This window comes from Sinohyriopsis cumingii, chromosome 6 (genome assembly GCF_028554795.1).
Source record: "Sinohyriopsis cumingii isolate HCF-2022 chromosome 6, ASM2855479v2, whole genome shotgun sequence".
NCBI classification, from domain to species: Eukaryota; Metazoa; Mollusca; class Bivalvia; order Unionida; family Unionidae; genus Sinohyriopsis; species Sinohyriopsis cumingii.
This window is the reverse complement of record NC_142966.1, coordinates 78,558,369-78,801,342: the sequence shown is the minus strand read 5'-3', so window position 1 is coordinate 78,801,342 and position 242,974 is coordinate 78,558,369. Positions and strand designations below refer to the sequence as shown.

The window sequence follows — 242,974 nt, the reverse complement described above, 5'->3', positions numbered from 1 at the left end:
AAAATTTATTTAACTTTGAGTAAATGCACATAACCAAAATGACCGGTATGGCTTTCACTATAATCAGCAGCAGTAAACGGTGGAATGATAAACACTGATGAGGTAGGTAATGACAAATATAAGAAGCCAGTTGAAACAGTAGTATTCAAAAACAAACTGTTTCAGGTTTACTTTTAAGCTAATTATAATCTTTGGATACATTAGAAAGACAGAAAGAAAGAAATACCGCCAGAGGAACAAACTTAAATCACTGAAGGATAAAACCACGAAAACATAATTATATGTATAAATCGAAAAAGAAAACAAAAATGATGTTCCCTATGAGCTGATTTACTATCCTGTGTGTGTGTGTGTGTGTGTGTGTGTGATTTTTTATTTTTAACGTAGCTTTAACAATTTTCCAGTCATATCGTTACGATGTCTGCAGTGTGGCAGTTTATAGCGATGACTAACACTGGGGCATCATGCCGCAGACATATAGCATGATGTCCCAACCAGTCACATAATCCTGACAACAGGCCGACCAGTCCTAACACTAACCTCTTAATGCTGAGCGTCAAGCGAAGCAGTGCTATTTTTATCAGTCTTTGGTATGATCTGAGCGGGGTTCAAACCCGCGACCTCCCGCATCTGAGGCGGACGATCTAACCACTTAGGCCGCTGGAGAGGTCGATTTAGTCGTAGTTGGAAGCAGCCATGCACTTTATGTGTTAAATGTTTTTTAAACAGTTTCTTCTGTCAAAAAATAAAACATGTTCTCTATTGCACTTGCAGATTGTGGGGACATTTTGAAGATACAGAAATATGGCAAAATTTGCTTTTTTGACGAACAAACGCTCATTTACTTCAGAAAAAATTAAATATTTATTTCACAGTGTGGACACAATACCATGTGTATAGATGTTACAGTGGACATATAGTTACGGTGGTATATGTCATATTTATTTTATTTTTTGCGTTCAATGTAGCAGAAATGTAAGTTTCGATGCGGTTATGATTTGATCCTTGTGGAAATCCAAGGTACCAATGAACGCTGACGGACTTAAATTGTATTGTTTTTCACATGGTCCACTTGTGGAAACCAAAATGATATTTTAGTAAAAGGTTATTCACCTTATCTTTATATTATGCAAAAATTGTAAATTTGGTTGCCGCATGCAGATCACCTAGATTTAAAAAAAAATAGCCCCAAGTGGATATTTTAAAGCAAATGTGACGTCATGAGCTCATGCCTATGACGTCATATTAATTTTTAAAAATAAAGTGCAATTTTAAGTTTTTCAAATGTTGATACATTTTTCTCATGGTATTATCTTACCAACAGCGTTTCTGAAATATTTTGAATTTTGGGGCCATAATGAAGCCTTATAGTACTTGTCCCTTTCCTAATATCTACTGAAAAACGTAGATATCCTCTATACATTGTTACAATGAAAACAAAGCTTACTCTCGAATAGTGATATATGTGTTTAAAAAAATTATCTAATGATTGTTATTACTGGAAATGTCATCCAAACAAAATTAAAGTTGGAATGTGCAAGAAAATTAAGAAAATATCGAAAAGAATCTTAGTCTTATGAAAGAATTTGAAAGTCAAATATATCCGACCTTGCCAATATTTCTCGAAAAGATGAAGAGGGACCCGAATTTATTTCACACCCAACTCTTTAAAAGGGTGTGTGACTTAAACAATGTAAAAGAAATCTCAATAAAATTAAATTGAAAATATTTTGGTTGGTTGGTTAGTTATAAATTTTACGGCGTAGTAGCACTGTAGGGCTATACAAGGCCAACATTCAGTAGTATGGATTCTTGAGACTAAACCTCTCAAAATGAAATGAATTTACGAATGCTCTCTCTCTCTCTCGATGTGATCAATGTGATCTAAGACACGTATATTTGTTTATCTATTCGACACGAATTCCAAGATTTCGTAAAGTCGTAAATACGTACTGTGATATTTCAAATAAATAAATAAATACCAAGTTTAAGTTATCAAATTATATCTACATGATATTAGACATCGATATATTTCTAATTATTTACCTCATACAAGACCAACTATTGCCCATTTGTATAACTCATAGGAAATACACGTATCTTTGCTTAATTTTTATTTTCAATCCTCGCCAAATGTGTTGATTAGATTGAGTTCCGTTTTTTATCTGACCTGATACTTTCGCCCTTTTGTACAATAAAATCAGTAATTTATTTTGTGTACCCAACAAGCTTATTTTCATGAACCATATAGCCATCATTGTACTGTCGTGCCGGTAAACTATACTACCTGTTATATAGATATACGCTATATAATGATCGGTGGACATTACAGTCTATGGGTGGGAGAAACATTCAGTGTGTTGTATGCTGTATGATGAATGATGACGCTGGTTATTGGTTCATCACAACTAAATAAATTATGCAGCGTGATGAATGACAAAATTTGCAGTGCTGTAAATGTTGGAATTGTTTGTAAGTCCGAGAATTTGTGTAGGAAATCTGTTTCGAACATGCTATCATAACGGATGATTTTAAGGATATCATATATAACCATAAAGTAGTTGGCTATCGTTCATGTACTTCACAGATTCACGGTTGAGTTTAGTCGGTAAATGATATCCTTTTAATCACAAATTTCGAGACTGGAGACTGGAAAGTGTACACAAGTATAAAAAGGTTGATATTTAAGTATTCCCATAAATGTCACTAGAATATCTTTCACTTATATTTTTGTTTTGTTCCGAATGGTTAGAAAACGTACTTAACATATAGGCAATTGCAGATTCAAAAAAATTAAAACCAAGTAAAATACAAATGTTTTTGTTGTTTAAAACAGTTATGACTGAAAGCAGGATAAAGTTTACAATCACAGAAACACACATTAAGTTTTAAATAAAGATTTTACAACTGACTTTTAACATCGTTTAGTTTTAAATTCATGGATAAAATGAAAACTCTTTAACCGATTTATAAAATAAATTAACGCAGGATTTTGTAATGGAAACGAATACACTGAGGTTTAATTTTTTTAAAATCAACTTACTATTATTCTTTCTTTTTGTCTTTCTTTTGCTGTTTTGTTGTTTTTCCATAAAGTAAACGAATCGTCCCCCCCCCCCAAAAAAAAGTCCCAGTATATACTTAACAAGTATTTAAATTAAGTATATTTCAATAAAGTAGTCTATTTCTTTTATTTTGGTGTCATTTGTGTACTTTTACGAGTTTAGATAAAAGAATTACACAATTTGCCGTCAGCACTGCGCATTCAGCCGGCGAGGCTTTTCAGAATCTAAATTAAATAAGGTAGGTTTATCTGACCGCATCAAAGGTTGTAATGAGTAAATCAATCAATAAATCAACTTACCTGCTACGAATAATAACAAACAAAGAAGATCTTGACGAAGAAGAGAAGTCATTATAACCGAAGAACCTTGGCTCCCACAGTCAGTTCTTTCACCCTTCTAGCCTTTATATGTAGCTTTGTAATCGACTTAATCTCCCCGAGGCTGCAGCACTTGCTAAAACCACGTGGTTCACTCGTGTAAACTGTCACCTTGTTTGAAATGCCTTGACATATGTGCATAATCTAATGCAGTCAGTGGATGGAATTTTCAATTTTTCAGCGGCGACTTCATCCTCCTCACCGATACCTAGAAGAGAATACGTTTGTCTTTGATTTTAAATATACTTTTTTTAACGTCTGGGGCAATGAATCTTTGTATTAAGGGTAAAAAAAAGTTTGAAACTTTTGCTATCACTCATGACCCACTCGTGGTCGACGAAGATTGGCTGCAGTTGATGTAGCGCAGTTCAATAAACAAAAATCTTTTAATACATTTCGACAATCATCGCCAATGGAATACAACAGGTGGGACAGAAAAACGTATCTTTTCATTAGGTAATTTTGCTTGTGTTGCTCTGTGTCGTTATGTCGACATTGTGTAGGGAAACTAGGTGAGGGGTGGGGTGCCTTGGGAGGGTAAATTATATCGGAGTGATGGAAAGAAGATATTTCACGTAGGTTCGTCGAGAAAGCTCCGTTTTTTAATTTTTTTTTTTTTGTCACGATCGATTCTAAGGCGCATGACTCGAGAATACCAAAAAGCCAAGGGTTCAAGTGGAGAAAAAACGAAGACTAAAGAACCTACTTGGGACGAAGCAGTGATCTTCAACACAGTCTGATTAAAATTGATACCTGCTTATAGTAAGTGGATCAGAGATCTCGATTTTTAATCGGGCTGCGTTTCAGCTAAATCATTAACGGCAGAATGATAACACATGTAGCCAACCAGATCAAGTTTGTGAATTTTAAATCAGGTGACTTTCTTAATTTAAACGGATAGGACACGTTTTTTTTTTTTATTTTTTTTTTTCGTTTTTTCTTACAGTAAATACTTGTTTAAACGGAAAGGAAACTGTTTTTACAGTAATCAATTGTCCTAATTTACACGGATAGTACACGTCATTTGTTATTACAGTAAATACGTGTCCTAGTTTAAACGGATAGGACACGTTATTTGTTCTTACAGGAAATTCTTGTCCTAATTTTAATGGATATGACACGTTCTTTGTTCTCATAGTAGATACTTGTCCAAATAAGCCGTTATGATATTTCTGCATATATTTTTATATCGTCTTTCTGCTCTTAAATTATTTTAGTACCAACACGGCTCTACATCAAAGTTTTATATGAAGGCTATTAATCACTTATATCAATGACGTCACTTGACTGTTTATAATAAAATTCGAACGATCTTAAGTCACGTATCTTAGTTTATTATTACTTTTTCAGACCGCTTGCTTTAGGAAATAAACACCTTCGCGTTAATCTATCTATATTTCGCTCCACATCTACACCAAGAAATATAATCATGAAATATTTACATGGATGCAATAAATCAATATTTTATCCTTACATGAGATTTAGACACCTTAAGGCGGATTTAAAGCCTGCATTAAAACGAAAAAAAAGCAACTCTAATCAAAGAAATCCACAGACTGACAGACCGACATACAGAAAATCCTCGCTCTAGATACCTCTGTCTCGGGGGAGGGGTTAAAGAAGTTGCCATTACATACAGAAAACAGAAACACCAAGACTCAAGGGAGCTTTCTTCTAAATGAAAACTGAAATGATAGAAACATACTGCACTTCATGCTTAACTACTTAACTACCAAACAAAAACTCACACTGGACACGCTTGATCTCCGTTTAAACTCGCAGTGGCTTACATCAATGCTGACAATTTGCTCTGGGCAAGTTTTAGAAATATTTTGGAGCTCTGTTAAAAAGAAAATTTACAAAATTGGCGCCAATGGAAGTGATTGGCTATAAATCCAATCTCACAAAAGCCAATCAGTACCTGTGCTTGTCCAAAGTAAATTTAGTAGGGCAATTGAAACAACTCGTCTGTTTCTTTTTATGTTTTCTGGATCATTTCCGTCAATTGTTTTTTTAAACCATACTTTAGTCATCTTATGAATGGAGTAACAAATTAGTCTTACACGGAGATTCGTAAATTCATTACAATTTACAATTGTTGTCGAAAAAGTACAGTGTCTAACGACATTGCTTTAAGAAATAAAACTGTAGTCTGCGCCAAAAGCTCTTGGTTGAAGTAAAAGCTACTGAAATAAAATGCAAAAAGAGGATGAAAGAAAGAAAGAGTCATACACGCGGACTGTATCCATTGCAATAATTTCAAAGCAACACAAACATAATTCAGATGCAGAATCTGTGATTTCGTCAGACTGAACGAAAGGAAGGATAAAGGACTGTGGAAGACGTAATTTGACGTATAAACACAACGAGAAGATGGAGAAGAGTTTCCCGTAACACTGTATCCCGCTTTTTGTTTTCTTTCGGAATTTTGAATTTGCACAAACAATTAACAGTGGCTTGTACACAAATTTTAATACCGAGTTGTTGCCGCTGCCAAAGACAACAAGAACGAGATCAGGCTCGCTGTATCGCGCATTTTTCTCAGAAACAGCGAAATAAACGAAATTGGAATAATCAGAGTAAAGTTTCAAATTGTATTATAATTCCATTAACTCTCCATCAGTTCATAGCTTAACAATTTAGAAACTGCCAAAAAGTTTAACAGTGATAGTGTTTACGTTCGATTTATTTCTAACCTGATTTAAGTGAAATAATTTTTTTTAAAAATTATAAATAAACGAACTGTAAACGAGAAGCTCTTAACGGTTTGTTCCATACTGGATGCTAGTGTGATTTTGAAAGAAAGGATTGGTAAATGTTCTAGTTTTCTGATTCCGATACTCGTTCCTCTGGTTAGATTAGATATTTGGAGAGAAATACTGTCTTCGCACATGCGAGGTCTGGCTTCGTCAACAACAAACATCATTTAATACCAATCCCACGATTAGCCGAGAGTTTGTAACATAAATAGGCCGAAAATGAAATACGTAGTAAGTACATAAAATAGCATTTCCTTAGTATGTATCCGATAGTACCTTGAAATATCGTTAACCTTGTAAAGTGATAAATAAAGGAGATGGGAGATAGAAAGAAAAACAAAACTATATGCGGAATCATAATCGATTATTGTTATATTGGCGTTCATATGGTGTATCGTGACAAGAAGTAAATGGTTAACCTCGTAAAATATAAAGAAAGTTTTAGATGTAAACTGTTGCGCAAGCACCGAGTTGCATATTCATTAGGCCTGAGAGAGAGAGAGAGAGAGAGAGAGAGAGAGAGAGAGAGAGAGAGAGAGGAGAGAGAGAGAATCACATTACCTTTTATAACTCCCGTGTTTTCACAACTCGAGAACTTATGTACATCCAAACGCACGTTTAACTTGTTTACGTGCAAGATGTTTCACTCCAGTTTTAATGATAGCATGAGTTCCCCTTCCAATTGGGCAATGACCTGGATCCAGCTGTACGTTATTCACGTCTGTGAAAAGTGAGAATTCTACTATGGAATTCGTACCCTTTGGATGGCGAAGCGCCTCGTTATGCAGAATTAAATTGGTCTAATGACCAGATCCTACCTGTCTAAGCAATCTGTCAGTTAACTCTTCCCTCCTTAATCACGTTGAAAAGTTTTGGAACAAAAATGATCATGAACGGATTACGGCAGGAGAAGGGCTGTTCGTTCCTACCGTTTACGTGATTATTTCATTATTGAAAGGCAACGGTGAAATGTTCAGAGGAGAGAGTTGATCGTTCACTGGTTTTGCAAAACGAATACCAAATATTTCAAACATAAACTTTACGTGATTCCGCTCACAAGGTTAAAAATTTGCACACAACAATGCCTCAAGTCATTTTATATAAGGTTGAGAAAAATGAGAATAATTAGCTTATTATCAAACAGCATCAATGGTAGTAAGCCAATTTTATTCAAAATATCCTGCATGATTATGTGAAAAAGATGAAAAAGTATTATGCAAATTTTCAAAATTCACGTTTGGATTCCAATCCAGAGTTTTACATGTTTGTGCAGGGTGAAAAAAAAAATACGGAAAAGATATTCACCTGATTGACCCAACTGGTAATCCTTATTATAAAACATAAATGTGTATATCCCATGGGACATAAAGAGCCTTCCAGTTTTTCTTTATTTTGAAATTTGAATGATTGGTTTGATTAGGATTTAACAGTGGATAGCGAGGCCCCGAGTGGCCGAGTTGTCTAAAGCGCTTTCCGTTACGGATCACTGCCATCTCACCTCTGTCTGCGTGTTTTGAGTCTCGGATTCGGCCAATGTGGGTGTGTGAGAAAGCTTGCCAGTAGCTTCTCGTGGGTCGTTGGTTCTTTCTGGGGTTTTCCCGGGTTCTTCCTCCACCATTAATACTGGCTGCCATGTATAGCCTATCGTGTGCTGAAAAATGGCGTTAAACCCAACAACAACAACAACAACAGTGCATAGCTAAGTCCTTCTAATGTGCATATCATAGACGGTTGTTAGCCCCACACGAGCGTTTACACTTCTTGAATACCAGAAGTAAATTTTCAAACAACGAGCCGATAAATTGTTATATTTTATTTTATATTTCTTCACTTGATATACGCACTTTCAAACAATAGTAATGCCAACACAGTTTGCCCCCCCCCCCATGCCTACAATAAAAATACCACACACACACACACACACACACACACACACACACACACATGTAATTAAAAAAAAAGATTAATTGAAATGACTTGCTTTCATGTCGCGTGTCCTTTAGTTACGGGAGGTTATGGCTTGTCTGTTATATCTAAACGCAGTGGCGGCACTAGAGTTCAATGCGCTCGAGGGCAATGTTCTTTAATGGCGCCATTACTTTACTACGGGGGGCCCCGAGTGGCCGAATGGTCTAAAGCACTCTCCGTTACGGATCACTGCCATCTCACCTCTGTCTGTGTGGGTTCGATTCTCGAATTCAGCAAATGTGGGTATATGAGAAAGCTTGCCAGTAGCTTCTCGTGGGTCGGTGGTTCTTTCTGGGGTTTTCCCTCCACCATTAATACTGGCCGCCATGTATAGCCAGCCTATCGTGTGCTGAAAAATGGCGTTAAACCCTAAAGCAGCAACAACAACTTTACTACAGAAAACAGATTTTATGTAAGCCCCCCCCCCCCCAAGTTTTGTGAAGAATTGCCCCCGTTACACTCAGGCGAAGGCAAAATGCTTTAAACATATCAGCTGCAAAAAAGGTATTGACTGAGACCACTTCGCCTGACGCACGGGGGGTGGGGTGGGCTGGGGGGTAATTGTCCCTCTCAAACCCAATTCCTGCCATGTTTAAATTTCGCTGTGTGTACCATCGATGACTAGCAAAGAAATTATCAGCTTTATTGCTTTGTCCAATAAAAACACCAAACCATGTCTAAGGTAACAAGGTCCATATTTGTAAGTTAACATAATAACTGTATTTTACGCAGGGACGTTATTTTTCGTATATAGGCAACAGCAATGTTACATTTTACAGCACATGCAAATTCGGTAGGGGGAGGCAAATGCCCCCTGCCCCCTCCAAATGACGTCCCTGATTTTACGTCGTTTCACTATGTCTGTGTACATGCAAATGGTCCTCCAAATAATGATAAATCCCGCGAGAAACTGATTTAGCAGATGAAATATACTAATAATAGAAGAAAAAAAACCCCCAGAGAAATATGGTTAAAATGTCCATACACGACGCGATGTTTAGCATTTTGAACAAAAACAACTTCATTCATTCTTTTAAATTCCATGTTTAAAATTCATGCTATTTTAAGGAAGACTGATGAAATCCCAAACTTAATTAATTAGATCACGATCGACCGTCTAAGTTAAAATTGTTCAAGAAAAAATAAACCATCGTAAGAAAAAGCTTAATGCACAGAGTGATAATTAAATTCCTACTTCCTTCGTAGAAAAAGTATTGCTGAACAATGTTTCGTGATACAAATAAACCCAGGAAATTAGAGAATCTCAGACTTTATTTCTTAAAATATTATATAATCTCTCTCTCTCTCTTTCTTCATTAAACAATGTTTATTCTTGCCACCGATATCTTAGTTTTCACCGAGAATATTACAATGAAATCCATCTTTAAATTCTCTTTTCTCCAAATCAATATCGCTTTTCACAACTAATTATAAGTTGTAGTAAATGATACATCGTTTGAGGAGGCAGTCAAAAAAATTCATAAGATCATAAAACGGCTCGACGAATTAATTTTATTTATATATTTTATTTATAAGTATCAGTAGAACACTCGTCGTTCTCTGTTATGTATATTTAATTTGTAGTGTGTGATTGACCTTTGTTCATGATTCAGGGTAGGAGTTTGAGCCTATCTGAGTTACGATATGTTTATAAACATGTTTACTTAGTTTTTAGTTCTACATGAAGCCTTGATTCTGACCTATATGATTCTAGAAACGAATTTTGTTTACGGTTTGATTTGAAATTTCCATTACGATGACAGACTATTTTTAGAAAACGGTTAGTGTGTCATAGGTATGTGGGGATGTATACAAGGTTATGGGGATCTATATCAGGTTACCGGGATTTATATAAGGTTATGGGAATCTATATCAGGTTATGGTGATCTATATAAGGTTATGGTGATCTATATAAGGTTATGTGGATCTATATAAGGTTGCTTAAATCAAAATTATTTATTCCTATCTTAAGATCTGCAGTAGAACCAGCCTTTTAGCTTTGTTAAGTTATAATTTGACTGGTTATTTATTAAAATTATTAATTGGAATTACAAAGTGAACATTGACATTAGGACTAAATCACTATTTAGAATTATTGTGATTTCACTCAAGGATATTCTGGATTATATCATTGAGCTACATCGATACTATTAGTATATTAGCAAATTCAAGGCTGCTGGCATATTCATCATTGGAATTCGTTCGGAGCACAGTATACTTTTGGACTCGTGAAATTTTTTTACGATCATTTGGGATTTAATTCATAATACTACAAGTTCTTTTTAAATTATCACTTTGTATTCACAGGAACTAAATTATTTGTTGAATTTTACTAAGCTTGTTGGTTTCACTTTTATCTGTTACTTAGTTTAATACCATAAATTCGTAGCATCTCTTATGAAAATTAATAATCTGGTCCAAGTTATTGTCACTTAACTGAAACAAGCTAATGCAGGTTCGATAATTAACATAATTTTACCTTTAATGACTTTGACGTGAAATAATTTGACGTAGTGTTGTCATCCATAAATCCGTTCACACTGGAACGTCACCTTAAGTTACATTTTTGAGTGTGGATAGGCATAGCTCCCATTGGGTCAGAAGGTCAAATGTCAAAGTCAGTAAAGCTAATAGTGGTTATATCTGGCTTCAGCATGATACATGAAAATTGTGTCTATAGAGTTAGAGAGAATCATGTTTACCTGTAGCGAATAACTACATGGGTATTGTAGAATCACCTGGCGAAAGGACAGTTAAACCATATAAGAAAAACCCGGATGATATTATTGTCAGACCAGGGTGTCTGCAGAATTTTCATTTTGTTTCTTGACTGGCAGACATCTGTATTGATCTGGTCGATCCTGGAATTTCACTATGGTTGCGTCTTTCAGCCAATCGTGAAACGGAGGATGAAGTGAAAGTGGTTGCGTTGACCTACAATGAAGTCTCACTTGATGTTAATTTCTTCGTCTTCCATAGTCAAGTCGACTTGAATATCCACATTAGAAACTGCTATTGGTTTGTTAACGAAGACGATATGCATCGTTCAATTCCAATGACATCGTGATTTTTGGAAAGTGGCTGTGAACATCATGTTTTTAATACATAATATTTTCATATGTTTATTTCATGTCAGTGTGAAACGTATATCATTTACGTAAATGCGGTATTCGCAATAACATTGTTCTCATCTTTGGTACTGTGAATTCGGCCACTCTCTGAAGATTTCAAAATGGCAAGAGCATTGAGGTTTGAATCTGCATCTCGATCTGTTGCATTAACCTATTCCTCTGTGTGTGTTTGAGTAACGCATATTGCAATTTCAATACCAGAAGACTTGACCTATGACCCCCTCCCCATAACTTATCTGGACATGCTACTATCCCAGTGTCATATACTTATGTAGTTGAGTGATTATGCACAAGGGAAGAATGAAACTTTAGGTCCAGTAACCTTGATTTTCTTCAGCCACTGGCTCAATAGGAGCTGCCTTTCATCAAGTGTAATACATATTTGTACTTGCCACAAACTGGGTTCAGGAAACGTGAGCAATGTGGACTCATGTCGAAGTCATACTTATTTGTAGCCATAATAACTTTGACCTTGTTTTCAGTCCTAGTTCTAGGAATCAAATAGGATGTGCCTTTGACCAGGTATATCGAGTACCTATAAATTTCGATGAAGATTGGATCCAAGAACTTGTTGAGTTGACAACAGTTTTTGAAGTAAATATTGTTTCTTCAGTAATACTTACCAGTTCATAAGACATTAGGAGCTGTACCACCACGTCACATCAAACGCCCCCAAGCTAAACTTGATATTTGAAGTGCCAAAGCTTACCAAGACATAAGTCAAATGACAGTGATCTCCCCTTGGATAGAGGGACCAGCACCAATAATGACATTCCAGTTACTTCTGGACTAGAAATGCACGCTCTTCCAGTGATTAGACTGCTGGGAGAACTTGAAAAAGTGTCCCCATATTATGAGCGTTTAAGTATAATCGTTGAAGCGTTTCACTTCAAAGCTTAACTTGTTCTTCACAAACATTATCCAGTATGATAGCAGATCAAAAGAAAAGGGAGTTGCATTGACCTTACCCTGGCTCCAGTTTCCTAACATATGAGAAGCAGCTTCATGTCCCGTGTAAGATAGAGACAAATAATATGATAGATCGTTAAAATGACGAGCTTAAGGAAAAATTGTTTGCTCCCACAAATTAAATGGAAGCAGAGTAACCTAAGTTATTATGAAGCTGCTGAAGGTCCCAAGACTATGTCCTGCTGTACTGTTGATATACACTCTACATGGTCAAATTGATCTTTCTGAAAATTAAAGGTCCCTGAGGCAGGAGCTGGAGAACTATATCAGACGGGTAACCCACAACTTAAATAATGTCAGTTTGGGACCTGTTTTACTTGACTGCCCTAACCTCATGAGCCAACATGTTTATGAAATTCAACTAATCTTGACTTAATTCCATGGAGGCTATGTGATAACCCAGCAAATAATTACACAAGATTGGGAAGGGAAATACTGTCCTTTCCTTGTTTTACTGGCAACAACAAATAAGATCCCTCTCATCAAAATGGTTCAGGGCATTTAAAATACCACTTCAATGCCCCGAATGAGTCCTCATGAAGTCTTTAAGAAAAGAGGTTTATTGAAGACAGCAATTTCATAATGAAATACTTTTTCATAAATGTGAGCCCGTTATTGGCAATGAAAACAGAGACCATCTGCAGAGAAACCAACCCATTATGGCAGAATTGCAAGTATCTCGGGTAGACAAATAAATCCTGAATTTCACTGATTCTGTCTGCTACAACTAAGTTGAGTTCTATATGACAGTGAGGCTCTTAACAATGATTCTACTGATTAATAAATTCCCCAAGCTGTGTAACTATTTGCCTTGTCACGCTTGGGCTCGGCTAATTGATTGGGCAGGATCTCACTTTATCTTCTTTTCACTTTATAAAAAATTTAAAATGTTTTCAACTGCAACATTTTTCATCAAATTTATTTAACATTTTCACCTCATACTCTGAAGTTCTCCATCAATTATCTTGAGTTTTCAAGAATGAAAAAATGCATATGCTAAAGAATTAGTTACGCTCATCAGTGTGTGGAGCATTTTCCATATTTCTGAGAGACAAGTTGGTAGAGTTGATCTCTAATGCATAGATATGCTGCAACATATGTCTTCTCAATTCTGATGATTAAGATGGATGCAAAGTAATCTGGTCTGTCACTAGGCAATTGTTTTACAGGACACTATGTCGTACCTGCAAACCATGCCAAGATATCCTCCCTTTTTACAACTTTAATGAGCATTAACACAAAATCTTAACTTTGACGCAACCATTTCCACCACTGGAAAAGTAATACAGCTACCTATACCCTGCTACCCTCATCTTTTGTAGGAGTGACACTAATGACCCCTCAGCCATGAATCTTACACACATACAAACATGGAAACACACAGATCTTATGTCCAATGCAACTACCATGGTATTTGAGAGAACCTGCAAGTGGTACAGGGCACAAATACATGTAAAAATACCCCATGCTGCAAACAAAAATAACTCCAAATGATGTTTACTGTTTATTTATTTAATACAATCTGGAAATTAGCCACATGTCAATAGATGACATGTCTGACTCATGAATTTTATTTCAAACTTGTATTTTATTAGATTCTATTCTGTCGATGATATTTTAACATCAAATATATTTAAAAGATCACAAGAGAAACATTTCCACAGATTTAATACACAAATTATTTATACAGCAATCAGAACAGGTCACCTAAAATACTTTGCAGGCTCACTGATACGTCTTGTCAATACTCATTCCAGTGTTCAGAATTTGATAGTGGAAAATGTCATTCCAGAGCTTAGGAAATTTACAAAGTTTCATGATATACTGTATTACGTAAATAGATTATGTGATCTGACTTTCCAATACATATACTTCAACAAATTTAGTTAAGCAGCTTTAACATTATCTGCAGTTAAGATGACAGATTTAACATTATATGCAGTTAAGATGATAGATTTAACATTACATGCAGTGAAGAAGAAAGACAACATTATATGCAGTTCATATATTTCAGTATGAATCATTTACATCTCTTTGTTCCTTACAATTTTCCTTACAAAACAGTTCCAGGTTATGACTTAAACCTACCATTAGGGTACTCCAATATCAAGAAAGCAATCAGACAACGAATCCAAGAGCAAATACTTAGTGCCTACAATGTTTGAAAAATATGATGAACCTCGAGGCAATAACAGTAGAAGTAATATTTGCATTGTAATGGTATCTAAATAATTCCTGGCTTATATTACAAGTGTAACAACAAGAATACTCCACACCCCACACCCATGCCAAAGATATAAATTGTAAATACAATTTTCCAAAGTTGGAGAGATAACTTTAAAAGTACCAATCTGATAAAGCCAAAACCATGTAGAAAACAGAACTCTTTGTCATGATAAATATGCATACCAAGTTTCATCAAAACATATCAGTTTTGGAGATATTACCCAGACATGAGAGTAGCAGATGGATGATCAGGAATTTTTTTTTTGTTTTAAATGGGAATAATTTAAATTCTGACCAACAGGGTATATCCAGTCATGATGCAAAGGCATACAAATTTTTGAGAAGATATCAGGGTTCAGGAGATATTAAGTGGACAAGTATAACAGACAGAATTATAACCTGACGACAGCATTTGAAAATCTGATGTCCTATACACAGGAAAAGAATTGTACAGCAGATTTCTAAATGAATGATGTACTGAAAGTAACATTATTTTGACCATCTTTACATAATAGTTTACAACCAGAAGTTGTTAAGATAACGTGACTGACTGGCAGGAATAGTGTGATCCTTCGAAGAACATTAAATCTTCAGAATAAGGGTACATGCCAGTTTTAAACTTTCTCATCCAACACAATGATTTTTAACAAAGCTGGGAGGGACAGAGATACTCTGGCTATAATTCCGGCAATCAAAGCAAGGTCTAATGGTAAGATAATCAATCAGTTCTTGCTTTTTCAGCATGGGTAAGACATTAAATTGGAAGGTCAAGAGATCTGAATTAATGATGTAATTTAAAAAATAAAAAAACATATAGTAAACAAAAGCATTTTCAATGAATACAAGTCCAGACTTTCTCCTAAGTCAATAATTATAGAAAAATCCTCGATTACTGAATCTTTTAAGCTCCATCCACTACAAATGCATACAAAGTGACCTGTTGAATATTAAGACCAGTTTTGCAGAACAATACATCTTTTACTGACACAACAAGCAATATTGTTTAAAATGATACTAAAGATGAAAACGTGAAGATGTGCAATGGTGTCGTAATTGCTGAATGACTGATAAGGTAAGACTGCCATCACTGATCCATTGGTCGATCCTCTACTTGGGCATCAGCTGCAACTGGGTCCTGTGGACCTTCACCTTCCTCCGTGTCCATAGCCTAGAAGCCGAAAACAAAAGTCATAAAGTGCATACATGGAAATATTTTTGTGTGTGTGTGTGTGTGATTTGGATTTTTAACGTAGCTTTAACAATTTTTCAGTCATATCGCTACAATGTCTGCAATGTGGTAGTTTATAGTTATGTCTAGCACTGGGGCATCATGCCAGAGACATGTAGCATGATGTCCCAGCCAGTCACATTATACTGACACCAGGCCAACCAGTCCTAACACTAATCTCTTAATGCTGAACACCTAGTGAGGCAGTTGTTAGTATCATTTTTTTATAAGGCTTTGGTATGACTCAACAGGGGTTTGAACCTGTGATCTCCAGCATCTCAGGTGGGTGCTCTAACCACTAAGGTTACTGGAGCGGTCTGACAGTCAAGGACTATGATTCTTGTAAACAATGCAAAACAATGAGAATCAAACATCACCATGGTCTCATAAATATCAAGTGGTTTACAAAATTTGAATTCTAATAATATTCAAGACAGCTATTGTGCAGAAATTAAAGTGTCTAGGAAGGAAGGAAGAAATGATGGACAGACAAACCTCCCCATCTCTTTTCTATGAAAATCATGCAACACAAAATATTTGGGTACAATATGAATCAAAATACATTTATCATGGGCTGGTAGGAAAGTGTGACATGCACTTTTGTATACAAATCTTTCATAACTGTAGACAAAATTGTTACCACATTTTTTTCACTGGTATTCCATGTGCAAGAATTACTGAATGGATACAAGTTCAAAATAAACTGCTGACTGTAATTAAATGTACTCAGAGACTTGACAACTGTTTGTGTGCATCAGCGAATGTACATGTTGAACAGGCCTGATGTGCAATCCTGCATGGTGTAGAAAGCCACTACTTTAGATGTTCCTTTTACCCTGTGATGCATTCTGTTATGATGCTCCAGCTGCAAAAGTCCTGGACTCTTTAAAAGAGAGCAGTTTTTATCAGAAATTTTACTTTGTTTTTAGGAGTTTACAACCTTTTGTGTTTATCTGTTATGTATGCCTTTTGGGAGATACTCACTCAACAGAATACAGCCAGGATTGTGCTGATGTGCTGTTAAACCCTTGAATACATATATCAGCTAGTTTAAAACAGTACAACAAAGTACTTCATTATTAAAGAACAGATAACAAAAGGTGAAATCAAAGGAGAAAGAAATAGAATAGTGCTGTAGATGTTGCTTGGCAGACAGGAAATTTTCATTAACTGTCAGCAAAACATTCCAAAGCTACTTTATGTACATTGTTCAGGCTGCATGTGAGAAAATGTGTCAAGAAAGTACACACAATCTAGTTTTTGCAATAAAAGAGAAAATCCTGCTCTCTAATCAACAGATTTGAAAATTGGGTTTGTAGGAATAGAGAGACAAAATTCTGTGTGAAATTTCTATAACTGACTGACTCTCCTGATAATCAGCATGACCTTATTGCACCAATCTTATTTTCCTTATTACTACCCACATGCAAGAGTTTATCTATCATATTCTCAATACATAAGAGATACAAAGTGAAACAAAAAGAAGGATACAAAAGTAACTGAAGAGAAATACCAATGGAAATAAAAGTGGATATAAAGAATATGAAAGTCAGATATGCCACTCAAGATTTGGGAAAAAAAGATATGAAGACACAGAGAAATACATGTGTGTGTGTTTGGGTTTTTAACATAGCTTTAATAATTTTTCAGTCATATTGCTATGATGTCTGCAGTGTGGCAGTTTATAGTGATGTCTAGGACTGAGGCATCATGCTGCAGATATGTAGCATGATGTCCCACTCAGTCACATTATCATGACACCAGGCAGACCAGTCCTAACACTAACCTCTCAATGCTGAGTGCCAAGCAAGGCAGCTGCTAGTACTATTTTCGTATGTCCTTGGTATGACTCGGCTGGGGTTCGAATCTATGACCTCCCACATCTGAGGTGGATGTTCTAACCACTAAGCCACTGAAGTGGTTTAATACATGTAGGCAAGCACTCTGACAAAGTCTTCTGAAGCCATCAGAGACAGAGAACCTGTTGCACAATCAACAAGAAGGGACTGACATGTAAGACTGACAAAAAAGACATAATGTTGAAAAGAATCCAGAAATATGGACTGGGATACCAGACTGACAAGAAAGATACAATGTAGATAAGAAACCAAAAATATGGACTAGGATACCAGACTGACAAGAAAGACACAACGCAGAAAATAAACCAAAAATATGGACCAGGATACCAGACTGACAAGAAAGACACAACGCAGAAAATAAACCAAAAATATGGACCAGGATACCAGACTGACAAGAAAGATACAATGCAGAAAATAAACCAGAAATATGGACCATTATACCAGACTGACAAGAAAGATACAATGTAGAAAATAAACCAGAAATATGGACCAGGATACCAGACTGACTGACAAGAAAGATACAATGTAGAAAAGAACCAGAGCTATGGACGAGGATACCTAAATCTCTCATATTTTCTTCATCATCAGTAAATTATTGATGAACATGGACTTTCACAGATGTCCATGATTTGACCAATGTGACTAACATCTTTTTTTTTAGGATCACAAAATCTGTATTATAAAGAGAATGAGAGTTTACATCTTCTATTGCTTACTGCAGAATCATTCCAAAAGGCTTTTCTTGCATGCAAAAGTGTTGCTTGACTTTTCATTAATATATTCAAACAGGGTACTCTGCTGTATTTATTCATCCCAATGAGTGAAGGCAAAAAGTAAATTCTATCCAACAACAAACTCTGTAGTTCATAAGAGACATGTTAATCCATATTTGGTCCATGTGCATGTGGTCAGGAAACATTGCTCAACCACATACAAGCCATCACAGGCAACGAATCTTTCTTTATCTCTCAAATGGAACATAGATTTGGGACTTGCAAGTGACTCTCTTCTTACACCCTACTTACCAAATACATGCTCATCTTCAATCAAATACATGTATCAGGGTAACTTTTAAAATAATATCAGTAATTAAATATATTCAGTTGTACAGAAAGCTCATTAATTACCAACACTCTCAAAATCAGCAATAACTAAAGTAGTTCTGTTACAAAAAAAATATACAATCTGTAACATGTAGCCTACATTATTTTATTACTTAGATGCATCTTTAAACAACAAAAAATAATTTTTAAACTGTATTATTCTATTTTCTAGTATTGTGTTACTTGAATATTTGCTAGAAAAGAAAATTGTAAACAAGAACACAACACCCTGTTTGTGATGCAGTAATGGAAAAGACTTAACAGCATTCAGTATGATGCAAATCAACTAAGCTGCAGCAGCTCTCCACAATTCATGTTTTTTATATATAGATGTTTATGAAATTCATCGTCAGATTTACACAATGAATTTGTGAATTTAAATGAATTTAAATCCCCAATAACTTTAAAAGACAAAAATAAAAAAGTTCCACCACATATATTTTGATCCACAACAAACTTGAGAGGCCATATTCTGAAAGCATCAAGTCTGAAGTGGTTTTCAGGCTTGGTATGAATTTTAGATGATTTACATTCTGGAATCTCCCTTACCTCTGTCAGCAATGCTGCACTGGTGGATAGGATGAACAGATGCATGGTTCTGAAGTCTACACAAGTGGTTTTTTTTTTGGGGGGGGGCTAGTTATTCACACAGAGTTTACAATTGTGTGTCCAAATAATGGAAAAACAGGTACCGAACACAAATCTGATGTTTAAAAACATCAGTGTTGAAAACAGTATACTCAGAGCAAAGTCAGTGGGTTGAAACTCATTATAATCCATGGCCACTTGGAAAAATAAATGAGGTCACTGACCATTAAAATGGGAGGGGGGATGGCCTGGGATTTTCATAGTCCAGGATGTTGTCTTCTATGAAAGAATAATTTAATTTTGTCACCTAATATAATCAATCAGTTAATTATTTTTTTTATGATTCAGAGCAAGAATGCATCTGTTGAAGCTACATGTATCTGGGGCCAGAAATTTCGTCCATAGAAAAATCCTTGCCACATCCATTTAAATAATTAAATGCTTGGTTTGTAATAGTTATATTTATCTAATGTACTGTTTATTTTTATTTTGAACATAACATGAATTAAAATCATGTAAAACATGTTAAGTTCAAGTCAGGTATCTGTCGACTAGTACTGTATAAATGAAGTGTGTGTGTGTGTGATTTGGATTTTTAACAAAGCTTTTAAAAAAATTCAGCCATTTCACTACGATGTCTGCTGTGTGGCAGTTTATAGTGATGTCTAGCACTGGGGCATCATGCTGCAGACATGTAGTATCATGTCTCGCCCAGTCACATTATCCTGACACCAGGTCGATCAGTCCTAATAATAACCTCTTAATGCTGAGCATCTAGTGAGGCAGCTATAAATACCATTTTTATAAATCTTAGGTATCACTTGGCTAGGGTTCAAACCGGCGACATCCCGCTCTAACCACTAGGCCAGTGGAGTGGTAATATATAAAGTGGGAAAAACAGTTTCAGACCAGGTGTATATTATGCAAATATTTGCGATGTGGTATGGAAACTTGAACATCAGCATAAAAAAACAGAGTAACCATGCAAGAGAGAAATTAAACAGGTTATAAATTTCACAGAAGGGAAATTAATGTTAAATTCTGTTTCAAAGTTTGGTATCATAACACATTAATGTTTCTTCTTTCTTCTCTTACAAACATAATACTCTTACTCTGCAAAAAATAGTCATGGATTACCTTTGTCTACTTACAGTGAAGTTATGGATACCAAACCATGAGCAGGCTATCCTCTAACCATGGTAAAACCAGTCTGACTATGGTCAATCTTGCTTGTCAGAGATCAATTTTAGTAAAATTGGACAAGTATCATGCATATGCCACTTGAGAAAGAATAAAACATGGTAATGACATGCCCAGGTAACCATAATGTCTGTCTTTCATCCACAATGCCATTTAATGGCCACAATCTAACCACTGGCATCCATGGTCAAAATCACACACAAACCATGAACAGCCATGGTCAAAGTCCATGGAATTGAAACTGATGGAAGATATGCAGAAGTCCAACAACCCAAGAAATGAAAAATATGACTTATTCTGACTAAAGATGGATTAAATCTATCTTCAAAGAAAATTAAATATATTATCATGGGAACTGGTACAAAGTCTACCTGATGCAGCTGGGAATCAATCCTGGTTTATCTCAGTCCTGTCAGTACATTCTTGCCCATAGCAGCTCTGAGATTGGTCACAACCTATTCACAACTAGGTGATCAGCTACTTTGAGTTAGACAACTGCTCTGAAGAAAGGGCTGGGGATACAAAGTCTAACTGCTATGTTCGCCAATCTTATAGTTGCACATATGACTTGTCTTAAAGGTTAAGACCATAAGTCCAGTTAGGTTTGTTTTCAAGTGGACTCTATATATATATATATATATATATATATATATATATATATATATATATATATATATATATATATATATATATACACACATACAAAATATAATAATTCAATGTTTAATAAATGTTGTGTGACCTAACTGTCATTATTAAACCCAAACTAGAATTTGTACCTTTCAAGAGCTGATGTGGAAGTATCAATTCTAGTACATTTACTTTTTATTCAACACATATCATAGATTAAGTTTGGTTTTTGCTGTCAATTTATTCCATGTACCTATCCTTGTAGAAACAAAAAGAAAATGAGTCTCTCAATGATGATCAATTACTGACTGATAACAGGAATCCATGATAAGACCAGATCTTCCTTTCAGTTGCTGAGCAATGAAACCAGCTTTAGAGATTCTTGTGAAACACCAACATGCAAAATATGGTAACAAAACAAATTGTTTATTGGGATCTGAATGCTGACATGATAAGATATTATTGAACTTGACCTGGATACTGTCAGTTGGTATCATGCAAAGCATTCTTCGGAAATATCCATAAACTAATACAAATGATAAAAATCCATTCTTTTTTGTTTGTGTTATGAAGTTTACAAGCCAGTATAGCCAAAATCCTAAGTCAAGACTTTAAAAATCAATTCAGAGTTCTGACTAATGACATGTTAATTTAATGCAAACTAATACAAATCCAAATTTCCTTGCATATGTTACAAACCTCACTGATATACACAAATATAAGCAATGACCTTTGATTTAACCCCAAGGTCAAACAGGTCTGGTTTACAAAACTTCAAATAAGTACCGATTTGTTGTTGATCAGATAGTCATTTTTGTTCAAAACTGCTTGAATACTAAACGGAGTGTTTTATTAAAACACCATGTCTATGCCACCATTCATGCAAAAGGAGTAATGACATCAAGATTTTCAAGAAGGTAACAGTGTTCATGTCAAGCCTCATGTCAACCACAGATGCTGCCAACAATTTTCTTTCTACACAGGGAATCATGTATAAGGGAGTGGAGAGGGGAAACAATGGCAACTGATGGTGACATCATATTATTAGGCATATGCATACCTAAATGAAAACAACGTATTTAATTAATTTGTCTCATTCTTTGATAATAAATATATAGTAAAACTTGGCCTAATGGTCACCTTTACATAGCAGTCACCTGGACAGAACTGCCATTCTAATATTACCCCCAGGTAGATTTTCTATATAAATGTCATGTGTAATAGTTGTTTGCTTTCTGCAGTCATCACCCAGGTGTTTCCAAACCAAAACAAATGTTTCTCCTTGCTTTAAGTGGCCGTTGAAGCATATCTACAGTGACTGCTCAGTCTATGCAAACTAAACCTTTGCTTCATAAGGATGGCAGTTTATATGAAGGAATATCATGTGAACTGATGTGCAACACTTTTATCTTGTACTCCCCATAGTCCAGTCACATTGTCAAATGGTGTCAATATATCAGATTCAAAAGCAAGATCGTTTTAATCATTAGAGTAATTGGTTGAAGCTTTTCATTGCTGGATAATGGGTAAAGAAGACATGTTATTGTAGCAGAAATGGAAGTTGCATTTTATGACAGTGTGACAGGTATAGTTCAATTTCTTCATCTATTTGTAAGTAAAGTGAAACTGTTCATCTTTGAGAACATATATGAATGGCATTCCTTTTCACTAGGGTTACTAGTCATTCAATATTTAAAACTCATCTCTAAAGCCCAGTGAAGTTTTGATTCTTAGGTCACAAAGAATAGCCATATCAAACTTCTTTGGGTTTCACAGGTCTCTCACATAATCCAACTGTCTTCTGATATATGTGTGAGCTGACCAATTGCTTTGTCCAAATATTTTTTCTCAAGCATGAACAACCTTTTCCAAGCCTAATTTATATAAGATGGCTAACCAAAGAGTCTGTTCTGTTTTACGGTCATACACAAACTGTCAATAAGTAATGAAATTGGTGTTTTGTCATGGTGCACAAAACAAACAAAGATAAATGATTATGTTAAGTCCGTGATGATTTAATTTATAGGGTGGATTAAAGTACAGTAATCATGTGTGAAACATAAATTTAGGAGAGAACAACATATATGTGTATTTTATAATAATATTTGTGTGTGTGTGTGCATGTGTGTGTGTGTGTGTGTGATCTAGATTTTTAAAGTAGCTTTAACAATTTTTTTTTCAGTCATACTGCAATGATGTCTGCAGTGTGGCAGTTTATAGTGATGTCTAGCACTGGGACATCATGACACAAACCTCTTAATGCTGAGCACCAAGCGAGACAGCTGCAAGTACCATTTTTATAAGTCTTTGGTATGACTCAGCTAGGACATGAACCTGTGACCTCCCGCATATGAGGCAGACACTCTAACTACTTAGGTCACCAGAGCAGTCTTTTATACTAATAACAATAATAATAATAACCCAATTTTGAAAGCTAATCCTGTCTACAGAGGTCACCTGTATACAAAGGTAATTTTTCTTTTTCAATGGGTGGCTGCTCTCGACAGGATTGAGATAAGGTATCTGCATACCTAATTCAGCCTGCTCAGCTGGTAAATATTCTTTTGTTTTTTATCACGCTGTATCTTCAAACCTTTTGCAAACACAAATCATTTATTGGACCCCTCTACAGTCATCACTTGTTTTACTTTTTCAGATGCTATCCTGTTTGTTTACACTAGCATGAATTCTGCTTCAATAACTGAATCTCCTCTAATACTGATTTTATTTTCTTAAAATGGCAGAATCACTGCAATTTGCGTATGACTTGTTCCCAAACAGATTTGAGGATATCAAAACAAAAGTTTTGACAGCTGATGCACAAAAATAGTTCTTTTCAAGCTTTAATTACACTGATACAGCAACCCGTGATTCCAAAGTATCGATTATGAATGAGATGTGATAATCATGTCTTTGTTACACGTCATCTTTGTTATGCCGTTGTTACTTACTAATTATGGATAACCTGATGCCTTTGATGTTATGCCTTTCTTACAAGTATTTAAATGACTCTAACTGTTATCTGGCTTGGCATGTCAGGCGATAAAAATGTTAGAACTTAGCTAATTTTCTCAAGAAGACCACACAAATTAAATGCTATAAATATTTAAACAATCAAAAAGGGAACATATGAACAGGTAATTAAGAATATAGTCAGGGAAATTAAACTCAAACATTCTGACTGAGAAAACACTTCAACCAGGAATGCAATAAATAGTTTTTGCAGTATAAAGATGATTAGAATGGTCATTAAAGTGGCCATTCTGGAGGTTGAATCAGCATCGTTTTCATAATGTTAGTTACAAGATCACTACAATTTTCATTTAAGATCAACCAGAAATCATACTAAAAAAAATGCATAGATAAAAACAAATGTTCAGGAGTGGTAAGAAAAGGATTTTCAAGATGATCAGCATGAAGTGCACAGTTTTTGTTTAGAACCAATCAGACATCATGATGATATTTCTGAGTAAAACCTCATGTCAATATGACCATCTATTCAGACATCATGGTGATATTTCTGAGTAAAACCTCATGTCAATATGACCATCTATTCAGACATCATGGTGATATTTCTGAGTAAAACATTATGTCAATATGACCATCTATTCAGATGTCATGGTGATATTTCTGAGTAAAACCTCATGTCAATATGACCATCTATTCAGATGTCATGGTGATATTTTCAAGTAAAACCTCATGTCAATATGACCATCTATTCAGACAACATAGTGATATTTCTGAGTAAAACCCCATGTCAATATGACCATCTATTCAGACATCATGGTGATATTTTTGAGTAAAACCTCATGTCAATATGACCATCTATTCAGACATCATGGTGATATTTTTGAGTAAAACCTCATGTCAATATGACCATCTATTCAGACATCAGTGATATTTTTGAGTAAAACCTCATGTCAATATGACCATCTATTCAGACATCAGTGATATTTTTGAGTAAAACCTCATGTCAATATGACCATCTATTCAGACATCATAGTGATATTTTTGAGTAAAACCTCATGTCAATATGACCATCAGACATCAGTGATATTTTTGAGTAAAACCTCATGTCAATATGACCATCTATTCAGACATCGTAGTGATATTTTTGAGTAAAACCTCATGTCAATATGACCATCTATTCAGACATCATGGTGATATTTCTGAGTAAAACCTAATGTTAATATGACCATCTATTCAGACATCATGGTGATATTTGTGAGTAAAACCTCATGTGAAGATGACCATTTATTCAGACATCATGGGGTTATTTTTGAGTAAAACCTCATGTCAATATGACCATCTATTCAAGAGGAGTAGCAATAACAAGATTTTTAAGATGGCCTCCATGACATCAATAATGAATGTCAGATCAGCACCATTTACATACAGGACCAACTAGATCTTCAGAGGAATTTATTTGTAAAATTTTGCAGTAATCCTCCCAGTAAATATAGGAAAGTGATGACCAACTTGTGCTGATGGACGTTGTCAGATGAAAAGCCATCATATAAACCCTTCTGGTCTAGGACCAGTGGATCTAACAAAGAACAAGACAAAACATACAATTGGGAGATAAAAGCAATTCAAGTTGCACTAAGAGAACAAGGCAAGAGCCAACATATTGGGTCTATCACTGATGCAGTGTTACAAAATAAGTGACCTTCACCTCAACGTCAATAGGATTTGCATACATGTCAAAGATGGTCTTGTCTTATAGTTCATCAACAGCAGAAATAAAACTCATCAAAAGGTTTAGGACTCACAAAAAACTTTAACTAAAACCATAATGCAAAGTTTCTATGACTGTAACCTTGACCCTAAGGTCAAAAGGGCATGCAAATATGCTACAGAATGAATTGTTTTATCTTCATTATCATTCACCTTTGCATGAAAAAAATCTATCAAAGCATTTAGTAAATATAAGCAACTCACAAAATTAAACGAAGACCTAACTGCATATTTTCCATGACTATGACCTTGACCTGAAGGTTTAGGATGAACTAGATCATGTGATGAATCTGTGTGTTAAATTTCAGGGTAGTCTTCCAAGTAGATAAGGAGCAGTAGACAAAACAAAATTGTGCTAATGGATGGGTGCATGGTAGACAATAAACCATTGCATGAGCTCATCCTGGTCTATGACCAATAGAGCTAAAACCTGCATGATTAATTTTTTTGTTGATGAGATTGTATGAATGATACAAATTGTATGATGGATACAAAGACAAACAAATGCACATCAGAAGTCCTACTCTGCAGAGGAAATGATATAAAAAAAGGATGAGATCTCATCAAACCTGTACAGAGATTAGCACCCTAAGAGACAAAAATTTAAACATGCTGCAGGCTGACAACCACTAATGCCCAAGGGGCCTTGAGGCACAATACTAACTCAAAAATGGATACAGGGCAGGAGTAGTGTGCTACAAAAAGTTGATAGAAACAAAAGGAATGGTGTTGAGATTATCAGTTCAAGAATTGGTTTCCTTTATGTGCATTGCATTCCACAGATAATTTTGACACATATCAATGAGCAAGTGGTCCGTATAAATTAATACTATTATGTTTGCTTGGACAAAAAAATAAACAAAAAAAACCAGAACTTTAACGCTATAATAGACAAAGATCTAGCATTGTGTAATGCACTAGCAGATTGGGACCTATGCAGTTTGTTACAGACTTTATTATAGTTTTAAATGATAAATCATCAACCTTGATGTGCCTGCATATTTTGTAACTTCAGATCTTAGTTGTTGTTGATTGTATTTGGGCATACATTTTACACCTAATATGGTAGGTACAGAGTTTGATGATGGGTCACGTTTTTTCAGCAAGTTTATATTGCTGTCTATGAGATAATCTGGAGCAAACAGGTGTTTGTAAAACCAATGAGCACCTGCTGATACTTCATCATCTCATTTTCTATTTCTGTTCCAATTACATAAGATCTGTGATCTGAAACTAAATTAGCTCTAAGAATACCCACATGTAACAAGAAGCAATACAAAGGTCAAAATGAGAATGAAAGATCAGACATATTGTTGTGATCTACTACAAGAGAGAGATCAAGAAACAGACATCACAATTATTGGCACACAGTACAAATGATAGCAAAAACAAACTCCAAAATATCTCCAGAGACAAGGCCAGAAAATACTTCAACATGTTTTTAAATTTTTTTTTGCATAATGCATGTCAAGCTGAAAACAAGAAATTATTTGGATCTGCTATACCATTCTGCGCTAGGAACGGATTAATCAGATCTGCAGTCCCAATTTTCTTCTTCATCTAGAGCAGATTAATCAGATCTGCTGTCCCAATATGCTTCTGCACCGGGTACAGATTAATCAGATCTGCTGTTCCCATTTGCTTCTGTACCTGCAACAGATTAATCAGATCTGCTGTCCCAATATGCTTATGCCTCAGGTACAGATTAATCAGACCTGCTGTTCTCATATTCTTCTGCACCTGGAACAGATTAATCAGACCTGCTGTTCTCATATTCTTCTGCACTGGGTACAGATTAATCAGACCTGCTGTTCTCATATTCTTCTGCACCTGGAACAGATTAATCAGACCTGCTGTTCTCATATTCTTCTGCACCTGGAACAGATTAATCAGACCTGCTGTTCTCATATTCTTCTGCACTTGGAACAGATTAATCAGATCTGCTGTCCCAATATGCTTCTTCATCTGGAACAGATTAATCAGACCTGCCATCCCAATTTGCTTCTTCATCTGGAGAAGATTAATCAGATCTGCTGTTCCTGTTTGCTTCTGCACTGGGTACAGATTAATCAGACCTGCTGTTCTCATATTCTTCTGCACCTGGAACAGATTAATCAGATCTGCTGTCCCCATTTGCTTCTGCACCTGGAACAGATTAATCAGATCTGCTTTCTCCATTTGATTCTGCACCTGGAACAGATTAATCAGATCTGCTGTCCCTGTTTGCTTCTGCACTGGGTACAGATTAATCAGACCTGCTGTTCTCATATTCTTCTGCACCTGGAACAGATTAATCAGATCTGCTGTCCCCATTTGCTTCTGCACCTGGAACAGATTAATCAGATCTGCTTTCTCCATTTGATTCTGCACCTGGAACAGATTAATCAGATCTGCTGTTCCTGTTTGCTTCTGCACTGGGTACAGATTAATCAGACCTGCTGTTCTCATATTCTTCTGCACCTGGAACAGATTAATCAGATCTGCTGTCCCCATTTGCTTCTGCACCTGGAACAGATTAATCAGATCTGCTTTCTCCATTTGATTCTGCACCTGGAACAGATTAATCAGATCTGCTGTCCCCATTTGCTTTTGCACCTTAATAAATATGGGTCCACATTTGTGTCTATTCCAGTTATGTTCTGAAGTGATCAACACAGACCCTCATCTACTGGCACATTGTTAAACAAAAAGATTTATACCAATCTAAACACAAAGAATATATCTGAAAAGTTTACTTAAACTTGCTTCACTTCTAAAACTTAAGTTATGAACCAGATTTATGAATTCGCATGTAAATAATTTCTGGATTATATTTTTAATGAGTGACTTACGTGGCCTTCTTCTCCTGCCCCCTCTGGAGCTTGGGATTGTCTGGAACGCTCCTCACCCTCAATCATACCTACCTATACAAGGTGTTAAGGATAAATCATACATTCAGCATGATACATGAATACTTTACACAACAAGTGGCCCTAGTGAGCCTGAGATCACTCAACTTAACATCTGCTCAAAGTCAATACCATCTGGCAAAAAAAATAATCAGTCAGCAGGACTATTTCTATAGAAATCATCTGCAAAGCTCTTGATAACATATGTTGAATACTTTTACCCACATCCGATGGCACTTCATTTGTCAAAAGACTGTATGATGAGATGCTTTCTGTTTGATATTTTGTCTAGATAAAGTTGTGTAAATGTTTTACCATTTTTAGTAATGCTAGCAATTTTTGATGATCAATCTACATCATTTCTAAAAATCTGAAAGGACTTCAGTCTAGAATGCTTTCTGTTAAATCTGGTCAAATTGTGTTAAGTGGCTTTTAATGAAATCGTTATTAAATGATTTGGTATTTTAGTAGCAGCATCCATACTGGATGGCACATGGTATGATTTGCACAAACCTAAATGCAGAGAAGCTTGTGTCAAATTTGTTAAACTTTTGGGAGTGATTTTTCCAAAGTTATTTAAAATTATCAGAGTTAACAAAAATCAGATAGGCTGCTATAAATTTAGAATGGGCCCCTCCAATATTCAAAGTGAGCTGCCCATCAGGAATATAAAAAAAGTAATATCTTATTTGCCTGATAAAAACATTGAGTACAAAGACAAGCAGTAGCAGTTTGATTTTGAAATTCATAAAAGAATCTGATACATTTTTTAATATTCAACCCCCTTCTAGAGCTCTGTTTGTAGGTCACTCAACCTTATGAATATCATCTGCTTACCTGTACTGAAAGCCTTAACTTTGTGTATGAAAAATGCATGTGACCTATTAATGGGAACAGTACTACTTCTGTTTTATGTATTTTGCTGGTTACCTTAATTGCCATTCATTTGACTTGCATGAATATTAATGAGCTGTCCCTTGCTTATGATGACACGGTAATGCACCATTGGTTAAACATACAGAGTGGACTGTGCTAACGCAATGGGTTGTTTTCAGACATCAATTGTGCATGCAAATACCCACACTGCAATGAACACGCAGCTTGTGCCACCATTTTGATTCCCTAACAAACATTTGTCAACATCAGTCATCACATATACTAATGAGAAAAAACCTGATTTAATTGTTGATAAGGATATTTTCTTCATTGAAATGTTACATAGATTGTACTTGAAATTATGTACCCCTATAGCACAAAAGACAAAATAAAGCTGGATGTTCCCTAGCTCATATCAAAAGATGGAATATTGAAGTTGACCAGCAATCATGCATCTTGCAAGACTGAAGTAACAGACAATATTGACATTTTAAAAAAATACTTTGTATGATCTCCCCAAGATTGTCATCTTGAAAGAATATTTCCAGGCATTGATCACCAGGATACAATATCAGTTACAGAATTAAAATTTCATATCACATGTATTATGCCAGAACTTTTATTCACAAACACTTTTTGCAAAAACAAGTGCTTGTGTAAAAGTCAGTGGACAAACCAGTTTTAATTAGAACAGTGAAATTTGTATTTGTGGTGGAGATGATGCATGGAAGATGATACTGAATGAAAGCGAGAACTTTTCAAAGAAATTTCATCTTCAGTGTATTAAAATGAAATGAATGCCTAATGGAATATGGTTGTGTCAAATGTGATATTGTTTGTGAGTCTGAACTTGTTCACATTCAGCTAAAGAGAGGCCCACAACTAACATGATTTCCAACACTTTCACAATTTCTGCATTCTCATGTGTGAAATTCTGAATACTTGGGTCACACTATTTTCATTTATGATCAACTATATATCTTGTGAAAACCCTATGTTGACATGAGCATCAATTTTGGAGGTGCAGCTAGAACAAGATTTTCATGACAGCCACTATGGTAGTCGTTTTTAATGACATAATGGCATAATTTTCCTCCAAGACAACCTAGCCACTGTGAGAAGTCTTCTGCCAAACTCCTCATGTTAATATAAGGAATAGCAACATGAAATGAGCTATCTGACATATCTGAGGTCAGACTGGTACCATTTTCATTTAGTATTAATTAGAAATCATAAGAAGTTCTCTGGTCAAAACCTAATGTTTGATATGACTTCCATCTAGAAGAAGCAGAGAAAACAAGATTTTGAATGTGGCAGCTTTGGCACGCACATTTTAGACTCATATTGGCCCACTTTTTTAAAGGCACCATAACATCTTCAAGTGATAATTCTGTCATGATGTGACTTTCCATTCAAGAGAAGTAGCAATAAAAAAAAATTCAAGACGGCAGTTGTCCTGGAGATAATGGATGTCAGATCAGCAACATTTCATTAGGACAATCAGACATCATAAGTCTTCTGCCAAAAAAACCCATGGCAATATATTTTGTTCACAAGAAATAGCAATAAGATTTTTATCATGGCCATTGTGGCATCCATAACAGCACCATTTTCATTTAGGTTCAACTAGGCCTCATAAGAAGTCTTTAAGTGAAAACTCCATGTTGATATGACCATGCTTTCAAGAGGTGTAGCAATAACATAGTTTTCAAGATGACTGTCCTAGTGGCCGTATTGGCTATCAGATCAATACTGTTAACATTTATGAATAAGCAGACATCATGAAAAATCTTCTGGTGAAAACCCCATGTCAATATGACTTTCCATTCAGGAGAAGTAGTGACAGATTTTCAAGATGGCTACTATGGTGGCCATACAATCAACCACAGAACAAGAAAGTCTTTTAGTGAAAACCCCATGATGACGTGCCCATCCATTCAGAAGTTTCAATAACAAGGTTTCCAAGATGGCCACTGTAGTGGCCTTACTGGACAACAAATCAGCACCATCTTCATTTAAGACCATGCAGGCATCATACAAAGTCTTTTAATGAAAGCCCCATCTTGATATGACCATCCATTCTTAAGCAGTGATAACAAGATTTTCAAAATGTTTTATGTGGAGGCAATATTGGATGTCTGACAGATATTATTTTCATTTAGACAAACCAAATCACGAGATAAATATGTGTACGTCTCATGGTATTCCTTCGAGTACTTTTGAAGGAGTAGCAATAACAAATTCATGCTAATGGATGAATAGAAAACAGATGAAGGAGAAGAGTTTTTGGATGATGAACATAGAAGGAGAGCTCTTTTGGTTTATGAGCAAAAGAACTAAAGAAAGTTATAGATATACTACTAATTCTGTTGATACTCTTATTCAAATGAATACTGTATTGTTTTCTTGTTATAGGTACAAAATTTAGGCATTTTGTCAAAAAGTGAAGTTCTTAATTTTGGCTAGTTTTACAGAACATAACAACTGTAGATCTAGGGAGGTTTGGATTTAATGGTGACAAGTTTTGACAAGACTTGTAGTTGCAATGTAACAAAGACCCTTAAACTGCTGATGTTTCTTGCCCAACAAAAAATTACTGATAAAAACACTACCAGAAAAAAGACAATAACAACCACGTTTTAACATAAGGTTTCTATATACCTTATGGCCTAGAAATAAACTGGTCAATCAAAATAGGCATTTCTCTGTTTTTGTAGTACCAAAGCATAAAATCTGAATTTTTTTCATTTCACCTTGACTTAGATGTTTCCTCAGATGAAAATTGCTTTTACTAAAGGAAATTATACTTTAAAGCCACAAAGCAATCAAGTCCAAACTAGTGTAATTGATTCCACATTTCCTAAACAGAAGCTGAATAAACCAAGTAAAAGAAGTTTCACTGAAGGTCCATCACATGATACCATATGGTTTAGCTCATACATTAAGCAAGACTTAAAAGAATTTGGTTAACAATTTATAAAACATAAATGACCTACATGATGCAGTCTTCTCTGATACTCTTCCAAACAATGCCTGGCATTTTAGCTTTTAAAAAGAACTAAATATGTAATCTCTCAAGTGTCAATCTAAGTCTCTGTAGGGTAATGATAGACTATGTTCATGTAGGGTATCAACAGTCTAGGTCTCTGTAGGATAATGACAGTCTGGGTCTATGTGGGGTAATGAAAGTCTAGGTCTATGAATGGTAATGAGTCTAAATCTATGTAGGTAATGACAGTTTATATCTATGTAGGGTAATGACAGTCTAGGTCTATGCAAGGTAATGACAGTCTAGGTCTATATATGGTAATGACTATCTAAGTCTATGTAGGTAATGACTGAGTCTATCAAGGGTAATGACAATCTATGTCTATGTAGGGTAATGACAATCTATGTCTAAGAAGGTTAATGACAGTCTATGTTTATGTAAGGTAATGGCAGTCAAGGTCTCTGTACAATAATAAGTCTAAGTCTATGTAGGTTAATGACAGTCTATGTCTATGTAGGTTATATGTCTGTAGGTTAAAGACAGTCTAAGTCTATGAAGAGCAATGGTAGTCTATGTCTAAGAAGGTTAATGACAGTCCATGTCTATGTAGGGTAATGCCAGTCATGGTCTATGTACAATAACAGTCTTGGTCTATGTAGGTTAAATGACAGGCTAGGTCTATGTAGGGTAATGCCAGTCATGGTCTATGTAGGGTAATGCCAGTCATGGTCTATGTACAATAACAGTCTTGGTCTATGTAGGTTAAATGACAGGCTAGGTCTATGTAGCATAACAACAGTCTTGCTCTATGTATGATAATGACAGTCTAGGTCTATGTAGGTTAATGACAGTCCATGCGTCTGCAGGGTAATGACAGTCTCTCACACTTGAATGCCTATGATCATTTTGGCAAACATGAACAAGAGTACCACAATGGTAATATGATATCTTGCCAATATAAGACACATGTACAGTCCAAATCCAGAAACAAAATCCAAGAACCAAACCTAATTTTAGTAGCAGTGACTTTTATCTCAGCCACTCACTCTAAAATCCATAGGGTTCTTTTTCAGGCAAAGGGAAATATATGCAACAGGTTTCCTTGAAATCTGTTAGACATAAATGTAGTAAATTTACGTATAACTGATTTATAACTTATGTATAACTAATTTCTGTAAGAAATTAATGCAAGGGCAAAAATTTTTTATTTACTAACATTGACCCTGAACTTTAAGTTATGTGATTCTCAAATCATCATGGCTCTTTCATAAGTAAAATGATCATAATATACATAACATGTTTCAAGTTTTGCTGTAGTCAGTCTTAGAGAACTTGAGTTTTGGTCTGATCTACTTTTTTTCAGTAACAACAACCTTGACCTTTCAGATATCACTCCATGACCCTAAATCAACAGGTCCTAAGGTATTCTCTAGAAATAAAATGCAAATGGTCAAATTTACTTTTTGTGAGATTCTTTGACCACCATCAACATCATGGATGGACAAAAGATATTGCAATATACATATAAAAGTATAGATATATAAACCTTGATCTTGGAACTACTGGCCCCCAAATCAACTAAGTTCCTTCTAAAGTTAATGAATAAGTGTTTCATAATTTGCTGATTTTTGTTATACAGAACATAAGTTCTCATGTGGAAATGAAATGCAATGGCCAAATCTATTTTAAGCAACAGAAATCATGACCTTGGAACTTTCAACCTCAAAATTAATAGGTGATTGCCAATCTCTCATCCCTTTCTGAAAAAAAACCCCACAACATGGATTGTGCTCAGAGCAGGTATTTAAATCAAGGTGATCTAATCTAAGGGTCCCTTCCATAGAAAGAATGGCCTATTTTGCTTGACATAACACCATGTATGACATGCATGTAGTTATCTTTCTATGTAATGTTTTTGGAAGTCACTAAAAATGCCAATCAAAATTCTTACCCTGGATGCAAAATTGACACCATTTTCATTCAAGACCAACCATACATCATAAGAAGTCTTCTGGTCACATCTGCATGTCAATATGACAATCCACTTGGAAACAGTTTGGTTTGGTTTTAAGGCATAGAAATACAATTAGGTTATTCAGTGTCCAGGCAATTGCAAAGTGCCCAAAGCCACACCATGGTAGTCAACCCAGGCTGATCCAATTGTAGGATTTACAATTGTACCATTTTGGTTGTGAATCCAGCATCCCAACAACTGAGCTACAATATCTCCAAGAAGGAACAGTAATAACATGATTCTGAAGATAGCCATCATGGAGGCCATAATAGATGCTAGACTGGCACCTTTTTCAGTTAGGTCCACATCATAAGAAATCTTTCTGTGAAAGCTCCATGCCAATACGACCATCCATTCAGGAGGAACTGTGAATGATTTTCAAGATAGTCTGATCTGCATAATTTTTTTCATTCAGAACCAACTAAAGACCATTTGAAGTCTTCTGGCAAAAACCCCATATCTGTGTGATTTTTAATATAGGAGTGGTGATAAAAAAGTTTTCATGATCTCCACTAAGGTGGCCATATTATATATAAGATCATATGATCAACCATTTTTTCATTTAGGACCAACAAGACATTATATACAGTATAAAGTCTTTTGGTGAAAATCCCTTGTCAGTATGACCACCTACCCAGATATAGCTACAACAATATTTTCAAGAGAACTGCCATAGCAGTCATACTAGATTCATGATTGGCACCATTTTGCTTTAGAACCAAACAGACATCAAAAGAAGAGTTTTTGACAATCCGATGTTAATATAACCGCGGCAATGACAAGATTTCAAGACGGCTGTCATGTACCCATACTGGATTCCAAATCGTTAAATTAGCACTATTTTTCATTTAGGACCTATTAGACATGACAAGAAATGTTTTGGTGAAAATCCAAGGTCAACATGGTCATCCATCCAACTATACTGGAAGTCAGATCAGCATCATTTTCATCTTGAACCAACTAGACATCAGAAAGTCTTCCAGTGAAAATCCAATGTTAATACGACTTTCCATTCAGAAGAAGCAGCAATGACAAGAGTTTCAAGATGGCTGCCATGTCAGCCTTACTGGATAAATGATCGGCACCATTTTCATTTAGGTTGAAACAGGCATCATAGGAAGCATTTTTGTGAACACCCCATGTTGATAACACCATCTTTCCAGGAGGTGTAGCAAAATCTAGAATTTCAAAATATCTGTTGTCCAAACATCACAATTTTCATTTCTGGACCAACGGGACCTTGAATGAATGTGCATGAAAAGTTTCATGGCAATTCTCAATGTAGTTTAGGTGAAGTAGTATGAGTGAACTTCTGGTAATGGAAAGACAGGTGATGGATGACAGACAACAGGCCAGCCATAAGCCATTCTGGTCTGTCACCAATTAACCTATAATCAGCAATTATTTATCTGTGTAAAGGATACATATCTAGCTATCTCATCATCATCGTAGATGGTAAACTTCATCCCTATTCCAACAATTCCCAGTGAACAGTTCTGAAAAAGAAAATGAAATTAATGACAAACCCTGCCAATGATAAAATATGAACTGTATTATTTTTTTAATAGTGAGGAGGAATCTTAATTTTAGTTATGTAATATTTACCTGTAAATACTGCAACACTTTCCTCTTCTGAAATTTCTAGTCCCAAGTCCAAATGAATCATTCCCTCATTATTTTCCAGTAAGACATATTGGATAATGTGAAACTTTTCCATTCAGACATATTGTGATAAATGTGTAGTTTTTTCCCCAGACAGACATATTAGAATAACGTGAAACCTTTTCAAGTCAGATTTGTTGTGATGCAGTTTTTTTTCTAGTCAGTCATACTGTGATAATGTGCAGATTTTTCTAGTCAGTCATACTGTGATAATGTGCAATTTTTTTTCTAGTCAGTCATACTGTGATAATGTGCAGTTTTTTCTATTCAATCATACTGTGATAATGTACTGTTTTTTTTCTAGTCAGTCATACTGTGATAATGTGCAGTTTTTTCTTAGTCATACTGTGATAATGTACAGTTTTTTTTCTAGTCAGTCATACTGTCATAATGTACAGTTTTTTTCTAGTCAGACATATTTGGATAATGTGCAGTTATTTCTAGTCAGTCATACCATGCTAATTTGCAGTTTTTTCTAGTTAGACATATTCGGATAATGTGGAGTTTTTTCTAGTCAGTCATACTGTGATAATGTGCCACTTTTTCTAATCAGACATATTAGGATAATGTCAACTGGTGGTATGCTGCTGAGGCATATTGTGCAATGTAGAAAGTGACACGTATACTGAACTGTAGTTGCTATGTGAGAAAGGTTGGAAAGAAATGTACTAGATATTCCAAAATAATTTATGTATTGAAAATTTGTTACAATTTTGAAAATAAGCAACCAGAACATTTAAGGATCCAAATATGTGCAATAATGATGGTAGCATTCAAAGTTTCATCATTTAATCTCCAACAACTCAAAAGATATAGGACAAAAAAGAAAGTGTGAAGGAAAACTTATAATACTGAGCCATAACCTAATAGTTTCCACTGCAATTTTGTTTCTGATCTCATGTATTCATTATTTCAAAGATTGTTAATTACTGTTGTTCAATACCAGTCTGTTGTTGTTGTTGTTGTGGGCTTAACACCATTTTTCTGCACATGATAGGCCATAAATGACAGCCAGTTTAAACAGTATGGTGGAGGAAAACCATGGTAAAAACCATTGATCCACAGGAAGTTATTGGCAAGCTTTCTCAGATAACCATGCTGGCCGAACCTCAGACAAGAACTCACACTGACATAAGTGATATGTTAGTGATCTGTAATGGCAAGCACCTCAGACCACTTGGCTACCTAGGGCCCCCCTGAATGTATGTTGTAAGTATAAACATACTGCTGAATGAACAATCAATAAACAAGTCCCACTTTCTTGAAGCCCATTCCAATCAGAACCATCCAAAGAAATACTCTGGCATACGTGGAGATAAGCCACTTAGTGTGATATGGCTTAAATGTGGATGCTTTCAGGTCAATCTAGACCTTATCTAAAATTATATCCCCACTGTCTTCTCATTCATTTAATTGAATAATGACCCATTTCAAATACCAGTCGTGAAAATGCAGTTTTAAGTCCTCCCTGTAGAAAGTGTAAACTGATAAATCATGGGGTTGCATCTTATCCATGTATTCACCTGCCACAAATAATGGTATCAACCCTTTTTCCTTCATGTGAGATAGCAATCTCTCCCAGTGTTGTGCTTTGAAAACATCAAATATTTTGGCTACCTTCTGATCATACCAAGGGCAAGCAAGTCACTGAGTTCACATAGGGTATACAAATTTGGTCAACAGACTGAACCAAGGAGTTTCTGTAAATGTCACAACTCAGTCAACATTGGTTTTGTCCTAGCAACTAATCCCTAATTGTCAAGAACCTTATGCTTTGATAATGATCTTGAAGAACACTGAGAAAAACCTATTAACACTAGTTACATCAGTGGAGTTAAGCATGTTATCCCCCAAAAAGGATGTTAGCATTTTCTCTGATCAAAGATCTCTACTTTTATGCCAAATGTTAGCAATAAAACTCTCAATTTGTCAGTTTAATTAATGCAATATTAATTTTACCTTTTGCTTGCAAATGCATGGAACTGAAGGTCAGTATAATCTCTTATAGTCTCTTGTGATTTATTGCTCAATATTTTATCTTTCCTAAATGAAAAATACACAAAACTAAAATTCCAAAGATATGTATTTCATAACCAAACCACAAAATCTGATATTCATGAAAATGAAGTCCTTAACAGTAAGCATATAAAGTTTGATTTCTTAACCTCAAATGGCTTGTAATGTAAGTTACAAAACTGAAAGGAAAGTGTAATAGAAAATTTTAAAATATTCTACCATGATCTTGACCTTGTAGATCCATATCTTGGATAGGACATACTTGTTGATGATGATGTAAAAATATACCAAGTTTTATCCCTTACTCTGAAAAGGCCTAAAACTTTTCAATTCAAAGGACAGTACAACACAAAACTTAAAAATACTGATCCATGACCTTCACACTAAAAGATAGTACCTCAAATGTGGTACATGTATGTTGCATACCTCAAAATGATGTACAAAAGTAAACAAGTTTCATCGCACAATTAGAAAGCTCTAAAGTGGACATGAAAGTGTGATGGATTGATAGAATAATGGATTGACAGATGGATACATGGACAGGAATATTAATAGAATGCCCAACATTCTTTGTGAGAAGATGGAGAACAACAGCAACAAAAAATGTTGCATGTTCCAAGCCACCCTGTTTGTATGTAGAAAATGGAAGTCAATGGCCAAATTTTATTGTGCATCCAAGAATTATTTACTGCAGTCCTACTTATTTTGAGGCTAACAGTATTAATAAGATGTATGAACAAGTGGGGGTGGGTGGGTGGGTGGGAGACAATAAAATAGTAAAATGCACTGCCTTGGTGCATGCCAAATTGTCATCTTATCAAAAGGTGATTTGATTGAGATTGCTCTTACAATATAAGAGGGGGACTACTGTATAAAAACAAGGGTACCTCAAAAGGACTTATGCATACTGCCTTAAAATAATTTCCAGAAATCAAAGACTGTTTTTTCCATCACTTTCTTATTTTTTTATAACTGCATAGAACTGACAAGCATCAAAAATTTTCTTTTAAAACAACATACCAAATTTTGTAAAATAAAAAACATCTTTTATATTATTAAAATAACAAATTCACCAGATAAGTGCAGTGCAAGCTTCTTTAGCATGGCTTCTGACCTTTATCTTGATCTAATGCACACAAAATTAATGAACTGGTTTCAGACACTACTTAGATGTATCTAACTGTTAAATTTGGTTAAATCAATAATGACTGCAAACTTAAGAAATTATCATTTAGCTACATTTGCAAAATTTAAGCTCATCATATCATGTACACACCAACAACATCATAAACAATGTCCTTAACATATGCACTATACTAGATGAGTTAACTCCCTCTACCTTCAGTGTAGTGATTTCCTTTCAGAAGCATTTTTTGCTATAGGGCTGCAAACCAGTTATTATGTACTTTTGAGAGTGTGATGTATGTAAGGTGAAGATGTTTGCATTTGAAAAATGCACAGTGGAGAGAATGTTGGCATATCTCTATGCTAGTTTGATGTAATTTGGCTGACATTCTTTGGATATTGTACTTATGGAAATTGAACATGATCTATAACACTGCTAACTAAAATGACTGCTCCCTTGTGCTAAAAAACAATCAACCTGAATTAATCTAAATTACACTATCTTTAGCACCTATTAAAACTGGGGAAATGAATTTTCCCAAACTAGACAATATCAGCTTCTGAAAGTGCAATGGATGAATTACCAATTATACAAAATGTAAAACAGGTTATCAGTTTTTTTTGTTTTACAATTTAACTCTGAAGTCCAGGAAGTGAAAATGGCCAAATGGAGCTAGCAGTTTTTTGAAAGGTGCACATCTGGAGTAAGGCCAAGCTCTATATTCTATAACCCATATTACACCTATCCATCATATACCAAAATAAAGGGAATTAAAGGTTCTTTGAACAATACCTAAGGTAGACAAGGTCTTTTTTCAAATAGCCATTATAACCAGTGAGGACACCCAGGGAAATTATTTTTTTGTTAACAATTCTAACCCTATGCAATATTCAAAACTTTACCAACTATATTACACAAAGCAGAAAAATATCCAAGGAAAATGACTACTATTAGGTCTCATCATTTATTTTTTAAATCTGAGTTATCTCCCTCAACATTTAAAGAAAATTTGAGTTATCTCCCTCAACATTTTAAAGAAAAATTGATCCAAAAATTCAGTGGATCAATGCCTTCTTGCTAATTTTAGTATGGCCATACAATTTGTTGCTATTATTAAATAACAAAAGCTATACATTACACACGAAAATGAAATTGTGGATACAGAATGTCAGCAGAGCCCTTTCAGAGAAGGAAAAAAAAAACATTTTCAGCAACCAAACTGAAGCCCAATGCCATAACTGGGCATACAAATCGATCTTGATCATCTGATCTTTACAGGAAATGGAGCTAGTGAAGGTAGCTGCATTCTGGCAAGAACCTGGGTTGGCAATGGAATGATACCAACTCATAATTGCCACTGACCCTTAGACAACCTTATTCAATAGATAGTGCATGGGATTCATAAGTTTCACAGATGTTAGAGAGAGCAGGAAGATAGTCTTGAGAGTTTGATTCTTGAATGAAATTTGGCCCAAAGGCTCAAAGGTTTCCAGCTAAAGACCACAAGACTCCCGAGAGGTTCCATTTGGTATTAGTAAGCGAGACATCAGTCTCTGCAGCACAAAATAACTTATAAGGTTGGTGGTATGATAATCTGAACCAATGGCCATTCCTTTAGAAAACTTGTTTGTCAGAGAGATATATTGTGTAGGAGGGAGCCAAGACAGAAGATCCCTCCTCTGAACCAATGTCAAGAAGACTGTTGAACCACAATCATTGGGGCCACATATATTGAGCAAACAGGATGAGCTGAACAATGTAGGTCCTGACTTTGTTACAGACTTGCAAAATCATCCTTATGGGTGAAAAAGTGCCAGCAAACAGACAATTCCACTTCAGGCTGAATGCATTAAAGCTCAGACCCTCCAATCTGGAACTAGGAAGATGTAAAAGGGGAGCTTATTATTCAGTTTTGTCACAGACAAGTCCACCAAGGGTCTCCCCCACAGTCCAAACTGAGTCTCATTTGGTGGATTTTCTCTTTAAATGGCAGAAAATCCACATGAAATTTGACACATTATTGCAATAAACAAGTTATCATGTGTTCAAGTAACCAACAAAGCAATTACCATGTCAAATATCTGCTAAACCAGAAGAAAAGCTGTACCTTGAAATTTTCCATTCTGTACCTTGCTCTCACTGAACTTGAGCAAACATTAATTGTCTTAGTGCAATAAATGCATATATTTTCTTCATTACTTTGTAAAATTAATAAATCATGAACTAAATGACAAAAGGAAACAAAAAGGAACAGAGATCACAACTTCAAGTCTGATCTCAATTCAGCAGTCAAGTGAATACGATGGTGCATAGCTGTGACGGATGCTGACCATGCAATCAAATAGGACACAAAAAGCGCAACCAGGTTAGATTATTCTACATGCAAAATTCAAGTGTCCCAATAGGCTCAACAGCTCACATTTTGTACAAGATTTCTTGTGGATGAAAGACTGCAAAATACCAGATATAAACTGGATCTTATACACAGGTAACGTGACCTCCATGTTGCCAGTCAAAATTATGTGTGAACTGTAATAGGCCCAACAGTTTGTTTTGTGAAAAAGACAAATTTAGTTCACCACAGACCAGAAGACCATGATGTCAGTATTACACACCCAGCTTCCTCTTCCAAGTGTTCAGATGATACTGATAGGAAAATTAGTGGTGACACAAGACGGAGTTCTTGTCTATGAGTTCATGAAGACTAGGGTATTCCAAGTTAGGGATGAGCAAACAGGTCAACATTAAGACCAGGGTATTTGCCTTCTGCAATGCCCAACACAATGATTTAATAGTGTAGGGACAGGGAATTTGGTCAAAGGGTTCAATCATATAACCTGTTTCATGTTTAAAATTCAAGTGGGTGCATAATTTCACACATTGCTTGTAGCAGATTTCAAATATTGACATTAATAAGGCAATGTAGGCAAGTTTCCAAGACCTGTGTCAAAACTAGTTCATAAGGATGATCAAGGACCTCAGGCAACCACAGCTTAAGTATACCCTTTATTATATTATTCTACTGACCTAGGGCGATCCTAGCATAATCCCTAGTCAAAAGCTGGGTTGATCCCAAAAATCATCACAAGCAAGGAAGATCCCATGATCATGCAGTACTTGAAGTGTAAAAATCAAGGCATGCCATAGTTTACCAATTGAGGAGGAGAATGATAATATGGACCAGTGATAAGAAGATTCTTTGCCCAAGGCAAGTTGACCCCAGCCTTAGTAAATCATATTATTCTACTGAGCTGAGTCTAATCCCTAGGTCTATACTGGGATGATCACAGAATAATCTCTGCTCCAGTGCTGGTGTGATCCCTGAAGCTGAAATGGCAAGAATGATTCCCAACCATGAAGTACTTGAAACCAAAGGTAAAATAAAGGTATGTGTCAGTGTACTAACTTAGCAGCTGACTGAGAACCAGAATTGGGGTAAAATAGAGGCTGTAAAAATCTAATGAATAGACCATATAACAAACAGTAAGCTGCACAGAGAACTACATGTTACACTATTGCATCTTGCCTGGTCGATACCCACTGTCAACAATGGGTCTGAGTGTAAGCTATTAGTCCTGAATCAAAATGGAGGCCATTTACTAGAGGTGCACAGTACTACTAGCATACTGGTTTACCATGGTATTTATTTCTGGTGTAATATACCACGATACTTTTTCACTGTAACATAGTTTTAGTAATTTCTATCAGAAAGGAATGCATGGCAAATCCCGAGTAATCTTGTTACAAATTTAATAAGATTAAAAGCCCCTGGAGTAATGCTTATGTGTCATGAATTAGTACCCAACTGCCCAGCTCTGTAATGTCTAGATCATTTAAGATACACCAAAGTGAGTGGTACTGCAGAAAAGCAGACAGACATATGTATCTCTATAATGATAATAAATAATCTAGATTTTCTACATGTATTACAAAATATAAAGGGAAAAATGTATTGTTTGTTTTTTGAGACCCGATTTCTTTTCAGACCAAAAAGCTGAATATTGTCGGAATCAGATTTTTGTCCGGATTTTAGACTTTTTGGCCTGAAATCTAAGGCAAACCAGTCTGAACTGCATACAGACAGGTGAATCTTCGCAAAATGTAGGACAAATTGAGGATTTGGAGTAAAATGTAGCCAGGACATGAAAATGAAGTGTCCAATACACACAAAAACTAAGGAAAAAATCCAACATTTACCCTTCTGCACACATACGAGCAAAGTAGCCTACGATAAACGATGTGTCAAAAACAACTTGGCATCTGGCTAAATGAAAATCTCTTGGAAGCAGAAGTAACCCTAAAAATGCATTTCAAATGGATTTTTCATACACATGAACAGTACTTTACACATTACGGATTCTCCATCACAATTGCAACTTGTCAATATATATATGTATTTCTGATTAGTTTTGTGTTCATGTCATTAACATTTCAATTGTTTATTTTCTCTGAGTGTAAATCTTACTGACATCAGGTCACCTCTTACAAAAATTCACTTGTATGCGAAATTTGACTTTTGTAGCCCTTCCCCACTTATCTCTACATTCATTTAAGTCAACAATATTACCTTGGTAAAAGGGTTATAGAGTAAACAGGTAGTACTGTATTATGAGAATGGTGAATTTTTTTAAAAAATAAGGTCATTGTTCCTAAATTCAGAAGCTGTTATAATTTTCAACCCGATAGACACCAGATTTTATTGAGTGAATGCTTTGACTAACTTTGGCATTAGAGCCATCAATACAGCTTATTCATCTATTTTATACCTAACAGTGAGCTGACTATCTGGTATTTTAAATGTTACTCATACAAATATAAATACTGAATGTGTTATTCATGATTTTAATTGTAATAAACACAGTAATTATGCCATGTGTCAAGCTTAGTTAGGTTTCCACTTCCATCACTGAATTATGTTTCCATTTTGATATTCAACTTTTAGTAATTAATATACACTTGTGATGTTTAAAGCGTAACTTCAAGTTACATCCATTCATATTTTATCACAATTCTTTACTATTCCGCACATTGTATACATCAGCAATGTTCTTTGCATATCTGGTCATTTCCAAGGAGCTATATTAGCCACCTTTTGATTGGTCACTTGACATGTGTCTTTGGCAGCAACTGGCTTGTGGTGGTTGTTAGGGTAGCAGAGTTGCATGCCTTATTACTATAAATACCACTGCATTTGGGGATTTGGGGAGAGTTTCGTACAGAGCTTGCATTGTATGCACATCTTTTCAAACCCAACTTTCAATACCTCGGTAAAGTCTGGTAAATTTGAACACCAAATGCAACACAGTTTGGTATGCAAACAATGTTGATTGAACATACAATGCTGCATTCCCTTCAGCATCTGTACTTTGCTTACTAAATTCCCCTTTGGTAACCTCACCATATTTTACTGAGTTCACCAAGAACTCAACCTAGTTTTACCAAGAACTCACCCCAGTTTTGCTGCACTCTCTGAAGTTTATTTGCCCATGTAGGAATGCCTTTATTATTATTCTGTGTGTTTCTTGCAAAATAGTTAATTTTGGAAGCTTTAACCCATTTGGGGCTCAGTGTATTGCAACGGTACAGAAATTCCAACCTGACCTAGTTTTACCAAGCTCCATCATACATGTATATGGCGATATATGGGTGTGTCCCAGTGGCGTAGGGGGAGTCTCCATTCAATTACTTGAACTGACATGTACTTTTACATAATTTAAAGTGGATTTGTAGGGGTTTTTCCATGTTGTAAGCTCATTGCTTGCTAAGTAATTGTACACATATTGAAAATTCAAGTGAAAGCCATCTAATTGAATCCAACACACAAACAAACAAGTCATTTAACCTTATTTCACTCTTTCTCTTTATTAGTATCCCTTAGGCCCAATATTTTAGTCAATGATATGGACTAGTTTTTGTAATGTCATCTCCTGAAAGGGATTTTGTACTCTATATGTGCTGTTTCTGGCAAGAGCATGTAGTGTTTGAAGGCCATAATGCCGAATGCACTACACTTAAATCCAATGTATAATAAACACTTAATCTGTCAAGGATAACCTATCACAGTATTTAATCTAAAGTAATACAGAAAATTTAACTTTTGAATAAACATTTATTCCTACTTCCAACTGCACTGGTCAGAAAGGGCCTTTTGAATATGCTTGGATGTACAATGCATGGAAGAATCCATGTAATAATTAGCTATACACAAACACTTCTCACATGTTAATCAATCTGCAATTATTGCAACCGAGAGAAAAATATCCACTCAAGAGCATACATATTTCTTTGTGTATTTGATTCCAGAAGTCTATAATCCTAATCAGTAACAGGAACTATTTTCTATACTTCTCTACTGAATCACTCTTAAGATATACAACCAAGAAAACACAAGAAAACATATAAACATAAAAAGTTTACGTGATTTTTACATGTAGCTATGTAAAAATATCAATTTTACAAATAAAGTTAACATACTCCAGCATTTTACAAGTGATCATCCTTAATTCATTTCAGTTTCCAAATACAAATACAAGGTATATGCATCCATTTGAATCCATGTATTTACCTGTAGACAACTGTATTTGTACACACATTCTCATAACAATCAACATCAAACTCCACACATTCTCATAACAATTAACATCAAATCCAAATGACATGTAATCAAACTGTATACTAAGAGGTAAGAAATTGTATTTCCAAATCACAAGGAATTTGAATGTCCTAAAAAACAAGCAGACCCAAAAAACCCACCTTAATTGTCAACTTTATCATTCCAATAAAAATGGTGCACCAATGGCCCACAGAGCGGCCAATTACTAGGTGAAATCATGTTTCAACAGTGATAGACGCAGACTGAAATAAGTAATATTACCAACTCTACAAATCATTTGCATTTCACCTGCACCCGTTCTGCATTTGATTTGTACTCCATTCATGTTTGTATTTCATCAGGTCATGTTTCAAATACATGAGAACTGTGCTCCAACACTGAGTTTAGAACTACAATTTCCTTTCAATTTCATTCATTTGGAATGCATTTACCCAAAATTGGGATTTTCATTTCAATCAAAAAAGTATAAAAGAAAAAAAAATGATCAGAAACAACACAATCAAGTGTAATCTTATACAATTATAACTGCTATAGTATTATGAAATTATGGATCTTTTAAAAAAAATGTTATGAGGAGAAAGGAAGACAAAAAAAACTTGATTATTAGATCCAATCGTCACTAAGTGAGTACCACTATAACAACATGTAATTTGTCATACAGAAATCCCATGCATTATTAGAGACTCGTAACTGATAAAAGGCAGTCCATTGCCCATGCATTGCCAATCAAGAATCAATTGCGACTTAATGATATAAGTGAGTAACCTACTGGCACAGGTGTAAATAGAATCAGAACCCTTTGTCACTTTTGTTCAATCTTTTTACTTCTTACTGCACTTAAACATCAAATATTGTTGGTTTTAATAACACTTTTAACACACTAGTGGTTATATCATGCCTTTCTTCAAGGACATAGTGAGGCACACAGCCATGGCTGGCCTAGGCAGGTAATGAACCTGTGACCTTCGGTCCAATGCTCTACCAACTGTGCTACCTTGGCTTCCCTTTTCAAACATGTCACTGTACACAAAACAATAATGTTTATTTATTACTGATACATATACAATCAATTATTAAACCAATTTAATTCAGACACTTCCATCTAATGTCTGACCAAATTCTGATCCTTCAGCGAATGACCTTCCAGATCAAATCTATGTCATTTTATGGGTCTGGATAATTCAGAGAAATTTACTAAGGGAACCCATTTTTTTCTTCTCTTCAGATCAATAATTGGTTCCCTCTAATGAATACTGACTCGACAACAACTGTATTTAAACACAATGATGCATGATAGCTTATTACAGAGCTATACAGATAAAGTTAACAAACCTTTGTCGTAAGGTCCACCTCTGATGGAAGAGTATCTCGTAGTGCTCTCAGGCCATGTTTAACAAGCTCATCTAAATTACCTGAAATAAAGATGAAAACTTGATATTCAACTCTTATATGTTGCCTCTTTTTAGCAATGCATAATAATGATGCACACAAATTCATAGCGGTAAAAAGTTATTTCCAAGTGAAACTGCAATAAACTTTATTGTTTATGCTCTCAAAATAATACCTCCTGATGGTGCATCATAAGCTTGACAAATGAAATGTTGAAATTCTCTGATGATGAATTGACATCACTTGTATAAATCTTAAAGGTCTTTAATCCTGGATGCTTTCTGTCAAGTCTAGTTAAATTCTATTCAGAATCTATTGACAAAGTTGTTTAACAAATGGGGGCTGTATTTGGAGGCAGGTGTGTGATATACATGCATGCAGACATACATACATAGATACATACAAACATACATATATGCATACATACATACATACATATATTCATACATACACACACACATACATACATACACATGCCTGCCTGCACATGCACACATATGCATACATACATAAACATACATACATTTGTACACATACACACACACACATACATATACCTACAGTCTAAAAATTCATCTAGGTGTTTTTCTAGGTACGTTTTGGCCGACTGTGATCGTGCTCCTATTGCCATGGCCTTACAATCATAATAGTTTGCTGATGGGCATGTCTGGTAAATGTGCGGTCCCTTTGACTGAAACATATAATAGAAGAAATGAATACTTTGAACAAGTTATATTTATACCATATTTGTGAAATGTATTTTTAAACACTTTTACAACTGTCAATATTAACCTATTCAAATGTACAAGTCTACAGAATAAAAGACTGTCATGAGATCACTGATATCACCTGGCATTATTCTGCAACAATCATGATCTTCAATGCATATATTCATATGAATAAATTAATCTTCAGTGATGGATATAATGTAAAGGGTCAGACTCTACAATTTATTTGGCAGGGCATTACACGAAACTCTTGCTGGAAAACCCAAACATAGGCAGAAATATTCACTGTCTGGCAGCCGGGGACAACTAACAACCAAAACTAGATAACCAAGTGACTGAAAGTCAAAGTTCAGACAACCATCTACTGCTGGCAATTATTTTTTTATATAAAAAGTATACATACCATTATCAAACAATAATGTGGGCTTTCTACATGAAATGACAGGTGAAAATAGAGTCTGGCACTCATTATCAGATTATATGCAAGAAAGCAAAAGCAAAAAGCTTAACAATTGCATAATGATATTAACATGACTTGGAATTACACTTGGGAATTTTCAGTCAGACAAGTAGCTAATTTTTCTGGGCAATTACATTTGTTGTTCAGTGAGATACCATGCATTATAAAAATCTGTCTACCAAAGCAAGTTATGGAGAAGACAGGCATTCAAGGACCATAACTCTAAATGATGATAAGGAATGTGGGAAATCCAGCCTATTCAAGGCTTCATCACAATAAAGGTACATAATAAATCTAGCTAGGTTTTTATATAAAATAATACAATATTAGAGACAATTATGCACTACCAGATCACCACAGTGAAAGAGTAAAATTAAAGGTCACTGATCATGAACAGAACAACATATGCCTGAAACTCACAATCAAGCTAATGCTGTTACCAAATATGCCATGGACAGAGGGTATATGCATGTTAACTATACCGAAAACTGTACATAGATGTCAAATATGCATTCTTGATATAAGATAAGGCAATATTTCTGAAATGTGTTTTTCAACTAAATCAATCCTATATGTCATCCTAAAAATAATGATAGCTGCTGAGCACAGACCTATGATGTGGGGATCAGACTGAATCTATGTTCTGGTTCTGAGTTTTCACAGTCAGGTCAGTTATGCAACAGCTTGAGGTAACATATTACTGATATTAAATGATTCCTTTCTGCTGCCAGTTCAAAACTTAGCAAAAACATTAGATCTGAAGTATTACTTACATCAACTCCAGCCACAAGAAGTCCAACACCAAAAGGCCGTCTGCCATACCTCTGTGTAGGAATCTGAGACTCTGAATGGCATTAAGGACATTTCTACCACAATGATTTGCATGCATGTAAAACATTTCCGTTTCATTACTTAAATTCTTCCTTTATCAAAATTCTTCACGTGGACATTTAGTCATTGTTCAAGTAATGTAAAGAACTTTCTTTGGGGCATGGAAAAAGATTTGGACAGTCAGAGTTTGGGTGCTAGAGTTTGGATTATACTAATTCTGAATCAGAGTATATACGGTAAAGTAATTCTCCACATCAATACACTGATTAAAAAGGACTCTGCTTTCTTATCCTCAAACATAATGAATATTTTCCAGTTTGATAATGGTTGATATTTTGTAACAGAAACAATGAAGCAAAATATACTGTGCTTTTTTTGCAGCAGGTTAATAAGGCATCACACTGAAAACATATTTTGGCAAGAACACGCTTTTTAAGAGCCATTCTCCAACTTCATACAAAACTTCTTACATCATTTACATGATCAGACAGGTATTGACAAGTTTGATGTACACCTTGGTAAAGAAAGCTGTGGCTGGACTCAAATCTCCATGCTGTTCAAGTATGGCTTTTCTTCTACTTATGGGACAGCCTTACATAAGTTGCAAACAGCATGTAAAGATAGAGACATCTTTAATGTAGTCACAATTGGGCAAATATGTTATTTTGTCAGTAGATGGACAGAACTGTATATGTTGTTGTAGGAATTAATAATCAGGGTTAGTGATGACATAATAGTAGCAATCATCATTTTCTTGACATAAAAACTGAAACCAGCATAGTGACTATATTAATAACTATGATTCACTCTACTCTTCACAATGGTTGCTATAATGTCAATATCACATAAAACATTTTTTCCTAAAAATCTCGAATATTATGATTTTGGTTACCCTTTCACCATCTCTGGATGCCATGCTTTCTGTAGGTGCTTAGCAACAAATATGATTTTATCAACATTCAATACAAGGAGTTGCATAGCTACCAATATTACTTTATCTGTGTCCAATATGAGGAAATTACAGAAAGGTAACAATCATACAAAATGACTGGGAACTACTGTAAAGTACTTAAGGATGTATATGAACAGAAAAACATACAAGAAATATAATTTTAAATAGCCAGAAAATTTCCTATTACGCAGTGTAAGACTGAGTCTGTTGGAAAGTCACCATTTCAAGGACATAAAAACATGTGGATAAAAAGGATACTATTGCCTATTGAAGCAACAAGACGGGAGATTGGAAGAGGTGTGTCATATGCGTATCTTGAGTTCAGGCATTCTGTTCGCATGAAGTTACTGAAAAAAGCAGAATTACATAACAAATAATAACCTTTATTAACGTGTCTCTGCATGGTTGAAAATGTAATATTTTTTCCTTATCACATGTATACATGTGGCTCATTAAAAAAAAACACTTCGATTCAAAAAGCGTTTTTAACAGGCTTCAGGCAAACTTGCATGGTTTTTACATAAAATGGGCAAAAACAGGGTACACAGTGCACTAGTGTACCAAACTGAGTTCAGCTCTAACACATATATTTATGCATACTTGAGTAGGTTTGCTTGTGTAAATATTTCTATTTATGTTACAGACAATTGTTGAAGATTTTTCCTATTGTGGCTTCAAAACAGTATGATACTATAGTGAGATTATTGATGATTTTTTTGGCTGACTACATTGTTGGTTGTTTAAACGTGTATATAAAATCTTGGGTTTGGAGTGAAAAAATTCAAATGCACTATGAAAGGAAGCTGCAAACTTGGATATAATATGCGCTGGAATCTATATATTGTCACATAAACAAATCATTTGTTCATGTTGAAAAACCATCTTAACAGTGCATTATCATATCATAATCTGCTCGAGCTGACATCTGGCCTGAGTACTGTATGCTGCTACAGTACTAGCTGCAATGGACCAACCTTTGAAGGCAAAAACAGGAATTACTACAATCAACCAATTGATGGCTAATTTTTAAAAAAATGTACCCAGAAACAATAGTATTGCAGAAACCACAAATAAAACTGATTACAACTGAAGCACCGATTGTTCTGTATATATACAAAGCAAATGAAAAATAAATTCAGTCTCAATGTTTTACAATTATCTGATGTTGCCACCAGAATAACAAATGGGCTTTCATTTGGTCCTCAAATCTGTTCTTTAGTTGTGACTTCAAAAACACATGCCCCCTCATCAAAGCAAGCTGACTACAAAATTCAATAAAATAAAGCAACTTTCATCAAAGGAAGTCAGCACCAAACTTAAATAAATGCAATGGAATCTGATGGATTGCTGCATTTTCCAAGTGACCAGAAGACATGCACTGCAAGTTTCCTTTTTGCAGGAAAAAAACATTTATGCTTAAGATTACTACCAACGGCAGCATAAAACTCAATTTAAATTCTAATCTTTTGAAACCAGAGATATCTGGCCATCAAATTCCTTCCTACTTTGTTTACATTTTCATTTCCCTATGTATAGCCTCATCCCATGGGTAGTATCAGCAAGATGATAGCTGTCTCCAGCTGACCAAATCTAGGCCAGTTTAAGTAGATGTACATATATCATGTAAACAACTACTGGCAACAATAACATTGTGAATTGTTTAGTGATGTGTTTGCTGATAATAGGACAGAGATCAAACAAGGACTAAAATTATTTTTATATATGCATTATCTATGTTTTCTAATGGGATGTTACTGATACATTATTTTATAACAAGTGATCTATACTCAAATTTCATGGACTTTTCAAATGCATGTACAGTACTTAACACATTATGGACTGTTCTGCACAAATTTAAGTTCTCAATATACAAGTGTATTTCTGACTAGTTCTGTCTTCAAGTGATCAAAAGCAAATATTTTTTTGCCCACTTTTATTACCCACCTACAATGGCCATACTTTTTTGGTAAATGCATCATTTTCTTCAACTAAATGACTTAGTTGGTTAAAACATGTTACAGTCAATAACACAGTCTGGTTCTATAGAATAGAGCATACAATTCCACTTCAGAATGAGGGCATCCACTGCCCATACACTCTAATAAAAAAATGGAGAGAAATATTGTGATAGCTTGCTGTTCAATGTCATTGAAAACAAGTCCTCCAGTGGCCTCTCCTACAGATGAAAGAGTCTCCCTGCTACAGAATGGTGCAGACACCATTCTGTGAGGACTTTCCTTTCCTGCCTGGACAGGCTCTCCAATGGGATATTTTTCTTGCCCAGACTCTGGGTGATATTTGCCCATCTGAGGTTCCAGAATATCAAGTAAAAAGAAGGGGCATAAGTGTCTCCTTGGTGTCTGAGGTTCACCATCACTGATATGTTTTCAATGGCAATTATATTACAATTGTGTCCCATGTGGTTGATGCACACTGTAGTGCTATGAAAATGGCATGAATTTTTTCTAGCTTCTTTGGATAAACAGAAGATTCCTGCCAAGACCACAGCCCTAAAAGACTACCCATACAGATGTGCAACCCAACCTGAATCTAAGGCATTAGTATACAAGAAGAGTAAAGTTCTAGGACATGTACCAATTAGAAACCTGTCTTGTTTTATCCACCAGTTCAGGTGGTAACAAAACAAATTGAGTTCTAACATATCCAAAGGTGAAAGGGGATCCTTACAAGGTGTCCAGTTTCATAGCAGAAGAAACTCATGATCTCATGTGAAGCCTTCCAAGAACTAGATCTGCTGTGTTTAGGTCCCATGAAAGGAGTCAGAGGTGAGCCGAAAATGAAACTCCTCAAACACTCAAATGTGCAAGAAATTTTAAATTTACATGTGTTATATAACTTGGGTCTAATACTATCATGAACTTGAAATTTAAAAAAAAAACACACATTAAGTTTAGTGAAATCTGATACCTTAGTAATCTGGCATCAGCTGTAAGGCCTGCAATAGAGATACCAACATGATCATCAATCGGTAAAATCTTTTTCTGGTGGGCAGACAACTCTGAAGGAGCTCTCTGAAAGACAAGAAAGGACAACTTCATTTTTACATTTCAAAGAACATCAATAATATTAGGTTTTGTTGGTATTTTGAAATAATTAAAGGTTTTAATCAATGAAACATCTAATAATGTAAGGCCATTAAAATCAGAAAGTCAGACAACTAAACCAAGTGAATTTCTTGGTCAGGTAACAAAACTTGTCTTACACGGATATGTCTGCCTTTGTCAAAATTACAAATCCAGACAAGGAGATTTTTTTCTCTTGATTCACATCTACCATTTCATTACATTACTGTGAGTTTATAGTCTTACCAAACTTCTAATAAATTGTTCATTCAAGAGATATTTATCCACTGATAACCCCAATTTACTTAAATGTATACATCACAGCCCTTTTTCATGAGAGAAATATGATACTAGTGTACCTATTTTGTCAAGAAAGAAATTAGTCATATTCAATTGGTGGACTTATGCCCAAATCCTGCTCCTGTACATTATACAGTAAATTTACAACAGCATTTCAGCTGGTTACTTATGTCAGATGATAGCAACAAGTCCTAGTCACTAAGAATTTCGTAAGAAAACCAATTCTGATCAAGAATCATTCATAAGCAATCAAAGTAGTTTACACCCATCAATATAAAAAGTATTTCTTATTTTCACCATTTAACTTGCATTGGCTATAGTTGCTATCTCGGTTCTTGATCTGCTATAGTAGTATTTAATTGCTATAGTAGTATTTAAATAGTATTTAATTGCTATAGTAGTATTTAATTGCTAATGTCCAAAAATTCTGAAATCATGCACATGAACCTTAAGCTACTAAGAAAAGTGGTTGACTATACTGGATTTTAACAAATAAAGTTGTGCATTTGCATTCTCCAGTCTGATTTGCTGCAGCAATCAATGGGAACACTTCCACCCTACAAATTCTTGTACACCTCATCTACATGGTTGGTATTCATACATACATGTATAATCATTTGCATATATGAACCAAAAATGTTATTTAGTACAGTCAACTTTAGTTTCTTGTCCAAGGACACGCCATGGTAGCCAACCTAGGATAATATGATAGTATGATTCGAACATGCACCCTTTTAGATGTGAAACTGCAATACTAAAATTACTAGGATAGTAGGTATGTAGGTAGGTAGATAGGGTGGTAGGTAGGTAGGTAGGTAGAGGTAGGTAGGTTTAACAGCACCACAACAAAATTCTGCCTATATAGTTCCAAGTACGCCAAGGTAAGAAAATAAAGCATAAAATACAAAGATAAAGGTAAACATAACTAATCAGACAATATTTCATATCTTGTTCACAAATTTTTCTTGGTAACAATACATTCTAAATGATATTTAATAAATACGAAAACTGTAATCTAATATATGAATCAACAGGTTATGAAAAATGTACATCTGTGCCCATTATATCTGTGTTTTTATAAGCAGAGCTCAATTTTAGTTAGAATGAAAACTATATAAACAGCTAGCAACGATAAAGGACTTGTGGTACTAATTCAGTTCCCATAGCAAACCTATGTAAACACCATGATATTAAAAATTCTATTACTTAAATTTCTGAGTGTTCATGATCAAACCTACATTTATCAGTATAGCTGAAACCTGGATGTCAACTTCTATGTAGAGAAAAGGATATAAGCTGCATTTTCTGGACCTACATGTGTTTGAAACATGTGATTTAATTTCTGCACCAAAGAGTCAGATGTGTGTGTGTGTGTGTGTGATTTGGATTTTTAAAGTAGCTTTAACAATTTTTCAGTCATATCCATACGATGTCTGCAGTGTGACAGTTTATAGTGACGTCTAGCACTGGGGCATCATGCCACAGACATGCAGCATGATGTTCCACCCAGACACATTATCATGACACCAGGCCAACCAGTCCTAACACTAACCTCTTAATGCTGAGCGCCACGTGAAGCAGCTGTTAGTACCATATTTGTAAGTCTTTGGTGTGACACGGCCTGGGATCGAACCCATGACCTCCCACATCCAAGGTGGATGCTCTAACCACTAGGCCACTGGAGCGGTCGAGTCAGATGCCTATTTCATTAATGAGTGTTACAAATTCAAGACTGTTAAAGGTCTGAAGTTCCATCAATAAAATAATGTCTCTATTTTTTTCCCAGTTACAACTAGGATAAGCTCTCCAAATTTTTTTTCTCTAAAAACTAACTTACATTATTATCCAATCCTGGCCAGCCAAACCCATATATACTCTATTTTATGTTCACTCATTTCCAGGCTGGTTTCCATTTTTCCATATAATTAGTACCGTGTGTCCCATAGAAGTTCTCTGACTCATAGTTTGCATGTGTAATTACTGTACAAATGTTCACATTAAGTACTACTCCAAATTTTACTCTTATTTTGAATGTGTTAAACATTTATTTAGTGCAAATACTCTCATATTTGAAAATTTTGAGTGATATTTAAACAAACTAGAAATGTGAACATAGAACACAAATGTCACACCAACCCCATCTGTACAGTCCTTCAGAAAAGCTTTTGAATGAAACATATGGTATTTCAAAATCATTCATTAGTCAAAAAATCAATTGCAGATGCAGCTACAACTATGCAGAAAAATGTACAGGAGAAACCATCTAAATCAGTGAGATGTAAAATGCAAGTCAATTACTGACCTACTTTTGGGAAGGCGACATTGTACTGTATTTACCTAGATGCAGCTACAAATATGCATGCCTCTGAATAATAATACCTGAGAAGCTGATTAATGATTAATGTGAAACTGAAGCCAGAAATATAGGTCACATATACCTTCTTTTGGTAAGATAGTATTGTACTCTGCAATCTGCATTTATATACTAAGCTGCACAACAATGTGACCGATTGTGCATGAGACACTGGTATAAAAACACTGCTTCTCCATTTGATCAGATGTAGGTTTTCTCATGGTCACTACACACCCTTTGTTCTGGATTGCATAAATGCTTTAAAAAGATCTTACTTCATGTCTTCACTTAAATTTTGAATCACAATGGTATTATTTTCAAAACAAAGGAAATTAGTGCAATTTCCTCATGCAAGAAAAATTTAATCTTATCTAGAATAAATCTGAGCATGAGAGTAGAGATGACAAACAACCAGATCCATCACATTGTATTTACTGCAGATACAAAATAACTGCCATAGCCACAGACACTCTTTACTCTCAGTAAAACATGGAATTATTGACAAAACAACCCATTCCCATTCTACAAATTAACCATGTGGCAGTAACTCATTTGGTTTGGAAACTGATTTCTTCCTAATTCTGTGCTAATGTTTCTTTATTATATCCCGCTGGTGTGGTCAGTTGTTGATTACACAAATGTAAGGTAATTACACAGCACCACACTATAAAATACAGGTCACAGTGATCAACTTTTTACTGATAGCTATAGCACTTATATTTACTGGACAAAAATGTCAATGCATGTGTCTACAGTACTTACCTTAAGTGCCACAAGGATAGCATGTGTCTTTGACTTCAGACCAACACAAGCTGAACCTTGTTTGACTGCCTCCATAGCATACTCAAGCTGATGGATTCGTCCCTGTTTAAAAAAAGAACAAGATGCCTAAATGTGCATGACATCCTTAACCTGGCTTACAAAACTGTAGAAACACAATCTACCACAGGTAAATTATCTCTCAGAGCTTACATTTTGATTTTATATAGTTTATTATATCCAGATACAGAAAATTTGTTATAAATAGCATAATCAATATTCAAGTGAGAGTGTGTGTGTGTGTGTGATTTGGATTTTTTAACATAGCCTAAACAATTTTTCAGTGTAGCAGAACTGTGGCATTATGTCCCACCCATTCAGAATATCCTGGCACCAAGCTAACCAGTCTAACACCTATCTCTTCATGCTGAGTGCCTAGCAAGACAGTTGTAAGTAGCATTTTACAAGTCTATGGTATGACTCAGCTGGGGTTCGAACCTGCAACCTCCCACATCCAAGGTGAATGTTCTAACCTCTTAGGCCATTGGAGTGGTCTAATCAATATTCAGTCTCTTGCTGGTAACTTAAGTCATCCAAGATCTTGATGATACAACCCATTTAGAGTACACCAAGGCATGATGACTTAGGACTGTTTACCAAGTGTTATTAAAATCCTGGCAAAAATGCTGTAACTAGATCAGTAAAAGAGATCCTGTCAAAAATACAGCATCTAGAATGATAAAGATAAAAATCCATAAAAAAGAATACCTAGATTGGTAAAGGATAGAAATCTTGTTAAAAATACAGTCTCTAGAGTGGTAACTGATAGAAATCCAGTCAAAAATGTACTACCTAGTGTGGTGAAGGAGAAAGGATATCTGCATTATTTTTGGTAGATATAAGGAAATATTTCAATCATGACAATGCAAAATGTTTCCACTTCATGAATGAACCATTTCTTTATTTTCATTATGTTTTTGTTTTATTTGGCTAAAACCTCTGATTTGCATGAATTTGTTTAACTTCATTCTGTGTCAATGTGATTAATAGCCTGTTATGATCTCAAGGGGATTAAACTATGCAGAGAGAGGACCAACAAGGTTTGTATTATTTAAATTATTAAATTATTTTCCTAAATTACAAAGTAAAAGAATTAAAATATCTTATAGTATAATGAATGAATTATAAAAATCATAAAAGTTCAGTCAGTTCCAATAGTTCCAAGTAATCCGAATACATTCCAAAGGTATTCTGAATGACAACACTATATAAGAATCAATGTTTTAAATTCAGATTTTCTTTAAATGAATTCATGGTAAATCCAAGAGAGCTATAAATCAGAATGTCCTTGAATGTTTCACAGTAACTCTGTACAACATTTATATATTCAGAAACTCCCTGAATGAATGTCACAGCTTTGCAATTCCAATGAATAGTTATATTAAATAAATGAATCTATCTACTCATCGTATCTCTTACAAGACCAGTAGTAATATCAAATGATTCCATATAATAATTTATGTGCAATACTTAGAATGGAATGCAAAGCTTTTGAATGAAACATATGGTATTTCAAAACCATTCATTACAGTCAAAAAATCAATTGTTCCAGTTCCAGCTAATTAAGAAATCAGGCAGTCTGACCTTTTACCAGAACAAATGTCCTTGTTTGATCACATGCTGTTTACTTGCATTTATCAGTACAACTTAACCTTGAAACTTATAAATTAAACATAGCATGCACTATACATGACTAATCTTTAAAGTCAAGACTGCGATCATAGAATATTAACATTAAAAATATCATTAACTAAATGACCAGTACAGAGCTATATTCCTGTACGGTAGCCTCCCTCTAGAAAGGCCCTCCTGACCAGCAGCCACCCACTTTTTACGGCCAGAATCCCTTGGCACCAATGAGTATGTATTCAAAAGTCCCCCTCAAACTGTCAAAGAATGGCTAATTTTGTAATCTATGTGCAATCTTGATGCACAAAGATTTAATATGCAAGGAATATTCAACTCTGGTGATGCCATCAAACTTCACACATTCACAAGGGTTTTGCAAATTCCTTACCAATTGTCAAAGAATGGTTAATTTTGTAATTTCTGTGCAATGCTGATGCACAAATGATCAATATGGAAGGAATATTTAACTTTGATGATGTCATCAAACTTCATCCATTATCTCATTAACCCATGAGATTTTTGCCACTTTCACCTGAAACACATTTTAATGGCTACTTCTAAATACATCCAGATAAATGCTATTTTTATTATGCGTGTGCAGAAGGGTAAAAGTTGGAGTTCTTGGGTTTTTCTTTTTCTTTCTTTGCTTACTGGACTCATAATTTTTGTGTCCTTTTACTTTTACCTTTTACTCCAAATCCCCAACTTATCCTACTTTTTGCAAAGGTTCACCTGTCTGTGTGCAGTTCAGACCAGTCTGCCTTAAATCGCAGACACAAAAGTCTAAAATCAAGACACAAAATCCTATTCTGACAATGGGCACATTTTTGGTGTTAAAAATAAAAATCAGATGTCAAAAAAAGTTTTTTCTTCTGTATTTTGTAATGCTAGAAGAAAGTCCATATTATTTGGTATCACTGAAGAGCTAAATCTGTCTACATTTCCATAATACCACCCACTTTGGTATAACTTACATGACCTTAACGCTACAGAGCTCAGAAGCAGGGTACTACCTCCTGATGCATAAATGTGGCACCAGGGCTTACTGAGTTAACCTATGTTATCAAAGCATAAAATGTAGGTCACAAAAATTTCCACAATTCACTGATGCAATGTTGATCATAGAAAAAACTTCTTCAAAGAAGGTGTAGTAATTGTCATCATTATGTTTAATGGCTTAAGTTAAAATAGGAACAGTGTGCACAGATAGCATGGTAAACACATTGGTTCATGGATTAAACACAAACTTTACCAAACCAGGAAAAGAAGAAATATAGGTCGCTGTAAGAGTGAGGTACTAATCGAGATGCATATCATAATCAATCACAGTGAGTGAAAAGTGAACATCAAACTTAAAATTTAACCCAAGTCTGTGAAGCATAAAATATGGGACATAATTGGAATTTCATTAACTTTTTCTGTGCCCTTGTGCAGCAATATAAATTGCATGTGAAATCTTGGCTGTGCACAGTTTTTATATAAATAAATGATACATGGTGCACTTTGACAAAAAAAATAGCTTTTTTTAAAATATGCAAATGTCACTTAATCCAAACAACTGAGTAGCCAAGGGCACACAAACTATACTTTCCAGGAAACTGATGTTCAATCAAATTAACAACAGAAAAATTTGAGACCCAGCAGTTTGTAAAATGAGTTCTATATACCAGTATATCTGGTTTAATCAGCAGGGTAGAGTTCTTGGGTTTTTCTTTTTACTGTCAACATCTTAATTACCACTGGAAAATTTATAATCATGGCAAGTTGTTTAATATACTTAGCACAACATTACTTGTGGACTCCATACTGTAACATCATTGTCATACTGGTTCCGAAACTGAAATGACAAAATATATTTGTTAAATATTTCATGTAATAAATAGAAGCAAAATGCCATATTGATGGGGACAATGATGTAGACAAGTTAAAATAATTGGAACTTTACCTTTCCAATGATAAAATATAACTTTCATTTTGTAACAATGTCTGTCATCAATGCTTAATTTTCATCTGTAAACTGAATCTTTAACACTGTATTCCTTACCTGAGCCAATTTAAATAATCTGACAAGTGTCCTTTTGTAGTTTAAAAGTATGTAACACTGAGGATATCTACTTTTCTGTGATGATATATGGAAATATTTCAGGAGTGAAGCTGGAAATACTGTATTGTCAGTGAACCAACAGCGACAATACAAAAATGTTCCCACTCAGCTAATGAAATATTTCCTTTTATCTACTATAAAAAATGCAAGTATATTTTTTTAATTTATTTTTTAAGGCAATACCCATCATTTTGCATGAAATTTGTCCCTCATTTTGTGCCGATATGATTGATGGCTTCATCACTGCTTTGATAAAAAGAAGTTCAAAATACTACAATCACTTTACGACAGCAAAGTTTTGCAAATTTAGCTAATACATATAATGATTCTTACTGTGTATTTTATCAAATAAATGAATGTCTTCATATGAAAATGAAGAGATTTTTATTTTTGTTAATAAATTTCTTTCATGGATTAATAAACTAAATATTGTTGGGGTGGAGGTACTGTAAGGGACAGTTCCACAGAATGGTCAGATTTCAGAGCATAACAATTTTAAACAACAGATTTTAATCACTGTGAGTTTACTTGTATGGATGCTGCTTCTTTATTTTGCTCATTTCTGCATTCAAAGGTGAATAATTTTGGCACTGGCAACCTCAGTTCAGTATCAGATATTAAACCCGAATTTCAACTGCTTATCAATTGTGGTTTGCAATCAACACTCATCAATGCCCAATTTCTCCACTGTTTTCAAACACTGATTTATTATTATGCTGAGAGTTGCTTAAACAATTGTATTACTATATTTAATCATGAGTTTTGTTTCCCCTGAGAATACAACTACTAAGTATAAAAAGTATATGATAACCTATGGGAGACAAATAGAATATCAAAAAACAACAGTTGATGAAAGAGGTCACTAATAATATTTATGATTCATGTGGAAAACAAATCTTAAAAAGTTAATCCCTAAAGCTTATGTTTTGATCAATGGCTTCGGTTTTTAAGCAATTACCAATGGCACCACTTTACTGATTAAAATAAATGTATACTAGGAGAGTATAAAGTCTTATTATGTGACCTAAGATCTGTTCGTCATAATGGACAGAGAGACGTCAGGTCACGGGATGCAAGTTACATTGTATTGAGTAATTCTGTAGTGACAGCCAGTATTATAGGCTTAGTAAAAGTAACTGTAATTAGTTTCTTAAGATACTACAGCTAGGGCCTCACATGAAAAGGATGTAGCATGCAGTCCAATCATCTAATTCCTACATTCATTCACATGTAGAGTACACAGTCAACCCGTGGAGAGTAAATATAAAAATATACTGTAAAATCAGAAATGGGAACCTCCACCATTACATCTACTTCAACGGTCAGAAGAGCTTTCTCAGCTGGTCAATGTATACACCATGATACAATCTATGTGATTATAAACACAAATACTAAACACATGTCAGTAAAACAGAAAATATAAGTCATTGTGACCTTCTTTGCTTGCAAAGGTATAGTAATAGCACAAAAGTATCCAATTATTCAGTTTCATAATCAGAATATAACAGCACACAATAAATTATTCTTTAAAAATAGAATTTCAACAAAGTCACAGAGATCTATTTTTGCAATCATGATCTGGAACTTTTCAAAATCCATTCACTCATCAAGCTTCATGATTCCAAATAAAAAATGCATTGTTTTGTCAGAGGCTCAATGTTTCCTCAGGCAAATCATATAAAATCTTTCTTTGGACAGGCACAGTGGTCAACTCACTTGAAATACAAGACGGGCCCAATCTAGATTTAGATGGGCCATGAGTGTTGGGCTATCAGAATTTTTCAACTCTGATGTCACTGAATTGTGGATTTTATACAGTTACAGAAAACTCACACTCAACATGTCAACTGAACCAGCAACTACCAACTCTGAACTAAATGGATTAAAAAATAATGTAATTAATTCCTTTAGGGTGAAAAACATTGTTTTGCAGGCTTTTATAAATCACTAAAACTGACAATCTTATGATAACTGTCAAACCAATAAAATAAAAAGAACAAAATAGTTGTGCCCTCACAATAATTAGTTATGAACTTATCTTTGTACACAACGTTTATAGCTTCGATACAATGAACTAGATGAGCTTACTAAGACTGTGGGAACTACAAATTAATCCCCAGCAAGGTGTGGAGTAGGTGAAGAGTAATTTAGCAACATCTTTCTAGAACTTGAAAATAAAAATGCTGCATTTTGTCAATGTGCTGTAGGTTTCCTTCTTAAAATTTTCTGACAAACCCAATGGAAAATAACTTAGTGCAAAGGGCACAATCTAGATTTCGTGGGTACCCAGGCGTCTGACAATGCAAAAAAAAATTTAAACTGTGCCCTATGAACAGTGTCCTCCCTTCTAGTGATTTTGTTGTATAGAATAATCATTTTAAAATTTAAAAAACATCAGTTTCAACCCGTCTTAGCGATCACTCCTTCCGGCAGTGACAGGACATCTCGGCCAGTAACATACTCAGCACACTGCGGAGTCGATCCATAGCAAAGTCGGCCCTTGATATATTCGGCCTGTCAGTCCCCTAACCCTAAGTCAGTAATTTCAAGTAAATAATGTCTTTCTCAACTTTCCAAATATCTTATTTCTAACACATGTGCAATAACAAAAATGGCAGTAATCATACATTTTATGCAGCCTCAACTATCATTCCTTCGAAAACCGGTAGTCACCGAAAACATGTTACTGAAGAACAGATACAATCAGATCTTCAATAGTACCAGGAAACTATTTCATAACAAATTTTAGTAGGCATGCATTTTCAATACTTAGTTCAATATATAATAGTTGTTACTTTGTTATATTAACACATTCTTACCATTCTGCCAGCACTATTATTGTACAAATATTACCGGTAAGTCAACGGTGACTAGCAAAATCTCATGCGTTCTTATAACCAACTTTGTTTTCTGCTTTGAAGAGTAGCCAGAACAACAACTCGTAAATAATGGAGTCATTACCATAGCATCGAAACATGGGTACCTAAATTCTTTTGTAACCGGTAGATTTCTATGTCCTTTTGCCGATGTTAATGGCAATCTGTAGCAAAAGGAAGGACATAAAACGCACAGATTCAACTAAGCTTAGAAAAATCAGCCTCGCAGTGTACCTAAATTAGACAAAAATTTGGTCAACAGATTACCGAAATGTTAATGCAGTTATACGTGTTCTGGGACTGAGGTGTTTTTCGAACACTGATGATTCTGTCTGGTGTATTATATAACAACAAAAAGCAAACACACGAGAATAATTCCGATAGTTCCACTGATGCATACAAGGAAACTGAACGCGATATATCATTTACTGGCAAGAAAGAACAATCAGATCTGTCAAGATGAAGACTTCAATTCATATACCATGAAAGATGCTATGATAGTTATAATTTTGTATACTACTCCGTCAATATTGCCCCCACCCCCACTATTCAACCATTTTAGCACAATGTTATCTATATCTAAATCTGTAAATACGTTGACGCAGTCACACTTGACTATTAAACAATGGACTTATAGACAATTCGGCCCAAAGACAATTCGGCCTAACTTGGACCGAAAATAAGACAATTCGGCCGAACTTAAAAGACAATTCGGCCCAACTCAAAAGACAATTCGGCCCAACTTTGCGATAGTTGTATAAAGATATTTTTCTTCAAACATCAAGTAGATACTATGTGCGTCTCTCTCTCTCTCTCTCTCTCTCAGGGATAAAGTGAAACAAAGCAAAATACATCTGAGCCCGTATACATAAAACTCGCCAGATTGAGTGCACATACATATCAACATACATACACACATGAGTAGTAAATGGGGTCACCCTAGGGACAATGGGACTTAGCATTAAAAACACCCCTGGGTCACTCTAGGGACAATGGAAATTTAACATGGAGAAAAATCGTTGGTCACTCTAGGGACAATGGGAATTTAACATAGAGTTTGGGTTTGTCTAGGGACAAGGGGAATTGAACATGGGATTTTTTTTTTTTAAATTTTTTTTTAAATTTAAATTTAAATTTAGATTTAAAAAAAGGGGTAGGCAATTGAAAGGCTATCTCTTTTCGAGAAATATGGGTGGCCCTGAAAAGGGCCTTTGGGTTTATGTTAATGTATTCATTAACATAAAGGGCACCGCATTGGTCTTCTTCTTGTCCTTAGGCTGCGTCTCGCTGTTGGTCCGTAAATCAGGACTCTTTTGAGGCATCCTTGCCTCTCCACGTAAATCCTACGTATCCACAGACTGGTGTTTGTCCTGTGGACAACGGTCCACTTGGATCGGACATACATGAGCGTGTCCGTCCTGAACATCATGGAAGACACAAGCGTAGAAGATTGCACATCGGTCCACATCTTGAAGCGACGAGAACAGGTGAATCAATGCAGTGAACTGCGCTTATTTATAGGTAGAGGTAGGACTGAAACGGATTGAGTTCATTCACCAATCCTAACACGCGTTACAAAATTCAGTCAGCCCGCATCCAATCCGAAGAGAGCAGTCTGTGACGTCAGTTGGTCTATATAGATTCGTTAGCGCTTGTGTGCAGTCAATCTATGCGACAGTGATTCAACATGACGGAAATTCAGAAAACGATCCATTGGGGTGCACCAACAGGGGAGACTGCCCAAGGGAACCCGACTTACTTTCAGAAGAGGTGAATTGGGATTTTGTGGATTTTCTCTCCTTGCAAGAATTTGTTCCGGAACCTTCGTTACCTTCTTCATTACCGCAAGTGGAGAATTTTAGACAGAGACAGAAAGAAGAATTGGAGAAATTTATACAACGACAAAAGGAAGCGGAACAGGCTTTTCTCCTACAGCAACAGCAGCAAGAAGAAGAGGTAAGAAAAAAAACAACAGCAACAACAGCAAGAAGAAGTAGCAGCAAAGAAACAGGAGGGTGAAAATCAAACGGTCACGGTACTGTTGGACATTTTAGCGGAGTTAAGAAGTCTGAAACAAATGTATCAGACTTCTTTATTACGACCGAAGAGAATACGACCTTCCCGAGCTAAACACGTTAACCCTTAAACTAAGCCTACGGTACCACCCTTAGTGATTTCAACCCAATCATCATCAACATTACGCAGTCCAGAAGTAGGCCTTGGCCGTGGCAAAGGCATAAGGCAGTTAAAGTTGATTGCTTAAACTCACCCCTACACCGAAATAAAAAGGCCCTTTTCAGGGCCACCCACATTTCTCGAAAAGAGATAGCCCATCAATTTTGCCAATAACTCAAAAAAATAACCCACCCATTTTACCCTTATAGTACGTGTCTTTTTGTATGAGTGCGTGAGTGTAGCTTCTTATTTTAAAATCAAAACTCAGACACTTACCTTATATCATTAATTTATTCTTTTCTCCATTGTTACAATACAATTCACAACAGAACACTTTAATTAAAAGTTCATTAACTTCTTCTGTTTCCTTGTTTAGTCTCTCTGTTTTTTGAATTTTTTCACTGTCACACTCTTTTCCTCTTCTTCCTCCCCCTCGCTTTCTTCCCTTCTTTTTTTCTCCTGTTTCTTTTTCTTCACCTGTCTTCTTTCTTCCTCAGAATAATCCCTCTCTTCCTCTGAAGAATCCCTCTTTTCTTCTGATTCCTCTTGTTTCTTTTTTGGGCAATCTGGAGACCAATGTCCTTTTTCTTTACAATAATAACAGGTATCTTGACTTTTGTCTTTTTTAGCCCCTGTTTTCTTTCTTTTTTGACGGTCTGGACATTCTGAAGACCAATGCCCTTTCTTCTGACAGATATAGCAAGTATCTTGTCTTTTATCTCGAAAGGAAGGAGAGTAGTCCGTGGGCTGGTCGGAAGAGAATTTTCTAATGACCCCTCGCAAAGCTCTGACGAAACGTTCGATTTGGTTAGTCTCTTCCATCGTTGTGCTCGGCTTGAGAGTGAAATGAATAGTGAAAGGACAAGACACACACCCTTTTTATATACGCTGGTCTGCCATGACTATAAATTAGTCTATGGTGTTTAAACTTGAGTCATTTGACGTTTTGCACTCAAGATGAAACGATCCTATTCATTTGAGAAGAAAGAAGAAGAAGAAAGTAAGAGGCAGAAACGTGATCTATCGCCTCGAACCAGGGCTGAAATCTTGGCACAAATTCATGCCAGTGATTTTGAAGAGGACATGAGTGAACCGGAATTTGAAACCTCTAAACCATGTTCACCACCCTTAGTCAACCCTGAAAAATACTATTCCATTCGAGAGACGGAAAAGCGCTCTTCTAGAAAACTTAGAACCACGGCTTACACCTACACGGTGAAGTTTAAAGATTTCAAGGCCGACGTACCCTTGGAGAAAGCAGAAGGGTTTATCACCGAGATGTGGGATTCTTTGCTCACTGCACTCAAGCGACAATGTCAACCCAAAGAAGACGATCGCTTGACACTATCCATAGATCACGACGGTTTGAAATCCCCTGTTTGGATCCAATTTAGCAGACCCGCAGAACTAACCCCTTCCAAAGTCATGGACAAGATTCAACACGTACAACAATCTAATGACCAGTTTGACATCACCGATGGTAAAGCCACACTGAAAATGGCCCACGTCTCTCCTCCTCAAGGGACTGGACGCAAAAAGATGTTATTGGTGGACGACCTTCGCAACACCAAAACAAGTCTCGTCTCGTCCGAATTAACAACCCTCAAGACCAGATGTGTTTAGCCCGTGCCATCGTGGTGGGACGAACCTATGCCAACAAGAACGACACGGTAGAATGGAAAAGAACCTGGGAGAACATTCGAAAATCGAACCGAACCAAACAACGAAACGAAGCAGAACTCCTGTTGCAACAAGCTGGCCTGTCCAAAGACACACCCTGTGGCATTCCTGAGATGCAAAAATTGCAAGATGCCCTAGCTCCACGCTACACCTTGAAAGTGCACCATCAAGAAATGCGCGGGCCTCTGTTGTTTCGAGGCCAAGATTTTAAGGACGGAAAATACATTCACCTTTATCATCACGATGAACATTTCGATACCATTACCAGTATCACTGGATTCCTGGGATATGTTTATTATTGTGAGAAATGTGACTATGGTTATAATAATCGAGAGCAACACAAACATTGTGGATGGAAATGCTCAGGATGTTTGGCCTCTCCACCCTGTCTGAGCGAAGAACCAGTGCCTTGTTCAACTTGTCTGCGCACGTTTGTCAGCCCTACCTGTTACCAACAACATTTGAAAACGCAAGGTTCACAGAAGAAATGCGCTTGTCAACTGATGAGATTGTGTCCCGCGTGTAGACAAGGCATACGTACCAATAGTACCAAGGCACACGTATGTTCAGGAAAGAAAAAATGTCACATTTGTCACCACATCGTGGACATGGAACACCAATGCTACGTGCAAAAATACCAACCCCCACCAGAGAAAGAGGACGGTCACAAGAAGAAAGGCAATTTCATCTTTTTCGATTTCGAATGCATGCAAGAGACTGGCATTCACATTCCTAATTTCTGCATGGCTCATCGAGCGTGCGAGAAGTGTATTCAAGAACCTATCTTCAGTTATTGCCCTCACTGCAGCAAGATTCCTGGAGGGCGTGAAAAAATCTTTCGGGGACCGAACACGTTAGCCGATTTTGCACAATGGGTTTTAGACCCCATCGACAAGACGTGGAGCCAAGAGGACATCGAACGTTACGGAGATTGTCATCGTCATGCCACGGTGATGGCTCACAATTTCTCCGGATACGATGGACAGTTTCTTTTGAGATACTATACGGAACAAGGCACCGAACGTCCTAAAGTGACTTTGAACGGAGCCAAAATCATTTTCATGCAAGTGGGACAAGTACAGTTTAAAGATTCGATGAGCTATTTGGCCATGCCTTTGAGCCGAATGCCTAAAACGTTTGGAATGACAGAAATGGCTAAAGGGTACTTTCCACACTTTTTCAATACGGAAGCCAATCAACACGCCGTTCTACCCCATTTGCCTGAGGCTCACTATTACGACCCCGACAACATGCGTACCGAGCAACGAGAAGATTTCTACGCTTGGTACCAAGCTCACGCCTCGGACCCTTTCGACTTTCAGGAAGAAATGCTAAAGTATTGTCGTTCCGACGTGGACATTTTACGGCGTTGCTGTGGAAAATTTCGAGAACTGTTCATGGAACACGGAGGGGTCGATCCTTTGAAAGAAGCTTGCACCATTGCCAAAGCGTGTTCTTTAGTGTACCGCCAACGATTCATGCCTGAAAAGACCGTGGCTGTCATCAGTCCTCAAACGACCAACTATGTCAAGCGTCAATACTCGGTCAAAGCCCTACGTTGGTTACATTACTTGTGCGACAAGGAAGATAAATGGATTCAGCATGCCCGCAACGGAGGAGGCGAAAAGACCATCGGAACGTATTCGGTCGATGGCTGGGACTTAGAAAACCCCAAGATCGTGTACGAGTTTAACGGTTGCTTATTTCACGGATGTCCCGTCTGCTACCCTGACCGTGACACTAAAAATCAGTTTTTACAACGGACCATGGAAGACTTGTACCAGGACACTTGTCAGCGACGCCTAAAGTTAGAACAGCAAGGATACCAAGTGGTGGAAATGTGGGAACACGAGTACGATCACCGTATGAAAACCGATCCCGAGTTTAAACGCCTCGTGGAAAGTTACCAGTTCATGGACCCCCTGAACCCGAGGGATAGTTTGTACGGAGGAAGGACCAATGCCACCTGTTTGCTGTACCAAGCCGACGAAGAGAAAGGAGAAGAAATCAAATACTTGGACGTGTGTTCGCTGTATCCCTACGTGTGCAAATATTGTCGCTTTCCCGTAGGGCACCCGCAATTGCTGACGGAACACATCGACCTGAAAAACATTCGACAATACGAAGGCTTGATCAAGTGCAAAGTTTTGCCTCCCACGAACCTATACCATCCCGTCTTACCTCACCATTGTCAAGGCAAACTGATGTTTCCCTTGTGCCGTACTTGTGCCGAAACGTGCAACCAAGACCAACCTTGTCAGCACAGCCAGGAAGAACGTGCCTTGACGGGAACCTCGGTCAGCGTAGAATTGTTCAAAGCTCTGGACATGGGATACCAACTGTTAGAAGTGTACGAAATTTGTCACTTTCCTAAGACACAACAATACCACAAGGGTGACCCTACTCAGAAAGGCATTTTCGCCGACTACGTGGATGCCTTTTTGAAACTGAAGCAAGAAGCCAGCGGCTATCCTTCCTGGTGTCACACTCCCGAAGACCAAATACAATTCAAAGAGAAATACTACGAACAAGAAGGCATCACTTTAGACCACATCGAGAAAAACGAAGGCAGGCGATCGTTTGCCACAGTGATGTTAAATTGCTTGTGGGGTTAAATGGCACAACGACCATGCTTACCCAAGACGGAATATTTGACACAACCTTCCCGCTACTTCCAGATGATTCACGACAAAACCAAATACATGAAACACGTGGACGTCGTTCGAGAGGATTTGATCTTGGTCAATTACGAAGAAGATCTGGACTTTGTACAAGACGACCCTTTTGGAAATGTCATCATTGCGGCTTACGTGACAGCTCATGCTCGCTTAAAATTGTACGAAGCTTTAGAACTGTTAGAAGAACGCGTCCTGTACTTTGACACGGACAGTTGCATTTACATCCATTACCCGATTCAACATCACCCTGACATCGAAGGAGACCGTTTAGGAGCCTGGACAGACGAGCATCCCGACGACAAGATTCTAAGTTTCGTCAGTGGAGGTCCCAAAAATTACGGCTACGAATATCGGGACAAACAAGGAGAAGTGCACACGACGTGCAAAGTGAAAGGACTGACTCTGAATCATCGTACCAGTCGAGTGGTCAACTTTGGGGTATTGAAAGAAGCCTTGCAATCGGGAGAGGATGGACACTTTAAAGTGACCACCTATCAACCGAACAAGATTGTACGTTTACCCACTCACCACATCGTCAGTCGGCCCTTGGAAAAAGTCTATCAAATCGTGTACCAGAAGCGAGTTCGACTTCCCAATCATTTCACCTTACCGTATGGACACGTTGGTATAAAACATTGGTTGTAAGAGGATAGTTACCCCACCAGAAAGATGACTTCGCCACAGCAAGAATCGAGTGAGAAACCCGATGAGAACTCCAAGTTCAAACCCTACCTTTTTCCAGTCTTCTTAGCTGACTATTGTGATTGTGCCCGTCGATTAGACACGTTTCAGAAATGGCCTACGGATAGGGAAGGATTACCTTCTTCGCATGTTTTAGCTAAAACAGGATTTGTCTACTTGGGACCTGAGTCAGGATTGGGATACGAGGTACAGTGTTTCGCTTGCGGACTGAAGTTACGAATGGATCTATGTATCTATAAAGATTCAGCTATTCTGGAACATACTCGATGGTCTCCGCACTGCCCTTACCTTTCTATGGCCTTTCCACCCATCACACTACGGTACAATGTTGACGGTACCTTAGAGACGGTACCTTCCAGAACAGGACATAAAAAACGTAAAAAAGGAAAGATGTACAAGCTGGAGACTGCATTGCGACTAGTATAAAAAGGGGGCTATGGTCAAGATCGATAGTTCATTGTGACTACCAAGACCGAGCGAACAAGATGAATACTTTCAGAGAAACACAGAACAAGTTGTTTAGAAAGGCACAATTCAAGTGTGAGGCTTCGGACGTGGAATGCGATTGTGAGCCTTGCGATGGATACGATGCTGTACCTTGTGACCTGAGCGATGCCGTAAAGCATCATGGGAACTTTAGTGTCCCTACCCCTATCATGGAAAGTGATGCTGTGCGTGTCAAACCTGAGGGATGCGAAAGCGATGCCGCTCGTCCTCTTGGACACTTTACTGGGTTTAAAGGGGAATGTTCACCTTCACGTCTACCCCCTTACGGATGTCATCCAGCCCTGAGCAAACTCCTGTTCATGTCACCCAACCCTCATCGAAACGAACCTGTGAAAGACGAATATTCGTTTCCTGTGCGTTTGTCGGAATACTGCGACTTTGAAAATCGTCTTCAATCGTTCAAAGGAAAATGGCCTAAGTATCTGGGAGGACCACATCCCGAAGAATTAGCCAGAGCCGGATTTTTCTACTTGGGCGAAGGAGATAAAGTCAAGTGCTTCAGTTGCGGTGTGTCACTTCACCACTGGGAACCGCAAGATTCGGCCTACGTAGAACATGCTCGATGGTCACCGAATTGTCATTACTTACTCTTAGTGGGACCGAGACATTGAAGTAACTTCTTACCATAATAATCTGTTCATGGATACTTTACAAGAGAACATTCGTGCTTTGCCTGTGGAGTTGAGAGAACGCATTTACCGAGAGCTGGTCAAAATACAAGTGAAACGTAAAGAACGATTGCATCCGTTACGTCACCGGTGTTTGAACCACTGCTACCTGAAGGCTATACAAGGACTGATTCAATTGAAAGTATTCCATTGGACAGACGTTGATCAACGATCCTCTAGTTTTAAAAAGGATTGGTTTGGTATGGACGATTGTAGGTACATCATTGTAAACGTACTGCATCGAATTCCAGAGGAAGAGTTAACGAATTACCAACATCTTGAACACAATGTCAACTTAGTGAAAGAGGAAACTTCTGAACGAATTGTAATGTGTAGATTAGTGACTCAACGATTTAAATTCGACACTGAAGTAAAACCATGTTTGTGCAAAGAGTACATTTCTTGTGTCAGACCAAAGAGGATTTAGTATGACCTATTCATGGATACTTTGCTAGAGAACATTCGTGCTTTGCCTGTGGAGTTGAGAGAACGCATTTACCGAGAACTGATCAAAATACAAGTGAAACGCAAACGCAAAGTTATTCATCCGTTTTTAAATTATGCTATGTTCCAAAGTACAAGAAGACTGATTATGAGTGGATATTACATTAGGCACAAAGTTAAACGAGGCTATTGGCCACCACCCAACGATTCTAAAAACAGTGTATATACTTATGGATACTTTACAAGAGAACATTTTGGGCTTGCCTGAGGAGTTGAGAGAAAGGATTTACCGAGAGCTGGTGAAAATACAAGTGAAACGTAAAGAACAATTGCATCCGTTACGTCACCAGATCTTTAACCACTGGTACCTGAATGGTATAAGAGAACTGATTCGTCAGAAATTGTTTCAATGGTCAGACATTGTTCAAAACTTTGAGGTCGCTAATGATCGACATGTTCATAATTATGGTTACTTCGACATTCACCTAGTGCAACTCATTGAGGAAGACAAGTTAAAGGATTACCAACATTTGTTACGTGGAATCTACTTAGCGGAAGAGGAAACTTCTAAACGAACTCTGACGTTTCGGTTACAGTATGCAAGATTTAGATTCCCTACTGGAAAACGAAGATCTCTGGCTAGAAAGTACGTGTATTGCATCCGAAAAAAAGAGAATATAAAAACAGGCTGCCATGCCACGGCTTATGTCACATGTCATTGAACAGATTCCGTGGAAGGAACTCAATGACCATATTCAAACCGTGGATCATTACCATCGATTATTACAAGAACTGTATCCATTCAATTTGGGTCGACAAGTGGTGTGTGTCTTAGTGACTTGTTTTCTAGGATTTCGTTTACCAGCCGATTCCTTGTGGACTCTTTACGATCAGTACTTACCACCTCAATGGCCTTAAATGGTCACGAAAAACTCCTTTTCCTCAAAGCCTTGCGTTTTCATCTGCATACTTCTCGACCTCAACAGGAAAAAAAGATTCGTCAACTTTTAGCTACCCAAGACGTGTATGACGATGTGTGTGTAGCTTGTGACTTACATCCCCATTGGACAGATGTCCGTGCCTGGAAAGAATGGGGTTTTGAGGCTTGGACCCAAAAAGTGGCCCAGTATGCACAAGAGTTGTTCAAGGAAAAAAGATACTTTTCAACCCGTGTTAGTGACGGTGCCAGAAGAACCTGTCACCCAGGACAGGACTGTCGTGGACAGACCTGAAAGACCCTTTCGGGAAGACACTTGTGTGAACTTACTCCCTACTATAGAACTGGTTAGAACATTACCCAAAACATGTTGTACAGACACTTGTTTTTATTCCACGTTAATGGTTATCATGTGCCTTTTATCCTTGTACTTAAGCCTTTGGCTTTTATGTATTTTTGTCTTTCGTATTCATGTTTGAAAAAAAACATTCAATAAACGTGTTCTGAAAAAGTATATAAACTCTTGTCTTGTTTGTTTTCGTGTCACAAGTGACATTTCTCACACTATGGCTACCTCTACTGTCTCTGCTCCCTCTTCCTCTACTGTCAAAGTCATCGACGAACACTTAGATCGTGCCAGTTGGGAGGCTTTGTATCTTCGCCATCCCTTTAACATGCTCATTGCTGGACCTAGCGGTTCAGGCAAAACCGAATTCGTCAAACGTTTGATCGAACATAAACATCATTTGATCGATCGGCCACCTCAACGGATCGTGTGGTGTTACAAAGAGTGGCAATCGGCGTACAACCTCTTGCGAGAAAGTCAAGGCGATTCCATCGTGTTTGTGGAAGGCATTCCTAAAGAAGACGACGGCATCGTCTCTGACTCCCGTCAAACCCATTTGGTCATTTTCGACGACATGTTAGGAAAAGACGAAGAAGAAACTAAACTGTGGTTCACGCGCAAAGGGCATCACCGTAATGCCAGTGTCGTTTACATCACCCAAAATTTGTTTCAACAAAGTAAAGCCCATCGCACCATCAGTCTCAATGCGCATTACGTGGTCTTGTTTAAAAGCCCTCGAGATAAATCGCAAGTGCAAGTCTTAGCCAAACAGTTAGGAACGCCTTGGCTGACTCAGGCGTACGACGATGCCACTCAAACGCCACACGCCTATTTACTCATCGATTTGAAACCTACGACCCCCGAGGATTTGCGATTCATACCCACTTGTTTCACCACTGGTGCCAAGACGGAGGGCCTGTCCTGTACACGTCTCCGTCCTCGACTTCATTTCACTCCCCATAAAAAAAATCTATAAAAACCTCAAACCCTTTTCGTCTGTCACACACAGTGTGAACATGACGTCCCTTCAGTCGCATCTTCCCGTCAAATTGATTCGTGCCTTGTATGGCATCAGTCGAGAAAAAAATCCACAAACACGAGCTCGTGTCTTAGAAGCTAGTCTCAAAGAAGTCTTACGATGGTTCACGGTGACGGCACGTCAACTACTCCAAGGAATCATTCAGATTCCTCATCAAACCAAACGCTTTTTCGATCGAAACAAAGTCGCTTTAGTCCAACTGGCCGATCCCCGCATCGACACTCAAACCAAAAAAACAAATCATTTTGAAACCTGGAGGGAGCGGTACTCTAGGAGGGGTCATCATTCGCTCTCTCTTAAGATGGGATCCTAATGCCCCCAAAGTTATACCCAAGACAAAAGTCCAACGAAGTCCCAAGAAGAAAAAGATAAAGACCAGGTCCCCAAGGAGAACTTCTCCAGTGGCGGGACCCTCCTCTTACCAGACACCACCCCGGAAAAAGAAAAGAAGCCCCCAGAAAAAGAAACAGAGAAAAAGTCCCCAGAAAAAGAAAAGTCCACAGAAGAAAACTAGTCGCAAGAGAGGCACTTCGGCCAGGACGCAACCTTACACTCGCAAACCACGACCTGCCACGGCGGTGACTGCGTCTCCGGCATCCTCACGTTCATCCACTTCTCCGTTAATGACACCCAGAATTGAAGAGTACTTGGAGACGTTGATCACACCAAGAACTTCTCCGTTGATGACCCCCAAAAGAACTTCCCCAGTGGCAGGACCCTCCAATTTAGCGGCAGTGGCTGCTGCTCACAAAGTACCTTCTCCCAAAGTCAAAGTCCATGAAAGATCGGGCATGTTACAAAGTTTACTGGATTTGTCCAAGCAAGAACTGGCTCGATTTAGTCCGTTGCGTACCCCTGCACGACGTGTCATGCCTGTCCTCAAACTAATACGACGTAAAGACAATCAGTGGCGACGCGTTCCAGTATAAAAAGGCCTGTGACCAAGTAGGGGTATCAGTGAACTTGTAAAAGATGTCACCTCCAAGAAGCCAAAAAAACAAAAGAAAGAGTCAAAGGCAGACGCGTCATCAGACAAAGCGCTTAGCCAAGCATCGACGTTACCCTAAGAAAAGACACAATCGTTCCAAGAAAAAGAGTCGTCAACAAAGGGGAGGATTCCTTGGCGATTTTGGCAAAAACATTGTCACCTTTATGACAAAGCGATAGTCCCAAAAAAAAGATAAAAGGGTGTGTGTTAAGTCATCGACGTTAGTGTCTGTTTGGTGAATGTCCCGGAACCCACAAGTAAAGATGTCACCCTCCAGAAAACCCCAAGGAAAGAAAAGGAAAGTACTACCACCACGTTTAGTCAAACATGGGGACATGTTATCTGTCCTGTCCAAAGCTTCTCCACCCCTACGAAAAAAACTCATTCAAACGGCCTCCAAAGAGGTCATCGATATCGTGTGCGAATGTTGTTTGAACGTTTTGAAAGGCACGATCCCTTTGTCCAAACACCAGAAACAATGCTTAGGCAAACATCGTCACGTTCTTCGCCAAATGGTTCAAAAGAAAATTCCCATTCGTCAAAAAAAGAAGATGTTAGTGCAACGTGGAGGTATTTTACCTCTCTTGTTAGGCCCCTAACTGAAAGGAGTCTTGGGAACCATGTTGGGAGGACTGGTGGGAGCAAGATAAAAAGGCCCTCGGAAGTCCCAAGATCTCAGAATCGACCGCTGATAACCCCATGGAAGGACGAAAACTAGCTTTAGTGCCTTACAAACGATGGATGGAATACCATCGGTGGCAAGAACAACGCACCCCGCATTTACCTCCCAATCCCAATTTGAGCGAGATGTCCCAGTTACAACACGAATTGCAGTCCTTGATGGATCGCCAAGATTTGTCCGAAACAGAAAAATCGCAAAAGTACGGTCAACTCTTGCAACGACTGCAACTCTTTCACCAGAAAGCTTTAGACGAAACAGCTTTACCCACTCTGAAAGATTTTAAGACCTTGATGAAAAGTCCAGCACCATCATCATTACCACCACCACCACTACTACCATCCCCAGGGGTCACCAGAGATGCTACCCCACGAAGGCCTGAGGAAGAAGAGATGCGAGAAGTGTTTCAAACACCGTCAGCAGCTCCCATTTCGAGTAAGATTGCAGCATCCTTGTTGACCCCGTCCCCCACACCCCAACGAGAAGAAATGAAAGCTTGGGTTAAAAAGATGATGTCCACTCCTCCTTCGACAGAAGTGAAAAAGAAAGAAGGGAGACCAGAAGTGAAAAAAGAAAAGAAAACCAAAGCCATTCCATTGCCACCTCCACCTCCACCACCACTACCTTCGACTTCTACTCCCGTAGCCCATCGGAAACGTAACTCCGTTTCTAAACCACCCTTTCGTCCCACCCAAAGTAGCATCACCGAAGAGTGGGTGACTTATTAACACACAAAAAATGGAAAAAGTCTTAGCCAGCATTTACTACGATCCCTCCCATCCTGCAGGTTACGCAGGAGTTCAACAATTGTATCGTGCTGCCAAAACTCGACTGAAAAGTCTCCGTTACCTCAAGTGCAACGATGGTTACAAGAACAAGCTACCTACACTTTACACAAACCCATTCGACGCAAGTTTGCCAGAAGTCGCACCCGAGTGGAAGGCATCGATCATCAATGGCAAGCCGATTTAGCCGATGTCTCTCATTTGGCCAGCTACAATCGTGGCTACAAATATTTGTTTTGTGTCATCGACGTCTTTTCCAAATTTGTCTGGGTCGTGCCCTTGACTTCCAAATCGAGCAGCGAGTTAGTGCGAGCCCTGCAACGGGTGTTGAAATAAAGCGGTCGTCACCCTCTTCGATGGCAAACGGACAAAGGTACCGAATTTCTGAACCAAGCTTTCCAAAAAGAATTAAAGAAACGTGACATTCATTTTTTTACCACCGAGAATCCCGAAACCAAAGCCAGCATCGTGGAACGTTTTCAACGCACTTTGAAAGAACGCATGTGGAAATATTTTACGCATCACCACACTCTGAAGTACATCGACATCTTACCGCACCTGGTGCAAGCGTACAACCAATCTTACCATCGAAGCATCGGACGTGCCCCGCAAGACGTGACTCCCGACAACGAAGTACTGGTGTTTGAGCGTCTGTTTGGTACGTCCCCGACGAGTGCTGTCCCCAAGAAAAGTGGAGAGTTGGCCGTAGGAGATTGGGTGCGCATTGGCAAAACCAAACGCACTTTCGACAAAGGTTACTTACCTAACTGGACGACCGAATTGTTTCGCGTCACTGGACGAGTGCATGGCCGTCATCCTACCGTCTATAAATTGGAAGACATGAACGGAGAAGTGCTCAAAGGAACGTTTTATTTGCCCGAGTTACAACGTGTCACCAAAAAAGAAGACGACGTGTACGACATCGAAAGCATTCTCGAACGCAGAACCCGTAAAGTGGGCAAACGACGTGTCAAAGAAGTCAAAGTACGTTTTAAATTATATCCACCCAGTTTCGATTCTTGGATCGACGCTTCGCAAGTCATCGACTATAAAAAGAAGTGACCATCATGCCTTTTCACACAGCAGACGCAGCTACGTCGACCACTCCTCCTTCACCTAGTTCTTCTGTGCAAGATTTACAAAAACAACCCTTGTGGGTGTGGTGTGGAGAACGTGTGCCTAAAACGCAAATCGTCTTTTTCTGCCAAATCTTCGTGGTGTATTGTGTCATCGGGGCAGCCATTGCCAATTTGAGTTTGCAACAAGGAGACAAACAATTGTGGACCATTTTATTGAGCAGTTGCATCGGTTACCTGCTTCCCAATCCCTCCCTGAAATTCTCCTCGAACGGGAACCTTGTGTCCAGTGCCAGTGTCAGTCACCACTCCAACAACAACCACAACCAGAACCCCATTTTGGGCGGAGACACGCCTCTGACGTCCAGTAACCCCTCGGAGAGCCACAGAACTCTGGAATTATGAGTCACCAAAACCAATTTTACTTAACCTTACCCAGTGACAGTTCCATGGAGGTGTTTCCCCACAACACGTTGTGCTGTTACACGGCCAAATTACCTCAGGCCATCCCCTTAGATCACGAAGCCCATTGGGAAGTGGCTTTAGTGGAAATGATTCACCCGACCCAAGTCCTCAATGTCCTTCCCAATCAAAATAAATTTGATGTGGAAGTTCATGACGAGCAATTGCAACAGGAGTTGGATAAAAAAGTCAAATATGACAATAAAACCTATAATGAAAAAACTCGAACGTGGACCTACCACTTGTTCATTCCCCCAGGCTATTATTTTAGTGCTCAACATTTGGTCAGCACCATGGCCACCAGGTTTAATGGTGTGTTTCTGAAAGCTTTGGAGAGTGTCAGAAAAAGTGCCACCCTGGAATACCACAAAACAGCTCGTCGCTTCCTGATAAAATTTCCTGAGGGGGGTAAAAGCCTGACTTTCTTTTTTTGTCCTGAATTGTTTGACATGTTGGGCGGAGACATGGAGATGAAAAAGAAAGTTGAACAAAAAGGTGAGCAAGTAACGATTTCCGACATCGAGTCTTTTAGCAAGTTCTTTCGTACCCCAGTAGAACTGAATCAAGGACTAAATTTGATGTTCGTGTATTCCGATGTGGTGAAATACAACGTGGTGGGACACACCTCCGTACCGTTACTGCGTGTCATTCCTTTCAAAGTAGATTCTGCCGCGAACGCTGACGAGGAAGGTGGAAACACTTACCACGTCCACCGCGAATTTGTCCATCCTCACTATTTGCCGGTCAACAAGTCGTATTTGGAAAGGTCAACATTACTATAAAAGGAGATTTGGGACAAAATATTCCATTCACCAAAGGAAAAGTCACGGTGAAACTCCATTTTCGAAAACGGTTCTCTCACGACTCGTAAGTCATGTATCCAGTGTACCGAGGGGTTGCTCGACAGCGAGGACACGGTTTAGGAGACATGTTAAAATCGGCCTTTCGTTCGGTGGCCCCAGTCTTGAAACCGATGGTGACACGCGGATTACACGCCTTGAAAGATGCGGCACTGACGCAAGGAAAAGAATTTCTCCAAAATGTCATCATCGACAAACAAAACCCTAAAGAAGCCTTCATGAGGGCTGGCAAAAATGTCTTGCTGCAAACGGGCAAAGACATTTTAGGCCGACGAGACACACCTATAAATGCCCTGCACGCTACCGAGTCAGGCATTCAGCAAGGACAAGGCAGAAAGAGACGACGCAGAAAACACCCTTTCACCAGACTGCAAGCTAGAAAGGCCAAGAAAGGAAGGACCGTTCGAGACTTAGACGTTTTCGATTATTGAAACACAGAAAAAAATGATGCACCGAGAGTCTTGCGCTTGTTCCAAGACGGAACTGGATCTGTTTGCCATGCCACCCACCATGATGACGATGCAAGAATCCCAATGGGTGGAATTTCATCCCGTCTCCTCTTTGACGGAATCAGCTCCCATCGAGTTTGAAATCAAAGGACAACCCGAAGATTACATCGATCTAAATAGTAGTTACCTGTACTTGAAAGTGAGAGTGATGGAAGGAACTCTCAGCGTTAACATAGACGATGATGAAGCAGTAGCTCCCGTCAATAATTTCATGCATTCCTTGTTCAGTGGAGTGGACTTGTAGTTGAATAACAAACTGGTCAGCAGCAGCATGGATACTTACCCTTACCGAGCGTACCTGGAAAATCTCTTGACGTACGGAAAAGAAGCCAAGAACACTCATCTGGATGCTTGCGTGATATGGAAACCTGACCAAGCGACTAAGTTCAACGGTATTACACTTGCTGGGGATGCTTCAAATCCAACGGGATTTGTAGAACGACAAAAGAAAATTGCTGGAAGTCGTAGTTTAGAACTGATGGATCGCTTGCATTTGGACATGTGGTTACAAGAAAAGTATTTGCTGAACGGGGTGGATATCCGCCTGAGACTGAATCGCAGTAGTGCTGCTTTCCATTTGATGGCTGCTGCTGATGCCACTTACAAAACCATCATTCAAGAAGCCAGGCTCTACGTGCGTCGCGTAGAAGTGTTACCTAAAGTAGGTAACGACATCAGTCAGACGTTGAGCAGAACGACTGCCAAGTATCCGATACGTCGCGTAGAAGTGAAAACCTTCACCATTCCTGCTGGACAGCGATCCATGATCGAAGATCATCTGTTCCAAGGACAGTTACCCAAACGTTTGATCGTTGGTATCATCAAGAATTCAGCTTTCAATGGTGTCTATAACGAAAATCCTTTTGAGTTTAAACATTACAAAGTGTCCAAGATTGAAGTCAGTCGCGATGGCAAGACCTTGTGTACCCGACCTTTCGAGCCCAGCTTTGGTCTCGCGAAGAATTATTTGAGATCGAACTTGTCCCTGTACGAAGCTACCGGACAGTTAGGAACCAACACCAGTCACGGCATTACGTACCAGGATTATGAAGGAGGCTACGCTTTGTGGGCTTTCAATTTCACTCCTGACCAAGGCAGCGACGAGGGACATTTCCACCCTATAAAATCTGGCCAGATTCGTGTGGAAATTCAGTTTGCAGAATATTTACCCGTAAATAACACGGTGAACGTCATCCTGTATGCAGAATTCGATAATACGATAGAAATCAACAGTTTGAGAGAAGTTATTCTAGATTACTAGAAGCCATGGAAGACTGTTATCCCTCTTTACCTAGTGAAGAAACTTTGGACATGAAATGTGAGGAGACTGGGGAAGAAGAAGAAGAAGTGATCATGATGAAGTCAAGATGGCCAGAACAAGAAGCCCATTTAGTCTCCAATTTTGCCAAACACTTGGTGGAAAAAATGACGGAATTGATCAAGAAAAATTGTTATGGATGTCAAAACGATCATCCCAGTCAAATTCAACACGATAAATGCCTGATGCTGAGTCAAGAAGAAAAATTGGACGAGTATCTGGACGAAGCTTGGAGTCTCATCTCGGACGAAGACGTGTTGCATCAGTGGTATAAAGACTTGCGTGAACATTCTTGTCCACCATTAACCACTCAAGAGATCCATCGTATCGAAGCTCTCCTGAATCAGAGTGAGGAAACAGAACGAATAACCGTTTATTCGTCAGACATTTTCAAGCAAAAAGTCAGGATCGAATTGACGACTTATTATTACCTGTGAAGAAGAAAAAAACATGGATACCTGGGAACTTTATTACCTTTTGAACCACAGTTCGTATACGGCTTCTTGGAATCCTGTCGTCTGTGCTAAAGATGAACTCCCTCATCGCAAACCTAAAGACCATCAAGCTTACGTGTTCAACACGGACGACAGTCATCTCCCAGGAACCCAATGGGTAGCCGTCTACTTTCCTCAAGAAGGATGTGTGGAATATTTCGATTCGTACGGATTGCCCCCTTTGGAAGACGATATCATCGACTTTATGAGAAGAAATGCTCAGACCACCCGATTCAATAATGTGAAATTACAAGCCACAGATTCCTTGGTGTGTGGACAGTACTGTGTGTATTTTCTGCATCATCGCAGCCTGGGCTATTCCTTAGAACATTTAGTGACTCATTTTGATCCTCGTTCTTCTACTAGAAACGATGTGAAAGTAGATCGATGGTTTTGTGACCATTATGCTTATCTTTTGTCTCAAGCTAGGAAACGTAGTGTCCATCAATGGCCTAATGATTTCCAACAGTGGAAATCACAATTTCATTCACAACGTTGTCAGCCCTGTTTAAAGTAGATTGTCAATTGAGAAAAAAATGTTTGATGTTATAGTGTTGGATTATTGTTAAAAATGTTAGAGTTGTTGTTTAGTGTTAAGTGATTTTTTGAATAAAAAATGCTGTGTTTTGAAAAAAAAATGCCTTTGTGGTTTGTTTAGCTATAAGAATGATGGATTGATGCACTTTCATTTCTTACTATCCCTCCCATGACACTCATTGAACGTTGCGACTCGAAAACCGTGTGGGGGATGTTTCCTTCACGTCCGCGCTTTGACTTTAAGAACCGGGGTTGTTTCCAGTCTAACCATCCATTGTCGACTCATCCTCCAAAGATGTGCTCCAAACTAGCTAAGCTCAACGAAGCCTACGTGAATTTGCATAGGGTCAGACACAGTCTGATACCGAAACCAGAAGAAATAGAGAATGTGAGAATGTTAAAAGTCACTGAAGACCTGATAGAAGAGCTCTTCAGAGAAGAAATGAACAGGGAAAAAGAAGAATGGACAGAGAAGTACAGACTTCAGAGACAGCAGCAACAGCAGCAACAACAACAACAGCAGCAGCAGCAGCAACCTGAAGCTGACAGAGGCTTTGTCGATTGTCGTATCGACACCAAAGAGTTCTTCTTCTCTTTCCGAAGAAGCAGACCTATCGCCAGAAAGTCTATCCTCAGAGGACATCGCATTCTTAGAAACTAAAAAAGATTGCCATAGCAAACAAAAAACAGCCCTTTTCAGGGCTACCCCAATACTCTAGAAAAGAAATAGCTATCCATTTGCCAATGTGTGTAAGTAGAGTAGTGTGAAAATAAACACTAACTCTTTTTTTAAAAATGTGAGGGTATGTGATTGTGTGTTTGTGTTTGTAAGAGCTCAAGTATGTTGGTATGGATAGTAGATTAAAATGATGTCTTTTTTGGTGTTTGAGGTGTATATTTGGAGTTAGATTGGATTGCTTTGCGTATGTGGATAGTCTATTGAAGTGATTTATAAAAAATTTTAAAATAGTGATGGGTAGCATAAAAAAGTGAGTGAGTGTTTCTTTTAGGTCCGCGCGTTGATGGGTTACGATCTAGGTAAGATCAATTTTATGTTTTTTAGGGGGATGTTTTCCTTCACGTCCGCGCTTTCACTATAAATTGAAACTCGTTCGGCAGTCTAGCTACCCTTGTTGATTGATCAACACCACAAATGAACACTAGACTGGAGAAACTGTTGGAACTTCATGTGCATCTGGAATATGCCAGGCGCATATTAAATGAACTGGCTGCGGAAGCCATTGTGGAAGAGGGAAGGATAAAAGAAGAGGAGGAGAGAAGATATAAAGAAGAAGAGGAAAGAAGATACAAAGAGGAGGAGAGAAGATACAAAGAAGAGGAGGAGGAGGAAAAGGAGAGAAGAAGAAAAAATTTCAGAATCCCAGAAACCGAAAATTGGGATTCTGAAGCCACATATCCTGCCTCTGCTCTCTCCCCGAAAAAGGTAAAAAGTAACTGGGGGACAAGATGTGTATGTGGCGCCAGGCCTGGAAGGTGCCACCATTAACCAGGTGTCCATGAAGTTCCAAAAAAAACAGCCCTTTTCAGGGCTACCCAGTACTCTAGAAAAGAAATAACTATTAATTTGCCAATGTGTGTAAGTAGACTAGTGTGAATATAAACACTAACTCTTTATTATTAGTGAGAGTGTATGTGTTTGTGTGTTTTTGTTTGTAAATGTTCAAGGAAGTTTGTGTGAATAGTAGAGTATGGGTTTCTTTATTGTTTCTTAGCGTATGTGGAGAGTATAGTTTGGGTTTGATTATATGAAATGAGAAAAGTGGGGGATGTTTTCCTTCACGTCCGCGCGATGTTTGGTCATGATCTAGGTAAGATCAATTTTATGTTTTAGGGGGATGTTTTCCATCACGTCCGCGCTTTCACTATAAGAACCCCCCACGTTCGTCGTTGGAACCATTCTACGGAATAAAGACAAGGAAGATGGTAGCTGTAACAGAATTGTTTAACCAGTTGAAAGACATTTGGTATTGGATGGTGGATGGAGCTTATGCAGTGAAAAGGATTGCACGAGAATGGAAGCATGAACTTACCCGAGATTTTGTCAGAAGACAAGTGACCAACCTAAAATTATCTATGGATCTGGTGAAAGAGATGATGAAGAAGTAAAAAGACTAAGAGGCTTTACAGATCCAGAGTATGTAAAGATTGGTCACTTAAAGGAAGCCATGGATAATGTGATAGAAGTCAGGTGCTTTTTGGAAGACGTAATGGAATGGACAGAGTGGTCCTTTGTCAAAAAAGGCCTAGACCAGCTTAAGAAATCGGAACAACTTATGAGAAAAGTAATGGAGGAAGAAGTGAAAAAGATCAAAGACAAGTGGAATAAAGAACGAAAGGATAAGGAAAACTTAAAGGAAAAAGAGGCCTTTGACAAATTCAACAACAATTGGATCAAGATACAAGAGAAGTTCAGGGCTATGGGTTACCCAGACTGGTTACCTGAAAAAGAAAAAAGGAAGAACAAAGGAATTTGGGGAAAGATTAGGGGATGGATGAGGAAATGGAGGAAATAGAAGAAGAAGCAGAAGAAAGCCAAAGGCCCTTTTCAGGGCCAGCCATATTTCTCGAAAAGAGATAGCCTTTCAATTGCCTACCCCTTTTTTTAAATTTAAATTTAAATTTAAATTTAAAATTTTTTTAAAAAAAAAAATCCCATGTTCAATTCCCCTTGTCCCTAGACAAACCCAAACTCTATGTTAAATTCCCATTGTCCCTAGAGTGACCCACGATTTTTCTCCATGTTAAATTTCCATTGTCCCTAGAGTGACCCAGGGGTGTTTTTAATGCTAAGTCCCATTGTCCCTAGGGTGACCCCATTTACTACTCACATGCATGCATACATACATACATACATATTGTGCTTGACTAAAACTTCTTTTTGCAGGAAGCTTTGATCTCTCTCTCTCTCTCTCTCTCTCTCTCTCTCTCTCTATATATATATATATATATATATATATATATATATATATATATATATATATATATATATATATATATATATATATATATATATATATATATATATATATATATATATATATATATATACTCTTTTCAATGCATCTTGGCAATCCTTTACTGAAGATACGGGCATAATGGAGAAACACATTAAAATTGAAGCTGCATCGATTAAATGCTTCTGACACCCAAATTCACTAATGAGGGCACAAATCAATGTCGCTGACACGTTATCACTAAAAGTAACAAAGGAAAATGTTTTCAAATGATCAGGCGTAGGGCTCTTGCGCGTGCCCAAACAAATATAGGTATTCTGAAATCTGATGTTTCAAACCTGAGACGTAAGATAACGACAAAAAAATACGAAATTTGTTTTACACTACGTCACATACGTTACCATTCTACGTTACAAAACATTTTATAAAATACATTAGCTATTTTTTTATTTTAAAAATTTCGTGAAAGCACTTAATTAAGTATAAATTTTCTTATAAAATATAAAAGAAGTCATAATGATTATATCAGATCAATGATCATGTGAATAATGATGATGTTCAACTGTCACATACAGGAAAAAAATATACTAAAATGACCAATGTACGTGTTTAATATGGTCAATCAAACATATTTGTAATAATTTCATGCCATATTTTCATGACCAAAAGGGAACCAAGAAAGCTGAGTGAAAACGATTACAGATTTAATGAACAGTCTTTTGTCGTATGTTTCTGATACATACGTTATATTTTTGGAGTGACTAAAAAGGCATACACATAGTAAACATTTGTGCTTATATTTTGAATCGGAAACTGTTATGATTAGAATGGTATTAATTTGACAACTTAAAATGTTTTTGGTGTTTGGAATATTCATTATTATCAATTTAAATGAAATTTAAAATGCGAGAAATTTTGGTAAAGATGCATCTTACGTTGTGCACATTTATCTGTCTTTTTCGTAACTCATAACAGCAAAACGCAATAATGTTCTGAATTAAATTTATGTGAAATTATCGCAAAATACCTAATTATGCAATTTTCAACCATTTTCCCGGTATCATTTTATTTGTAAATCATAACAAACACGTTCAAATACGAGAAGATCTCTTGTAACGTATGTATTTTGCTTGAGAATTAAGGTTTTGAGACCAAGTGGGCAAGTGTCTAACAAAATCGACCTTCTTCCACAGGAGATATTATGCATCTCATTATTGTCTACGTAACTCCCAAAGCCTCACGTCCATCTCTACTATACTTCTTTTTATCAGACGTCCTTTTTCCACAGTAATATTTGTCTTTGGGACGGTTTTCCTAAAGATATCAGAAAGCTCCTAACCATTATAACTTCGGAAAACATTTATCTAGTTCACCAAATGTTTCAAATTTTATTCTCAACCTATTCTACTTTACAAACTAATTAAAATGAGAATAAATAATTGTTACCTAATGCAAGGATTTTGAACTATATGGTAAAAACATATTATGAATGAATTGACAAAATATACGTTCAAAATAAATATTTGTTAAAACTATTGTCAGTTGTATTATAAAATTGGGCTGAATTGTCTTTTAAGTTGGGCCGAATTGTCTTATTTTCGGTCCAAGTTGGGCCGAATTGTCTTGGGCCGAATTGTCTTTGGGCCGAATTGTCCAATAGCCTAAACAATGGCGGTGCGTGGTCAAAGATAAAGTAAAGCGGAAGTGATAGGACCGACAGAAGAGTAATGATAGGGAAGGCAGAAATTAGTAAAAGAGTGTTAGTGTACGTTTTCGTCCTTTCATACTCAGACCAATCCTGCTACCTTAGCGGCGATGAGATATGGAACCTCAACCGGGATAGCCCTAAGAATCACAAGGTCTTACTTGTAGCTGACAGGTTCATTAGAATATGATTTTGGAGAGCTCCTGCTTGTGAGACACCAAGTCAGGAGCTTCTGCAATTACTGATGGCAATTTGTTCCAAGACCCTATTGTACACGGGAAGAAGCTGAACTTGAAACAATTTGTCGATGCTGACTTTAATTGGAACTTTTTCCTGTCTTTTGCCCTAGTTTAGCTGTATGTCAGGGTCAGGTATTTGTCCGCTGGTATGTCCACTGTGTTGTTTGTAATATTGTACAACATGGTCTGCCGGGCAGTTCGCATGGATTCGAGTGATTCCCACAGGAGATGGTTCAACACTGCACTAACACTGTTAGTGTTACGATATTTATTTGTGGAGAATCTAGCAGCTCTCCTCTGAACCATCTCTATCTTATTTATTAGACCTTTATTATGTGGGTTCCACACAGCCGAGCAATACTAAAGACTTGGTAGAATCAGAGTGAAATATGCTGCACTTTTACTTCTTTGTTGTTGATTTGGAGGTTGCGGGGCAGGAAATCAAGGTTACTGTTACCTTTTTTCGTTATCTTGTCTACGTGCCTTTTCCAAGAGAGGTCTCTGGACAATTCAACCCTGGGATATTTTGTTGCCTGCTCATTGGGTAACTTTTGCCCCTTAAGAGTACATTCAGACAAGACTGGTGATTTCTTTCTGTAAACTCTTAGGATGCTGCATTTATCTAGGTGGAACGACATACTCCAAGTTCTTTCCCAAAGTGTCAATTGGTTCAGGTCTTCTTGAAGGTTCTCACAGTTCTTAGATGCATTTATTTCCCGGTAGACTATGCAGTCATCTGCAAAAAAGCCTAGTGTTGGGATTGACGCTCGCATATAGATCATTGATGAATACCAGGAAGAGGATGGGACCCAAAACACTCCCTTGAGGCACCCCACTAACAACAGAATACCCCTTGCCTAAAATAAACCTTAATTGGTCGCCAACCAGTGTATACATTTGGTTTCAGATTAATTTAATTTCGTAAAATATTTCATCTGTATGCAAATTGTAAATTCGGTAAAAATAAGTCGATAAATATATGGGTTCAACAACCTGTAAAAATTTAACTAGTGTGGACTGTGTAGCTGTTTCACTTACACTTTGTTCACCTGTGTCTGAATTTAAAATATTACCCTTAGATCATTTACTTAGTTATGTATGTATGCATCACACAGACATTAGAGTGTGAAATTCTGGCCAAAAGAGTGACAATCTGGCTTCAAGAAAACTACACTCTAGTTTCGATGAGAGTTAACATTTCAACCACTATTTTTGAAGGCATAAATAATACTCTGGTTTTGAATATTTCAATTAATTCTAAACGGGAAATTAACAATATGAAACCAGATTGTCATTTATTTATAGATGGAGTTATGGAATCTGGTCTCGAACAGGAAATGTAATGTTAAAACTACACTTGCTAACCAGTACGGCATTTAACGTACCAGCACGCATTTATCTACTGACCAACACCTACACATACTAACCAACACAATGTCTGACAGACCAGCACCCACACATCTACTGACCAATATTTTCACTTACTAACAAACGGAAGTAGTAGGATTGCTTACCGATATCTACAAACATACTGGCAAGGGAAGAATAAACACACACTGTAAACACAAGCATACTTATATGTCATCGCACATTAACGTGAACACATATGCTTATATCTATCACACATAAGGGTAGAAGTGCTAACACAAATACACAAATACATATATACTATCAACATAAAGGTAGGAGTGTTCTCTCTCTCTCTCTCTCTCTCTCTCTCTCTCTCACACACACACACACACACACACACACTATCACACAAGCACACACTATCGCACACAAGAGAGAAGAGTGGAGAGAGTGTTTACGTTTTAATGGTGAAAGACACAACATAAACAAAGACATACCCACATAAACAGAATATATGTCAATCATCTGAATATAATCTCTTTCAGAGAGAACTAGTTCTTCTTGAAATTGACCATTGAGGTGGTTAATAAAAGATGGAAGCATATCGTTTTTTCGTGTGATCACAATACATGTAAATCATTCCAATAAGACTCAATATTTTATACCACATTTTTCATCAACTGGCCGTATTACACGTTATTTTTTCAAGAGTACAATGAATTGAAATGGCGATGATGCGAGCAATGTGACTATTCATAAAAGAAATGACAATAATTGGAACAATGTGGCTATTTAGAATAGAAATAGCGATCCTGGAAGCAATGTAGCTATTGAGAATTAAAATGGCTATGGTCGGAAAAATGTGGCTATTCAGAATGGAAATGGCACTGATGGGAGCAATGTGGCTATTTAGAATAGAAATGGCTATGATTGGGGCAATGTGACTATTCAGAATAGGAATGACCATAATGGGAGAAAGGTGACTATTCATTATGAAAATAACGATGATGGGAGCAACGTGACTATGTAGAATAGAAATGGCGATGATGACAGCAATGTGGCTATTTAGAATTAAAATGGCTATGGTCGGAAATATCTGGCTATTCAGAATGGAAATGGCGCTGATGGGAACAATGTGGCTATTCAGAATAGAAATGGCTATGATTGGAGCAATGTGGCTATTCAGAATGGAAATAACGATGATGGGAGCAATGTAATATCTAGAAGAGAAATGGCGATGATAGGAGAAATGTGACTATTCAGAATTTTGACATGATGATTAATTAACCTTTTGAGGCAGAGCTTTATTTCGGGTGATTTTGCAGTTTTTAAGTTGTTTTCTTTTAAAGGTATGAATTCAACACTGAAAGATTACATTTTAACTTATTTTTTTCCGTTATAAAATGCTGCCAAACTCGCTCGCTAACAAACGAGCATTCAAATATCCATTTTCTATCTGGATATTCACAAAACGCATTTTGAATGAATTTCTTTAGAATTCCAAGTAAAACCTGCCGTCAGTTCTTTTCAAGAATATTAAATATTGTATTTAACAATGGTTAGATCCCTAATATTTAGACGGAAAGAATCAATTTAAAATGTCATTTTAATTTGTATTTGTGTAGAAAAATAACAGTTGTGCCTATATCGATTAGACGAAGGATTTTCTTTCGTGAATATAACATGATTATGGATTAAACATTTGCGGCACTATATTGATGAGATGAATTCCGAGTCGTGTGCTAGAGATAACACGCAATGCCCTGACTACTTCGTAATGAATGTAGGTGTCAGACAAGGAGAAAATCTTTCACTCATACTATTCTATCCAGTTTTAAATGACCTTGGTGATCTTTATGTCTAAAACTTATAATATTCTACATTATATCAGTGAAATAACAGAGGTTTTGCATGCCCTTAATTATACTGAGGTACTTGTACATCGTGAATGTCGTTGAATGTTGGTGATACTGTCATTCATGTAGTTACAATACGAACTGCAAAAACGGTGTTGGATGTTGCGTATCTATATCGTCAAATTGGGAAACTTAAAGTTATCTTTTCCAAAATTAATGATGCTGCATTTTGAAGTGCTAAAATTATCAATGTCCTCCACTGCAGTTGTTATCGATTGTAATTGTCTTCATATGGCTTGTTCGTCATATGATAATTTGAAGAAAGCTATATCACCGGCTTTGTTGAATTTGTTTAAGAAACATTGCAAACAAAGCCTTCCGATTGATATTCATGTTGATTTTTTTTATTTATCACTTTACGAATTTCCATAAGAAATGTGAAGTTCGTGACCTTGAACATGTCAATTGTATTGAATCATTTCACATGCATCTTTGCAAAAGGGTTTTGAATTTAAAGAAATCAACCTTTAACTTTATTGAACTTGGGCATATACATGTAAGTTTTGTATAGTAGAAGGCTACTTTCTGGAAAAAATATTTTGAGCTAAAATAATAAAATTTCTCTCCATCATTTGTTCATGGTCAAATTTTTGAAAAACAAAGGGAATGATTCCTATTCAAAAGACCAAATCTTGAAAAAATATACAACACTCATGGAAACAAAGATTTACTTTTTGACCTTGATTTTTTTTAAAAATCTGTTTATTACTATGTTATCCCTTTTATATAACTCAATTCACTTTGCATTGATTTTACGTTTTAATTGTAAATTGAGGTCTATTCATCACTGTTTATTATGACTGTTGATAAATACCTCAGTTGTGGACTTGAGATGAAATAAAATCAAATCTTCGGACTGATCCATGTTGTATCTAAGCCAAACGGAATGCAAAACGTCGAGTGTTTGTGGGTGTGGACGTTGTGTGTGTGTGTGTGTGTGTGTGTGTGTGTGTGTGTGTGTGTGTGAGGTTTTTTATCATAATTTATTTATTAACTCCCTTGCCATTTGGAGAGTTACTGCAACTTACTGCGGCTTTATGGGTAGATCATTCGGAACTTTTCGGTCATTTCTACAGATAATTCATCGACTGTATACCGATCGTTCGATTCGGACCACCTCTGTTATTTAAAAAACAAGAACTGACAGAGGCTGAGAATGTATAAACTATTTTTTTATTCGGAACTTTTCGACCAGTCCTAAATTTTCTTATTCCTGACCCTGATTCAAAATTAGTAGCAACACGTAAATAAGTTCTATAAGTTGTCGAGGTCATCATGGGACTACGTGTTTAAGATGCAAACATATTTCTTAGAGTAAAATGATTGCTTTTCGTCAGGGCCACACTGGGTGTACGTGTATTTTAACAAGTAAATAATTTCGACTAAGTTCTGGAACATGATCACGTGGACCCCTTTTAGCGTTTAGAATACGATATAACCTTTGTTTTCGAGAGACATTTTCATTAGTTGGGCTCTTACGCTGGATGGTGTATGTTGCGCTGTTTGGAGTTATTTTAAATTACTTGGATTCAAAAGGATTAATTCTTTTTTCCTTGAAATTAAGTGTGCTCATATGAACTTGTTGAACAAGGACACCTTTTATAATAATTTATTCATATTTCCCAAACCGGAGTGATATTTCTTGTTTCTACAAGGAACTGTAGACTATACCACTACAAATTAGAGCATACGCCATCGTCTTCCAGCTTGGATTCTTCGTCGGGACTCGAATATGAAATCATTAGAACATTTTGTTATTAGGACTTCAAAAAATTTATTAGTGGATTATTTTGGGATTATTTTTGGATTTGATTCTTAAAACCGTAAGTTTATATTTTTTAATTTTTACAGAATTTTTCCAGGGAAATAAATAATTATATTTTTTAAATTTTGTTGTTTTCACTCTTTCTTGTGTTATTCGAGCCTAAACATGTAGCAATATCTTGGTAGTTAAAGTACAATGTCACTCGATACATTTTTTTTTAAAACCATGCCGAAATTGTGCCAAAAGTACTCTACGTGGGGGGGGGGGGTATTTTAAATCATAAACTATGAATGCAACTAATGGTTTGCCATTAACATTAAACAATACTATTGAATTTCGTTCAACAAGCTTTCTTTTGTTTGAAACAATGTTAAGCTTTCTATAACACATTGCACGCGTTTAAAAGATAAGATATGGACATTTTAAATCTAAGAGATCTAGCTATTATGGTGAATAATAACGCGCACACGAAAAGAGGTCCTTTGTTCTTTGTGTTAACTAAACTTGTAAAGTTATCCTAAATACATGACTTGTACACACAAAGATAAACAAAGTCTTACTGGCTTACTGGCTCGCATCTAATTGTCATAATGTTTTCTGAAATCCTTGGAGCTTACTCACAAATCATGCAGAACATTGTCAAGGCAATATATTGTACGAAAATTTGCTCTTTCTGTTATTTTTTCCCCCAGTAATGTCTCAGACAAACATAAATGACCTCGTGACTAGTGAGCATTTAATAAGTCAGTATTTCTGTTGTAGGTTTAATCATCACATTACTAATCGCCACCACTGAAAAAATGAAAATATTTTAATTTGGAACAACTCTTTTTTCACTAAAATAGTATTTTCCTTGTTATCAAGATAAATTAGATATGTACTGTGGACTTAATTACTCCCTATTTACAAGGTATTTGTTTTACTTCAACATCGTTTTGTAGACGATATGGTTGCGCCCAACACGCATCACAAGTGACTGAGAGACAACTGAACAAAACAGTTTTTATTTTACTTAAGTTCAATTATATATTACGTTAAAAATAACAACAATCAACATTTTGTCAATTGGATGCGGACTGAAGAACATAAAATACAGAAGGGAACAAAAAATCTACTGTTGATTTGAGGTACTTTGCTAACACGTTCTTCATTTGATACATGAACATATGAATATTTACTTAAAATCTCCGTGATTTGTCGACGTCGACCTTCAAGTGCTCTGGACGCAACGATGACCATATCTATTCCCTCTTTTCCCACTCCTATGGGGCACTCGAGGGGGGTCTACCTTTGGTGTGTTACTCTACTCGTCTTTGATGACAGCAGTACATACGGCGTTCAAATACCCCCTTTTCTTTTGTTTGATCTTACCTTCCTGCGTAGTGGCTTAATATCTTGACATGAAATATTCTCAATGTTTATTATGTAATCAATTTCGACCTTGTCCTGTTTGACCTAACAGTGTCCTTTCCATTGGACCAATACATTGTTCCTACTAGTAGGGAGAGGCACCAACACTCGATCAGCTAGGTCAACTTTCCTACTTCGTGTTCCACGGTTTTAATACTTAGCGTACTTGCGACTGGATTTATTGAGCTCGTTTTGTGCCATCCGAAAGTACTTTCCAATCCCTCGCGTAAGTCGAGAACGTATTGGTAGGTAGTTTTAACTTCCGCATCCTCGACATCGCCCGACCAAGAATTATCATACTGAATCACTATTTGAACAGCATAAGTGGCCCAACACACTGGGATCGTGTGTCACTCTGAGCACATGAGGCCTGAATCACTGGGGGACAACCAGTTAGAAGAACGTACTTCCATGCAAACGTGGTAGATTCAATATACAATAATAATACAATAATTCCTTCGTGCCTAAAAATGTATACCCTCACCCTCATTTACAAGATTTCAAGGTAAAAGACACAAATGTTTCATCGGTCGTGGTTGAGGACACGCCATGCCCTTGCTCACGCATACATTCATAACGCGAGATATCGGTCACAGCTTGCAGAGGTTTTAATTTACAAAGCGGCTGTTTCCAGATTCGCACCTTCGACTTAGTCTCGTCTGTTTGCAATATGGGAAATCTAAAGTTTGATAAACCTTAATGTCTGGAGCGCTCGACATTTCTAATCGTTAAGTCATATATGGAATTGTCCATACACAACGCTTCGACGGTTCCAGTCAGGAAAAACGTCTTGATTAGTATTCTCGAGAAGGGAACGCGATCGTTTGATTAAACAATATACACGAGGATTTAAAACCAAGCATTTCGTCATCCCAAACAAGATTCCGCTTCACCATTAAGCCCGTGCACTCGATGTCGCGTTCCTTTTTGACCGTTGGCGGTAACACTAGCTGTCGGTTCCCTCGCCTGGGAAAACAACAAGTGCCGATTGACGCAATAACATGATGTCCGATCTGCGCACACACCACAGAGATGCATGCTGTATTCAGGTTCTTAGTATCCAAATCATCACACGGAGAATGAACACACTATTCGCCTTCCGATCATCCCCTGCTTTCATTAGGAACCGCTACTGTTTGGGCAAGCCCCATTCATTTCGGACCATCGGGCGAGATGTGGCCGCACTCCTTACATGTATAACACTGTTTATCATTACGATTTGCACCCTTTCAAGATCGAATTTCCACCTTTATTAGCACCAGTTTTATCGGTTTCTCTGGTTTTTTGAGACCACATTCTGGATACCTCCCAGAGTTTCGTCGAAGTGGTCTGCTTACGAAGCAATGCCAAAGATATTCATGAAGGGACTTTCCCTCAGAAACAGGTACAACTCCTTACCACAGTTTAGTAGCAGCTGGTCCATAGGTGAAAGGTATGTAAGACCTCCGAACATTTTTCTCTCTTACCATATTCAACTCACCGCGTTAAATAATGTCCATCGTACCGACGAACTTGGGTGAATGCTTCGACGCTCACGGGTTTACTACACTGAAACTTCTTGCGGAACCCTTGCTTACTTAATTCATATCTCATAAGGAGTGCCTCTCTTTGTGGGTCACACTTTAGTGTGTTGTTCGCAGTTTGGAGTGCCTCTCTTTGTGGGTCACACTTTAGCGTGTTGTTCGCAGTTTGACGCGAATACACATCCAGGGCTTTAACCTTTAGTAATGCAATAAGATGGAACGAACAATCATCCTTTCTCCACTTCTGGAAAGTGCCATTTCATTCAAAGCTGGTGCAGACACCTATGCATATTGTCTTTCTCGCTCTCAAACAAGGCCAAAATGAGGCCTCTTACCTTATCCGAGTTAGGTTATTGTTGCCCAGTTTCGTTAACTTCTTATAACTGAATTTTCCGTTTTTGTTCCATCCCCATAATCCGGTCTTCTAACTGTATTGATTCTACTTTTTCATAATTCTCCCTCTCTAACTTCCTTTTCCTTAACTCTACCCATTATATCTTCTTCTGACTTCGCCTGCTTCTCTGAAGCAATCTTTTCCTTTTAGGCTTCTCTTTCCCACCCTATCCTTTCCTTCTCTGCGTGCTTCTCTAATTATATTGTTCTTTCCTTAAATTCACCTTTTTATCCGCTATGTCCACTTTTCTAATTCTGTCTTCCCAGTCTCAAATGTAATTTTTTTTCCCTCAGCTTCTGAATTCTCGTTCTCAAGACTCTCTTTTCTTCGTGAGCTTGCTTTTCAAATTCCCTTCTTTTCCGCTCTGCCTGTCTCTCTGTCTCGTCCATTTATATATCCCACTCTCTTAATCTACGATCTTTCTCCAGAAACAGCCTCTCTTGAACAAAATTTGTTAGGGACTCCCCCTCATAACCAAATTTTAATTTCATCTACTCGATATCTTTACCTGACGACACGATTAAAACTGCTGATACGATCACCATTCCTAAGTACGTAACTATGTGAAACGTACATGTATTCTGATATCACACAAATATATTGTACATTCTTTCTCAGAGGGCAAACAATAAATATGATATGCATATATGATGAAGAAAGGGACCAGTGTATAACGTAAGCGAAATATTTACTCATCCATTTTATATCCCTTTTCAGGAAAGTCACAGTATGAAACAGATATGTGAAAAAATATGAAACTAAAGTTAGAGCTCCGCCTAACCTGATTTCGCTGCTGACACCATTGTAACAGGATGCAGACGGATTGGGGATGGATATAGCAGGGAACGGAATACAATTTCGTGGATGAGAAGTTAATTTAAAATGATATTAACGATGAAAGACTCTGACACCTTACTCTTGCGCATAAAGCACAACAATGGATTTAACAGAATAATGCGTGCAGAGTTCAGCAATGGAAATGAGAAAATGATACCGTTTATAAATTGAACTTATCTGAACATCTGACTTAAAGAATAATTAAACAAGAATCAATGTATGGAACTTAAAAACGTTTGTGATTGATATATGCTGTATCACCAAGGATGATCAATGTGAATAATTTATAAACAAAAATGAACAATATATTCATCAACGGGGGTGGGGTGTGAGTTCCCAGACCCAGTGGGGACCGAAACTCCATATCAAACGACAACTTTTATTTGGAAGGGGATCTAGAATTTCTAGCTATATTACTGGCCAGTAAACAACTGGGTGATGGTCAGTCAAAACAGTGTGTTGTTTTGAAACTTTAATTTGATCATTATGTTTTCTGTTGTCTTCATAGAGCAATAATGATGTTCAACCTATGGACATATTTAGTGTGATACCATTCCCCTTTTCCTCAGACTGCCATTGTTAAAGCTTCTTTTTATAAAAAAATTGTTTAAGCCATTTTAATGTTAAACTCTAATCTATACAGCAATTTTCATGGCAACCCACCCATCCCCAAGTCTGTATACAACCATTTAAATTAAATTCCATTGGACCGTATAGAGGCATTTTAATGTTAACTCCCAGACAGATTAATGTTTGCTCGTCTATCACCACATTAAACTACTAATGAGGTCCAGAGATCTAAGTTATCATAGAAAAAAAATAAACAAATACTAAATAAATAAAATGTTATATCTGGACTCCCATTTAAACACATATCTTCATCCCTATACAGTGTGAAGAGTGTGTTATTGGCGTATCCAACACTATTATCTAATTTAATGATCGTTGGTGCTACTAAATAGTCTGGGTCGAACAAAACTAATTACTATTATCTGATATTATGATACACAATCCTTGTTTAGTTAATGAAGTATTTTTTTTCGTCAAAATCGTCCTCGCGTATTTGTTTTATTCTCTATTGAAATTCCCTTTTTGGTTTCATCTGCATATTATTGGCCCCATATATTCTTTCGAATGTAGTTAGCTATCTTTTGTAACTTGACATACTTGGATAGCATTGTCTTTGTAAAAAGGTGAGCTAGTGGTTGAAAAGTAGCATACTGTTTTGGCGTTCATTAACTTCGTCGTCCAGTGTTTGTTTTTGGTTGTTAGTGATATCGCTTCTAATGACTATTTCACATGTGGCAAATAATAAGTAGGTGAGACAAGAATGGAAGTTTTGGATACGCCAGTTACAACCTCGACAATTCTGATAGGGATCAACATCTACATTTGGATGACAGTTCTGACATTTTATATTAAATTTATAGTTATCTTTTGACAACAATTATGGTATTATCAGTATTGCCGATGTTAACAACAGTCAAATATTTAACCTGCCTCCAATAAAATATATACTTCTTGCTCACAGTTTCAAACTATTCAAGAATTCAAGCTGCTAATTTGAATTTTATCAATATTTATTTAGTGTCTAACATTAGTACATGTCGTTGTAATGGTACAATGTTATATTGAATCTCTGGCACACCTTGTATGAACTGTGGACTATAGATGACCCTAGTTAATATTTGTAGTGGACGGTTGTGGTTGGGATAAGTTTGGAAATTGTGAATTGAATCGTATGAATTTAAAATCATTGGTATGATATTGACATCATTTTATGAGGACTTGGACTTTCTCAAACTGTATTTAATCAATCAATAGTTTAATGAGAGATGGTTTTTCCACATGCTATTTTAAAGATCGAACTGGTTTGAATTTTGATACTAATGATTCATTTCAACTCTTGTGAATATAGAAAGCTTACACAATATGAATTAAACTAAATTAAGTGATTTGTGTATACTGGTCATTTAGTTAATATTAAATATTTTGCAAACGGTTGTGCAGACGTAATAATATAGTTTTAAATAACATAGATGTATCATTGTGATCATGTTTAAACAGTCTTAAATTTTCTGTGTCAGTTTGGGTTGATAATTGGGCCTGAGAAACATTATATCCTTAATGCTGCATCGGATAAAATATCTGTATGATTATGGTATCTTACGGATATTTGGCCGTCACGGCTGAGTGCAGACATTATGGCAACGTTGTATTAAAGCGGCAAATATGTCCTCATTTAAATTAAGGTTGTTTCATTCATGAATATTTCATCTTGAGAATAGTACTTATTTATTACTTCGGTGGATTCGTAAACAAATATATGTTACAGTTTCTTGCAAAACATAATGTCATTCTGTCACCTTAAATATGTTCAGTGATATGTCACCCTAATGCTAATTAGGTACTCGTGTGTGTGTCTGTGCGTGTGTGCCCGCCATTTAGTACCATTTTCTCTCCACCAGGTTATGCACTTTCATAATCAACAAGGACGGACAGTATTTGACAACCGAAGATGAATTGTATATCTTTTAATCTTTCTTTTAAAAATGAAAATTAAACTCGGAAACCATTACATTCCCCGCTAAATAAGAATATTTGCACTGGAATTTTAACACAACATTACAACATAAACAATGCAGGATTCTTAGTTTTATATATAATGTGGCTTGAGGATTTGAAGTAGGAATAGTTTGCCCACAACACTAGATGCTGCGTTATATGGCTACTTCATGAAATGCAAACAACATGCCAAGGAATAAATGTAGAATAGATATTGCCAACTCCGTGTCAATTACTAAATCATTGAGTTAGCTATTGTCATAATAGGGCTTCAACCCCTTTTATCGTCAAAAAAAGTTAATTCGAAGTATAACAAAAATCAATCCTCAAAATATTTACTGTTCCAAAAACAGCAAGACTTGTGGGTATTATTTCAAAAACCGTGTATGTAAAATTTACAAGACTAGACAGAGAACGAAGACACTTAGCAAAGCCAAGTTGCAAACACAAATTAATAACGACGAAAAGGATTTTACATCATAAATAATGGGACAAGGCTACATTGCATTGAAGTCAATAAATTTTAGAAAAATGATGTAAATATTTCAAATCATATCTAACATGAAAGTAATATTGTAGGTATCAAGAAAGCATGTGTGTGTATTCATTTTCAAGTATCAAGAAAGCATGTGTGTGTATTCATTTTCAAGTTTCAATTTGGTATAAAAGTGTAGTTAAGCCTAGTTGTCTTGCAGCAATGCATTCCAAAGAAGAAAACTGTAATTTAATGATTTCAAACATCAAAAACAGATATTTCAATATCGTTTAAAAAACACACTTCAAATTTACAGATCTATTTCATTGACGATAACATCGATTTAAGTAATATTACAAAAGATGGCAAAGACACAGCACTGTGAAGAACAAATACATTACTTATTTGATATGATTAAATACATACATGTTTGTTACTAAATTTACAGTAAAACTTCAAAATCTCTTACATTTTCCTCAATCCATTTAAAATGATTCAACAAAAGCAAATACAGAATTTATGCAGAACAAAGCTCGACTTCCAGCATCACATTGCTAGTCGGTATGCGAAATAACTCTAGCATTGTCAGCCAAAGGAATGGAAACTGTTTTACTTGAATCTAAAATAATATAAACGTTTGAAAGGATTGAAGAACCTTTGCAAATGTCTGAAAACAAACGTCCCCGTTAAAGACGGCAGTCCGTTGTGGCTTGTTGATAAAATATCAAGAGTATTCCTCTTTAAGTTTTTATTTCGTTTTAAATGATTGACGAAGAACCATATTCGATATATCTGTATTACTCTTGAAAGTCCCGTTGCTGACAAAAATATCATTCTATTCTGGAGAAGAAAAAAAACAACAGAAGAAACATATAAGACACTTTATTCAAAGAATGTCTAGCTGAGCAATCTACACACACATTAAACAATCAAGCTAAAAACGACTTTCTTGCCAAAACAAACACGTGTCAGTTGTCTGGATCACCAGAGGAAGGCAGACATTGTTGACATAGATGCATATAAAAAATGCAGCAATATACATAAATACAGATATGTTTTTTTTTCAAAATACTATTGGGTTGCAAAAGTGAAACCAAAAAATGGGGATGAGATATGCAATAATTTTAACGAAATATTCAAAGAACGTAACCGCATAAAGATACTGTCTGATGAGGCGAAATAGATTTACAACATGAAACTTAAGGATTTACTAGAAAAGTAAAACTATGGAAACTTTTCAAATTACTCGGACATATATGTTTCTGTAGTAGAACGGTTCAACATAACAATAATGACTAGAATATCCAGGTATAGGTCAATAGATAGTTGAAGTAAGCAAGAAGCAAACACATGAAAACTATGGAATAATCTATTACGTTACTTACAACTAAAACATTTGGATCTTGTAAATATAAAATTGGAAGAAAAGTTAGAATTTAAAAATGCAAACTCTTTCCAAAGTGATACCCGGCTACAGACGAAATATTTAATATTCAATATGAACGCTGATGTGATCATATGGGTGACATACTTGGAAACTTGAATGGAGGTAACACATGGAACATCTTTTACGAATAAACGTTATCACTGTATAACAATCAGATTGACATATACAAAGTTGAAAAGATCTTGAACTTCAAAAGAATGATCGGTACAAAATACGCGCTTTATAAAGTGAACGGGTATGATGAATCGCTTAATAGTTGGAACACCAGCTGAAAGCAGCATGCAATTAAACATATAACGAAAACACAATATGTACATTAAAGTATCAGAGAATATGAAACTTTTATTGTAATTTGAGGAGGAAAAAGAACTTTCAGAAATATCACACGTTAGTAACAAAACGTACACATGATAAATGTGATAGGTTGATTACACTTTTACTAATGAAATGGCAAGACAGCATTCAAAAGTATGAAGTTTGAAATAGAATCACAAATAAATGCAGTGTAAAAGACGTCACACCAGTCTACTGGTCAAGCTTAATTTTATCGTTAGATAAATGAATAAATGTCAGCTAGAAAAAGAACTGGATTATTAGAATGGTCAGGTAACAAATTGTGCCCTCTGGTTACGAGCAGAGCACACTCATAAAACGCAGATAAATCAATCCAATACCATCATAATTTGATTAATACAAACAGGAACTGAATAATTCTAAAAGGAAATAGCTGGGGATAATTTAAATGATAAACAGTTGCACACAATGAAGGCAAATAAATCAGACATACTGTCTCGTCAGTGGCAGAGCTGATCGCATAATACACGTGTGCTATTGCTTCATTGTTGATTAGTTTGTATCGCTTTTAAGCAAGTACAATTTGTTCATTAACACAGTGAATACTCAACCAATATGAAACATGATAAAACCATGTGTGCATCTTAAAACACTGTCCTGAAAGGCTTAAACTCTTTCTCAGGTAATAAATAATGTGTGGAATAAGAACGAAAGCAAACTTAAGGAAATGCGATGCAAATCACAGCCTTTATTGTGCGATAAATATCATATACTTATAAATATTGCGTTAAACAACAGATATTAAACCGTTACCATGCAGCCCTAAGCTCTTCTCACGAAATTGCATATAGCATGCGCCATAAAAAGCCTCATCATCTGTGTAATAGAGCCACCATAAGAGGCAAATATCGGAGAAATGGTAACGTTATTTATTCCATTTTACCTTATCTATTCAGAAAGTGCAATATTGTTGGTCATACAATCAAATGATGTGTGCTTCTAATAACGAGTTAAAGTTGCACTATGCTATGTCTTCTTATGATCAAACACATATTTATCAATACAATTGTTTCTGTCCAAGATTTCCTCTGGGAGTACTATAGGCAATTTGAGTTACTAAATATCGACAGTCAATCTAATTGCTACACTGTATTGTTTTTAAAACATGCAAAGCCAATACTCTTTCTTATTCTATTCTAACAGTGATAAATTAAATCTCTACAGTTGTTGCACATATGAGTTTTTTAAATCCAGACCAGATTTAAAACATGCATTTCAGATCTTTCGTTTTTACCGTTTTTGTGTGTTGGGTCAAAGCCGATTGACGAAGTAATCAAATTTTACAACAGTTTCAAGTATAAACCATGAAAAAGATTGATACAGTGTATGAATGAGTGATATATTTCCAAAGTGATTGCAAATGCTCTTAAAAACAAACAACAAATGTACACTGATCTGAATACAATGACTTTAACATGACCATTAAAACTAATGCTAATTGACAGCCATGCACTGAAATCTCTCTCACAACTCTCAACCTTTAGCAACTTCTATTAAAGCGAAAAGATTTTGTTTCTTGTTTGTAAAATTGATATAGCAACACGTCTTCAATTCATTTTCAAGTGCTTTTATCTCACCTGTCTACATCTTTCTGAAGGACATTACAATCCGATATCTGTCATAAACTTTATTAAATTTTCCGTCATCAGCAAAAAAGACACTGTTATTTGCTCTACAACTAAATAGGTGTCAGTTTACATACAATAAAACAATTTGAGACCCAAAAACAGAAACAAATGCAACCCAGAAATGACCTCACACCATTCTGAACATTGACCATGTATATTTACTCTTGATACACGACACAGAAATACGAAAAAATCCAGCTTAATAACACCCACAAAAAAAACATTACCAGTCTCACCAAAGGATTGCAGTTTATGTAAAAGCAGTTTGTGAGACATCGAATCACTTACACTGAACATATGAGCATAAATTGCTTTAACTTGTGACTTATTATCAACTTCGTAATAGACAAAATCAGAAACGCTTGCTAAAGTGGTATTTGTAGAACGCTGTAGCACACATTCATGTTGTTCTTCACACGTGGTACGGTTTTAACAAAATTAACAATGTTTATCTAAATATTTAAACATCATTCAAAGTATCAATAAAAGTGACAGGTCTATAACTTGATAATAAAAATATACCACCTGATTTAAACATTGGAGGAATATTTGCCTTATTTAAAAAATTTAATAATATGTGCCTTATTTAAAATTTTAATAACATTTACCTTAATTTAGAATTGGAATAACATTTAACCGATTTGAAAATTGTAATAATATTTGATTTTTAACAGACTCGGAAAAGTACTGTACATTAAAAACATGTCAAAAGTTTGACATACAGTTACACATGTTTCATCTTCACGTGTATAAAAGAATAACAGAGGTTATAAAATTAAAAAATGCGCATACATCACTACATTTAATGTCTTTGTTGTCCAAAATGTCATGGATGGAATGCAACTGTATATATCAGGTACATATTAATTGGAGTTAAAGACACTTTTAAAGAAATTATTACATATGTTTGCAATGTCTAAAGAATCTATAAAATTAGAATTTCTGTCTGTAATTGTTGAAGGGGAAGTAGAAGTTCTATTTGTAATTATTCAAGGGAATAAACTTCACTGTGTTGTTATATTATAAAAACATCCCCAAAAAGATTAGGTCTCTCTTTTTATGGAAGCTTCAGTATTTGTGGCATAGTCTTTTCTCATGTTACTTGTTAAGGCTCTAATAAACAGTAACACAAGAAAGAGTGAAAACAACAAGCTTTGAAAAATTTAACAAATAATTTATTTCCTCGGAAAAAAAAATGTAAAAATGAAAAACTAAAAACATACTGTTTTAAAAATCAAATGCAAGATATAATCCAAGAATAATCCACGAAATAAATTTTAGAAGTCCTACGAATGAAATAATCTAATGAATTCAAGTTCGAGTCCCGACGAAAAAAAGCCAGAATGGAAGGCAATGACGTATACTGTAGTCAGTATAGAGCTGATGTGTACAGTCCTTTGTGAACCACAGAAAACAACATACAGGTGTTTGAATTCCGAATAAAATTTAAATAAACATTTTTGTCCAAGAATTCTGCATGAGCATGAAATATTTCCAGGAAAAAGAATTATCCTTTAAAATCCAAATAATCTGAATAAAAATTAAATGTAACTCCAAACTGCCACAACAGACGCTTTCCAGTGTAGAGAAAAAAAGCCCAGCTGAGAAATCTGTCTCTAAAGATAACTAATAAATCTAACTACTGCGCAATTTCGGAAAACCCAGAATTGTTGAAATAGAGCTGTTAACAATCTAAAGTCACACATTCCCAGTATGACCTTGATAAAAACCAATCATTTTACTCCAAGAATAATATAAAAATAGAAAGTTATTTACTTGTCTCGGTGATTTCTGAATCAAAGTCGGGAACTAAGTTAAAAATAGAAACAGTGTTTCTAGTATTAGGTATTTATGAAAAGATTCAAGTCAAACTGAATTTTCTGAAAAATATCAAATTTCAAGTAAACAAAAATGACATTACATTGAAATGTAATGAAATTAAAAATACAAAAAATTAAAACTTACAAACAGACAATTAAATTAAATCCAATATAAATTAAATCAAATATACATAGCACTTTGTATTTGCGCTCTGGCTTATTTCTCGCATCAGAAATCATGGTACTTTTCGGAGTCTTTCACAAGCCCACTCTTCATATACTCTCTTCATGATCTCTGCTTCCTCTCAAAACAACAGATCATTCTCATACCAGACTGAACATGTCTCTTTAATTTTTTGGCAATTGGTAAACTTTCAGTTATGACAGAATTTAGGTAGTCATAAAAACAGTATAAAAGATTATTTACATTGCCAAACGACTTTAAAGACCAATTTATACAATGTAAAATATATTTAATGAGATTAAAATAAGCAAACAAACGTAACATTGCTAAGATTTCTTACTTTTTAAAACTAATAAATAAAATTGCATATTTACAGACAAATATCGACTGCATCCAAAAACATTATCAATATTATTTACCATGTGCTGTTAAGCTCTGCTCTTACAGTTGGATACATCAAAGTTTTGAAGACGCTATTGAGGATTACAAGTCTTCCAACAACAAGAACAGATTTTGGAGAAGGCACAACGGTAGTTATTCCGGTACCTTTTAAAAAACTCCACAAAGCTAATTATTTCGGTGCACTTTAACCAGTCCATTAAGGTAATTATTCTGGTACCCTTTAACCAGTCTACAAAGGTAATTATCCCGGTGCCCTTTAACCAGTCCGTAGTTGATTAGCGAAAAGGCATATGAGCGCTTTTCAGATAAAACTGGTACTTAATAAATGAGTAACTCTTGTCCAAATGGTTGTACCTGCGGTACACATTCTATTTTGAAGAAGAAAAAAAACAAGCCAAGGTTAAATGCGAAAAAATAATAGACAAAGTTTTAACACATGATAAAATAGTAAAATCAGCTATCAGCAAGCCGAACAGCATTGATAACAAAATCAACAATGACTTTACACGCATAGAATTACGACGGTAATCCCCCCTCCATTATTTTAATCGTCGACAAGTACAAGAGATCCCAATAGGGAGACAAGACCGTTTCCTTATTAATGACTAAGGCCTTTAGAACAGAGACTTAACCAATTAATGCAAAGATTTTGGACCTCGACAAGAAAGATCAAAATATCCTTAGGGGCTTTAAAAGTGACTGCCTACATAACGAAACGTGACACCTGCGTATAGTGTCCCTTGATGTGAGCTTGACCTTGAATCAAGGAGCATGACATTGAGTGCACGAGAAACTGCAATGTCATGATGTATACACATTGTAATGTTTCACTACAATAGATTCATGGGGTGCCCCGAGTGGTCTAAAGCTCTCCGTTAAGGATCACTGCCATCTCACCTCTGTCTGCGTGGGTTCGAGTCTCGGAATCGGCCAATGTAGGTGTGTGAGAAAGCTTGCCAGTGGCTTCTCCTGGGTAGGAGGTTCTTTCTGGGGTTTTCCCGGGTTCTTCCTCAAACATTAATACCGGCCGCCATGTATAGCCTATCGTGTGTTGAAAAATTGCGTTAAACCCCACAATAGCAACAACAACAATAGATTCATTGCTTCAACAATTATACCTACTGAGAGTGAACGATAACAGACCTTCTTTTTTTGTCTTGAGACTGAGTGCGTAACTAGATTATGTTACACACTGTCTTGACATGATATCCATCTGGTTAAAGGAGGCGTATCCAACCCGCAGCGCGCATGCGGCCCAGTATATCCAATTGTGCCATGTAGGTAGTCCTTTTGAAAATATGCATTTTAATTAATATGCATAAATGGTTATAAGGAGCTGTTCTTGCTCATCCGACCCGCAACTTTAAGCATGTTATCTGTGTTGGAAAAATAATGGACGTCAATGAGTTATGAAAACGTTTATATTTGTTCACATCTTATACTGGGAACATTGACACAAACCATCGTTTTTCTTTGCTGTGACCTACACGATGAGGTAGGAAGTACGGCTTGAGCATGCCACATATACAAGAACTATTTTCACTGTTTGCTCATATTTTGCACTTGTGTTATCAGCACCTGAAGTGAGAAGTTTGTCCTTTATAAAATCCCGTGCTTTGATTTCCAAAGAGTGACTCTTCCACATATTTCTGAAGATAGACGTTTTATATATAACTACTACTATCCATCTGGCAGGTTAGTGTGATTTTATTTTTGTATACTACAGTATTTATTTTGTGATGTTTATTTATTTCGGAATGATGTACATCCGTTTAACTTTTATTGTGAATACATGTTTCTCGGTCATATGAAATGTATTTTTAAAAAAAAGTAAATATAGCTCTAGCCGCTATCTGATAATTTGTTCTCAGATATGTGTCATTGTTCCAATTAATTCAAACAGAAAATACATAGGTAATATGCCTTTTTTACTGCATAACATTTATTTTTCAAGCTATGTAGCCAGGGTTGTGATTTGAATATCTCTCTCTCTCTATAGTTCCAGTATGTTTTGTACACACGCGAAATGTACCAGGACCGCTTGTATGACATTGTCATAACATCACAGTTCTGGGTTGAAATGGCACTCTTCGCTGCCGCCTTTTTCATAGCGACTGTATAGATGCTTCCCAATAAGGTCACTAGCAGACGATATTCTGCCCATTTTGCCTGGACGATGGGCAACCTGGAAGTTTCTCGTCGATGCAATCACCAAAATGTGCCATTTTTAACAAGGCACACCGAAGCAAAGTCAACTTGTAAATCACAAATATAGATACTAACAGAAAGCTTGATTTGCGTTCTGGTTATGCATGTAACTTTTCTTATAAAAGCATCTTCCGATTCAATGACTTTCTTTCAACTCCCAAACACCATATAAAGTCAACGGTAAATCCGCCCGCTGACCACAAATATGGCGGCTGATGACGTCACACGGGAACTTTATATTGTACGTATTGTTTGAGACTTGTTTCACAATTTCCTTGTCCAGAGCACACCATGCTATAACAGCAATAAAAGCACCATGCTGAACGCCTTTTCTTTTTCCTTCAATAAAATATTTGTGATGATATTTGAACCGATTAAAATTCACTCAAAGCACAAAAGTAATTAATGGGAATTGTCTTACGTTATTTGATCATCAAGTAGTAAATGTTTGGCCCAGTACCTGCAACGGGTGCGGCCCAGTTTTGCAATGTCTTCTCTCTGTACAAGATATATATATATATATATATATATATATATATATATATATATATATATATATATATATATATATATATATATATAAGAGAAGCTTGACGATGAATGCTTAAGTAAACTAAAACTTTACTGCAAATGACGCGGAAGTAAACTAAAACTTTACTGCAAATGACGCGGTTAGAGCTGTTGCAAGTTTGTAATGTGACTGGGTGGGAAATGATGCCCCAGTGCTATACATGACTATAAACTGCCACACAACATTAAGAGGTTAGTGTTAGGATTCATCGCGCTGGTGTCAAAATATTGTGACTGGGTGGGACATGATGTTATATGTTTGCAGCATGATGCCCCAGTGCTAAAAAGAAACTGCCACACTCACACATCGTAGCAGTATGACTAAAATTGTTAAACATACGTTAAAAAAGTCAAAAACAAACAAGCAAGTTATAAACACACACCAAACATCAATCTGTCTTCAAGTATAATGTTGCTAATGAGATATTTTTACTTTGCCTTCCAGATTTAACTAGTTTTTACTGATAACCATAATGCACAGCCTATATATCGCAATAATTTCAAACATCTTACTAAGTGAGTCTTTTTAAAGTTAACTTTACACATAATGCGACCAGGCAATCAAAAAACTATTTAGAAATATATTCACGTTCCCTCTACAAAAGCAATCGGCGATACAAAACACCTTTACAAGTTACTTTGAATTGTCAAATGATAATTTTAAGTGACTTGGAAAGTGAGCTGCGAGAGTAGTGTAACAATAAAGTGTCTCTCATTATTAGCCTCAGAACAATGCAAAAAAATTAAACTGTTTGTGACTGTATGTGAAACATCCACTAGTCCTGTACACACAAGACCGCATTATAAGGTGCTTGGAGGCCCTAGAGCAATTTCAAAAAGCGCGACCACCGCATCGATGCAATGAAACCAAACAAGGGGTAAAGGGTATGACTTGTTCTGCCCATAACTTTCCATAACCTTATCATGGTCGTATCTGAGATATATATTATATAAAGACATGTAAATCGTATGGTGACTTGGAATAGTCATGAAATGCAAAAGCCTAACCTATATTTATGATTGAAATATGACAAGAGTGACACACAGATCATATTATATTTAAAATCAGAAATAACTACATTACAAAATTTATTGTGCATTGTACCTCAGATTTATCCCGTGAAGTTTTTCTAACAAAACAGATATATCCGTCCGTATACATGAAGTTTATCTCAGCGTAGTGCACGACAAAATTCACTGAAATCAAGATAAAAGAAAATAAAGAACATATTCCATAAGAAGTTTATACAGCTTTTTGTATCATGAATAATCCATCGAATGACCCTTTTATTAAACTTAATGTTCAACCAAATCCAGAAAATTCAGAAATCAGCATTATAACAATAATCAAAATACAGGCTATATGTCGTAAGCAAAACCCCAAAAGTATTACAGACAGAGCAAACACTATTTTACTGCATTATTCATCAAACACTATTTATTACAAACTTACATGGCTGCTCCATACGTAATCTGTCGGCAAAACTGGAGAACAAAAATGGCGACTAGATTATGTTTGACAGAACTTTTTTTCCGATATCCTTCAGGGATGTAAGAAGCTAAAATTCCAATTACCTATGTTTTTTCTCTTCTTTTCCTAGCAAGCATCTAACTTTATCTGACCTAACAAATAAAGAAACATATTGCAGATGAATACAAGTTGCAGAAAGCGTAATTATTCAGCTGAGGATATTATTATGTTTAAAGTAAAAGAATGTAAGCAATTTTAATAATTTGTGTAGAAATTATTGGACTTTTCCAATGACGTAAATAAGACATTAATTTTACTCGTTGGTATAACAGTGCTAACGCTTCCACGCCTTCAAGATATACACATACTCGTATTCATTTCACAGAATGAAAGCTAAACTATTTCCCATCATTAAAATCAATCACGGTATTAAAGACACCAAAATGAAATGATACACAGTATGTATGTATGTATGTATGTATGTATGTATGTATGTATGTAGAGAGAGAGAGAGAGACTCACATGATTACTTATACCTGAGATGATCCATCTACAATTTTGATATAACTGGAATGTAGATTTTCTCCAGCTTTCTTGCTGTCATAGTCCAATGTAATTTAGTTTAGACGAACAAATAAATAAGCCGTGAGGTTAAGTCCTTATCAGAAAGGTGAATTGTTCTTTCTAATATATTACTGCGCAAGGAATTTAATTAATTGCTTTTACCTGAGAGTAAGAAAGATTTGTACATGTACACATTTCAGCAAAATGCGTACATGTGAAAATCTCTCTTACTTTAATAGGTATATCCGTCACGTACAAAATGGGTACATGTACAAATTCATATACTTTGATGTTGTATTCTCTCGGCCGCTATCGGCCATCGTATGCCCCAGTGCTTGATATTACTATAAAATGCCACTCTGCAGAAATCGTAGCGATATGACTGAATTTTTTAAAAAGCTACGTTAAAAAATCGAAATCATACACAAATCACACATGAATATGGTAAGTATGCATTTCACTGACACGGGGTTCCTCTCCACAGTATTGTATCTTGTATAGGGTTAATTTCTAAACAAAAATAGAATCTTGATATTTGATTTTTAGGATCATGGCGTGAATCAGTTTTTATTTTAGCAATAGTTGTCATGCTCAGTGTAATTGCCATAGCGTTCGAATCTGAAACTATGCGTTTAGAGCCAATGCCCGGTTTAAAAAGAGCAGAAATATGTATGGGAAGCACAAGGTGACATGAAAATTAAAAAAAAACAGTTGGTCAGATTTTCTTCAACTGTTGTCTAGAGAAAGGTATTTCCGGCTGCTTAAATGATCCAGATATGTCTGGTTATGGGAAAAATCGTTAGTCATAACAGGAGCATGGCCACTCCGCACCATCGTCGCTAAGTAAATACCAGAACTTATGACGTCTGGGACACTGCCACGTTTTTTTGAAACATTTTTGCTATATCACAAGTTGGTTAGTATAAAGGGCGAAAAGACAGGTCCTTTTCGAGAAAAGGGCTTGCCTTCTGCGGAAAGGACCGATGATGTTTTTATTAACAGTTTCAAATGTGTGCAATTTTAGGATGAGTGGGTGGTGGACAATCAAAGTCTGTAAATTATACTGGAACTCAGGAAAATTAATTTCTTACAATATCCTACATGTGATTTGGACCTACAAGTAGGTCTCCGCTTTTTTCTTACATCAATGGACCATTAATGCCAGAAGAAGAAAAAAGCGGAGACCTTCTTTGGTTTGTCTAAAGTACAATTATATTGAGTATAGTGGAAAGGACTTTCCATAGTCCGATAAATCAACCCCCTAAATCTGTATTGATTCCGAGAGACGACGTGAGGCTGATTTATAGGTCAGGCTTTCTATAGTTATGCTTAAGTCTGTATTTACATAAATTTAGAGCAGTTGTAATGATTTGTCTTGCTGTGATACTTGGTTTAATTTCTTGTATGTTTCAAGGCTTGTTTATACTTCAATAAATTTCCTCATAAACATTGCTTTTCACTGCTCTTTTTTGAGCTTGAAAATTGGAGTACTTGGAACTGAAAAGGAGTTCCTTTTGCACTTCATTCCCACCGTCAGAAGCTTCAATGAGCTCTCGTTTGCTCTTCAGAACCAATAAACTTTCAGAATATATTTTTGAGTTAGTCATCTAAAGGGAGGTAACCCACTGTGGCATATAAATACCTGCACTATTGGGTTGGTTCCCAAAGATTTAAAAGAAATCTTTCTTTTAAACTTGGAAGCAATCCAAATGGTGTTTCTATGGCGTCGTAACTTGTTTCGTCGCCAACGAAATCGTTTTAATAAGTTTGTGGACCAAATGTCTTGATAACGGTACTTGCACATGTTGTATAATAATAGCGTAATAATTAAACAGCGAATTTAAAAGGGGCAGGACACAGGAATCTGACGTTTTATTAATAAAGTACGATGAAATCTCTGACACGAAATCCTTTTACCGGTACTATAAATGAACGGTTAATTTACACAGGTGCTCGACGCGAGCTTGATGTTAAGAAAAAAAAAAAAATAAAGGGAAAAAATCATACAGAGTGACAAAAATACCTTAGACTACCCCGATGACCCCGTTCTGACAGGACCTTCTCTCTCTTACATTATGATAGAGAGTGTCCTATGTCAGAACGGGTCATGGGGTAATCTAAGGTATTTTTGTCACTCTGTATGATTTTTTCCCTTTAGATTATTGTTTTTTTTCTTCTTAACATCAAGCTCGCGTCGAGCACCTGTGTTAATTTATAGTACCGATACGATGATTTCGTGTTGTCAGAGATTTCATTGCACTTTATTGATAAAATGTCAGACTCGTGTGGACAGGACAACAATGTGCATTAATTGTTTTTGCATTTTTTTTTTTAAATTTAAATTTAGGCAAACATCTTCTTAGATAATCATTCAGGAAGGAGTCTACGGATTTGACGCACATAAGCATGATATTTTAAGAAAATATTTTTATATAGTTATGCCACTCATTACATATGAAAGCACGCATATCAAATGACATTGATAATACTTCCTCTAGTCCTACATCCAAGACCTTGACGCTGATATTTATGTTTTGGGCGTCACTAAAACAAAACCAACATGTGCTATGTCTTACATTGTAGGACTAATACTTCCTCTTACTCATTTTGGCATAAGGACGACCCTTGTATGTTCGTGTATTATGTCATTTAGTTTGATGCACCGTTCATGAGTACTTTGGCCTGTGATACAGAATTCACAAGTTTATAGAAAAAAATGCCATAAGAAACTTAAGTTAGCACTCGTAAAACTTCCTTATATTTATCATCATTTAATTTTAGATTTTGTTTTAAAAGCTAAAAGAATAAAATTGGTGTGAAATCATGATCGATGGTATTACAATAAAATTGTTTACTCGAAACAAAAAAATATTAGATATACTGAGTAGCTGATATGACCCAGTTGTCAGTGTAAATATGCAAGACCTGAATCGTTGAAATCGTTGATTTTGAAACTGCAAAACATTTTTGACCTTCATTTCTCATTTCTCTAGTGCAAATAAGTGATGACAGAAATACATAAAATTACAGGAGATTTTGTTTTCATTTTATTGTTTATTCTTGCCATTATATACAAAGTAAGTAAATAAGATCAGTTGCTGTTGTGGGTTCAGGCCAGGCCCTAGGATGTGCAGGTCTGAAGGCAACATGCGGGGCCCAAGACTGAGCAAGCGATGAGCACGGGGCCTCAAGCAAATAAATTGCTTTTGCCTGAAAGCGCGGGCCTAAGGCGGTTGCCTCATTTGTCTTGCCCTAGGGCTTGGTCTGTGTGGGTTTGATGTCATTTTTGAGCACACAATAGCTAGGCCATACATTGCAGCCAGTATAACTGGTGGAGGAAGAACACGTAAGAAACGCTGATCCATGGTAAGCTACTAGCAAGCTTTCTCACATGCCCACATTGGCAAATTAAATAAGGTCAAATAACTTTTATATGAAGATTATCTTAAAGGATGATTGAACATTTACTGTTTAAGTGCCTGTTTGTCATTATGTTAGAAGATCTTAATATTAATAATTGGGATTATGTACCAGCAAAACAAGCAAAACATGCTACTTTTAAGACTTTTAAATATTTCTTCTCGGTTCATTTTTAGAGCAGACCTTCAAATTTTTATCAATTAAACATGAACAGAGAGAACAGTATTTAGTTTGTATTGCTTTTATGGATGTGAAGCACAATAACAACTTTGCTTCATCAATGCTTTTTAACTCTTGTCCTTTCTTAGTACTTTTCTAAAGTACTAATGTTAATCTTGTTTGTTCTACAGGCAGCTGAATTAAGGAACTTCAAATGGCTTAAAGGACCACATTCAAGGATGTAACAGCAGACCCCATGGCTAGCTTGCTGAAACTCTTGACCCTATTGTAGTCATTTTAGATAAGGTTAGACAGTACGCCAGAGTTTTTCCTGCTTTGGTTACAGCTGTAACTGCCAGTTATGTCTCACCCACTTAGATCCAAGTCTGTCAGCTTTGACCAGGATTTGCAAGCTCATCCTTGGTGGGTTTTGGTGAAGGAAATTTGTGATGAAGTGCCATCAGATGTGATGAAGGATTTGATATTCACAAGTAAAAAACACCTTGGTGACAGCTTTTATGAGATTTATGATGGGAGTAATGGTCTGAGATTCTTTCATGTTTTGGAGGAGAAACTTGGGCTAGACAAAGTGGCAGAGTATGTGGAAAACCTTCTATCACATTGTGACATTCATGATAGAACAGGTATTTACTCTTAGTTATAACCAATGTTCTTGTTTTAAAGAAACATTTTTAAAGAAAAATCTAGGACTTTGTATCATGTTTAACAATTTGTTCATTAATTAATAATAATAATAATAATATTATTATTTAATTGAACCAACAGAGCAGAGCAAAAGGTCTGTTCTTTTAGATTGTTTCATCTTAAAAAGTAACATTACAGTAAAACCTGTCTTGAGAGACCACTGCTATGTGAGCCACCTGTCTCGAAAGACCATATTCTCAATGCATAGATTTTATTGATTATATAGTGGTATGACCTATCATGAGAGACCAACTGTCTTGTGAGACCATAATTTTTTGGTAGAAGGGGTGGTCTTTCAAGAGAGGTTTTAATGTACTGTATTTTTTTTGTTTAAGTCATTGCAATAATGAAGGGTCATTAAGAATGATTATCAACACAACAGAAACTTATTAATTATTAATTTAATTTTTGTTATTAATTTATCCATTGCTTTCTTGATAAACAGGACATTACAGATTGAGCATGCGGGTCCAAGATTACAGAAGACAGCTTGAAGATTATCGCCTTTGTTGTCTGCAGAATGGAATTGCGAGGGACCTCAATTTTGTTGGCCGTTCGGAAGAAGTCAAAAGAATTCTGAAGATTCTTAGGGATTCTGACTGTAGAGGTAACAGAATCATTTTAAACTTTAGTTTAACTTTCATAATTGTACAAGTTCTGATATGTTGTATTGTACACTCTTAGCTCAGGTGATGGTATGGCATGGTTTCCAGTGTGGAAGAAACTGGATAAAACCACTAATTTGAGATGATATCTGTTTTAACTGGAGTTCAAAGCAGGGACTGCAGAGGTGCAAAATGATCATTTTACCACAGCACTGTCTGAGGCTCCAAAAAAGATGCTATAATGCAAGTCCTTGTCCAGGTTTTCATACTATGCCAAAATTTAAAGAACAGCACATGAATTAATCCAGCTTTACAAATAAAAGAGATGTATTTACTGTAAACTAAATTTAGAAATGAGATTTTAAAAGCAGCAATAGCTTACCCATAGCTATTGTTTATCTTTCTTTTTCATGCTGAAAAAAAATGCAGTGTATGAAAGGAATAATGACAGCTTGCTCACTAGATGTTACGTGTTCTTCGGTCTAGATTGACACCACAAGAACCATGTCATATTTGGTATCTATACTAGATATTTGATTCAACATGTTTAATTTGTTTCGCATTGCTATGGTATATATATATATATTTCCTTTATTTAATAAAAGTTGTATAAAACACTGAGAACTCTCTTCTTACACAGAAAAGAGACTGGTAAATTTATTCTACTGTTTACTACATCTATAGAGAACACAGGGGTGTACTCCATATGCAGTACATGCAAACAAGGTGAATTATATGTGACATTGTAAATATTTTAATTTATTTACTATATAAAGGAAAAATGTCAGCACAGTCTGTGGGAAAGTATGACCACACTCATCTAGACTGTATTAAATGTTCCAAATGTAAAAGAAAAAAGTTGTTTTACATTTTATAAATCATGGTCTGCAGAAGGCTGGAATCTTGATGACTCCAGCCACACATATCAGAGAATGACAAAATTTCATTCACCTTCTTGAATGGAATTCTCTGACTTTTCTGTTCTTCTGACTGGAATACCCCTCCCAGCACATTGTTACCTCCCGTGTTTAAGGAGATACAGCAATCATGTATCAGCATGTCACTGCCTCCCATGGAGGATATGCAATTCTCATCTCATAGAATGTCACTGCCTCCCATTGTGGAGGATATGCACCACTCATCTGAACCAGTGTCACTGCCTTCCATTAAGGATATGCACCACCTACACCATATCACGTAGCTGCCTCTCTTGGAGGAAATTCACTGCTCTTCTCATAGTGTGTTGCTGCCTTCCATTGAGGAGGAGATGCACCACCACCACCTTGTCAGAGATAGTGTGACACACTCTCCCACTGGAAAGGATCAGCACCACACCATCCTTAGTGATGCATCAGATGACGATCCTGTATCCTCTGATCATCACACTATGGCTTCGCTGTATGAGGATAGGGTTTGGACCAAGTTCCATTCTCTACACCTCTTATGAACATTGAGAGTCTAACCAGCTGACTCAGACTAGGCTAGGGGATCGGATCAGTATCCTACCCTTTCATATTATCCCATTGAATCCCTTTGGGATGTGGGGCCCACTATCACAGGAGCCTTGGTCATGTATGCCCCCTTGGAATTTTGGATTTTGCCCTCATAACAGAGGTGATACTGTAGCTCATGTCCTGCCATCACTTCATCACCAGGCGAAAACTATTTGGAAGGCTAGCGGCATCACTTCTTCCAGGACTGACAGATGTTCTTGCCTCTCGCCAGCTCATGTCACTCCATCAGCCCCTACTCACCATGTTACAGCACAGGACTTAGTGTAACTTAGTGATACACACACACATTCTGTTGCCCAGAGTGTATTTGATGATGTTTTCTCCATTCTAGTAAACTCTAATAAAAATAGAGTTCTACATGGAGGAAGCACAAGTGACACCTGCTCTTACGTCTGCTCCTTTATCTCTGTTACATGTGGAAGAAAAGGTATGGTCTTTTGACAAGGCAGTAATAGTCTATTGCCTCTTACACCCTGACTTGTGTCCAAAACCTGCCACACAGTCCAAAAAGATCCTTTCCAGTCTGGAAAAGATCTCAGGGCCTCAACCTCAACTATACCTCCTTCTCCTTCCTCACTCTTCTATGATTGAAAAAATGAGAGGTTTTCAGGAGGCCAAAATATTAATTGAAGGCCAAAATATTAATTGACAATGTCAAGGGTTGGATGTTCCCTCCTCAACGTAGTAACCCTTGGTCTCTTGTGCCAGCTATTGGGTACATTCCCTAAAGTGGTCCATGAAACTTCCCCAACTTGATGCTGGTGTGGCCAAGGTGTATATTTCGAGTGGAGCCTGGGTATGCCTTTCCATAAACGACATTGAAGCTATGGAACAGAAATTCTGACTGCTTGTTACCATAACTTCATATGCCAATCTCTTCTCAGCTGCATCTTTTAGTATGCTGAGAGATCCTTGAACCCAGCCACCCTTCAGCGCGTGCTGGAAGCTGTGGCCAAGACACCTCTGTATGCATTTTCCTTTTTTATGGCTTTGTCAGCAGAACTTTTTCACATCCACCATGATGTTGCTTTGGACTCCTCAAAGGTATTACTCAATCAGAGTAAAGACATCTTTATGGCTGCTCCGCTTGGAGCCGAGATTCTGTTTGGAGGCCTCATTCCTACCATAGCATCTCAAGACTTGTTGGATCATCAGCATAGATCCTTCACATCTACTCCTGACCTATAACAATTGGCCATTAAGCATGTCAATGTGAATTGCCCTAAAGGGCCTTCTACCAAGTTCTTCAAATAGACACAGACCCAGTCCAATATGCAACCTTTAAATGGACTGCTTCCTTGTCTGTTTGGCTTCAAAAAACCAAACACCAGATGTGCCTGAAAAATCTGAATGGGAAGGACACAGTTTTCAGAGCCTCCTTCTTTTCCCAAAGGAGGGATGGGGAACAGCCTTAGAGACTTGAGCCCTCTCCTCCCACACATCCCTCTTCCAGACATTCCTGTTCGAGCTCACCTAGGCCTTGTTTCCAAGGTCCGGTCAAGCATCATGGACATCATGGTTGGGTCATTGCAATAGTGTATGAGGGTACCGACTCCAATTTCAGGAACTACCTCCTTTATCCAGGGCCCCATATCTTTCTTCACCAATCCCATCTGGTGAAATTGAGGGATGAAGTGCACATCCTTATACATGAAGGGGCAGTTGAGAGGGTCTGAATGATCAGTCACCCATCTTCTATTCCTGTATCTTCCTGGTCACCAAGAAGAGTGGAAAGTTTTGCATTATAATTGACCTCACCTGTCAAGATGAAGACTACCTCCTCAATCCAGAATGTACTTTAACAATCCTATTGGTCAGTCTCCATTGACCTTCAGGATGCCTATCTAGACTTCCCCATATTTCCTTCCCACCGCAAATATCTCCAGCTTTCCTTAGACCAGGAAGATTTTCAATTCCGGTTCCTACCATTTGAAATTTCTTCTGCACCCAGAGTTTTCACCTGCCATGGGATACCTCTGGTATTTGGGAATACCAATTCTTCAGTATTTTGAAGACTGGCTGACCCACAATGTTCAAATCCAGTCCCTTCATCAGGATATGTACCAATGTTGGTCTGTGGTAACTCAGTTGGGCTTATTGCCCAACCTTGAAAAATTCGAATTCACCCCATCACAAGACTTCATTTACATGATCATGGATCATCTCACAAACCAGAACTTAGAGTTCCACTGGATTGGATAGATTGAATCCTGGCTTTGTTAGAGATGCTATGAGCAAATCTTATTTGTCTGCTAGACTGTACCTGTCCCTTCTGGGCATTCTGAACGCCACTGCCAACTTGGTTCTGTTAGATCGATGTCTTTATATGCAACCGCTGAAATTCCTCCTTCTTGCAAGGTGGAAACCTCACAAAGATTCTCTATCAGCACTGATCTTTCTAGGATCGGCATTTCATCACCATTTGCAGTGGTGTTTGGATTGGGACAGATTCATGATTGAAGTCCCCATGCATGCACCCGAACCCCACTCATATCTGGTTGCTAACGCATCAGATTCTGGTTGGGGTGCTCATTTAGAACCAGAGGGTATAATTTTACAGGGATTTTGGACCCCTTCCAATTCATCCCTCCACATAAACAACCTAGAAATGAAGGCTGTATACCTAGCATTGCGAGAGTGCATTGACAGAGTAAGGGGTTTATGTGTCATGATCTACTCTGCCAATGTATCCAATGTAGCTTATCTTTGATGTCAAGGAGGCACTCATACCCCATCTCTTTGTGTGGAAGTCTGGAACCTCCTGTGCTGGGCCAGAACATAACACTCAGAGTTTGGCATATTCTGGGCAAGAAGATCTTTTGGTGGACAGTCTCTCCAAATCTGGCAGAGCCATCCTCACACAATGTACTCTTCACTGCTCTGTTACAGAATCCCTTTTCTCAATGTAGGGAAGGCCCCTAGTGGATCTATTTGCAATCAGGCTTAACAACAGACTTCCATTTTTTTAGGTTTCTTCTGTCCCAGATCAAGGAGCATGGACAGTAGATGTGTTCAGTCTCCAGTGGGATTGTCTCTTTGCTTAACGTCTTCCCACCCTTTTGACTGTATTCTCAAGTACTGCAAAAAGTCAGAACTTCACTCCTCAGATCATTCTCATATCCCCTCTGTGGCTTCATCACTTGTGGTTCAACAATCTTCAAAACCTTTTGATTGTTTGACCCATGTCTCTTCCTCACAGAAGGGATCTTCTTTTGCCACATTGGGGATCCCTCCACAACAGCCCACAAATTCTCCACTTTCATGCTTGGCTCATCTCAAGCAATCTCTCCACTAGAACAATTTTTCGGGACAAGTTGCCAGTTGCATCATTCAATCCAGGAGAGCTTCTACCTCCAAGGTCTATAATGCCAGGTGGAGAATCTTCTGTGATTGGTGTAGTAGGAAATGTGTTGGCCCTTGCTGTCCCTGTTTAACTTCTGGTGCTGATTTCCTTTTGTATTTCTCTGAGAACAAGAAATGCTCATTATCCACTTTCAATGGCTTCTTTCAAGGCTTGGTTATTGGTTTTGATTTGCACCTTGCTGATCTTATTAAGTACTTTGAGCTGCAGAGACCTGTATTGCACTCTCTTATGCTGAGATGGAATCTTTCTTGTTTTATGGTCATTAACCAAAACCCCCTTTGAGCCATTAAGTAAGGCATCTTTGCAGGACCTCACTCTCAAGACTGTGTATCTGTTTGTCCTTGTGTTAGTACAGTGATGAAGTGAGATTCATGCCTTATCTATTGATGCTGGATGTCTTCAGTTTAATGGGAATTATGATTTGGTTTCCCTCCTTTGACAGCCTGTATTTTTAGCCAAAAATCAATTATCTTCCATAGCTCCATTGCCAGTAGAAATCACCAGTCTCAGTTAAATCTGTGCTGCAGTTGATACAGACAGACTTTTCTTTTCTGTGAGGGCACTCCATTTCTATCTTAAGGCATCTAAAGGAAAAGAAAAGGTTGGAAGCATCTTTTCCTGCCTTTCAAGGGCAGCATAGACATTTCAGCTGCCACTATTTCACAGTGGATTGTCACCATGATCAAAAGAGCTTGTCAGTGTCTTTCCTGATTGATACCTTTGCTTTATGAAACTTAAAGCCCATGAGGTTTGAACCATTGCTACATCCTTTTCCTACCTTAATCACTCCTCCTTGGAGGACATCATGAAGGCAGCATTTTGGCATTCCTATACTACCTTTTCCTCCTTTTACCTCTGCTCATTATCACAACAAAGCACAGGAATTTTTTCCTCTGGGTCCTATCGTTATGGTACATGTAGCCCAAAGAGATACCAAAATTCCATAACATGGGCCTCTCCATCAATCGTGAATACTTTCCATTTGCCTGGGTAATAAAATGAGTCATAGGTTACCAGATTACCTTATACAAGTTTTCTGTCAGAGATTGTTAAGGTAGCACTCAGTCAAATTGACAATCCTTTTGAATGAACCTCAAATATGTGTATGCTTTTTCAGTGCCAAGCAGATGTGTTACTCTTCCAGTAAATAATTAACCTTAATTCCATAGCTTTTTTTCCCATGTTTCAACCCTTTGACTGTGGTACAGTGACAAGTAGCAGAGGGTGGTCGTTTGATCTTGCTGCTCAAATGACATGTTCAGTTGCAACCTTTAATAGATTTCACCATGTGATCAAAGTATTACTTTCAAAGTTCAAGCTCAGTCTCTTTGTAAGCATATGCATATGACAGTGAGTCATACAATATTTAAAATGACCATATTGACTATGATAATTTACTGACAACGATGGTGGATTTCAGAACTTTATCAGGCAAATATGTTTCCTATTGCACTGGTTTTAAATTTAGGGTAGGTAGGTATTTTTATTTTTTAAATATTATATATATGATAATAATTAATATATATAATGTACTAAGTGCTTCAAGTGCTGTGCAAATCATCTCAGTTGGATGCACAAATCAATTTTCAGATTTTTGAGGGAAAAAAATTACCCTGGGGAAAAGTGGTAGGGTAGGCAACAAATAAAAATGGGAATGGCCGGCTGATCTAAAATATATTTTGATTAAGCTTTAGACAATGTGGATAATTCTTGAACTTTGTTGGGGATGACATTAGGTATTGATATATATCGGACACTGGTAATTTAAAAACAATGTGGACTTAAGGTTTGTACACATTTAATAGTTTCCCTTTGATTTGGTACTCGAGTAACCAATCATTAGAATCGATGGGTACCTGGTAGAAGTTTTCTAAACTTTTGACAACTCTTTTGACAATTCTTCATTCTAAGGGAGGATGTATGCACATTAAACATATGGTATGTTTTCTTTGGTGCAGAAAAAGAAAGTTAAACAATAGCTTTGGGTAAGAATTAAAATATGTTTTATACCTTAAAAAACTACATTTCCACTTGAGCAAAATGATATTAAAATTTGCAAGGTTATCCAAGAACATAAAAGTAGTCAGAGCTAAAAATGTTATGACAGTATCAGTTGTAGCTTCAAGAACTTCTGTTTTAAAGTTAATTTTCAGTCATTTTATTGAAAGTTTTATGAATTCAGCATCAGATCCACTCCTAAGACCCATTATTGTTTTATGTACATCTCAGTAGGCATAGACAAATCATTTGAAATATTTTCTAACCAGGGATAAGAAGTTTTTGTACTTACTCTAAAAGAAAATAAATAACCTTTGTTGAGGACATAAAACTATTTAAATGCTTCATTAAAACATCAAGAAAACAAGAATTTGTTTGCATGAAAATGATCTGTTATTTACTATATATCTTACCTAGTTTGTTTAGAAATTAGTTTCTATTCAAAGGATTTAATTATGTTGCAACAGGTGTGTTTATTCATGGTTCTGAAGGCATGGGGAAGACAACCCTGGCAGAGGAGGTGTGTTATAATATGAAAGCTGGTGATGAAAGATATACTGTACTTGTCCTCGATCTCAGGTAAATATACCACCATTCCTTGTGTCAAAAATTCTGACTTTACAAAGTGAAACAGCTTGAAAACTTCCATGAAATTTTCACACTTTTAAATGGTGATGACATGGAATCCAGTAGACATTGGGATATAGGTATGACACTTTCAGATGGTGATGGCATGGTATCCAGTAGACATTGGGATATAGGTGTGACACTTTCAAATGGTGATGCCATGGTATCCAGTAGACATTGGGATATAGGTATTGCACTTTTCAATGGTGATGACATGGAATCCAATAAAAATTGAAATATAGGTATAACACTTTCAAATAGTGATGGCATGGTTTCCAGTAGACATTGGGATATAGGTGTGACACTTTCAAATGGTGATGGCATGGTATCCAGTAGACATTGGGATATAGGTATGACACTTTCAAATGGTGATGGCATGATATCCAGTAGATATTGGGATATAGGTATAACACTTTGAAATGGTGATGGCATGGTATCCAGTAGACATTGGGATATAAGTGTCACACTTTTAAATAGTGATGGCATGGTATCCAGTAGACATTGGGATATAGGTATTACACTTTCAAATGGTGATGGCATGGTATCCAGTAGAGATTGGGATATTGGTATGACACTTTCAAATGGTGATATCATGGTATCCAGTAGACATTGGGATATTGGTATGACACTTTCAAATGGTGATGACATAGAATCCAGTAGACAGTGAGATATAAGTATTGCACTTTCAAATAGTGATTGCATGGTATCCAGTAGACATTGGGATATTGGCATGACACTTTGAAATGGTGATGGCATGGTATCCAGTAGACATTAAAATATATGTATGACACTTTCAAATGGTGATGGCATGGAATCCAGTAGACATTGAGATATAACTACATGTATATCTTATCTGCTAGTGCTGGCAAATGTGACAAATGGACATGGAGTCACAGGTGTCATTTCAGATGGTAATGGCAGTGGTGTCCAGTAGACATTGAAAGTACACTGCACCATTTATAATGCACACTTTTATAACTCACAAACCCACTTGTAACATAGGGATAGGCATGGATACTGTATTATTTTCTGGAAAATGCCAAAATAATTGACCTTTATTTGTTTAACATGTAGAAAATCTTGATCAAAATTGCTAATTGAAACCTTGTTATATTGCTTGAGTATTGGTCAAAAAGGGTGGTTATTGTCTGAAAATTCTCCTGATTGGATGGTCATTTTAAGTATGGGGTTTCACTGATTCCTGGTGCCGCCATATTAAAAATATTGTTTGGGATCGATGCAGTTTCCCCAGCCAACCTTCCCAAACTTCACGAGTCATTGACACGCAAGCAAGCTGGACAGGATACCAGATTGTCTTCAAGATACCATGGATTGGTTTGAAGGTGTGGAAGCGTCACCATTGCCATCACTAGCAGATAAGATATAGCTGTATCTCAGTGTCTACTGGATACCATGCCATCACCATTTAAAAGTGTGATACTTATATCTCAATGTCTACTGGATTCACTGAAAAAAGACTAACAGAGCACATTGTTGCCAGTAATAAGGGGCTGTCCATTTAGCACATACACATGGAGTGGGGGGTAACCCCAATGCATACGCTTGCATATGTTATTTTTTGTGTTTTTTTTCTGATAATGTACATATGCATAGGAAATGGGGTGGGGGTGCAATCTCGATAATAATTTGTCTAATACATAACCTGTTCGACTGTTAAGTTGGTGTTTGAATTTTAGCGGACATTAGACAAACTGTTTAATGTTACGCAGCTTATTCCTTTGATGCCAGACATTCAGCGTCAGTGGACAATGTTTTATTAAACACATTAATATTATTAATCCTTTATGGTTTCTGCGTGGATTATATATAGGCTGTTCTTTAGAATATGGGAAGGGAACATCAAGCGTACGTATGGGGGTGGCGTAAAAAAGGTATGCATGCGTACAGGGGGAGGGGTCAAGCTTTGCCAGATTTTTGTGTACGTACTAAATGGATGACCTCTAAGCTGAATTAATTACACAATTCAGTTACACAATTCAGTAAGTATAAGATTATATTGACTTTTGTGCGAATGTTAGGTATGGAAGAAAACAACGTAGTTTATGTAATTCTCCAAATTTTCTGGAAAATGACTTGAGAGTTTATTAGGCCAAAAGGACTAAGCATCAGTGTTTATTTTTTCCAGGTATGTGGCTATGTATTTGTTTTACAATTTTATAGTGGGGTTTGAGAAGTTTGTGAATAAAGGGGTTGCATCATATGTTTATGGTACATTTTAGAGCAAAAGTTTTATTTCTTTTTTATATTTGTAAACTGCGTATTTTAGGGAGAGAAACATTTCACCTTTTTACAGATTACTTTATTAAACATGAACCATGATCAGTATTTAAGTTATTAACTCTATTCTTTGACAGCTGTTAAAGTTTAATGGGTAGTCTGGTTATATGAGACCTTAATTCTGAATTGTTTCGTTTTATGAACAGTGAAATGAACCTTAATATGTTCAAATACAAGGAGACTGTTGGGTCAAAATAAGATTAAAACTCACTGTGAGAAAATAAGCTGACAGATGTTTTAAAATTAAAAAAACAACAACAAAGCAACTGCAAGTGCAAAATAAAAATGATGTCTATTTGACAGTAATGGGGATGCTTGACATTCAACATTTACAAAATATATTTAAGTCCAAATTGCTCATGTGATAACTCTCATGATAAAATCAAACTTTGAATAAATTTGAAATAAGTGTTTAATCAGAATCAAAGTCCAAGTTTCTCATGTGATAACTCACATGAGAAATTAGAACTCTGCCTTATTTTATCTTAAAGGATGATTGAACATTTACTGTTTAAGTGCTTATTTGTCATTATGTTAGAAGATCCTAATATTAATAATTTTATATGATCTGTAAAATTGTATCATTTTCACCTCAAGACTTCTTGTGATGCCCTTTTGGTCATAAGGGAAATTGATGCCAATCTTTCCTCCAGTGTAGTGTCCATCTTAAAGTCTTATTATTGGTGCTTATCCTAGATGAACGGTAACAATTGTTTCATTATGGAGTTTTCACCAAAAGACTTTTTATCATGTCTAGTTGGTCCAAAATGAAATTGTTACCACTGGCAGCAGTCACTTAACATTTTTTTGTTACTGACCAAACTATGTTAATTTGTTCTTGTTCAGAATATATTATGTAAATATCAGAGGAAATCATGCAGTTTTCTAGTTCAAGTTTACTTTAACTTTTCACAGCCATCTTAGATGTTGTGACATTTATGTTGGGGTGTACACCATGGCAGCCATCTTGAAAATCTTGTTGTTACTCCTCCAAAACAGAAAGTCATATCAACATGGAGTTTTCAGTGGAGGATTTTTTTATGATTTTATGATGTCTTCTTGGTCCAAAAGGAAAATGATGTCAATCTCAGATCCAATATCTCCACCACAGCAGCTAATTTGAAAATTTAGTTATTGCTCAGAAATTTCAGAGATGGTTTCAACACTCAGCAATTAAAAGGAAGAAATGAATTTATCTTGAATTCCTGCAAATTTTGTCCACTAGAATGCCTGTCTCTTTTCTTCTCTATTATATCTGAGCCAATTCGAATACTTGGATTGGAATTTCCTAAGACTATTCTCTTCCAAAGTTCTGTTTAGAGTAGCTTGCTTCCTCTCCAGAATGGCTGAATCAGTTATGGTTTGTCATGTCAATGTTTCCATGAACTTACACAACCGAAATGGTATCTGTGGTTGCCTCCCAAGCTGTGCTTTGGCTTCCATAGCAACTGGATCGTAGCAAGGAAAAAAAATTTTTTGACTTCTCCAGAACAGATGAGCAGTTATAATCCAACATGGCAGAAATGTTTCTAAAGATATTGTGTTAGGGTTTTTTACCAAGAAACACTGATTACTGTTGCAACCAGATGACATGTTATTTTCCTAAGTTTTTTGTACTGAACACCTAAGTCAGTTTTGATCAACTGGATGAGAATGTTCATTAGGAAAAGTTCCACCAAAATTGTGCAGAGGGCTGCTTCATTGGCTATGATGTTACATTGCAACCATGTGTGAAACCTATCTTTGATTTCTTCTGCTAAATGACTGACTCCAGGGCCAGCTTTACTTTGATAACGTGTCTACTACTACATTAAAATTTCTCCTTCTGAACTGTGTGGTAAAATTAACCAGATATCAATTTTCCAAGTCTGTACAAATGATACTGATCTGTGATTCGGTATGACTACTGTTCATTATAGCAAAACAAAAATATAAAATAGCTTTTACTTCGCAATTTTGACAACATGTAAGAGCAACATATTTGGATTGAATTGGTATCCAGGCTCTGCCAGCTGAGTGATCATCCTGTGCTTATTTTGGGCATCTGGGTATTATAATTTTTCTGAAGAATAAATGTTTGAATATATTCAGTATTGTGGTAGTGCCCACTGCAATTCAGACAAATCTGAAAATAAATGTTATGATTTTTTTCTGATTCTTAAAGAAAATGAAGAATATTTCTGTAATATCTGTTTTTTAAATGGATTTTTTTTACTGAATGACGCATTACTTTGATAACATTAGAATAATGGCTTTACTGATAGGTAAATAATTAGTCAAGTTAAAGAAAAAGAAAAGAGAGGGGTGAGGGAAGGAAATTAAGTATTGTTTTTCCATTTCTATTTCAGGGGAAGAAAAACCCTAAATGACCTTTTGCATGAATTTTTGCCACAGCTTTGTGTGGCTTCATTTGAGACAAGTGGTGCTGTCTTGAAAAAACAGGTTTACAGTGCTGTCATAGAGAACAGATCCCTGTTTAGGAGAAGTATGTGCATTATGAATCCATATCGAATATATCCATGATAAACTGAACCTGTTGTTAACATGGATAGATTTAACTTAAAGTATATTTTAGGTGAATTGCTTCATTGGTTGTTGTTACATTAAAGTGAAAGTTGATAACGCTTGTAATTGTAATTATGACTGCGGTTAGTTTTGTTTGTGTTTTTAAAACTTAAAGATCTTATTTTGTTATAGTATGGCTTTGTATTCAGTGTTTGTCCGTCCATCAATATTTGCTTGTTATTGCTCTGGAGGCCACATTTCAGGTCCGATTTTGATCACACTTGGAATATATGCTTGTATCATCAAGATCTCAGGAAAAGTCATCAGTGAGTAAGATTCAGAAATATTAATGAGTTGCACTTGCATCTGATTGGTTGGGATTGTTAACACTTGCAGCTGATTGGTTGAGATTGTTAACACTCTGGAAACCATAACATTGACCCAGTTTTGATAAAACTTGGAATATATGCTTATATCATCAAGATTTTGGACCATTTTGATAATGAGTGAGTTACACACATATTAACTGGATGATCTTGCACATAATTGGCAGAGTTTGTTGTCCATTTTTACATGTCTATTAAGAAACAAACAATTCATTGTTGTATTATGTAGATGATAGTGATGGTGGCTATCCCTAACAAATAGGTCAGTTACAGTCAATATTGATATTAAGCCCAGTTAGTCTTTATGTTGAAGAATAATTATGTCTGTTGCTGATGTATACAGGAATTTTGTTTAAAGAAAAAGAGAGTTCGTAATTTTGTTCCATTTCACCCCAAAGTTTGAAGTCATCTGTGACCTATTTCTCCATCACAATAAACTTTAGCTGAATAAGCTGAATATACATTACTGTACAAGCTTTCACTTGGTACCGTGGTAACAGCTGATTAAGCATCTTTTCAGTGCAGTTATTTTGGTAACAGGACTAAATATTTTCTTTATCCTACTCTATACTTCATTGCACATAGATTGCATTTCACATTCCATTTTCTGCTATTGCTGCCTCTATGAAATATTCTCAGACTTAGGTTTCTCTGTGAAATATTTTCAGACTTGAGATTGCTAGTTGTGTTCTTTGGTCACTTATTTTGATTGACCAGCATTCCAAACATTTTTTTACACAAGATATATTCGTTTGAATGAAATACTTTGTATATGTTTATACGACAAACACAAAACAATTACTAGTGTACTTTGATAGGCTTATATCATTAAGATGTTAGGTAAGTATGATTATTGTGAAATCCATGAAGATTAATGATTTGATTTTGCACCTGATTGGCTGAGCTAGTAAACAAGGAGCTATATTTCTGATCGGATTTTTATCAAACTTGTTTTGAATAATTTTGTAGTATCAAGATATTGAATGACTATGATTATGAGCAAGATCCATGCATATTAATGAGGTAATCTTTTATCTGATTGGCTAAGCTTGTTACCATTCTGGGGATCAAATTCCAGTTGGATTTTGCTCCAGCTTGGTAAATCAGCTTATATTTTGTTTGCCTTAGATAGTTTCTATAATTAGTATGATCTTTGCATATTAATGAGAACTTTTTGCGTCTGATTGACTGAGCTTGTTACGTCTCCAGATATTGAGACAATATTTTTCATATCATTTTTATAAGCTCTCTAAATGGGTGTATATCATCAAGATCTTGGATGATTTCGATTATGAGCAAGAAATTTTGCATATTTATTATGCCTTTAACATGCAGAAAGAAATCTTGCATATTTATTACGCCTTTAACATACAGAAAGAAATTTTGCATATTTATTATGCCTTTAACATGCAGAAAGAAATTTTTATCACATTATAGTAATAATAGGTAATATCAACATGCAGTAAAGTTTGTGAGATAGTTTACATACTGTTTTGTTTATAAAACTGTGCAAGTCTGAAGTGCAGTGGTCAACTGTTATGTAAGCAGGTCAGCAATATCAGACCCACTGGGGGATCTTGTTTAGATTTATGTTCAGTCATTTGCATGGTTTGTAACAATAGGTCCCAAACTATGCATACATATGATTGTATGAATGAAATACATGTATATGATTTTTAGAAGATACTTGTAGGATCATATATAAAATACTTGTATGATTATGTAGAAAATACTTGTAGGATCATGTAGAAAGTACTTGTATGATTATGTAGAAAATACTTCTAGGATTATGTAGAAAATATTTGTATGATTATGTTGAAAATACTTTTAGGATTATGTAGAAAATACTTGTATGATCTTGTAGAAAATACTTGTATAATTATGTAGAAAATACCTGTATGATTATGTATAAAATACTTATATGATCATGTATAAAATACCTGTATGATCATTTATGAAATACCTGTATGATCATTTATGAAATACCTGTATGATCATGTATGAAATGCTTCTATGATTTTTTTCAAATGCTTATATGATCTTGTAGAAAATACTTGTAGGATCACGTATGAATTTTACTTGTATGATCAGTAATTGTATTATGAATTTGATAGAGACAGTTCTTCTTTGGGACAGTGTGGAAGACATTTTGGAGAATGATCAAATTGAGTTGATGGACTTCTTGGAACAGTTACTAAATACAATGGTTGCCATGCATGCAGACTGCAAGGTTCAGTATTTTTATTAGATTTTGATTAGAAAACTTTCAAGTCATATTTCTGTTAAGAGAAAGACATTTCATATAGTGTAATACGTAAATTGTGTAAAAACTATCACTCTTTTCTCATTATTCTCAGTGCAATGACCTGTTTTTAAACAAATCTTGTATTATCTTCTGAAACAGATTCCCAGATGGGTGTTTGAACCTGAAGAGACTGTTTCCCAGATATTTGAGCAAGGTTTAAGAAAATAAAGTGCATATATTGACTACTCATATACTCATATACTGTTAGTACTTATCTACAAATTGATTAGTCACAAGTTACTGACATAATCAGAGTTGCTGCTAGGGCATTTGATTGCATGAATCACGCAAAATTTGTATGAATTCCTGCACTTGGAGATAGTGATATGCAAGAACTCTTGCAAATTAGTTTAAAGTTGCGCACATGAAATGTACTGCATGCAGTATACAATTTTTATTCAGTCATTCACCCTTAAAGTGCTTGTCATGACATAAGTCACACTAGTAAAAGTATTGTAGTGCTTGTCATGACACGTCTTTTTTTTTCATAACATTCACACATCTGAGTTTTTCAGCTTGACTGAATGGTTGTTTAACTAAATTTGATTGGCACATTGGGCCTAACTACAAGCATTTTCTTGCAGTTGAATCTTGCATCAAGAAGTTTTACTAATGTGCGTTTATAATAGGGGCTATCAAGAAAACAAAATGGCTGAATTCCAGTGTAATTCATCTTCAGATGATGATGTAATTTGGCAAATACTGGCTGATGATTGCGATTTATTTCCAAAAGTTCTAGGTATCTCAGATTATTGAATCCTTTTAAGTGCTTATGGTGATACCAGTGAGTGATTTTGAACCCGAAAATGGTGTTAAATACAAGTCTGATGTACATGCTGGATGGACAAAAAACAGATGGCATGCCAGTGACACCCCTCTTCCATTTCAGCAGTTTTCAAAATTAAATGTAGAAAAGGCAGAAAAACAAGCTGAATTAAAATACAGATTTTAAAAGTAAAGTGCAATTTTCGTTTCTTTTCTGAATTTATTTAACCCTGGGGGACCCTATGTATTACAAAAACCATATAGCCCTATAATGGTTAAAATAAATTCAATAAATAAGAATCTTTAAATGCAGTTAGGAAGTAGAGCTGTTTGATTGATCAAAATACCTCTGTCTGAACAAGCAGACTATGACATTATTGCACTGATTCAAGAAAGTGAAACTTTGGCAGAGCTTATGCTAGTGAGTAGAGAGTAATTATTGGTGTTATTGCAAGATTTTCTAATTAGAACTAAACAGACAGAAAATAAAAAATGACAATTTTCGTCATCTAAATGTAACAGACACCGGTGCTTTCAATGTGCAAACATAAGAGAAAGTATTTCTTTCAGTAGTCCTAATACAAAAGAGGTATTTTCTCTACATGATAACACTAACTGCATATCAACTGATGCGATTTGTTTGATAACCTGTAAAAAATGTAGAATGCAATATGTTGGACAAACACTTCAACAAGTTTCTAAGAGAATGAATAATCATCGCTTTCATATAAAAAATTATAGAGATCCTCAGTTTTCCTCTAATATTTCAACACACTTTAACACCAGTAATCACTCTCTACTTGATTTTTCTTTCATGTCAGTGGATATTGTGCATGGTGACTTGAAAAGACTTATAAAAGAAACTTGTTGGATTCATAAGTTAGATACTTTGTATCCTAATGGCCTTAATGCCAATGCACTATATACAATTATATAATAAAAAAATTTTTTTTTAATTGATACATCTTTTATAACAATATAATTATATGTATGGCTGTTTGTCTCTATTTTATTCTATTATTATGAACTTTTTTTTATACTTTTATATAATTTAGCTGGGTTTTTTGTTGGTTTCTTTTACCTGCATTAATTACAGTACAGCTGTCCAATAGCAATGAGCATTCTTTTAAGCATTAGATTTTCACATTATAAACAATAACTTACCATGGTCTTAATCCCAAAACTATTATTATGCAGTAAACATTGATAATGGTGAATAGGTTAAATTTGATGAACTAAAGCAAATTTGGAGTTAAGTTGATTCTCTATTAATCTTTTCTGATGAATACATTTGGTATGGGCCAATGGCCCATTCACTTCACCCACCTGAAACAATTTGTGGGATACCCACCAAAAATGCAATCATGTATTGAGAGAGAGGAATAATAAATTGCAGAGCAAAGAATACTGAGATTATTTAGGTGCTTCAAAAAGTATATAGAGTCTAATGAGAATAATTTTATTGAGGGTTAGAGAAAGGTTGTACTTTTAAACAAACAAAAGGAAAAAGATGTATGCAAGTATTAGTCGATTTAATTCCATTATTAAAATTTTAAAATAAAAAAATGTGAGAAATGTTGTGATTTATTGTTTTATTCCTCTAGTTACTTTCTGTTGATTGCTTAAGATGTTCCCACACAATGAATTATATACAGTACTATCCGTAATACAACCTCTGCTTGTCCAGCCTGTTTAATACTTGCAACCCAGATTTACATGTCCTTGCCACACATTTACTCAGGAACTAGACACATCTTTTTTTACCGTAGACCTACTTTTTTTCTCTCACAAACTCTGTGAAACCAATTTTTCCTAGTAAAATATGTTTCTTGAAGAATGCTCGCCCAATCATAATACCTTAGAAAAACTACTACTACCTCACAAATGCAATAGAATCAGCAAGGGCTGCCATAAAACCCACAATGACTGCTGTAAAATCTGTGATGGACTTCCACTAGATTTAGTGGATTTACACAAGACTGGGGAGGTATCCACCAAACTGGGTGAACTTCCACTACTCATGAGTGGGTACTTAATCCCCTGCCCTTCTGTCCATGTCCACCAGAATGAGTGGGCAATCTGTTAAAATGTGATGTGTGTACTGTATTTTCAAGTTCTACATGTTAAAATCGGTGTGGTTGACTTACAATGGTATGAATGGTATTCAGCCAGGCTGAGCAGTGCCAATCTCAGCAGACGCAACAGCTGAAGTGATTGGTTTACTCTTTTACATCTGCCATATAGTGAGGTTGTGAAATAAGCATTTAATTATCAGCACTTCATGTCAATCACACTGCTATTTTGAACTCTATTAGCAGAGATCGGTTGCATTTTAAAATGCTTGGGACAAGTGGGGTTTATGATTTGGCCATATAGGTAGATATTTGGACATACGGAAGAATGCTTTGGAGTGTTGTGAACCTTACTGGAGGTACGCCATATTGGAAGGATTAGTCCTATATGTTTTCATGAATACTCTTTTCCTGCCCTTGTAGAAAATGAAATGCAGCTAAACTCTTACCCCCATCGGGAAAGATTACAGTACAAGTCACATGGGTCACATAGGCATTCAGCACCAACTATTTCAGTAATGGGTGTAATATTTTGGAATTTGATTCTTCATACCTTTAAGTGGCAAGTATTCCCTTTAGTTGCATTCATATACATCTGTATTCCTTGTGAATGTCATCATTTAGACCCCCTAAGATGTGCATATGGCAAAATCAATGTTAAAGTGTATAGACATTTTGTGACGAAATGATCCAGAACAATCTGGATTGAATGTTGCATTCTGTGATGTCACAATGAAAGCTAATCATATTGATAAACAAATTTGTACTGTCCTCGATTGTGATGATTCCACTTGACATGCTCTTATTTTGACCCAAGTTTAGTACATGACCACCATTGTAAAAATCCATAGCAATAGATAATTTCCGTCTGGAAGTTTCTAGTTGACAGTTAAGGTATAGAGCATTTAAAGAAAATTGGTGTTAAATTTTAAAAGAACAATTTATATTTAATTTAAAATGAGTAAATGTGCATAAATGACACATGTGACTTGTACTATAGAGATATACAATATACAGAAAGATTAGACAAGTTTTAGTTCTGTGTATGCTATTAGCATAAAGTGGCAAGTGTGAGAAATATTTCTCTATTAATAGAACACCGTATTCCAGAGCACACTGTTGCAGAAGATTGTCATGTGTTTACATTGACATGTAAGGCACACAATTAATAGCCATGTTCAAGTGTTACTCAAGAAGTGTTACAGTCTAAATACTTGAGTTGTGTATTTTTGTCTGCAGACTCGACTGCTGTTGACGTGCCGCAGTGAGCTACCCAAACCCCTGCCATTTCTGGACTCCATTGGGCTGAAACCCCTCAGCCTACAGGATAGCAAGAACCTGTTGACAAGACTGGCTTTAGTAAGCATGACCATGATAGTTCTGTGACATTTTTATTTTGATAAGTGTGAATTTATTTTGACCAAGTCAAATAAAATATGACGCAGTTTTGAGGGACATTTTAAGACATCTGTCTGAATGTTATTTCTCACAGAAAAATGGATGCTGACAACATTATCCATGATCATAATTGTGCCATTTCTGAAAATAGAAAAATCTATAATTGACTTCATGTAATGAACTGCTCAGAAGAATTCAACCAGATTTGACAGAGAGTTTCCTGGCAGAGGGCTTTAAAAAGTAATACAGTTGTTGCTGATTTGCTTTCAAATATGATTACAGTTACTAAAATTAGAAAGATGGATAAGTGACTTCTTCTCAAAAACTGTCAAATAGAATTTGATCAAACTTGATAGAATGCAACCTGGCATAAAGACCTTTAAAATATATACAAAAGATGCTAATCCAACATCAAATATGGCCTCAGCTGTTGAAAATAGAAAAACCTTGAACCCATTTTATACTAAACCCCAATCCGACAGGCATTTCTGTAAACTGTACATTTTTCAATCGGTTGTGTATCAGCAGAAGAGAATGCAGTGATGTTGGTCAGTCTAGTTTTACATGACAATAATTTTCAAATTGTATCCCACTGGATGAAATTTTCTACAAAGCCATATCAATTTAACATTTTTAGATGTAAAAATTCTTTGCAAATTTATATAAACTAGCATACATGCATTGTAACAATTATTTTTGTTATTGCCATAAAGTGCCCTGTGATCATATGGCACCTTTAAAATAAAGCGCTGTGTTTTAAAGGATAGGAGTTTTTGCAGCATATTTACCAAGCAGATACAAGCCAACAAACTAGAATATTGAACACTATTTAAAACTACAGTCCATTTTCATTTTTAAAAAAGCATGAAATAGAAAACCATAAAAAAAACCATGATTTGGTTCATTAGAAGTAAAGTTGTCATAAAGTCATTTAGCATTTCACAGTGGACTAAGCATACCTCGGCAGATAAATCTCAATGCCATGTTTTGAACATAATATGCAAAGCACAAAATGTGTGTATTGATCATTTTCAGTCTGGACTGTGAATTATCCAAACAGATAGTCAACAAAAATGTTCTGATTATGGAAGGAATACATATTTGTTGCTAGGGAGCTGTCTGCTCTTGTCAGCTTTTCAACAATGCGCATATGCTGGAGAATCCCAGTCTTTACAGGGTACATGGTAGTGGGTGGTTTAGGGTACATGGTAGTGGGTGGTTTAGGGTACATGGTTGTGGGTGGTTTAGGGTACATGGTAGTGGGTGGTTTAGGTGAAACATCACCTTTGAGTCTGTCATTACACTAAACAGGCCCAAAATTGGAGTTACTTTTCCTTGCTTGATTTCATGACATTAACACCAAGACACTGATTGGGCACCCAGATGTGGTAATCATGCAAAATTTGCATGAAATCATGAACTTGGAGAGTAGTGATGCACAAGAACTTAACTCAGATTATTTTAAAATCACTCTTAAAAAAATGTACTCTGTGCTGTATACAATTATTATTTAACTGTTGCAACATAAGTAACACCACCAGTAGAGATACTGTAAGGCTTGTCTCTTTTCAGGTAGGCAACTGTTTACACATCTGGGTTCTTCAGCTTGGCAGGAATAGTTAAATTTAATTTGATTAGCATGTTTGTCCCAGGAACAAGCATTATGTGGTCATTTAAACCTTGCATCAGGGAAGTCTTATAAATGCTTGTTTAAGATACAGGCTATCTAAAACACCATGATTCATCTTATGATGATGATTTCATTGGTAGATAACAGCTGTTGATAGAGACATTGTTAATGAATGTTTAAATTATGAACTATATCAGATTATTGGAGCAAGGAAAGTGTTAATGAAGATATCAGTGAGTGATTTTGAACCTGAAAATGATCTTGGATGGACAAAAGCAGACAGCATGCAGGTCAACCCCTCTTTCAGTTGGATTTCAAAATTATATATGGAAAAGGCAGAATACCAGGCCTAATTAACATACAGGTGCTTTTTTTAAAGTAGTGTGCAGTTTTAATTTATTTTCTTAATCAATTTAGTCTTGTGGATTCTTGTGCTACAAAACTGTATTGTCTTATGGACAACGTTCTTTTGCATACCAGGGCCCAGCATCTTGGAGTGAATTGCCCACTGAACTTAGACACAAAGACACAGTGATCCCATTCAAGAGTACTCTTAAAACTCACTTATTTCGACTGGAAGAACAAACTTAAAGACCTATTAATGTTTCCTACCTTAAATATTCTCAGCATGTGTTTTGTTTTCTAATTTCATGGTGTTTTTTTTGTAATCTTATCATTATATATGTTTTTTATGTTATAGATGTTGTCTAATGTTGTAAAGTGCTTAGAGCTTCTAAAGATTAGGTGCTATACAAAGTCCTCATTATTATTATTAATATCATTATTATTATTATTATTATTATTAGGATTAAGATAGAATAAATAAGAATTTAGTTGATTAAAAATCTGACTTAAAAATGACAATGTGGAATTGATGGACCTAGAGCGTTATGGAGCAGATAAGAAATCTGGCATAATAGTCATCAAAGCAATGATTTAAGAAAGTGAAAACTATGAGCTGTGGAAAATTATACATAGCAAGCATAAAGAACAGTTTGCCAACTTGTTCAAGCTGGCTGAGCTAGTTGTGCCCCCTTCAGACAGCTCGAGGCTGTGAAAGGGAGATGTCAGCACATATCGCTATTCATTCACAGATCTTACAGAGATTAGATCAGAAACAATGAACAGATATATGCTTTTACAACTAGAGGCAACATCTATAAAAGATTTTGATTTCAATAGTGCTCTAAAAGAGTGGAGCAGGAAGAAAGAAAGAACAATATTGAAATGGCTGTTTCCTCCTCCCCATCCTTTTTTCTACTCTTATTTTTGTGACAAGTGAGGAGATCCTACTTTAGATAAAATCCTGGCATCTCTGCATTAACCCTCATTTTGTTTCAGTACAAGGCATTGATAATTAAAGTGCAGCATTGACTTTTGTTTTAATTTTTCTTTGAAGTAGGAAGGTGGAAAATAGAAAAAGAAGTTGTATCTGTGGTAAAATTTGGTGCTAATTTGATAATAATAAATAGCAGAAATTACATTCCAATGTATATGATTCCTGCTGAAAATTCACAAATGAACCATGAAAAAAAGTGAGAAATTTAATTTTTGTTACCCAATCTGAAACAGATTGTGACTTCAACGACATATCAAAGTCAGTTACTTATAAAATTAATATCATTTTGTCCAGTATTTCATCATAAAGACATGAAAAGAGGAAGATGTTGCCAGTATTTGTAACCTATTTTTGAAGTTGCTAGTTTATGTTGGTGCTGTGAAATGAGGAAAGTGTTAATATTTGTCTAAATTTTCAATAAACATTCATCATCATTTTAATAATCTGAAATGAAAATATGTAAAAACATTGTTACAAATTGACTGTTTTGAACTTTCTACGCCCACTTCACCCTATTTTTGCCAGCTTCACTTATTTTGGCTGGTACGGTATTTTAATTTAGGACCCTCATTTATTATGATTAAATGCACTTAAAAGTATTGCCAAGCTTTTGTAGGATTAAGATGACTTTTAAGTTAAAGAAAAATTACAGTTCTGATCTAGTAACACATATAAAAGATATGAATGGAATGACTGAAAAGGTCTGGCAAGTGAGATTTACTAACCTTCAGTTGCCTGAATTTACCCAAATTAATATAGCATAATCATCCCTGAACATTTTACATTTGTACATGCCATTGAACATGGTTAAAATTACTAAACCTAGAGAAAACTTTAAATGACTTCTTAAAAACAGCTCAATGGAATTTGACCAAGTTCGACAGAAAGCAACTTTACAAAGATGGCTTTCAGATTTTGCCCAACGGATACTATTGTGCCATAAAGTTATGGCTACCTTTACAAAAAACAAAATAATTTTAGCCAAATGCATTCAGGTGAAGATTAATTTAACTTTTGCTCAAATGATTCCAATCTACTATCAAGTATAGCCACTTTTTACTAGTATTGAAAACAAAAATATTTAACTTATCTTTTCTGAAAAGTTGCTAATCATTACTTAACAAAATTTTACAGAAAGCTTTCTATGATGAAAGGCTTCCAGATTTGTACAAATGATGCCCGTCTACCACACAGTAATGTAAAACATTTACATAACTTCATGTATAAAAAAAATTGCTGAACAGAATTAGAATCATTTTGACATGAAACATGCTGGTATGGGAGCCTTTCAGTATTGGACAAATCAGATATGGATAGCAATGAAACAACATAAGAAATATTTAAACAATTTTTGTAATAACAGATGTAATCAAAAGCATTAGAAGAAATTTTAACAGAAAACATAATACTGCCTCAGATTTCTTGAACAACTACTCTTGCAATTTCCTGGTAGGCAGATGCCATCAAGTGAGCAATCTTGGGGTCACTTGGGTCTTTTGTTCCATATTACATTGAAAAATGTGTTTATGTGACTTTGAGCTGCAGCATGAATTTCTTGTTCAAAAAGTTTCAAATATTATTTGCCTTCTCGTATGAAAAAAATACCTGAGATAGATTTAAATTTTTAATGCAAGAAAACATCAAAATTTTATCAAAAACTGTCAATAATTCTTTTGACTGGTTTGTGCAGATGCTTTATATCTTTAATGGTTGAATTTTATCACCTAGTCATTCACTTTGAAAAAAAAAACATTTGTAACAGTTAAACTTAGTAAGGGCTGTTCCAGTCAAAACATACGTTGGACCCAGGGAAGGCACTTTTAATGTGGGGTACTCACCCATAAATGAAATTTTGAATTTTCTTATCATTTTAATATGAACTCTTTGAAATTAAAGTACCCTGGCATATAGTTTTAAAAAACTGCTTTCCCTGGGCATCATGTACGTTTAAATGGAACAGCCTTAACTGAACATAAATCACATGAATTCTCAGTATAACTTGAAAGACTTTTTCAATCTCGCTTTAGTGTATTCTCTTGTCAATTAACCCATAAAGCTCAATAGTGTTCAGAATTGTATGGTACAGTGGTCCCCCTCATATATGGCCACCATTCTGCACCAGGAAAGTGGCCTTATAAGACAGGTGGCCTTTCCAGAGGGGGACTGTATTCGTAAGATGTGTATGTATATGTGCATATTGTAGGAAAGCTACATATAACTTAAAGCAGTTAATATCTTCATTTAAAAGTAGCATTAATTATTAAAATGTTCTTGTCTTAAAAACAGATTTATCTCAGAGTAACATAAATTAATAGTTTGTATTCTTAGGCATGAAATGGGATTGGGGTCTAGATGGCATACGCATTACAAAACCATTCAAAAACATTATTTGAGTCTTGGTACATATGCTGTTTTGTATTCAAAATAATTCTCTTTCCGTTTACTCCATTTTCCCACTGCTACAGAATGTTCTTCTTATTTTTTGTGCTCTTGTTTATTTGAGTCTTCCCAACATAAATTTTTTGGCACATGAACTCTCCCTATTGTCATCAAGTCAAATAACTTTTATTTTTCTCCTAAAGTATTGTTTCTTCATTTACACGATGACATGTTAATGTTCTGTAATGATTTATTCCTATGTGGCTAATCATACAGTACTGCAATTTAATTTTGCAGACAAAACATTTGTAAACGAAATGCCTTATTATACAGGAAGTGATACATGAACTGTCACATGATTTTTCGGCCTTTGTCTGGTACCCTGTTTTGTTTAATGTTAATTGTTTCTCTGTGTGTGTGTGTGTGTGTGTGTGTTTATGTGTGTGTGTGTGTGTGTGTGTGTGTGTTAATCCACAAAATCTATTTTTAGCCTATCTGACTATGTTATAATCTTGACATTTACATCGGTCATAATCGTCAATTTGAAAGAAAAAAGTTTTGTGAAGCCCAAAGCTCTATCAAAACACTGCTGACCCCATTTCTCTCTGACCATGTTATGATCTTGACAGTTAAAACATCCTGTCGTAATCATCAATTTAAAAAAAATCCACTGTGTGAACACCAAAACTCTATCAAAACACTGCTGACCCCATTTCCTGCAAATGTCAGCATTTATGATGTAATAATAACCTTAGTGGCAGTGGTACATGTACTTTAGCCAACACTTCTTTCAGTAACGAAAACCTAACATCCGGAAACAGACATCAGGAAAGATAATTGGATTACTTACCTCACCGTAATTAAGTATTGGTTCTGGACAAATTATTAATAAAATGTGGCTATTTGTGAGTGGTAAATTTTACATTTGTGTACTAATATGGTGGCTGCTGGTCACGTTAGCAGGGTGGCCTTTCTTGAGGGGTACTTTCGAAGACAAACTTGTTGGTGCCAAGGGATTCTAGCCATAAAGAGGTGGTGGCCACTGGTCAGGGGGGACCGTTCATGAGGGGGACCAGTGTATGTATATTGCCAGAGCAAGAATTAATATGGAAGAGTTTTTGTGGGGAACACAAATGAAAATATATTTGTTAAAAAATATTAATTTGACAAATTTTGATGTATAAAATTGTGGTCTTTTTTTTCAGACTAATGTAGTTGATGCCTTTCTGAGTTCTGTAGCAGATTACTGTGGTGGATGCCCCCTGGCTCTGCGTATTGCCTCTTGTTCCATCCATAACATCACCTCAGGAAATGTGCAACAGCCTCCAGAAATCAAAGATATTGAATTCTTAATAAATCATCTACTGAGTAAAATCTTCACTAACTTAGATCAAGCTAGTCAGGAAATGCTAGTTAAACTATCAATTTTTGAATCATCTCCCTTTGACCACACTGCAGCTATAAAGATCTTGGAAGCTGAAAAGGATGAAGCAAAAGTAAAAGAATTTCTTCAGAGGATGACAGATAATCATCTAATTGAAGTCAAAGATAAAAACTCCACCAAAGGTCCAAAGTATTCTTCGAGGACTCGTAGTTTTGCCATGTCTAGGAGATCATTTGAAAGTACTCGCAGTTTATCTTCGGCACACAGTAGAAGTTCATTTGACAGTTCATTTGACAGTTCAATAGACAGTTCATTTGACAGCCCATTTGATGACACTGTTGATAGTTATGGGGATCATGAGTACTCTTTTCATCAGTATATTTCTTGCTTTCTGAAGAAGCAAAGTGAGACTGATGTTTTTAGGGATTGCATACAGGATGCAAAAGTTCAGTTTTTGAAGCATTTCATCTCAGTTCTGAGTAACTGTGGCAACACCAATAATGCCAGTCCACTAGAATGCTTGCAACTTCTTGCTAAGCACAAAATACATGTCAAAATCTTCTATAAACTCCTGAATGAAGAAAAGAAAAGTGTCAATGAATTTTTGTCAAAGAGAATGGCCAAATCTAGACAGCAGCACCTGTCCAATATTTCCTGCCTCTCAGGACTTGTTTTCAGTGTTGATGACAGAAGACAATATTTTCAAAGAGAAGCACTGAAATCAATGGATCAACAAGATGTGTCCCAGTACATTCAGTGGAAATGTGAGGAAGTTGAGACTTATCTGGAGGAAGGAAAATGTGATGAAGCTAAGAAAATTATTGATGATATTTTTGGTAATCATTTGCATAAAATGAGGACAGTTAATTTAAAAGCTGATACTTCATTCAATGATGATCCAGGGTACAAAGTTCATGTTGTGGCATGGTTCCACTATGTTAAGGCTCGTTATTATCTGCATGATTGTGGACAGAAAAGTGTCAACAAAGAGTGGTATGAGAAAGCGCTTTCTGAGTTGCAACTTTCAAGACATTTATACAAGGGAAACTTTGACTGTTACAGAGATTGGTTTGCTAAAAAGTCAGCAAAATGTATGGGAAGTTTTACTACAAGCCATGCAAATGTACTAAACATGATGGGTCGAGTTTGGTTTGTGAAAGGAGATTTAGAACAATCCGTGGAAGATAGAAAAAAAGCATTTGAGAAAGCCCAAAAATATCATAAAAAAGCACTTGAAATCCTGAGTGACAGAAACACGAATCACTTTGATGTACCAGTGTATCAGACTAACATTGGTGCATGTATCCACAAACTTTTCTTGATTGCTGAAAAGGATAAAAAGAAAGAGCTCTGCACAGAAGCATTGTCATGGTATGATACGAGTAGGGCAACAAGTGCAAAACTGTATCAGGATTTTAATATTGGCTGTGCAGACACTTTGAGGAATCGCTCTGATATTTACAGGTAAATATTCCAGAATTGCATAGACGGCTGAGGCTGTCACATTATTTAGATGTGATTTCCACCTTGCCTATACTTCATTTTTATATTGCCCATGCTGGAAGGTAGCAAGATGTTGCTATAATGTTTTCAAAGGTATCAATGTTCTCATCATCAACATTGAGAATTTGTGTGGCAACATAATTTTTTAGTGTGTACATTTTGTGGGTGAGACGGTCTTTGATTAAACCCTTGTCATGTATGGTTGGGTATTTTTTAGAATAGCTAAAATGCAACTAACCTATAGATTCAGTGATAAAAATGTAATTTGATGTTGTCTTTGAAAATATTTTAATGTGAGGAAAATTCCCAACATCTTTATATTATACCCTCTCCTCAATATTTGTATATTCCCAGCATCAATCTTTGCTTCAATCTATCCTTCCATTTTTCTGACAATTTTGATGGCATGCAGTCTTGTGAAAGTCTCTCCTCCAGGGAGGTAGATGAGACAGAATGGTCCTGCCTTACTCCAATACCTAAGACTGTACAAGAGACTGTCAGTTTTGATGGACACAGATGAGTTCCCTGAAGAACCAGTCATGTCAAGTCCTTTTCTTTTGGGGTCTCCAGCTTTGTCCCACTCTAAGGGTCAGGTGACAGACATGAATGAAGTGTAGACATTTGACAAGGCAGTATATGCCACCACCACCCAGATTTGTGTCCAAAACCCTTGGGATGCTTCAGTGGTAGGAAATCTCAGTTTGAGGAGGTTCTTTGTGGTCACAGGATTGATACTGCTTAGGACTGCACAGGTTGGCTTCCTGTGTTGCCTAGTAACTACCTCCATTTCCTACAGCAAGATAAAGCCATCTAAATCTCTTGGCAAGTGCTTACAGACTCCCCCCTCTCCTCCCCTTCCCTCCCAAATAACAATTCTTACATGTGAGATAAACTCTTGTCTTGATACCTGTGCATACCAAGTGCTGTAAAGATGTCTCTTAAAATGTTGATCCAATAGAGGTTTTTTTTACAAGTCCTGTCCCCCAATCGTCTCCCACAAAAGCATACCAAAGAGTATGGAAATATTAAGTAAATAAAAGTAGGATGAACAGGTAGATGAACAAGTTGATCATACCACCCCCTTCCACAACAGTTCATAAGCAGGGGGTATATTAATGTGTTAAAAAAGCATGCATTCTAAACAGTCAACACTTTATTGAGAGAATAAAATCATTGGAGCTAAATACTAGTATAAGATAAATTGATTTACACAAATTTAACAAATGTTGTACGTTTCTTTTGGAACCTTGATGACTGTTAAGCAATAGTTGCCATTGAAGAGTGTAAAGAGACCATCTTAGAGGATCATCAAGACCTACCATTTAAAGGAATCAACCAGAATGCTGATCTGCTTATATGCCTTTTTCAGCAAGTACTATTTAGACAACTGCATTATACAATTTCCAAGTTCTGTAATACATGCTAACACTACATGCAACTTTACAAGAACAACAATCCCCCAACCCGCCAAATTTGCTAACAAAATCTCCATGTCGATATTGATAATTTGATTTGTAATATGTGCTTTCTAACATTTTATCTGCACAGAATTTAACAGCTTATGAGTTTCTTTGAAGTTAATATGCATTTAATATTCTGAACTTCTTTGTTCAAAGTCTCGCCCTTATTTACCGGTGTAATTAATTTTGTGTGTATGATGCAGATTCACATAGTTTCAGCTGAAACCATAATTTCCTCTCAAGTTCCTCTAAGCCAGAGATGCCAAACACTAAGAATTGAAAAGAAAATGTAAATTTGATTGAGAAGCAATCTTGAAATCATTTTGATAATATTAAATGATTAAAAATCTATGCAACAGATACCTTACACACTCTGTGTGTGTGAGTGAGAGAGATAGTGCATGCATTTGGATACCAGATTGAAAAAAATGTATATTAAACTAAAATTAATAAAAATAATAAGCACAGTTTTTATTTACACTTGTTCTAAACTCTTCCCAGGTTACCTTATTTGATGCCATGGGAGCATCACCATTCCAAAAGTAAAGTCCATCTCTAACAATCTTTACACAATGATGCACACTTAATGAGCAAAATTATCGTTTCGAGATTTGGTTTTCTGTGTTGACAGACCACAACTTCTGCTAATAAAGCAGTCTCCTGTCAAAGGACAGTGCACATTCATTATTAACTAGTGTATTGAAAATTGGGCCTTTCAATACATATGGGTGCTCCAGGTGGCTGAGTGGCTGAAGGGAATCACCTATGCAGGTCACTAACATATCTCACCTCTGTCTATGTGGTTTTGAGTCTTGGCCCGGTCAAGTTGGGTATCAGAGAAGGCTTGCCAGTAGCTTCCCATGGCTGGTGGTTCTTCCTGGAGTCTTCCCAGGTTCTTCCTGTACCAAACATACTGGTCACCATGTATAACTTACCTGCTGAAATATGGTGTGAACCCTACAAAAACAAAATAAAACTCAATACCTTTTGTCTCCTGGATACAATTTATTTTTTGTTTTCTTTCCAGGCATGCTTTATTGTATTTATTGGCAACTGACTGGGCCTACTTAAGAGCACAACTATGGAGTTGTGCTCTTACATAGTCCTTTGAAGTGCTGCATCTGTTGTAGCTGAAGAGTCCCACATAGGAATGACAGTCTTTTTATCTTGTCCTTTCTGCAGTCCCTTTTCTCCTCTGCCAATTGCAACTTTTGTTTCTCAGTTCTCTGTAGTCCTTGGTTGAGCTCATGCCTCAAGCGGCTACTGTCCAGCTGTCCACATTGATGTCCTCAGGTATGTGTCCATCAACCATTCAGTGTACATGTCAGAACTATCTTAGGCAAGACTATCAAAGCAGTGTGACCATTCTGGAAATGTGTGCATGTTCTTGAACCTGTGTTGGAAACTCTATCTTTTGTGGAGATGTCTCTTGGATGCATTTGAGGCAACCTAGGTGAAAGCTGTTTAGCCTCATTTTCTTGCTGTAAGTATAGTAAACGTGACTCATTGCCATAGAATAGCATGCTGATAATGTAGGGTTGGGATATGTACACTTGTATTTTGGAATGTTCAGTTTGGTTATTGTGGCTCCAGATTCTCTTGTTCAGACTAGACATTGTTGTAGCTGCCTTTCATTATGGGGATTGACCTCTGCATCAAGAGAGACGTTGTCAGTAACGGTACAACCAAGGTATACAAACCTGCTGACAACCACAAGTTCATGGTTGTTGATGTTGATGGAAAGTAACTCTTCAGTAGCTTAACCCATCAGTACAAAGGTATACAAACCTGCTGACAACCACAAGTTCATGGTTGTTGATGTTGATGGAAAGTAACTCTTCAGTAGCTTAACCCATCAATACCAACTTTTTCAGGCTGATGGTAAACTCAAAGTCCTGGCAAGGCTGTGAAAAGTGGTCAGCAATGTTTTACAGATGAACTGCTTTGTGGATTGTCACTGATGCATTGTCAGCAAAAACTAGATACAGATGAGAACTTTGAGTATCTTAGTTTTGTGTGACCTTGTGTGAAGTTAGTTTCCCACTGTTGATGAACCACTGGCAAGGAGAGAGAATTTCCTGAACAGCTTGTCTGCAAAAAACATCCCTTCTTTGACTCCATTACACATCTCAAAAGCCTCTGAGGCCAAGCCATCAAACTGAACCATGCCATACATGTTTTTATGGATCATACTGAGGATGTTGCAGGTGGGGGAGACATTCAAAACTTTGAGACTAATCAACAAATCAACTTCTAATGACATGGTCAAAAGCCTCTGAGGCCAAGCCATCAAAATGAACCATACCATACATGTTTTTATGGATCATACTTGGGATCTTGGAGGGGGGGGGACATTAAAAAAATTTAAACTGCTTGACCAATCCATTTCTAATGACATGGTCAAAAGACTTTGTGAGGTCAATGAAGTATAGGTACAATTAACTTCTCTTTTAACTGCACATCCCTTACGGTTTTCTGAGAAAATCTCGTAGTTGGTGGACCTTTCTGCTTTGATGCTGCACTGTGATACAGGGTAGACTGAATTCACAAGTTTCTAAAGTCTGTTAAGGACAATTTGAGCAAACACCATTCCTGTGTTGCTCAGTGGGGAGATGCAGCAGTTATTCCAGTTGCTCCATTTGCCCTTGTTTTGTTCGAGTGTTAGCATCTCTCATATCTGGTGTTACTTCACCCTCTTTCCAACAAAGACAAAGTAGTTTGTGGAGGCCTTTGAGTAGGATCGGTTTTGCACATTTTATGGCTTTTGGTGGTGTGCGATGATTTTAAGGAGACATTCCATTTGCTAGGCTATCTTTGGCCTTGCTGCATTCATCAATGGCTGGGTCATTGTTGAGTTCGTCTAAAGTAGGCAAGCTCTTGATGGCATTGTTTTACTACACTAAAAATATAAAATAGCACAAAGGGTCTCAAACTATAGGACATTGCCCTGGAGCGGGCTGCAGGTGATACATTAGCCATTACAATACCTGGAACTGGACCACAGGTGCAAACATTTTGAGAACTATTGTAATAGTGATGTTTGTTAATTGCCTCAGAAATTGATTATATTTTTACCTTGCAGTCTATGTTGCTGATGGCTCAGAAATTAAAGGTGTAGAGTTCAAGAAAGAAACAAAGGGAACTTTTCAAGACATAATAATAATAGCATAAATTGAAAGTGTCATTTGATAAAGCATGTCTGCTTGTTGGCAGTATGCATCTTTTAATTTTATGCTGTAGAACCTGCATTTGTTTTCTCAGAAGTTTGTCATGTCTGACAAAGTTCTTTTCTTGGTACTCCATGATTCTTTTAAGATAATTTTTTTGTTGTGAACTGATTTGTCACCCATTATAGAAATGTATACTATGCATGTTAAAATATGAGCTATCCACATGTTCTGTACAAACTGGTGGGTAGGGACATTGCAATTCTACTGCTTATGTGTTTGTGTTCTATTTCCTCAATATACATGCCATATTCCTGCACTGTTAGAGATTTTAAACATGGAGATATGATTGTAGGTGATTTGTAAAAAAAGCCAGTGTTATCAGTGTCAAAGAGTTTTAATCTGTTAGGTAGGGCAGTTAGAGTGCTGTGTTAATAGGTGCAGGGTTGAACAGAAGATAAATATCAGTCAGGTTAATGGAGTCATGCAATAGGACTGCTTTGAAGCATATTTCTGTTTTTTTAGCAATCTATCCCATAATAAAAATGTATTGATGGCATTATTAAGGATGAAGAGGCAGACATTTTGAAGTGCTTACAAGAAACAGAAAATTCTATAAATGGATTAAAATATGTGCTTTTTTAATTTGTTATCTCTTTCACTTGTTGCTGGGTTTTTTGCAGGCTGAAGTCCAAACTTGATGGAGAAAATAAGAAAGAATGTCTGAGGATGGCTGTCACAGATGCAGCAGAATCTCTGAAAATCAAGGAAATATTGCTGACTCCACAAGATATGAGCCTGATTAGAAGTGCATATGACTTAGCAGATGTCAGCAGATTGCTTGCAACAGAGTGTGACACTGGTAAGGGTGGCAAAACTAACTCTGTCCCATTGGTATAAAAAAAGATAATAAACCCCAGGGCTCAAACTAGTGGGTGAAATATCAACTAGAACTGTGATATCACTGCATCCACTGGTTTGGAGATAAATTCCATTGAAAACGGCTTTATGTCATTCCCTCATACTACCTATTAGTTTATTATTTTGTTCCTTGGAGGTCAGTATCTAGGAACACAGAAATGAAAGTTTCCTAAAGCCCAAGCAAATGACTGTACATGATATCCACCATGTCCAGTGATGGCTTTATGGCAATAGATGTGAGACATGCAGTCTTGAAAATATTATTCTGATAATTTAAACACTTATTGAGACAAAATGTTCATAATGATTCGCAAATTGAATGGTTCAGACAACGAACCTTACTCTCCAGAGTCTGTAAAAAAATCACATAGAAAGGTATATTAATTTCATGGATCCTTCCTATCTCTCTCAGAGACATTTAAAAGTCAGTCAAAAGACTAATTAAAAAAAATGATGCAACTGAAGAAAGCTGGTTTTGGTAGAAAAGCAAAAGCCTACAAGCCTTATATCCACTGGAAAAGTGGACTCTCACACCCCGTCTGCTTTTCACCATTGCACTTTTTTGAGAAAATGTTTGGATTTTCAGTACAAGTCACACTGGTCATGTAAATAGATGGGTCCCTCCAACAAAGAGCATGCAAGTGATAGGGCATAAAACATATCATCTAAAACTGGAAATAACAATGGCAATAAATATACTAAACTTTCTTTGGCTTGAATTTTCTCTAAATGTACTTCTCTATTCTTTCCGCTAATCAGAATTACACGGGTTCCAAAACTCTATCAAAAGTGCAAAATTGTACTGCATTCTATAGACTACATTTCCAGAAGAAGCCATATTCTAAAGGAGAATTTACTGCACTCCAAAGCAAATTAAAAAATTTGTTCCCCATCAAACAATATTTAATTCTGCCTTTTCATGAGAATTTCATATTTTGTCCACCTTATGACTCCAAACTATCAATGTCAGAATAGAAACATGTGCAGCTTGCATCAAGACCAGTCCCTCCAGCAACATATACATCATATGACATCGACCCTGCTAATTACTGTAGTCCGTCACAGCTAGATAGCAAATATTTGCTGGATTGATGGAGAAAAAAAATCCCTCCATTCCAAACAAACGGGAAAAGTTAAATTTCAATTATAAGTTGACCAGATGATATTTTTTAAATGAATGACTGAGTGTGCAATATGGTTCCAAGTTCAAAGGTTACTGGGCGGTGCTATTTGTACATGAATACTATTCCTGTGCTATGTATTTGTTTAACTACACTTGTGTATTTACTTTGTAATCTAGCAGAAATTCAATTACTTTTTTGTCATTCTTTTTATTATTCAGCCTTAGGTAGAAAAGCAAAATGAGTATATAATAGAAAGGTTTCTGTATTTGTATTGGAAAATATGGACTGATTTTTCTTAACTACACTGCACTACTAATATTGTCTAGTCAAGTTAAAACAATTGTTCATATCTTCCAATACAAATGCAGTAACCTATAATTACTCAACTCATTTAGTTTAGCCTGTTTCATAATAATGAGCTGTTTTGCATGGGTTTTCATTTGACAGTTTAACTTAATGTAACAAGATTAATTCAAGATTACCAATGTCCTTAATTCTTTGTTTTTTTAAATGTAAGGTGTTGAAACATCCACAGGTCTATAATAGCTAGACATTTGCATAGGTGTCTGTAAGGTAACATCTAAGATATTCCAGATAGGACAACTTTATTTAATTATTAAAATCAACAGTGCCATTGTGTTCTGGAATTATGGATATAAGGAAGTATTGAGAGACTAGTTAAGATGTAAATAAATCAGTAATGATAGAGACATTTTAATATTTTTTTAAAGCTTTTCTAAGCTAGGAAAGTATATGAGTTTTGGTAGATGTACTCTTATGGTATTATGGTTAGGGAAGTATTGCTGAAGAAACCTATTTTACTCCAAAAATTTGTTTCACCAGTGTCAGGGATGTACATTTTGAAAAGACTCTCATTCTTCAAATAATACATTATAAAAGAAATGTGCAGCACCACTAGTTCTTATTTTTAAAGACAGGTGGAGCTGAATCATTCTGTTATAGATCATGCAACAATATTTCTTTCTTCTGTCCACAGTTAGACTATACATGTATTAATATTTTAATGCAAAAACATATTTGTGGATAAAGATTATATTTACATTTATTTTTGCCTGACTTCTCCCTTCAGCTTTCTAACTTAAATCTTTTTTTGTCACTTAGGGAAAGTCACTTCTCCCATTTTTCTAACCTAGTGTGAGCCATTCAAGCCCCCCATGTTGATTTGACACTAAACTAGCATATATACTCACTTATAAGATGAATCCAACTGCAAACTGCACAGATCCAGATCTGACGTTGCATAATGCACTGGCATATCTAGTTGTATGCATTTGTTTTTGGAGTAATCAGTGGAACAAACAGTACAGACCCTAATCTACCAGCATATTATGTAACGGCAGATCAGGGTCTATTGTAGATGCTATTAGATAATGTATAAGTGAGTATATATGGTATTTCCAACCAGATAAACACAGAACTGTTTGCTTTAATGAAGATGGTTTGTTTTATAATAGCACAGATAAACTGTCACAAACTTCAGAAACAAGGTCCCATCTGGCTTGAATGTGAAATGAATTTGCTGATCAAATATTTTCTAAAACTTCAAAATGAAATTTTCATGACAGATTGAAGGAACAATGTAGCCTATGTAGAGAGACTGTTTTTCTTGGAAAAGGCCCAATATGGCAAAAAAATATAAAGATATGTTTTCGTGGAAAAGTTAATATAGTATACCATTTGGAACTTTGTAAAAGAATCAAAATTGACAAAAATAGCAGAAAACTTGTTTCCTTAAACTACTATAAATTCATGACATTTTTTTAAGGTGCATTATTTTTATTGTCAATTTTCATAAAAGATAACTGTATTAGACAAAACAAATTGTTTTACATACAACTTATTTAGAAGGCTAATAGACCTACATGTTGGACTGAAGTATGTGCAGAAAAACTGTGTACATTTCAAGTATGTCTACATAGCAAGTATATACAGACTATACTGCAAGTGTGTACAAGTAAACTGTTTACATTTCAGGTATGTCTACATAGCAAGTATATACAGACTGTGTATTGCAAGTGTGTACAAGTAAACTGTTTACATTGCAAGTATGTGCTGACTGTATTGCAAGTACCCAATATATACAGACAAACTGTATGTTGCAAGTGTGTACAAACTATGTATATTGTAAATATGTACAAATAATTTTAGACCGCTCTGGTGGACTAGTGGTTAGAGCATCTGCCTCAGATGTGGGATGTAGTGGGTTCGAACCATGGTCGAGTCATACCAAAGACTTATAAAAATGGTACTAACAGCTGCCTCGCATGGTGCTTAGCATTAAGAGGTTAGTGTTAGAACTGTTATGCCTGGTGTCAGGATAATGTGACTGGGTGGGGCATCGTCCTACATATCTGCAGTATGATGCCCCTGTGCTAGTCATTACTGTAAACTGCCACAACATAGACATCATAGCGGTATGACTGAAAAATTATTAAAGCTACATTAAAAATTCAAATCACACACACATACAAATTGTGTACATTGCAGACTGTATAATGCAAGTATTATAAACTGTACATATTGTAAGTATGTACAGACAAACATTGCAAGTATGTACAGACAAGAATATTTAAGCATATCAAATTAATGTTAAATATCATCAAGATTAATTCATTATCATGAAATAGTCAGAGAGGTGACATCACAGAATACAGTGATTACTTTGGTAAATCCTAAGGATAATTTAATATATTAAAAAACAATTATGCTATTTTCTTTCAGCAAGTAAGTTTTGTGAGGCTTTAAAAAATTATGAGAGGGTATTACAACTAATCCAGGCAAGAGGGTTTCCTTGGATAGATACAAAGGATAATCTATACCAACGGATCAAAGCTGGTCACAGAATGGTACTGGAAAAGATGAAATGCCCTTTGAAAATGGAGAAGGCAAGGAAAGTCTATGAGGTATGTACAGTGGTTCTAATTATTCAGATTCCAGATTCCACATTTTTTTTTAAAAGAGAGAGGATAAGAAAAGTTCTTAAACATTTTGAGCTTTCTTTGATGCTTTCCTCTGACTGCATGGGCATGTTGATGTCGTCTGTCTGTCTTGAAAAGTTTGTTATTGAGCTAAAACCACTTGTTTGCATGATCAGTACAAAATTATTTGAAATGGACAAATGAAATTTGGCAGGTTTATGTATTTATATGTAGATGACCTGTTAAGATTTTTCAGATCATTACAGCAATTGCTTTTAAAACTTCTGCACATTTTTAAAAGATTTATTTTAGATTTGGTTGTATTTTTTTCTTTCTTTTTACAAAAACATCAACATGATTAAATTAAAACACTTGAGGTTGACAAATGAAATTGTGTATGGTTATTCTGTATTACGTAGATGACCTGATTATCTTTTCAAGCTATTATTGTATCCTTTCACTTTTTTAGACATTCCTAACATTTTTTGGACCTGGATTTTTGACACAACCTTTTGACAAAAACCTTAGGATGATCAAGCAAAAATCTTACAAGATAGCAAAATGAAATTATGTTATTATGTTTGTTTGCATTTATAGATGACCTGATTAGATTTTCATGCCAGTATAAATTATTTTTCAAATTTTGTATAAATTTTTAAACATTTTGCACTTTTACTTTTTGGGCATATGGGGATTTGTGTGTTTTGCATATGACTGCCCCAGACGCGGGAGGTCGTGGGTTCAAACCTCGGCCAAATCATACCAAAGACTTTTAAAAAAATGATACTAACATATGTCTAGCTGCACTCAGCATTAAGAGGCTAGTGTTAGGACTGGTTGGCCTGGCGTCAGGATAATTTGACTGGGTGGGACATCATGCTTCATGTCTATGGCATGATAACCAGTGCTAGATATCATTTTAAACTGCCACACTGCAGACATTGTAGTGATATGACTGGAAAATTGTTAAAGCTACTTTAAAAATCTAAATCACACACACACACACGTGCACATGTAAATGTTGTAATCCTAGTTATATAAAATATTTATTGATAATTCTGTTATGTAACAGATCTTGAAATGCTTCATCCAACCCAGATAATCCAGTGACTTCCTAATATATTTGCATTTTGCACCTGTATCAACCAGGTGAGCAGTCTGTGGCCTGCATGGCCTTATTGTAATGGAAAACACTTGTATGCTGTGACTATTTGTTAAATCTGGTTCCTTTTCTATATGTTTTTTTAATATAAAGCAAAAATGAAATATCCCAAGCTCTGCCTCTTTTTTATATATTTTTGCATATATGGTAAATACAGGTGAAAACCATCTGTACTGATCATAGACAGGAGAGTTGTCAGGATGGTTTGTTGTCCATAATCAATCATCTGTCATTCGTGTGTTCATTAGCACAGATTTGTTATTGCTATTCCTACTAAACTATACATATATACTAATTTCATGGCCTAGTTGTTCCTCAGTAAAAATGGTAATGTTCAGACATATAAACTCACAAATGAGGTCATCTTGAAATCTAATTGCTATTCTTCCTAAATGGATGGGCATATCATCATGGCGTTTTAAATGAATGGGCATATCAACATGGGGTTTTCACAAATTAATCCTAAATGAAAATGGTGCTAATCTGATGTCAAATATGGCCACTACAGTGGCCATTTTGAAAATCTTGTTATATCTACTCCTCTTGAATGGGTGGTAGGATCAACATTGGGATTTTACTTCTTATAATGATTTGTTGGTCCTGTTATGACTCTATAGTCTTAAAGTAAGTAATAATAAAGAGCAGAGCAAAAAGAAGTTCTGTATAATTGAATATATTAATTTATTTTCTTAAAATGTAAGGTGAAAGAATTATAATTAATTTGCAGTATAGTGAATGAAATCCTAAATATTCTGTCAATTATAACACTATCGAGTAATCTGAATGATTTCCAATGGTATTCTCAATGATGGTCAGTAATGTACTGATGTATCAGCAGTAGAATCACTGTGATATAATCCCAAAATGTCTTTAAATGAGTTCACAGTATTTCTGATACACCTGTTATTCCAATTAATCTGGAATATTTAGAGCACTATAATTCCAGTGAATGATAAAATTGAATAAATGAATTTCTCTCAGTATAACCTAAGTAACTTCCAGGACTGGTAGTATTAACAAGAATGTCTAATTCTATGTAATATTTTTATTGTATAGATTAGTATTTAACACAATACAGAATGCAATAGGAACATCTTGGCATTTTGAGTTCACTCTATCAGTAAACAAGATTAGCTGACTTAAAATGACTATTCAAGAAATAAGATCAGCTTGGCCTTTCACTAGAACTCAAGTCTTTGTCTGGTCGTGTGAGGTTTACTTGAACTTAAAGTAAGACTAACTTAGCCTTGGAACTTTATGAATGACTCTATAATCTTGAAACATGACTGATCATTAAAATGCAAACCTCATCATAGGATATTAGTATTAAAAATGTCATTAACTAAATGATCCTTACAAAAACTATTATGAAAATAATAATCATAGTAAGGTATACGTAACAGTTCTGTTGAAAACAGTGCTGCTCAGATCTTAAATATGGCTGCCACAATGGTCATTTTGAAAATCTTGTAATAAGTAATTTTTATTAGTGAGTGGTCTATCAGCATGGGATTTTCAGTGATGGACTTCTAATGATGTCTGGTAGGTAAAAAATGGTGCTTATCTCACTTTTTATAATGCCACCACAGTAGCCATCTTGAAAATCTTGTTATTGCAGAAGAAAATCAGAGATGGTTTAAACACTCTGAAGTTAAAAGGAAGAAATGGTCATTTTTTGTGGCATTTCTGGAAATTATTTTGTCAAGTAGAACATCAGCCCCTTTGTTTTCTTTTTTTAAAGCAGGGGAATCACTAATTTCACCTAATATAAGCAGGTTTCTGTTAAGTCAGGCATAATACCAATATAAAACAAAAAGATACTATGGCAATCTGATCTTTATGGGAAGTTGTCCATCTTTCTCAGGTGTCCATTAAAGCAGGTTTTGCTGTACATGTACAAACTTGATTTTTATTTAAATTGAAGGAAATAGAGTCAAGATCGAATAGCATATCTGAGAAAAACATGGATCTACCATCCAATCAAATTTCTGAGCCTGCTTTCAAAATGAATGATCCTATGGAAGTGCAGGAAACATCAGTTGATAATCAGCAGGGATCAGAGTTCAGAGAGCAGATGTCAGAGGTCAAAGAAGAGAATGTGAAGTTACAACCATCACAAGAGAATGAGGTAATATACAATCGGCAGGACTCCAATGTTAGATTTGAACAAGAGGAGTCTTTAATGGTGACAGATTCAGAGGGATACAGAACAGAAGTTAAAAGAAGAAGAACAATTAAAAGACAAAGGTGTCTTGAAATTGAATAATGAGATGATCTTGCATCTGATTGAATGAGCTTATGCCATCCTTGAAGTCAGATTTTATCATATTTTTGGAATATATGCTTATATTTGCTAATATGTTGGATGAATTTGATATTGAGTGATATTCACACATATTAATGAGCATATCAAGTACATAACTCAGAACTTGTTACTAATTTGGAAGCCATACTTCTGATCCAATTTTGATCAAAAATGCAACATAGGCTTATATGATCAAGATATTACATGAGTTAAGTATTGAGCAGGAGTGTGTATATTCATTAGCATTACTGGCTTTATAGTGACAGTTATAATTAACATAAAAGTGAAGAATTGCACAGAAAACTGTAGAGAAATAAACTCCTACAAATAAATGTAAAAACTTGAAGAACTACAAGATAAAATGCAAAAGATAAATATTGTAATTACCCATGTATGCTTGTTGTTATTTAAGTTCCCTTTGGCAGCTTCCAATTGAGCTTGAACATAATTATACAGTAATACCTCAAACATTCACGAGGTTAGGTTCCAGAACCAGTCGCAGATCAGGAGGAATCGCGAATGTTTGGTACGAGTCACTAAAAATGCTAATAAATGCTTATTTCTAGGGTTTAAACCCTAAATATGACCCAAATCATGCTCCCAAAGCACTTTAAATTCATTTAAAAGTTAGCTTAATACATTACCCTTAAAAAGGGAAATAAATGGTTGACATAAAAATAGAGTACAGTATCACCTAATGGGTATTTGCCACACTAGCGCATTTACAGTACGGTACTGTATACTAATATTACCCCTATACTAATTCATTGGCTGCCATTTTCTTTTGCACTCACAGTTAGGTAAAACCAAGTAACGAATGGGACTGTAAACTTAATGACTGACGTTTTCTTTGTCATTGTCAGGAAGGTAAACTAGGTAAACTTCATATGTCACAGAAGTCATATAACGAAGGTACAATTCAATAAAGTAAAGAAAACATGTACGTAGAGGGTACCAATGAAAATTTCGCGAATCCATGAATTCGCGAATCCAGAAACGCAAATGCACGAGGTATTACTGTACTTTCATTCATTCATCCAAGTTATCACTGTCTTTTAAAGGGTACCTTTTTTATTTAATATGAGTGTTTATTTCTTTGCCTATGAAGTTTGCATAATTTTCACACATTTTTAAAGAAGCCTTATTGATATTTTTTTGTCCATTTGTTTTAATCAGAAGCTTCTGTCATATTGGTTGCATCCACAGCCAACTTAAGTTCTCTGGTAATATTACAGGTCACATGATCAATTTAAATGTAAATAGCTGCATCACAATCTTTTATGTATGATTTATATTGTGTGATGGACTTTTGTGTATGATTGTTGGTACAGTTTTTGATACCTGACTTTTGTCATGTTTTTAAGACATTTAGTAAAATTTGAGTTCAAGGCCTAATCTTGTTTAGGAACTTAGAAGGTTCTGGAAGTGTACTTGTTTGCAATTTAGTGGAATTTTTCATCAGAAATGTGAAATTTGGGAAACATTCATTCCTGTTTAGTATGTCTTTGAAAATATATTATCAGAGATTATAATAGTGTTCAGATTGAATTTGAGAGGAATGTTTCTTTAAATTATTAATTGGAATTACAAGGTGCTTATTTACAATTTGGACTAAAACACTACTTTGGAATTATTCGGAACTTTTTCAAAGACAGTCTGGATTATATCATTGTGGAACATCAGGACATTCAAGACTTTGAAATTCATTCAAAACATTCTATACTTTTGGACTTGAGATATGACCTTTAGGGTTATTTTGAATTTAATTAACAATACTGCAAATGTCTTATCAATGAGCACTTTGTATTCTATGAAAAAAATTATGTGTTGAATTTTACTTACATTGTTGGTTTCACTTCCTTTCTGTTACATACAGACATGAGTTTTCCTGTTTTAAAGCAAATTGCACTTTTTTCTGACTTGAATCAGATTTTTCTTGACATAGTCCATTTTTATATCATCTCCAATTGGGTTTTTAAAAAACAGTCTGTCCAGTCCCATTCTACAACGAGCCTTGTAAATTATTCATTCCATATATTAGCACACAACTCTCGAAAAGAGTATCATGATTGGTCAAAGGTTTAAATTCATCCAATGAATCTTCGTGTAATGGCAGTAGAGAGAAGAAGCATGCTTGCAAAACATGGCATCCCGAGTTGTTGAGAGGGAGCATGACACGAAAAAGTTTAGATAAAGTTTAAAAAACATGGCAGTGGGAATGGCTGCAGCGAAAAGTTAATGGAAATTTAGTTGGTCAGTTTATTAAAAATTGAACGCTAGAGATCTGGCGTTTTGTGACCTCTGCTAGAAAGATCTGAAGTACAGTTATCGCTGTTTGGAAAAGTTTGGAACAGAACCTACAAAAGAAGCTGCATATGGAAAAATTTAAGCTCAGAAGGCATCTGGAAAAAGTGCAGTTAATTAATTTCTTGCATGAGAGAACAGATGTAGCCCTCTGTCAGAATATGGAAAAATGCTCTCATTGAGAAAGAAAAGAAACAACTGCACTTTTAGCCCAAAAAGTCAATGGTGACAAAAATGAAGGCTAAAGAAACCTTTGCCAAAGCTGCAGAAAGAGCTAGTCTGGCTCATCAATAGGTTGTGTCCATTGGTGAAAAAGACAAGTGAATGTATGGGATTATTTGTATATAGTTGTTGTACTTGGGTGTTTATTTTACAGATTTGTTATGAAAAGAGAGAAGTATACTATATTTGCTGCCCAAATTGACAGATTATTGTGACTTAATTATGATATGAACACTGACATGCACATGAAATAACTTCAGCATCAATAGTATTGGAGAACAAATTCATGTGACTATAAATATTGTGAAATTATTGAAGTAAAGATGAACATTTTTAGTAAGGCTATTAGTTTTTCAAAGGATTATTTTAGTTTATTTTATGATCATAAGTTGCGCCAGGAGCATTTTTTTATTGCCCCTCAAGACCCCGTTGGGAGAGGGCCCCCAAATCCCCCTTAAAAAAATTTTCAGCTTTTTTTTAGGAAGATCAGAATCATGTCTGTACATAGTTAAAAACCTAAATTCATAACACCATCATGATTTCTGTTAGCTACACCTGCTTCCATTTGCATTCTGAAGTCTATGTTGTAATGCTTGCAAATAAACAATAGTTCTGTATGTATATTTAGTAATGCAGCAGCTTTAAAAGTAAAGCTACATTTTTATTTGTGATAGTTTGGTAAATTAATGCAGTCTGTGGTCATATTTTTCTGGTACTCATTTTTATTCATGTGTAAATTTGTCTATTCGAATATGTTGATCAACATCACCAACAATTATTGTAATATTGTTTTGCAGTAGTAATTGGGCCAAGATAGATTATTGAACAGAACTTGGAGAAAGATTGTGTATTGACATCAAGCATTAGCCATGACTAAATTTATTTCTTTTTCTATTTTTTTATACAAATGTTTGTTTAACACATCATACCCAAAACCTCAACCCTTTTTTATTGTATACATGTGTTTTATTTTGAAGGAGGATATTGGTATGTTAAGAATAATGATGTAATGTTTAATCAAAACAGAGTGACTGTGTTTTGCAGCTTTAGAATACTTGTGGAATTTAAAGCATTACAAAAACAACTGTACTGTTCTTTTTAGTGAATTTTTGTATATTCATATTATTCACATTTTATTTATGTACACATTTATTTTTACTTTGTTTTGTTTTGAAAATCCATTCCTAGTGTAGGAAGTCCTTGTTAAGTGTTTCACCATTATTAGGTTTGTTTTGCAAGTGGCACCAGCAACATCGTTCTTTCTTTTTTGTTGATATTCTTGTTCCTCTGTTTCCTATTTCTTTTCTTTCTTTCAACTTTCTGTCTTTTTCCATATTTAAGGTTTGAGCATTAGGCAGTGTTATGGAGCAGCAGTTCATCCTTATCTTCTGTAATCTTCTTCCCTAGTCTCTGTGTCGTTCATCTTTATACCCCCCACCCCCATTTTCACTATCCTCCTTTTCTTGTGGGAAGAGGTCTTCCTCTCAGGAAACAGATTATAAGCAGCAGTTTCAGTAGCTGTGTTTCCATAGCACACCCGCCCCCCCCCCCAACAATATAACTATATTTATTCTTGTTCAATTCTTTTTGTGACTCTAGGATTCATTCCACTATACATCAACAACTATTGTTTTGTTTTTCTCTGCAATATGTTCCTGTCTTTACAAATAAATAATCTTATGTGACTGTTATTCAAGCCTAAACACATGACATAAGAAACTGGGGGCTCATCCAGGATTATTTTGAACTTTGGATATAATATTTCAGAAAACTTTGTTTTTGAAATTTGAATTTCTCCTAGTTTTGAACCTTAGTGAAATTGGCAAGCTTTTTCTAAAATGTCATCAAAAGTAGAAATCTTTCTTTCAAATCCTACCCAGGAACAATTAGATCTTTCAAAAAAGATGAATTGATTCAACTTGCCAGAAAATATGATCTTTCTGACATAAAGACTTCCTTAACAAAACAAGAAATAAGAAATATTTTAGTTCAGCATTTGGTAGAAAAGAATGTTTTGGATAAAAATACTTTGGTTTCGATCAGTAAATCTGTATCAGACTCAGACATAAATGTGAAGGAATTATAATTAAAATACATGATGGAATTGGAGTTGAGGAAGCTGGGGCTTAAGAAAGATAAAGAAAAACAAATACAAATGCAATTGGAAAAAGAAAAAGAACAAATGAAATTGGAGAAGGAAAAAGAACAAATGTTTTTACAAAAGAACAAATAAAGTTGCAATTTGAGAAAGAGGAGAGAGAGAGAGAGAGAGACAGGAAAGAGAGACAGAAAAACATGCAAATGCAATTAGAAAATGAGAAAGAAAGACAAATACAGTTACAAAAGAACAAATGCATTTACAAGCAGAAGAAAAACAAATGCAAAGAGAGAAGGAAGAGAAGGAATATCAATTTCGAATGAAAGAAATGGAACTGGAAAGTGAAAAGCACATTCACACTTCCAATCCAAATTTAAGTTTTGATCTTGTAAAGAATATTAGGTTAGTACCCCTTTTCAGAGAAAAAGAAGTGGATCGATACAAATTGAAAAATAGGCATCAGAATCAAGAGAGACCTATTCCAAATGCTCTTATTTCTAAGAGATCAAGGTCACGGTCATGTATTGAAAGCAATACATTTGTTGGGTCTAATAAACCCGTCTGATTTTATGGAGAATTATGAACCATTCATATCGAACGGTTCTATATCACTCTTGGGTGATTTGGCCAATCCTACCCCTATTAATATTTTAAGGGACACTGGAACTTCTCAGAGTCTTTTATTGTCAGGTACTTTGCCTTTTCCTGAGAAGTCTTCTTCTAATGAGAGTGTTCTTCTTCAGAGAGTAGAGTGCGGCTTTGTTAATGTTCCTCTCCATTGTGTAAATTTTTCATCAGACTTAGTCTCAGGACCCATGACAGTCGGAACAGTCTCTTTTTTACCCATTGAGGGCATTCATTAATCCACATGTAACTGACAAGCCTTGCTTGGATCAAAAAGTCAATCCAATTGAAAAGGAATTCATTGATTTATTTCCAGCTTGTGCAGTTACCAGAGATATGGCAAAGAAAGCTCTTGAGAATGATGTTGATAAGGAAAGTATTCCTTAACTGGCACCTGTATTGGTCAGGCTTTTGATGATGTCACTTTCACTCCGTGTTTGGATCAATCAAAAGGTATTGATCACAGTGATCCTCTTTTAATGACTCATTCTCTTTATTCTAATCAGGGTGATAAATGACAATCATTTGTTGTTGAACAGGAAAAAGATCCTGAGATCTCCTGTTTGTTTAAAAGGGCCATTAGTGAAACTGAAGCTACTGAAGTTCCTGTCTGTTACTTCATTAACAATGGAATTCTTAAGAAAATGGAGACCTCCCAAGGTACCTGCTGATGATGAATGGTCAGCGAACTATCAAATAGTAGTTCTGAAACCTTATAGGAAATACTTAGTCTGGCCCATGAAACTCCATTGGCTGGTCATTTAGGGATCAATAAAACTTATCACAAGATCTTGACTGAGTTTTATTGGCCAAAACTCAAAAGTGATGTTGGTAAATACTGTAAATCTTGTCATACCTGTCAAGTGGTAGGAAAACCAAATCAGAAAATTCCCAAGGCTCATCTACAACCTATTCCTGCCTTTGATGAACCATTCAGTTATGGTAGATCGTGCTGGTCCCTTACCTAAGACCAAGTTGGGTAATCAATACCTGTTGACCATTATGTGTGCGTCAACAAGCTTTCCAGAGAGAATTCCCTTGAAGAATATAAAATCTAAAATGATAATAAAAGCTTTGCTAAAGTCTTTTACTCAGTTTGGTCTTTCCAACTCTGTCCAGTCAGGTCAAGGGTCAAATTTTAGGTCTGAAACTTTCCAGTCTATTATTTTTTAATTTGGCATTCAGCAGTTCAAGTCAAAAGTGAAATTATGGTTTGACAGAACTAAAATGGAGAGAACTTTTGCATTTAGTAATAATAGAGTTGTGTCTCTCTTGCTCATTCTTCAAATGTTTCTTCAGTTTAGATTTTACAGTCCTTACAAAGTTAAGAAGAAAATGAATGACTTAAATTATAATATTAGTGCTCCTGGGATTTACATAAATTATAGGAGTACCAGCATATTGAAAGAGATAGCCAGGTTAAAAGTGCAATTAATTTACTTCTACCTGTCCCACTCAGTGAATATTTAAGTGATGAAATATCGGATTCTACTGAACTGGAGTGACAAATCTTCAGAATTCTGAAATTATGAAAGATCTGGACCAGAAACTTTCACATTTGCAAGAGCAAGAAAGAAATGAACTTAAACAGTTATTATTTGAATATGAGCACTTATTTCCAGATGTTCCAACCTGTGAAATAATACCCATACAGGATGAACCCTCTCAAACAGGAATACTTGAAAAAGGAAATTCAATATTTCCAGGAGAATGATTTTATAGAGCCCAGTAAAAGTGACTGGAGTTCACCATGTATACTTGTTCCAAAACCAGATAAAACTTCCATTACCAAGAGTTGAAGACTGTATTGATAAGAGCAGGAATGCCAAGTATGACACCAAATTTGACCTTCTGCAAAGGAAATTTCGGCATTCGTAACTCCTGATGGACTTTACCAATATAAAGTAATGCCGTTTGGGATGAAATGGTTGCTGAGTACATTTCAGTGTCTCATGAATATGACTGCCTCTAGTCTAGACAAATGTGATGCTAACATCGATGATGTCATCATCTACAATGACACCTGGAAAAAACATTAAGCAACAATTCAGAAATTCTTGGACAGATTCACAGATCCACATTTGACAATTAATTTATCTAAAAGTGAGTTCTGCCATGCTAGTGCAACTTTTGTAGGACATATCATGGGACATGGACAAGTTAAACCTATAGATGTTAAGGTCAAGGCTATCTCTGATTTCCCTGTGCTTGTAAATCAAAAGTAACATGCGATTTTTGGGTATGGCCAGATACTATCTAAAATTTTTTTCCAATTTTCCTATAATTGCTGAACCCCTGACAAATTTTTTGAGTAAGAAAAACAATTTCCTTTGGACTGAAAAATGTCGGGAGGCTTTTGATAAGTTGAAAGCCAAACTTAAAAGTGGGCCAGTTCTTACAGCTCCAAAATATCATGCCATTCATTTAAATTGTCTGTTGATGCAAGTGATGTTGGGGTTGGAGAAGTTTTGATTCAAGAAAATGAAAATGGTATCGATCATCCAGTGTGATTTTTTTCAAAGAAATTAAATAAGCACCAAAGAAACTATTCATCAATCGAGAAGGAATGTTTGGCTTTGATATTGGCATTACAACATTTTGAAGTTTACCTTAATCCTGCTCCTTCTTTGATTATTGTATTTAGTGACCACAGCCCCCTTACTTTCATCAGCAAGATGAAAAATAAAAATCAGAGATGGAGTTTGTTGTTACAGGAATATAATCTTGACATCAGGCACATCAAGGGAAAAGATAATTTAATAGCAAATGTTCTTTCCCATGTATAACAATGTTATTATTTCATGTAAACTGTAATTCATGAGTTCTTATGTTTTTCTTTAATCAGTGGTAAAAGAAAGCTTTATCATATAAATCTTTCTTTTTCTTTATGGGGGAAATGTTACATATATTTGATTTAATTTATATTTAAGTTGTATTTGATTTGATTTGATTGTTTGAGGGTTTTGGAATCTCTTTGTTTTCTTTACATATCAATATAATGTAATTTTGTTTACAAGGAATTTGATATTTTCCAGAAAATTCACTTTAACCTGAATGTTTCTATAAATACCTAATAATAGAAACAATTGTTTCTATTTTTGACATAGTTCCTGGCCTTGATTGAGGGTCAAGTAAACAACTTTTTCTAGGAGTAAAATGATTGGTTCTTATCAAGGACATACAGGAGCTTTTTGACTTTTACATGTAAACATGATCACATCATCCTCTATTTCGCAATTAGGCATTTAAAAAAATTGCAAAATACTTAGTATTAATAGTGATGTTTAGAGAGAAAGAGAGAGCTCAGAGTCCAGGGCTTTTAAACACTTGATGTCAAGTTGTTTTCTTCTGTTGTGACCAGAAATGAACTTTTGAGTTACTAGTCAATTTTTCTCCAAATTATTTGGACTCTTAAAAGATTAATTAGTTTCTCTGGAAATATTATTGTATTCATACAGAATTCTTGAACAAGGATACTTATTGAAAATTCTGTTTGGATATCCAAGACCGAAGGATAAATTATGTTTCTACAAGGAACTGTAGATGACAGCTACATCATCGCCTTCCATCTTGGATGCTTTGTTGGGACTCGAACTTGAAATCATTAGAACATTTCAATATTAGGACTGCAAAAATTGTATTCATTAATTATTCTTGTATTAATTTTGGATTTGATTCTGGAAACTGTAAATTCTCATATTTTTTAATTTTTACATTATTTTTCCAGGGAAATAAATTATTAGTTATATTTTTCAAAGCTTGTTGTTTTCACTCTTTCTTGTGTTATTGTTTATTTGAGCCTAAAGATGTAACACTAAGAATAATTTATATTTTAGACAAAAAATATATTTACACATCCTATGTTCATAAACACTATTATTTCTCAGTGTTTTTTTATTGGTTGTTTTGTTTCATTTTTTTTTTGATAAGTAACTAGTCATGTGGAATGATAGATCTAGTTTAGTTAGTTTGTTCAATTAATCTATTAACAATCCAGTCAAGTTTAATCCCATATATGGATGACTGGTTCTTTGCTAAAGTCATCCACAAACATCATCTATCAATAGTTGTTTTGTAAACCATTTAAATTTGGTGATGAAATTCCTTTCGTTTGGTGACTGAAAATTCGTCATTTCAATAAAAAGAAATTAAAAACTTGTTATCTTTTTAAAAATTAAAATTAAAATTCTGCTGATTAAGGTTCTAAGGAAATGTAAAAGATTATATATGTTCTTAATAAATTTAAAGATGAAGGTAAATTATTGTTCTTATTCATTAAAACATATATTCACTTCACTGTAGTATTGATATCAACAGTAATAGGGGCCCAGAGTGGCCGAGTGGTCTAAAGCACTCTCCGTTACGGATCACTGCCATCTCACCTCTGTCTGCATGGGTTCGAGTCTCGGATTCGGCTAATGTGGGTATGTGAGAAAGCTTGCCAGTAGCTTATCGTGGGTTGGTGGTTCTTTCCAGGGTTTTCCAGGGTTCTTCCTCCACCATTAATACTGGACACCATGTATAGCCTATCACGTGCTGAAAAATGGCGTTCAACCCTACAACAACAACATCAACAGTAATATTATCAACTTTTAACATTCAGACTTCTTTTTGAGTCTTGTCTGTTTTTTTATTGCAATAATTACTAAAATGTCCCTTTTTAAAAAATCTTTCATTTTTAGAATTCTGGTTATTTAGAAGTAGACGAATTGTTTTATTGATGTTGGTGTGCCAAATAAACTAGTCAAGAGTTTACATAACATTTTTTCCTTACCGTAGTTTAAATAACCAGAACACTATTCTTATTTGAAACTTCATTTTAGACCATCTTTTATACACAACAAAACACAGATCCAGTTAAGTTTCTATTTATAATTATACTGTTTGCCTTGGAGGACTTTCTGCTGCTGGCTATGAAACTGTTTTTGTTCATTCTGTCAGTGAGTGATACAGCGTCTACTGAATGGTACAACGTGGTTGTACAGAGGTCACTGCTGGTCTGTGAAACTCCCTGACAGAATGTTATGTATAACCCTTGAGTAAAGTTTCTTCAGTGGAAACTGAGGGAGCCCAGCAAAGACTGGGCTGTCCAACAAAGGTTGGGATCACAGCGGCAACTGTTTGGACTTCACTCAGTGGTTTAGTTTTAATACACCATATAGTGCTGAATAGCCCTGACCTCAGCTCAGACTAAACTTCCATTTCACATTAATCTCAACTCAAACTTCCATTTCATCATTAATCTCAACTCAAATTTCCATTTCATATTAACCTCAACTCAAACATCCATTTCACATTAACATCAACTCAAACATCCGTTTCATATTAACATTAACTCAAATTTCCATTTCATATTAATCTCCTGTCAAATTTCCATTTCATATTAATCTCAACTCAAACATCCATTTCATATTAACATTAACTCAAATTTCCATTTCATATTAATCTCATGTCAAATTTCCATTTCATGTTAATCTCAGCTGAAATTTCCATTTCATATTACCTCAACTCAAACATCCATTTTATATGAACATCAACTCAAATTTCCATTTCATATTAACATTAACTCAAATTTCCATTTCATAATAATCTCACCTCAAATTTCCATTTCATATTAATCTCAACTCAAATTTCCATTTCATATTAGCCTTCACTGAGTATTCAAAGTCAATATATATTTATGTATGCATTTCTTCGTACAATAAAGCTGATCTCAACTTCTATTCAATGTGTGAGAATTGCTGTTGCTACTGCTAGAAGCCCATTTTCCAAGAGCTAACAAAATCATTTTATTTTTGTCATCCCAAGAACAAGTGAAAGTACAGTAATTAACCTGGACAAAATAATTTAAACAACTATATGAATGTTACATATTTTATCAAAATATTTAAAGCAAATATAATGAATACAAAATATCTTATACAATTCTTCATGAATATATAACAAAATAATTATTTCAAAATAAAATTATATATGTAACACTAAAATTATTTTAAGATAATACTACATTATTTAAGCTGGAGTTTAACTGCATAAATACTTAAATTTCCAATATAACTGCATTAAATTTGTGATAAATCCTCTTGCATTAAAAATAAGAACAGTCCCATGAAGGGACTGATGCTCTTCTGACTGGAAAGAGGTTTCAAGAATCCAAGATAACACCGATTCTACTTTTTAACTGCTGAAGTTTGAAACCTTATCCAATATTCTTCAGTAACAGGTCTATCATGATGGTCACCATGATGGCTAAATCAAAAATGTAAGATCAGCATCATTGTCTTTTAGGACCAACAAGTCACAATACGAAATCCATTGAAAACTCGGTCAGTGTGACTTTCCACTAAGGAGGAGAAGACTTTAAGATGGCTGCCATAGTGGCAATATAAGATGTTAGATCATCACCCTTTTGATTTAGGACCAACTAGATGTCATATGAAGTCTTTTAGCAAAAACCACATGTTGATATGATCATTGTTCAGAAGGAGTACTAATAACAAAAGTTTCAAAGAGGGATGCTGTGGTGGCCATATTGGATGTCCAGGCAACGTTACAGTCATTCAGGATCAATGAATATGTGTGTAAAATTTCATGACCATCATTGAAGTAGTTAGGAGTATCGATAACAAACTTGTGCCAACAGATTGACAGATGACAAACAAAGGATGAAGGACCTTCACATAAGTTCTACTAGTCTATTACATATAACGCTAAGAATTTCAATGTTATACATGCTTACATACAGGCATAGATCTTTTATTAATTGTCACAAAAGATACATTCCTTAACCCTCAAAAGATGCATTCTTACAACTCAAAAGATACATGTATTAATCCTGAAAAATGTTGTCTTTTAACACAAACACTGTAGTAGATCAGATTAGGTGCTGACAGCTTCAGTCATGGAACTGTATTGGTTTGTTGATACTGGACTGCACATGGACCCTCTGGCTGCTGGGTACCTACTAGGTACAGGGAACTCTAAAAATATATGTTAGATGTTCATTAATATAGGGTTCATTGTCCTGGCTATATTTTATATTAATATTACCTGCATCAAATTTCTACGGTCATAACTGGCCAAGAGTGGTCAACTGTTAACCATATATATTTCTGTATTTGTCAATGTTTCATATTTAATTAATATGAAAGAATTTTATCCCCTGAATAGCTTACCACTGCAGACAACCTTGCTACTTTGCTTTTGTTTGTGGAAGATGATATGTCACTAAAACTTCAATAGGCTGATTTTAAAATGTATTATGGAAGCAGGCCAAGAAATTTTTCTTTGTTCATCTTTTGTATGAGACAAGCACATCTTTGTGGGGGTAAATCTTTCCATCCCTTTGAATGTCTTTTAACGGAATACACATGATGATTTTCATACTTCTTTAAATGACTTGAGTGATTATTAATGACCAAATAAGGGAATAACTGGCTCAGTATGCATTTTCAGCTGGACTTCGTCAGTCCTCAAATACATGTATTAGCCATAGAGAACAAGGTACTTCTGTTTCTTATCATACAGGAAGGTAACATAACTGGTGGGTTACTTTTTTATATGGTGCAGTATTTTTGGTAAAGTTTTGAACATACTGCAAGATGTTTGAAATGTAAAGCCCAGAATAGAAATTTCTGGCAAGAAATATAAATTTTAGTAGCTGTAATGATATGTAATGTATACAGTATTGACTAGTACTGACTCTTTTACAATGAGCACGTTTAAGTAATCCTTGTTAAAAGCCCTTTTAGCTATGTTGAAAACCAGTTGTAATAACAAATCAAACACTACAATGATAATGTAAAGCAAAGAAGAGTATTGTTTAGGGTACACTCATTCCATGTTGCATAGTACCCTATGTTGACACTAGTAAACCTTGACTAGAAATTACTGATGAACAGCTGTATATGCTATTGCCCTTTGGAATGCAGTCTTGATCTAAACCTTTTGTGCAGAAACCATTTTTTTCTTATCAGACTTACCATGACCTGGATACAAGTATGTTACTGGATCTTAAAAAAATAATGCCCACATGAGTTGCATTGCACTGAAATGCAGTAACAAATGAGTTACATAGTACTGAAATGTAGTGACACAAGTTACATAGCACTGAAATGTAGTGGCACATGAGTTACAAAGCACTGAAACGTAGTGACACGAGTTACATAGTGTTAAAATGTACAATATGAAAAGTGAAGCTCAAATTAGTATGAATATTCAAAAGCTCCTGATGACACTCTGCAATTATTTGAATACTGTACACCAAGTCATTTTTACATGTTGCTCATTATTACTAATTATTTCACATTTTGTCTTTCGGTTAAAAAAAATAACAAAAATAAATGTGTAACTATTTACTTGCATCATGATCTATTACTTAACAGACCATTTAAAACACCAAAAACTATAAATAATTAAATCATCTAAAATATTTACAGCAATGAAAATAAAATTTATATTGTATCTACATGTATTTCAATGCTAGGCCAGTGTATGTGATAACTCACATGGCTGGGGACGTTTCCGCACAGTTTGACATCAAACTTGGCAAGGAACAAAACAATGTACATCTGAATCTCCATTAATGCAAACCACCTGTAAAAAATATATATAGCAACAGCATTAATCCCAGTGCTTAATCAGTCAGACTAGTGGATTAAGGTAAATCAATGTACATACAGTTAGGGTTGCCACATTTGAACTTTCAAAAAAGAGAATACTCCAGATAGTGGATGTTTCAGTAGATTCAGTATCTTTCAGCTTGTATTAATGTGTAATGCATATATCACATTAATCTTTCATTGTAAAAATATTGTTCATTATAATACAGTGTTTCTGCATTCGCATCATCCTTTGAAAATAAAAAAGCAAAATATAATCACTGCTACAGGGTTCTATATAAACTTATCTAAATTTGTTTGATAAAGAATAGGCAGGGCAAAATCCTGGACACGAGTTTTTGTTTCTCATTGCATCACAGTGGATGTGAGGATACATGAAGAGTAATAATGTAAAGCATCTACACATCAGCAGTTTGCAAACACATGGAGTCTTTTTTCACGGCTTTCATGGTTGCAATAGTTCCCATAAGCAATGAAGTTAAAGACCAAAAGAACAGTACATAGCTTTCATGGTTGCCATAGTTCCCATGAGTCATGAAGTTAAAACCAAATGAACAGTACATGACTTTTGTGGTTGCCATAGTTCCTATGAGTTATGAAGTTAAAAACCAAATGAACAGTACATGGCTTTCATGGTTGCCATAGTTCCCATGAGTCATGAAGTTAAAACCAAATGAACAGTACATGACTTTTGTGGTTGCCATAGTTCCTATGAGTTATGAAGTTAAAACCAAATGAACAGTACATGGCTTTTGTGGTTGCTTATTTCCCATGAATCATGAAGTTTAAACCAAACAATAAACAGTACATGGCTTTCATGGTTGCTATAGTTCCTATGAGTCATGAAGTTTAAACCAAATGAACAGTAAGTACATGGCTTTCATGGTTGCCATAGTTCCCATGAGTCATGAAGTTAAAACCAAATGAACAGTACATGGCTTTTGTGGTTGCTATAGTTCCCATGAGTCCTGAAGTTTAAACCAAAAAATATACAGTACATGGCTTTCATGGTTGCTATAGTTCCTATAAGTCATGAAGTTTACACCAAATGAACAGTAAGTACATGGCTTTCATGGTTGCCATAGTTCCCATGAGTCATGAAGTTAAAACCAAATGAACAGTACATGGCTTTTGTGGTTGCTATAGTTCCCATGAGTCATGAAGTTTAAACCAAAAAATAAACAGTACATGGCTTTCATGGTTGCCATAGTTCCCGCAAGTTATGAAGTTAAAACCAAATGAACAGTACATTGCTTTCATGGTTGCCATAGTTCATGTGAGTCATAAAGTTAAATACCAAATGAATAATAACCCTTTGATAGAAACAATCAGACTCTTTTGAAAATCAGAAAACTGAAGCACCAACAAAAATGCATTATTTAAATTTTTTTAAAAATGTTACCCACAAAAATAAATGAATTCACAGTATCTTTGGTAATGAAGATAGTATCTGCATGCCAGAGAGGGAAAGAGAGAGAGAGAGAGAGAAAATGTTGCAGGCAAATGCTTGCAGGTCACAAAACTACATCTAAGCTTTTATGTTCACTATTCATAAACTAACCATAATTGGGATAAATATTACACAAAGAGAACAGAAGAAATGGAGGGAACAGATAGCAAAAATGTAAGAATTGAAGAACAGGGGTTAAATAAGTTGGTATGTGCAGTCTCAGCATCAGAAAATAGAATATATAAAAACATTATCAGTTTAATGTCTGAAAATACAATATATTGAATTATAAAATTTCCTTAAATGAGAGAGAGTGAGAAAGCAGCAACATGAAATTGTGTCCATGACTGCCATGCACATTCAAATCCATACTATCATGCTTGTAATATTTCCCACCCACGCCCAAAATGTACAATGAATATAAGATATTGAGTGAAGAAAATAGAACAATATCAAACATAAAATAATACATTTATAGAATTATCTGTATAAATTATGCCATTGAAAGTTTTACAGAATGTTCATACTTGAAAAAAGAAACATCGGAATGTTTTGGTCAAGAATTAGTCATCTCAATCCATAAGTTGCTGTAGTGGTGTGTGACATTCACATGACATCACATGGTAAAACAAGACATGTACACATATCACAGCTATCACAGTATTTCCAAGATGCTTTTCTAATCATATATGGAAAGGCCTAAGCATATTCCAATTGAGTTTTAGACTTGTTTCAAAGACCTAACCATACTCCAATTGAGTTTTAGCCTTGTTTCAAAGGCCAAAGCATACTCCAACTGAATTTTAGCCTTGTTTCAAAGCATACTCCAATTGAGTTTTAGCCTTGTTTCAAAGGCCAAAGCATACTCCAACTGAATTTTAGCCTTGTTTCAAAGCATACTCCAATTGAGTTTTAGCCTTGTTTCAAAGACTTAACCATACTCCAATTGAGTTTTAGCCTTGTTTCAAAGGCCAAAGCATACTCCAATTGAGTTTTAGCCTTGTTTCAAAGACCTAAGCATACTCCAATTGTTGTTGCTGTTGTTGTTGTAGGGTTTAACACCATTTTTCAGCACACGATAGGCTATACATAACGGCCAGTATTAATGGTGGAGGAAGAACCCGGGAAAACCCCTGGAAAGAACCACCGACAAACGAGAAGCTACTGGCAAGCTTTTCTCACATACCCACATTGCTGAATCCGAAACTCGAACCGCCGCAGACAGAGGTGAGATGGCAGTGATCCATAACGGAGAGCGCTTTAGACCACTCGGCCCCATACTCCAATTGAGTTTCAGTCTTGTTTCAAAGGCCAAAGCATACTCCTATTGAGTTTCAACCTTGCTTCAAAGGCCAACACATACTCCAAATAGGTTTTAGCCTTGTTTCAAAGGCCAAAGTATACTCCAATTGAGTTTTAGCCTTGTTTCAAAGGTCAAAGCATACTCCAATTGAGTTTTAGCCTTATTTCAAAAGCCTAAGCATACTACAATTGAGTTTTAGCCTTGTTTCAAAGGTCTAAGCATACTACAATTGAGTTTTAGCCTTGTTTCAAAGACTTAAGCATACTCCAATTGAGTTTTAGCCTTATTTCAAAGGCTTAAGCATACAATTGAGTTTTAGCCTTGTTTCAAAGGTCTAAGCATACTCCAGTTGAATTTTAGCCTTGTTTCAAAGGCCGAAACATACTCCAATTGAGTTTAAGCCTTGTTTCAAAGGCCTAAGCATACTCCAATTGAGTTTTAGCCTTGTTTCAAAGGCCTAAGCATACTCCAATTGAGTTTAAGCCTTATTTCAAAGGCCTAAGCATACTACAATTGAGTTTTAACCTTGTTTCAAAGGTCTAAGCATACTTCAATCGAGTTTTAGCCTTGTTTCAAAGGTCTAAGAATTCTCCAATGGAGTTTTAGCCTTATTTCAAAGGCCTAAGCATACTCCAATTGAGTTTTAGCCTTGTTTCAAAGACCTAAGCATACTCCAATTGAGTTTTAGCCTTGTTTCAATGGTCTAAGCATACTCCAATTGAGTTTTAGCCTTATTTCAAAGGCCAAAGCATACTCCAATTGAGTTTTAGCCTTCTTTCAAAGGCCAAAGCATACTCCAATTGAGTTTTAGCCTTGTTTTAAAGGGGTCTAAGCATACTTGAATTGGGTTTTAGCCTAGTTTCAAAGGTCTAAGCATACTCCAATTGAGTTTTAGCCTTGTCTCAAAGGCCTAAGCATACTCCAGTTGGGTTTTAGCTTTGTTTTAAAGGCCTAAGCTTACTCCAATTGGGTTTAACTTTGTTTCTTCAAAAAGGTGAATTAAATCTATGTATTTCTTCTAGCCTGAAAATTAAATAAGTGCCACAAAGTAATAAAAGCAATGTATTTAATCTATTTACCACAAAAAACCTTATGAACAGTATAACTGTCTTCATGTAAAAGAAATCATGTATGCCATAAATAAATGGCCCTTCTTTGTCCAAGATTGATCCATTAAAATTTTATGTAATTGGGCAACATACAACATCAATCCTAGAATGAACCCTATGTTTGGGCTTTCCAGTCAAATAGCAAAACAAAAGCTATACAATATTACAGTAGTTGTCATTTAATATAAATATGCCTTGTTTACAAAGCAAAGTTATGTAACATTGGAAATCATTAAAACATTCACAGCATCCATTCCTCAATGAATGTGAATTCTTTCTGGCTCAAACATTTATTAGATTTCTTTCTAAGTTTTAAATTATTAGAAAACTGATTTTCCTTTAATTTGTGCAAATAATTCTACAAAGTCATCATAACTCTAAGTGCATGACTAGCATTGTGTCTTACATATTTCTACACAAAGAGCTTCACATTTTCCTGACATGTGGCCTTTTATACATTGTAATACTTCATCAAAGTACTTACAAGCTGGATTTTCAGCATAAAAGCCTTGAGGGGTGACCTGCTCATTTATACAACAATATTACATTTCTACACTATCAATCACCCTGTTATCCTTATTATTGGTTTGTCCATCTCACTGCACACCTACCTTCCAGGACACTGGTATCTTCCCCCTCCAAAGGCAACAAATCCTTCCAGAAACTGGTTCTTATCCAGATCTACAGATAACCATCTATCCTACATTTTTAAAAAAATTGCACTTAAAATTACACATAAGAAAACTAATTAAGTAAATGCATTTATAAGAACAGTAAATCTAGATCCATGCATGTATAAAAATTTATAAAGCTGGAGAATGAGAGTATTGAGAATATAGCTGGATTGGAGGGTTCAAGTAATACAATGTTAATTAGGATCAAAGGGATGAACATAACTTCTGAGATAATGATCATCATCTTTGATCATCAAATAGCAAATACCTCTAAATACATGTAATCCTAATTAAAAATAATTTCAGTGTTTTCTACTCTTCATCTCTTAATAGAGAACTGATTTAACAACATTCATAAAATGAAAATATTGAAGCAATTACCTTACATGAGCATCTTCTATTTTCAGCAATGTTTAAAGTACTACATAGCTGGTAATTTATATCAAGGAGGCAACCACCTTGACAACAGATAACCTCCCAGGGACAGAATTTTTTAGTTATGTCCATTTACATCTCTTGACTTTCAAGTTCAAAAGGCCAGAATATGTAAATACAGAAAGTGCTTACTATTTGAAACACAAATTATTCTTCGAAACAGAGTGTACACAGTATGTCATAGGCTCCTCAGGGATGCAATCAAAAAATCATTTTTAATATATACTCATTTTTTGTGTGTTAACTTTACATTGTCAGAATCGTTCAGTATTTTGCAATACTGAACACCTTAATACTGCAAGACATGTACATCTAAATATAATATGCCATTTCCATAGACCCAAAATCATGTTTCCTAAACTTCATTTGCCAAGGTTTTTATTATTTCTTTTGCATAATCGTGCTAACAATGTTTCCTAAAAATAATTTAAGAATGAACATTTTACAAAAAAACATAAAGTGTATAAATAATTTTTTTAAATACTCTAAAAGTTTTGAAAATGTTATTATGTAATCTTCATATTGAGAGAAACTTGCATACCAAGGTTTATTTGTCAATGAACAGTGTTTCTTTGTATAATTATGCTAAAAGTGTTAATTTGTATGATTATACTAACAGTGTTTATTTGTATATTTATGCTAACAGTGTTTCTTTGTATAATTATGCTAACAGTGTTTATCTGTATGATTATGCTAACAGTGTTTATCTGTATAATTATGCTAACAGTCTTTATCTGTATAATTATGCTAATAGTAATTATCTGTATGATTATGCTAACAGCGTTTATCTGTATAATTATGCTAACAGTCTTTATCTGTATAATTATGCTAGCAGTCTTTATCTGTATAATTATGCTAAGTCTTTATCTGTATAATTATGCTAACAGTCTTTATCTGTATAATTATGCTAACAGTGTTTATCTGTATAATTATGCTAACAGTAATTATCAGTATAATTATGCTAACAGTAATTATCTGTATGATTATGCTAACAGCGTTTACTTGTATATTTATGCAGATGTAAAGACATATGGAACAAATCAAAATGTCCTTGTTGCAAACAATATGGACAAACAAATGTTGTGTGTGTGATGGTTTTCCTTTAAAGCACATTGTCAAACACAATATATTTCATTCATAAGAACCTGTATTATTTTCGTTAAGTTCGAAAATATGTTTAATTTTACTTTAGCATACCAACTTAATCAGAGAGCATCAGGTAATATAGAAAATGGCAGTTATGAAAATACATAAACATGAGAGGAAACTTGTTTTAGAGTAAAATCTTGTCATCTGAGTAACTTAATTAGTTTTAAAGCTGCGTTTCCTCCTTTGACGAAATGAATATTTCCTTTATAGCTACTAATTTAATATACAGATGAACTGCCCCAGAACTGAAATACTGACCAGATTGCCCAGTTCAGCCTTTTTACCATTTGGGAAATACAGGGTTTATTGCAGACTAAACTATAAATATTGATTCCTTTGATGGACAAGGTGATTGGACAACGAGGCCCACATTCCTATATAAGTACTGTTCCAAGACTGTAAACCTGCTCTTTCTTCATATTATTTTTTTGATTTTGTTATGGTTCCATTTCTCCAAACAAGACAGAAAAAGTCAAGCATGTTAATCACAGAAATCATTAGTTTGTGACACTAAACAAGTGAAAACACATGCTATGTGCTTTGCTTTGCCAACACTCTGGTTAAAAGTGAAGAGAACTGTATTGGAAATCAGTAGTGTTTTTTTTGTTTTACATATTCACATTTCTACCTAATGCCAAGTATGATAAGAATTCCTATTTTGTTCTTCTTCTGAACAATGATTTACATTTCCCCAAAATATTTTTCATTAGTCTCTCATTAAAGGGACCACAAAACCATCATATATCATTACCTAAATTTGTCATGTTTTTGTAATGGAAAATACATTTAAACTTCCTATTTAAAATGCTGTAAATCAATAAAAAGCAACATCATTTTAACTTTGTGGAAAAATGAGATATATTTGTGAACTAAGATTTTTTTTAAACTGATGAATTTAATAATAAAACCTTGCATCACGGGTTCCACCATGAAGAGAAGTTTTGTACATTGAATTTTCTTGATAAACTTCATGCTAAACTTTATTAAAAGTTTGCAATTTACGGTTTCTGAGCAAGGACATACCGGATTGAAAATGTCAGGTTCAGGGAAATGCCTAGCATTTCTGTGGGCCCAGTATGGAGATACCATCAGTCTATCCCCTTCTGGTACAGTATAACCCTGTAGTAAAAAAGAATGTTTGGAACTGAATCAGACAATTATGTTGTGGAAAAGATAACTGGACTGCAATTAACATTTATATGGCTTATCTACGCAACACTTTTATTAGTAGACAGAGACAACTGTAAACATTAATTATTATGAATTAAGACTAATGTGATCTGGACCACAAAATGTTGGCCCCTCTAATAACTAAAGTTCTTTTTTATCTTTACATTTGAAAAACTAAACTTCTGATTTGCTCTAAAAAACTAAACTTTTGATTTGCTCTAAAAAACTAAACTTTTGATTGGCTCTACATAGCTAGCATTGTGCTGACATACTATTAAATCACACATATACATACATACTGGGACAGGGCACATAAGACATACAATGATAATAATGCTTATTATCAATGATGTAACAACCACCCAAGGACCCCACTGGGGTGGGGATGGGAAGTGGGGAGTGGGCTCATTGGGGGTACAAATCAAACAATGCTTTTATTGACAGGGAGCCTGGGAATTAAGTTTTGCTAGGGGAGGGGCCAGAATTTCTTGCTATATCACCTTATATCATCATCAAGTTCATGATTCCAGCATGAACAGTGCCTGTGAAACAACATCAAACACAAAATTTAACGAAGTCAATGAAGTATGAAAGATGGCCCATATTGACTTCCTGTTGAAAGGATGGAGTAGTGTGTGTTCCAACACCAAAGTTTCACGATTTTAGATAGGACAGAATGTATATAGCATGCAAATAATTGTTTAAAATTGAGTTAAATGCAAAAGGTTAAGTTCTAAACCAGTAAGATGTGAAATGTAGGGCACAGTGACTTTTAATGCACATGTGTGATACTAATAGAGGTCACATGCACTCATATGGCATGATAATTCAATAATCTCAAGCCAGTGAAGCATGAATTATGTGTTACAGTCACCTACTTTTGTGATGATGGTATAGTATAAGATGCACTCCCTTGCAATTTTGTGATTCCTCATAGTGTGTATGTGTGTGTGCATGCATGTGTGTGTGTGTAAGTGTCTGCGTGCATGTGTGTGTGTAATTTAGATTTGTAACGTAGCATTAACAATTTTTCAGTCATATCTCTATGATGTCTGCAGTGTGACAGTTTATAGTGATGTCTAGTACTGTGGCATCATGCTGCAGACATTTAACGATCATGTCCCACCTGGTCACATTATCCTGACACCAGGCTAACCAGACATAGCACTAACCTCTTAATGCTGAGCACCAAGTGCGGCAGCTGCAATTACTATTTTTATACATCTTTGGTATGACTTGGTCAGGGTTTGAACCTGCGACCTCTCACATCTGAGGTGGATGCTCTAACTACTAGGCCACTGGAGCAGTCGATTCTTGATATAAGATAGTTTTTATGGAGGATGCAAAATTCTGTGTGGTCATGAACAAAATGTAAAATATCTAACCCAAGTCAATAAAATGTAAAATATAGATCACAGTGACCTTTACTTACTGTGCAAAATACCAGAGCTAAAAGCTAAAGCTTTAACAAGAAGGCAAAACTAATGTATTTGTGTGCACAAAGCAAGACCGATTTGTTCCATGCCCAGGGTCAGTGCAGCCTATTTTAAAACAAGACATGTACAGTTTTTCATGTAGTTTTACATGTGTGTTGGATTTCACAATAATTTGTAGTCAATTTAATCTATATTCTTTCAAGCCTTAGCAGGTTCACTTGACTATGATCATAGACAGCACAGATACCTAATGGAAAAGATCTAGACTAAAAGTTCAATTTCAGTATAATTTCTTGTAAATGATAATTAAAACTTTACTTTTAAAGAACACTTAAATATTTTCAAGTAATTATTATTACAAACATATAACAAATCTTTCTTTTTTCTTTTAAAAGTGCAAGGAACATGTTTGACAAAAATGAATACAAAACTGAAAGGAAGCAAAATACCAATTTATCACCTCCAAAATTAACAAGAAAATTCCAATCACACCCAAATCACAAAATACCCAGAATAACAGCAATATAAAATCACTAAACATATCCTAGGAATAAAATAACCAGTTGAGGACCTTCCATGGTATTAATAATATTATTATGCTGATGTGGTGCTGTCAACACACTGGTGATAACATGCTTTACAGAATCAATGATGACTTTAGTGACTATATTTCTCTTCAATACCTACCTTCTCCATTGCAAGCACATCTTTCTCTGTACTGAAACTGTTGTCATAGGCCAAATTTGGTAACTGATGAGGCACCCCCACCCACTGGCCTTACAATGCTTAGTAAATACATAAATATATTTTAGCTTAAAAAATAACACACACAACAAAAACCTAAAATTAAATATTTTACTTCATCCCATAATAAATCTACAAGTTTTATATCACATCTTACTGTGAGAAACATAATCATACCCTAACCACTCCCACCCACCCCATCCCTGAATTACAATGGAACTGAATGACATCACACTTGTACAGTTGTACATGCATACATTTTTCACTATACCTTAACTTGGAAGGATTTTATAACTTTCCTGGTGATTATTCCTGGGGATCGTAATCTGATTGCTTCTAACATACAGCATTTAACATAGGGAATGCTCCTCAATCGCTCCTCTGTTATTTCTATATACTCGCCTGTAAGACAAATCAGACGGTTATCCACATCTCAACATGTCTGCCAGCTTTATATTCTTTACGTACTACTGCCATGTTCGGTCTTAAACAATCAATATATCTCTTATCAACAGAAAATTACATTTCGGACTTATTCACCTTCTACACACTGTAACGCTCCAACATTACCACATGTACAGGCTAGGTCCTAATGCAAATCAATGTAGATATTAATCAGACATCATATCTATGTTCTACTGACCACTTCTAAAAAATGCAAAGATCCAAATCTGCAGATGGATTAAGGGTCTGTGCTGTTTACAGTTGGAGTTGACATTCCTGTTATAAGGTGGGTACCGTCATGTATGCCATTTTATTAAGTGGTAGTAAAATTGTACGTAATTCATTATAAGGTAGTCTCACTATAAGATAATATACTCCATGACTCCTAAGGACAGCAACATAAATTAAAAAAGAATTAAGCTTTAAAAAGACACGTATCAACATCTAAAAGTTTTAATTTATTGGTAATCTGTAGATCTTTAGTGTCAGGAATATTTGTTCATACCAAGGTTGATACATTTAGTTTTTTCAATCATGTGGTCTGGGCAGGAAAAAGAGAAAAAATCTTGTAGATTGTTTAAAAATATGTCAGTCTGCCACTCCTATAGTTATTGATAGGGCTTGAATTATTGCGAATAAGCAATCTTTAAATATTTGTCCAAAATATTAATAAAAAAGCTAATATAACTCCATACCCACGAAGAATTTAATTTTGTTTTCAAGTGCCTTGGAAATTGGTCAATTCAAAAATAGTGATAGCATCAACATTATTTAAAACAATTTTGAAAAACTCAATTGTAATGCTTAGAAAAACATGGAAGAATATACTGAAAATACATTTTAAATTTGAGTGTTTTTGTTCTGCAGTTGAAATACCTTCAAAACTGGAACAGCAATTTCATTATGTATGAAATCTGCCCGTGTCAAAGCTGCAATACAAATATACCTGATGGAGAATAAGATTCTCAACAATTCATCTTCTAAAATGAAGAAGAGAAAAAACAGAATGACAAAAATATTATCTCAATCTGTTTAGATACCTTGCTTTGTGGCAGGGAACTTTGTTCTGATATCCTTTTTCAATCTGTTGTAGATTTCTTGATTTTCAAGGATAAAACCCAAAGCCCAAAATGTTATCTGTGCAAGAGAATAAATTGATGACATTATTGTACATATACAGCAGTGGTGTACCAGATGATATTAGTCAATGTGGTACTACTGGCAAAATGGTGTTATGATTGTGCTCCATGTAATTAGAGCTGTCAATGCATTGCTAACCGTTCATTATTACCTGGGTAATAAAATAAGCCATCGGGTACCCATTTAGTTCATGCAACAAAAAATATGGTTTCCATGTTCAGATCAATGATTATATCTGACAATGTCAGGAGTGAGCAAGACACAGAATAATGAGTACAGTTCGAGGCTTGTATCATGTGACTTCTGGCTGCTGTGCATTTATCCACCGTAGACCTCCATCTATTGATCTAAACCATTTGGCCATGTATGTTGAATAGTTTCCTTATTTTCTGTTTATAGTAAATGTACATGACACACTTCCAAAGAAACAGTTGGGTGTCTTGAATTTGAAACCATGTGACACAGAGTTTATTATCTCTTTATATACACTAAGATTGCAGAACCGTCTATATTGGAAAGAAACATTGCACCAAATATCGATGTGACTCATTGATGTTATCTGACTGGAAAATCTTAGGAAAGGAATTTTGCTAATCTGAAGAACATATTGTATCGAAAATAACAAATCAATAGATCTTTTCAAATTGACTAAGTTTTTTTTATGATCCACATAGCAGTGTATATCTACCTGACTGGGCCATGGTTTCTGTGGACAGACTGACTAGGTTTCTCTATGAGCCACATAGCAGAGTATATTTGCCTGACTGGGCTATGGTCTCTGTAGATAGACTGACTAGGGTTTTTTATGAGCCACATAGCAGTGTATATTTGCCTGACTGGGCTATGGTCTCTGTAGACAGACTAACTAGGGTTTTTTATGAGCCACATAGCACTGTATACTTGCCTGACTGGGCTATGGTCTCTGTAGATAGACTGACTAGGGCTTTTTATGAGCCATATAGCACTGTATATTTGCCTGACTGGGCTATGGTCTCTGTAGACAGACTGTCTAGGTTTTTCTATGAGCCACATAGCAGTGTATACTTGCCTGGCTGGGCTATGGTCTCTGTAGACAGACTAACTAGGGTTTTTTATGAGCCACATAGCAGTGTATACTTGCCTGACTGGGCTATGGTCTCTGTAGATAGACTGACTAGGGTTTTTTATGAGCCACATAGCAGTGTGTATTTGCCTGACTGGGCTATGGTCTCTGTAGACAGACTAACTAGGGTTTTTTATGAGCTACATAGCACTGTATACTTGCCTGACTGGGCTATGGTCTCTGTAGATAGACTGACTAGGGTTTTTTATGAGCCATATAGCACTGTATATTTGCCTGACTGGGCTATGGTCTCTGTAGACAGACTGTCTAGGTTCTTCTATGAGCCACATAGCAGTGTATACTTGTCTGACTGGGCTATGGTCTCTGTAGATAGACTGTCTAGGTTTTTCTATGAGCCACATAGCAGTGTATACTTGCCTAGCTGGGCTATGGTCTCTGTAGACAGACTGACTAGGTTTTTTTATGAGCCACATAGCAGTGTATATTTGCCTGGCTGGGCTATGGTCTCTGTAGACAGACTAACTAGGGTTTTTCTATGAGCCACATAGCAGTGTTTACTTGCCTGACTGGGCTATGGTCTCTGTAGATAGACTGACTAGGGTTTTTTATGAGCCATATAGCACTGTATATTTGCCTGACTGGGCTATGGTCTCTGTAGACAGACTGTCTAGGTTTTTCTATCAGCCACATAGCAGTGTATACTTGCCTGGCTGGGTTATGGTCTCTGTAGATAGACTGACTAGGGTTTTTTATGAGCCACATAGCAGTGTATACTTGCCTGACTGGGCTATGGTCTCTGTAGATAGACTGACTAGGGTTTTTTATGAGCCACACATCAGTGTATATTTGCCTGACTGGGCTATGGTCTCTGTAGACAGTCTGTCTAGGTTTTTCTATGAGCCACATAGCAGTGTATACTTTTCTGACTGGGCTATTCTCTCTGTAGACAGACTGTTGTTTTAAAATCCTAAAATGTGGCTTACATTTTAGCAGATAAGTGAGTTTCAGAAGGGTTTACTGGTCTATAAATCATCACATGGACTGATTCCTTGTTGTGATCTGTGTGTGACATCATGCTACATGTCTGCAGCATGATGCCCAAGTGCCCCAGTGCTAGACATCACTATAAAGTGCCACACTGCAGACATTGAAACAATATGACTAAAAAATTATTAAAGCTATGTTAAAAATCCAAATACCACACACACATACACACACACATATTTCTCTTTGATACATTTCTGTTGTTGGAGGTACAGGTGACAAAGACATAGCTACTGAAGTAGCATCCAATTTTCAAATTAATTTACAATTTGTGCAGCATATACATCAAGATCCTAACATTACGACCAGTATATGCCATGGTAAAAATATTTTTCTTTATCTCACCATGATATCAGACTAATGTCCCTTGCATAACCTGGAATCTGTTTATCAATCATTTCCCACAATCATCTAAATTAAACTTGAAATTACATGTATGTTAACATGAAGCAAAGAACACCAAACAGACATACATAATATATTGAAGATCAGTGTCTATATTTACTTATTCGTCGATATCTTACTTTAGGACCCACTATACCATAGTACTGCAGTATACCTTTATTTTCTTTTATTTTATGTTGGAGAAATCAGAAAATATGCTCATGCAGAATAAATAACATAAAATAAATCATAGTGCTTGATAACATTTTACTGACATGGTAAATGAACAAATGATGGTCACTACTATACGATCTTGCCAAATTTGGTTTGATATTTTAATGTCAGTAAGTGCTGAGACACCTAAAATCTTATATGTTTACATGCATATAAGTCTTGGGACATGAAGGCAATGCCATACTATCTATTAAAATGAGCTCTAATTACTGTACTTACAGGTATCGCATTTGCCAGAGAGGCCCACAGAATAAGCAGGCCAAAGCTTGGTGAATTTTCCACGTCCACAGTCTGTAAAATTGTTTGTAGCAATGTCTGCAAAGAAACGACCAAAATTTTTTATTTCTATGCATACTGTAAAATGTGGATGATAAACATGCCATATATACTTCATTATAAGTCACATCGAACTGCAAACAACAAAGGATAATGTACCAGCAGATCAGGGTCTATGTTGTTTGTTCTACTGATTACTCCTAACAAACTGCACAGACCCAGATATACTGGCACATTATGTGATACAAATCTAAGTCTGTTCAGTTGCACATTGGGCTTGACTTGTACATGAGCACAGACAATAGATTTTTATGTTTACTGATAGCCGAATGTATAATGATACAAAGCATTTGGTAAAACTTATTTATGTTTATCACACATACTCAATGGTATATTTTGTTATATCTGATCAAACAAAGTAAAGAAAGAATGAAAAATGAGAACCAGAACAAAGCAAGATACATAAAGTGTGTGTGTGTGAGAGAGATTTTGGTTTTTAATGTAGCCTTAAACAATTTTCAATCATATTGCTATGATGTCTGAAGTGTGGCAGTTTATAGTGATGTCTAACACTGGGGCATCATGCTGCAGACATGTAGCATGATGCCACACCCAGTCACAGTATCATGACATGAGGCTAACCAGTCCTAACACTAACCTGTCAATGCTGAGTGCCCTGCAAGGCAGCTGTTAGTACCATTTTTGTAAGTCTTTGGTATGACTCAGTCGGCGTTCAAACCATTACTTCCAGCATGCAAGGCAGACACTCTAACCACAAGGCCATCTGAGTAGTCAATACATGAATTTAGTAATCACTTAACAAAGAACAGAGCAATTGTCAGATTAGCAACTTTTACGTAATATATGTAATCGATTATAAGTTATGTTGAACTACAAAATGCATAGTCCCAGATCTACCACTGCATAATGCACCAGCAGATCTGGGTCTATACAGTTAGGAGTAATAAACAGAACAAACACAACTGACCCTGATCTGCTGGTGGATTATGCAACAACAGCAGCTGGACTGAGTACATAAGGTATTGGATAGAGTTTGTACTCATAATCATGACTAATGCATACTTTTGCCCAAAACTTACACTAAAGTCTCAGTGCAATTATTTTTTTTGATATGCCTGTCATTCAGATTTATATTCTAAAAGAATATAATTTATTTTGAATAGAATATGTGTTGCAGAATAGTTACCACAAAAGTGTGGATGAAGTATCATCAAGTAACATCTTTCCAAGCATTGGACAAGTGAGTTAAAACAGATACATGACACCACTTTACTTGTCACACTTATCCACAACGCTATTTAAGATCTAGTTAAAATACTATCAACACCCAAAACATATTTGATTCTAAATGGGTTTTAAACCTGCTGTCTTCACTCTGGGCATAAGACTGTCATGATTCGAACTCAATATAGGTCCAAATTTGCCTGTGTGTAAATCAAGATAATGCTGCTGTTGTAACATGTTCAGTATATTTTATTAAATTTATATACATTTTTTAGTGTGTCTATTAATGGAACTTTTAGACATAAGATGCTAGGACTTCCAACTTTCCAACCATGGAAGTCGATGACTCCTCATAATGAAATACGAATGGAGTCCCTACAGAATGAAATGAGCTACAGCTGTTTTTGTGATTGTAAAATTCAAAATGTATTTGCAGCCAACACTGGGTCTGTACTGGAGTCTTCTTCCTGAGAAATGTATTGTTTTATATCATACAGTTAAAAAAATAACTGCTCAAAATAATAACACTTTTCTCACAGCGACAAAAATTAAAAAAACTATGATGTAAAGCAATTCTAAGCATTATCAGGAAAGGATATCAGGATGTTATGTGGAAAATATGATGTCTAAAACAATTCTAACATGCAATTCTTCATCTTAGAAATAGCCATGGTCCCATCTTGACACCATAAGCTGAGTTCAATATGTAAAAAAGAGTCTTAAGGAAATATTCTGCATGAAATGAACCCATTATTGAAATGTGCATTGTAAAGGGTCCAGCTTACAACAACCTGCAAAGCAGTGTCTTACACAGAAACCAAAGGTAGGGGAAATGGGCAATCAGGGGGCATAATTAATGTAAATTATGACACGGAACACTGAAATTCCATCTCAATGAAGACTTCAGCAGCATAAAAGTTCATGATAAATTTGGTTAAAAAGAAGCATTCCTTATTAAAGTTGTGCTGCAAAAACCATGAAGAGGATGGGCCATAAAAGGTCACAACTTTTCCAAACAATCAAGTGGAATGCTAGAAATAAAACTCATTGAGGTCTGATCAGTGTAAAGATACACGCCAAATTTGGTTGAAATCCAACAATTCTTGTTAAGTAATGCTGCAGAAAACAAAGCCAGGAAAACAGGAAAGTAGGGAATATAACCACTGTAAATAATGTTTTGGAATGCCAAACACTGAACTCATTCAAGATCTCTTCAATATAAAGCAGTGTATCAACTTTGGCTTAAAAAGAATCCAATCTCAACAAAGTAATGCTGCAGGAATTAAGGTCAGATTCAAAAGGAAAAGCAATGGGGGGGGGGAGGCATAACTTCTCTTAAAAACATAGTGAACTGCTGGAAATTTAACTCATTCAGTGTTTCATCCATAAAGCTATAGATCAAATTTGAGTGAAATCAAACAAACCATGGCAAAGTTATGCTGCGAAAAGTCATAAGGAAGGGCAATCTGGGAGCATAACTCCTGTAAATGGTTTTGAATGCTGGAATCTGAATTTGTTCAAGGTCACATCATGATAAAGATACCTACCTAATTTGATTAAAATTAAAGAAACCTTGATATGATTATACTACACAAGCCTCAAGTCAGAAGGATAAGCAATCAGGAGGCACAATTCTTGTATATGCTGATGAAACACTGGAAATAGAAAACCTTCATGGTCTCACCAATATATTACTGCATGCCAATTTAAATTCAGTCACTGAGAAAGTTAAGCTGTGGAAATAAAAATTATAGAGATAGGCAGCCAGGGTCCACAACTCCTCTAAAAAGTTACAGAGAAGTCTGGAAATCAAACTATTTTGAAATCTCATCAAATTAAAGCTGGAACCAAATCGATAAATTCTGGTAAAGTTATCTTGTACAAAAACCAAATTGTTGATGACAGACCGACAGAAAACCTGATTATGATGGGGATCTGCCAACTTCTCTCAGTGGGGAACTAATTATTACTGAATCATACTTTCTTTCCATATATCTTATGCCATTTTTCTGAGACAATACCTGTTCTTCTGTCTGTTTTGGAAATTCCATATTTTTTACAACACTATGGAATAGTTTCAGCAGCCATTCCCTTGAATTAAACCATTTCCTGAAAAGAATAATGACGTTTGTCTTCAAAATAATTTGTTAAAAGAGATTGGATTGTAAGACCATAAAATAAGCAGATCTACTTACAAACTACTGAAATAAATGACTAGTTTCAACAGCCATTCCTTTGAATTAGACCATTTCCTGAAAAGAATAATGACGTTTGTCTTCAAAATAATTTGTTAAAAATGGATGGATTGTAGTCAGAAAACCACAAAATAAGCAGGTCTACATATAAACTGCTGAAATAAATGACCACTTCTTTTTATTTACTATTATTTTTCTTTCAAGATTTATCTGTAATAATCGCAGTTCTTTCAAAAATGTTTCTTTCAATACTGAAGTTGCCAATGTTGATTGAATGTTGTTTGGCTAAATGGACTATATCTACATTATCAACATTCTACTAGTAAGAAACCTTGTTATAATATTAGCAACAAAATTTGAAGTCTTAGACATTTGGAAAGATGAAGACAGTGTTTCTGCTGTCATGTTAAAATTTATTATTACAATATTTCAGGCGTCATAATATTATAAAAATTCATAGATAATAAAAGATATAGCTATCTATATCATCTGCCCTGACGAAATGTTTGTTAGGAGACATATAGTATTTGTCAATAAAGATTGTACTGACATACAAGGAATTTAATGGGATCAAAATGTCAACACAGAATTTGATATGTACATAACATTATCTCCTGGTGTTATCTTGAATGTTATTTTTAGTTTTCCTTAAGAAGTGAAACTGCATGATCGATGCATTGACAGACACACTATAATTTGTCCAGCCTGGCCTTAAACAGAGAAGATGGGTATATAGAGGATCTCAAATGAGTAATGATTTAATATTGAATTTACATTGTTGCAATATTCATTTGAAAGAAGGTTTCCTGGATGCAGAAATTCCCATATTTACTGTAAGCTATTTGTGACCAGATATTTGCAGTATCTGACTTGGAACTGCAGACTAGAGAATATGTAAAAAAATCATTTTGAGTTGGAATTGCACTATATATTTACCAAATAAATATGCAGTGGTTGGATAAACTTCTGTCAGTTTGGAGACCGATTTATGTCCACATTCTTCCACGAACAGTGTTGAGTTTACTTACTTCTGTATGTTAACATTTAAGCTACGCTTGTATATATGGTGGATTCCATGCTTCAGGTTTACCACCCTCCTCCAACCCAACTTACACAATTCACTATGAACCATGCAATACCCTTAGTTTTACTTCTTGTTGTTGTCCTTGTCCTTGGCTTGTATTTTTCATGTTTTGATATGTTATACATGACATACCAGGCCCTTGCGATGATAAATTAGCCATATTCAGACAGACAAGACCATTTTCCCCTCAAATTCCTTATGTGAATCGAATCAAAAAATGGCGGCCAAAATGTTCATTCACAACAAAACATTCCAGAAAGGCAGGGTTAAAAAAGTTTTCCCATGATGGCAGCCAATCAGTAAAGAGAAATCTGCACAACAATTTCATGGGCTTATTTGAACCAATCAGAATCATATAAAGTGATATGTTCACATGTTATAATATCAAAAATATGAAACTGCACACACTATAGGAAAAGTATACTGACTATGTGATAAACAATATTGTGGAATCCTGACAATCCAATTGATTCAAAGCCTCATTAATATAAAAGCGCATGACAATTTTGGTTGAAATGAAATATTCTTTAGTAAATTTATGCAGTGGAAAGCAAAGTCAGGTAAATGGGCAATAAAAGGCCATAACTCTTCTATATAATCAAGTTGAATGCTGGCTTCATCAATATAAATTTGCATAACTCTGGCTAAGATGCAGTATTCCTAAATAGAGTTACATGTGGTAAACAAAGTTAGGAGAATGGGCAATAAAGGGCCATAACTCTTGTCAACGATAATGTGCAACGAAACTTATTCAGGGTCAAATCAATACAAAGCTGCATGATTAATCTGGCTGAAATGCACTGAGGCTTTGTCATGCTATGCCATGGAAACCAAAGTCAGGTGAACAGGCAATCAGGGGTCATAACTCCTGTAAATTATACAATGGAGTGCTGGAAATGTCAAACAGATACAATTAACAGTTTGTGAGTTTTTCTTAAGATAATGAATGAATGGGTAAAAAAAAAGGTATAAAATAGCACAGAAGATTTTCTAAATGCAGAAAGGTACATCTAGAAAATTGTAAAATATATCACCAAGCTAAATGATTTGAGAGTTTTACAAAAGTGTGAATGATGGACGGATGAACAGACCTGCAGACAAAATCATTAAAAATATGAAACTCAAGAAATATGAATACCATAAGGCACATCTGGATGAATAGTCCAATATGTGTATTAAGTCTCACAGAAGTTTTTTCAATGTTTTCTGAGTCATACTTTGGAAAGAAGTGTTATGGATGAACAGACAGAGAGATGGAACCCATTTAAACATCACCTGCCTGTTCCGACTTGCAAAACAATCATAACCTTAATAAAGAGTAATGGTAAAACTGTAATTACCTTATAACAAAGGGTGGAAGTCGTGCACCATATTCAAACTGCTCATCAAACACAACGAAATTCCTTTCAAACTCCTTGAATTCTTCCTGGTTTTCAAAAAAATCAGAAATCATTCCAAGATTTTAAGTAACAACATAATTATATCAACTTGAGAAAAAAATGCAACATCCAAAGAACCACTGTACCCATCTTAGCAATGGATGAATCCCAAAAGGGTCAAACTATCCTTCTTAGCAAAAGATGCATCCCAAAGGGCCATACTACCCATCTTAGCAATGGATGCATCCCAACAGCCCATACTACACATTTTAGCAATAGATGCATTCTGGGTTCCTGCTAGCCATTTTATTAATGAATGCATCCCTAAGGGCCCTACTATCCATCTTAGCAAAATATGTATCCTATCAGCCCATGCTAACCATCTTATTAATGAATGCATCCCAACAACCAATACTACCCATTTTAGCAACAGATGCATCCTGAGGTCCTGCAAGCCATATTAGCAATGGATGCATCCCCAAAATTGTGGATGCCAGGTGAAATGGATAAAGTACAGCCAGCCTAAAATAAAAAAATATCAGCACAGAGAAAAGACTTACATTTTGAAAGTATGAAAATATTTATGCAATTTAATATTTATATTTTCACCTATGTATCACTGACAAGACCCTCTTTCTGTCCAGCTCTAACTTTCATTTAAATTATAAAAGACGTACATAGAAGAAAAGTAAACAGTCTCTATCATTAACCTTAATTTGGGATTTTGGCAGATGGCTGGATAAATGTATGGATAATGTGACTTTTTTAAACACTTTTTCAAAACAAAAATATATTAGCTTTAAAAAATATAAATCTGAAAACTTACCAATGTTCTTGTAGGAAGAACATGCCTTCCGAACAAATTGTTCATTACACCCATGTACATGCTTTCTCTAACAAGTCCACAGAGATCGCCAGAACCTGCAAATAAAGTTTCAGGGTAAATGCCAATTTGCAATTTTTGCATCTGACCAAGCAAGGTTATGCCTATCTGACAAGACAATTGTTTGTCTTAGAAAAAAACAGTCATTTATGTTGAAGGCAGCATTTTGTATAACCATTTTGTATAACCATCACCTGTCAAATATGATAGAGTGCAACTTGTCCTTGTCAAATATGATAGAGTGCTTTGTGCCCTGGTAAAATATGATAGAGTGCTACCTGTCCTGGTCAAATGTGATAGAATGTTAACTGTCCTGGTAAAATATAATAGAATGCAATTTTTACTGGTCAAATGTGATAGAGTGCAACCATTTTTTGTCAAATGTGATAGAGTACAACTTATCCGTGTCAAATGTGACAGAGTGCTACCTGTCCTTGTCAAATATAATAGAGTACAACCTGTCCTGGTCAAATGTGATAGTGTACAACCAGTCAATGTCAAATGCTACCTGATTTTGTCAAATATGAGTGAGTGCAACCTGTTCTTATCGAATAAGATACAGTGCAACCTGTGATGGTCAAATATGACACAGTCAAACCTTTCCTTGTCAAATGTGATAGAGTACAGCATGTCCTTGTCAAATATGACATACTGCTATCTGTCCTTTTTAAATATGATAGAACTGAACCTGTCTTGGTCAAATAAGGTTAAATGCAACCTGTTCTTGTCAAATATGATAGAGTGTAACCTGTCCATGTCAAATATAATAGAGTACAACCTGTCCTTGTAAAATATAATAGAGTGCAACCCGTCCTTGTCAAATATGATAGAGTGCAACCTGTCTTGGTCAGATATGAGAGATTATTACCTGTCAATGTCAAATGATACCTGTCCTTGTCAAATATGATAGAGTGTAACCTGCCCATGTCAAATGTGATAGAGTGCTACCTGTCCTGGTAAAATGTAATAGAGTACAACCTGTCAATGTCAAATGATACCTGTCCTTGTCACATATGAATGAGTGCAACCTGTCCTTATGATAGAGTGCAACTTGTGATGTATGTATGCATATATATATATCATGGATATTTTTCTGATCTTCTGTTACGTTAACTAATATTTCTATGTATTATCCGGCACATGAACAGATTCATTTTCACACAAACACACACACTTTCAAAAATCTGCAACACAATTTAAATCTTGAATTGACAATGACAATAACAGTGTTGTTGCTACTGTTACCATCATTACCAGTACACAATACCTGTATCTAGTGGAACTTACATGTAAGAAACATAAGGAACTTTATGTACAACTAGAGAGATAAACATTGTCTGAAAAATAGTTAATATTAAGCAGGGAATAGTCATCTTAATAAAACTTGACTTATAAACAAAACCATTCTAATTTCCATTCCAAAAGTTGATCTGATTCATTTAATCTGACTGTCATAAGTTTACTGACACTTGATGTAAGTTTCAGAGAGGCAATATTTTATATTAGGAACAGGTAAACAATACATAAACACACTTCTGGCTCATAATTATTTTACAAACTAGTTTATCAGAAATGTCACGGTCATGATATATTAACTGCATATTGATTATAGGAAAACTATGTCATTTACATATGATAAATCACAGAGCCATCAATCTATCTGTTAATCCATATGTTCTAGATTCTTTTCATCAATCCATGCAGTTCTTCCCCATCTTTTTTCATTAATCATTAATTATTCTCAATTCAGATGGATCTAAAGGTCCAAGAGAAGCTTACTATTTATTTTATAAATATTAAAATTGTGACACTGAAGAAGGAAAAAGAAAATGAATTTGTTAATTCATATAGATCTCCTTTCATTATTTAACATATCAACAACTTAACTTGCAGAAAATTAAACTGCTTCAAAAAAGAATCAAGGATATCTGTTCCAGGGAATTGTCATTTGAATAATTAGACATAGTGGGATAAGCAGTTTGGATTATTGTATTTAGGCTTTTGGTACACCAGTACCTGACTATCCCAGTCTTTATTATTGTATTTAGATTTCAGCAGACCAGTACCTGACTCTCCCAGTCTGGATTTATTATATTTAGATTTCCAATACCTAATTCTTCATCTGTATTATTTGTATTTACCTTATTTAGCATTTATCTTGGGACATCATAAATTAATTTTTAAAGTAATTTTTTGTGCACTGTATGTTTTGGGACACATACAAAAAACTGAGTCGTAAGTTGTGGGACACCTTTTAAATCATTCAAAAATTACATGTCGGAAAATGCACTCAACCTGAAATTTTATTGCAAAAAAATATAAAACCGTGTACTTGAGATAAAACTCTTTAATCCACTGCAGCAGCATCTCATCAGAACAACCCTTCTTCTGCACACGTACGATCCATTCTTTTGGTGCATGAATATTTTTTTTAGCTATCTTATGCCGTGAACAATTATCATTGGCAGCAAAACATCTCCTGAAGCAAAATCTGTAAGTACTAAAGTCAGATTTTTAAAAATCTGCACCAGTCATCCTAATTCTCACACTCTGAACCCCCATCTTATCGTCAAGTGTGTCCAGGAATGTAATCTAAGTACACTAGAATTTCACCCATGTTAATGATTATATTGTTGGTGGAATCATCTTCTTCCCTTCTGGCCCTCACAATTTATCAAATGATTTTATTTTCTCCAAATATTCAGGTGATATTTGGTCGCTGATGTCTATGCACGAGTCACTATACTGTGTCACTTTAAAAACTGTTCCATTGATTCAATTTATTTTCAAAACTCCTGTGAATACTGGTGAAAAGGAACCAATGTTAGCTTTCATATCTTGGCCGATTTTGTTCATTAAAAAAAAAAATCAACAAAAAAAATTGGCATACCTAAAAGACTCCAAAATAGACTTCCAAGGTTGGCTTGCTTTGTAATAAAAATAACTTTTGTCTTTGACATCCTGATAGTAAGTTCAAACAATGAGTTTACTGCTCACCATCCAGGCTTGGCATCTGAAGTCATAATTAATACAAACTGGCATTGATGTCTGTGGGTAAATAGTATACACAGCAATAATGTGCTTTAATAATACTTTTTGTAACCCATGCTAGCAAAAAGATTGTCATTGCACTCAAGTGAATGTATTTTTAAATAATGATTTTTATTTGCGAGATACTGTCATATAGTTGACCTGGATATAATTCAATCTGGGTTATTTTGCACCTAACACCATGCTGTGCCATGCGTAAATGGCAGATGTCTTCAAGCAATTGGTTGATTATTTACTTTTTTTTGTGATTTTGTCGGATCCAGTTTTCACTTGGATAACATACTAAAACCTCAGTATGAGTACAACCAAACATGATTTGTTTCCCTATGTTCATGTCAATGAACAATGTGTCATTTGTTATTGGACATAAGCCATATATGCTACAGTATGGATGCCTACACATTATATATGGAGTTCATGGATATATTTTATTCTTTAATGCTCATGATGAAAAAAAGGAATAAATGATAACAATACAAGGTTAGTTTCTTTCATTATCAAATAAGAGTTTTGTTTATCTATTTTATTGCAATGTGCAGTGGTGAGGAGCACAAATTTAACACAAATTTATGTCATTTCTTTAGTCTTGGGACATATGACCTACATGAAAAAAAGTTCAACCATAAGTTCTGGGACAGGAAAAAATAATTATTTTATCATGCCCCAATATTACTAACAGTAAATATAGCAAATTTCCAGCAGACTAGTACCTGACTCTCCTAGTCTGGATGGGTTATTTGTATTTAGGTTTCCAGCAGACTAGTACCTGACTTTCTTAGTATGGATGGGTTATTTGTATTTAGGTTTCCAGCAGACTAGTACCTGACTTTCCTAGTATGGATGGGTTATTTGAATTTAGGTTTCCAGCAGACCAGTACCTGACTCTCATAATTTGGATTATTATATTTAGGTTTCCAATAGACCAGTACCTTTCTCTTCCAGTCTGGAATATTTGTATTTAGTTTTCCAGCACACCAGTACCTTTCTCTTCCAGTCTGGAATATTTGTATTTAGTTTTCCAGCAGGCCAGTACCTGACTCATAATCTGGATTATTATATTTAGTTTTCCAGCAGACCAGTACCTGACTCATAATCTAGATTATTATATTTAGTTTTCCAGCAGGCCAGTACCTGACTCATAATCTGGATTATTATATTTAGTTTTCCAGCAGACCAGTACCTGACTCTCCCAGTCTGTTCAGCTGCTCATTAAATTCACTGCACAGATTCTGACTAATGGGTCCCAACATGGACGAAGCAAGACGACCTTTGACTATGTCATGGAGTGATGTGTGAAACTGGAAGAAGGACTTCTCACTTATTGCAGCTGTGGAGATAAAGAAAATTATTTATATTAAAACAATATGAACTTTAAACCCTGTAAATGTATCTAAGATCCAGAAAATATAATATCTACTCAACCAAAAAATGTACAGCAGCAAATATAACCATCCTCTCTCAGTTTTTAATGGACAGATGGATAAATGGACACTGACAGACAGACAAATAGACACAGACAAAGAGATAAATACATGAACACAGACAGATAGGTGGATATATCCTGTCACAATATATCCACAAAAGAACAGATATCATAACACCATGATTATTTAACTATTAGCTTTAGAGATGGTAGAAGATTATTCAGGTCAGTATAATCAGTGCCTCATAAATGTAATTCCAACAAATATGAGTATATAAGAGCAAATAATCAATAAAAAATGATCAATATTTGAATTATATGCACTGAAGAAAAAAAATGAAATTTTAGCAAGGGAACACACTGATAGTTGCCTCCCAAGATAAGTACAAAAGCATCTAACATTATCTTACCCACATTTTGGACTGAACTTTGTACTCCTTTCTGAAAGTCCACATATGAGGATTGAAAGAAGTTAGGAAAGTCATCCCACTCAGTCAAGAATGTCATCCGCTCTCCAGCAACATACAAGGTGAAAACTGGACCAAGCTGAAAATGAGAAAATATTTTCACTCTATACCTCCCATATTAGAAGTTCTCTGTACAAATCCTACTGTATACATGGTAATAGCAGAGCTCTAGATAAGAATTTAATAAACGGGGTATTTTACTCCCTGGTTTGGTACCTAACTCTATTTAAACTTGTCAGTATATTGTGTGAACAAGGCAAAAGAAAAAGTTACCATACCAGTCTGAATTTCAAATCTCTAATCATCAATACATTAATCATGCCTTTTATAATACATCAGACTGACTTATGACTTACAATAATTAATTGTACAATTGATTATATGACCGCTTTTGAGTGAGTTTTCTCATAGTTGCTAAGTACATATACTGTCATTTCATATATATACAAATCATTTGGAACTTGTGCTGATGACACAGGTTACGTTGAATTAATGTACTGCCATCATAAAAACATGGACTGTGCTTATGGCTGGAGCAATATGATGGTAACATTGGAGTAAACACTTAAAATTCACAAATGTTTTGCATAATTTGAAAACATTTCTAATGTTCTTAATTTGATTTTAGTCAATTTGCATAAACACACTATTTATCTAGAACTCTGTCATAGTAAACATTAAACATCCAGTTTTTAAAGCAAGTCATTACAACTCTTCATACATCATTGAACACTGACTTTGAAATAAATATGTCAAACCACTGAATAATATTGTTAATCTCATAAAATGGGATAACACTGTTCATACCAAACCACAGGATAACTATTGGGGCATCACTGGTACGCATATTTTAAAATCAACCTTTGAGTTCTGATCTAGGATATACATATATGATTCATGGGAAATATGGGCAGACTAAATGAGACAAGCATAGGTTACCAAATATAGTTGCTTATAAGTCAAGTCCAACTGCAAGCAACACAAACTCTGATCTGACATCAGACATATAAGCAAGTATACATGTATATAGTAAAAATGTGGCTTCTTTGCTGATTCTCTTTAAGCAATCAACGTCTGTAAAATCTTGCCAATCTATTAAAAAGAATTAACCAATTAAAACAAAATCTTTCAGCATCTGACTACATTCAGAAATTTATTGTTTCAAAAAAATATTTTTTTGAAATAAAATCTTTGCTAATGACTTTTATAAAGGTAATTTATCATAAATGCAGATGGAAATACTTGATTTTTTGAGATGCAATTTGATTTCAACAATCTAATCTCTACTTTCAAGGCTAAAGATGGTATTTTATTTAGTCACTTGTAAGCTGAGTCCAAGTGCAAACAACATAGACCCATATCTGCCATTGTATACAGCAGATCATGGTCTATGCTGTTTATTTAACTAATAACTCCTAACAAACTACATAGATCTAAATCAGTTGGCACATCATGCAATGGCTGATCTGGGTCTGTGCAGTTTGCAGTTGGACTAAACCTATAAGAGAACTTCCACCACATATAAATAATTCTAAGACTGATATGTTTGCTGATAAAACTACAATTATATAATCAAAGGAAAATAATCCCTTGTTTAATAATTCTTTGTGTAGACATCTGAAATTAGTGCATAGGAAACATTTTTCATCTTTTAAAGTGACACTGACCTTTGACCTTTTTACCCCAAAATCAACAGGATTATTCCATAGGCTACCCAAAGTGAAAGCCATCCACAAAGTTTTGTCCCAGTCTGTGATGAAGAGCTAATGTTGGTTTGCAGATACCATATTTCAACTTTCACTCAATGACCTTGACCTGTGAACTTTTGACCTTAAGATAAACAGGTTTCTTTCTTATCCAAAGAACAAGCCATCCACAATGTTTCGTAGAGATATATGATGTAGAACTAATGTTATTGTGTGGAAAATACTTTTATGACATTGACAATTCACCCAAGATTATTAAGAGTTCTTCCTTATCATAAGTGCAAGCTATCCATAAAGTCTGGTAAACAAGATGATAGAGAACTCATGTTTTTGTAGGGAAACTAATTTTCATCTTTCAGTAACAGTGACCTTGACTTTTGACCTTTCAACAATGAAATTTGTAGGATTCTTCATTATCCAAGGAAAAAGTTTGTTAACTGTAAATGGTGGAGAACTCGAGTTATCATGCACAAGCCATTTTTCTCCTTTTAGTCACACTGAACTTGAACTTTAAACTTTTGACTGCAAAACAGATAGAATTTTTCTTTACTCCAAGCACAAGTAACCATAAAGTATGGCAAAAGTGCAGATGGTACAGAACTTGAGTTGTTGTGTAGAAAATGAAACTGGTAACAGATGGACTGACATGGATAGTCAACATAGGATGCATATAAAAAATACTTTCAGTTACTGAGTAGCCATCACAGGTCTGTAATTCAAGACTCTAACTCTTTCCATTTATAAACATATTTTAAATGTGTTGAAATCATAAAGTTTTAGGTGTATTGATATGAATCACTTACCTGGACACAAATCAATAATGTGTATTTTAAACAAGCCTGTGCAGTTGCATTACTAAGGCTTTCCAATTATCTTGTTTGTTTGATAAATGAAAATGTATTGTGATTATGTGTGTAAGCATACAGTATGCATGCATTATGTGTATGGTAACTTAGATGCTAGGAAGTTGTTTTGGTCGCTTTCATTTATAGATCTGCATGTGATATTATACCAATAAAGAGAGTGAATACAATTGTAAGAATAGAAATTTAAATGTTTAAGTAGACAATACTTAATTAGCGTGTATCTCCATTTGTTTTAGTAATTCAGGATATTTAACTTTTTTGTGGGTTCATAAATATTGAATCTTCCCTATTTTTTGTCTTCTAATAAGCATACGTGAGTTACTTGTCATGCTTGTCAAAAAAATGGGTTAATCAATTTGCCTGATAAAACCTTCAGCATGTTGATAAAGTGTGGTATTTTTATTCTGACATGCTTGAAAGACACTTAACACTAATATTTAGCTGAAGCTTCATTATAAGTCACTCCACCATCTTCTTACTTTTATTTAAAGCTATAAACTTTATGAACAAAACAAAACATTTCACTGATGAATGGTAAACAATAATATTTCTGTTCTGTGTGTATCATAGATTACCTAGAACTAGAACTCACTATACTTTATGAATAATAATGAACTGTCCCTTACTCAGGCTAACAGGATAATGCATCAAAGATGAACTATATCAAGCAGTACCCATGTAATTTTTTTGACAATTAAGCTAAGATTGTGGGATTGGCAACATAAAAATGCATCTGTGACAATGTATTTCAATTTAAAGATATATTGTGTATTAATACAATTATTTGAATAAGTTGGTACCTACAACTTTGATCAATCAACATGTGGAGGATTTTTCCATATAGATCATGATAAAATACACTAATATTGGTGCACTGACCTTAAGGCAATGCCAGCTCAGGAGTGTAAAGCAAAACTGTTATGAATTCTACACCTGCACCTGCAGAATTTGTGAAATTGTTGGGATTGATATTAGTTCTGAATTTTCTACTGCAAGTGATTAAGGGTTTGGTCTAATTAACAATATTAAAGGTATTTTTTTTAAAAAACTATTTAATGAAAGTCATACTCCAAATGCTTATAACATTAAATCTACTAATCCAAATATGAATGAACCAAGTCTGATATAAATGCTGTTTAAAATTATAGCAAAGCATAAGTTATTTTGGTGTTAGGTATTTCTTTTCTTAAGTATACTATTTTGCAAAGAAAATAAAATCATAGCATGAGCCCATATATAGCACTGTTCTATTTCTCATTATATTTCAAGCATAGCAATTTTAACATCATGTCAAAATAATAGCAAAAATGTGAGAAATGTGGAATCTGAGTCATGGCAATTTTTCCCACTTTCTCTAGACCTGTTTATGAAAATAACTTCAAAGAGCACAGTGTTATCTAGTAGTAGTAGTAGTAGTAGTAGTTTCTCCAACGTAATTCATTTTTATTATAAATAAATATTTGTATGTACTTACCAGAATTATCATCTCACGTTCAAAATTCAAAAGTCTTAATACGGGATGACGACTGTTTGCAAACCAATCTTACAGGAACGGATTGTGCATACCTGTTTCCTTTTGTTCTCAATAAAGTTTAGAGGATTTTGACCAAACTCCAGCGCACATCCCAGCCAAGGGATCCATCCTCTGTAGGAAGGGGGAAGATTCGGGACATTCTTCCCATTGCAAAACACATAATAACATGAAAATATTAGTAAAATAAGACAGATAAAGAGTAGATATTTTAAATCGAAAGTAGCATCGACTGTCATGGCAATGTCCTTCTGACCTCTAAACTATCGCGAGACTTTAACGAGAAGAGCAGGTGGTTCGGGAAGTTCTTGTTGCTAAGATTAACATACAAGTTTGCAGGATGTCTCTAAAAACGTTGCCATTGCTTTTTATCAATCTCGGCGGAGAGATGGTTTATATTTTGGACCAACGACTACGTGCACAAAACATCCCTGAAGAGAAAGCAAAGAAAGGTTATAGGTCCATTAGTTTTTTATGTGTAATGTCTACGCTATGCGTTCGGTTATCTATTTTCGCTGTTAACCCATTTTCAGCGTATGGCAGGAGCGTCTACCAAATATTGGTAGTTTTTTTTATCCTCAGTAGATAGATACTAGCAAAACGGATTACAGATTTATTTTAAAAAGCTGATTATCTCCAGAGTATGCACAGAAAATCCATTTGGGTACCAACCATTTAAATTTCGTAGCGGGCGACTTTGTATTTTTTAAAATAAAATTCCGGCCCCTAATGACCTAAACAAAAACTATGCTTATTCTGATCTATGGGGGGGGGGGGAAGAACGTTTAATCCATTATATTAAATCAAAACAATTATTTTGAGGTATATTAATACTAATACTAATACTAATAATAATATTATATTCAAGTTCAAAAGAAAATCTAAGCTCCCCCTCCTATAAAGAATTAAATATTTGGCCACTTGACTCAATAAAAAAAGAAAATGAAAAGTATAAATATGATAAGGTATAAAATAACATTATGTGCATAATTATTTTTATAGATGCCATGATCTGGAATGTGTTTGACCTAATGAAAGTGGTACCGATTTTACATCGAATATGGCTGTCACATGACTAATTCAAAAATGTTATCACTTAGCAATGTCAGGGATGGTTTCAAGACTGGGCATTTACAATGATTAAATGGTCTTGTCTTGAATAACTAGAAATTCTTCTCAGATAACAGAGCATCAGTCCAGTTAAGGAACTCTGTTTTTTCTTGATTTCTAATTGATAATACTTGTCCATTCATAATATGGACACACCCTCTCAAGCCCTCCTTCTAGTTTTAGTTACATCTTTGCAAGATCTTACATGCATTCTTCATTAGTAACTGATGATTGACAGGATTTGGTGCCAACCCTGCTAATCAAAGGTAGGCACTTCCATCTGACTTCTATCTTGGAAAACAGATGTCTTTTTAGCAATCTTATTGCTAAAATATACTGAAGGACATAGTGAGTGTCTTTCTTAGCTGGAGATGGCTGGATTTGTTGGGCATTGAATGTGTTCTGAACATAGGATGTTTGGATTAGTATTATCAAAGAAACCAATTTTACTCCAAAACTTTATTTCCAATATCACTGTACCCATTAATTATGAACTTCTGTGGACTATGGAAATTTGCCTGTTTAAAGCTAAAAAGCATAGAATAAAGATACAAATATTGGTCACTATAATGAATGATTGGTATACAGAGCAACCAATGTATATTTACAGTCAGACATCAAACATTTCTTAGTGTTACTTTCAGAAAGGTTACTGAGTTTAATATTTCATTTTGTTTTCTTTCAGTTTTGCATGACATAGTTGCCACTATGTTTCATCAGAAGTTTGTTGAGGAACTGTTCAAATCCCAGCCCCTTTATTCCAAGAAGGCCCTTCGTACAGTGTTTGATCGCCTGGCCCATGCTTCCATTATGAGGCTGAATGCAGCAAGCATGGATAAGGTTTTTCAGCTAATATTGATTTTGATGTAGAATAACTATTCAGAATACATATAGTAGACACAAAAAGGTGTCTTATCTTAATCACAGCTTAACTTCCATCAGCAGTGTGTTGGATTAGACTGAGTTCATTATTATATTTGGAAATTTTGCAGTGTATTGGGGCATAAATTAGTGGTACGATTATGATCACTGCATTTTGTGTTTAATGAAGAGTTGTTTATGTTTGATGAATAAATTCTACCATTTTCTGAACAAGTATTAAATCTTAAGTTGGCTTAATAAATGCACTATTTTATTGCATATTTTTATGTGCACCTACTGCAGATTATTTTGCCATTTCTGCATACTTCAGTGATACATAGTTGAACATAAGAAATAAACATTTTCTCAAAAACCATTTGTGTATATATGCAATTCTTTGTTATGCATTTCTTGATAATATTTGTAAAGTACTGTCATCTCAAATTGTTGTACTCAAGAAATATTTAATTACAGATGCCCGTGTTCTATGTTACACCTAAAATCTTCCAGCTCTGGCTTATTGTTCAACTTTGTGGAGAAACATCAGAATATCAGCTTGACAGATTTATTACTTTCCAAAAATTGTATCACTTGTTATTTAAGAGGCATCAGTTGATTATTCATCAAAACATGGTTTATATAACTAAAATGGCTTACAGTATATCAAAGAATTGACTTTTACAAGGCAATTATAAATGTGTAAAACTTTCTACATGGAGCTGCACCAGGGTACCTACAAGATTGATTCAGACCTTATTCAAGACTTTACCAGGTTAAATTGGCTTAAAATGGAAACTTTCATCCATTAAAACAATGAAAAAGCAATTTAAGAAGTGCTTTTGGTACAGGTTTGTGGAATAAGCTTGTTCTGCATGTAAAACCTGCAGAGGCTATTTTAGTTATTTAAGAAGATATACTTACCTGCTGCTATATCTACAAAAAAGCTAGTCTTAAAAACAGGATTTGTAATGCATGACTCATGGGGAATTTGCATTGACACTATATTACATGTTTTCCTTTAAGCACCTGCACTGGTATTTGTCAGGTTCCAGCATTGGAGTCAGAAATGTCTGCTGGTTACAATAGATGGTCATGATGAATTCTGGAGGTTGTTGGAAAACTTTTATTTTTATCGCTGCTTAAATTTGTGAATTTTTGTAGGGGTACTGTTATTTTCAGAAAAGAAGTATTGTTTATTGAGTCTTGAAATTAATGGTTTGTCAAGAATAAATTAGTATCTCACCAAAGATATTGGTGTTACAGTATCTGCTGTCTGTCCATTATTCTTTCTCTTAAATAACTGAGTGTAAATTCACAAAACTTGACTAATTAGACCTGCCAGGCAGTGGCAGATAAACTTCTGTGGAAATAAGTAGTTCATAAATTGATGTTCTTTTCAGAAAACAGTGTTCTTGTAATGTTTTGATTCTTCATAATTTAAAGATTATAGCTTTCAAACTTTGAATTTCAGCTATATGATCTGATGACCATGGCATTCAAATACCAAGTGTCTCTATGCCTTAGAGCAAAAGACATCCTTTTGATCACCCTGAATCACATAGATGCCATCCGCAAATTCGTTGAAGAGGTACCCAACCTGAAACAACTGGTTGATCATGTATTTAAACTACTAATAGAAGTAAGTCAGAATGTTTGTCCTTGCCACCAGGTCATTCTTTTTTTCAAAAAACATTTATATGTTAACCTGATTTATTTTGAAAATTGCTTGCATCACAGAAAAATTTCTTGGATGTTGTAATATTTTCTTTTTGTTTTGTGCCACTTGGTAATACTGTTTAAGCTGACATGCTGTCACTAGAGTTGATTTTTTTCTCTTGATAATACAAGACTTAAATACTGCAATTCTCAATGAAATTGTTTCAGTTTTCCTCACTATTGGTAATACAAGGCTTAAATACTGCAATTCTCAATGAAATGGTTCAATTTTCCTCACTATTTAAGAAGAAGGGGTTGTAACACAAATACCCTGAATCTCTTGTATATGAACATAGAGAGAACTAAGGATATGCATTTGTGTCTGTCACAAATATGCTACTTGTTTCATTAATGGTCTTTAGACTCAATGTATGTATGCTGCTTGGTGTGCAAACTTGCATAACAATTTTGAAACTGAACACCAACTTTCAAAACGTAGATTGCAGTGAAGATAATTTTGGCAAGTTCAATTAAACAATGCTGATCTGTTATTAAATAAGGCCACTGTTGCTAACAGATAGAAAAAAGTTTTAAATGACTGTTTCTCACAAATTGCTAAACAGATCTTTACCCATTTTGGCAGAAAGCATTCTTGCGTCATTAATGATGACTTTTATGAAAGGTGTAGTAAACATAGATGTAATTTTCATTTTTATCAATAGATTTACACAAATTCTACCCTTGTGATTTTGTCACAGAAACGTCAAGCATGGTGTGCACTCTTTGGCCTGCACATTGTATTCATAATTAAGAGAGTTCACATCTTGAATGAATGGTTCAATGTCCCCATTTATCTATTCAATACAATTCTGTTGCATGCATTAAGTTATTTTATGTTTAGTACCAAAGTTTATTGTATTGGCCCATGTCTGGTTGTATTGTTCAGAGACAATGTTGAGGGTCTATACAACCAGAGATAGGTATATATGACTGATATAGGACCTATAACACGAGGAATATTAGAGCTTTGCTACACCTTTTATTAGCATCCCTGGCTTAAAGGCCAAGTGAGCTTATGGTATGGCCCTGTATTCATTGTATTGTGTATGTTATACATCCATCATAAGTAGCTTGTTACCACTCTGGAGTCCATATTTTTGATCCAGTTGCAGTCAGAAATAGAATATGGCTTTATATCATCAAACTCCATGTCTGACAGCGAGCAAGATTCATGTTTACTAATTACTGGAGGCCATATTTTTTCTCAGATATATAATATATTATTGCATCATTAAGATCTCAGACAAGGTTAGCAATCAGCAAGAACAACACACACTACAGTAAAAGTCAACAGATCCAGTAGGCATTCAACACTATTTCAGTAATGGGTATCATTTTTTAGAATTTGATTCTACATACCTTTAAGTGGCTTGATTCACTTCATTTGGGATTGGGGCCAAATGAGTTAAGAGATAAGAGAGAAAAATCTCATTGTAATTGCAATTTTTGTATACTTGATCCTGATACCCTGTTATAAACCCCAAAAGAGGGCCCCCAAATTTGTACCCCCTTTTGCAAATGGTTGTCACATGGTCAACCTCTGTACAATCTACACTTGTCAGAACAGCAACATTTGTCCACAGATAAAATTGGCATTATAATGAGATTGACCTGGATGGATAGCAAGGATAGATGATAGATCAATAGATGCATCAGTATGTAAATATTCTGGTCCAACATGTGTCAGGAATTTAGCTTCTAAAATACATTTCAAAGTTTAAAATGGGTTTTGAATGAGGCTGTGGCTGTTGGAATGAACAATTTAAATTTGAGATTGAAATTTGTTTCAGTTTTCAGAGTAGAATGGTTTCAGTTATAATATTAAAGAAGGAAAACTTTGGGGGACTTGGAAAAAATTAAATCATGAGGAATCCCAGTATACCAGGGTTTGGTTTTGAGGGGTTTCAATGCACCTAATTTTGAAATCATGTGGCACTAGCATACTGTTATATTCAACATTCAGTCTATACTATATATATATATATATATATATATATATATATATATTGCTTGAAAATTGAAATTTTGTCTTTATATCGTTCTTGAACAGTGCTTGGAACTTGTGATGAAACTATTTTTTGTATTTAATAATCAGGTTCAAGTTTTCTGTGACATATTACACATATCATTGAATCAATGAAGATGAGTCAGCCCTATTTTTGTGTATGTGTGTGTACCAGTTTGTACGCCAATATTTGTATTTATATTTATTATTCATATCCGATCTAGAATCATTTTGTAAATGTAGTAAGTCATGATATTGAAGTCTGCATTAAACTCAGAAACATCTGTTTTGTATCCAATTTTTATTTGTAAAGTTATGGTCTGTAAATTATTCTATACACTCTTTTTGGGGAAAAAAAGAGCAGTAAAGGCCTTATTTAAAGTCCTTTAATAAACCTAGCATAAGACCTGTTTTGCCATGGTATGGTGTGGACTTTTTTTTGTTCACTTAATCACACTTAGTTGATTTATTAATGCTTTTACACGACCATATTGTTACATGGTACACACATGTAATTCCAAATAAAAAAGTGTGTTTGGTTCTGGTTGCATGACTGACTCTATTTTTAACTGCCAACCATACATTGTTATTTTAATTTTTGAAACAATTTTGGAAGAAAGACATAATTTCAGAAGAAAAATTTTTTGCAGTGGAATGTAACTGTGATCATAGTTAAAGTCATGATGCAAATGATGCTTTCTTGTTGTTTATGTATCATTTAAATCTGTCCTGACCCCTTCCCCCCAAAAAAACAGCTGCAAAAATGTTTGTACTGACCTACCTGCCCTAAAAATACTTGTCAGCATAACTAGAACCACATATACTTTTTTATTTGACCTAATAAAATTCAGTAGCTCCATAACATTGTCATTTCTATTGCAGACATATGCACCTTTATCTAATGGAGCCTTCCAGCTTATACGGCAGACATTATTAAACTTTTTTCAGGACATGCACATTCGTGTAAGTTTGCTTCCAAGTTTTCATTGCAAGTAATTTCATTATAAAATGCAAAGTGTGTCTGAAATTTCAGTTATCCATAAGACCACGGCATATTAATTATAAGCAAGTGTTAGAATATCTTTCATGTGACATGTTTAATGAAGGATCCAATGCTGTCCTATATAAAAGTATGCCCATTTCTCAAAGTTCTCATTCTTTTATGAGGCCATCTCTTTTGCAGTGAAAAGATATACTTATTAAAGACATGACCTTTGACTTTTGGTGGGTGGAGAGGATGGGATGGTAAACATTGCAAATTACTGTATGTTTCAGGATCAATTTAATGAATGAAATAATACAATTTTCTTTATACCAGTTATGCATAGATACACAATGATCATGTTATTAGCTTTGCAAAACATTAGCTAATCATTATTTACAGCCAGTATAGGGGTGATTAATCAGCTGTTATTAAAGAAGTGATAGAATAAATAGTTAAATAGTTACATGCAAATTTAGGAGTCTGAAGAAGATGTAGTTCTTTAGTAGGGAGTTGGCAATTTACGATTTCCACAACACCCTCAGCATATGTATTTCTCTGTCAGATTCATTGCCTGATCACATTGACATTAGGAAGAAAACTTGGATGCTTCTTAAATCAAACCCTTCTGGAGAGACAAAAAATGTAATCTTTCTTATATATTCCGATCTTTATATCACATAGACAAAGGGAAGAAACTTTTCCAGATTACCTCCCCATTCCATTGCTTGGTGGCATCCGATATATCTGATGCTATCCAGTTTAAGGTTTTGCTGTGATATGAGCAACATTGTATTGCATTGCCACTCAACGTTTGTCACAGTTGTCATTAATTCTACCCATCTGAACTTATATTTTTTCAGTTGTGTTAATTAAGGTTACCCAAACTTTGTTTGTGAATTTTCATTCATAAGTGTGCATGTTTGTTTGTCCAGTTTTGGACTTCTTTGATCTTACAGTTTGCACACATTATCATTGATATTTGCTGTTCATACATTTTACCTGCAAACACGGGTTGTTTTTGCTGTGTTTGCTCCACTTGGTCAGTGTTAATATGATCCCCAGTGTTTAAAGATTTAAAGGGCAGCAAGATAGAAGGGCAGAGCGAATGTCTATGGACAGTGGCATCTGAAGCCCCAACCATGAAATCTCACTCATAACCAGCATAGCAATAGATGTTACAGTGGTCCCTTTCTCCCTCTATTGCTCTTAGAACCACGCCTTCAGTGACCTTCATATGTGATCAGCTTAGAGGTGGAGGATTGGTGCACATTTGAGGTGTCCATGCTACATGCACCACAGGTGCTGCTTGATTGAAGATGCAAATTGTATAGGAGACTGTGACATGGTTATCAGTTTTGAGGGAGTTTCTTTTTATCTGTTTATAACATCTTGCCATTATTGACATGAAGTTTAGGGGAGATTGTCCACTTATTTTTGGGCAGCCCAGTGTTGTCAGTCAACCCACATATCTAAGGATGGCCTTAGTGACAGTTAAGTCCAGGTGCATGGGGTATTATACCAATCATGTAAGTATTTGATTACCATCGACCACCATTCTTGTTGCTAACAAGCCAGGCCAGCTGGCCTATTATAATCACTAGTGACCACAGGTTGTTCAAATCAACTAGAAGTGTCACATATCAGCTCAATATTCCAGGGTATGCAGTATAAATACCAGAATAACTATTCTGTCCATTTTGCTGCCCAGTTGGATGTCCAGTCTATCATCCACCTGTCCATCTCAATAACACAAACTATGTTGGTTGCTTGACTGCCAGCTGGCAAGTGTAATGTTGAAATCCTAAGAATAAGTACCAGATTATGCCCAGAGACAATGGTACTTCTTCCATGCCACTGAGAATCATGTATGTGGACTTTGCAGCTATGCCAGATGAGAATAACCCCCACAGCGAGTTTGGGGAAAATTCTCAGTCAATTGGTTTATTCCAGTCCCATCAAGGAAACATATGTAGTTAGTTTTGAAGTGACAATTGAGGAGATTTATCATCTTGCTATCTAAGTGCACATGACCACTGTCCGTGAGCCGGGCTTATAAGGTCAAGACCTCTTTAGATGCTGAGGATGAGAATGAACACACTTCCTTCCATCTACTGACACAGTCATCAAAGGTTATAGAGATCTCTGACCATCTGTCTGACAAAAAAAATTGGTGATGCTGGAATTCCAGTACATTCTTTTCAAAGAGCTGATTGCCAGCATTCTTCTTCTCCCATTGTTACAGAACCCACTCTGTCAGGTACAGTATAGATGTTCTGATCTTGGATAAGAACATTGCAGCAATTGACCTGAAAAACCCCACAATTCACCAAGATGACATCATTTCTTTCACTCAACATCCAAGTATGTGTGGAACATGGTGGCCACTTCATCAATGCTTCTCTAGGTTTATTTGTCTGAAACATCACGCAGATGAGTATGTTTGGGGTAACTAACAGGACTATGCATCTTTCAATGCCAAATGCCCTTATGATTCATGTAATCTAGATTTAGTGAGACAAGAGGCTTATTTCCTCTTGCCCTCACTTAACCCTTTACCTCATGCAAGCATCTTTGGACGCCTCTACTCCATTCGCATGAAAGCGCCTTTTGACACCTCTACTCCATTCGCATGGAAGTGCCTTTTCACACCTCTAGATGCCAGCTGTAAACATCAGCCATTTTGAGCTAGTTTTCATAGTGCCACCTTAGGGAAAACCCACCTATTAGATACTACATTCATTTCTCCGAATGACAGTTACGTCAGATCACGTGGTCACTGTTTATGCACTGGTCGATATCTGCTATTTAAAGTAACTGGGTCGTTTTCAGTACTTACGAAGTTTTCACAATTAGAATCACAACTATGAAAGATTCAATAACTTAGGTAAAGGCTCTGATATTGATGTAGGCAGCAATTAGTTTTTTTAAATTATCAAATTTAGATGACTTAGTGATGTAGAAGCAGACGAAAAACATGTAAATTTCGAGTATGGGAAATGGCAGCTACGGTTAGTCATGCGGCCTCACTGACATGACGGTGAACGAGTTCTCTCAAGATTTTAAAGCACATAAAAAATTCTTCCGTGAAAAATAATTACACAGCTAAAACAATCGGACTTTACTCTTAATTTTTTCCACATACGATAGATGTGTACCAAAAATTTAAAATGGTTAAAATTGCTGTTAAACGTAACATACACTACATTGCTTAACAGTGTACAGGCAGGCCTATGCGTATGCGGTTGGCTAGATAACAGGTGTTCTATTTATAGCGCGCTGCACTTTGTCACATTGCTCTATGAGGTAAAGGGTTAAACCACATCAAACACTGGCCCTGTACTTATTACCTTTTGGTTTGCCACAACTGTTTGGCAGCTATATTGAGTATGTGTGGAAATATGCAGTACAAGAGTTGCCTCCCCAGCTCTTCTTACTAAAACAGAAAGATGATCATAGACAGTAGGATAGAAGCTGAATCCTGCTTAACACTAGCAGTTCCATCCAGATTGAAACTAAAGATGGAAACAGGGCCCTCAGTGTTAGAAGCAATATGATAAAGGGGACAGGAAATAAAGTTTCTCCTTTAACAAACATCACAACAACCCCAAGTGGCTTACATCCTGACAGCCTAATGACATTATGGCGGTAGGCACCATTCTCCATCATTTAGGTGAGATTGGATTTACCTCTTTTTGCAAAACCATTCAGTATTCAATTAAGTTATTGCAGAGGGTCTTTAGATTTCACTTATCAAGCCCCCCTCCCTTTTTTTCTTCCCTTCTGTGATGGAGGTTTCATCTGATTACTAGAAGGTGGAAATACTAGTAGAAGTTGATCTACTTACTCCCAATGACTTGGTGGAGAGAGTTCATAGACATAATCCTCTGGGATTTATTTAAGAATTTTTCTGGTACCAGAATTGACAACATCATCACCTTGTTCAGGTCATTATCATCAACACCAATGACAGTGTAGACTACATCCTTCAAAAACACCTCATAAGACATGTACAGCCTTCCCTCCTTGTTGTCAGTACTGAGATTTCTGGTGAACTGGGCAAAGTCTGATCTCACTCCGTCCATTACAATGTGAAATTTTGGATTCATCACAACATCATTTACCTTCCACCTAATTGCTGGGATGATGGAACTTGCAGAATTGGTCTCAACAAGGCATGAATTTCCACAATAGCAACTGTTCAGTTTACTAGGTGCAGTATCAGACTGATCCTCCACACCTTCCTCTTCATGTGCCCTTTGCAGGTGGCCATACTGGTCCAGTGGTGTTCCTCTACCAGTCATCTTGATCATCAAATTACAATCTTGTTCCAGATAAAACAGTTCCTGCATTAATGTCAAGACAATGGCTTACATCAGGAATTCCTCTGGAGAAACATCATCCAGATAATTTGGTCTGTATGGATGCCAGTTTATATGGTTATGGATCTCACCTGCTGCCCTAATTCACCATGGTTAACAGCAATTATAGGCTGGAAATTAAGGCAGTAATCAATACTTTTCATTTCCACATGTGTGAACGTTTTCCTTGTAACATTGTACCAAATTACCTAACCTCTGCAACCAGGTGTAGGACTTTCTATTCTGGTTCCCCCAACACAAGATTACAGTCAAGGTCACTCACGATCCCAGCAGGATCAGTGTCACAGCCAATTTATTGTCAGAAAAGGGCTTGATTCTTCACACAGTGTAGTCATTTTGTCTGTTGATTGTTTATCAGATGTGCCAATTTGGAAGTATCCAATGATAGATCTTTTTACAACGAATTTAAACTACAAGTCCCAGATCCATGGACATTCTATTATTTAGTGAGAACAGGTTTTGTGGCTATAACATCCCTTAGATTGTTCTGAAGTGAGAGTAATCCAGTAAATAAGGGTCCAGATCTAAAAAGCTTTTCTGATTACTGATGACAGATGCAACAGATCTGGTGTGAATGATCTTCTTTGTCTAGCAACAGACTACTCCAGGAAAATCTCTGTGATACCCAACCTACTGAAGCAACCCTGTTTTGCAGATTTTTAGTTCAGCTGGTCATAGGTTACCATCTGCAGATACTGAGAAGGTGGTGATTTGTTTGCTCTCCTTTATCAAAACATAGAGGCACCAATGCAGAACCCAGTCGGTGCACTTAGACACTACTTGAAATGCAGTCCATATGACCACCAGACCAAATTAATGACATCATAACCTCCTGAAGTGCCTGGGTTTATTGCTTTCACTGGATTCATCCAGTAACATGGTTACATCTGTTACGTCAGTCAGATCAAAATTTAGGCCAGATTAATTAGCATGTAAATAACAACTTTATATGCTGCTGACAACAATGAATATCGTTGGGAATTTTTGAGTCCTTCCTGTTGGTTGACGATGGAATATAGATTAAATGAAGACTACCATTTTTTATACATGTATTTTCTAACAGTATGTGACTGATACATGAAATTTCTAACATGTGACTTATACTCGAATTCATGTATTTTTCATATACATGTACTTAATGCATTATGGATTTTATTGCACAAAGTTAACACAAATGTATCAATATACAAGTGTATTTCACACTGATGCCACCTTCATTTAATCAAAATTTCCATTGTTTATTTTCTCAGAAGGCAAATCTACTCAGGATGATAGTTCACCCCTTACAGACAAATTTCACTTGTATATGGGTCAAAAAGAAATTGCCTGCTCTGTTGGCCTAGTGGTTAGAGTGTCCGCCTCAGATATGGGAGGTCATAGGTTTGATCCCTGGCTGAGTCATACCAAAGACTTAGAAATTGGGTACTAACAGTTGCCTCGCTGTTAAAAGGTGTTCGGACTGGTTGGCCTGTTGTCAGGTAGGACTGTAGTAAATTATGTTAGTCCTAGAAAAGTATCCAGTCACATTACTGTAAATTCCTTCCACATCTCATTGCAGTTGTGAGCACCCTGGTTGATGTTTTGGTTTAGCTTAAATAGGATAACATCTGGTATATGGGTAGCCACCTGGCAGTGGAATGGGGAGGTAATTTAGAAGAGTTTCTTCCCTTTGTCTATCTGGTGTATACATGGGAAATACAAAAATGTTCATCTTTCTAGGAGGGCTGGACTAAAGAGGTAGCTGATTTTGTTTCTTAAAATTAATGTGATAATGTAGAAACACTTGGAGAAATTGTTATAGCAGTAGTTTTAATTTGTAATTATTCTATTTCTGTAATTTTTCAGGTGTCCATCTTTCTGAAAGACAAGGTCCAGAATAACAATGGGCGCTTTGTGCTTGCTACTGGAGGTCTACTTCCTTGGGGTTGTCAAGTACCAGGATTGATCAGGTTACTTTTTAATAGTAGAACTTTGATTTGGTCTCTCCTATTACATCCATATACCTGTCCCAAGAAACTTGTTAGCAAGGTAACGTAAAAACCATTCAAAATAGACAAATGAAATTTGGCTTGCATATTTGCATGTGTATGTAAGTGTCCTGACTCGAGTTTTAGGCTGTTACATCAGTTTTTCAGTTCAACTTTATGGGCAGACTTTTTAAAGGAAAAACCTTGTTAACACCATTAGCAAAAGCCATTTTGTTCTTAAAACAATTCTAATATTTTTTTTATCATTTTGGACATATTGATCTGTATTTGGGGCATGTATGTTTTGCAAACGATTTTAGCATTTGTGCTCTGTCATACAGACCCTGAAATAGCCTAATTGTACCAATGAAATTAAACCACCATGCAAACAGACTGTAGAATGATGACAGATGAAATGGAGAATGAATGCCAATGTTGTGTTTTAAAGAAAATGAAGAGCATGAATGAAAACTGCAGAATGATGAATACAGAATAATCCATGATTACACATTCTGTGAATGGATTTAAAAATTCAGTTTTATTCTGTCACTAAATGTTTGTGGTCGTTTCACTGCACGATAATCCATCATGAGATTCTTTACAGACTGGTATGATATTTAGCTCCTTACAGGCTGTGATATTGTTCTTCCCAAGATGGACATAACAACTGCAATTGATTTGATATCATCATAACCAGTGGCTATATCAGTACATAATAAGAAATAAATTTTGCTTACAAATACTCAACAATACTCTCTATTTGTAGGTATATTGCCAGCAAAGTAAAGCAGGCTTATGTTATGTCCCTTTGTCCATCATGTCTTATCCATTGTCTGGTGTCTGTCTGGCTTTTAATATTTTCAACTTCTGATAAACTGCCAGCCAAATGAGGCACAGAGTATCCTGGTGTAAAGGCCTTTCATGTGTGCACTACTGATACTGATCCATCATTAAATGTTGCCATCATTCTAAAAATAAAAAAAATTGTTAAACTACTTCTCAAAAACCACATAATTTTATAAATTTAACAACATGCATTGTAGCATGAATACTTTTCAAATATGTGAACATGTCTTTTAGGGATTTATAAATTCCTGACAATTTATGGTCCAATATATATGGCTACCCTACTAAAATTTGAAAAATCTGATCCTTGTCTTTCGGCAGTTACTGTTTTCAACTTCTTCTCACCGAAATTGGCACAGAGCATCTTGTCATAAAGACCTTTATAGTCACATGTCCATACTTTAGATTTCAGTAAAACAAATTTCCGTCTTCTCTATAACTTCAGAGGTGTTTAAGGTAAATAAAAGATATTCATTACATTTATATATTGCCACTTTAAGATGTGATGCCTTCTACATTTAGGCTTGAATGTTCAATGTCAAGGTCATAAATTTCATAGTTCATTGTTTTGCTTTATATCTTGAAAGCTGTTGGCAGCTGTCGGAGGTTTGGAGATGAACCATGCTACATTTACCCTTCTTTAATTAATGGCATCTCATACATCACATGTCACAATTAAGGTTTTATCTTCATGGTCAAGGTCACTGACCAGTTTCTTCCTGTTTTCTCTACTTTTTCTGAAATTTAGGTAATTTCAACTGAATATACATTGATAGTTCTTATTCTTGACATAAGCGTGATATGTGAGTGGGTATTATTGTCATGTACATTGCAAAACCATTAAAAAATATCAGTTAAATTTCAGTACATATATAATTTTCTTTCCATTAGCTCCATTTTCCCACTGCTGCTGAATAACTTCATTGGTTATGACATTGTTTATTCAAGTCTTTTCAACATAAAATTGTTTTATTTGAGTCTTTTCTACATAAAATTGTTTGGCAAGTACCCCCTCCCCACCTCACGCGATGTCGTCGAGTAGAATAACTGACTTTTCTTATAAAATAATATGTCTTCATTTACATGATGACATGTTAATATTTGATAGTGATTTATTTGGATGTTGCTAACTGTATGTGATTAAATTATGCAGATAAAAGTTTTGTCAAGTGGATGAAATGCCTTCTTCGTAAAGGAAGCGATAAATGTGTTGTCTCATCATTTTTTGGTCTTTGTCAGTTACCCTGACTTGTTCAAGGTTAATTTCTCTGTGTGTGTATGTGTGTGTTAATGCACAAAATCTATTTTTAGCCTATGCTGATCCTGAAATTTTGTCCGGTTGGGATCATCAAGAGAAGAACTCGACAGATGTGTGAAGCCCAAAACTCTCTCATAACATTGTTGAGCCCATTTCCTGTAAACATCAGTTTTTATAGAAAATAATATAATATTGATCTTAGTGTTACATATACTTTAGTCAGCACTTCTTTCAGTAACAGAAACTTGACATTGTGAGACTGCATCGACGATAGAGATAATCTGATTACTTACCTTATGTCATGATATGAATTATTTATTGGTTCTGGATACATTTGAGATAATGGTGGCTGCTTGTCAGGGAATATTTTCCATTTTTGTACTTATATGCAGGCTGCTGGTTGCATTAGAGGGGTGGCCGTTCTTGAGGGGTACTTTTGAATACAAACTTGGTGGTGGCAAGGGATTCTGGCTGTAAGAAGCAAGTGGCCGCTGGTTGTGGGGCCGTTCAAGAGGGTTACTGCTATATAGCTCATGAAACATCAGACCAGCCAAAAATGTTCAGATTTTGTAAGAATTTTCATTTTTGCTTTTTAAGGTTATTTGATGAAAATGGAAAAGAGGCAAAGACTGTATCATTTCCATCAGGCGGCAACTACACCATGTCACAGAAGGAGGGCGCAATTGAGATGAAGGGTGACAGGGTAACAAATTTAGGGAAAAACATGTAAGTGAAGTAGAATGTAATTGCAATATATCTATCATGTACCCATGCACAACAGACACACACAGCTACAAATAGCATAAATCTAGATGTTCTGTCACTTTGAGCAAAGCATTACAGATCAGGATTTGTCACTTTGAACAAAGCACTACAGATCAGGATCTGTCATTTAGATAAAAAATGTTGCTTAGAGCAAAGCTGTACAGATCAGGATCTGTGTCTTATGTCAGGATCTGTCATTTAGAGCAAGTAGTTGCTTAGTGCAAAACACTGCAGATCAGGATCTGTGTCTTAGAGCAAAGCATTGCAGATCAGGATTTGTCACTTAGAGCAAAGCACTGCAGATCAGGATATGTGTCTAAGAGCAAAGCACTGCAGGTCAGGATTTGTCACTTAGAGCAAAGCACTGCAGATCAGGAATTATCACTTAGAACATAGCACTGTGGATCAGGATTTGTCACTTAGAGCAAAGCACTGCAGATCAGGAATTATCACTTAGAACACAGCACTACAGATCAGGATTTGTCACTTAGAGCAAAGCACTGTAGATCAGGAATTATCACTTAGAACACAGCACTGCAGATCAGGATTTGTCACTTAGAGCAAAGATTTGCAGATCAGGAATTATCACTTAGAGCAAAGCACTGCAGATCAGGAATTATCACTTAGAACAGAATCTCAGCTATTTACTTTGATTGGCAGTTAGAATGAACATTGTAAACACTGATCTGCTGTTACATTAGGCAGAACAGAAGTTAGTTGTAGTTGGATATTAAGTTCACACATAGGTGAATGTGGTAAAATCACCTATTTTAATACAATATCTTATGCATTATATGAGAAAACTAATGTATTAGCAACTATGCAAGCACAACACAGAATGCAAATGGTGTCTAATGTGTAATTTAAGGAATATTTGCTTCAATTAGAGTGTATTATTGTAATTTTCATTACTGTACTTGTAAGGTCCTGAAGTTTACTTTAGCATTAGGCCAGCTATGACTTGATGTCAACTTGGAATGTCAATCACACAACAGGAAAATACTTAAATTTCAACAATTTAATAAACACTAGCAGTAATTCAGATGAACAAGGCATTGTGTGAAAATGATTAGAGGATACAGTTATCAGTCTTTGATATTCCAATTGAAATTCTTTTGTTGTGAAATGGATCCAAAAAAAATTGATGTAATTTATTTAGTCTCTTAAATTACACATAGAATTCTTCTTTGCCTACCTAAATGTAAATAACGTGTGGCTCAGTATTGACAGTTAAGAACACACAAATCAAAATGATAATTGTAATTGTGATTAATGCATTTAACAAGAATGACAGGAATGTTTATAATAAATGGAATTATGATGCCACTCAGGTGTTTCATAATGTATATAATAAATGGAATTATGATGCCACTTGGGTGTTTCATAATGTATATAATAAATGGAATTATGATGCCACTCGGTTGTTTCATAATGTATATAAAAAATAGAATTATGATGCCACTCGGTTGTATCATAATGTACATAATAAATGGAATTATGATGCCACTCGGGTGTTTCATAATGTATATAATAAATGGAATTATGATGCCACTTGGTTGTTTCATTATGTATATAACAAATGGAATTATGATGCCACTCGGTTGTTTCGTAATGTATATAATAAATGGAATTATGATGCCACTCGGGTGTTTCATAATGTATATAATAAATGGAATCTTGTTGCCACTCGGTTGTTTCATAATGTATATAATAAATGGAATTATGATGCCACTCAGGTGTTTCATAATGTATATAATAAATGGAATTATGATGCCACTCAGGTGTTTCATAATGTATATAATAAATGGAATTATGATGCCACTCAGGTGTTTCATAATGTGTATAATAAATGGAATTATGATGCCACTCGGTTGTTTCATAATGTATATAATAAATGGAATTATGATGCCACTCGGTTGTTTCATAATGTATATAATAAATGGAATTATGATGCCACTCGGTTGTTTCATAATGTATATAATAAATGGAATTATGATGCCACTCAGGTGTTTCATAATGTATATAATAAATGGAATTATGATGCCACTCAGGTGTTTCATAATGTATATAATAAATGGAATTATGATGCCACTCAGGTGTTTCATAATGTATATAATAAATGGAATTATGATGCCACTCAGGTGTTTCATAATGTGTATAATAAATGGAATTATGATGCTGCTCTGGTGTGTTTTTTAATGTATATAGATCAGAAGACTTCAAAACTCCAGAAGAAATTCTCAGAATTTTCACTGTCAGAAATAAAACTGCATATATCACTTAGTTATATTAAAGAATGCATGAATACTTGAAATTTATATCTTAGAAATATTTCTTCTTTATTGTGAATAATATACTCTTAAAATAAGTAACAAAAACAAAATGAAACACAACAATTTTTGGGGTGAATTTAACAAATAATTTATTTCCCTAGAATACAAAGGGAAAATTAGATAAAAAGAACTTACGGTATTGAGAATTAAATCCCAGAAAAATCCAAGAATTACAGACAAAAGTCCTAGTAATTTAAAGTCCTGAATAAATCCAAAAACTGATGGCATTTATGTGTTTGTTATAGCTTATAGAGTGTTGATGTGTCAATAGTCTTTTGAAGAATCACAGTAATATAATTCCAGGTTTGAATATTCTGTAAATTCCAGTGAATGTCTTTATCCAAGAATTTTATCGGAGCACTTTTGTATTTCCAGGGAAAATAATCATATGAATTCAATAATTTAAAGAAAAAGATTCATCCCAACTGGATATAACATAATACAACCTGAAAGTGCTAGATGTTAAAACACAAATGACCAAGTCCTCACAATTATGAGATTATATAGTTCTCTACTTGACCTGATGTCACTATTAGCATTTTCTATTTAGAAAACATTAACTTATGGAAAATAACATTCTAGAATGATCCTGATGTTTACAAAATCAAAACCATAAGATGGATTACACTCTGACAGGAAATACCAAAACATAAACCCAAATACACATATTTAATTGTTCTATTAATAATGATCCTGATATTAAGCCCATACACAGAGAGAATAATTTAGCTATGTATTAGTTGTTTACACAAAGTAAAATGAAAAAGAAGTCACTCAGGTCAAGCAGAAATGAACTCTGGTTTGGACAAGGTCTAGTCCAGCATACAATGTTACATTACAGTAATATGTAATAAAATTTTAAAAATGTTTAAAATTAACAAACTAAACAATTAAATATACATAACAATGGTCACTCCAATGGGGGCGCTCACCAGTTATTATGTACTTTTGAGAGAGTGATGTATGTAAGGTGAAGTTGTTTGCATTTAAAACATGCACAATGGAGAGAATGTTGGCATACCTCTATGCTACATTATTTACTGTGGATGATATTCCTTTGGATATTGTACTTTTGGAAATTGTACATGATCTAAGCACACTGCTAACTAAAATGACTGCTTCCTTGTGCTAAAAAATCAGCCTGAATTAGTCTAAAGTACACTATCCATAGCAGCTATTAAAAAAGGGAAAATTAATTTTGCGAGACTTGACAATGCCACCTTCTGAAAGTGCATAGAATGAATTACCAAATGTATAAAATGTAAAAATGTTATCGGCTCTTTTTTATACAATTTACCTCTAAAGTTCAGGAAAAGTAAAACTGACCAAGTGGAGCTAGCACTTTTTTGAAAGGTGCACATCTGGAGTAAAGCCAAGCTGTATACTCTATAACCCATATTACACCCATCAATCATTCACCAAAATAAAAGGAATTAAAGGTTCTTTGAACATGCGTGAGATATACAGGGTCTTTTTTTAAATAGCCAGTATAACCAGTGAAGAAAGCCGGGGAAATTCTTTTTCGTTAAAATTCTTACCCTATGCAAAATACGAAACTGTAGAGTGCCACCAATGGGAATGTACACATAATGAATACCTCCTGTAAAAATACTATAATGACTGCTCCCTACAATACACATTTATCAGATTACCATAGTAATGCTACTGCCATTTGAATACACTTTCATAGTAGAAGTTTATTTATACAGTATTATGAAATGTATTGTTATTTATCAGTCAGTTCATAATAGTAACATAAACCAATTTTAAAAAATCACATATTGAACAAGCTATGTTGCATGCATACCCTATTAAAGTAATGCTAATATGGGAACAATGTTTGCAAACACTACAGAATATATTATATTAATAAATAACTTTTAACATGTTCTTCTATGTCTTTCTTGACTATTCAATATCGTGTAATACGTTATATCACTGCAGTATAGTGGATTCTGTGTAGTACATGTACTGTGATTATAATGGACAGGGTTACTTATGGTGTAGTCGTAATTATGATTCACTTCTGTGTAGTACGTATACTGTGATTATAATGGACAGGGTTACTTATGGTGCAGTGGTAATTATGATTCACTTCTGTGTAGTACATGTACTGTGATTATAATGGACAGGGTTACTTATGGTGCAGTGGTAATTATGATTCACTTCTGTGTAGTACATATACTGTGATTATAATGGACAGGGTTACTTATGGTGCAGTGGTAATTATGATTCACTTCTGTGTAGTACATGTACTGTGATTATAATGGACAGGGTTACTTATGGTGCAGTGGTAATTATGATTCAGTTCTTTGCCCAGCTTGAGTTTTACATTTCCATAAAAGTTGCAAGAGAAAAGAGTGCCATAACTGTCCCTTTTCTCCCTTATAAAAGTATGATTGATTTTTCAGCAGCTACCATCTTAAGATGGTTTTCTTTCAGACTATATAAATAATTTATCACTGTCTCAGTAAACGAGATCATTCTTTCATGAAAGTCAAAGACCTTGAAATCAGGGCTGTTGCTGTGCATATGGGCCTTTATTAAATCATTTTTCTTTGGATGATGTCATGAAAGTGGCATCTCTCTTGACCTACTCTGACATTATTTTACCTTGGATCTGTCTCACACAGTAATGAGGGCATTTATGCATTGGCCCCAATTGTATCATCTTAGCAAGTTTTCAAACTGTCTTCTAGTGAGCAGTAAAACATTCGACTTTCAGCAGTTGTAAGTTCATTTTGATAGTTTCTCTAAGGCCATCAGACTCACATAGGCTGGCAGATTGCATAAACACCATAATAGCAGATAATGCTTTTTTAAAAAAAGAAATGGGGGGGAGAGATGGTAAAACTAACTTTAATTATATAACGATTTGCATGTTGTTAGCTCCCTGTTCCCTGCTGCTCTGAGATCCTTCCATTCTTGGTCTGAATGAAGGATGATGTTCCGATTGTATGAAGTTGACCAAGGTATCTAAATCTCTTATTGATAAATAGAGGAGGGAATAATCTCCTTGGACTGGGGACTGGTGCTGGGAAAATATATGGTTGGTTAATTGGCTGGTTTATTGGTAGATTTTATGGTGCACCAGCACCATAAGACTATACTGCACTACAAAAAAGGTTATTCGATAAAGATATATGTATCACAAAGGTTTATTACCAATGAGCAATTAAAGTAGAAAAACATATTGGTGAGATTTTGAAATTATGTGAAGGTTACCAATCAATGGGGGATTTAAATGGGGGAATAGATGTGGCATTATATTGATAACAGGTGAGTGTAATGTAATTAAAATTAGGTTCACCCCTCCCCAAAAAATAAATACCCCCCCCCCCACAGAAATAACCTTAAATCAAACAGGATGCACATGAGTAATTTCTATACTATTAGACTTAACTTGTTTGAAGCATACACTTGCTTGAGTTATTCTGGTAATAAAATGGGGGGGAGGGGTTGAAGAAAGAAGTCTAAGTCATCCAAACCCTTGGTCTCATTTTTACATTTTATCATTTAAAAATATCAGGATAGGCCATAGATGGCTATTACTTTCAATTTTTCTTTCTTTTTCTAGGTATTTAATTTCCCGACCAGTTGATACTAGTAAAGGTCGCACAACGACCACAATGTCAGACATTGTAAGTAACAGACATGTCATTATTTTTTGTTTTGCCTGCAAAAGCAAGCAAAACTTGAAAGTTTTGTCATCAGTTGAAAGTGTTTGTTGTGGCTATATTCCATAGATCAAATTTTCAGTTGATCTTTTATCACAGACTTGTTTTAAATAATGTTATAGATTTTGCTATCAGATGCATGAGTTTTTCCAGTGTTCTTTGAGAAATGGAAATGAAATTGAATATTGGCTTTTATGAAATGTATTTCTCTTTCTTCTGCATTTTAATTTGCCTACCTTGTAAGGTGGAGATGATGTAATGTTGTTGTACATCTATTTGTCCATCCATCCATATGTCCATCTGTCTGTTACCAATTTTCATTCCATGCAATACTTAAAGTTGTCCAGTATCAATATTTAACCAAATTTTGTGTACAGCTTCACTTTGGTTAAGGAAGAACCCATTTCATTTTTGGGGTCAAAATGGGAAAAAGCAAGGTCACTGCAACTGAAAGAAGACAAGGGATTCTGCATAATATAATAAATTCTCCACCATCCGCATTTACCAAACTTGTTGGGACGACATGCACTTGGAGTAAGAAAGAACACTATCAAATGATGATGGACCTATTGATATATTACTTTACTTCCTTGAAATTTTCAAGGCATTGTACCTATTCATCTAACAGCTGAAATTTATTATATGACATAATCTTGTGAGAGAACTTGCCTTTCAGTTTTTTATGGATTATTCTGGAACTTGGTAGATATAATGATTATCATCTGAACATATGCATGTTCACAGAGCTGGCAATTTTGGCCAGAGTTATACCCGTTTTTCAGTTTATACCTGGATGCAGTATATCACAAAATTTTGTGAATGCAACAAGTCTTGCGGTTTCTACTGGATTTTTGTGAAACATTGTATATACTTTGGTCTTTATCAATAGATTTGCATGTCAATCGTTTTACTCCTACAATTTGGTAAGATTTATTGCCCTTTGTAACTTTTTTATGCACCTCACTTTTAGTGGAGTATATTATGCCATGATCCTGTCTGTTCATCTCTATGTCTGTCCATGGAAGAAGTTTATTGATTCGGGGGTCAAAAGGATTAAAGATATTAAAGATAAAGGTCACTAAAGGAACAAAAATGGTTTCTAAACAATAACATATTCAGACCAGACTTGCTGGATAGAGTGCACTTGGAGTAGTGGAGAAAAACCTATTAATTTTAGGGTCAAAAGGTAAAAGGGCAAGGATATTGTAACTGAAAAAAGGAGACAAAAGAAACCTCTAGATTCTGGGTCATAGAGATTAGATGGCATGATTGTCCTAAGGCTGATAAGAAAATGTTTATGTACAGCAACTTTAGTTCAAGACTGCATACCTTGATCAAAGATCCATGTCACTGGGTCCCATTGGTCAATAATCTCTAGTCAACCATGCCGTCCTAGTTTCTGTAATGTGCCATTCACAGTACACTTTTTTACAAGGTTGGAGCTGGATGTAATATATGACAGAATCTTTTGTCTGTAAGTAGTCTTGTAGTTAGTTATTGATGGATCTTGGGATATTTTGTACAATGCATGCTCATCTCCCAAAGTTGTTCAGGTTGACTAATCATTATGTTTCCCTGATTTTCATAAGGTTACCATTCTCATGGCTGCTTTTCTTGAAGACCATACTGTAGATTTCTTTCCATCATTGGCATAGGACTGAGAAGTGGAATATGGGAGAGGGTCTATATGAGAAAAATGAGCACCATTCCTCTAGGTCTATATGAACCAGCAAGAATTATTAGTTTTCATTTGTCTTCCTAGAATTAGAGTAGAGAGATTCTTTGAGCAAACATAAGCACTGGAAGGCTTTTTGCCTTATTTTGAAAAACTGTTTTAAAATTAATGTTTGGATAATGCAAAAGAAACATGATAAAAGTGAACATGTATAATACAGTGGTAATGAACTAACTTTCACCTCTGCAGGCTTGAGTTTGATCCCTAGTTTTGGCTTGTACACTAATAACAGGTTGTTCAGCTGAAAGTTATTGTTTCTTCCTGGTTCTTCAGTTTGCTTTATCTCCATGATTACCATATGTAAGTTTCTTAACCTGTAGAATACTTTGTATGAGTAGTTAGTTATTGTTGTTGTAGGTCTATCACCATTTTTCATCATGTGTTAGGCTAAACATGGCATTCAAAAAATTGGGCAGAGTAAGAACCCAGTAAAACCCTGGGAAGAACCAGTAACCCACAGGAAGCTACTTGCAAGCTTTCTCACATACCAATGTTGGCTATGCCTAGGACTTGAACCCATAATTGAGCTGTATATGATCTGTTAAGGCAAGCACCTTTGATCACTTAGCCCCCTGTAAGTTGTTAGAACATGTTGTATAATTTACATAAAATAGATAAAGCCTAAATGATGAAATAAAATGACAACTTGTCTGTTTTATTCTTCAGGAATCCAGTACTCCAGATCCATTAGCCAAAGCTCAGCTGGATCTCCTTTCGCATCTAATTGGAAACAAAATGGAAACAAAGAAAATGGCATTTAGATTGAACCTTTTCAAAACAGATGAAGAGGAAGAGTAAGCTGTTTGACTGTAGTTGTCATCTTCTCATCTAACTGACACACTGAAAGGTGCCAAAATTTAAACATGCAAAGTTTTTATTTTAGTGTCTAGTTGATTTTGTCCTCATTCATCATTATCGTTATGTTGCTTTAGTTTTTCATTATGCTTTATTACAAGTTTTATAATGCATTCTGGGGTCAGCTTTCAGTGCAGTATGCAGTTAATTGACCCATTCTCTGGATTCATTTTTAGATCACTTTCTATAAGACCAAATGAAATTGTGGTATGATCCTGCAGCCATTGTGCTTCTCTCATCATTTGTCAATAATTGCTTTCTCCTTTGAATATATTCCTCGACCACATTAAGGTTAGGCAGAAGCTCTGCTACCTCTCCAATCCAGCAGTCAAGGAAATATGAAAATGTTTGTCTTTCCCGTTTCATATAACATAGATGAAGAGAAGAAACTCTTTCCAACGTTTCCTTCACCTTTGCTATGGTTGTTCACTTTGTTTTAGCTTTCACTATATATGACAGACATCATATCATATCTCAAAAAGTCCAAGTTATATGTCTTGGATTGACCTTCTATCAACAGAGTTGGTATAGTTTTAAGTGGAAAGGTACTGACTACATGTTGCAATCATTATTTTGTACAATTTATTGATATTTATTTGAATTTCTTGTAGTTGTGGACTTTGTTGGTGCCCATTGTTAATTGTTTTCATGCACACCACTGGTATTTCTCTTATTAATAACAAATGTTTATTATTTGTTTAGGTTAGCATTTTCAATTTGTTATTTCCTAAAATGTTTGTTATACATGTTATTCAGAAAATTGATAGGCTATGTCAACAAAGTGCTGAAATGCAAGAGATTTAATGAAACTGAGGACACATATTGGACCTACCTTGTGATTTATGACTCCATGGTCTTAAAATAAGTAATAGAAAAAAGTTAGAAGCAACAAAATTTTTAAAATTCAACAAATAATTTATTTCCCTCGAGTAGAAAGTGAAAATGTCAAAATAAGGAATGTAGATATTGCAATTTAAATTTCAAATAATCCTAGAATTACACACACAAGTCCTAATGATTAAAGTTCGGAGTAAACTTCAGTGGAAATCCAAATTAAGTCCAGTGCTGAAAGTGGTGATGTGCCAGTAGTGGCCAATATAATGGTGATGTGCCAACAGTCTTTTGTTGGATCATGATATTACAATCCAAGAATCAAATCTTTATTGGAAATTTCACTGTAAATTCAAGTCTGTATTTCCAAGAATGTTTTTTTTTTTAATGCACACTCTGTATTTCCAGAGAAGGACTTACATTAAATCTGAATAAATAAAATTCCAGCCCTAACTGAACACATCAATAATACAATTGATTCTGTCTCAAGATCTTATAGCAAGAATGAATACTTTCTAGAAAAAAAGATTACATAGTCCTCTACTTGACCTAAGGTTGCAATTAGCATTTTCTGTAAAAATAATTATATTACCGAATGGAAAATAACCTTCTAGAAGCTTCTTAATGTTTAGAAGATAAAATGTCAGTTATAATTAGAATGTAAAATGTGATAAACACAGTTTCTTTGACTCAGGCAAAGATAATAATCCTGAGAGTTAAGTCATACACATTGAGAAAACATTTAGTTCTGCATTATTTGTTTACAGAATTTAAAAATCAGTAATTCAGGTCCAGTACAAAATGAACATGATTTTGGACAAGTTCAAGTCCAGCTTTTAGTGTTATGTTATCAATAATATATAATGAAATATAAAAAAATATAAAAATGCTAACAAACCGTGCAAATTAAATATTCTTAATGTGTGTAACAAGTGTTCATGAAATTTGGCATATAGTGGTTTTGTGTCATGGTCAGAAACCATATGATCCACAGTACTGTGATGTGGACTTTAGAACAAAGAGAGGTTTAGCAAGTCCAAAGAGAATGACTATGATGTACTAATTTCACTTCCAAATAAGTCATCACTAACTAGCATAGACAGGATACTGTAATGGTCTTCTCTCCCCACCATTACAAATGATGTCAATGATGTCCACAGCAACCATTACATTAGGCTAGCTGCAGATGGAAGAACAAAGGTTGTGGTGTTGCCACTTACACAGTCTTCACAGGCATTGTTGGAGTTGCAGATGAGGTGACTAGTCCAAGATCAACAACACATACTCTTATTTCTCTAGTGAAGGCTTAGACCTATGAGAAACCATTCTCCCGTTTCTGGGCTGCCCAGTGGGCATAAGTCCTCTGCATGTCTGACTTTGGCCTTTGGGCCTGTAAGTACATGTGCATGGGGTGTTTTTCAGACATGGATGATCCATTTTGCAATCAATCAAAATCCAGCCATTCCAGCTGTTTGTCAGGCCATGCTCCATAATTGCTGACCAGAAATCTACCACTTTGCTGAGACATACTACATACTGGCACTTATGCATCTTGGTATGTGGAGCTATACAGGGATCCTTGTAGCTGATCTGTCTATTTCACCATACAAACTAACCAAGTGGTTACCAAGCTGTCTAGATGACAATACACCCATCCATTGAGCTGAGAGCCATGTTAACCAGCTAGTAGACAACTGGGTCATCTAGCTAGCTGATAGCCAAGCCAACTGGCAAACACTCTGGCATATCCTATTAGCAAGACAAATTTTGGCACTTGTGTGGCTATCAGGGCAATCATTATCATACCATACACACTGAAGATGGCACAGAATGCCTGATTTGAATAACCCCCACAGTGATTGTGGGGATAACGTTAACAACTTGCCATATCTCAATCAAACAAGGGAGTGGTAAGAATACAGCTTTAAAGCAGATATGGAAGAAATATGCAGAGTTCTTGCCAGTTTCCAAGTGCCCATTCTACTGAGTTCTGCCAGTTTCCAAGTGCCCAACCACTCTCTGCAAGCCAGGTCTATACGGTCAAGGTTTCACTAGATTTAGAAAATGAAGATGAACAGCCATCCTTTTGTCTCCTTCCACAGTCAGCAAAGGTTAAGGAAATTTCTTACCTTCTGACAATATAAAACAAGACCCAGGCATTTCCAAAGGTTTCTTTTCTGAAAGCCAGCTACAAGCATCACCACACACATTCATAGACAATCAGCACTGAGCTGCTTTCCTTAGAAACATTGTGGGAGTCAAAATGACCAATCTGCTGTTTTATATGGTGGACAAAAATTTCTTGCATACCACCTCCAAGTTGGAGTGAAACATAGAATTGCTACTTCCTATATGCTAGAGTTGGCTTCACTAATAATATTATTGACTTGGCCAGAAAGCAGGTTGTGATCATGCATGCAATGTCAAAAGAATTATCAGAACCATGCACCACATAATTGCTAATCACCTGATGGCTTTGGCTAATCAGAATCTTGTGAGATGAGATGCCTGAGTGCACTCGTGACACCTTGAGCAACATGATGCCATGGCTCTTCAGTTGGCACCATTTAGCATGCCATTGCTGTATGGGAGAAAAATTGAGGAAGTACACAAGCAGGCACCATCAGATCTGCTTCATCAGCATGCATTTCCACCTGCATCTAATTTCAGGCCAAACCAGTCTCAGCTGCAGTGAAGAAACAATCGCAGGCAAGAGGATAAGAGGCTTAATACTGCTAAATGGCTGGCAGTAGGCTGAACAGTTCTGGAGGCCATTAATAAAGGTGAAAAGAAATAGGTTTATTCTTCCCCAAACTCCTAACAACCAATATTATAGCTGTGTAATTATTTTTCATGGAAGAATTTTTTAAGTGCTTTAAAATCTCAAGAGAACTTGTTCACCGTCAAGTCAGTGAGGCTGCGTGACCCGTAGCTGCCATTTCTCATACTCGAAATTTACAAGTTTTTCGTCTGCGTCTACATCACTGAGTCATCTGAATTTGATAATTAATAAAAACTAATTGCTGCCTACATCAATATTAGAGCCTTTACCTAAGTTACTGAATCTTGCATAGTTGTGATTCTAATCGTGAAAACTTCATAAGTACTGAATGAAATCTGCGACCTCCATTTTGGAGAGTGGAGATTACCATCCAGTTACTTTAAATAGCAGATATCAACCAGAGCATAAACAGTGACCACGTGATCTGACGTAATTGTCATTCACAGAAATAAATGTAGTATTTAATAGGGGGTTTTCCCTGAAGGTGGGGCTACAGAAACCTGCTAAAAATGGCTGACGTTTTACAGCAGGCATCAAAAGGCACTTCCATGTGAATGGAGTAGAGGTGTCAAAAGGCGCTTCCATGCGAATGGAGTAGAGGCGTCCAAGGACACTTGCATGAGGTAAAGGGTTAACCAATCTTGACTTGAATAAGCTAAAATTGGTCACTGTTTCCTTTTTGGAGTAATTCATGGGTGCTGACTTACTCAATTCAGGTCAGTTTGAACCTGTAGCCAAAACCTTATTGAAGTAGCTATCATACAAAATATATTTTCTGGTAGCTCTAGCTTCAGCATGTAGGGTGAGCAAGTTTCATACCCTTTGAGATGCTTCATAACAGAGAACGGATTGCCATCAGCAGTCACTTAAAATGTGGTCATCCACCCCCTCTCAATAAGTCTACAGAAGTGGCATTACATGACCTGGTCCATGGTCTCAAAAACTGAAGTGTGCAGTAGAGCACAGCAATTCCTTGTTCTTCAGGTAAAGCCAAGTAAAGAGGATATAACCACTCAAGCTATTGTTTCATTGCTTAAGTGAGTAATACATTGGGCATACTCTGAGATCTCAAATGATCAGATACATCTCATGCAGATCTCAACACACATAAAAACGCTATCTCTGCAAGCTTTGTACTGAAACAGAACAAAGTGACTCTGATATAAGACAATAAAAGCTATTGGCTGTCCGGCATTGAGAACATTCTCAATCTACGTCGGCCTAGAATGTCTCCAGGCTATTTGATATCAGCACAGTCTTAACACTGGTGTTACAACAGCACAGTCTTAACACTGGTGTTACAACAGCACAGTCTTAACACTGGTGTAGAACACTGGCTTTGCTTGACATTTTTACTCTGAAAGAAAAAGTCTTTGTTTCTTTTCTCTTATCTGGGTATGGTTGTCCTGACTTACGTGACCATTGTTTGTTGTGCTAGTCTGATGTTAGAGGTATATTTTATCCTCATATAGGGAATTCAGTTATTTTCCCTTGAAGGGTGACCATGGTAAATGTAGATTGCTCAGCAATGCCTCCTCCTAATACCTGTTCGTTTGTGTGATTGGGGAATGTAGTTAAAGGCGAAAGTACATCTTTCAGTAAATTATGTTTTTTATAGAATACATATGCATTCACATAACTGTTAAATCGTCCCACTCCTGCCAACAAATGCGAACATCCTTGTTGATGTATTGCACAAGTTAAAACTGAGTAAACAACTGTTGCCACATAATGATGGTCAGGGGAGGTAATTGGTAACAGTTGCTCACTTTGTCTATATGTTATATAAGCCAGAAAAATGAAATGTTTAGTCTTTTTGCGTTTGCTGGATTTGATAGGCAGCACAGCTTCACTCATAACTTTAATGTAATCTTGTAAGGATTCTCTGAGAAACATAATTTACTTAAGATTTACTTTCTTTTTATTACATTTACAGCCAAGCGGCAGTCATGCAACCCATTGATTCAATGGTGGCAGAATCTCAAGTAGTAAAAATAGATGCCACAAAGGTCAGTATGAGAGGAATAATAAAATGTACAATTTATGGCCTAAACTGTTAGAAATGGCAATGTTTATATTGTATTGGTAGATAATGTAACAAAACTTTCAAAACAAAGAAAAACAAAATTATTAGGAAATCGAACAAATACCAAACTCATTATCACAATTTTTGCTTTCTCGTTATTGTCAAAGAATATTTATTGCATAGTGATATAGGATTCCACATATCTACATGTATTTTCCAATTAATAATATCTCCAAACAAAAACAGTTTGATGACAGATAACTTAAATCAGATTGAATCATGTGTTTAATCTTCATGAGAATATTTACTTTTTAAATTGTTTAATAGATGCAATTCTGTATAAGACATTTTTCACTTTAGAGATTATTTTAAGTATTGTGTTTACTGGCCCTTGGATACTAAATGCTCTATGACCTTTTGTAATGGATGACAGCAGTCACAGTTAGCAAATGAAAAGAGATTGCCATGTTGGTATTAAAATAACAAAGTAAAAATATATTTGCAGGAGGCTGAGTAAAGCTGGTGACATTTTTGTTGGCCTCCTGAAAAGTATTGCTATTCATGGGCAAATGTTTGTTTTTAAAATTTCTGTATCAGTAAATGATTACATAACTTATATATACTTTTATATTAAAAAAATACAGTATTGTCTTTTTTTCCTCAATAATACATCTTTTAAACTTAGTTAAATGTTGGAATCTAACTTTGGTCATAGTTATTGCATTTTTTAAAATTTCATTAGTTAATTATGTTTTTCAAGCAGTATTAAAGGCTACAGTGTTATTGTTTAAATATTGTTCCTTTTTATTTTAACACTGCTTTTGTATTCTTCATGGTGGGTCTTTCATCACCCTTGTGGGGAATATTTGAGTAAGTACTGCATCTTATGGTTTCTGACTGCCTGTTACTTTTTATTGCATGTTAATATATTGTTACTTGCTTCAGTCTGGAACAAAACACTAGCACAATAACCATTGCACAATATGCATTATTCCTGACAAATAAACAACAATCTTATGGTGCAGCCAAGAATGCATTATTCCTTGAGTAACAAAGAGCATTCCTTAATAACTAGTCAGATTTTGTTATCTTATCCTATTTGGACTCCTTGTCCCCAATCGAGGCAAAAACTAATTTATTTCATGCATTCCTGTACCCATGTAATATTAGCATCCCAGAGCAAGCAAATGAAGAAGAAAATATGAAAGCAACACGTGGTAGTGATTACCATATCTGTTATGGTCTGCTTGTTTGAATTAGAAGAAATCAAAATAAATGAATTTTATTGAATGGTACCAGATTTCCTGGTTTTATAGAGAAAAAATCTGCTTTGATTACATGCCATCCACTGTTGTGATTATTTGGATTTCATTAAGGCAGTTATTTTGTAGGATCTGATGCATCTTGAAAACTTACTGCAGTATGCTAAATAAAGGGAGATTTCTGCATTATTAATTTTTGGTAAATTTTTTATTTTAGAACACTTCCATGTGTTTCATTTTCCATATTTTGGCACTGAGCAGCATGAACTGTTCTACTCCTTATATTTCACTGAATTTGTTAATTTTCTACTTGATTGTGAAAGTTATAAAAATAAAATTGTTAAAAGTATCCTTATACACAGTAGTTGAATTTTTATACATGAAAACATCAATTGCAAATGATTCAGACTGAAGTTTCCAGTTACCAGTATTAAAGTCCTCATGATGCTTGTGTAGTGTTGCACCTCAGATATAGGATCATGCATGCCCCCAGTCTCTTTGTTCAATGTACACCCATATCTTTATTCCTGTTTATCCCCTATGCACAATTTTTCATCGGTGTAAAATATATTTGGGGCTGAACTCGTGATGAACAGGTTGGTGTTTTATTAATTTGGAAATAAAAATCATATATAAAAATTGCAAAATAAACAGTGGTCTATAAAGAGTGAACAGTAAAGTTAAATGAGGGAAAGACTCAGAAAAGACAGTTTAAGAGTGCAGTTCTTTTCTTGTGAACCAGATTAAAAATCCAGTTTTTTTAATGGTCGATAATGATGTTTAATGAAATGATGATAGGTCATTACAGACACGAGAGAGATAAAACTTTCAGAGCAAATAATTGTCACTTTGTTTGTTTTTACCACTACTAGTGCATTAAGTACTATTTAACTATTTAGTATTTCTCCTGGTCCCTTTGAAATTGTATGCCCGCACAAATTTGAGGGAAAAGGAACTCAGTATCTCTGCCTATGGCAGTCTAGGTGCAACAGTACTATGCAGATAATGGGCATTTCTTTTACTTTTATGCTGCATCAAATGGCAGTTATATGTTCATGTTTGCATGCCTTTTGTTTCTTACCGTTACAGCATTTATTAAGGAATAAATGAAACAGCTAAATCTTTGCATGAAAGTTCAGCACAAATTTAATGTGGCTGTAAAAATTGCTTCAGGATATGTTTATTATTCAATCGAGGTTAGAAGTTGACCTCAAAAACCTTATTAAAAAAAACTAAATTTTCATTTTGACCTTAGAAATTTATCACAGTGCCTAAAAATGATAAAGAAAACTAAATAAATTAAAAAATAAAAATTGAAAAAATTAGGAACAGCTTTACCCCAACCCCACAAAAAATCTTACTTGCACAAAGTTTTTCTTTAGGCTAGCCTAGCAGTTGAGAAAGCGCATACATTTGTTAGTACTTGCAGGTATTTGTTTTTTAGTTAACCCTTTACCTCATGCAAGCATCTTTGGACGCCTCTACTTCATTCACATGGAAGCTCCTTTTGACGCCTCTATAAGATTCACATGGAAGCGCCTTTTGACACCAGCTGTAAACATCAGCCATTTTGAGCTGGTTTTCATAGCACCACCTTCGGGGACCCACCCCTCCCCCATTAGGTACTACATTCATTTCTGCAAATGACAATTACGTCAGATCACATGGTCGCTATTTATGCACTGGTCGATATATACTATTTGAAGTAACTGGGTCGTAATCTCCGTTCTCCAAAATGGCGGCCACTTATTTCATTCAGTACATACAAAATTTTCATGATTAGAATCAAAACCACGAAAGATTCAATAACTTAGGTAAAGGCTCTGAAATTGATGTAGACGCACACGAAAACTTTGTAAATTTAGAGTATCGGAAATGGCAGCTATGGTTGGTCACACGGCCTCATTAACATGACGGTGAACGAGTTCTCTCTTGATTTTAAAGCACATAAAAAATTCTTAAGTTAAAAATTATTACACAGCTATAATAATCAGACTTTACTCTTAAATTTTTCCACATATAATATATGTGTACCAAAAATGTAAAATGGTTAAAATTGCTGTTAAAGGTAACATACACTACATTGCTTAACAGTTCACAGGCAGGCCTATGCATATGCTGTCGACTAGGTAACAGGTTTCTATTTACAGCGTGCTGAACTTTGTCACCATGTTCTATGAGGTAAAGGGTTAAGTATTCATTTTCACTTTATTTTCATTTTATTTAGAAACAAAATCAAAGCATACTTTATCCAATTTTATTAAATCTTATGGTCACCATGGAGATAATCTTGTAACTGCTTTGTGCATTGAACCCAAACAAAATTTAAAACCTCAAATAACCTATTAAAAATTCATCAGATTTTAAAATTTATTTTAACTTCTGACAATGAGCAATATAATCAGTATGTTTTACAAAGATAGAAGCATGAGATACAATTACCTACATACATAAAAGTCAGAATATCTCATAATTTGTAACTGAAATGTGTGTACAATTTGTAACTGAAATGTATGTACAATTTGTAACTGAAATGTATGTACAATTTGTAACTGAAACGTATGTACAATTTGTAACTCAAATGTACGTACAATTTTTGACACCTTATTTATCCTGTTGCAGACAAATATTTGCACACATGTTATACTGAATATTTCCATTTTGAATGTTTTTTCTACTGCATGAACACACAGGTCAGCTTTTGTGTATCAGTGCAAAATTTAATCATGCCGCCACTAAAACATTGACAAGGCACATACTTGATCAGGGCCTGTCCATCTTCTACTAAAACTTTGGCAAGGGAAATACTTGATTAAGAGCTTTTAATCTTCCACTAAAATGTTGACAAAGAACATATGATTAAGGCCTGTCCATCCTCCAGTACAACATTGACAAGGGACATGCTTGATTAAGACCTGTCCAAACCACTACAACAAAGTTTACAAGGGACATGCTTGATTAAGGCCTGTCCAAACCACTACAACAAAGTTTACAAGGGACATGCTTGATTAAGACCTGTCCAAACCACTACAACAAAGTTTACAAGGGACATGCTTGATTAAGGCCTGTCCAAACCACTACAACAAAGTTTACAAGGGACATGCTTGATTAAGACCTGTCCAAACCACTACAACAAAGTTTACAAGGAACATACTTGATTAAGGCCTACCTATGACAGTATATTCAACTTTTACATTTTTCGTCTAAAGAAAGACATCCTAATACTGTATGGGTCTTTAGTTTTTTACATACATAATTAGGATATACATATAATTCTTTTGCAATTATGGCTGTTTAATTAGAAATTTTAATTTTAAATTAGTTTCTTTTGTCTTGCAACTGATTAAAACTTTTGTGTAGGTGATATTGTGGTATGGATGGTACATGTTTTAATATATAAAATCCAGGTTTGTTCTGTCATTGATAAGAGTGATCTCTTAGACATACGTGTATGTCTGTCGCTACATCCATCCATCTATCTATATATATAAGTGTCCACACCTTAGATTAACTTAAGTGTCATTTTACTTTTCTTTTATTTAAGTACCTATTGAATCCATCGTCTTTAGATTTGTAATATAGTTCAGATGTGGACTCGACAGAATAAGATAATCTTCCAATTTAATGTTGAAATGTAATGTGCATAAGAACAATTGACACACATGCTGCATTTTCTCAGTCAGGTGATGAAAATATTTTTACCAAGTAAATTATACTTGGTCCCCACCATATGAACAATGCTTCATTACCAATGAAATAGGGGATCAAACATTCTTAGTCTTTTCTTGTTGGTTCAAAAATTGTGATTCTTTCTAGGTTCCCAAATATAGATCAGACAGAAGAAAAATAAATCATCTTTGAGAACTTAGTAATGCTTCAATTTTCTAATTTTTTTTCTTTCTAAAAATAATGTAGTACATTCATCATCTTCCAAAAACTTATATTAAAACAAAGTTTGTTTATTGATGTATTTTTGTAAGGGTTTGATTTCCAGCATACAGCTGCATCATATAAAAGATTTATGGCCCCAGGTTACCCATCATCTGAAACTTTGGTTTCAACTGCATAACCTTACTAAAGTCTGTTTGATATCAGCTAAATGGTCATAAAAAAAGAGCAAAACATTTACATTACTTGTTCTTAAAATCTTATCACATCATTTTACAAAATCTGACAGGACGCATCCTTCCATAAGGGCATTTCATTTTTATACAGTGATGTGAATCGTTTATTAAATATGGTCACATTACTAAAAATGAGAATTTTTAAAAACTTTTCACGAAACACCACACAGAATTGGACCAAATTTAACAGAAAGCATCCTTGCATTAAGTCCATTTAGATAGAGCATTCTAGCATGAAGGCCTTTCAGACATAGCATAGCATGAAGGCCCCTCATTCTGAGCATTCTAGCATGAAGGCCTTTCAGACAGAGCATAGCATGAAGGCCCCTCATACTGAGCATTCTAACATGAAGACCTTTCAGATAGAACATTCTACCAAAAGGTCCTTTCAGGTAGATCATTCTAGCATGGATTCCATTTAGATAGATCTTTCTAGGATGAAGATCTTTCGGATAGAACATTTTAGCATGACGGTCTTTTATATACAGCATTTCTAGCATGAATACCATTCAAATAGAGCATGCTAGTATGAAGTTATTTCAGATGGAGCATTCTTTCTAGCAAGAAGGCCTTTCAGATTTGTATCAATGATGCCAGTTAGCCAGCAAATAATGACCATAATTTCTAAAAGCAGAAACACCTTTTAAAAAATGTCTCAGAAACTGTTCACTGGAATTTTGCAGAAAACATTCTGGCATAAAGGTCTTTCAGTTTTGTACAAACAATTCCAATATGTCCCATTAAATGATGTCTTATCAAAAACCTCTGAACAAAATTTGGTTGGTTGTGGGATTTTGTTTTTAATGGCATGTTCAACATATTCCTTTCAAAGGACACCCCAAGGCAGTTAATCCAGGCTTGCTGTGCAAGTATTGAACCTATAATTTGGATTAGGAGTTGATTTTCTACCATCTGAGTAGCTCCTGCACAAAACTTGACTACATTTAAAAGAAATCATCCTAGAATTAAGTCCATTCAGATTTGTGCACAATATGGTCACAATTACTAAAAATAGAACCACCTTGAAATTACTTCCAAAAACTTGCTGAAAATAATTTGACCAAATTTGTCAGAAAACATCCTGGCATTAAAAGCGCTCAAATTTGTTTAAAATTTAACCAGTCTGACATCAGATCTGGCCAATGTCTTAAAAATTTAAAAACCTTTAAAAGACTTCTCAAATGTTACTGAACCAATATAGATGAAATTTTTAAATAAATAATATCTGAATGGAGGCTTTTCTAATTTGTACAAGTTTTGCCAGTTCACCATCTACTATGGCTCCTATTGAACAAAAATAGAAATGAGAGCTTTAAATGTATAAAAAATGTCATAGTAACCCAGATTTGTTGGTTGCCATTGCATCTAATCATTTTCTGACAGGTAGTGATCTCATTCCCAATTGTGCCTCTTGTGTATTGATAATATTGTATTTCTTATTGTCTGTTAACTTTTGGATTAAAATTAATCTGTGTATTGCAATTCTAGTGCAAATTTAATTGAATTTTCATTTGAATTGGGACAATCATTTACTATTATTTCCCATCTCCATTCATTCCACTACTCTCTTTTGATGGTTACATTAGTATCATGGATACTTTGATATAGACTAAAAGGTGGTCTCAAGAAAAAGGCTTTCTCTTGTTTACTAAATCTTCTGCAGGTGTGGTTAGTATCCTATAGTGATTTCTGGCCTTGAATTTAACATGAATTCCTTTGCAGCCAGAATGACCCACTTATTGAGAAATTTTCCAGACCTGCTGAATCTTTGCTAAACCTTCCTGCAAGATGTTGACTTGTGACAACTGAAATTTTTGTAGCCATCAGACTATTGAAATTATGAAAACTATTTGTCTGAAAGAAAATTTACTTGCCTCGGGCTAGCAGATTAATGTTAAGTTTGTTCATATACAGTTATATATATGTTTTCAGAACTTATCTCGAAGGGATGTGGATCATTATTACGACCATAAAGATTTGCCACATACAGTTCCTTTTCATGATTATAATATCTTCCATCCTTAACTATATTAGCAACTGGTATTTTTTTGTACGTATCAGTTTTATGTATGGGCTGCTGAAAGCCTCCACAATGGTGGAATATAGATTTTGATTTTCTTTGTGTGTAGATATGATTTATTGTACTTGATATCTACACAACAAAATTTTCTGACATTTCTTTTAAAACTTTGCAGAAAAAGAAGAACGAGGAACTTAGTCGCATCATGGGTGAGTTGACAGTTGAGGAGAACAGAAGCCCCAGTGGAGGTGACGATCTTTTGGAACTGATGGACAGTGCCTAAATCTGCAGTCTGTTCCATGTGGATGGAAATACAGCCTTTGCAGCATTTGTATTTGAATTCCAAAGAGCCGTTCTGGCATTATTACATTTAAAATGTTACAGATTGAATGTAACAGATACTTAAGCTGAAAAGTTAAAAACCATTCATACTGTGGTCCTATCAGATTGTAAGAATGACTGATTTCTCATTTAACTCCAAAATATTTAAACTGTTTCCTTTCATTTCTCTCTCTTATTTCTTTTTCTAAATGACATAAAACAGTTTCAAAATGTGAAAAGGTCATGAATAAAAAAGCTACTTGGATTTTTTTCACAAGTTAATGGACTGCTGTTAGAACTAATAATTTGTTTGGGATGCCAGGGTTTCACTTAATTTGATGAACTATTCTTTCATAACCAAAGATGTATGGAAATGTGTGACTCAAAGAAATCATTAGCTCAGTATCTTTTTGTTTGGTACCTATTATGCATCACTAACTCCTGTAGTCATTGTTTGACATTTATTTTGCCCATCACAGTTGTCTCCAGTGTCAAACTGTTTTTGAATGGGAAACAGTTGTGTTATGGGCAAAATATCATCAGGCACAGGCAAAAAAAGTAAGGTTAGATGTACAAATGATTTGACAAGAACGTAAATAATTTATGCACAATCCCCAGCTATTGTTACATGGAAACTGGAAAGGAACATCATGCAAATTGTATTGTACATATGAAATTCTAACAGACTTAAGGGACTTCATCTCTGTCATTTGTAACCTCAAAGGACTGTATTTTCATATATTAAGATATGGCATGACAATGGAACTTTGCTTAGTTTTGGGACACAATTTACCAAAGTGGGCCTCACAGGGATGTCTGATTATTTAGGGGACTGCAAAAGTGCTTCCACATCTTATTGTCAATGTAAAGCTATATAAGGAACTGTAAGAACACTAAAAGGAAATGTGTTATTTTAACAGTTTTAACCAGTCTGGATTGAGGTGTGGGGGTATCCATGTTTTTTTCTTCTTCAAAACAAAATTATAGATTTTACAGGGCTGTTAGTCTAAAAGAAAAATCGGGACAAATATGTTGAATTTATAGGGCACTTATCAAAATTAATGGAGATAGTGACATGCCAATGCTGCCAGTTGAAAAATCCATTCTTAAAGCACTTGAGCATACAGCCTGACCAATTATTTGGAAATAATAACTGAAACAAAATAAAAAACATCATGACATCATTCTGTTTCTTGTATTCTTTTTTTGTATTAAAATAATCTAAAAAAATATTGGGATTTATCTAACATATAGGGATGGTCAGAAGAAATTTGTATCAATATTTAATGATAGATCAGGAAAATGTGATCAAAACTAATTTATACAACAAATTCTTGCCACTAAAATGTCAGATTTAGGTAATTATCAGTTTATTTATAGATGACTTTATAAAAATCGTTTCCAATTATGGCACTATGACAAAATAACAACAAGATTTTAAAAAATACTGGATGAATTTGACAATTTAAACACTAAATATTATGAAAATAAAATAAAGTTATTAGATTAGATTTAAATTCTTCATAAAACGATTTCTTTTAATCTTTTTGTTACTTTAGAAATTCATCTACAAGACAAATACATTTAATATTATTCAGATGTTCTCCTGTTTGATACATAATCATACTGTATGCAAAACAATCAAGGGTTTTTAAATATTTTTTCTGTTAAAGTTTTTTTTTTTGCTTGCTGGTTTTTTTTTAAATTTTTGAAACATGTGGGATGAAAACTAGGCAAATGAACTTAATACTATATGACCCATAAATGTAGATTGGCATCCATCAAATAGATCAAATTCCAGGGTTGAGTTGATAGTATATTGATAGAACACACATACCTGACTTGTGAAAACCTACAGAAGGGTAACCTTAGTCATTGTGGATACCCTGCCAGTGTCCACTGGTAGTGGAATGCATTATTGAAGAGTGTATGGACTTCTGTGCATTATAAGTTTGTTTTATGTAAGCTCATTTAAGGAAATGTTTGGTCATGTACCATCAGAGAAAATCTTGGATATTTTAAGGGAAATTATAGTTATATCACAAATTTTGACCCTTTATTTTTAGATTTTTATATTATTTGCCTTTATCTTTTATTTTTGTATACATTTTACAAAATGTTGACATGTATACCTTTTACATTTCAAGGACTTTTCTTTTTTTCTTGTAATAACTATATCTTTTAAGCATTTTAATTGTTCCCTTCATCATTGTTTTATATATCTTTTGGCATAATTTAAAATTTGTTACATTTTATAGTTCTTCTTTTTTTACCTAATGCTTGCATTTATTTAGAAGGGTTTAAAATGCTATACTTTCTGTGCAATTCTTCATTTTTATATTTTTAGAAGTTTGCTTTTTAAATGGCACAATATAGCCAAAATTGTGTTGATGTGCTGCTAAAGGCTAATACACACATACATTACCTTCTAGTACTTGATGTTAACATTTATTTGGAAGGGTTTATCTACTTAAAAGTTTTTGTGCAATTCTTTATATTTACATTTTAGATATGTAATTTATTTTAAATTCTCAGCAGTTTATGTCGATACTTTTACTATATTTTTTTTAATCCCGACTTTGAAGTATGGTTGTTGAAACATAAAGATGTAAATCATAAATGGTAATAAGTTTTTAAAATTTGTTTTGCTTCATTAAAATGTTGCTGTATTCTGAATTATAGATGATAGACCAAAGCTCTTGAACATGACATGGTCCGATACACAAGACAGGAACAGTAATAGCAACCTCCCCTGACATTGTGACATTTTGAGAAATTAGAATGATTGTCTGAAATAAATTCCTGTTTTCTCAATTTTTTTTGTAAATTACAAAGTTCATACATTCACCCACCGATAATGGACTTAGAGAGGAATGTGTTCTTCATAATGTGTTGAGAAAAATATTTTAAGTTATTATTATAAGTAGTCATTTCATGTTCTGAATTAATTCTTAAGGGATTATTTACTTATTTACTGTTAATAATGTAGTATCACAGATTCAACAAAAAAAATGAGTGGCTTTCAGTGGAGCTGTATTTAAACTTCTACATGGAATGGTCTGATTGTATTTAAACTTCTACATGGAATGGTCTGATTGTGGATAAATGACTTTTTTCTAACAGATTTTGTTGGTGGCAAAACCTAATATTATCTGTTCAGTGTAAACTAAGTGTAGCTTTCTTTCATAGTATCACTCATAAAACAGAGGTAGCAAATGTTTAAGAAAAATATTATCAGTCTATTTGATTGTAATTAAAGCAAATTTATGGGGGTACACATTAGACTATACAAATAGATTATGGACAGTTTGCTAAATTAATCCTGTATTTACTGCAAAAGTTGTAAAATTATGATTTTACACAAACTATTAATTTCTCAAAATGAATATTGTTTTGATTGTCGATGGAGACATCAAACAGACTTCTGAAAGATTATCATTGGACTGATCCTATATGCACATAGTAAATATTTTTTAATATACTGCAGAGGGACTGTAATTTATCTGAGTGCCACTCCTGAAAGACGTTTAGATAGGTCTGCAGGGGGACATTTGATTTAACCAATGTTTGAGTCTTTATGTACTGCAAAGGGACTTAATATAACTGACTGAAATGACTCCCTCATCATTGGACCCTGGTAAAACTATATGAGGAAAGAACTGATATGTGGCTGATTTAAGAATAGTCCTAATACAGTCCCCAACTGACAGTGGACAGAATAGGAATTTCAGATGGCTGCCATCAGAAATTCCTATTCTGTCCACTGTCAGTTGGGGACTGTATTGGGACTATTCTTAAATCGGCCACATATCAGTTTTTTCCTCATATACAATAGATATGGGACATAAAAGGGACTAATAATAAACTGCATAGGGACTATAGATCTTGTCAAGTCACACATTTCTATGGGTCTTTAATTATGATATATATGCCAGCAAACACCACTCTATATTTGAACACAAAATTGCAACGCTTCACCTGTCAGTGGAGTGACATCAAAAACTTTTAATGTTTAGTGTATTTTTGTGCAAAGCTAAAGTTTACAGCTTTATAATTCATGTGCAGTTTTTTGTTTAAGTATTTACATGACTAACCTTTATAATGAGCCAAAAGTGAAACTTGCCAGAACAGTCAAATATGTATCAAAGACACAGGCTCCAATAGAAGAAATGTTATTAACCCATGTTTTGTATATCACTTTTGTTTCTAACCACAGCCTGCCAGTTTTTTCATAGCTTGAGCATCCATAATAGGCAGATTTCACTTGTACTGCTTCTTGCACGTAATTTTGTGAAAAAAATACATTGTTTATAATATTTAGATGGCATAGTTTGGAAGTTACATTAATGCATACTGTTGCTTGTAAAGGATAAAAGAATGGTTTGCTATTGGAAAAAGAATATTAACTGTATCTGGCAGTTGAATACTGTCCATATACCTTTCTAGTAGAGAATTACGTATGTTATCTTTCAGATTTTGTCCATCCAGTAATTGTTGGCTTTACAAATTGTGGCACTCAGTTCATGATCACAATAGGTAAATTTCTGTCGTGTTTTATGGAATACTTATTATTACCGTGACCTATATGTTCAAAATTGCCTGACTTGGAAATACAATTTTTTTTTTTTTGACTTCATAGGAACAGTTCATGAGAACATTTTACATCTAAGAGATATCAGATTAACATTTATTTATGCTTTTAAAGGGAACTTTTTCTTCCTCATTTTTTAAAATCTTGATGATGAACAGCAGCTTAATCTGTTACATTAATCTGTTTTATTCATCACCTATTTATGACTTGGCCTTCTGTTTCACTTTGAGGGCACAATCACATTTTGGAGAAATAACAATAAGTACACTGATTTCCAGACAAATTGTTGCAGGATTTTAAAAGGCTTCTTTGAAGAACTTTGTTAAAATATTACAAATTTTTCTAGAAGATGCAGTATTTCAGTTTGTGGTGTTGTTTTCGGTTTAACATCATTTTTCAGCACCTGATAGGCTATACATGGTGGCCAGTATAACTGATCAAGCAAGAACTCAGGAAAACCCTGATAAGTACTACTGACCCATGGGAAGTTACTTGCAAACTTTCTCACCTTCCCACATTGGTCAAACCCAAGACGCAAACCCACATGGGTAGAGGTGAGATGGCATGTGCTTTAGACCACTCAGCTACCTTTGAGTTTGTATACTTATTTTGAAGAGTACTGTGAAAATGGGGCCAGGATTGTAAGTCTTGATGAACTAAATTATTCCATTGATTCTTCAAGGCTTGTGTCTGATTAATAATAGGAATCAACTGTTTTCTGTTGTTTGATGCAGAGAGATATTTTATTATGTTGATCAAATTTTCCTGATCACTTGTCCTAATACATGCATCAGCATTGTTACTTTGATGGAAATTGATTGAAAATGTTAGAGATATAACAATCGTGAATACCAATTTTACATGATACAAAAATGTAAATTTTCAGTTGTAAAATGTCAGTGTCCAAGTTAATTAAGTATGGCATGTAAGTTTAATGCTGCTCTACTGTAGAGAGTATATTCATTGTGGATGCCTTTTTACAGGGTTGTCAGATTTGTTATGGTTTTACCACAAGAAACATTTATAGTGAAAATGTTGAATATATAAATTTTGTAGAATCTTAGGTTGAAGAGTATAATACAGATTGTTTGTTAATGTTTGCT

The 242,974-nt window shown here is 35.4% G+C and overlaps 5 protein-coding genes across 10 annotated transcripts in view; 2 read left to right on the top strand and 3 right to left on the bottom strand.

The window, feature by feature from the left end:
- The window catches only part of LOC149797286 (uncharacterized), a 36,505-nt gene extending 29,458 nt beyond the window's left edge, over positions 1–7,047 (bottom strand). The window contains exons 1-2 of one of the 2 annotated variants that reach the window (XM_089962003.1): positions 6,763–7,047; positions 3,365–3,650 (exon numbers count right to left, since the gene is read on the bottom strand). In XM_089962003.1, the coding sequence (XP_089818129.1) occupies positions 3,365–3,416 (52 nt within the window). In that variant the 5' untranslated portion in view covers positions 3,417–3,650; positions 6,763–7,047. The remainder of the gene's footprint in view (positions 1–3,364; positions 3,651–6,762) is intronic. The other variant, XM_089962004.1, reaches the window with a different exon arrangement.
- Positions 7,048–13,760: 6,713 nt separating this feature from the next.
- LOC149797285 (proteasome subunit alpha type-1-like) lies at positions 13,761–63,578 on the bottom strand. The gene is made up of 11 exons (XM_089962002.1): positions 63,492–63,578; positions 60,361–60,405; positions 56,883–56,984; positions 53,313–53,416; positions 50,643–50,731; positions 49,375–49,445; positions 47,975–48,104; positions 47,357–47,436; positions 36,032–36,103; positions 28,672–28,743; positions 13,761–15,663 (listed from the first exon to the last, which is right to left on the bottom strand). The coding sequence occupies exons 1-11, from the start codon at positions 63,492–63,494 to the stop codon at positions 15,580–15,582; spliced, it is 852 nt and encodes a 283-aa protein (XP_089818128.1). The 5' UTR covers positions 63,495–63,578; the 3' UTR covers positions 13,761–15,579.
- A 42,495-nt stretch (positions 63,579–106,073) lies between these two features.
- Positions 106,074–183,673, top strand: LOC149797284 (uncharacterized). Of its 3 annotated transcripts, none has more exons than XM_089961997.1 (11): positions 106,074–107,116; positions 114,005–114,457; positions 114,964–115,125; positions 122,467–122,578; positions 127,273–127,409; positions 129,930–130,045; positions 134,197–134,316; positions 140,909–142,551; positions 147,901–148,079; positions 152,005–152,186; positions 183,538–183,673. In XM_089961997.1, the coding sequence occupies exons 2-11, from the start codon at positions 114,175–114,177 to the stop codon at positions 183,568–183,570; spliced, it is 2,967 nt and encodes a 988-aa protein (XP_089818123.1). In that variant the 5' UTR covers positions 106,074–107,116; positions 114,005–114,174; the 3' UTR covers positions 183,571–183,673. The 3 variants fall into 3 exon arrangements, with proteins under 3 accessions (XP_089818123.1, XP_089818121.1, XP_089818122.1); XM_089961995.1 differs by lacking the exon at positions 183,538–183,673 and adding an exon at positions 155,288–166,639 and having other exon boundaries at positions 106,076–107,116; XM_089961996.1 differs by lacking the exons at positions 106,074–107,116; positions 183,538–183,673 and adding exons at positions 111,933–112,026; positions 155,288–166,639.
- On the bottom strand, positions 166,775–199,672 carry LOC149797283 (24-hydroxycholesterol 7-alpha-hydroxylase-like). 3 transcript variants are annotated; one of them, XM_089961998.1, is made up of 13 exons: positions 199,458–199,672; positions 195,263–195,398; positions 194,610–194,756; positions 190,322–190,416; positions 189,457–189,542; positions 186,859–186,946; positions 183,536–183,631; positions 180,492–180,588; positions 179,279–179,409; positions 176,681–176,776; positions 174,011–174,099; positions 169,424–169,511; positions 166,775–167,896 (listed from the first exon to the last, which is right to left on the bottom strand). In XM_089961998.1, the coding sequence occupies exons 1-13, from the start codon at positions 199,659–199,661 to the stop codon at positions 167,816–167,818; spliced, it is 1,434 nt and encodes a 477-aa protein (XP_089818124.1). In that variant the 5' UTR covers positions 199,662–199,672; the 3' UTR covers positions 166,775–167,815. The 3 variants fall into 3 exon arrangements, with proteins under 3 accessions (XP_089818124.1, XP_089818125.1, XP_089818127.1); XM_089961999.1 differs by having other exon boundaries at positions 199,366–199,495; XM_089962001.1 differs by lacking the exons at positions 179,279–179,409; positions 180,492–180,588.
- A 51-nt stretch (positions 199,673–199,723) lies between these two features.
- On the top strand, positions 199,724–238,464 carry LOC149797282 (protein OSCP1-like). Its single transcript, XM_089961994.1, has 10 exons — positions 199,724–199,874; positions 201,218–201,372; positions 202,865–203,032; positions 205,997–206,077; positions 212,324–212,427; positions 215,147–215,275; positions 221,225–221,288; positions 223,726–223,853; positions 229,464–229,536; positions 237,135–238,464. The coding sequence occupies exons 1-10, from the start codon at positions 199,763–199,765 to the stop codon at positions 237,240–237,242; spliced, it is 1,122 nt and encodes a 373-aa protein (XP_089818120.1). The 5' UTR covers positions 199,724–199,762; the 3' UTR covers positions 237,243–238,464.
- The last annotated feature ends 4,510 nt before the right edge of the window (positions 238,465–242,974 follow it).

Bases quoted from the DNA above. Each gene is read 5' to 3' on its own strand.
- LOC149797285 (XM_089962002.1), bottom strand. The intron at 53,417-56,882 runs GTAAGTACTGTA...CTTGTCTTTCAG, and splicing joins CTATCCTTGTGGCACTTAAG to AGAGCTCCTTCAGAGTTGTC. The intron at 48,105-49,374 runs GTAAGTAATACT...TATATGTTTCAG, and splicing joins TTCTTGTGGCTGGAGTTGAT to TCAAAGGGACCGCACATTTA.
- LOC149797284 (XM_089961995.1), top strand. From the start codon at position 114,175: ATGTCTCACCCACTTAGATCCAAGTCTGTCAGCTTTGACCAGGATTTG. The intron at 122,579-127,272 runs GTAAATATACCA...TTTCTATTTCAG, and splicing joins GTACTTGTCCTCGATCTCAG to GGGAAGAAAAACCCTAAATG. The intron at 127,410-129,929 runs GTATGTGCATTA...TGAATTTGATAG, and splicing joins CAGATCCCTGTTTAGGAGAA to AGACAGTTCTTCTTTGGGAC.
- LOC149797283 (XM_089961998.1), bottom strand. From the start codon at position 199,661: ATGACAGTCGATGCTACTTTCGATTTAAAATATCTACTCTTTATCTGT. The intron at 195,399-199,457 runs GTATGCACAATC...TCTCATTTTCAG, and splicing joins TTGAGAACAAAAGGAAACAG to CTTGGTCCAGTTTTCACCTT. The intron at 176,777-179,278 runs GTATAGTGAAAA...TTTTTACTACAG, and splicing joins TAAAATCCTTCCAAGTTAAG to GGTTATACTGTACCAGAAGG.
- LOC149797282 (XM_089961994.1), top strand. From the start codon at position 199,763: ATGTCTCTAAAAACGTTGCCATTGCTTTTTATCAATCTCGGCGGAGAG. The intron at 221,289-223,725 runs GTAAGTAACAGA...TTTATTCTTCAG, and splicing joins CGACCACAATGTCAGACATT to GAATCCAGTACTCCAGATCC. The intron at 223,854-229,463 runs GTAAGCTGTTTG...TTACATTTACAG, and splicing joins AAAACAGATGAAGAGGAAGA to CCAAGCGGCAGTCATGCAAC.